General features: G+C 40.7%; 1 protein-coding gene across 1 annotated transcript; it reads right to left on the minus strand.

The window, feature by feature from the left end:
- Nucleotides 1-7,077: 7,077 nt before the first annotated feature.
- On the minus strand, nucleotides 7,078-168,941 carry WNT2B (Wnt family member 2B). Its single transcript, XM_073615730.1, has 5 exons — nucleotides 168,098-168,941; nucleotides 66,516-66,736; nucleotides 31,240-31,517; nucleotides 18,444-18,708; nucleotides 7,078-9,960 (listed from the first exon to the last, which is right to left on the minus strand). Exons 1-5 carry the CDS (start codon nucleotides 168,280-168,282, stop codon nucleotides 9,731-9,733), a joined length of 1,179 nt encoding a protein of 392 aa, XP_073471831.1. The 5' UTR covers nucleotides 168,283-168,941; the 3' UTR covers nucleotides 7,078-9,730.
- Nucleotides 168,942-288,358: the final 119,417 nt, after the last annotated feature.

A 288,358-nucleotide genomic window follows, 5' to 3' on the forward strand; every position in this document is an offset into this window, starting at 1 on the left:
ATTTTGGCAGCCGAGTTGGAAGGCAAACTACTATGAGCTGGGTGACAGAGGATGAAGAGGATGAGGACGGCTTCGTTATCCACTCCACCAACTCTTCTGCATGTTCTGGCTCAATAACATGGCCAGCAGCAGAAAAAAGGCCAAGTGTGCCCCACGGCCACCTGCAGAGGATGCGCCATGTCCATGACCACCACTGTTCACTGTAGACACAGAGGCTGCTTGCCCTCTTTTAGTGGCCTGTGAGTGTCTGCCTCTCCTTGGTGGCTTTTCGGACATGATGGGTTTTTTTTTAACCCTGTATTATATACTGAACTAAAAGAGCTTTAAAAGTCAGAATTAAAGAGCATGTCCAAAATATAATAAAAAAATTTCCCAAACATAATGTATCAAGGCATTTTGCTGCGGTTCATAATAGCAATCCGGCTGAAATGACCTTCTGGGGTATAGATCGATATCATAAATCCTGGAGAGGTGACCATAAAATCAGAAGTATCAGCCAAAAAGAATCCCAATGGATTCATAAAATGAATACATTGGTACCGAATAGGTTAAATATAGAGTTTGACCTGAACTGCTTTATTAGTGATTACTGATTACATTATTGATCGTGAACCTTTTACCATGTTTCCGGTGTGCCCAATATCTGGCATTTTTTCCTTCCCCAAAAATTTCTTTTTCCTTGTATTTTTATTAATTTGAATTGTATTTTACACCTATCCATTATTATTTTTTTTTTTTATCATCAATTTTAAATATTGTTATTTTACTAATATCCCTTGGAGTACTATTCCTTTGGCCTATCTATGTTGATTATGCCTCATGCAATTTCTATTATCACCGCATGATGTCAGCACTGAGCGTAGTTCAGACAGATATAGTTTTACATTGCCCTGACATTAGTGTATCAGCGTGTTTTTACCCTTTTATTCCCATTCCCTTGTTTTTAATTAATCTTAGAATTCTTTCTAGTATGTTCATTTTATTTTCTTATTGCCCTACCCGCCGCACTAATGTGCATTCATTAATCTCGGACTTTGCCAATATGGCGACCGCTTCACTTCCTGTTTAGTCATTATAAATGAACTGTCAGCCCGACCAATCAGATTCCCTGAGGAAGTCACGAGGTCACGTGACGTAACGCGTAGGATTTTTTTGCTAGCTGACGCATCTGGTTGTCAGTCCACTCTGACCCAGTTGTTGTTACCGCGGACCGGAAGTCTTGTATTAGGTGACGGCAGAACGCCGTCTCACACTGTGTCACCTTACCAGCATTACCTTGCACAGTGTTTTTACTATAATATATTTTTTAATAAAACTGGATATATTTACTTCACCATTGGAGGCTCCTCCTTTTCCCTTCTCTGTCTTTGGCATGACCATTTGGATCCCGATGCAAGTCTGATGCAGCTACATTATGGACACCCTTCCACCTGAGGTTACTCACTGCCATCCAGCAGTATTTATCACAGTCATTCCTATGTGCATCCAGCATTAAGGCCTTTATCGAAGTCCTTTGAGGTAAGGGCACTGTGAGCACATTTTCATATAAAAGACCACCCACGCTTGCCTATTGTATCCACTGCAGCCATTGAGGATTATTCATGAACTTTATCCAGCAGTGGTGCCACTCACTGATGATCCATTGATCTTTTTGAATGAACTTTAGTTTGTGTCATTTGCACATTTATATTTTTTTCACTTGCAATATTTTTTTCACTTGCACTATTTTTATCGCACATTGTATTCATTGCACATGTTATCACTATTTTCAATATTATTCACTTTTTTTCATTTTATTATTTTTTGTGGATCCCTCACGAATTACCTTTTAGGAGTGACCTAGTGTATATTCAACACATGTCATTATTGTGAATTATTACGGTATTCAATGTTCTGCGCAAAATCACTTTCTTATTCATTTATTTTTGTGGTGGTTGTGTACACTATAGATTTTGCAGCATTACAATACACTTGTTTTCCACTCTCATTGCACTTTCTATTTACATTAGTCTTCACACCACTTCATAGTAGCGCAGAGGTTCCTACACTGTTTTATAATTATATACTGTGTACACCGCCTGCACTGTATTAGAAACTGCACATTGGGTGCACTGTATTATATACTGTGTACACCACCTGAAGTGTATTAGAAAGCATGCAGGTCAGGTGCATGCTTTGGCCAATCATCAGACGCTAATGCACTGCGATCTCCACGACGCTCAAATTTCCCATGAACGTCCCATATGATTCGCTGTTCGGCAAAGGGGCAAACACCCAATGTTTGCGTCAAACTTACATTCAACTCGAACATCGAGCTCATCCCTAGTAGTAAAGCTTAACTCTAACTATTCTTAAAAATGTTCCCTCCCCCCTATTCTTACCTATCCTGCATAAAAAAAAAACTATGTTTGCGTTTTTCATTCTGGCCTGATTCTGTCAGATTATTCAGCAGCTCTGGTGCCCGTGTGTAAAGGGATGCTCAAAAATAGCTGTGAATTTCAGGATCCCTGATATCACCCATAGACTCCCATGGCCCAGCTGTTGTCAGAGCTCCTTCCTCTTTCCTGCAACAGCTACTTACTGACACAGGGGAGCCAGAGCGCCTGGATCACATGACTGGACCAGACTAAAAATTGGTAAGTACACACTTTTTTTATACAGGGTATGCAAGATAAGTATGAGGAGGGGAGGGAACATTTTTAAGAATAGCTTGAGTAAAGCCTAGTACACATGGGCCGAATGTCAGGCAGCATTGGCCAGTTCAATAGAAACTGTTCTGGTGGGGGGGCCATCTCCCTGTCAGAAGACAATAGCACAGCAGGTGAGATCACTGTACTAACATCGGATTGTTAGTACAGTGGCTCTGTACAAGGCTTTAGGCTTTTCTTACAGACAGTGTTCAAATCTAGTTTATAACTCACAATGAGATCTTCCAGCACAGACTGCACAGGGTTAAATATGTTAAACATTGCTCCACAATCTTAACATAACATAGCATAGGAAAGCTTGCTGGGATTTTTAAGAAAGAAAAAGCCTCTAAAAAGGTAAGCAGCAATTTTTATTTGTTTATATTATGCTATATTAAAGTAGGTGTTATCCACGTTCGGCTGCAAAAGTGGAAATACACTTTAAACTGCTAGAAACTATTGTTTTCAGTCACTGAACAGACTGAAAGAGAAAAACAGTAAAGGTAGATCTGTGATCAGATCATGCTCCAGAGGCTACTGACAGGCGGCGAGGAAGTGATGCAATGCCTCATCATCGCCTGTTTTAACCCAGTATTTGCCAACAAACACACTGCAACAGCGTGCATTGCACATGATTGCATGGCGTTTGCAGTGATTTTTCTTAAATGTTTGATGTTTGGCGGCCTTGCCACCCGCAGTTTGCTACATGACAGATGAACTTTTCCACAATCGCGAAGCAAAGCATCGCAGACACAGCATGTAAACATACCCGTCCACTGCCCATTGCAGCTTTAAAGTGGGGGTTGGCTGTTGGTGGGCGGTAAAAATGCAGGTCGACCACACATTTTTGACACCCCCCATCTGCAAGCCTAAATGAAGCCTACTGAAATGCACTGTGCACCAATTTTAAAACAGGATACACATAATGTAGAGCCATTTATTAAAAGAGTACAAAAGAGTATTTGACCTACCACTATACCATAGTATTGGAGCTGGAAAAACAAATGCAATGCCCGATGGTTATATTCTTGTGTTCTATAGGCCTTTGATTGATAGAACCTGCACGCCTAACAAACTCATTGCATATAAAGCGTATAACATGCTTCTCTCATCAAAAGATTGTAAAAGTAGAACTAAAGGCAAAATGTTTTTTTCATTATGGGTAGAGTAGGGAAGAGTTATGACCCCTGTAAGGTTTATTTTTGCTATCTGTGTCTCATTGGGGATACAGCCCTTCAATTTCTTTGCCATAGTCAGACAGGAAGTGAAAGAAATGATGGATGTGATGGTGTCACCAGGAACACCAGAATTAGGAGGATAGCTCCTCTATTCTTGTTCTGGGGACATCCCAAAATTTAGGATTTTCTTTTGATTTCACTTTTGGTCATAATGGTAAACATGACAAATAGAGAGGGTGAATCTCCCCAACAGGGACACAGACAGCAATAAAAACTTAACAGGTGTTCTAATCCCTTTCCACTCTATAATACATTTAAAAAGTTTTACCTTCAGGTTTACTTTAATGTGATCATTTTTTATTGCTGTTGCTACACCTACAACCTTATCTGGTCAACTCTGCACCAAGTCACATTCTGCTTTCCTCTATCCCATCCGCATTAAAATCTTCTAAACTTACATGTTACTCCTACTGAAAGACCCAAATAGAGATGGAGCAATGTACATTCAGACAAGCCATGTAAACTGTACACTTGATGCTGAATCCCAACCAAGGTCACACATGTCACCTCATCCCTATTGAAGTGTAGATTACTAAAAGAGGGGGCAGGGTGGGACTTTAACGGTACCAATGACAGAATGAAAGAAGGTTCTAAAAAGTTATTGACTTTATTGACAAAGTTTAAAAAATACCATACATCAAGAAATAAATAACAGCCAAATGCATCAATCAGTTTTCTGCAATGTGTTATCTCAAAATGTCTTTCAGATGGCAACTTGAAAACCTCAACGCGTTTCAACTCATAAAGATCACAGTGTGGGGGCTGGACGTGCTAGACATCCAACCGAGTCCACCAGAACCTCAAGTACTCAAAATATCAAAAAATGTATTTTATTCACAGCCCCCCACACTGTGATCTTTTTTCCCGGTGATGGAGGTATTTTTTGCCACTCATTCCCTCATTTCGCCCAATCCAGTCTTGGCTTCATAGGTTGTTGCTTCTTCCTGAAGATGGGTGGTATCTTTTGGATGTACTGGCGCTTTGCCCCCACAATAGATGGCCATGCTTTCTTTTCCCCCTATGCTTCCTGGGCTGATGGCGGTCACGCTGGAGGAGACGTCCTAGCACACCGGAAGTGACGTCAGTCATCATCCTGGAAGTAATGTGGGTTGCAGCTCGCCGCATGATGTCATGAACCCTCAAGGTGAGGGCAAGCGGGAGAGATCTAGGGAGGCAGTCCCCACTCTCTGGGTGTCTCCTCTTTGCCCAGCTGTTTTTTTTACAGCCTATTACCACCTTACCAATTTAATTGGCCACTGTTGGTCAGCTGATCCTAGGTGTTACCTTTTATTAAGCTGCCTGATTTTTACATAGCCAGTGTTGTCCTTGCTGTGGGTCTGTTTGTTACCATTGAGGAGGTCTGAGGAGTCCTGGATTCTGTTATTTAATCGTACCAGGTAGGTAGTTAATATTTTTTTGATTATTGCATTATTTTTTCCTTATTTATATATATTTTTCCCCTTCATTATTATTTTACTATTACAGAGTATATGTCTGGGTCGAGTGTGGCATACTGACTATTTGTTTGATATAATTTTTGTTAGGTTACCTCCCCTCCCCTTTATAGTCTTTGAGGAGGTGATTGGGCCATTCTACCTTGCACCCTATCTAGTTCTACTTCTGGGACCTCTTTTTCTGGACTTGCATCCTTCTATTTTTTTTTATCAATGCATCTCTGGGTATGTGTAAGTAATCTCTTATATATAAAAATGTTTGGCTGGTTTTCTGTGCAAATATTGATGTTGCTTGGCATTGGTACTTATGTGTATCTACATTTTACAATATACCACTTTTCTCCTGATGAAGACTCTTTATGAGTTGAAATGTGTTGAGGTTTTCAAGTTGTCATCTGAAAGACATCTTGATGGATGGAGAACATCTATTATGCAGATAACCATTGATGCATTTGGTTGTTTATTTCTTGATGTACAGTATGGCAAATTTTAAACTCTGTCAATAAAGTCAATCATTTTTTTGGACCTTCTTTCATTGTCATTGGTACCATTAAAGTCCCACCCTGCCCTCTCTTTTAGTAATCTATGAGCCATGTAGAACTATGTACGTACATATTATAGGGTACACAGCATCTTACCGGAATGCTGTTTGTGTTTTTTAACTTATCTATGTGTTGGTCGTGACTATAATTGTGGCTGATTTTTGCACATTGCTCTTTGGGTCTTTCTGAGCCATGCCAAATGCTGGACAAGAAGGTTGGGGTTAGTAAGCATGATGAGAGTTTTCACTGTATGTTTTGTGTTTTATACGATAATGGATTGTGCTGCTGCTTATGCTGGTAGTGTTTATTACCTAACCAGTACAGCTGTGGAATTGACTGAAAGAAAAAACTACAACCGTAAGACAGTGTGTTACTTCTGCATGCTCCAAATACAAATGAAGGCCCTTCACATTTTAAAAGAACTGCTTGTGTGTCTCTACTTCTACACTAAGAGCTGTTGTCACATGTAATGTTTACAAAGGTGACATAACCTAAAAATAAAAGGCAACATTTTGTTTGAGGTTTTTTTTTTTTTCTTACAAAGACAAAAAAACAGATCATAAAATGCTATAATCAACCAAGTGTGAAAGACATACATAAAGCTCATATTTTATTTATTGCTTGCTTTTATGAATAGGGCTGCATCAGGGTGTCCCAAGACATTGGACAAAGAGACCAAGATTGCATGGGATTGGAGATGGACAAGATGTCCCTCCACTGCCTAGTTATCAAAGTATGTACCTAGCCAAAAAGTTGGTGATTAGACAAAATAAACAGGTAGGAGGAAGAAAGATAATCATGGGATTAGAGTTAGGGGAGAAAAACACCAAGGGCACAAATTGTTTTATTCACAAAAGTGAATCATATCCATCGTTGTCTGTTATGTCATTGTTAATGTATTTTTTCCTGCAATAATTCAACCTATATTATTGACAAAATGGCCATAGTGTACAATTTTGCACCTAGAGCCAATAAATACAATAGATATGCACAAACTCAGTTGAGTACATGTTTTGACAGGATGGGATGCTACTGTTACCAGTATAATAAATTATAAGATGTTTCAACTCTTAAGTTAAAGGTAGTTTAGGGTAATGGACTAATAATATTTACTAGTGTTCATGGTAATTAATTTGGTGAAAAATATTAAAACCACTCAGATGCTAACTTTTATTATTTTTATGCATAGCAGAAGGTTGGACCAAATCAAAATATACTGTTATTAGAAAACAAATTAGGCTTGAAATGCAGACATTCTTTATCGTGTAGGTCTCAAAGCATCAGTGTGGAAACATAGATCATAATGCACAAATGTAGTTTGTCCCGTTAAGCTTTCTAAAGATGTCCATACCCCACTTTTAGGTACACAATGGGGTTTATTTACTAAAGCTGGAAAGTGCAAAATCAGGCTCACTTCTGCATAGAAAACAATGAGCATCCAGGTTTTATTACCAAAGCTTAATGGAACAATCTGGGGTTAGAAGCTCATTGGTTTCTATGCAGAAGGGAGCCTGATTTTGCACTTTCCAGCTTTAGTAAATAAACCCCATTGTGTACTTAAAAGTGGGGTATGCCAGTAGTAGACTTTTGAATGAACATTCACACTAAAATTCTTTGTACATTTTGATGACTGGACAAATGTTGTTTGAAAGTACTTCAAAATTGTGCTGCCTTCAACATTTAATTTTGGAATTTATTAGTTTTATTACAGGTACTTACTGTATATAGCACCATTAATTTACACAGAGCTTCACATATATATTGCACATTCACATCAGTGCTAGCCCTCAAGAAGCTTTCAATCTGAGGTCCATAACTCATATTCATACAAATGCATACTAGGGCCAATTTAGACATTAGCCTATTAACCTACCAGCATATCTTGGGAGCAGGCACAGGGAGAACATACAAATACTGTGCAGTAAGTGCCATGGTTGGGATTTGAACTGATGACCTAACCAGTACTAACCACTTAGCCACTGTGCTGTCTCTGTATATTTCCTGAACGAAAACCACATACAGTGTTAGAAATTTTGTTAATTCTAGAAATCCATTCTAGAAACTATAAACCCAACATCAATTTTACCCCACTAATGATTAGAGAATCAAACAAATGTTCTTAAAACGAAAATCTTCAAACAAAATTCTACTAGTGTATGGCCAGCTTAAAGTGGTGACTAGGTGTAAACAACCTTTACAATGTACTTTACACTGTAATGCCGCGTACACACGATCGCACATTCCGACAACAAAATCCATGTTTTTTTTCGGACGGATGTTGGCTCAAACTTGTCTTGCATACACACGGTCACACAAATTTTGTCGGAGATTCTGAACGTCAAGAACGCGGTGACACGTACGACGAGCCGAGAAAAATTAAGTTCAATAGCCAGTGCAGCTCTTCTGCTTGATTCCGAGCATGCGTGGAATTTTGTGCGTCAGAATTGTGTACACATGATCAGAATTTCCGACAACGGCTTTTATTGTCGGAAAATTTGAGATCCAGATCTCAAATTTTGTTTGTCTGAAATTCCGACGAAAAATGTCTGATGGAGCCTACACATGGTTGGACTTTCCGACAACAAGCTCCCATCGAACGTTTACCGTCGGAAAATCCGACCGCGTGTACGCGGCATATGAGATTAAAAATTTGATGAGATGTATGATTTGAAGAAGCTTGCCAGGGCTAAAGTTGTTGGAAAGCTAAGTGGAGCCTGCTAACCTTCCCCAGAAATCTGATTTTGCCCTTATAATTCTTCAACACTTGGTGGGTGCGCAGTACCAATTCTCAAATTTGTGCCCAAACTTTTTGATGAAGAACAGATCTTTGAGTTTATGGTAAACAAAAAGGTATACTATATACAGTAATTGCATCTCTAATACTTTATTCTTTTCCTCTTTATAATGTATATGAATAAATAAGGATATTTACCCATTTTCAGTGATGGGCAAGGAGCACAACAAAATGGGTTTGCAATATAAGTTTAAATTTAAAAAAATATTAAAGCAGTATACACATCATAGAAGCAAGTCTAACAAAAAATGGGTGTCACAGTCGTATCCAGAGTTCTCCAAAATCCAAAGAATAATTTGCAAGTCTCCATTTTTAACTTGTGCAGTCAGCATGGGAGCATTTCATACAATTTCATTTAGTAAAAATCCACATGGCCTTCTGAGCAGCTTCACAAAGGCTCTTGACTTTATACTATGAAAATATTCTTAAAATATTTTGAAACATAGTTCACCAAATGAAAAATCTAGGCATGAAATTATGGTGTGCACAGCTATATTCTTTCCAGTGAACCATTTTCTTGTTTTTGTAAGTGGAAATTGTCCCATGCATTTGTAGCATTAAACAGGCTGTTACTGCAGGGGTTCACTAATAATTAACAGTTTGAAAGCATCTACAAAAAAACATTTTCTGATGACAATCAACGTATTCTCCTTTTTTTTCCTCAGTATATTTGTTGCATATTGGCAAAAAGCACTTGCATATAAGAATCAGTCTCCAATAATGATATAAAGCCACACAGCAGAAAAAAGCTGTCAAGCAGTGGTCTGTTGTGTACCACTAGATCAGGGATCGCAGTTAGAAAACCACTTATTTTATTGCAAACTTCTCTTACAGAAAGGGCTGGTTCTTTGCTGGCCTTTGTCATAGGGTCCGCATTGCATCCTGGGAAGTGTAGTCTTTTCTTTAGTGCCTTGCAGAATTACTTAAATAAGAAGCCATGCAACTGTACTACACTCATACCCAGAATCTTGCGGGGCCTGTGACTCCTTGTCCAAAGTGTAGACGCCTGCTTGATTCAAGTCTGATCCAGCCATTCTGCCCGTTTTGGAGCCTTACATGTATGCACATCGACTGTCTCTTCGCATTCCTTACAGCGCACTGCACAACACCAGTGGAATTTACACTCGCATTTGGTGGTTCGGTTAACACGAGTGGTGTCATAACCTCTACCACAGCACATAACTTCACAGCCGTCTGTCCCTCTGGAGACTTTGTCACACACTCTTCCTGCAGTGCCCAAAGAACCTGAAAAACAGCATATTGCAATATGTTAAAAAAAGTGAGGACAAACTAATCATTTAACATCAAAAAAATATGCAAGTTTGAAACGTTGAAAAGTAATCCCCAACCAGAATAATTTTTCTTGGAAAGGTACAAGGACAAACTCAAAATGTTCCCATTTCCAAGATTGCGTTTTCATTTTTGTTCTCTTTTATTGATAATCAAGGACTTATTTATTAACCTATCCTTTCTTCTTTGTCTTCTTAACCTTCCTAATCGCCAACACTGATCCAAACTACTTGCTGTTAGTCTTTTTGATAGGAGACCAAAATGCTTCTCCAGCTGACTCTTGGAGGCCAAGAAAGTATACCTCTACAGTTTGATTCAAAGGTGTCCTTATTGTCTTATACTGCTAGTTCTGCAGTTGTTCCTAGTAGAAAACCTCTGGTTGTATTATGGAGCTCTATACAAGGGCACATTGATGAAAATCGGTTACTAAACCAAATGGCCTTTTGGCTATAGAATAAATAACTTCTCATTGTCTCTTGTTTTTAAGTTTGGATTGAGTATGAAAGGGTAAAAAGGGTGTATTTGTTGCTATCTATGTGCCATTGAGAATATTTTAACTTTTGCTTCCTGTCCTGGAGGTGGAACAGAAAGTGAGAGAAAATCGCTACAAAATTAGTAGAGTACCCTTCTCAAGTAGCTGTCACCAAAACAGGTGTCTCCTTTAGAAGTTTTCAATTTGCCTCCTGTTTTAGTGACAACTCTAACATTCTGAATTTCCCATCAACTTCTGCTAGATAACAATGGTCACAAGGACAAATATAGAAAGTGAATCTCCACATCAGGCTCACAGACAGCAATGAAAACTCTACAGGGGTTTGAATCCTCACTCCATCCAAAACTAAAAGCTAACATTTTGGCTACTCATACAGTTGTATTTACAGTATGTAAAGCACACAAAGAAAGCCTACCACAAATGAGGTCAAGCAACTGCTCCAATGTCATTACCTACAGGGAATCAATCACTATTGAGCTTCCCCCCAAAAATCCAGCCAGTAACAGACTTCCTGTCTTAGGATGTTTCCACTCCACTGAAGGAGCAACAGAGCCACCTTTGGACATCAGCACTGTCAACCTGATGAGAGGATTGTGTTAGATGGGCTAGCAGGTTTAGATGGACTTGACTAATAAATTAAAGCCAAACCCCAGTTAATACTTTCAAAGCAGTTACAGCACTTTTTTTCCATTCAGGATAAAACTTTTTAAATACATAAATGAAAGCAGACCTTTGTAAGTACCCCTGTCAATGTTAAATGTCTCAACCCTCTAACTTCCACTTTTGCTGGACAGCTTGGTCTGGTAAAGGAAGCTGAAAAATAACAGACTTACTGATTAGATCACCAGGAGAAAATAAAGGAAAAAAGTCTAAGAAAACTATTGCAGCCACCATATGTAAGGATTGGTAAGCAGCCCAGCAAAATATTGGGCTTGATTTACTAAAGCAGGAGATTGTAAAATTGGGTGCAGCTCTGCAAAGAAACCAATCAGCTTTCAGGGTTTTTTTTGTCAAAGCTTAATTGAAAAAGCTGAAATTAGAAGCTGATCAGGGGTCTCCAAACTATGGCCCTCCAGTTGTTCAGGAACTACAATTCCCATCATGCCTAGTCATGTCTGTCAAAATTTTACAATGCCTCATGGGACGTGTAGTTCTGCAACAACTGGGGGGCCATAGCTTGGAGATCCCTGGGCTATACCATGCACAGCTGCACCAGATTTTTCAATCTCCAGTTTTAGTAAATCAACCCCATTACATTGTTGTGTTTGGGTTTGGACACACTTTTTAAAAATGCAGCCATAATTGGGGTAATAGGTGTTATATGCATGCTGATGACTGCTTCTGAACTTTTAAGATATAGCATTTATTTTTGGTAAATCAATACCACTGAGCTGTATTTGGTAGCTAAAGATTATCCACATCTAGCTCTGGCATCAAGTTAAATCACATGTAATAAAACAAGCTGTATACAACACCACATTTGGTACCAAGGAAAACTTCTATTATATACTATTCTACTATCAAGTCTAAAATAGAAAGTAATATTACATCCTAATTTGAAAATTTTGAAATGGTGCAGTATGCAGAATAACATGATTAAAATGCAAACCAGTTCCTATTGCCTAAATTATACACAGAGCCATGGTAAATGCTGACAAAACTGCATAACTAGTTCCAGGCCTACCATAGACATATGTAAACAATGTTTCATAGTATAATTGGCGGCTAGTCTAATTTCAAATGTGATATTGACAGTTCATTTTCTAGAATATTTTAAAAAAAGCTAAGGCTCCAAAGCTTCTCTGAAAAATGCTTACCATGCTACCACTGTATACTATACTTGGAAAGATGCTTAATCCAACCTTAGTGTGACTATTAATAACTTCACTGTTGAGCTTGAACTGGTATAGCATTTACAGTGGTGCACAAATTAGCCCACAGCCTTATCATAAGTTGGCAACACATACATAAATGAATTGGGGAAATACTGGTAGTAGAGTACAGTAGAGCAGAATGGGTACAAATAGAGAGAGCGAGAGAGCAAGTTATTTATGTGTCTGGGAGGCTTTTTTAAAACCTTAGGCTGCATGCTTTCACATAATTTAGTGTATGACATCACTGCTTCCTGATAAAGCAAAGGGGAAATCCCTGTTGGAACACAGTTGACTCAACAGAATGAATACTGTCTGATTGATGAATTTTACATTAGCCGTTATTTCAACTGGAAAATCTGTACTTGTGACAGATAGTTGATTTCATCATATCTAGCCTTGGTCATCTCATTTTGCATTTCTCTAGGTACACTTGCTGTGACATAGCCTTTTTGTGTCACATTCTGTTTTATATGACAAAAATTTCTTGAAAATATATTTGATTAAAGTAAAAGAATAAAAGTTGATTGTCACTTCCTAGTACAACGTGTATCAGTAGAATTGTGGCTCAGTCAGTCAGCTTCACAGCTGAGATCCGATACACACATGACTTATTTCCCCTGCACTGCATGTCATGTCTGAATGGCATCACATTCTTTTCATAGAAAACTCTTTTTCATCTTTCTCTGTGGTCCACCTTAACTCCCTCCAGCAACTGAAAGACTGAAAGGATTAAATGGCCATTAAAACTGTTCCCGTGGGCTACATGCTACAAGCAGAATGATAGAAAAATCAACTTCTTCTTAGCAAAAAAGATCTTTTGTTGATCTTTACTGTTGTCTTCAACATTTTCCTGTCCAACCTTATACTTACCCTAAATGATCCTGTCATTTCAGAACAAATGGTCCTATAGTTTAACGTACAGCTAGTATATATTTAGGCATCCAAATAGGGACAACACTTGCACATGTCCCCTACTGCTAAGTATTTAGTGTGAAGGTCATATCAATGAAATATTATTAAGGTTTTGTTGCATTTTGTACTTGCAAAGAAACTTACAATTGTTTAATTGATCGTTTGAAAATACTAGTTGCCTTGCTATTTGCTGATGCAAAGGACTAAAGTGTCATTAAGCCCAAAATGTATTTCTTCATTAGAGGCTCCCAATTACATTTGTCAATTTCTGTGGGGTCTTCTATTGCTGTAAAACCATAACAGTATATAGAAAACACCTGGTGTTCCTGCCTGTAGCTTGCCTTTCTTCATTCCCAGTGGCAACGTTCTGCAGGCTGATCTTCCATCTACAGTGTTGCCACGTTCCTCTCTTCTCCAACATACCCACATGACATAATTGCGTAGTAGTACTGCCAATTCTGGGTCACCATTTGACAACCTCAGCCAATCACTCTCTACCACTCATGGGAAATCTAGTATGCCACTGGGTCAAGGGAAAGAGAGTAAGCGGTGCTAGTAGGCAAGGTTGAACTCCAGTTCCCAGCATACTGCACATTTTAACACCTCACCTACCAGCTGCCACTGGGTGGGTGGCAGAACTTTTTTTTCCCATAGCAGCCACTCACAGGGGGATCGGAGGATCAGAGGTGTGATAGGTGGAGGACATGAGTGCAAGAGTCTGCAGGAAATCTGCACATAACCGATCACCTGATGTGTTGCAGCGTACCCCTGCTCACACAGACATGCAGAGCGTGAGAAGAGTCATATAACCTAAATGAAAAAGCTAAAGGTATTTATCCTACTTGAAAAAGTGTGATTGATTACTTTTTGTTAGTGTATCCAAACTCTTTGGCAATTAGGATATAGATGGCTTTAGTGACACATTAATCGCTGATGAAAATGCTAAGTTACCAGCAAGAGAGCAACACCATGCTCATGCAGCTGAAGGGGGAACAACACTTACAGGTAGGTAGGTGTTTCACTGCCCTGCTGTGTCCTGCAGAATGACCATTCCCCCAAGGTCACTCTTCTTGTTAGTCTTGTCCTGACCCTGTCACAAACATCATCACATACAATGCAGGACCAGCAATCCCTGCTGATCCTATATTGTAGGGGATGACATAGGAGTGGTAATGAGGTAGGAAGAGGAAAGGAATTGCTCATTGCTGGCTGTTGCAGGAGTTCATGCTTTGAGTAACTGACCTTAAACAAGTATGCAGATCAGGGGTTCTGACTTCCATTTCTTTCTCTAGCTTTATGCAGTGACTCGGAATGGAACAGATAACATTTTCAGAAGCATTGGAAGCCTCTGTACAGGTGTTATTTTCATCTTTAGGCATACAAACTGATACAACTGTATGGCTATAAAAAGAATCCCTAGCCACTCAATCACTGTGTAAATCAGTTAGCCAAAGTTGGGTGCTACTGTTAATTTGCACTTACACTGATGAATGGGGGTTGAAACATCTTTAACTTTAATTAACAAATAAATATGCACCCTCTTGTTGCATAAATCAACTATGTCATTAAAATGCCAATAAAAGGTTTCCCTACAAAGATCATTGTAAATGTTTACCTCTACCGGTGCTTCCACCTGCGCATGCCACTCTAATTAGGTCGGACATCTCTTCAGAACCAACATTTATGGAGTATCCATCTTCTCATCTCCTTCACTCCTGAGTTCAGTGTTTCATCTCACAAACCCCTACATTGCTACAGGACACAGTAGTGACTTAGGGGTTGGTTAAACAGACCAGTAAGCGCAGTGAGAAACCAGGAATCCAACACTCCTGGAAGTGTCAGTGACTGAAGAAGTTTCAGGTGGTTATTTCACTTCATAAGATACACATTTAGTGGTGCAGGCAGCAGCAGAAGTAAATATTTACTATTATCCCAGCTGGGACATCTTTTATTGGCTCCTTCATTTTAGTGACAGAATCACTTCACACTGGAATATACAGGAGAGAACTGTGTGCTGCACCCTGCACAAACGCCTTAACTAACAAATGAGAGGTCAATGGTCTCAAACAAAATGGCATGGGTTCAAGATTTTCCTCTTGATTATACTCAAGGCCAGATGCTGATCCAGACCAGACTGGAGAAAGCACAGGATGTTTGCCATTGAGTACTTCCTAGGATGAAATCTCCTAACCTTGCACCATGAAAAGAATGCCCTCTAGGTTTGGTGGTGAACTTCAGAAGGGTAGGGATGACAGAAAAGAATAGGTCTGTCGCTCAGGATGTGGGCTTCAGCAATTGTAATGTCAAAGTCAATTACCAAAAAGCAGGATGGTGGACCAACCCTTGGGACAATTGATCCACATGATCTAACAGACAGAGAGTCCACCAGAAGTCAGGAAATATCCAATTACCATGTCCTCCTGGGCCCATTCAGTGCAACGATAATGACTGGAACATCCTCCAACTTGATCCTGCAGAGCAGACAAGGGAGAAACTGTAGAGGATGGAATGCATAGATCAGATTGAACTGATCCCATGGAGTCACCAGACCATCCACTACAAAGGCACAAGAGTCCTGGACAGGCTTAGGGAGGACTAGTCCATTTACAGGCGATCATCCAGGTATTCCACAACATAAATCCCATGGTAACGGACCAGTATGATTATCTTGCTGAATATTTGGGGGGCCATGGACAAGCCAAAAGGAAGGAAAACAAATTGAAAGTGCTGAGAGCACACAGTAAAAAGCAAATAGCAGTGGTTTGGAGGAAAATTGGGAACAGTTATTTATGAATCCTTGATGTTCATAGAGGCCAAAAAGTTTTCAGAAAGGAGAGGCCAATGACTGACCTGGTTGATTGCATACAAATCTTTCAAACCCGCAGGAAAATGTTGAGAGTTTTCAGATCCAGAATTGGCCTGAATGTCTCCACTTAAAACTGTAAGCAGGTTCATGCATGTAGAAGCTCTGTAAGCATTCTTTCTTTGGGACTGAGAGTAATGACCCCTTGAGAAAGAAGCTTTAAGCTGAGCCTGAGCTAGCAAGGCCATCTTACCTCTTGTCCCCGTACCCAAGGGGTATTCACCATCTTCACTGCTGCTGCGAGAGAAGGGTGAAGTGTTCTGTGCCAAACACTGTAGGCTGTGAACCCAGGAAGTGTTCAGAGGTGGCTGTTCTTTGCAAGAGACCAGGTGCTGACTGAGAAAGCATGCCAGAAGAAGAAAAATTGCTTCACACTAAATTGAGGCAGTGCATGCACAGTAGCAGCTGCATAACAGACTTGTGACAGACTTGGTACTAATCTGAAAAGTCGGTGCTCCCGCTTCTTGGCTGATCAAAGTGAAGAAAATGTCATCAGCACACCAAAGTTCCCTTGAAAGGGTCCAAAGCTTTATTTTCGTGGTTATGTGATAAACATACAGCGATACCCCATACAGTTGCAGTATGTTTATCATGTGACCAAGAAAATAAAGCTTTGGACCCTTTGGAGGAATCATTGGTGTGCTGATGACATTTTCTTCACTTTGATAATCTACGGTTTTCAGCCTTTGGTGATTACAGCACCCAGTATTACTGAACAGCCGGTTTCTTGAATAAGTGTGTGGGAAATATTACTCTTGTGCTTCATGGCTGAGTCGCAATGTTTAAAGTGTCCCAGCTTGTGCTCCACTACAGCTAAACTGCCTTGCAGCACCAGCACACTGGGTCAGAAAAAGGCTCAAGCCCTATAATTTACTGTGGCAGGGGTCTTCCTACTCTGGGCAGAATGCATAGCGACCAACCCCATCCTGGCAGACCACTGCCCTGGACCTATATAGCACCCTGTAGCTAACAGAACACAATGCACCATGTGCCAAAGTGGATACAGTGCCAGATTACAGTGCCAGTAACAGCATTAAAGCCCGACCCTGTATATCTATGCTAATCTGGAAGCTGCAGAAAGAAGCTGCAATGGCTACAGCACAGATTAGGAAGTTTGATAAAAGGATCTTGAGGGAATAACCTCAGCATAGGAGGAATACACTTCTTTTAGGCTTCTCTCACCTAAGGTCACTGACAAAAAATTGAAGACTGCTGGGAGTGAAGGACAAGGCTTATATAAAGGATGCGCATGCATTTTTTTTTTGCCAGTGCCCAGTCACCTCCTCAGTCCTCCTCACTCCCTGCCATATGTTTTGCAAATGTAAAGAGGTATACATAGTGAGAATTAGCTTTAAACAAGCACAAGATTTGATTTACTAGACTGGTTCCAGTCACTCCTCTCTAACAACTAGCGTATATCTGATGTACAGAGAGTGGAAAACTTTAAAATTCCCTCTTAATCCTAATTTACTGCCACACAAATTGGGTAGACTCTGGTTAGAAGTCAGTTTGGGATGACTGAACCTCATATTCCCTTACGTTAAGGATGGCTGTATATGGATTAGTAAACATGATGCAAAAAACAAAAAAAATCTACTTTAAACAATTAGGCTTGGTAGGGTATGATAGTTTAAGAAGAAGTCTTCTTTTGCTTGTGCACACTTATAGTGCACTTATCCTATTTGGCACTTCTTCCCTAACTCTCACACTTTCATAATATGTCATACTTTCCTACAATTTCACTCCTCCAAGGTGCCCCTATAGCACCACACATCATGTGCCCTGAAATCTTCTGAATTCTGAACAGTGGTAACCGCATCTCTGACTGACCACAGACTTACAAGAAGGGGTGGGAGTATAGAAAAAAACTGCACTAAAATTTGCATCTATCCTTTGAATTGTAAACTCCCCCCTGAGCATACACAGGTTTGCAAATGCTTATAGTGCAGTAAACTTGTAATTTCAATATAAATATAATATAAAACCTTTTTAAAATAAGCTTTTACATTTTAGCAACCAAGGACTTAGGTGATAATGTTGAAACAGTAAAAAAAAAGCACATAAAAGTGATACAACACACATAAAAGTGATATAGATCTCATGCCTGATGTAACAAAGCAGGTTTTAACTGATTACTTTCAACAGAGGAAACTTCAGACAACTTAATGTTTTGGCTGCTAAAAGATCAAACAAGACTGCTATGTTTTGCATGTTACTGCAGTAGCGTTTAGCTGGAGGGCATATACAGCTCTTCATGAAACTGTTTCTTTACCCAAACAAGACAAATGATCTTTACCTGCAGACTTGTCCATCAAGCAGTAATCAGGAGAATTCTCAAAGTAGACAAGGTCCTTTTTTGTGGGTTTTCTGAAGTCTTGATTGGCTACTGTGAAGCTAGTACCATCTTGATTCATGGTGACCTGGATTGCCCCGTTGTATTTCCTTCTGAGATAGTCCCCTGTTTTTCGAAAATCTGACATAGCTCGCCAACAAGTCCTTAATGTGCATGACCCACTGACCCCATGGCACTTACATTCAAGCTTCATAAAACGTTTTACTGCCTGCAGGAAAGAGGACAGGGATTACTGCGTAACGTTTACATAGAAATGCAGCTTATGAAGCACTCATTACCTACAGCACTACCATACAGTACTATGTCGTTCATAATATCATCAGAAAAGTCCATTGAGTGTGATCGTTAATGAACAAAAACAAAGGCATTGAAACCTTAAACTATAGTTTAAACCTTTAATCTGTAGTTGGAAAAAAAATCAGAACGCATGGTCCAATTTTCCTTAGCAGAAAAAAATCCTTAATATCCACCTAAAGCAAAGGGATAATATCCCTAAATCAGTGCTCTATTAAGCATTTTTTATAATTATAAATAATAGTTTTTATTTTGCACTTTTAGAAACATATATAACTTAGAGACAGTTAGTCTGTGAATTACTATTCCATTTTTTGTTTTTTAATACCTACTGTAAAGAACCCCATCTAAATGTGAAGATTAAATCTGTTTTCTTCTTATTATATACATACAATGTCTTCATGTTTTTCAGGGTGACCTTAATGTGAATAACTTCCCATAGCTGCACTTCTTTGTACCCTTTCCAGTTCCAAGGCATTCTTTTTGCAAACTGGCACCCTTAATTGAACTCTGTGTTCAAGATGAGGTTTTATTGCTTTATTTAGTGCCAAAATGATCAATTATTTTCTTGTTTATTTTTTCTTTTTTTAAATAGAAAATCATGCTAGCTTTAGAAATTGCAGATTGATTTTGAATGCTGTTATTAAGTCTATGATTTAGGGAAACCAGATTTTTCTCCACCATTGATTTGCTAAATTGTATCTCCACTTTGTTAATAGCTTGTTCTTTTTAGCCCCCAAACACATAACATTGGTCCACACCGCACCTCATTTTTAGGGCAGTTTGTGAACTGAATGCAACTTTCAAGGACTTCTACCACTGAGCTTTGTCATGCTAGAACAAAAATGCCCATCAGTGCCGCCTATCCGTGCCGCCCATCAGTGCCCATCAGTGCCGCCTATCCGTGCCACCTATTAGTGCCCACCAGTGCCACCTATCAGTGCCCATCAGTCCCCACTAGTGCCACCTATCAGTGCCGCCTATCAGTGCTCATCAGTGCCAAGGAAAACAGGTGTATAGGCAGTGCAACCTTCGTACATAAAAGCTCCGCCCGGTGCTCAGACCTTGAGGCAGCTGACACCACCAACGTACCAGAGTAAGGAAAGGTATAGTCAGCACTCAGGATGACATCCAAAATGGTATTTATTTATTAAATACATGTACAAAGCTGTAAAACAGTCTACGCGTTTCGGGCATTAGTCCTTAGTCATGGCTCAGTCCTTAGCCATGACTAAGAACTGACGTCTGAAACGCATAGGCTGTTTTACAGCTTTGTACATGTATTTAACAAGGAAATACCATTTTGGATGTCATCCTGAGTGCTGACCATCCCTTTCCTTACCCACATATCAGTACCACCTATCAGTGCCCATAAGTGCAGCATATTAGTGCCTTCTCATCAGTGCCATCAGTGCCCATAATTGCTGCCTCATAAGTGCCCATAAGTGCTACCTCATCAGTGCCTATCAATGCAGCCTATCAGTGCCCACCGGTGCAGCTTCATCAGTAGACATCAGTGAAGGAGAAACATTACCTATTTTTGACAGAAACTAAGAAAAACTTTTTTTTTCCAAATTTTCTGTCTTTTTTCTTTTTTTTGTAAAAAAAAAAAAAAAAAACCCAGCAGTGATTAAATACCATCAAAAGAAAGCTCTATTTGTGTGAAGAAAATGATAAAAATTTCACATGGTTACAGTCACTGTTGTGCGCAGCCTATTGCACTAGGGTGTGCACCACAGAGCACAAACACACATGTGTATATCAGCAGAGCAGTGGACAGTGTCAGTAGAGCAAAGATTTGTGCCAGTAGTTTTTTTTTAATTTTTTTGAAAAATTTTTTTCAATTTCTTTTTTTACAATTATTTTTTACAATATTGTTTTTTATTATTTTATTACAATTTTTTTAAGAGCCCCGTTATGGGGTTTTGGTGACATATCAAATGTCTAAACAGATCCCTGATGTCTCACTTTGGAAATAGAGAAAGAAACTGAGGACAAAGTTGCCCTTTCACATATCCAGCCAGTAACACGCTTCCTTTCGTGGAGTGTCTCCACTCTAGATGGAGGAGCAACAGAGAAAGCTTTGGGTAGAGGGCAGTGTTAGATTCACTAGCGAATTTGAAGAGACTTAACGAACAAATTAAATCTGAAGTCCACTCAAAACTTTTTAAGCAGTCTCTGACCCCTTTCCACTTACTAATGGCACACGCCAAGGCTGCCCCCTTTCCCCAATTATCTTCTCACTTACCATAGAACCACTAGCGGAAAGTATCAGATCCATCAAAACTATACAGGGTATCACAATAGGTTCCAAGAGCCACAAAATAGGACTCTTTGCTGACGATATCATTTTAACTGTTACTAACCCAGAGTCTTCCATCATAGAAATACAAACGCTACTACACAAATTTGGACAGGTCTCCTTTTACAAAGTTAACACGAATAAATGCTTTGCCTTGACTCTCAACATGCCTCCAGAGACCAAAAACAGGCTTAAAAGAATATTCCCCTGCAATTGGGACTCCCCCCTCAATTACTTACCTTGGGGTGCAGGTGACCTCCTCTTCCACTAACACGTATACTTGCAACTACCCTCCATTGTTGAATAGAATTGAAGAAGAGCTGAACCAAATCAGTAAACTGCACCTAACTTGGATAGGGAGGATAGCTGCATACCAAATGCAAATACTGCCTTAACTGTTACACCACTTCAAAACGTTGCCCATTCCTATCCCCCAAAAATTCTTTACTCAATTAACGAATAGCTTGAAGAAATATCTCTGGGTGGGTAAAAAACCTAGAATTGCTTTAGCACAACTATATAAACCAAAACACCTTGGTGGTGTAGGCCTCCCCAACGCACAAGTATACTACCGAGCAGCAATATTGGACCAAATGCGGTACTGGTTCTCTTGCCAAACTGATAATAGGTGGTCAGACATAGAATGTGCAATCACCCCAGGATATAACCTCCCAGCATTGGCTATAGCCGCCTGCATACACCATAAGCCAGAAACTCCTCCTTACCCTACAGTACAAGCCACTATTGCAGCATGGTCCTTCATGATACACCAGAAGTTTGCTGATACCCCAATGTACAAACTAAAAACCCAGTTAGCAGCATATGAATACCTAATCCCTAATCTATCGACCCAATCCTGGAAAAAAAAGAGGTGTACATTTTCTCACATCTGCAATAGAGGAACAAGAGGTACTGGACAGATACCAACTGTTCCAAATAAAACACTATCCATCCACCAGTACACCTAGGCCAATATAAGTACCTCAAATCCTATGGGACTACCTGCTTAGCAAATATCCAGCGAAACACAACGGGATATCTCTATTCTATAAATTTGCTACTCCCCTGTGCATGCAAGCTAAACTACCTAACATGATAAAATGCGAACAAGAACTACAAAAAGAATTTTCTTTACGTCAATGGCACTTAGCTGTAAAATACAATTGCAGATCCTCAACATGTGAAGACCACTGGGACAATGGCCAAAAAATTTTGCATGGATGGTACCTAACATCTCTACGCCTTCATAAGATGGATGCAAATACTCCTCCACTTTGCTGGAGAAATTGTCAATCTACAGGCAATCTACTGGACATACTGTGGAGCTGCTGGGTGATTAAAACCTTCTGGAAGGAAGTGTCTTCTCTTATTCAAGACATTATACACACCACGTTTACATTAGATTCTGCACTCGCATTGCTAAGCATTGGTATTGAACAATTTCCTCCACTACAGAGGAGGATGGTTGTACATATATTATTTGCTGCCCGCATTTCCTTGGTGAAAGAATGGCGCTCTCAAACACCTCCAAAAATTGAGGTAGTGATTTCTAGAGTTAATGCTCAATATTTAATGGAAAAACTACTTGCATATAAAAAAAGAAGAGCTCTGGTTTTCCACAGATATTGGGAAAATCGGAGAACTTCACAATATGCATCTCCACATTTGTGACTGCTGATTTCTGTTTAACCCTTGCTGATACTCATCACATGCATCCGGTCATCAAGTGGTAAGACCAAACAATAGGAGTGTTCCTACTAGGAGTTGCCTTACAATTACTGCAAATATGTAACCACTCCTGTACCTGCATATGTGTGTTACTCAGCACTGAAAGTATTTCAATGTTTGTTTAATGGTTAACAAAACTACACGTACCGAACTTACTGTACGCTCTATCTCCAGAGACCCTCAACAAGGTCCAAGGAGGGCTACTTTATAACTGTACCTTTGCAGAGCCTGCTCACAGTGTGTACCCAAAAGGGGTGACAGGGCTTTACCTCCTGTTGAGGCCACGTTTTGTTTTGTTGTAATGTAAGTAGCTCACATGAAAACAACGTTCTTACATTTGTAAGTTTGATATTTGATACGTAAATTGAATATGGATTGTGATGTACGCAACGCTTCATATGTTACGTGTAAGCTGTATAAATCAATAAAAATCTATAGTTAAAAAAAAAAGAACTTTTTAAGCAGCTACAGCAAATTCTTTTCATTCTGGGTAAAGCTTTTACATATACGAATAAAAGCTAAACATTGTAAGCACCCCTGTCAGTGGTAACTGGTTTGTCACAACCCTCTAAGGCTGGATTCACACCTATGCAGTTTTAGTGCTTTTTGCATTTTGCAGATTTGCACTACAGTTTAACATGGTTTCCTATGGAACATGTTCTGTAGTGCAAATCTGCAAAATGCAAAAAGCACTAAAAATGCATGGGTGTGAATCCAGCCTAACTGTCACTTTTGCTAGACAGCTTGGATAGACTTCCCTCTCCTCCCCTCCACTACCAGAACAGAACTGTCTTTTTTCTGTCTTTTTTTTTCTGTTTGTCTACTTTTTTTTTGTAAAAAAAAAAATGTGTGACCCTGCCCCTTGTATGTCATTATCCTAGGCGAAAAATGTACACTATCCTCCATTTACTTCCTATGATATGCATGTCACATAAAAAAATGCTACCTAGTAAAGATGCTTATATACTGTTCTGAATTCTACTGCTTAAGTACAACTGGGGTCTACATTAAATGGGATCTATAAGTATTTCATTTATTCCACCTTTGTTTATGTTTATCGATTGCCCCTACCAACATGTTGCGTTGCATTATAACTTGAGTATATTTTCCTTTTCCTTTCCTTTTTCAGAAGACCATATTATATTGCTCCATTGACTGCCAGCCACTTTTGAAGATTGTTGGTTTTTGGTCCATCTATCCATGTGGCTTGCCTATATCGACATCTTTTTCCAATGGGATTATACAGTCCACATTTCGTCCGAAGTCCACGTTTTACCGGCACCATGTTAAAAATGAATACATCAAAACTTTCTACGCCATGGTGTATGCAGACTTTAGAAAACTCTGTGAGTCACCACATGGAAAAGTAAATATGCCTAATCTCTCCAAGCAAGAAAAAGACACTCTACTTGCATTTAAAGAGAATCATGGTCTGGCAATTCGCACAGTGGACAAAGGAGGAGGTATTGTTATTCAGGATAGAGTGGAATATCTCAAGGAAGCATATCGGCTCCTATCTGATAATGCTACATATGAAATACTGCAAAATGATCCCCTACCAGAATACAAAGTGGAACTAACGGTATTGATGAATCAAGCCTTTGCCCAGGGTCTAATACAAAAATCAGAGAAACAATTCTTCCTAATGAATTATTTCAAGACGCCGTATTTCTACCACACTCCGAAGGTCCATAAGGACCTGGTATGCCCACCTGGTAGACCGATAGTGGCCAGTATGGATGGCATTACTAGTCGAGTTTCTCAATATGTGGATGCTTTCCTCCAACCTCTTGTTACTTCCCTTCCTGCATACATAAAGGATTCTGCACATGTCTTGGACACCTTAAAGCAATACAAATGGGAGCCAGGGTACTTATGGTTATCCTTGGACGTGATTTCACTCTACACGTCAATCCCCCATGAGGGTGGTCTAAGGACAGTCAAATACTTCCTATCCAAAGCAGATTATATGAACCCCAATCAATCCAAATTCATCTACCATTGCACTAAGTTTGCCTTGGAGAGGAATTATTTCTCTTTCCAGGGCAAATTTTATTAGACAGATAGCTGGCACAGCTATGGGTGCACATTTTGCACCATGTTATGCAAATCTGTTCATGGGGTATTGGGAAAAATCCTGTATTTGGCAGCACAATCCATTTGCCAAACATCTGGTATACTATGGGAGGTATATCAATGATATACTGATTATTTGGGATGGACCACCTGATATTATTGACAAATTTGTCTCATATTGTAATAACAATATGTTTGGTATCCAATTTACCCATGTACTAGACGCTCATTCCCTGGTTTTCTTGGACCTTGAACTGGGTAGTGATGGAGATGGCAACATCACATCCAAAACCCACTTCAAAGAAACTGCTGGCAACTCCTATTTGCATCAGAGGAGTTGCCACCACCCTAAATGGAAAGATAACATACCCTACAGTCAGTTCTGTAGGCTACGCAGGAATTGTAGTAGAACCAAAGATTATGATGATCAGGCAACCATATTGTCAAAAAAGTTTTTGGAAAAAGGATATGCAGATCATCACATTCAAAAGGCGAGAGACCAATATAGAGAAGGCATCCAGAACAAGATTATGACTACATCTGCAAAAGAACAACATGACATTCTCTTTATTACAACATTCAATGATCAGCACTGGGCTATAAAAAGAGCTGTCCAAAAGCACTGGCCAATTTTGGGGCAGGACAATACACTTGGAAAAATCCTCCCCAATAAACCTTGGGTAGTATTCCGACGTGCGAAAAATGTGAAAAGTTTAATTGCCCCCAGTTGCCTTAAAGACAAACAAAGCTTGAAAATGCAAAACATCCTTCAATTCTTTAACATTACTGGATGTTATAGATGTAAAGACATTAAATGCAAAGCGTGTAAATTTATCTCTCATGGCCAGAAGTCATTTAGTTGTAAAGATGGCCGTACCTTCTACATTAAACAATTTATATGTTGCAATACCCAGTTTGTTATCTATGGGTTGAGGTGCCCATGTGGGTACCTCTATGTAGGTAGAACGGTGCGTGCGATGAGGACCCGCTTTGGTGAACACCGTAGGTTCATAGAAAAAAAGGTTGAGAAGCATAGTGTGCCACGTCACTTTAAGCATAAACATGATGGCAGCACTACAGGGTTGGAACTTTTTGGTATAGAATCCATACCTATGTCTATACTGGAAGGTGAACGTTTTGCTCGTTTATGCAAACATAAATCCTATTGAATTTTCACTCTAAACAGTATGGCACCAGAAGGGGTAAAAGAAGAACTTGAAATAGGTACTCTCATATGATGTTATAGATGTAATTCTGTATATTCTGCTTGACATACATATTCTGTATGTTCAGACATACATATTCTGTATATTCTGCATATTCTGTTTGGGCTGAGCAGTGGTGTGGTGGTTAGCACTCTCGCCTAGCAGTGGGAGGGGCCGCTGGTTCGAATCCCAACCACGACACTACCTGCCTGGAGTTTGTATGTTCTCCCTGTGTTTGCATGGGTTTCCTCTGGGTACTCCGGTTTCCTCCCACACTCCAAAGACATGCTGGTAGGTTAATTGGCTTCTGTCCAAAATTGGCCCCAGTATATGAATGTGAGTTGGGGACCTTGGATTGTGGGCTCCTTGAGGGTAGGGACCGATGTGAGTGTGCGATATATGCGTGGAGCGCTGCGTAAATTTACGGCGCTATATGGGTACCTTAAATAAATAGGGATAATTGTAGACACGCACCCACACTCACTCAGGTTGAACTGGATGGACTGGTGTCTTTATTCAACTTTACTAACTATGTAACATTTTTTGGCCTTTCATTCGGGTGGTGTTGTGGATGGGAGTTGAGCCGGTGACCCTTTGTGCTGCTGGTTGGGAGTGCTGCCCACTGCACCACTGTGCTGCCCTGAATACTTATTCACTTTATAAATCCTCCATATTCATTATTTTAGTTTTATACTTTCGTTTTGTATGAATCAGATTATAATTTTATCAGATAGGGGTCCATTTTAGTATGGGACCCCACCATATACTTTATAGCTTAATATAACTTTATTTCTTCACCACCTAAAAACCATATAATATAATACAATTAATTTTTACATTGGATATGCTATGACGTCTTGCATCTGTATTGATATGTTGTTGTATTATGTATACTATATATCATTTATTCATGTATTTTGATATGTATGATTATGCCCTCGCATCGTGATTTTCTGTTGTTGATGATATTAACTAATATATAGTGTATATTTTATAGTACTGTTCACATAAGTACTTTTTAATAAGTTTTAATTACATATGACAAGAATTCTTTTTATTTAGATTTACATTAAAGATAGTGCTAATTCTCTATCTTTATTTGTACTAAACACCATTTTAGGATGCTGTTGCTATATAACCCCCTCCGTCTTGTAGATACCTCTTGCTGTGTACTCCGTGCTCCTGGTCTGTTATGATGCCATTGGTTCATAGATAGGAGGGGCGGGGGATTTGAGCATATATTATCACTAGAGGAGATGAGGGCGTTACCTGAAAAAGGAGGCCACGCCCCCGGAACATGTTGTCCTAGCAATTGCATGAAGCTTACGAGAGGAGTCAGCTGCATCACTGTGCATCCCCTCCCTGGCCACGAGTGACATCACGCAGCGCCGGCTGGTCCGTGCGAGTGCTTTGGCCGGTGTGTGTTACAAGCAAGCAAGCGGTCTGTGCTTACTGGAATACTTTACCACGCTGCTAGTTGCTGTGAGCTAACTGATCCCTACAGACCAGGAGAGGAGGCTATTATGGAGCTGTTTACTCCATTTAACGCTGGATGTTTGTGAGTGCAACCCTTGTTTTTTATACACTTATCTTCATCTATTAAACGATAACACACTAGGGCTGGCGTGCGCTCTCTCTTTTTTTTATATATTTTACGAAACATATTGAAGAATACAATCAAGATTTCATAAGTGTAATTTCGTATTCTAGGGTTACATTATAGAAGGAATTACTATGAAGGGATAATGTAGCCTACTAACCTACTGTCCCTTAATGAGGATGTTACATTGTACAGTTTTTCTCTATATGTGTAATTTAGGCCCTCATCAAGGATTTTTTAAATGATGTTATAAAATTTGGTTGTTTTTACAAAAAACCTTTTTGGTGTGGTACCGTTTAAGTCCTATTTAGCTGTGTGATTTAGCGTTTTTTTTCTTCATGCAAATCTAATTGTAAAGAAAGTGGTACCAGTAAATCCATAAAGCACAAGAGGAGGCCTCATTGCCCTTCTCCCCTCAACCCAGCCATGTAATTAAAAGGAATTTTTAATTTTTTGTTTGTTTGTTGACTTTCAAGCATATTAAAATTGCTGCTCCATGCCAAACAGAATTTTATAAAAATGTTTTTTTTTTTTACATGTTCCCTAAGATAGTGCCCTGACCTCATGCTATTTGTTTGGCAATCATTTGCTTTTTAGCCTGGAAAATGGATATTACTGGGTTATACTTTTGCTATTACCACTTGCAGCAATAGCGGCATATATATATACTTAAAGTGTTACTAAACCCAATAATATAAAAATAGTGCATCTACCCCTCCCCCCCCCCCCGCAGTGCCTACAACTTATAAATCAGTGTGTTCCATAAAAATAATACCGCTATATACCTTTTTAGATGATCGCTATACAGCGGTCACGTGATACACCGCAGGGTCTGCCCGAGTGCTGAATGTTCATGTAGGAGGAGATTTCACTCTCCTCTGACAAAACTTCCGATGCTTTAGTGACCCCTCACCCTAGATCCGGCCAGCGCTGATTGGCACTGTGCCGATGGCATGCCCAGTCCCCCCCCCCCCCAAAAAAAACAAAAAAAAACCTTACAAACTGAACATGTGCACTCACTGTGTCTTATCTGGACTTGTCCCGAGTAATGGTGCAGGAGGAGGAGGATCTGTGCATACAGGATCAAAGAGCCTTTTTACACAATGCAGAAGATTAACCCCTAAAGTAATTGTAAAGTCTCATTTTTTTTCTTTAAAAATAACAAACATATTATACTTACCTGCTCTGTGCAGTGGATTTGCACAGAGCAGCCCAGATCCCCCTCTTGTCAGGTGCCCTCTTCAGCTCTCCTGGCCCCTCCCTCTTGTCGAGTGCCCCCACAGCAAGCAGCTTGCTATGGGGGTACCCAAGCCGAGTCACAGCTCCGTGTCCATTCAGACATTGAGCCCCTGTTCGGCTCCACCCCCTCTCTCTCCTGATTGACCAACTGACTTTGACAGCAGCGGGAGCCAATGGGCCGCTGCTGTGTCTCAGCCATTTAGGAGGAGAGTCCCTGACTACTGAGGCACTCGTGGACATTGGAGAGAGATGGGGCTCAGGTAAGTATTAGGGGGTGCTGGGGCGGCTGCTGCACACAGAAGTTTTTTATCCTAATAAATAGAGTCATTAGATGCATTAAGATAAAAAACCTTCTGATTTTACAAACACTTTAAGTTCCACAGTGAGTATAACAAGCATGCTATTCTGCATATACAGACAGATTTTACTGTTGTGGGCTTAGTAACGCTTTAAACTAATTTACCTAATTTAAGGCATTTTAGATTGGAGTTCCATGATGATTTATTATGTCAACAAAATAGACCTATATGCTTTTCTTTCATTTTAGGCCAATAATTGGCTAATTGGTCCTTTTCATTGCTTAATCTGTGAAATGTTTGCAATTGTTTGACCTTGTTAAGAAGTATGTTATGTTTTTTTATCCTTGTTGATACATTTTTTTAATCAAAGTTTTGAAAAGTTTTTGAAAAGAACATTTTGAACACATTGAAAAGAACAACGTTTTTTTTTTTTCAAAGTATTTACCATACAGAAAAAAAAGAGAACTGCACAAGAACATACTGTACATGTATGCTGTCATTGAAATTCCACATGCAGAGATATCATACAAAGACCTCTATTATAACCAGAAGTTATAATATGCTTATGATTAACATTTTTATGTAAGGTGAAAATTACATGGTGAACATTAAGGCATTCACTAACATAGCTTGTACACACAACAGATGAACCCACTCCAAAGACCCCTGCAATTCTGACCTCCGAGTCGCAGATGCTTACTCCTCCAGGATCTGTTTTTCCCATACACCAATTAGCAAAGCCATCTAATCCAAATCTTTCCAAATTCTTTAGAGCTACCACTGTGGGTATAGGGTAAGCTTTCTAGATACAGGAGCTATTTACAAGTGTTGGTCTTCAACTGGGAGTTCCAAAATGCCTAAGATTTGCATTCTTTGGTTCAGGGGAGGATCGAAGATGAAATGCACAATTAATACTATCTGACACTCCCTGCCAGTAGCAGACCAAATTGGGGCATTTCCACATGTGAATGAGATCCTCCTGTTCAGAAGTCTATTCAGGGAACAGTGTTGTCCAATACACCCCATGTTGTAGGAATAACTAGGAAAATCTTAAGTGTGCCAGTGAGACATACAGTAACTGTGACAAATGGGTACGCTACCTTTGTCCCATATGTCTGATCCCTCTGTCAACCAGTTTTGTTAAATATTTATTATCCCACAAAGGGGAATATTTATTGAAACTATAATATTTAAGGATTGATGTTATAGTTGGGTGATGTTTATGTTTTAGAAGAGCATTAGACTCCAAGCGTTGAAATGCCATCTTATGCTTGTTGGTAGGATAACTAAAGCACCCCATATTGCACCAAAAAGAAAAGAAAATAATGGTTCTTTCCACAAAGTGAGTTGCAAACAAGTAATAAAAATGACTCTAGCTTAAACTATGGATTGCTCTGGTAACAATTAATAATTATTGAAATTATGAATGACAATGCTATTGTATTAGGCAAGCCAGGAATCTAAAATATCCAATTTGCAGCTGAAACTACAATATGGGCATATGAAATTTGGCAGATTTATGTCTCCCATAACCTCTCTCCTCTTTAGATGTTATCTTATGACTCCCTTTGAAACCATAACTGTTTATTCTCCTTGAGCTAGAGGACCATAAATTACCCAGCATCGAAATATATTTATGGCACAAAATATTTCTACTTTAACCTCCAGTGGTTTCTTTCCAAACACCGTTACTAGTTTAAAAAGTTTAGATCTGTTTTCCCCTGAATAGGACACATGTACACATCTGGAACAGGGAAGGGACGATGTTGCGTTCTGTACTTCTATATATAATTTTTTTTTATTGGTGTCAGTGGAGAGAAATTATAAGCTTGATGAGCCATTTGGTTTAATTCCTAGATAAATCTGCTAAAAAAGAGTATTCATCACTATTGATCATGCAAGGTGATTTATCGACTTTCTGAAACATTCCTGATCACTGTTTATTTAGGGAATATAATATTCACGTAAAAGAACATAAAGATTTAGACGGACTCACCATCCTTCCAACGCGGTTATTGTGCAAGTTCATCAAGGCTCGAGCATCCCTTACTTTTCTTTCCTTAGCATCCACAAAGTCCTTGGCAAATTCAATTCCAAAATCGATGTTGTCACTACATCCTCCCCAATCAAAGTCTCCTTTTTTGTCCTTGGATCGCCCCCGCTTTTTTGGATCACAGCTGCAGGATTTCAGTTCACCTTGGCTGCAAGCTCTAGTAATGGCATAAACAACACCAGCATAGGAAATGGCATAGACAAATGCTGCTTCTCGACTACCTGCAAAAAACAAAAACAAAAAAACAAAGAAAATCTGGTTATTTTTATGTACTGAAAAAATTCAGTCTGATCAATTAAAAATTGATTCTGGAACCTATGGCTTTCCTGGTAGTTTTTTTTCCAAGTATCATTTTGAGCTCACAAGGGTCTGGAGGAAGTTGACTGTCACAGAAAGGCAGAGTCATAACTTGTGATTTTGGAATAACCATACATATAAAACCTTGTAAGTAGTACAGGTTTTTGAAACATTTTTTTAATAGCATTATGGATCTTATGAATAAAAATATAAAGTAAGATTTTTTATTTTTTATTTATTGTCCATATTAGTCAAAAATATTCTTAATTTCCTTCTTTTATATTGCACTGCCAACCAGTTATGGACAGTAAGAGCTGTTTGACTCATACCAGTATGCATGAGCCCTAAAGAAAAGAAGTAGGCATCTAATTTTAACCGTGGTCATTATGTTGTAAAAACCCACTCCAACCTTTCTAAACCTGCCAATAACCAACTATGTAGTGCAGTGCTGCCTTGACCAACCTCAATTCACAGAAAAAATGTTCAATAATCGAGTGATATTAAAATAATAGTAAAGAAAATGCAATTATCACTTACAATGTGACACTGTATGAAAACGAAGGCAAAATAATAATAATAAAGCCAACAGGTGAGTTAATGTGTAAAACACATCTCAAAGTTTACATATAAAATGTTAGATAACCAAAATACTGTGAACAATCCACAAATATATGTGCACAACAAAATAAAGTCTCAATCCAGGTGAGTTCACAAGGTGTGTGTACCTGAAATTATACGCTGTGAAGGGCAGCCCAATCACCAGTGTGACTCCAACCTGCTCACCTTTATAATATGACCTCTACAAGAAAACGAGGTCTAACACTCATTGGATAAAAGGGATGATATACTGCTCAGTCATCCAGATAAAGAGTTGTTTTTAGGACTGCATAATACTCTTCACACCACATATGAATCCATATTAAAACTGAAAAAAACACTCGTAGTGTTCTCTGAATGCTTTATTCAGCATTATAGGAATTAAAAACATTCACAGGCAGAGTAGTAAAAGCACATGCAAGACCAATCCAATATATGCAAACCAAACAAATGGCACCAATTGAAAAGTTCACCACTTCTCTAAGACCCCTTTCACACTGTTTTAGCACTGGAAATAGCCTCTCCTAAGCACCTGAAAACCTCCTCCCATTCATTTCAGTGTGTCTTTTCACACTGGGGCGGGGCGCTTGCAGGAAAAGTCCTGAAAGCAACATCTTTGGAGCGCTGTATTTAGCACTCCCAAAACGCCCTGCCCATTGTTTTTAACCCTTTTTTCGGGGTTAAAAGCACCCCGCTAGCAGCTGAAAAGCGCTGAAACAGCGCTGCTTAAACAGCACTAAAGCGCCGCTAAAATGAGTGGCACTTTAGCTTTAACGGCTGGCGATTTCAGTGTGAAAGCAGTCTTAAAGTCACAGGTTCCAACCCCTTTATGTGTATTGTCCTACAACAGGTCTTCTCTCAGGCGCTGTGTGTCTAATTCCATGCATGTGTTCTGTGTTGATGGTATGAAATTGTTTCGGACTAGAAGAAGTTTAGTGGACTGAGTGCTAGATATCGGCTTTAAACACCAGACTTGGTGGGGCTGATTGCCCATATCCACTGACCCCATTTATATCCCATATCTATCTGGAGGTCATACATAGATTGTGAACCTGATCCCCTTGGTATATTATACCACAAAGTTTGATTGACTCACTAGGTGTACACCTATCTGAGTTTAATCCTTCCGGTAAGCAGTTTTGGTGTTTCTGGTGGTGGATCTACTATCAAGTAACAGGAGGCTGATTTTTAGATGTTGAGAATCATCACACAATACATTTTGTGAATACTCATTTTACTTATCCAGACATATAAACAGAAGATTCCTATTCAGTTTGAATACCCAATCATGTACAAATGAAAAGGTAGATACGAATTAGCTTTTTACATAATTGTATTATTGAAGTGAAGGTCACGCAATTTATGGTGTGATGATTATTAATTCCTTTAGTAAACCAGCCTCAATGTCTTTGAACAGTTCCCTTCATCAAATGCATCTGTAGGCAGCTGTAGTGCAGGGCAACCTAGCTGGCTGCAAGAGGTGTGGGTTAGCAAGTGTATATACTCACTTTCCAGCCTATTTGATATGTTTATGTGTACATATGTTCAGAGTTGTCTGGCCTCTATCATTGTCTCCAGTACCATTTTGGAGAAGCCCGGTGTCTGATGGGACAAGCAAATCTCGGAAGATTTGGACAGCCATTTTTGGGTGGGTAATTTAAAAAAAAAAGCCCAGCCATGTTTAGTTCAGTTCACATGTGTGCATAGACAGGGAGAGAGAACCCGCTTGTCAGGGAGAGTTAGGAGAAGATAGGGAGAGTGTTTCCGGCCTGTGAGGGAAAGCTCAGTATTCCTACGTAGTGCTGCATCAGCAATCCTGGTCAGATAAAAGACTCCCCGTTTCGGATAATAATACTGGTGTCCTTGCTGTGAGGGCAGGACAAGCGGATCAGATGCCTATATCCATCTGCTGAAGGAATACCGTTGTTACCGGGTAAAGTGTGTGAATAGCAGCCTCTACAGTTCGTATTTACAGTACAGCCTTTACAGTACAGTATTATGTGCTTGGGTTTATACTGTGTTAGTCAGTGGAAAGTGCCTACAGCGCTGACGAATACAATTACCACTTACATCAGAAGTGACTGTGCTGTGTATCTGTGCCTCCATGCTTGGAGTGAAACTGCGTGCCTTACTGTCTAAATACTCTTTCTATTACCTTCTCTCCGGTAATAAACGTTGCCTGGTTCATAAAGTCAGTACGTGTGATTCCCTCTGTGAAAACGCTACAAAGAAACTGTAAAACTATTCATTGGGGTTGATTTACTAAAACTGTAGAGTGCAAAATCTGGTGCAGCTCTGCATAGAGACTAGTCAACTTCCATTTTTTTTTTCTCAAAGCTTAATTGAACAAGCAGAAGTTGGAAGCTGATTGGCTATCATACAGAGCTGCACCAGATTTTGCACTCTCCAGTTTAAGTAAATCAACTCCATTGCATTTGAGAGCAGCAGAAATAAACACTTTAGTGCTGTGGTCCTATTGACGTATTTTTCCTTTAAATGAGCCCCCTATCTGATGTGGATGCCAACCAAGTTATTTTTAATCAGTCACTTGATCCACTCCTGCATCTTATTGCCCATGTGTATAAAGACCAGTGGTTCTCAACTCCTGTCCTCAGGACCCACTAACTGGCCAGATTTGCAAGATAACTGAAATAAATCACAGGTGATATAATTTGCTGCTCAGTGATTGCAGTATTCTAGTCTGCATCACCCCATGGTAATACTTAAAATCTGGCCTGTTGGTGGGTCCTGAGGACAGGCGTTGAGAACCACTGATGTAGACAATGACAATGTAAAATAATTGGGGCTTTGGCTACAACTCTCTATTCAGCCTGGGCAGCCACAAAGATGACAGCGGTTATTAGGAGGACGGTTTAATAAAAAATCAGCAGTGAAAGTCTAACTATGCATGTCTATTAATAAAAGGCACATTTAAATGTCTGTGTCTCTCTCTGATCATGGACAAAAATATAGCATTATCAAAATGCTGTTTCTGTATAAGCCGAGAATCCTTCACTTAATACCTAGGCAAACAAATTATAGATGAAGGCTAAATTCCAACTGTGATTATTAAAATGCTGTCTTGGCATATCAAGCCTACATCATCTATAAATTATTCTAAACCCAATGGAGCAGTAATATTTATATAACAGTACTGATGTATAATTCAAGGAAAGGGAACCCTTCAGAGGAAGGGAAAGAAGAGAGAGGTTAGAAACAGGTAATGGAAACATCTGCTCTATGATGGAAATATATGCTGTAGAACAGTGATGGGTACATTTTCAGTAGGAGTCCACACAACACAAATGTGGAATGGTCTCTCTTGAGTGTAGTAATATGTCCTATTTGGTCTGGAATTATGGGTTTCACATAAACATGTTCTGCTGACAGGACAGTTGTCTAATGGCCATAAGGATATTAACATTTGCAGCTGGATACTACTGGTTAGCACTTTATGTATTTTTATTAATTTTCAAATATGTGGTCATACACAATATTTCTCTCTTGAATATAATGCATTACAGCTGTGGAGCATCTTCCTATCTTCTCCTGGGGAGATTCACTCAACTGATTGGCTTTTATCTTCTACCACTGAACATCCTCAGGAATCACAGATCTCAAACGCCCCATAAATCCAGGCAAATAATGAAAAAAAATTCCAAGCCTCTTGTGGACACGGCGTAAAATGTTGTTTAATTCACAGATATTTAAAGAGTTTCAAAGAGTTGTGAAATCACAATAAATGAGAAACATGAGGGTATCATACCTACCCGTCAAGACTAAGAACTGCATTTTAAACCCCAGGTTCTGGAACTTTATATTTCTCCAGGAAATTAAAATTCTGCCTGATAGGGGAGGTCATTTAACAGCATGTTTTAAGACAATCTCAAATACTTACCAAACACATAAACCACAGGAGAGAGCTTGTTGACAAGTCCTATAAAACTGATACATGGATTCCCATTACCCACCCACTTATTTTTCCCATTATACCATAAACCATTCACGATTATGTCACTGAGAAGAAAAGGGCTGGCTTTGCATATGGGACACACTGGCACAGATTGGTTTTACTGCACATGAATCACCTCATAAACAGCAAAATGTGTACAAAGATGTGACATCATTTGAACATACTTACTTAAACTTCTAAAAACAAAAAAATATTCCCATTGTCCAGTTTTTTACATTATTTGCACAGTTATTTATTAGCTCACTAATAATATATTTAATATTCATAACCATAGCAATCATTAAGACCATATACTTTATTAGAAGGATGATGAGTTATACCTGCTAGTCTGTGAAGTTTAGATGTAAGCCTTACGTTTCTCTCAGCACTGAATTGCCATAAGTCTATAAACCCCTTTGTTCTACTTCTTTACATGACCAGGAAAGCAAGTGACATGTTTCAGTTTTCAAAATATTTGTTAAAAGCCAATTTTCATTTGCAGGTAATTTTCACTTAGCTTAGTAAATAGGGTGAAGTTGTGCTAATTTCAATCATCCAATCATGTGCATGCAAAAACCCTATTCCTTACTTTTATTTTAATTGTCCTTGCTTATATTTGGGTATTCTTTCCAAAGTGAATTTTCACTTATCTTTACCTCATTCACTAAGCTACAGTATATGAAGATTCACTATGTAAATTTAACATACTATTCCTTTAGTAAATCAACCCCTCTGCGCAGTTCTGGTTTTCTGTCAGAATAGCGAACCCGTCAGATTAGGCAACGGAAGTGATGTTCCGTCAGCTGTGCGTGCGTTCCACCGCTCCCAGGTTTGCTAATCTGACAGAACACCTGAAGTCAGAAGGCGACAGCGGACATCTTATAAGACCCATGTCTTGAATTTCAGAGTAATTTTTGCAATAAAGTGAGCGTATATAAATAAATGTAGTATATTGACATCTGTGATGCTATTTTGATGTTACATTTTGAAAGAAACTGGACACCAGCAGTAGGAAGGTAGTGGAACCATGTTGGTACACCCTGCACTGTTTGGCGCTAAACCATTAGGCTTTCAAAATTAAACATCCAAATAGCATCACAGGTGTCGATATACTATATTTATTTATATAAGCTCACTTTATTGCTAAAATTACTCTGCAATTCAAGACATAGCTGGGTGTAGTAAGATGTCCGCTGCCACTGTTCTGTCAGAATAGCAAACCAGTCAGAGCGGTGGAACGCATGTGTAGCTGAAGAAACGTCACTTCTGTTAAATAATCTGATAGGTTCACTATTCTGACAGAACACCAGGACAAAGCCAACTAGTACCCAAGGAAAGAATGAGAAACTGCAACCCCCACCTTCCCCCTGGTTGAGTGGAGAAGAAGGCGGGGTCAATAGTGGCAAGCGCCAAAATATTTGCCATGTTCGTAGCATGGAATGAAATAGTTCCAGTGAAAAGTTTAAAATTGTTGCAAAAATATGGGGCTAACAGTGGCAAAAGAAAATAACATCCCTGTGCTGGTGGTGTCACTGAAAGGAAAAAAAAAAAAAAGAATGTCCCAGAGTTAGGGGTGTCACCAAAAGGATTTTTTTTCCTGCATTGGTGTTGTCCCTAAAAAGAAAAAGTGGCCCTGAATTGGTGGTGTCACTGAAAGCTGCTGCTTCTGCACTGTCACTTGAGGCATGTTGTCACTTGTAAACACAGAAGCCGGTACAGGAAGCCAGCTTCTGTGTTTACAAGTGACAGCGGGGAGCACAGGGCTAGTGCTGGAAGTGGTGATACCAGGTATCTCAGCACTCCAAACGAAAAAAAAAAAAAAACCCTGCTGACAAGAGTAATGCTGCAGTCACTCCTGTCAGGAAGAGGCAAGGAGAAGGCAGCAACCAGAGCTCCCAGCACAACCCCCCTCTATACACAGCCGCTGCACCACTCCCCCTCCCTGTTCCAACTCTGTCTCTATAAATAAGCAGAGCTTAAATCAAACCCATGTTTTGCCTATTTAGGGCAGAACAACAGGTTTGCTCTAATTTCTTCACCCTTACCCAGCAAATAAATACTTTTCAGGTGCTACACAACCTCTCTGTCCATCACTGTGAGTTAAAACAAACACCTGGTAATTCTGGGTAAGAGGGGTCATGGGCTTACACTGTATGATAAATTTGGGCCAATCAGTGCTGTCATATGGAGAGTCCATAGCCCTATGTAAGCTACCACTCTGGCAAACTGTAGCTTACACAGGATTTTCCTTCACTATTGGTTGCTGAATAGAACAGCAGGGGAATGAAAGCATGGGAAGTATATGCTGCTGAGAAGAGATACGATAACGTAAACCTGTTGCTGTTAATGTATCTGCAAAGTGCAGGTTCACTTTAAAGCAACCCTATTATTTAAATTTGAAAAAGATGTATTTTATTTTACAGCTTGTCCGGGCTTATGTAGACAGACATTTAGAACCTTTCTGCATTCTGTTGGGTTATCAGAACCCTATGTGATGATCCAAATGCTGTGTACAGTATATAGCTGATTGAGTGAACAGAACCCCCCACCTCCTCTTCCCCGTATTCACTTGCATTAGCCAATGTTCCCAAGTAAGCAGCTGTAAGGAATTCCACTTTGCTTCAAAGCCCATTCATTGCAGTCAAAGCTTGGATAGACAGACTCTAAATGTGCATACCATGAGCAGGGCAAGAGCAAATATCTGATTTTATCATATCATTTTATAAATAAAACAGAATATGGTTGACGGTTTATTTTTAGCATGAGCTCTTTCTTTGGTTCTAAACATCCAAATTAATGGGTGTTATTCCAGCCTGTGTGATGAAATCAGAGAAATTTCCTGTACATGGAGGAGTCAGCAGCATTGACCGTATGTATACTATTGAAATTTATACACACAAGGCTAGTGTATAAATCATAGGTTTGTGCATTATGATTATATGACGTATCCTTAGATTTGGATGCATTGAGGTTTGGAATTTTACACATGTTATCACATATTAAAGGTTTATATGTGGTGGTGCTTACTTTATAACAGATGTCTTTAATTTGAAATGCCAGTTTTGTAAAAGTGGAAATCCACCCAAAAGGGGAAGTTCTGCTCTTCCTCCTCCTTCCCCTCCTCTGCCACATTTGGAATACATTTTTTTTGGAGGGGAGTACCTAGTTTTGACAGGTACCCGCTCCCACTTCCAGTCGGATTGCCGCAGCGGATCCACCAGAAGTCCCCACCCCCCCCGTTTTCCTGCCCTTGATCTTCTGGGGCACGTCACAGGTCCCAGAAAGCTGTGGGACCATTCACAAAGCACAGCATGGCTTGCACATGCACAGTGGGAAGCCAGCTATGAAGTTGCAAGGAGTCACGGCTGGTTTCCCACAGTTAACATCCTGGCGCCAGGGACCCAAAGATCGGTGAAGAACCAGCGGTAAGGGCGACGCTTTTGGAACTATTTCATTTTTTTAGAAAAAAGTTAAGTCACATTTGTTGGACTGTACACTATTCACTGTAAAAAAAATACAAAGGCTATGCAGGGATAAGAACAATACAGACCCAGACAGATAACCCTGGTAGAATGGTAAGCAGTTTGGAACATATTATGAACAGAAATATTGTGCAGACAATCAGCAATATGATGTGTGGATGGCTATGCGCTGCCTATAGAACTCCAAGGCTTTGGCAATGCTAAATATGCAGAAATTCGTCTCTGTCTCTCATTGGGAATCACCTTATTTGTAAAACATGTATACAGCAAACATCCAAGTGATTCTGAAGTGTAAAGACCTGTACTTCAAAGCAACCAATTCAATTTCATTTTAAGTATGAGTCCAGTAAAGTCCGATTAGCTCCTATGGGTTACTGATCTTTGCATTTTATTCTTCACATTATAGAATAAGTCTATTTTATATCACTGTGCAAATGAGTCAATTGTGAATTATAGTTGGATATCCTGCTATATATAGTATATACATTTGTGTAGGGAATAACTAAATTTTCAGATGCACAGTGAGCATGCTTGGTACCGGTAAATATTTTGGATAATTATCCATCATGCTGTTGTAGGCATTTTTTTTATTTGCACATTATCTAAAACTGTTTTTTTTAAGTTTCATAAAAAGTTTACAAAGAAAAATGTACTTCACCCATCAATTTCCATCATTTTTTTTAACATCACACATTTTGCAAACAGGATATTTAGTTAGATATTTATGCCAAAGCTGATAATATATCATCAAATCAGAGATTTCCTACATTATACACAATCATACAATTATGCAATTAAAAGCTAACTCCAGGTTTTACTTAACTTTAAATAGTTCAGTTGAACTATGCTGGTCTAAATTAACTATTTCCTTTGCAAATAGATGTGTGTACTGTTAGTGCTGTATAAACTGTACATAGCATTGGCTACATATAGTATACAGCACTGTGTTCCAGCAGCAGTATGGGGACTTGCTATCCCATTCCCAGAACAAATTGGGTTGGGCTGAGCACTGTTTATCCACTCACAGAAAGTTTTGTATTTTTATGAATAAATACAAGGCTTCCTTTAATTGGTTGGGATGAAGAGGTGGACAGATGATTCCACCACCTCCACCTCAACCAATCAGAGGAAGCCTTGTATTTATTCATAAAAATGCAAGACTTTCGCCGAATGGCTGAACAGCACTCAATTTTGTCCTGGGAATGGGACCTCTGCCAAAATACAGCACTGTATTCAGTATGTAGCTGATGCTATATACAGTTTATAAAGTACTGCTGCATCTATTGGTAAAGGAAATAGTTATTTGGGGCAACCTTGATCCAGACATACTATTTAAAACGAACTAAAACCTGGAGTTAGGCTTTAAGTAACTAGACATTTGGTTTTAAACATTGGTGAGTCTGGGTCAAAACTGTAGTTGTTCAGCCATTTGCCCACATTTTTTTAGGGGGCCAACAGAAAGACCAAAATGTTTAAAGAAGGGCTCCATTAATAAAAAAAAAACCTTTTCCTGACTTGTCCTGAGTAAAAACAGGTTGCCTTTGATGATGCTTATTCTAGCTCTGGATCACCAGTGTGTAATCATAGTTTCATTCATGTCGGAAAGAACAGAGGGCGCTATACTCCTGCCTCTGTGGGTGTGAGAGCTATGACAGCGGTGGCTCTCATTTAGTAAAGGGATCTTGTAGTATACACTCTCTTTTCTCTCCCCATGTTCATTCACAGATTCCTTGTGAATGGACACGGAGGGAAGGGAGAATGAATGACAGGATCCCTTCATTATACGAGAGCCGCAGGTCACATATCTCTCATACCCACAGTGCCAAAAGTACAGCATCGCTTTATTTTTCAGCGTGGATGAAACTAATAATGCTACCTTGCACATCAGTGATCTCTACCTATAAGAAGCATCATTAGAGGTAACTTGTTTGTACACAGCATAAATCAGAAAAAAACAAATCCTGCTTTAATTCCTATTTGCTTTCCAAGATTAAAATAACAATAGTTAAAGCTGAAGTTAAATCTGCTTATATTTTGCCTTCTCTGATTCCTTTTTTTCCTTTACCAATATGTTAATGAAATGTTCAAATGACATTTTCACTATATACCTTACTTTATACCCAGTGACATGATCTCTGGGTCTCTGAGGGAAGGCCACCAGGGTGCTGTGCATAGCCTCCTAAAATAGAATTACCCCCAAGTCCCCTTAGCCCCGATGCAAGCAGTAGACTGGGTATAAGAAAAAGATATGCAAATGCCAACATGTCTTGGTGGGCGGCTGTCAGTCTGGTATTCCTAGGCAGATTACATTTGCATGCAGCCCTCCCTAGATAATGCCCATGTGTGATGCTGAGCCTCCTTGATTTAGAGAATTAAAATTCAATAAATGAGGGCAGATCGTAGACACTAAGACAGTTGAGAAACTGGGGAGAAAAGGACTAGATGGTATTTGATGATCTCTAGCTAAGAAATAAGGCAGGCTCAATCTGACTTCCTGCAGCTTCCAAAGTACACTGTGAGAAGCTGGCAATGTGAAGTGAAATCATAGTAAGCAATGTCAGTAGAGAAGATGAACCTGTACAACTGTGAATGACTGAAAGTGAGGCTGTAGTTCAACCTTAAAGTGGTTCTAAAGTCAGAAGGTTTTTTTATCTTAATGCATTCTATGCATTAAAATAAAAACCTTCAGTGTGCAGCAGCCCCCTCAGCCCCCCTAATACTTACCTGAGCCCCATTTCAATCCAGCCATGTTGTACGAGAGTCTCGGCTGTCTGCGACTCTCCCTCCTGTTTGGCTGAGACACAGCGGTCACCATTGGCTCCCGCTGCTGTCAATCAAAATTGGTGACCCAATGAGGAGAGAGGGGTCGCAGGTCCATGTTGAATGGATAGACAGAGCAGCGGCTCAGCTCGGGTGCCCCCATAGCAAGCTGCTTGCTGCGGGGGCAAGAGAAAGGGGCCAGGAGCGCCGGCGAGGAACCCGAGAAAAGGAGGATCGGGCTGCTCTGTGCAAAACCACTGCACAGCACAGGGAAGTATACCATGTTTGTTATTTTTAAATTAAAAAAATGTGACTTTAGTATCACTTTAATTCATCCTGCATAAAATATTAGACATTCCTCAGTCCGTAAAGATACAATGTAAAGGTTAGAATGTAGTTAACGTGGATTTTTCAAAGTGTCATTGTTTTTGTTACTGGAACTAACCTTAACGCGGTAGTAAACACTGGTTGGTGACTTGTACCTACAGGTAAGCTTATAATAAAACTTACTTGTATGTACAAGAAATATCATCTGAGTGTGCACCATTTCAGAGATATTCACTATTTCTGCAGCCAGTGAGATCACCAGTACATGCGCACTGCGCTCTGAGGGGATGGCATAAGGAGCCTTCCCTTCAAATCACTGTGCCACGATTGTAGTTCCTGTGCGCATATATTATGGAGTGACGTCATCGTGGTTCGGCCATTAAAATGGCCGGAGCCCGCGATCCCAGAATTAAGACTGGGTGAAGAAGGAAGCCCTACCTGCAGTGACAATGCACTGCTTGGATGTCTTCGTTTTAAGGTAAGCCTTTCATAACGTGCTAGTAGGCAATGCATTCTAGCACATTATGCCCTTAACTTGCAGGGGGGAGATTTTTTCTTCAGACTTTACTACTGCTTTAAAAAAAATATGCATAGAAAATGGAATATAAGTTTGGACAATGCTTTAATGATTACATTATATATATATATATCCTTGTTTCCAAAAATAAGATTATATTATTGTAGATTATATAAGAATACAACCTCTCCCAGATAAGCCAAGAATCCTAGCAAGATCTTATAATACACATATAGCCTGATCCTGTGCATCATTGGTTACGTAAACTGCAACTTGCCAATGTCCTATGTAACTTGCTCAGATTCATTCAACTAACTAAGGAATCCCAGTCTTGATGTTTGAACAATAATAAACAAAAAGGTTCATATAAAGCTTTGAAGTCATTGCAACAAGGTCTCTTAGGCCAGCCATACAAAGTTCGAATCCTGCTGAACTGGACAAGATTTGAACCATTAATTGGCAGGCTGAATGTACCAAGTTGATTGATCAACTTGGGTACAACCAGCCTGCCGGATTTGCTTCCGATTATCGAAAGAGGCTGCTATAGCCACTAGTGATAATTACTGTCTTCTGCCAGGGCATGGACAGCTCCCCCCCCCCCTGCTGGGAGCAGACAATTGCTCAGCAGGGGGGATTACCCTGTCAACACTGTCTGTGTTGATGAGGAAATCGTGTGAATTTCTTTCCTGCAATCCATGGTTGCAGGAAACAAATTTACGCCGTCTATTAGCTGCCTTAGTCAGAGCACAATTAATGATAAATGTAGATAAAATCTGTCTGTCAACAATAAATTCATCAACATATAATGGAGAAGTATAGCCAAAGCTTTTTTGGCTATACTCCTATGGATCACAGTTAGTTCTGCACTCCTGTGACCCATTTTCGCCGACAGCGGGCTGATGTCCACTGTCGCCTGACGTCACAGAGCCGATTCAGCCTCTGGAAAGATCCCGACCATATGGTCAGGATCCACCCAGAAGCCTGGATCAGCACCTGGCTCAGCCTCTCAGTGATCAGCCGACAGCCTGAGCCAACTCCTCCCACCTCCTTCATAGCCCAGTACTCCAGGAAACGCTGGAGGGGAGAGCACAGAACCGCTGACCAACAGTCATGTCTCTCTGCTCAGAGGGGAGGGGAGAACTGAGCAATCAACAATGTTAGAGCATTCTCACAACAGAGCCGTCGGGGGACGGATGCAGCATTGGATTGAAGATGCATCCACCTAAGTGAGTACAAACTTTTGTTTTTTGGAAAGCCATACTTCTCTTTTAAATAAATGAATCCACAAATTATATTTACATATTCCATTCAGTATATACAAAACTACCCAGAATCTGGTATGTCTTCTGGGTAGGCAGAATCGGCATTGAGGCCTTGGAAAGTTTAGAAACCTTAATGCATTTTTCAGGCAAAGGATCCTTCATCAGAAAACTAATCTAGTCTCCAAATGGAACAATTCAAAACCTAGGACAAAGTAGTATATCAGTGTAAAATAGAGAGCTTCCATAATGCACAGCACTGTGCTCCAAACTAGACTGTGTACACCCTACCTGTGAATGCATGTGACCTAATTCTCCAGCGTGAAGCATGCACATTATACGTTCTTGCAAACTATCCACACAAGAAATGGTGGTGTGCCCCACTTTTGAGTAAAAATATACCCTAGCTTTGGATGCAAGTCCACATTAGAAGGTGGGAAACAGGGCTGCTTTATTTTTTATTTAAGGGTGAATAAAAATTAAAGCTGTTTAAGAAAGCATTATCTTTTATCCAGCACAGGTTCCCAATTTTTTGCCAAATCTTTGTATTTTACTGCAAGAATAAAACATACAAATTAATTTTAGGTTCAAAGAACCATACTTTAACCAGCCAGTTTTTGACCCCCTAGGGAATCAATAAAACAATTAAGATATGTATATTCTCTATCTTCAAGCAAATCTCTCTCAACTTATAGGTGTGATACACATTTTTTTTCGCCCCAAGTCGCCCCTAGTCACCTCAAGTCGCGCTACATGAAAAAATCAATGTAAGTGAATGGATCCGTCTTAATGCACACTACTGCAGTCGCTCTGACTTCAGAAAAGGTTCCTGTACTACTTCAATCTGACTAGAAGGCGACTTGTACCCCTTGATTTCAATGGAAGTTGCCTCCAAGTCTGATCACTGTACATACTGAGGCAACTTTACAGGAAGCAGAAAAGAAACAGAAAGTAATTTACGCCACTAAACAGCCAGCCCCCTCCTTCTCACACACAGCTGATAAGCTCTGATTGGCCACTTGTAAAGTTCCCTGTCCTGGAGGCGACTTCAAATTGTGTTGTAAGTCGCCCCAAGTCGCGCTGTGATTCATACTCAAGTTGTGTCCAAGTTGCCTCCCAAAGTCGCGCTGGAAGTCGTGTTGCCCCTGTGTGAATGGGCTGTGTGAATGGGCTGTGTGAATGGGCTCTTAATGTACATTAAAAAAAAAAAACGACAATTTCAAATCCCCTGTGCTTGAATTAATTTTAATTCCAGCCATTCAAAGCCTTCTTTCTTTCCACAAGAAACAATATCAACCATCGTACATCAACCTCTGCAGCATGTTAGTTTATAAGAAATATACCCTAACTGATCAGGGTACTCCCTTTTACAGTTTTAATATTCGTAATACTGACTTGATAGCTGGATTATAATTTTGATTGAATATTTTATGAAAGACATTTGAACCTTTTGCACATAAATCTAAAATTACCCAACCAGTTACATACAGGGCTAAAAAAATCAATCCTACATGACAGCCGTAGGAATTTGGTCTTATCTGAGTAACTATGAAAACCCAAAAAAAGAAATATATACTGTATCTCCATAAAGTAAGGAATTCCGCTAGCAAAAGACCGATGGAGCATATACACGGTCACATTTTCTGACAAAAAGCTCTCATCGGAGTTTTGCTGGCGGAATTTCCGATCGTGTGTACGCGGCATAACAGATTCAGATGGGCTTGACTAACAAATTGAAGCTGAGCTCCAGCTAACACTTTATAAGCAGTTACAGCAAACAGTTTTTTTCCATTTGAGATAAAGCTTTCCATAAATTATTAACAGCTGACCACTGTAAGCACCCCTGTTAATGTCAAATGGTTTGTCTCAACGCTCTAACTGCTACTTGACAGCTTGGTCTGTTAAAGTTAGTTGAAAAACAACACACTTGCTGGCTGGACCACTAGGTGAAAATAAAGCAAAAATTAAAACTAATGTAACCACTACATCTAATGCCCTGTACACACGGGTGGACTTTTCGACCAGACTGGTCCGACGGTCTTTCCTATGGTCTTTCTGACGGACTTTCCGACGGACTTTCGAACGAACGGACTTGCCTACACACATTCAACCAAAGTCCGACGGATTCGTACGTGATGACGTACGACCAGACTAAAATAAGGAAGTTGATAGCTGGTAGCCAATAGCTACCCTAGTGTCGGTTTTTGTCCGTCGGACTAGCATACAGACGAGCAGATTTTTTGACTGGACTCGAGTCCGTCGGAAAGATTTGAAACGTGTTTTATTTCTAGGTCCGTCGGACTTTTGGGGAAAAAAAGTCCGCTGGAGCACACACAGTCTGCCGGAAAGTCCGCTCATGTGTACGCGGCATTAGAACTGATAAGCTGCAATTTATTATATATTTGATTTTGGGTTAAATGTCGCTTTAAGTCCAAGTTTTTACTTTGTAAAGATTCTCATTCATATTATCATATGGCAATAAGATGTTGCAAATTTTTAAGTGAGGGATGACTAGGGATTAGTTCAGTTTCACCACAATGTTGGTCTTTTTTTTTTTTTTTACTCTTTGTTAAGCAAAAGGCAAGGGTTTTACAGACTGCGTATACAGACATCATTACATTGATAAGACAGCTGAGGAGTCACAGTACAGTCAATAACACAGCAACTCATGTAAAGGCCAAGGACACACATGTTAGCATTATATTAAAGGTCCATGAAAACTTCCCAAACAATTTAACAGTTGTATTTCCTTCACAGGCTGCTTGCCAGAGATCTCTGTCATATACTTTTTGACCAATCTTTTAAAACTAATTAACAAGAGGGAGCAAACAAAAAGAAAATGAGGATAAAAAAGGGGGGTGTGAGGGAGAGGAAAGGGGGGGGGGTGCAGCAGTATGGAGTAACTGACTCAATAAATACATATTGGCCCAATTAGAATGTTCTAAGCCATCGGTCTACAAACTCTGGCCCGGTGGCCGAAATCGTATCTTTGCTTGCCTTTATCTGTCCCTTGGGGTACTAGTCCATTCATTAACACCAACAATGGGGCATAATTCCTGTCACTGACACAAAAAATGGGGCATTATTTCTCCTAGTAACACCATCAAACGGGCACAATTCCTCCCACTGATATCAATGATGGAGCACAATTTTTCTCATTGACATCAAGGAGGGGGCACTATTCCTTCCATTGATACCAACAATGGGCCACTATTCCTTCCACTGACACCAACAGGGTGGCACTATTCCTTCCACTTACACCAACAAAAGGGCACAATTATTCCCTCTAACACCAACGATGGGGCACTATTCCTTCCACTGATACCAACGATGGGGCACTATTCCTTCCACTGATACCAACGATGGGGCATTATTCCTCCACTTACAGCAAAGATAGGGCATTTTTTACTCTACTGGACCTAGTCTGGCCCCCCTAAAGTCTGAAGGACAGTAAATAGGCCCTTTGTTTAGAATGTTTGGAGACTCCTGCGCTAGGTGGAGCCTTGAGGGTCGATCAACTGCTGGTAAGAGGTAGAATAGAAAAAGATTGACCATGGGTAGCATGTGTCACGGACCTTCTCCTGTCTATGGTAGAAAGAAGCTTTGAGGCATTCAATCTTGGTTTCTTGGCAAAATCCTATCATTTTGAAATTTATGGCCCTGGCAATTTTTTGCCTGATTTATTTATTTATTTTCATCCAGAATACTTTGCATAGCCATTGAACCATTGGCAAGGGCCAGTAAAAGGGCTTTTACATAAGTCACCCTCCTCACTAAAAGGGGGAGGAGGCTCCGAGCAGCCATAGTGTCAGTGTATTGGAAGCTGCTGTAGAGACAATCTCTCCCCTCCCTCCATGTTCACAGTTTTTCATTTGCCCAAAAGCCCTTATCTGGTATTTATTTTATATTAATAGGGCCCTTTCTAAATTTAGGTTCTCAAAGTGCAGCTTTCACTTGTTGTTGGCCTTCTATCTATTCTTGGAGCTGCCTTTTATTAGCAGCATGCCACTGCCTCGTCTGAAAGCAAAATAGAACCTCAATACCTCAATAACCACACTTATGCCCTGTACACATGGTCGGATTTTCAGACGGAAAATGTGTGATAGGACCTTGTTGTCGGAAATTCCGACCGTGTGTGGGCTCCATCACACATTTTCCATCGGATTTTCCGACACACAAAGTTTGAGAGCAGGCTATAAAATTTTCCGACAACAAAATCCGTTGAAATTCTGATCGTGTGTACACAAATCCGACGCACAAAGTGCCACGCATGCTCAGAATAAATAAAGAGATGAAAGCTATTGGCTACTGCCCCGTTTATAGTCCCGACGTACATGTTTTACGTCACCGCGTTCAGAATGATCGTATTTTCCGACAACTTTGTGTGACCGTGTGTATGCAAGACAAGTTTGAGCCAACATCCGTCGGAAAAAATCCTAGGATTTTGTTGTCGGAATGTCCAATCAATGTCCGACCGTGTGTATGGGGCAATACTGTAGTAAAAACAAAAGGAAAATGCCTATTATGCCGCGTACACACGGGCGGACTTTTCGACGGACTAGGTCCGGCGGACTTTCCAACGGACTTTCCAACCGACTTTCGAATGAACGGACTTGCCTACACACGATCAACCAAGGTTCGACGTATTTGTACGTGATGACGTACGACCGGACTAAAATAAGGAAGTTCATAGCCAGTAGCCAATAGCTGCCCTAGCTTCGGTTTTTGTGTCGTACTAGCATACAGATGAGCGGACTTTTCGACTGGACTCGAGTCCGTCGGAAAGATTTGAAACATGTTTTATTTCTAGGTCCGTCTGACTTTTGGGGAAAAAAAAGTCAGCTGGAGCCCACACACAGTCGAATTGTCCGACGCAGTCCGACGGATTTCCCTATGCTAGGGTCGCCATTATGGTATTTGTACATTTATATCATGTCCCCTCTCAAGTCTCTCATCTCCAAAGAGAATAAGTTCAATGCTTGTAGTCTTTGCCCTTCTCTGGACTCTCTCCAGTTCCAGCACATCCTTCTTGAGGACTGGTGCCCAGAACTGGACGACATACTCAAGATGTGGCCGGACTAGAGACTTGTAGAGTGGGAGAATTATCGTTTTATCTCTGGAGTGAATCCCCTTTTTTAATGCATGCAAATATTCTATTGGCTTTGCTTGCAGCAGCCTGACATTGCATGCCATTGCTGAACATGTCATCTACTAGGACCCCCAGGTCCTTTTCAGTCCTAGATTCCCCCAGAGGTTCTCCCCCTAGCGTGTAACTTACGTTCATATTTTTGGCACCCAATTACATTACCTCACATTTTTCAACATTAAACCTCATTTGCCATGTAGTTGCCCACCACATTATTTTGTTTAAGTCCTCTTGTAAGGTTTCCACATCCTGCATAGAGGTTATTGCCCTGCTTAGTTTTTTATCATCCGCAAATACTGAGATTGGGCTGTTTATCCCATCCTCTAGATCATTTATTAATTAACCCTTTCATGCCTAAGCCTATTTCTGACACTTGTTGCCTGCTAAGTTAAAATCCGTATTTTTTGCTAGAAAATTACATAGAACCCCCAAACAATATATATATATGACCTAACATGTCATGCTTTGAAATTGCACACACTCATGGAATGGTGACAAACTACGGTACCTACGAATCTCCATAGGCGATGCTTTAAATAAAATAGCGGTTACCAGGTTAGGGTTACAAAGGAGGTCTGGTGCTAGAATTATTGCTCTCACTCGCGATAACCCCTGAAAGCCGTGGCCGCATATGTGCGTACAGTTGGCACTATGGGGTTAAACAGGATTGATGCCAGGACAGATTCAACTTGAGCTATTAAACTCTGTAAACAACATGCTTTTTCACAACACAGTGGTTAAAAGAAGCACCAGGCTTCCACTTTCTGGCTAAAATTTAAAAGACTAACTAACACGCAATAATTCATATTTACCTGAGAAATAAGAAGCTCAAAAGCACACTTTTAAACTAATGGCCATTTTCAATAAAGATAGAAAATATGTGCATGATCACCGTACATTTAATTTAAATTCATATGGGAATGTTACATACTGTAAATTCCAAAATGTAGTCTTAATTCTATTTAGACAATTTTAAAAAGGAATTAGTGTTTTGATTTTTTGAGAACGCTCTCTGCAGTTCCTTGGAGTCTGAGATTCCAACATATTTTCTTCGAGGCAGTTCCTCTACCATACAAATGCCAGATGCTTTCCCCAAGTCTCTGTCCAAATATTTACGTATCCAATTACTGTTTAGATATTTCACTGTTGGGTTAGGACATCTTCAATGTACACTACTTCTCTGCACTGTAATAGGCAGACATGGTCACTTGATTCATTTATGCTGCAAGTAAATGTATAATGGGATAAGGAGTGCATAGCAGAGAAGCAGGCCACAACAGGCACGTATTTACAGGAAACAGACCACTCTCAACTGATGGCGTCAATCTTTCTTAGCAAAGTGTCTACTAAAATTCCCTGATTAATGCTTAGTTGAAAAGCAGCAACCGGTAACATGCAACACGTGTTTGCCTTTAACCAACTCCCCAAGCCAGTTGCAGAAAAAGTGCGCTAATGGCAAGACTGATACCCATAGCTTGTTTTTATGATGATATTATTATTATTATACTGGATTTATAGAGCGCCAACGTAGCTGTGCGCTGCCTATTGTATTAGGGTGTGCACCCCAAAGCTCAAACACACATGCACGTGTGGGTTTGTGTTTTTATATACAATATCTCACAAAAGTGAGTACACCCTTCACATCTTTGTAAATATTAAAATATTATATTATATCTTTTCATGTGATAACACTGAAGAAATGGCACTTTTCTACAATGTAAAGTAGTGAGTGTACAGCTTGTATAACAGTGTATATTTGCTGTCCCCTCAAAATAACTCAACACACAGCCATTAATGTCTAAACCGCTGGCAGCAAAAGTGAGTACACCCCTAGGTGAAAATGTCCACTTGGGCCCAATTAGCCATTTTCCCTTTCCAGTGTCATGTAACTCGTTAGTGTTACAAGGTCTCAGGTGTGAATGGGGAGCAATTTGATGTTATCACTCTCACTCTTTCATACTGGTCACTGGAAGTTTAACATGGCACCTCATGGCAAAGAACTCTCTGAGGATCTGAGAAAAAGAATTGTTGCTCTTCATAAAGATGGCCTAGGCTATAAGAAGATTGCCAAGACCCTGAAACTGAGCTGCAGTACGGTGGCCAAGACAGATTCCACTCAGGACAGGCCTCGCCATGGTCGACCACAGAAGTTGAGTGCACTTGCTCAGAGTAATATCCAGAGGTTGTCTTTGAGAAATAGACGTATGAGTGCTGCCAGCATTGCTGCAGAGGTTGAAGGGGTGGGGGGCAGCTCAGACCATAGGCCGTACATTGCATCAAATTGGTCTGCATGGCTGTTGCCCCAGAAGGAAGCCCCTTCTAAAGATGATGCACAAGAAAGCCCACAAACAGTTTGCTGAAGACAAGCAGACTAAGGACATGGATTGCTGGAACCATGTCCTGTGGTCTGATGTGACCAAGATAAACTTATTTGGTTCAGATGGTGTCAAGCATGTGTGGCGGCAACCAGGTGAGGAGTACAAAGGCAAGTGTGTTTTGCCTACAGTCAAGCATGGTGGTGGGAGTGTCATGGTCTGGGGCAGCATGAGTGCTACCGGCACTGGGGAGCTACAGTTCATTGAGGAAATCATGAATGCCAACATGTACTGTGACATACTGGAGCAGAGCATGACCCCACCCTTTGGAGACAGGGCCGCAGGACAGTATTCCAACATGATAACAACCCCAAACACACCTCCAAGATGACCACTGCCTTGCTAAAGAAGCTGAGGGTAAAGATGATGGACTGGCCAAGCATGTCAAAAGATCCAAACCCTATTGAGCATCTGTGGGGCATCCTCAAATGGAAGGTGGAGGTATGCAAGGTCTCCACCATCCACCAGCTTTGTGATTTCATCATGGAGGAGTGGAAGGGAACTACAGCGGAAACCTGTGAAGCTCTGGTGAACTCCATGCCCAAGAGGGTTAAGGCAGTGCTGGAAAATAATGGTGGCCACACTAAATATTGACACTTTGGGCCCAATTTGGACATTTTCACTTAGGGGTGTACTCACTTCTGTTGCCAGTGGTTTAGACATTAATGGCTGTGTGTTGAGTTATTTTGAGGGGACAGCAAATGTACACTGTTATACAAGCTGTACACTCACTACTTTACATCATAGCAAAGTGTCATTTCTTCAGTGTTGTCACAGAAAAAGATATAATAAAATATTTACAAAAATGTGAGGGGTATACTCACTTTTGTGAGATACTGTATGTACTGTATATACACATACTCTTATAAATTAATGTATTAAAACATTTTTAAATGAAATTTTAAAAAATTGCACTTCCACGTTTAGCATTGTTTTTTTGTGATGCCCACCCCCTTTTCCCAAGGCATTGCTGAACATTGCAGAACCTGGTGCCACTTTAACTAATTAAAAAAAAAAAAAATAAATAAATAAATAAATCACATTAAAAGACATAAAAGATCGTATTCACTGAGTAGTGACTAATGATTGCAAAGTCCAAGTATACTATATTCACCACCACTCATTTATCTAAGTTTTTGCTCTCCTCCTTATCAAAAGAAAGTAGATTTGTTTGTTCTTTTTGAACCCATGCTGTCTATTGCTTAACCACTTGCCCATCGGGCACTTATACCCCCTTCCTAACCAGGCCAATTTTCATCTTTCAGTGTATTTTGAATGACACATTTTGAATGACAATTAGTCAGTCATGCAACACTGTACCCATGTGAAATTGTTGCCCTTTTTTCCACACAAATAGAGCTTTCTTTTGGTGGTATTTTTTCACCTCTGGGTTTTTTAGTTTTTGCGCTATAAATGAAAAAAGACCAAAAATTTTGTAAAAAAATGCATTTTTCTTTGATTCGGCTATAAAATTTTGCAAATTAGTAATTTTTCTTCATAAATTTATACTGCTCATAGGTGTGCGCAGGGGGTGTGCCTGGTGTGCCTGGGCACACCCTAATCACCCTGTGCGGTGCAGATTCCCCCTGTTGATATTTCACCAAAGCCCCCCAATGGGGCTCCTAAAAAGTTGTAAAAAAAATAAAATAGAAATAAAAAACTATTTACACTGTCCACTGCCCTACTGACACCAACCTTGGCCCTACAGAAAAGTCCACTGCCTACTAACACTGTCCATGTTTTAATACATTTGGGGTGCACACCCTAATGCAATAAGCTGGGCACACCTATGATACTGCTACATATCTATGGTAAAAGTACCCAAAATCAAATCAGTGTATATTATTTGGTCTTGTTAACGGTATAGAGTCTACAAGCTATGGTGCCAATTACTGAAATTGATCACACCTGATGTACTGACTTGAGACACTAACAAGCCAGGGAAGTACAAATACCCCCCAAATGACCCATTTTTGGAAAGTAGAAATTCAAACGTATTTAGTTTTTTGAAGTTGTAATTTTTTTTCCCACAATTCTTTGCAAAATAAAGTTTTTTTTTTTTTCGTTTTTTTTTCCCCACAAATTGTCATAGTAACAGGTTATTTCTCTCACATGGCATATGCATACTTGCAAATACACCCCAAAATACATTCTTCTACTCCTCCTGAGTATGGCAATACCACATGTGTGGGACTTTTTCACAGCCTGGCCACATACAGAGGCCCAACATGCAGGTAACACCATCAGGTGTTCTAGGGACATAAATTACACATTTAATTTCTTGCCAACCTATCACACTTTTGAAGTTGACTTTTTGGAGAACCAGGACAATGGAAACACCCACAAAATGACCCCATTTTGGAAAGAAAACACCCCAGCGTATATTCCATGAGGCATAATGAGTCTTTTGAACATGTCATTTTTTTCCACAAGTTTTTGGAAAATATGGAAAGAAAATGAAAATGCATTTTTTTACACAAAGTGGTCAATTTATAAGATATTTTTAACACATAGCAAAAATCACACCCCAAAATACATTTTCCACAGTCTGGCCACATACAGAGGCCCAACATGCAGGGAGCACCATCAGGATGAGCACTGATGTGGCATGGATGAGGTATGGATGAGCACTGATGTGGAGTGCATGTGGCACAGAAGAGCACTGATGTGGCATGGATGAGCACTGATGTGGCATGGATGTGGCATGGATGAGCAATGACGTGGCATGGATGAGGCATGGATGAGCACTGATGTGGCATGGATGAGCACTGATGTGGCATGGATGGGCACGGATGAGGTATGGATTAGCATGGATGGGAACGGATGAGCACTGATGTGGCATGGATGTGGTATGGATGGGCACACATGAGGCATGGATGGGCACGGATGAAGCATGGATATGCACGGATGAGGCACAGATGAGGCACGGATGGGCATGTATGAAGCATGGGCATGCATGAGGCATGGATAAGGCACAGATGAAGCACAGATGGGCATGTATAAGGCATGTATGAGGCATGTATGAGGCACAGATGGGCATGAATGAGGCACGGATGGGCACGGATGAGGCACAGATGGGTATGGATGAGGCATGGGATGGGCACGGATGAGGCATGAATGAACAGGTATGGGGCATGGATGGGCATGGATGAGGCACATATGGGCATGTATGAGGCATGTATGAGGCACAGATGGGCATGTATGAGGCACAGATGGGGATGTATGAGGCATGGATGGGCATGTATGAGGCACAGATGGACATGTACTGTATGAGGCATGGATGGGCATGTATGCGGCACGGATGGGCATGTATGAGGCATGAATGGGCATATATGAGGCACGGATAGGCATGTATGAAGCACCGATGGGCATAGATGGGCATATATTAGGCACGTATGAGGCATGAATGGGCACAGATCAACACTATGGGCACTTCAGATACAGCCCACAGCGTTGCTGCACCAGCAGCGCTGGTGAATGGTCAACTGTATCAAAGGCAGAAGAGAGGTCTCAGTGTAGGAGTATGAAGTAGTGACCATTGGTTTTAGCAGATGGTAAGTCAGAAGTCTGGTTAAGGAGAAACAGGTACTGTGCTTTGAAGCTAGGGGAGTGTCAGTCTCAGTAGCAGTCAATATTCATCTCACTTTAGGCCCTTTTCAAGAAATTAAAAGGGTATTTAAGGACATTATGCATGTACAAATACACAACCCAATGCTTACCAAACCCAAGAGTAAACTCCAGGCTCAAATGGCAAGTTTTTGAAGAGAGATCTTACAAATTTCAAAAGAGATATTAAGTACTAGCATGGCTTAGCATCAAAAAGATGTAACCTTCTGAAGACCATGTGATCTAGAGCTACCTGGATGATCTACAGTGACAACTGTAGCACATCTCCCTTTCTTAACCAGTTGCTGCCTGCATAACACATGGCTGCACTAGCAAAAGGGTGTGAATTATCACACGCTGCACATATGCATCATTGGGGAACCACGTTCCTGTGCTGAGAGCTCGCTCACTGCTAATGAATAGAAGCCAGTGAGACGGCTCCCGATCATGTGACAGCCAATCACAAAGGTCACACGATCGCAGATTCTTCCCTATTAAAATGTCAGGAGCAGACTTTAGCAGAAGTCGTAGTTGAAGAAGAGCAGGCTGAGTTCATAGCAGAGCCAACAAACTTACCACACTGTACTCTCATGCCTAGTGTAGTCAGTTTTTAATAGAAAAAAAAGGGTTTGGCAGGGACACCAGGGATTTCACACAAAGGAAGCAATACAAAGAGAACTGGATACTTTTTAATGCAAGCACATGGTACAGCATGCTTTTATCAGGAATATGGAATGTTGGGTTTACATATTCTTTAAATCTCAGCAAAAGTTCTAAATTTAGTTTTAGTTTCCCACTTAGTTCTATCATGGTATATACAATAGATTGCATATTCCAAATATTAATATAGATGGTTAAATAGTTTAGGAGGGAAGAGTGATAAATAGTGGTTTCAAATAAATGCTATTGCTTACCTTAAATAGTAAACGATATAAAGAATAAATGTGGATAGTGGGCTTCCACATGATGGCTGCAGCATTGGAAGGCTCCTGTAGTAATGGAGAAGATTGGCAGGTTTACAATAGCATCTTCGTGTTTGGCTTCTATCTTCTGTGGGGAATACACACTTTGTGCACTGCCAAAGGCCACTCCCCAGAGGCCAGAGCACTCCTTCCTGGACTTCTTCCCAGGTTCCCAGGAAGCTCAAGAGACACTCAGTTTTAAGGGTCCTCTTCCAGATCTCTTAAACAAGCAAAGCTTTTGAGTCTCTGGGAGATGATATGCATCTACAGGCAACAATGAAGAGAAGGTGATGCCACCAGAGGGAGGAGGAAGTATGGCAGAGAGACCAGAAACTCAAGAGATAGGGAATAAGCAGGGATAAAAGTGAAAGTGGTGGACTTGCTGGGTGGCAAGGGGGTGCTGGCTGGCAGATAGGTGCAGTGTCTGAGGTACTGGGGTGCAGTGTTAGGAATTCTGAGAGACAGCTTCGGTGTCAGAAAGTCAATGGTAGAGTTAACAGGTGACAGGCAGATGCAATGACAGTGTGCAGAGTGCCTGGGGTACAGGGTTCTTCATAGGTTTGAATGCAAAAGGTGTCTACTTGTTAACCTGCAGGGAAGTTTCTCCAACTAACCACCACACTATATGGTGTAGGTGCCTGGATCACCCGCCGATCTAAATACAAGTGTAAGAGGGTTTAGTTAGCGTAGGAAGAGGTTATGAGAATTAAATTATTGGAAAGGATAGTAATTCTGCACAGTACCTCAGTGTATCCTAAGATGTGGCACTCTGAGTGGTTCAAATGAACAATTACATTAGGTGCCAGCAGACCTGCACTGCATCCGACAAGCCTTGGGTTATGGTGTGCAGCATTAAAAAAGGTACAAATTGTGTTTTTCTTACATTGCAAGGCTATTCTTGATGAAATGGCTCCATGATGCAACATATTAATATGCAAAATACCGGTATGCAGTAACACATCAAAATGGAATGACATACTGTGAAAGGGGCCTTAATGTTTTGATCTACACCTCTGTTTTTTAGATGTGTGAACTATGAGGAGTTAGAAGGGGACTTTCCAAAATGGCAGGCAGATTGAAATTTCCATATAATTTAGAAAACTTCCAGCCTATTATATCTGAGCTGGTTTATTATATTATAGGTCACTGCAAATACAGTGCCTTGCAAAAGTATTCACCCCCTTGGCATTTTTCGTGTTTTGCTGCCTCGCAACCTGGAATTAACATGGATTGTTTGAGGATTTGCATCATTTAATTTACAGAACATGCCCACAACTTTGAAGATGTTTTTTTTTTTTTATTGTGAAGCAAATAACAAATAGGACAAAATAACAGAAAAAGTCAATGTGCATAACGATTCACCCCCCTAAAGTCAATACTTTGTAGAGCCACCTTTTGCGGCTGGATAAGTCTTTATGAGCTTGCCACATCGTACCACTGGGATTTTTGCCCATTCCTCCTTGCAAAACTGCTCTAACTCCTTCAAGTTGGAAGGTTTGCGTTTGTGAACAGCAATCTTTAAGTCTGACCACAGATTTTCTATTGGATTGAGCACTGGGCTTTGACTAGGCCATTCCAACACATTTACATGTTTCCCATTAAACCACTCAAGTGTTGCTTTAGCAGTATGTTTGGGGTCATTGTCCTGCTGGAAGGTGAACCTCCATCCTAGCCTTAAAGCACACACAAAGTGGTACAGGTTTTGCTTAAGAATATCCCTGTATTTAGCACCATCCATCTTTCCCTCAACTCTGACCAGTTTCCCAGTCCCGACTGCTGAAAAGCATACCCACAGCATGATGCTGCCACCCCCATGTTTCACTGTGGGGATGGTGTTCTTTGGGTGATGTGATATGTTAGGTTTGCACCAGACATAGCGTTTTCTTTGATGGCCAAAAAGTTCAATTTTAGTCTCATCAAACCAGAGCACCTTCCTCTGTACATTTTGGGAGTCTCCCACATGCCTTTTCGCAAACTCAAAATGTGCCATTTTGGTTTTTTTGCTGAAAGTAATGGCTTTCTTCTGGCCACTCTGCCATAAAGCCCAACTCTATGGAGCGTACGGCTTATTGTCGTCCTATGTACAGATACTTCAGTCTCTGCTGTGGAACTCTGCAGCTCCTCCAGGGTTACCTTAGGTCTCTGTGCTGCCCCTCTGATTAATGCCCCCCTTGCCCGGTCAGTGAGTTTTGGTGTGCGGCCGTCTCTTGGCAGGTTTGCTGTTGTGCCATGTTCTTTCCATTGGTTATGATAGATTTGATGGTGCTCATAGGGATCATAAAAGATTTGGATATTTTTTATAACCTAACCCTGACTTGTACTTCTCAACAACATTGTCCCTTACTTGTTTGGAGAGTTCCTTGGTCTTCATGGCAGTGTTTGGTTAGTGGTGCCTCTTGCTTAGGTGTTGCAGCCTCTGGGGCCTTTCAAAAAGGTGTGTATATGTAATGACAGATCATGTGACACTTAGATTTCACATAGGTTGACATCATTTCACTAATTACGTGATTTCTGATGGTAATTGGGCTTTTAATGGGCTTCATAACAAAGGGGTGAATACATATGCACATGCCAATTATCAGTTTTTTTATTTCTGAAAAATAGTTTTATGTATATAATTTTACTTCACCAACTTAGACTATTGTGTTACAGGTTCCAGCTGCTGGAGAAGCCTTGTGCAATTTAAATGGGAGCTTGTCTGCACAAAATCAGTGACAGCCTACACTGAATTGTGCATTGTAAACAATCCAGTCATCTGAAGTGCTTGAACTGTGTATTTAGCTGTTTGCCTAACTTTTATTTTCTTACGTCTTTCTGGCAGTAAACAGCTCGTTTTTTGTAATAACAAATATGTTCATAAGTCTACATACATTTTTATTCATTTAGTTCCTTGTTTGGATGCACATGTATCCAAGAGATATGCTGTCTTGGTGGTATTTCACATCTTAATGCTACTTGCTAAAATACTGCCTTCCTTAACCTGTTGCCGACCAAGTTGGCTCTCCTGCGTGAATCGCTGTCATTGTACGCGTACACGGCGATCTATGGGCGTGCATGTGCCGTTTCGCTAGCAGGGGAGCCAATCAGTCGGTCTGGCGGATTTGATGTCCACCGGCCACCCGCGATCGCTCCGCAGAGAGGCAGAACAGGGATCTTCTAGTGTAAACAAAGCAGATCCCTGTTCTGTCAGGGGGGTAGAGTGATATTGCCTGTTCCCAGTGACTGTACTCCCAGTCAGTCCACTAACCCCATAGTTAGAAACACCTCCCTAGGGAACATTTAACCCTTTGATCGCCCCTCGTGTTAACCCCTTCCCTGCCAGTGTCATTTATACAGTGCATCAGTGCATTTTTATAGCACTGATCATCACTATATAAGTGTCACTAGTCCCAAAAAAGTGTCTGATCTGTGCGCCACAATGTCGAAGTCCTGCTAAAAATCGCAAATCATTGCCATGAATCGCAGATCATCGCCAGGAAAACAACAAACAAAAAAACCCCTCTGGGTGATTAATGTATATTGTGGGAGTTTTATCAAACTTGGTTCCTACCTGTTTCTGCCCTAAAAGAATAACTTTGTTAGTTAATATCCTATACACAGTATGAATGTGGTGACTAATTTGTTTTAATCAGCCCATGCATTTTGATTGTTCTGATGAGAGAGTTTAAGTGTCTGCATCCCTAAAGAAATGATTAACCCTTATATCGCATACACACGAGTGGACTTTCCAACAGAAAGAGTCCGATGGGAGCTGTTTATCGTATATTCTGATCGTGTGTATGCCCCATCTGACTTTTTCCATCGAAAATTCAGACAGACTTAGATAAAGAACATGTTCTATATTTTTCCGACGGAACAAATTACTATCAGAAAAACCGCTCGTCTGTATGCTGTTCCGACGCACCAAAAACGGCGCATGCTCTGAAGCAAGTACGAGACGGAAGCTATTGGCTACTAGCTATTGAACTTCCGTTTTCTAGTCCCGTCGTACGTGTTGTATGTCATCGCGTTCTGGATGGTCGGAATTTGGTGTGACCGTATGTATGCAAGACAGCTTGAGTGGAATTCCGTCGGAACTCCATGGAAAAAACCTTCAGAGTTTATTCCAATGGAAAAACCGGTCGTGTGTACAGGGCATTAGGGACTGTCTCACCAAAAATCGAATTTTTGTTGCAGAGGATGCCTTAAAGTGGTAGTAAACAGTTTTTTTAATTTGTACATACAGGTAAGCCTATAATAAGGCTTACCTGTGGGTGCAGCGAATATTTCCTAAACCTGCGCTGTTTAGAAGATATACACACTGCATGCAGCCAGTGATGTCATCAGCGCATGCGCTTTGAAGGGAAGGCATACCTGTGCCGTCCCTTTAGAACTCTGTGCAGTGGTTCATGACTCCCACGGGCATACACAGGAGTGACCTCATCGCGGCTCAGCCAATCAGACGGTCGGAGCATGCAAACCTGGAAGGAAGACCGGGTGATGATGGAAGCCCTGTCAGGAGTGACAGCGCAATGCTGGAGGGCTTAATTCTATGATAAGCATTTCATAATGTGCTAGCATGCAATTCATACTAGCACATTATACCACTGTTTTGCAGGATTTAAACAAAAAAAAGTGCAGTTTACTACCGCTTTAAAGGCATTCCTTGTATTAAGGTAAAAAATGTTTAGGTGTCAGCATCGCCCCCTCAGCCACCCTTTACTTACCTGAGACCCCTTTCGATCCAGCACAGTGCATGTCCGCAGATCGTTTCTCCCCTCACTTCTGGGTCTTGCTGGCTTTGCTGGGGCACTTTGCAAAAAATGCTGTCAATCAAAGCCAGTGACAATGGGGACGGGCCGAGTCTGTCTGTGTCAATGGACGCAGTAGAGGGACTCCACGGGGGCACTGGACATGGAGGAGGGGCTAGGAGCGCCAGCAGGGGACCCAAAAAGAAGAGGTTCCCTGGTCTCTCTGTGCCATTCAATGGCACAGAGTAGGTAAGCATAGATATGTTTTTTTGTAAAAAAAAAAATACCTTTACAAACCCTTTAAACCTGACGTATATTAGTGCAGAGGTCTTCACACAAGCAGGAAATTACATTTTTGGAGGCATTTTGTACTAACTGTGTACAGAATGCCTCCAACTTACCAGATTGCATTAAATTTTACAGATGGTTAAAAAAAATAAGCAATTTCTATTAATATTAAATTACCATGTAGCTTGTGTAGCAATTGTATATGCCATAATATATTTCTTTCCACAAAAATGGAGTTACCCTTCAACACTTTGAATATTTGGGACTTGCTAGCTTGTACAGTTGTGTTTTCCTGTGAAACCCCTAGAACTACAGAATGCTTTAACCACTTGCAGACCACCCCACGCACATATACTACGGCAGGGCTGCCACTCTGTGCCAGATAGTACTTGATCTGACACTTCTGGGTCTGGGGTGCGCGATTAGACACAGCGGGAGCCAATCAGCGGGTCCGGTGGATGCGATATCCCCCAGGACCTGTCAGTCATTCGGGAGACAGGCAGATCGGCGGTCTGCCTATGTAAACAAGGCAGGCCGCTGTTCTGTGAGAGGGGAATGTACTGATCCTATGTTTCTGCTAAGCAGGAACACGAATCTTTATCTTCCCCCAGTCAAAGCACCTATCCTACAGTTAGTACGCACTCCCTATAAGCAAATTTAAACCTTTGTTCGCCCCTGATGTTAATCCCTTTCCTGCCAGTGTCATCACTGTATTGGTGTCATTGGTCCCCAAAAAGTGTCAAAGTGTCAGTTAGATGTCTGATTTGTCTGCTGCAATATCGCAGTCCTGCTATAAGTCGCTGATCACCACCATTACTAGTAAAAAATAAATAAATAAAAATATCCCATAGTTTGTAGACGCTATAACTTTTGTGCAAACCAATCAATATACGCTTATTGGGATTTTTTTTTCCAAAAATATGTGGCAGAATACATATTGGCCTAAATTTATGAAGAAATTACATTTTTTAAATTTTTTTATTGGCTATGTTTTATAGCAGAAAGTTTAAATAATATTGTTTTTCTTTTTCAAAATTGTCGGTCTATTTTGTTTATAGCACAAAAAATAAAAATCCCAGAGGTGATCAAATACCACAAAAAGAAAGCTCTATTTGTGGGGAAAAATGGTCAAACATTTTATTGGTGTACAGCATCGCACAACTGCACAATTGTTTGTTAAAGTAACGCGGTTCCGTATCGCAAAAATGGCCTGGTCATGAAGTGGGGTATACCTTCCGGAGCTGAAACTATACTAACTATAATTCACAGAGCCAAAACAGACAAAACTATAGGTAATGGATCTGGCAGAAAGTGGTTACAGCTGTCACTGAACCCAAAATGCCTTATCATTTAAAAGTTAATGCATACATAGCCTGATCATCATATACAATGCTCAAAGTTCTTGCATTGCTTATACATTTTGGGCTACTTTTTGACAAGTGTTAGGCCCTTTATCTGTTGCCCCTCCTGTAGTGACGTAATGGGGGGAAGATAGTGCCCATTTATATGCCAGCTGTGGGTGGGGCCCAGTGCACTTGGGGTATGGGAGTAGGACACCCCTGATCACCAAAGATGTAGTGCTGTGCTGGATCTGCAATAGAGAGCCCTCTGGAGGGCTGAACTGTCAAGGTGGTGAGTGGGGACACTGGGGAGCAGACAGAGAAACCTTGCCTGCCTTGACCCTCAACTAGCGGGTTACATTGCTTGGTTTAGAGCGCCTGTGAAGGATCTCCCTTGTGTGAGAGGGAGGTACACCCTGTATGAGTAACACCTGTGATAACAGACTGTAACATCTGGGAAAGATGGTTGTAAATGTTTTGTGAGATATTGATGTGCTCTGCTCTTGTTGGACCTCTGCATCAAAAGTCATGAAAGCGAGTGCAGTGTTCTGCACTGTGGACTTCTGTCAGTGAGTCATGTGCTGCTAAATGTACTGAAAAGTGCTTGCGACCATTGGAATTGTGCTGAAGTGACTATGCAGTAAAGCATTAAAAAGCCTTTTGGACTGGGCATTCCTTTGTTCTGTGTAAAAGGCCTGGACCAAGAATGTGAGCAAGTGGGCTTCTGGCCAAGGAGTGTGACACAATATGGCAGAGTATCTCCAAACAACAGGCAGGTGACTGGGGCAGGTCCAGAGTCAACATGGCACAAACCAACTACTGAGAGGGATCCTTACATTCATATGGCCACACTAAATACATACATATCCAATACGTTTACTGGACTGCTGATTTTTTATAGGAAGCCAGCATTCTAGGAAAACTTGGTGCATCAGAGAAAAACAGACCTTCTATGTAACTTCCTCCCAAGGCATATAGTCACAGCATAATATAGTTTGTTTACACAGGTCAGATATACTCTCTCTCTCTCTCTCTCTCTCTCTCTTTCTCTCTCTTTCTCTCTCTCTCTATATATATATATACTGTATATATATGCTATCTATCTATCTATCTATCTATCTATCTATCTATCTATCTATCTATCTATCTATCTATCTATCTATCTATCTATCTATCTAGTATCTCACAAAAGTGAGTACACCCCTCATATTTTTGTAAATATTTTATTTTATCTTTTGCTACACTTTGCTACAATGTAGTAATGAGTGTACAGCTTGTATAACAGTGTAAATTTGCTGTCCCCTCAAAATAACTCAACACACGGCCATTAATGTCTAAAGTGTGTACACCCCTAAGTGAAAATGTCCAAATTGGGCCCAAAGTGTCCATATATTGTGTGGCCACCATTATTTTCCAGCACTGCCTTAACCCCCTTGGGCATGGAGTTCATCAGAGCTTCACAGGTTGCCACTGGAGTCCTCTTCCTCTCCTATAATATAATATTTTATATAATATTTACAAAAATGTGAGGGATGTACTCACTTTTGTGAGATACTGTATATATATATTATTATTATTATTATTATATTATTATATTATATATATATATATATACAGTACTGTGCAAAAGTACTGTGCTGTAAAGTAAGAATGCTTTAAATATATATTTGTTTTATTGTTTATATTTATCAATTTACAAAATGCAAAGTGAGCGAACAAAAGAAAAAACGAAATCAATTCAATATTTGGTGTGACAGTTTTAATGCCACAGGTCATACACCATGGCAAGACTGAGCACAGCAATAAGACATAAGGTAGTTATACTGCATCAGGAAGGTCTCTCTCAGGCAAAGATTTTGAAGCAGACTGAGGTTTCAAGATGTGCTATTTAAGCACAAAAAACAGGCAATGTTGAGAACTATAGACACAATTGTCGGCCAAGGAAACTTAAAGCGAAGTTCCACCCAAAAGTTGAACTTCCGCTTTAAGGCCTCCTCCCCGACCCCTGAAACTGAGCTTTTGGGGAGGAGCTTTTGGGGAGGAGGGGGGAGCAGGTACCCGATTTTGACAGGTACCAGCTCCCACTTCCGTTCCGGTTGCCTTCGGAAGGGGAAATTCTCCTTCCCGAAGTCTTCTGGGACACATGACAGGTCCTAGAAGACTATGGGACCAGTCACAGAGCGCAACGCCGCTCGCACATACGCAGTGGGCATCTGGCTGTGAAGCAGCAAGCTGTCACAGCTGGATGACCATAGTAAAGATGCCAGCAACACCAAGGGAGGAAACGGGGCGAACGCGGCTGCGGTGAGTGCACCGCTGGATCGTGGGACAGGTGAAAGTGTGTTTATTAAAAGTCAGCAGCTACAGTTTTTGTAGCTGCTGCCTTTAATAAATAAACAAATGACTGGAACTCCGCTTTAATGTAGCAGATGAAAGACACATCATGCTTACTTCTCTTTGACATGGGAAAATGTCCAGAAGTGCCATCAGCACAGAACTGGTGAAAACCATTGGGACCCAGGTACACCCATCTACTTTCTGAAGAAGTCTGTCCAGAAGGGGTCTTCATGAAAGAATTGCGGCCAAAAAGCCATACCTCCGGTGTGGAAAAAAGGCGACTCGACTATGCATGAAAACAGAGGAACTGGGGTGCAAAAAATGGCAGCAGGAGCTCTGGACTGATGAGCCAAAATTTGAAATTTTTGGCTGTAGCAGGAGGCAGTTTGTGCGCTGAAGGGCAAGAGAGCGGTACAATGATTAGTGTCTGCAGGCAACAGTGAAGCATGGTGGAGGTCCCTTTCAAGTCTGGGGCTGCATTTCTGCAAATGGAGTTGGAGATTTGGTCAGGAGCAATGGTGTCCTCAATTTTAAAAAATACAGGCAGATAATTATCCATAATGCTATACCATCAGGGAGGCATGTGATTGGCACCAAATCTATTCTGCAACAGAAGAATGATCCTAAACATACAGCCATGCCACCAAAAACTATCTTTAACATAAAGAAGAACAAGGAGTCCTGAAAGTGATGGTTTGGCTCTCACAGAGCCCTGATCTCAACATCTGCCTGGGATTACATGAAGAGACAGGAAAATTTGAGGCAGCCAATGACCACAGAGGATCTGTGGTTAGCTCTCCAAGATGTTTGGAACAACCTACCTGCTAAGTTTCTTTAAAAACGGTGTGCAAGTGTACCTACAAGAATTGATGCTGTTTTGAAGGCAAAGGGTGGTCATACCAAATATTGATTTTATTTTGATTAATCTTCTGTTCATTTACTTTCAATTTTCTTAATTAATAAAAAAAAAAAACTATTAACACTTCTTTTTCTGAAAGCATTCTTAATATACAGCATTTTTTCACACCTGCCTAAAACTTTTGCACAGTAGTGTATACTGTGTACTGTATATGTAGATTTGATATTATAAACTGCATTTCTTTGCATTGAATTAATACAAACTTGATTAAAGCAACACAAATATTTAGATCTTTCTGATGGTCAATACCATAGGACATTGAAGCTATCAGCACTGTTTTTCAACTGTCATTTGTGTGGGTTTATTTTTCAGAACAACAACATACTTCTTAGCATGACTCTCCCAAAGACTGTGTGGTCTCTGTCCAGGGTGCTGCAATTCCAGCGATGATGTCTGAACTGATGCTGGCACTCTCTAATCCACTCCTTGGCTCCCTCACCAATGGCTTGCATAATGTCAGGGTGCTTTTGACAGAGTTGCTTCTGCTTAGTCACAAGTCCTGGAATGTTATTACATATTACACGTGCTCCAAGTGCCCCAATGTACCTATAGAAGAGGAGCAAACACATATGGTTACCTATTAATTATAATATAATACACATTAAAATATAATACACATTATATAGCATAAATAAATCTAAGTTATAGCAAAGCATATTGTCATCTTGCATGAGAGCTTTTTAATTATTGTTCCATATGTTCCTGCTTGTAAGATTGTGTGTTGATATTAATCATTGTATTGTTCATTCACAAAACGTGGGGGGTTTGAATTTTATTTGGATTTTACTATACTGTATGTGCTTTGATTTCCATGTTTACTGCCTATGCTTTCTAAAAAAACATTACATTGTGTCTGTTTGACCCAGCTGTATTTGTACACAAAATAATAAAAGAAAAGTCAATCAAAATAGTAATAATAATAATAATAATACAGCAAGGACAAAATGAAATTATAAAAAAAATGTCAGGTAAAGCATTATATTATAAATTTGCTGGGTCTTATTATTGTGAAATGTTATGTAATTTTTCTAAAAGAAAATTAATGATTAATATATTTTTTTTATTGTTTCTTTTGTGCAGTAGCAAAATGGAAATATATCTTCTCTTTACAGTCACGTACAGCACTCAGTCCTTCACAGTCACATCCTGCACCAGGGGCTACTATGTCATCATTATCACAGTTTCAGTAAATGCTTAAAGTGATTATAAAGTCTCATTTTTTTCCCTAAAAAAATAACAACATGTTATACTTACCTGCTCTGTTGCAGTGGATTTGCACAGAGCAGCCCAAATCCTCCTTTTCTTGGGTCCCTCTTCTGGCCCCTACCTCCTGTCCAGGGCCCCCACAGCAAGCAGCTTGCTATGGGGGTACCCAAACTGAGTCACAGCTCCCTGTGTCCATTCAGACACAGAGCTCTGACCCGGCCCCACCCCCTCTCTCTCCTGATTGACTGACTGACTTTGATTGACAGCAGCGACAGCCAATGCCACTGCTGCTGTGTCTCAGCCAATCAGGAGGGAGAATCTCGGATGGCTGAGACATTCGTGGACATCACTGGACAGAGAGGGACCTCAGATAAGTTTAAGGGGGGGCTGAGGGGGGCTGCTACACACAGAAGGCTTTTTAACTGAATGCATATAATGCATTTAGATAAAAAGACCCTTCTGACTTTACAATCCCTTTAAGGAGCTAAAACTTTTTTTCCCCAATTCTCATCCATTGACAATAATTTCTGCTGGAACTACCCCTATACTGTATTTTTTTTCTTTTTTCAATTGCTGGCATCCCTGTTGTGCCACCCTGATGCAGCTGCTGACTACCATCCATACCCATTGTTAACAGTACAAAACCAAAAACATACTTTTACCTATAATATTTTTATCTGAACATCTTTCTATAAAAAGATAAAAAAAAGGTGTGATGTATTCATGAATAGGGAGAAAGCATAGATGTAGACAGTGTAGACTATAAAGACTTTTTTAAACAAAGGCAATGAAAAACCATTACAATAATTTCAATGATTACTGTGGCCTGAGGACTATCACAAAAATTGAAATTTTATGGAGCCCAGAGGCCATTAATGTTTATGTTGTATTTAGAACAATGTTTTTCAAAATGTAGTTAGCAGACTGTTTTTACTAAGTGATCCAAACCTATTTTCCTAATCTACTGTAAATTTTAGGATGTGCTAATATTAATGTCAATAGAGAATCACATCCACTTTTATTTGATAGTTTTTACAGGCTAAAAAGTGGAAGTAGGTATAGGTAATTTTCTGAATTTGTGATTTGGCCTGAAGTGGACTGTAGAATTTTTTTAGAACACCACCAATGTGTGATCTAGAGATTGTTAATGCAGAGACTCTAAAAAGAAGTAAATGCACTCTGTGGAACATCAGCTATAATAAACTGTTCCTAAAAATTAAAGCACGTACTGACCTTTCGAAACACAGAAAGGTGCCTTCTGGATATACTTGTGATTTTAGCTTAATAACTATAGATTATTAGAGTAGATAACAGTCAGGCAATTGCGAAAAAACGCCACATCTAATATTTTATGTTAACAAACTATATTATTGACATGTGGGTTATGAATTGATAAAAAAACATTTTTTAACAACCACTCAATGTTTTAGAAAAGACTAAAGCTAGTCAGACCTATACTGTATCTACTAAGGTTGCAGTGAAAATTATTTTGCAGCACTGGTAGGGTTACTTCTGTGTCCCCACTTAAAAACTGTGGAGATAAAAAGTGATAAAGTAGAAAGCTTACTTCTGTACAAAACTTTGGAAAAACATACAACATGGTAGTATTTTTTATTCAACAACATGATGAATTACAAAAAAACATTACGACTTACATATTTTCCCTTTTTTTACCTGTGGGCAAGGGTTGTCTGATTTTTTAAACTATAAAGTATGGGTCTTTCTAAAATTTGTATTTAACAAATTAGAAGCATGCTGTAGGTCTACTAGAACATTTTTTACTGTGACCTCAAAGTGGTTCTATTTATGGAAGAATGCTTTATGTGCTGATTTGTAAATTGCTGCAATATGTTGGATCAGATGAATCATATACTTTCAAGCAAATCATGATAACCTGATTTTCTTGAATAAGAATATTACAGATCTTCTGTGAATTTCAAAATGCATAAAGCCAATCGCTGGAACCTATTGGGGTTGATTTATCCAGCAGACAGCTGGGAACTATCATTTGTGATGGCAATAGCAACAAAGAAAAATCAGTGTGACTTAAGTTATTGCATTTACGGGTTGTTAAATGTGCAAATTCACCTTTAAGAAAAAAATAAATAAATGCACATATTTTTTACTCAAAAAAAGTTTTTACTTATTATTTTTGAATGATGAGCCTGCAAAGCATTCCATCCATAGATCAGTAAATCCCAAGTGCAATGTCAGGCTCCTGTAGACAATGCCTCCAGCCTGCCTGCCCATACATCCATATGGGTAGACAGTTACAAAGCTGGAGGAAGTGTCAATGAACTACAAAGGCACTCACCCGTGCAGTTCATTTAGAACTACAAGCTGTCTGCTGCTGTGGAAAATAAGACTTGTAGTTCATTCATTCACAGATTGCTCTGAGCAAATGACGTGGCGGAGCCCCACTCAGATGCGCTGTTTTTGAAAAGTGGCAAAAATCCGCAGGGGATCAAATAATTATTTTCTCCACTGTAGTATCTCTAATATTCATTCACAAAAAATTGTAAATAGTATATAAAATCACAGACACCATTGAAAAAGTCATTTGTTTATTTGTTTCTTACTTTAATATTGTCCCCTGATGTAAATCCATCACATCATCCATCAATATAGACCCAGAGTCAATCACATTGAGCAACATCCACTGGCATGACAACTTACAGCAACAACAATGTTGCCCTGCCGCTCAATGACAGTTCCCCAGCTGCTGCAGTAATGTAAACAGAGCAGCTAGGGATACTGGGTGATGTTATTAAAAGGATGTTTGTATTTTAAGACCCTCCCCCTGCTGAACAGTATTTTTAAATAGTTAAATTTTTTTGGATTTGTTCCTGGAACATTGGAGGCATGATGAAACTTAAGCATAGTGACGCATTGCTTAAATGCCGAGAAACACATCACCTAGCCCTTTAAGGCGGTGCTAGCATTCCAAGTTAACGCAGCACATTCTCTTCTTCTTTATAATGCTCGTATAATGAAGTTGTTTTGCTGCTCATATTCACACAGAGTTCTGAAAAAAATGATTTCTTTATTATTTCTTGTGATCTTCTGAATATTTTTTTTTTTTTCGTCAGATCTCCATAATAATGTTTTTAATTTTTGTTTATGGGTTTTTTTTTTGTTTTTTTTATCAAGATCTCCTGCTTTTTTTTTTTTTTTTTCTTAGTGCTCTCCATAATATTGTCTTTCGTTTTGTGTTTTAAGTTACCACAACACCATTATTATCTTGTATTTTTTGAACCTCAAGGAGGTTGGTTTGTGTTGGTGTCCCTTGTTAATTTGATATTGTATTTAGGAAATGTACTTGCCTGCTCACAAACTGTCCTTTTTTAAGTAAAACACATAGGCAAGTATTTGTGAATACAAAATAGCCATTTATTATGGGTCATAATGAAATAAAGAGGAAGGCAACGCTGGAGAAACTGGTCAGATTGGTGAAGCCTTTGTACCCCAGGGCACACATAAACTATTTTACAGCCAAAATTGGTAGCATGAGGAGTCCATATAATAGTGAGCACAATCTGGTCCCGGACTACAAGAGATCAGGAACAGCAGCAGATGAGATATATGTCCCCAGGCTGTGGTCATACAACAGCCTGCGTCTTTTGTCAGACCAGACTGAACCCAGGCCATCAGACTCTTGTCTTCCTTCCACTATTCCTTCCAGGCTGTGTTTTTGGAGTTGTGGGAGGAGGTGGAGGAGAAGGAGGATGGTCAAACACACACAGGTGGGTTTTGGTTGTGAGTTGGCCCCTCAACCCTTTATTTAGGGACATATACATCATTTCCTCACAGATGAGGCGTTGGCCCTCCTCCATTTCCTGCATTTTGCATGCAGCCATGGTGGCAAAGGTCTCTTGAAGAGTGGGGGTAGTTCTGAGGGTAGCATTAGCCTCCCGAATCAGCCCAAGCGCTGCCTCCTCCACGATACTCCCCTTCCTGGGCCTTTTCGTTGGAAGGTGGAGGGGAGAAACTTGGGATTCGGTCAGACTACTGGGCCAGGCCTTCTCCTGGCTGCCACTTACCCATGCCTCCTCCTGGCTGCCACTTACCCCCGCCACCTCCTGGCTGCCACTTACTGCCGCCACCTCCTGGCTGCCACTTTCCCCTGCTACTTCCTGGCTGCCACATTCCACAGCCTCCTCCTGGCTGCCACAATCCACGCCCTCCTTCTGGCTGAGGCTTTCCTGTTTATGCAAAAGGGATAAAGTTTTATTTTTTTATTCATCACACACAATTTTCAGCTCATGACTGTTGCAAATTGAATGTTAACAAATAGAAAAGACTATCATTCTGACCCCAGCATTTTTCATTCTTGTCCCAAACATTTTTTCCACTACTGTCTATTGATATGTAAAACACCTTATTAAATCAGCAATTAGTGATCAATAATAACATCTAGTTATCATCATTAATTTTACGACAAGAAATATGTAGAACAATGCTATACCTGGCTCAAGCTGGGTGCCTCCACTTCTTCCTGGCTGGAAGGCCCAGGTTGGACGTTGGAAGCCTCAGCTGGGGTGGAACGAAGCGTGGAAGGAAGAGTGGAAGAAAGGGTCTTAGTACCACAGCCAGGGGACATAAATGGCATCTGCTGCAGCTCCTGATCTCATGGAATCCTGGACCTTATTGCGCTCCCTATTATAAGTGCTCCTTAGCCCACCAATGTTTGCCTTCAAATAGGGGATGGTTGCCGTGGGGATCTGCGGCTTCACCAACTCCAGCAGTTTCTCCAGCGCTGCTTGCCTCTTTTGTTTATGATTATAATTTGGATGTTTCACCTGCCACAGACAGGGCAGCTCCCTGTTCTTGTCTATGAATAGGGGGAGCAAGTTGTGATCATTGAAGCCATCCATTTTCTCTGCAAGTCACAACACAAGACAAACCCTAATGTCAGGCTAGACTCTCCTAATCTTGTCCCAATATAGGCCTCAATCTAGAAGCAGTATAGGGCACTGATGCACCAAGTTAAACTTGTACCTTCGTTAGAACGATTGGCGCTTCCGCTACTCCTTCCTCCGCTCACAGATCCTACTTACGACGCACGTGTGTTACGCTTTATATACACTGCGCATGTGTGAAACTCCGCCTGCCCCTGGCGTTTTTTCTAGTCTATTCCCCGCCCCTTGTCTTTCGGCGCAGTGGGGGAGCACATGGCGGAGAAAGAGCAAGTGCATGCAGACAGCAGCAGCAGCAGCACCGACGAAAGGCCGGAGCCAGGAACGTCCCGATCCTGGAGGAGATTTAAGGCCTCAAATATGTCCTTTATAGAGATGGTGGAGATCTTGAAGAGGGCCGACTATGACGGGAAGCATGGACCTTACCCAAACTCAAATGTGAGAAAGGCCAAGATCATGACTAAAGTTATGAAAAGTCTGCACAGGAATTTTGGGGTACGACGACCCAAGGATCAATTGAGGAAACGCTGGTCAGATCTGAAATTGAGGGAGCATGATCAGTACAGAAAGATCAAGAGAGTTCTTCAAAAAAGTAAGTAGTTGTCGTGTGTTCCTATTATTATTATTACGTTTGTGCAGCTCCATGTGCTTTTCTTTACTGTTGTACAGTTTAAAATGGCAAGTTTCAGGTTTGTGAGCACAGTAATCGTTCGTAGTAAACATTGTTCGCTCACTAATACGATGTTTTTGGCAGATGCAGGTTAACTACATTTGTTCATGCCTATTTGTATTAAAAGAAGTTTAGTACATTGTGGTCTAGATGTTTGTAACTAGAATAAAATGCAAACTTGATTCAGTGTAAGGAGAGGACACTCAGCAGCTGTTTACACATCTGGACACAGGAGCACTAGGGTGGGACACCAGAACACCCTTTTTAGGGTGTCCCACACAGGTGCTCCAGTGGATACTAGGGGTGTCTCCATGTGTGAAACTTTACCCAAAAAGGTAAGTATTCCAGCTTTATAAAGGGAAACAATTAATGTCTTCAGCTTGGAACTCTGCCAAAAAAGACAATTGTACAACATTTCCAAGTAATGTTTCATATTACTATTTCTCGCGTCAAATATCTGTGTGCTAAGTATACCTTTTTTTTATTCACATAGGGGAGAAAAGACTCAGGACATCTGAGGACACCAGGGACCCCCTACCTCCTAAAGAAAAGGAAATCCCCACACTACAACCAGAAGCTGTGGAGGAAGGAGAGGTTTATGAAGTGGGCGAAATAGTGACCACAACAGTTGAGTGTCTGAGACCACAGCTTCAGGTAATAGATGGATGCCTGCACATTTATAATATATGTTTTTTTTTATTTTAGGTGATGCGGATGTTGTGGAAAAAGAATCTAATTTCACAAGTGCACACGTCCTCATCGGGAAGATCATGGTGTGCAATCGTGATTTACAGAAGATCAAGGAAGACATCAATGATGTGGAAAAAAGACTCAAAAAGATCATTGATGTTTTAGGCAGAATATAAAACACCCCCAAGTTTGTTTGTATTTTTATTATTTTCACACATTTTAAATATTTTTTAGAAAGCCAAATTTGGAAGATGCACACAGCGTGTCAACATGTGCTATCTGCCATCATGGGATATCAAGGTACAAGTTTTGGGGGTGCAACCCCTTCCTCGCAACTAAAGTAGATGAGAGGAAGAGGTTGCACCCCCAAAACACGTCCATTGATCACCCATGATGGGAGCTAGCACATGTTGACATTAGACATGGGATCAGGAGGGAAATCCCCATTTTGACTCTCAATTTGTGTGCATCTTCAAAATTTGGCTTTCAAAGGGTGACATCACACCATCTGAGAAAGGCAAGATAAACATAGTATGAACATACTGTCTAATATTGCCTTCACTTTGTCAAAGCTGAACTTTGTAAGTTCCTGAGTTGTGTATTGTTTTATGGTTTTAAACATGCCTGTTTTAACATAAAAAAGGCTATTTGTACCGTCAAAAACAAAAATGTTAAAAATGCACTCATATGCTAGCGAAGGAAAATAGGCATTCAACATGTGCAGCTTCCTAGCTGGTGTACTCCACACCATTGTTTGCTTTACCAAGAAGTAGTAAAGGTATGGCTCCAGCAATAGTGTATCAGGCTTGTGCTTGAATGTATTTCACGCATGTGCGCGTCATCAGGATTGGCATCACTTCCTGATGAACCAATGGAGGTGCCTATCAATCCATTTACCTTTAGCAAATGCTTGCAAATTGGCTTTAAAAGAGGACAGAAAAAAAATTAGACTGGGAGGGAATATTGGCATCAGTGGACACAGAACAGAAATGGGAATTCTTCAAAAAGACTGTATGCGAACTCACTGAAAAGTATATTCCTCATGGCCAAAGTTAAAATGGCTATAAATAATAAGAAAATAACTTTTAAAAAATATTAAAATGAAGGAACACGATCATCGTTTAAATGCTACAAAGAATATAACAGAATGTAAAAAGGAAATCAAGGATGCAAAAATTCAAAACGAGCAACAGATTTCAAAAGATAATAGGACAAACCCCCGAAAAATCTTCAAATATATTAGTAGTAAAAAGGTCAGGTTTGAGCATGTAGGCCCTTTACAAAATAATCTACAGTGGGTGACTGGGGACAAAGAGAAGGCAAATGTATTAATTTTATTATTTATTTTTATTCAGCTCTGTGTATACAAAGGAGCATGGGGGAGCTCATGTGCACAATTGGGATGGTATTGACACAGCCCCAAATAATCCACAATGGCTCAAAAGTGATATGGTTCAGAAATAATTAGACAGAATAAAGGTGGATAAAGCACCTGGACCAGATGGCATGCACCCACGGATCCTAAAAGAATTGAGCTCTGTCATTTCAAAGCCATTGTTTCCAATTTTTAGGGACTTGTTAATGACTGTAATTGTACCACTGGATTGGCATAGGGCCAACGTGCTACACATATTAAAAAAGGGACAAAAGTCTGTACCAAGAACTGTTAATTTACCTTCTATAGTTGGAAAGATACTGGAGAGTTTAATAAATATATAGATAGATGAGTTCTTGCTGGAAAAAAATATTTTATGAAAGAAAGAAGTTGTCAAACAAGCCTGATTTCTTTTTTATGAAGAGGTAAGTAAAACCTTGGACAGAGGGGTGGCTGTGGACGTGGTATACTTGGATTAAATGATTCTTACTCTGAATGGTATAAGGTTAATCAGTGGTGTACCCCAAGGGTCAGTGTTAGGATGCTTACTTTTTAATATCTTTATAAATGATACAGGGTCTGAGATTGAAAGTACCATTTCTGTATTTGCAGATGACCCCAAGCTATGCAGTGGATTAATGTCCTTACAGGATGCCCCCAACAGTTTAATGTTGATAAATGTAAAGTTATGCACTTGGGGGATAAAAATATGCATGCATCATACATACTAGGGCGAGTACAACTGGGGGAATCCATAGTGGAGAAGGATCTGGGGGTTTTGGTAGATCATAAGCTCAATAATAGCATGCAATGTCAAGCTGCGGTTTCCAAAGCGAGCAAAGTCCTTTCTTGTATTAAGAGACGTATGGACTCCAGAGAGGGAGATATCATTTTGCGCCTGTACAAATCATTAGTAAGACCTCATCTGGAATATGCAGTTCAGTTTTGGGCACCAGTTCTCAAAAAGGATATCGGGGGAACTAGAGAAAATGCAGAGATGGGCAACCAAACTGATAAGAGGCATGGAGAAGCTCAGCTATGAGGAAAGATTAGAGGAACTGAATGTAATCTCTTTTGAGAAGAGGAGATTAAGGGGGTATATGATCAACACGTACAAATACATAAATGGTCCATATAGTGAACTTGGTGTTGAGATATTCACTTTAAGGTCATCACAGAGGACAAGGAGGCACGCTTTATGTCTAGAGGAAAAAAGATTTAATCTCCAAATGCGGAAAGGTTTCTTCTCAGTAGGCTGTGAAAATGTGGAATAGACTTCCTTCAGAGATGGTTCTGTCAAGCTCAGTAGATTGCTTTAAAAAAGGCCTGGATCCTTTCCTAAATGTACATAATATAACTGGGTACTGACATTTATAAATAAAGTTGATCCAGAGAAATTCTGATTGCCTCTTGGGGGATCAAGAAGGAATTTTTATCCCTGCTGAAGCATGCTTTCCCGGGGTTTTTCACCTTTCTCTGGATCAACTGTGGGTGAAGGATTGTTTATATGGGAATGATATGATTTTTTTTTTCTTGGTTGAACTAGATGGACTTGTATCTTTTTTCAACCTAACTATGTGACTATGTAGAAATTTTGTCTTTCCTTCACTTCAAAAGGTTTGGGCGCTATGTTGGGGAGTTTCTAATTTCTTTTAAGCATTCAGAAAAATGTCCAGCGAACTGAAGTTTGCTCAGTTTACTCATTAGAAAGGGGTTGCTGTTGGACTGTTACACATCCAGAGTAAGTTGGCAAAATGTGCTCCTTTCCACATGAGCTTTTTGGTTTCTCATATCTTCTAAGTTATGGTGGGTTCTGGAGTTCTAGAGTTTTGAGTAGGCCTTCAGTCCTGTTTTATCTGTTACCAGAGCTCACTAAATAGTCCCAGGCATCCACAGACCTTTTAATTTGACAGAATGCTAAAAAAGGTACATATGCTGTTTGTTTGGGGAACCCAATAGGTGGTACCCTGTTAATTAGTAAGTGACATAAGTTTAGTTAGTGGCTCTAAAAGCAGATTTTTGTGTTGTTTTCTGCTGTAGAATCACTGTACAAAAGCTGTCAATATGGAGCCTATGGGCTGAGCAAAAGAAATATAGGTTCCTCTATCCATGCTATACAGCAAGAATGGACAAATCCCTCAGCTGGACTGTTGTGTTCTGTCAGCTGCTACTGGATCATCCCTGCACTGAATGAAACTGAAAGCAATAAGCTTCTTGTCACTTCCGGTTTCAGAGCTGTCACTCCCTGGCTGCTGTGGTCTAAGAAAAAGCTGATCAAGCACAAACTGATTGATTAACTTCAATGGTATGCAGAGGTGATATTAGGGGTCTAAAAAATTAAAAGTACACTAAATTAATAGGAAAAGCACCAAAAAGATTTAAAGTCCTCGCCCCCCAGTACAAGCACATACAGGGTTTTGCAAAAGTATTCACCCCCCTTGGCTTTTTACCTATTTTTTTTACATTACAGCCTTTAGTTCAATTTTTTTTAAAGTCTGAATTATATGTAATGGATCAGAACACAATAGTCTAAGCTGGTGAAGTAAAATTAGAAAAATATATACATAAAACTATTTTTCAGAAATAAAAAACTGATAATTGGCATGTGCGTATGTATTCACCTCCTTTGTTATGAAGCCCATAAAAAGCTCTGGTGCAACCAATTACTTTCAGAAGTCACATAATTAGTGAAATGATGTCCACCTATGTGCAATCTAAGTGTCACATGATCTGTCATTACATATACACACCTTTTTGAAAAGGCCCCAGAGGCTGCAACACATAAGCAAGAGGCACCACTAACCAAACACTGCCATGAAGACCAAGGAACTCTCCAAACAAGTAAGGGACAATGTTGTTGAGAAGTATAAGTCAGGGTTAGGTTATAAAAAATATCCAAATCTTTGATGATCCCTAGGAGCACCATAAAATCTATCATAACCAAATGGAAAGAACATGGCAGAACAGCAAACCTGCCAAGAGACGGCCGCACACCAAAACTAATGGACCGGGCAAGGAGGGCATTAATCAGAAAGGCAGCACAGAGACCTAAGGTAACCCTGGAGGAGCTGCAGAGTTCCACAGCAGAGACTGGAGTATCTGTACATAGGACGACAATAAGCCGTACGCTCCATAGAGTTGGGCTTTATGGTAGAGTGATCAGAAGAAAGCCATTACTTTCAGCAAAAAACAAAATGGCATGTTTTGAGTTTGCGAAAAGGCATGTGGGAGACTCACAAAATGTATGGAAGAAAGTGCTCTGGTCTGATGAGACTAAAATTGAACTTTTTGGCCATCAAAGTAAACTCCATGTCTGGTGCAAACCCAACACATCACCCAAAGAAACCCCACAGTGAAACATGGTGGTGGCAGCATCATGCTGTGGGGATGTTTTTCAGCAGTCTGGACTGGGAAACTGGTCAGAGTTGAAGGAAAGATGGATGGTACTAAATACATGGATAGTCTTGAGCAAAACCTGTACCACTCTGTGTGTGATTTGAAGCTAGGACGGAGGTTCACCTTCCAGCAGAACAATGACCCCAAACACACTGCTAAAGCAACACTTGAATCGTTGAAGGGGAAACATGTAAATGTGTTGAAATGGCCTAGTCAAAGCCAAGACCTCAATCCAATAGAAAATCTGTGGTCAGACTTAAAGTTTGCTGTTCACAAACGCAAACCATCCAACTTGAAGAAGCTGAAGCAGTTTTGCAAGGAGGAATGGGCAAAAAGCCCAGTGGTAAGATGTGGCAAGCTCATAGAGACTTATCCAAAGCGACTTGGAGCTGTGATAGCCACAATAGGTGGCTCTACAGAGTATTGACTTTAGGGGGGTGAATAGTTATGCACATTGACTTTTTCTGTTATTTTGTCCTATTTGTTGCTTGCTTCACAAAAAAAAAACATCTTCAAAGTTGTGGGCATGTTCTGTAAATTAAATGATGCAAATCCTCAAACAATCCATGTTAATTGCAGGTTGTGAGCAACAAAACACAAAAAATGCCAAGTGGGTGAATACTTTTGCAAGGCACTGTACAAATGTATCTATATATGAAAATGATGACATTAGTATCGCTGCACATGCCAGAGTGAGAGCACTTATTCTAGGGTCATCATTCATAGTTACTGTAATTCTAAACTGATGACCTGTAAAGGCCTCTACAATGTTAACTATGGACAATTTTTGGTATTTATTTACTCAATGCATTCATGCATCCTGCAGGGGAATTACTGTAATTCAACCAAAGATTTATACAAGAGCACATTTAAAAAGCAGTCATATTATGGTCATATCACTGCTCTAGAAAGAAAAAAAACATACATTGCACATTTATCAAGCACAGTCATGTCATATGCTGGCAGAATGGATGAAAAATGAATGACTCTTCTAAAAAAAAAAAAAAAACATTTGGGAAGAGTCCAGTTATATGACCTTGCAAAATGTAACTGAATACTTTACTCTGTTTGCTCTAAATTACCACACAGATCTGACCAGACTTAGACAGGCCATAGACAGTGCAAATTTCTTTCCTGCAACCTCAATTACCCCATCAACACAGACAGTGCTGACAGGAGAATCCCTCCTGCTGAAACTTTGTACTCCCCTGAGGGGGGGACGGGGGAAGCCATCCCCACCAGGAGAAGACGGGAGAAGACAGTGATCATTGCTAACGGCTATAACAGTTGCTAGCGATAATAGCAAGTAAAATCCGGTAGGGTGGTTGTATGTGATCGATTGATCAGCTTGGTACACTCAGCCTGCTCATACATGGTTTGAATCTTGGCTGGTTCAGCAGGAGATTCAAACCTTCTATGGCGGGCCCTAGGGGACTTTTTAAAGCAGTGAATTTGACAATCATGAAACATTCACTGCAGGTAAATCCCCATGTCCATGTGTTTTTAATGACACTGATTTATTTCCTACCAGTATATGTTTGGTGAAAGCCTTTTTCACTGCTTTATAAATAGACCATAGGCATCCATAGATGTGCTTAGAGTGTCAATAAACCCACATTATTAAAAAATGTCAAAACATGCTGTATTACATACTGTTCATTGTCACTCATCCACTATAGGATGTCTTCTGTATTCTGCAAAAAACCTGCCAAATGATGTCCCTCCCTTCTGTCTGTGTCCCCGCTGCAGCTTGCAATGCGTTTGAGGGGTGGTTGCCACAGCTAGTGCGCATGCTCTATTTTCAGTGGGCCTCTATGCTGGGCATTTCCTTTCTGTTCTCATCTGAGCAGCCCATGTGACTACAGAGTCATACATGTGGGCATATACACACCGGATAAATGACAGCTCACTCCCTCCCTTAATGCCTTCTAATCTGCTAAACACAATGGGAGCCGGATATATTGTCAATCATATTTAACGCCGCCCCCACACTATATTATTACCCCAAAATAATAAAGATTTAATTTCTAATATATAATTGTATGAAAATTTAAAGGTGTTTATTAACATTAATTATGTATTTGTACTATTTATTCTGAAAGTCTTTATTTTTTTTTTCGTGATCGCACACACAAAGGAATAGAAGAAGTTAAAAGAAATACAGTGGCATCATCTATATATATAAATATAATGGATTATGTAAACGAACTGTTTAGTATTAATGATCAGCACTGCAATTATGATTTTTTTGCACAAGCAGTTAAGGGTTAAACATATACATATGGATTTGAACAAATGTAACATTTTTATTAGATTGTTTGGATAAAAATGCACATACAATGTTTATTTTCCAAAAATAATAAAAAATTAAACAGGTGGATCATTTGGTGATGGACTCTTCTTGCTTAGAATCACTATACCACACACAAAAACATTAATAACATTAACATATCTGTCCCTATAACTCTGTTTGTTCCCTAGCTGTGACCTTTGGCCGCTAACAGGAAGTAAAAATGACTTTATCTGTGATGCAACAAAAAAAGAAAAGAATTAGCAACAGCATGTATTGAACGCTGCCAACTGCAAAATTGACCATTTTTAGAATTGAGTAAGTGAAAAAGGAATAATGACAGCTGTGGTGAATGATGACAGCTAACAAATGTAATATATATGTGATGTAAGCATGGTGATGAACCTCCAGTTCACATTGTGATTGTCAGTGCCTGTGAATGATGAGGACACTGAAGAACACTGAGAAAAAGTGTCCAGTTCTGAATGCACTCAGAAAATGGGGATCACTGTTCCCTACAGATGCTTCCAGACAGGTTCTGGCAAGACATACAAGACAGAGAACAGGAAAGCCAGCCAAACATCCTTATAATTTAAAAATGGTGTAAACTTTTTGGTGAAAACCACCAAAAGTGTGTGACTATCAGTAAACATTTGTGATTTCGCTTGAGCCCAAGTTCATGCTATTTTGTTTTCTCCTCTATTTATCTGAAAAACTTCTAAGCAGCTAATGAGCTCTAACTAATGGAACACAGACATGAATGAATATTTATGAAGAATAGTACAGATGATTTTCCGAAGAAAATTTTTTGGAACAGATGTGAGATTTTCCATATCTGTCAAGAGTTCTTGGCCAAGAGTCATAGTTATCTAGGAAGAAATAACTGTATTCTTCTCTGCAAGCTCCACGTGTCATGAGGATGATACAGCCAGCAACCTCAGTGTTTTTTTGTAATATATGCAGTGTGGGAGTGCTGGTTAGAGACTGGAAGAGGTTTACTAAAACTACGCTTAAAGCTTTTACCTGCTCAATGCCAGAACAGCAAAATGTGATTACAAGACCTTAGAAAAATTAGGTAAAAATCATAAGTTAAATAAAATGTGATTACTTAGCAGGATTCTATGGCCAGACTTAGATCCATAGACATGAGACATTATGTAACCTTTACAGAAGAATGTGAAAATATATAATGATTTCTTACCTATCAATCCCTAAACTCTCTTAGAAGCTTTAACAATCATGTAATTTCAAAATTAGATTTTAAGATTTTTAAATTTGCAACTTTCACTAAAGCCCAACTCTGGGAAATTAGAAAATCCTGCCCTGCAGCAGGACTGCACTCGCATTGCAAGGGTTCCCTACTACAAAAGTGAGTACACCCCTCACATTTTTGTAAATATTTATTATTATCTTTTCATCTGAAAACACTGAAGAAATGACACTTTGCTACAATGTAGTAGTGAGTGTACAGCTTGTATAACAGTGTAAATTTGTTGTCCCCTCAAAATAGCTTAACACACAGCCATTAATGTCTAAACCACTGGCAACAAAAGTGAGTACTCCCCTAAGAAAAAAATGTCCAAATTGGGGCCCAAAGTGTCAATATTTTGTGTGGCCACCATTATTTTCCAGCACTGCCTTAACCCTCTTGGGCATGGAGTTCACCAGAGCTTCACAGGTTGCCACTGGAGTCCTCTTCCACTCCTCCATGGTGACATCACGGAGCTGGTGGATGGATGAGACCTAGCGCTCCTCCACCTTCCGTTTGAGGATGCCCCGCAGATGCTCAATAGGGTTTAGGTCTTGAGACATGCTTGGCCAGTCCATCACCTTTACCCTCAGCTTCTTTAGCAAGGCAGTGGTCGTCTTGGAGGTGTGTTTGGGGTCGTTATCATGTTGCAATACTGCAATGTGGCCCAGACTCCGAAGGGAGGGGCTCATGCTCTGCTTCAGTATGTCACAGTACATGTTGGCATTCATGGTTCCCTCAATGAACTGTAGCTCCCCAGTGCTGGCAGCACTCATGCAGCCACAGACCATGACACTCCCACCACCATGCTTGACTGTAGGCAAGACACACTTTTCTTTGCACTGCTCACCTGGTTGCCGCCACACACTCTTGACACCATCTGAACCAAATACGTTTATCTTGGTCTCATTAGACCACAGGACATGGTTCCAGTAATCCATGTGTTTAGTCTGCTTGTCCTCAGCAAACTGTTTGTGGGCTTTCTTGTGCATCATCTTTAGAAGAGGACTCCTTCTGGGGCGACATCCATGCAGACCAATTTGATGCAGTGTGCGGCATATGGACTGAGCACTGACAGGCTGACCCCCCACCCCTTCAACCTCTGCAGCAATGCTGGCAGCACTCATATGTCTATTTCCCAAAGCCAACTTCTGAGTAGGTCCCTGAGCATGTGCGCTCAACTTCTTTGGTTAACCATGGCGAGGCCTGTTCTGAGTGCAACCTGTCCTGTTAAACCGCTGTATGGTCTTGGCCACCGTGCTGCAGCTCAGTTTCGGGGTCCTGGGAATCTTCTTATAGCCTAGGCCATCTTTATGTAGAGCAACAATTCTTTTTTTCAGATCCTCAGAGAGTTCTTTGCCATGAGGTGCAATGTTGAACTTTCAGTGACCAGTATGAGAGAGTGAGAGCGATAACACTGAATTTAACACATCTGCTCCCCATTCACACCTGAGACCTTATAACACTAATGACTAACATGACCCTGGGGAGGGAAAATGGCTAATTGGGCCCAATCTGGACATTTTCACTTAGGGGTGTACTCACTTTTGTTGCCAGTGATTTAGACATTAATTTCTGTGTGTTGAGTTATTTTCAGGGGACAGCAAATTTACACTGTTATACAAGCTGTACACTCACTACTTTACATTGCAGCAAAGTGTAATTTCTTCAGTGTTGTCACATGAAAAGATATAATAAAATATTTACAAAAATTTGAGGGGTGTACTCACTTTTGTGAGATACTGTATATTAATTCTAGGGGAGAATAAAGGTACCTTTACTTACCAGATTCTCTGTTCCCCATGCTCCGGTGGTGGACTGTCCCTCTGTGTCATGTCCAGTACAGGAAGTGTAGGACTGTGCATCTTGATGACTTCAGGACCTTGGACCACTCGAGCATGGGAAGGAAGACACTGTGGGAACTGGTCTAGCAGTGTGGAGAAGTGGAGGATCAGTTAAGTAATTCATCTTTTCAATGCCCCCTAGATTTGAACAAGCAGTTAACCCTTGTAGTGTGGGGGCAGCCCCACTGCAGGGGAGAATTTTAAAGTTTAAAGTTGGGCTTTAAAAGAATACCAGGTGATTCTGCTATGAATGTATTTGATCAAGCACTTGTTATAATGTGATAACTGTCTCTCCTGTATTGTCACCCTGCCACATGCACTTCTGGAAACTACAAGCGGACATTGCAGCAAACATTGATCAGGCATGGTCTGCTGTTATCACTATCAGGAGCTGGTTTGGCACAATAATGTACAGTTGATGCGGGAGAAAATGGGCATCGACAGGAAACTGGAGATCAGCAAAACTAAGATTCCAAAAAAAGGTGTTGAAAGTAAAACTGTATTAGAAAAAAATAACATGACAATTGATTATTTTACAAACTACATTGTCAACTTAAATATAAGTTGGCTAATAATAAAATCTGACAGACTGTAAAAGTATACTGTATGTTTGTGTCATTTAGTCAGAACCAAAGTGGGAGTTCAGCCAAACAGCTAAACAAATACAAGGTCTGTCCAGAAAAAATTCAGCCTTTTTTCATATAACAATAATGGTTTGCGTGACATCGATGCAACCTGGCAGACAAGGAGACTTCATTGTACTAGTCAGTGAGGGCACTAGACACCATTGAATGAACATGTGTACTGTATGCGAGCAAGTAGAGCAACAAATCTGCGTCAAATTTTGCATCAAAGTGATTGCAAAGCTTTGATTTAAATAAATAAATAAATAAATAAACATGTCATACTTACCTGCTCTTTACAATGATTTTGCACAGAGCAGCCCTGATCCTCCTCTTTTGGCATCCCCCAATGGCTCCCACTGCTATCAATCTGCCCTGTGAGGAGAGAGAGAACAGAGAGAACCGTGGCTCCCATGCATAGCGCTGGATTGAGATCAGGCTCAGGTAAGTATAAGGGGGGTGAGGGACCTGTGACATAGAGGATTTTTTTTTTTTTACCTTAAAGCATAGGAAGCATTTTAGTAAAAACCCTTTAGGCTTTAGGACCGCTTTAAGCTTGAACATTTCTCCATTGAAACTATTTGGATGATTCAAAAGACTTTTAGGGACAATACAATGAGTGCAGCACAAATAAAAGTGTGGCATAAATGCTTTAAAATGGTCGAAAATCTGTTTAAAGTGATCTGTTCTGGAAGGCCTACAACAAGCAGAATGTTGAATGTGTATGGGCTGCAATTAACAAAGATTAGTGACTGACAGTGCAAGAGACTAGAAGCTGATCCGGGGATTCCAAAAACGACTGTGTTTGAGATTTTGATGCAGGATCTTAGTATGAAACGTGTTGTGGCAAAATCCGTTTCGCCACTTCTGCTGAAATGTGTTGTGGCAAAATTTGTTCCATTGCTTCTGTTACCAGAGCAGAAGGAACATTGTGCTGCAGATGCTAATGACTTACTTCAAACCACTACCAATGAACCAGATTTCCTCAAGAAGGCCATAACCAGAGAAGAATCATGGGTTTACTGCTATGATTGGGTTACTACGGCTATGACTGGGAGAACTATACTGCCTACTTTGAAGGGAACTGAGGCTTCATTGTCCTATGTACAATGTTTTTTTATATCTTGTATGTTCCTAAATAAATGTTTCTTCATATTAAATCAATCCTTAAAATGAGTGAACACACAAAAAAAAACTAAATTCTGACAAACTCCAAGCATTGATTATGCAAGAATGGGCTGCCATCAGTCAGGATGTGGCTCAGAAGTTTATTGACAGCATGCCAGGGCGAATTGCAGAGGTATTGAAAAAGAAGGGTCAACACTGCAAATATGGACACTGCATAAACTTAAATGTAATTGTCAATAAACGCCTTTGACACTTATGAAATGCTTGTAATTATACTTCAGTATACCACTGTAACAGCAGACTTTGTGAAAATGAATATTTATGTTTTGGTTACAGCTGTCTACACTTGCCAAAAATCCAAAAATATCACAATGTCTTTATTAAATTGATCAAATTCAGAGTACTTTATTATTGATTATTTATTATTGTTTTGTATTATTGTTTGTAATAATTTCATAGCACTTATGCGCTTTATATTTGGATTATATTGTGTTTTAGGTTATATAGCGCTGCACATTTTTGTTTGATGATATCTAGTACTTTATGAAGTAAATCATGGGTATCTATTCAATGCTGCCAGTCCAAGAGATAATAACTCTCCTCAGATATAAAGCTTAGCAAGAATAATATTTAATAGTATCATTCCCTATATCAACTAATATAGTTGCAAGTCACTCATGAAAGGCTACAAGTTTGGAGACTGATTAGTATTTCAGCTGGTAGATATAGATATGTTCCTAATCAAATGGATAGCATATGGCTAGCATGTAAAACAAAAGCAAAGCACAGAGTCCCTAAAAAAATTATTCTGGAGGTGCAGGCGCGACAGCTCCCAAGATGGCCACGGGGATCAGAGGCCTCCCAGAGTCCATTACAGATATTCCTACAGCGGTGCAGGACCTTATCAAAAATAATTCCCTTTCATAAACTGGAGTTGAACAGGGTCCATGGATCCCTGGGCCCACCCAGGAAAGATGGCTCCCCACGAGATGTGGTAGTGAAACCCCACTTCTACACGATTAAGGAAAAAATTATGAAAATATCTCGTCAACAATCACAATTAATGTTCCAAGGTCATGCAATTCAAATATTTGCCGGCATATCACCCTCCACAATTCAAAGGAGAAGATCCCTGAAGCCTCTTCTGGCGATCCTTACCCAAAGGGTCATCAAATACAGATTGGCCTTCCCTTGCACTAAAGTTCTCTTTTAAGGGTAAACCTTACTCCTTCTCAAGATTCCCAGAAGGAGAGGGAATCCTCCTAAACCTCTAATTTATCTCACAGGCTTCAGCAATGGACACTTTAAACTTGCAGTCAGTATACTCCACTTGCCCCACACCTACAAGCCCTGTTTCCCCAATGTGGAACACTACCAAGACCAAGCGCGCAAAGCACAACAAACCCCCCTGATTTTTGTGGACTGGCTGTTCCCAACTCACTCCTGGATTTTCCAGGCCTCTGACCTGACGGTTGTTTTTTTTTCTTTTCCCGCATTAACTAAGGTCCCTCTGGTTTCTCCACGGGACTTTCTTTGATCTCCCCTGACGAGAACAATAAGACTGCCACTGTACTGTTGGCTTCATAATGTTCATGTTAGCCTATTACATGAAGCTACGATCCATGGTAGGCTCATTCAAATAGAACCCAGTTAAAAAGGAAAAGGCAAGTTGACATCCAAAAACTCGAAAAGGAATTCTCCTCTCTCCATGCTCAACATAAAAAAGACCCATCAAAGGTCTCTATCTCTCAATTAGATATGTCCCATCTAGCCTTAAATCTAGCACTCACAGTTAAAGCAAAAAGGAGAATTAGGTGGAACGGGGCTAAATTCTACCAGCAACTAGATAAAATCGGTCCCATGCTGGCCTCTAAACTATCCACGAAAACTCGCTCATTTACACTGCTAAAAATTCAGATGCTAGACGGTTTGTCGACCTTAAACTTCTTACGCATAATGCAATCCTTTCAAGCTTTTTATACTAAACTTTATAGGGCAGACACAAAAGATGACATATTCAAGATAAATTCATTCCTTGATGACATCCCACTTCCAACTCTAGGGGAGGGCCATAGAGACAAACTTGAAGCTCCCATCACAGCAGAAGAAGTATTAGAAGTCATCAAAAATCTGAAAGCGGGCTCAGACCCAGGCCCGGACGGCTTCTCCGTACCATACTATAAAACATTTGCAGATACACTTGCCCCGTTTTTAGCTAGGTTCTATAACTCTAAACGGAAGGGTGACCCTTTAGACAGTCTACTAAATTCGGCATTCATCTCAGTTATTTCTAAACCTGACAAAGACACGGGATATGTGGGGAACTACAGGCCCATTTCGTTGATCAACAATGACATGAAGATCCTGACCAAGATCCTAGCTAACAGGGTCGCTTCCTTTATCAGTCAATACATACAAATGGACCAGGTAGGCTTTATATCTGGACGACAGGTACCAGATCAGGTGAGAAGAGCTATAGATATAATCTCAATCTTATAATCAGGCTGGGATGGAGGCCCTCCCCAAGAGGGAATGCTCATCTCGCTAGATCTCCAGAAGGCCTTTGATTCAGTTTCCTGGCCACACCTTTTTGCTGTACTGCAATGTTGGGGCTTTGGTCCGAACTTTATTGGGCTTATGGCAGCCCTGTATTCTGGTCCGGAAGCCAGGATCAGGTTGCAGGACTACTACTCTGAACCAATTAAGATCGCCAGGGGCACTCATCAGGGTTGCCTGCTATCACCGCTGATCTTTGCCATGGCGATCGAACCATTAGCAATAGCTATTCAAGCCCATCCAGACATCAGGGGAGTACAGTGCGGCCAGACGTCTCACTGTTCACAGACGATCTACTCCTTTTTGTCACTTCCACGGTTATATCTCTCCCCAACATCTGTAAACTGCTAGATGATTTTGCTAGCATTTCAGGTCTACAGGTCAACCTCACTAAGGCACAAGCACTGAATGTCTCTCTCCAGCACACAGTGGTGCAGCAAATGAAACATGCTTCTAAATTTATTTGGAGTGACTCGACCATCTGATATTTTGGGATTAATCTCACTCCCAAGATAGAACAGCTATATCAGGCTAACAACCCCCCCCCCATGTTGCACAAACTAGAATTAGACCTTAAGACTTGGTATATGTTCAAATTATCGTGGTTAGGTAGAGTTAACTGTGTCAAGATGACCCTTCTCCCCAGATTATTGTACCTATTTCGTTCCCTTCCAGGGTGAGATGGGTCTCCCAAACTATTCTAATTAGGGTGATAATAGAGAGACATGCAGTACCAACATTCACACTGGACTTCCTTCTTTGGTGTCCCCCAAAAAATGGACCCCCTATTATTTCCCCCACTTTATCCCACTCTCTTTCCCTATGGGATACCCTGCAAAATCTTCCCTCTCTGGTCTCTGAAATCCAACCACTAGCTCACATTTTTCTTAATCCCCAATTTATTGCAGGCATGGACATCAAAATTTTCAAATGGTGGCTAGACAAGGGAATGTACCGAATCGGTCACTTCTTTTGGGACCACTCACACTCCAACACTGTGAAAATAAACTAGAACTCCCTACCTCAGAAAAATGTAGGGTCCACCAAATCGCACACTTTCTAAACTCTCTATGGAAGAACAAGCCTAATCCCCGACATTCACGGAATATGAGCGTTGGTGTGGCCAGGTCATGGGGCAAAGAGGAGGCATCTCCATAATCTACTCATCACTAGCAAGGCGAACTTCAAAACCTCCAAACATGGAGGCAGGGGAGAAGGATCTTCAAAACGTATGGGACCTGGAGAACTGGCACTCATCTTTCTCCAGATCCTGTAAAGGAAATTTTAATTCCTCCCTAATAGAAGCCAACCTTAAGGTCTTCACTAGATGGTGTCTAGTTCCCACAAGACTGGCTGCCATCTATCCCTCCTTCTCCTCATTATGCTTCAGGGGATGCCACGTGCTTGGCACTATGATCCACGTTTGGTGGGAATGCCTGAAAATTAGGGGGTATTGGAACACAATCTTTTACCTCATCCGCAGAGTCTCTTGCTCTTTGATCCCGAAGAAACCAACAATAGCTCTGCCTAAACGTCCCACCCTTAATATTTCCAAACATACCCAGAAATGAATCCTCTTTATGCTACTGGGAGCCAAATTATCCATAGCTAGGGCCTGGAAGCAACCCACGGTCTCCATACGGTCAACCAAAAGAGAAATATCTTGGATAATGGCCCAGGAAAAAATAGTAAGCATTATCCTAGATGTGTGTAAAAGATTTGAAGCGATATGGGAAGCATGGGCTCATCATGTGGGTATCTCCCTGCTACTTGGATCCAGTAACACATGCGCGGACGAGGTGACGTCTTGGAAGCCGGCAAGTACCTTTATTCTCTACTCTACTCTCTTTCTATCTTCCCAACCTTTTCATCTATCCTTACTACATTATAAGATTACTCAGACTTATGACAATATTGACAAAATTTAGAGTTCCTTCAGCTCCTGAAAGAACCAGGAACCCACCAGTCTGTTGCTATTAACCATCCTGGCTCTTGAAGGGATTCCTCTTGCTACTTGACCATTAGACTAAGTGCTTCAGTCTCGCTTAATGGCTTGGAGGCAAGAATTATACCCCAGTTTAAGGATACACAATGTCTTCTAGGGTTTGGGGATGGGGGGTAACCTCTCCAGCTGCTCCAGAACATAGTGAATTCCAATTGGGGGTGTTGGGAGCAGAAGGAGGTTCCCCTAACTTTCTAATAACTTGCCATACCCTCCTGCCTTAGTAAGCCCTACTTATTATATGTACTTATTAATCTGAACTAGACAAATCTGTTGTATCTGCTTTAATCTTCTGCATTGTGTAATCTCATATTGTTCTTACTCTGTATTGATGTTGTTCTTGAAAATCAATAAAATCTTTGAAAGTAAAAGATTATTCTGGTTTTTAGTGAATTTGAATATAAACAGCATGCGAGGATGACATTCCACTGAAAATAACAAGCAGGTAAGCATGGCAATTATATATAGCAAACACAGGGAATAAAGCCAAATAGTTCTTTGTGTAAACTGCCAACCCTCCTGTTTAGATTGCTCACATGACTGTTCAGTTAAACACTGATGCCAGAGAAGCTGCTAGGTTATTGCAATATAGCATATCCTCTCGCTTAATAGCACAGTTCAACGTCACACAGGCCAATACTTGTTGTGTATATACTAAAGCTCTCTCCAACAAATATACTGTAAACCCTTAAAACTTCAAACAGCCATGCATCCATTTATAGCTGAGTAGCAAGCAATTGGTTTACAACATATTTAAAATAATGAAATACAAAAATGTGCAAATCCGCAAACGCATGTATCCTGCAAAGCCAGCAGAAATGAATGACGCATATATAACTTCAAATAAATAATGTACAGTGTGCAAATCCACAAGGAGAAAAACAATTACTAAAAATGATATGCTATTGTGCCTATTATGAAAGTAAATACAAATAATTTCAAATGGCACAGTATAATGTTCAGAGTAATGAATATTAACTTAAACATTGAGTGACTATTCAACTGGAAGATACTGTCCTTTTTTATATTAATGATAAATGTATATTTATATTAATTATAAAAAAGGACAATTTCTTCCAGTTGGAATAGTCACTCAATGTTTAACACACAACGCATATATGTTTTCGATTTTGTGAGCGTTTTCATTCCTGGTGATTGGTTGTTAGAAACCAACGCTTGCCGGAGATTCCTGGCTGATGGCAAAATGTAAATAGAGGAGCCGTCATTTAAAATAAAAAAGGAAATTGTGTGGGCCTTCCCCCACAATCCATACCAGGCCCTTCGAGTCTGGTATGCATTTTAAGGGGGACCCCATGCCAAAGAATCAAAAAATTGGATGGCATAAGGTCCCTCTCAATATCCATACCATACCATAATAAGAGCATTGCAACCTGGCAGGCCAGAAAGGGAAGGACCACCCCCCCTGAACCATACTAGACCACATGCCCTTAAAACGAGGGGACAAGGGACACCCCCTGGCAAAGCACCTTGTCCCCATGGTGATGAGGACAAGGGCATCCTCCCCACAACCCTGGCCCAGTGGTTGTGGAGGTTGTAATAATAAAATTGGGGGGCTTATTATAATCAGGGGTTATTATAATCTGGAAGCCCCTGTAACAACAAGAGGGCCCCCAGATCCCGCCCCTGCATGTGTATGAGTAAGTGGTACATAGAAACTCTACCCATTCACCAAAAAAGTCAGTTGTAAATAAAAACACAACACAGTTTTTGAAAAGTTCTTAGTTCTACAAGTTCTATTAAAAAAAAAAAAGTTCTATTAAATTTTTTTTTTTAAATGGCTGACAGTGGAGAGTCACTAGTCGCTATGATGCTGGTAAGTGCCGGCTCTTTAACAACCAGCATCTGAGAGAAAATTTACGCATGACTCAAGAAACGCACCGAATTTTTGGGTGCATTTTTTGTGCATTTCCACAGTTTTTTATGAATGGTGCATTTTTGGTGCCCTTTTGAAAAAGGGAACCAAAGTTACATCATACAGGACTTTTCAAAACGCAGAGCACCCACAGTGCAGTGATTTGAACAGTTACATAGGATTTAAAGGGGGGCATTTTTGTGCACTTGTTTTGCTCTAGAAAGGTGTATTTAAGCATGGCAAAAGCACACCAGTGTAAACAGGGCCTAATAATGGATTCTATAGAAATGGTCCATGGCAATTCATAATGTGAATTGACATCTGAGTGCCATCCCAAATGTGTTCACAATACATCAACTATCCAATTGGTCATCATATACCAATAGCTCTGCTCCATAAGAAGCACATGGTTATATAAATCCTCTCAAGGAAACTATTCAGATGACACCAGTATGCATCCTGAAGGAGATGTGGCTAAAACCACCGCCATTACCATGGGGCGTTTGTCACCGTCATTGTCAACTTTTCCAAATGGAAGTGCTAGTACTATGAGTTTAATCAATTTAATAACAACATTGTGTTATTTTTGGATTATTAGCAGGCATATAGTTATAATTATTGCATGTGTTAAGAATATTTCATTATTTTCTTTGCCTTAGCAAGAAGGAAGTCACAGCAAAGATTTTTTTTTTTTTTTTTTAAACCTAAAGCAACATTTCAGCTAGGCCACCCTAAAAAAACAGAATATGCTATTTAGATGCAAGACCCTCTAAGTTTTTTTTTTTAATGCATAATGTGATTAAATGTGTCTTAATACCTCAAGCTCTGCTTTAATATTACACTTTAAAATAAGTTAAGTTGCTCAAATGATCCATCAGTGATTTCGTCTGTGTTTGGAATGCTGGCAGAAACACAAGGTCAGATGAGGATGGAAAGTGCAGATTACTAAAAAGTTCACTTTAGAGGAGACCTGTACGATCTGCTGACAAAACTGTGAAAAGCTTAAACCACTTTATTCATAGAATCAGCTAAAGGCAACATTTAAATTAATTTTCTAATGGACCTGAATGTAATAAAATTAACTTCTTTACATGAAAGTAGACTGAGCTCTGATTTTTAAATTACAAAGCATTTAAAATCTATAAATCATTATGTAGAGAAATTGTGTTAGTCAGTCAGAATTTTTTTAAAAACAGGCATTCAGAATGATAAATACAAACATCTAGCAAATGGTTTAATGTGATAGAGTCTATTTACATCTTAGCTGATGTAAGAAGTATCATTTGGTGGTCGGATTTTGTCAAAAAATGACCAAAGACTTTGGGGTCTATTTATCAGTGTTTTCACCCAACACTCAGCTATTACACATAAGATTTAGGTAGAAAAGTGCATGAATCTTAGGTGAAAGTTATGATTTTTAATGAAAACATTGATAAAGAGACCCCAATGTATTTGGTCAGTTTTTTTAACACAATCGTACAGCCAAATGCTTCTTCTTACATCAGATAAGGATTGCAGCACCACTAACAAGAATAAGAAACTTTCAACAGCAACATCTCAACCAGTCAGTCAGGGGTCCTGTGATAAAGTAGCACAATATACAAAAGTAACATTGAGTATTGTTAGTGAGATGCAGAGCTCTATTTGCCCACAAGATGGCAGTGCCCGATATTTTGCCTAACTGTAATTTAACACAAGTGCCCAGAGCAATCTGGGATTTGTAGTCTTGAAGGAGGACCTTGAACACAGTGCAGCAGGGGTCGCAACTACAAGGCCCACAAGCATTAGAAAGGGGGAGGGACAATATAAAAAACAAAGTCTGGGAGGGGGCTGGGCAGTTGGAGAGAGACATGCCTACTGGAAAGGTTCATGTTTAGTTGTGCTGTGCAGTGTTGAGCAAAGCCAGGCTAGGCTACATCAGACAGGGCTGTATTAGAGCTCAGGAATGAACTGCTGAGGAGAGGACTGTGCCGTGGAGGTAACCCAAGGTGGAGCATCCATCATCCAGAGTCGTTGATCGAGCCACAGTCACCCACCAAACAGACAACTCATTGTTGCACGTGGACTGCCACAGAGGGATCTGGTGAGAGGGTCCCTGACCCACACAACAACCATAACCAACAGTTAATCCCTATTATTAACTCCAGGCCAAGGAAGGGCTCTTATCCTTCTCTGACACTTCTCTCTTTATATGCTAAACATGCTTGTTATCACTTTCACCTGAGAGCAGCAACTATTAGCGCCAGTGACAGAGACTGCCATTACCCCAGACTGCTAACTTTGATTACTTCTTGTATACTCTCACTTGCTGAATAATCCCATAGTGCTATTTCCTCCCAATCCCTCCCTCCACATTGCTCTTCCAGCTAGTCGCCTTAAATGAGTCCACCTCTGAGTTTAACTCCTTATTTCACTGTTACTGAAGTTCAACCTAGAAACAGCTCATTGCTGTTGCGCTCCAACATTAAAGAGCCCCACCTGTGCCAGCAGAAGCTAACTTCAAAAAACTGTTTAGACCTGGTTACATATCTGGAGGTAGAACTGGTTTGGAAAGGAGACTTTGAACAATTATTTGACAATCTCTTTGCTGAAATATCCATATTTTGCTTATAGCTACAAGATATGGCATGATCTTGGAAATATTTTGATTAATGTGAAAAGGTTCACATAACTCTATTAACAAACATGACTTACTTACAAAGGTACTTATACATTGGGGTTGATTTACTAAAACTGAAAAATCTGGTGCAGCTGTGCATGGTAGCCAATCAACTTCTAACTTCAGCTTGTTCAATTAAAGTGTTACGAAACCCACAACAGTAAAATCAGTCTGTATATGCAGTAAAGCATGCTTGTTATACTCACTGTGGAACCTAAGGGGTTAATCCTCTGCATTGTGTAAAAAGGCTGTTTGATCCTGTCTTCTCTGATCCTCCCCTTCTTCCACTGTCCCCAATCCATCATGTGATAAGGCAGAGCCTTTGGAGTCACTCTGCACATGCTCAGTTTGGTGTGTATTGCTAGAGAGTTATTCTTTCTTGGGAGAGTGCATGAGATCAGCACAGGGCCAATCAGCACTGTCCAGACAGAGGGTGAGGGGTCCTGCAACCTCATAGGACAGTCGGAGTAGAATGAAAACTCCTCCTACAAGCTTTAACCAGAAACTGATAGAAGTCACAAGACTGCTATATACTGCTGTACACGCTGAATTTAGCAGTAAAGGTACCTGGGTTTAGTGACCCTTTTTTGCTGTGGTCTGCCAATGCAGTCTGCTCATTTTCTAAAAGTCAGTGTGTGCCTTCCTTGTGAGACTGCTGGGAGTTCCAAGTCAGTGTATTCTGGTGGTGTCAGCAGGAGTGAGGTTCTGCCTAGGGCCAGAGAAAGAGCAGAGGATCCAAAATTCCTTCGGGTTGCACTGCACAAATATTTGATATTTTTTTTACAATATCCTCATTCTGTTTGCACTGTGAAAGATGCAGCCTTTTTGCTCAAGTCAGGTTTTGATTGGTGGCATTGACTTGATTCTGTAGAGATGAATGAGACAGTACAGGCCTACCACAAAAACAAGAAAATAAGATTCTGAAATCCACATATACTTTTTTGTATTTGGGGACATAGCTACAGGTCAAAACAATCATTTTGATAGGCCCCCTCTGCCACCTTCCTGCTGTCATTGATCTTAACATAAAGTGTGGCAGCATAGTCATTACACTACTAGGACCAGATCTGTGGGCAGAAGTTGTCAAGCAGGGAGGGTATCAGTTCACAGAATAACCTTTTAACCTTCATCTTAATTTCAGTGCTTGCTGGGATGACCAGACACTCTGAGGTCAGAACATTTACACTGCCCAGACAGCTACATACTGCACAGCCTGCAAAGAGGGACCTGTGATTTGCAACAACAATTCTAAAGTATCCTCCCGTGTATCTGACATCAGCTGTTTTAAAATGTCACAGGGAGTATGAGATTTGTGTTACCAGCAACTTCTGCAATATGGTACTGGATTTGCATTATCTTCCCATGCACACAGATTGTCTATGTTTAATTTGCCCAATATTTGCCCCCCCAGGCCCCATAGCAGCTGCATATTGCTGTTGTTACACCACTGAATATATTGACTTTTCTTTGCAGCAGTGGTGCATTTGGCGGTCTAAGTTGTAAGCTTTTTACTTTTGTGCAACATCTCTTGAAAAAAAAAAATACTCAACATGGGCTACATTTGTCAGTCAACAAAAGTAAACTGTAGAACTACAGGCTTTTTTTGGGTTATTATTATTTATTGAGTGCCTTTTCTGACTAAAAAAGTAAGGTACCAAAGCTCTACTTTCAGCACAGGAACAAAGTCAGTTCTACAGGACTGGTAATGTAAAACTAAAGGCAAAACTTTTTGTTTAGTGTTCCCGTTAGGGAGAATTATCCTCTTCATGTTTCCTGTTTATCGTTATCATAAGAAGTGAAATTAAAGGAAAAATCCAAACTTTTGGGTTGTCCCCAGAACAAGAATAGAGGGGGAATCTTCAAATGGGGACACTAGTTCTGGTGACAATCAGCGATTCCCTCACTTTGGGAGGATTTCCTCTCACTTCCTGTTTTGGCTATGCAACAGGAAGTCAAGGGAAATCTCCCCTATGGGACCCCCTACGGGACACAGATAGCAAAGAATATCTGTCAGGGGTTTTAACTCTCCCTTACTCTATCCAAAAAAAAAAAAAAAATGTTTTGCCCTTAGTTCTACTTTAACATATAACATCATGGTATTTATTTATAAAGGATTTGTTGTGTGCTTCCCACAGTGAATGTTTGCTGGAAATTCATATTTTATGGCATTCATTTTCAAAGAGGATTCACCCTTTGTGTAATTTGGCAGAAGGGGGAATTTTGTTTGAATTCAAATGCGATGGGTGACTCTTGTTTGTTATTGGAATCTCTCTGTTATGTCACATGTGGACCCTGAGGGGCACATTTTTTTTTTTTACTTAAAATATGATGGGTGAATCTTGTTTGTTTTTTGGAATCTCAATTTATATGGCTGCAGATGTATAATGCCACGTACACACGGTTGGACTTTTCAACCGGACTTGTCCAATAGACGCCAACAGCCAAATCCGGCGGACAATCCGATCATGTGTGGGCTTCACTGGACCTTCAGCCGACTTTTTTAGTCGCAAATCTGACGGACTTTAGATTTGGAATATGCTTCAAATCTTTACGTCGTAACTCCGCCGGACCCAGAAATCCGCTCGTCTGTATGCTAGTCTGACAGACAAAAACCCACGCTAGGGCAGCTATTGGCTACTGGCTATCAACTTCCTTATTTTAGTCCGGTGTACGTCATCACATACAAATCTGTCGGACTTTGGTGTGATTGTGTGTAGGCAAATCCGGTCGTTAGAAAGTCTGTTGAAAGTCCGCCAAAAGTCCGTCAAAAGTCTGTCGGACTTTTGTAGCTGAAAAGTTCGACCGTGTGTATGCGGCATAAATCTTATTAAAAATGATGGATGAATCCTCTCTGAATTGGCTAGGTGAACAGGGTAAACTCTTTTTGATAATGATTGCCAAAGACCATTTAAATGTCAATCATTATTAGAAAATTCACCCAAAGCTTTTAAACAAGTTTCACCTATCAGCAGATTTCCATCTGCTGCATTACAAATAGGATGAATCCTCTAAAAAAAAAAAAAAAAAAAAAAAAGCCATAAAAATACAAATGGCTGAACATTCAATGCCTATGGCACAAGGATCCTTTATAAATAGACCCCTATGTGTGGGAATGAGTGCCTTGAATACTTAATCAATGTTGCCGGAAAGTCAAAGGACATAAGTGTGGATGGACACTTTCATCAGTAACAAATACACTCCAGTTGTTATTTGTCTCTTGAACGTGAACAGTTACAGAGCATTGACCCTCAATCTTTAACATGGTAATAATTCCTTTCCTGACCTGACTTTGGCTGACTTCTATTTTGACAACTACTGGGGCATTGGTAAATAGCAAAAACAATAGAGGTCAAGGGTATAATAATGATGATGTCATAGCACTGAGAGCAGCCCTGAATGCACTGTGATTATTTGACTGGCAGTTACCATACTGTGTGACTAATGATGGCACTGAAAATCATGTTTAACCACTTACGGACTGCCTGCCATTGTTTAACATCGCTAATTTGAAGAGGAGTATTGTTGTTATGGCAGCAGCTAGCTACGATAACCCCGGTATCCTCTTCTTCAGTGGAAGGTCTGTTTTTTAGATAAAAGTGGTCTCTGCGTGGATTCGCTGCAAAATCACTTTTATCGGCGGCGGGGGAGGGCCACCCCTCCCGCCACGCTCCGGTTCCCTCCGCCGCTTATCCGAGCCATTGATAGCGGTGGAGGCGATCGCGTCCTCTTGCTGGCTTGGTATGGAGACGAGTGAGGGGAAAATGGTCCCCACCCGTCTCTATATCATTGCAGTAATGAACTTTGCTACCAGGGTTAAATTTCTTGACACATGCAACTAACTTTGATTTCCAAGTTAAGGTAAGCAGGCATACAAAATATCATGGAAAGCAGGATGGAAGAGCTTGCAAAAGGAGACTTTGAACAATAATATGACAATCCCTTTGCTGAAATATCCATATTTTGCATAAGGCATGGCATGATCTTGGAAATATTTTGATTATTGTGAAAAGGTTCACAAAACTCTATTAACAAACATGACTTACTTACAAAGGTTCGTATACATTGGAGTTGTTTTACTAAAACTGGAGAATGAAAAATCTGGTGCAGCTGTGCATGGTAGCCAATCAGCTTCTAACTTCAGCTTGTTCAATTAAAGTGTGCCTAAACAGTAAAATCAGTCTGTATATGCAGTAAAGCATGCTTTTTATACTCACTGTGGAACCTAAGGGGTTAATCCTCTGCTTTGTGTAAAAAGGCTGTTTGATTCTATCTTCTCTGATCCTCCCCTTCTTCCACTGTCCCCAATCCATCACGTGATAAGGCAGAGCCTTTGGAGTCACTCTGCACATGCTCAGTTAGGTGTGTATTGCTACAGAATTGTTTTTTTTTTTGGGAGAGTGCATGTATACAGCACAGGGCCAATCAGCGATGTCCAGACAGAGGTAACGCTTAAGCTTTGACAAAAAAAAAAACAGGAAGCTGATTGGTTTCTATGCAGAGCTGCACCAGATTTTGCACTCTACCAGTTTTAGTAAATCAACCCCAGTATGCCGTGCAAAGAACAATAATGGTGTACATTGCAATAACATATAACGTATGATGCAATTTGGCATGCGATTTGACATGTCAATGTCAGCATCCGAATTGGTGCGTTTCCCAAAATTAGTTTCTGTACTACTTTTGATGATTTCAGAGTGCGATTTCCATTGACATCTGTGCAGAAACCCGCACAGATGTCTCTGAAATCGCAACCGAAGTCGGGACTGACATGCGGGAATGAAATTGTGCGAGTTCAGCTGAACTCGCACAATTTAATTCCTGTAGCCGGTGTGAACTTAGGCTTACAGCAATAAAGATAAGGTAAAAAAAGATGAAACATACAAAAAAACCTCTACACATACCGCACAGGTGTACACACATTTAACACACAGTTATGGCACATTTTGTATATGTATAAAATGTCTAATATGCCTCACATTAAAGGTGTTGATATTTATGTTTGAGGAAAAGGAATGTAGCACCCTGCTCCTGTTGACCAGGCGCTCGTATGTAAATTTAGTGGGTATCTGTTCTGTACATAGTTTAGATTCAATGATATGGCTAAATTAGCCTCTGTTCCAGCATTGGCTGTGTTGTGTGCAGTTCCACACTGTCGGCTGTAGGTGTCGTTGTCACCACAGGCCAGTGATGGAAGGACAACAGGCTAAGGTGTATTGAGTGTCCTTCTTTCATAGAAACAGCCCAGTGGGAGTGGTTCACTGCTGTGCATTCTGGGAAAGGATACTCAAGGGGCAGACGCCATATTTTTCGCTCTCTCACCTCCTGGCCCTCCTGGCCTGAGGTATGTGACAATTCCTTTTCTGTCTCGGGGCCCTGCTGGCCTGAGGCTAAGTGACTGCAAGTAGGCCCAAAAGCTATCTGGGGCCTACTGGTTCAGAGTTGGTCCTGTGCTGTCTGTCCTGCGGGAAAAAGCCGAGCAATTGAAAGATCTGGGGGAGGCCTCATCTTGGAGAGGACCGAGCGAAAGGCTGGTATCTCAAGAAGAGCCTGGTGACTCAATTGGAGGATGCATGCTAACCAAATCTACCTCACAGTACTGCCGGATGGCTTAAAGGAATTATTGGTACTGTTTGCTGTGTTCATTACCATTACTAAATCCTGTGGCAGAGGATCGTCCAACTAATACTAAATCCTGTGGCAGAGGATTGTAAACCATTATTGTTCCTATCAAGTCTGTGGCAGAGACTTTTGTTCGTGCATCATTCTGGCTGCTAGGTCAGTGAGAGAGGCCTATCCGGCTGAGCAAGATCCGTTGACTGAAGGAGTACTTGTCTACGTGATCTAAAAGTTCCTCAGTGATCTGCACAAGGTATCTGAACTTTCCCTTAAACCCTCCATCCCTCTACTGCTCAAGTTGTTCAATAAAAAAGCAGTGGAAAAATAACTAAATGACTTGTGCATCTATAGCTGGGCGCGAGGCCCAGTATAGACTCTAAGTTTCTGGTATGGTGAACTGTGAGTGAGGGGTGACGGCAAAGACCCAAAATAATAATCAGCAGCTCCTTCGGGGGTTAGTGCTACAGGAATAATGTTTGAACCATGATATTTTGGCCTAAAATGATGCAGTAGAAAAGGTCTTAAATACATTATTTATTGACACTATTATGTATTATGATTTCTTGCTGTCTGAGAGTGTGCACAATTTTAAAGCTGAACTCCAGGCATCATCTTAATTGCATATTTACATTGGTTCAGCCAAAATTCATTTCACCAAAGTTAGAAACACCTCCCAGGGAACTTATTTAACCCCTTGATCGCCCCCCTAATGGTAACCCCTTCCCTGCCAGTGTAATTTATACATGGATCAGTGCATTTTTTTAGCACTGATCACTGTATTGGTGTCACTGGTCCCCAAAAAAGTCCCTAAATCTATCCTGTAGTTTGTAGATGCTATAACTTTTGTGCAAACCAATGAATGTACGCTTATTCGGATTTTTTTTACCAAAAATATGTAGCAGAATACATATTGGCCTAAATTGATAAAGAAATGTTATGTTTTAAATTTTTTTTTGGATTTGTATTTCAGCAGAAAGTAAAAAATATATATATTTTTTCAACATTGTCGGTCTTTTTTTGTTTATAGCTCATAAAATAAAAACTGCAGAGGTGATCAAATACCACCAAAAGGGGAAAAAAAGACATACATTTTATTTGGGTACAGCGTCGCATGACTGCGAAATTGTCAGTTAAAGTGACGCAGTGGCGTATCGCAAAAAATGGCCTGGTAAGGAATTGGGTAACCTCCCGGGGCTGAAGTGGTTAACGTTGGATATAGTCTTCCATACCCATTAAGAGAGGATAAGCTGTCTGCTACATGAGCAGAGGGGAAGTTGTTACTACCTGCAACTTTCTATGATCTTCAGATCAAAGTAGGGTACAGCTTTCCATACCCATTAGGAGTGGATAAGCCGTCTGCTACATGAGCAGAGGGGAAGTTGTTAATACCTGCAGCTTTCTATGATCTTCAGATCAAAGTTGGGCACAGCCTTCCATACCCATTAGGAGTGGATAAGCTGTCTGCTGGGTTACACTGTAGGTTGTACCATTGCTCCAAATTTTAGGGTCTGGAAAGAGCGCAATATAGAGAATATAGCACAGATGCCACTTACCAAGGTATCAGCGTGAGGGGGAGACACTAGATATTGGGTACAACTGAGGGGTTGTACCACTGCTGTAAAACTGCGGCTGACATAGTACCCACAGGTACAGACACCGATACCCTAAGGTCACATTCCAGTATATTCCAGTATATTTTTGCACTCTCTATAGCGTCTTCAGAGACCTGGTGACTTCAGGGGCTGTGCTAACTGCTCTGAACCTGGAGAGGGCTCTGCAGCTAACTGACAGGTAAACCATGGTCCAGGGAATGCCACATGCAAAGCCCATACTCCAAAGCTCACATTCTAGGCAGACTCCACAATCTTTCGTCTAGGGAGGTTCAGGTATAGTCTCGAAGGCAGGGCCAAAGATTAGCAAGTCTGGGTAGCTGCTGTGTAGCAGAGCTTAGGGAAAAAGTGTCCAACTTCCTAAGACAGTTGCAAAAAAATGGAGACATGATGGTTAGAGGTGGGGGTTATAGTGGGCTGGCCTTCAACATTTTTGTCTGTTGTTAGTGCCCACCTCCTGTAGGCAGCTGATTGTAAAAACATTTTTAAGAATCACTTTATTCCTGTGTCCCTCAATGGACAATAAAAACTTAATAAAAATAAATATAAATAAAAATAAATATAAAAATTTTATTAACCGGTTCCCAACTCGCGTACATATATTGCGGGACAATGGAACCGCTATACATACAGGTACGGGGCGCGCACTTGCTGCCAGGGGGCACACCCGCTCGCCCCGCCGTACTTGCAACATCGGATTCAGCCCAGAACTGATCAATCTTCAGGTCCACGCCAATGATTTATGGCCTGGACCTGCTGATCGGTTCTGATGAATTAAATCCTTCCCCTGCCTGTAAGTGTAAACACAGGCAGGGGAAGTGATGTCATCTCCCCTCATGGAACTCTTTTCGGTCCAGAGAGAGCAGAGGAGACATCTCACAGTAAGTTGCACCAAGACTACACTAACACCAGTACACGTAGGTACACTTGTCACCACCCGATCACCCCCCCCCCAGTTAACCCCTTCACTTCCTGTCACAGTGTCACCCAGTACAGTGTTCACATTTTTCTTTGATCACTGTACTGATGTCATTTGTGACACTAATCAGTGTTAGGGCAGTTAGTGGTAGGCCCAGGTAGCTTTAGGGTACCCCCTAACCCCCCCAATAAGGTTTAACCCCTTGATCACCCCCTGTCAGCAATGATCATAATCGTATTAGTGTTACGGGTGACTCTGGTTAGTTAGTTATTTTTTATAGCGTCAGGGTACCCGCCGTATATTACCTAAATAAAGGTTTAACCCCTGATCACCCGGAGAATTGGCAAATGCAGCAGGAAGGGCACTATGGGCTCGACGGGCCTGTCTTTGTCTTCTTTGTGGCTGCAGGACACTACTCGTGCTTGCCACCTCACCAGCTTGAACTGCACTTATGGGACACGCCATGTCACCAAGTGTTACTACAGTGTTGGATGTACGACCAGGATGTACTAGACCGCTGGTGCTTGCCAGTTCAAAAGAAGGATGAGCGGAACTAGTACTGGCTCTCTGCTCCATACGAGAGCCCTGCGGTTCTTGCACCTCAACATCAACAGAAGAAGATCGGGGTCTGGTACGCCTGACCTTGGCAGGGACCACTACTCCGTCGTCAGAGCTATCTGTCAGGGTGCCGCTGCTGGCCACAGGATTGTATTCTGAGCCTGAATCTGACAGATGAGTGACTTCCTCTTCACTCTCATCTGTCATGCTCAGAAACGTGTAGATCTCTTCACTGGTGTACCTTCGATTAGACATTTTGGCCTCTAAATTTTTTTTTTAATTGTTTATTTAACATGTTTTTCATACAATATAAAATAACAAATGATTATCAGAATCTTTCACAGATAATGCAAATATACACTGTCAATGAAGACTGAAATACAAACAGAAGTGAAACGGAGTACTTAAAGTGGAGTTCCACCCACTTTTACAACTCTTCAGCATCCCTCACTAAACTGTGCACTGTAAACGAATTGGATATTTAAAATTTTTTTTTCTCAGCACCTTCTGTATATCTGCTGTATTCATTTTTCACTTCCTCCTCCCTGACCGCGGCCCATCGCATCATTTCCTGTTTGCAATGCCTTCTGGGAAGGGGCGGCAACTTCCTCTCACTCTGCCGTTGCTATGGAAACCTGACCTGAAACCTATTACACTGCTTGTGCTACACTGAGCATGTGCGAGATCTGCAAGGATGAGATCCAGGAAGAAATACAGTCTGGCTTCAGATGCCCATACTTAAGATGGCCACAGCCTGCTGTAAGTTTATAAAATAACAAACTACTGCTATAAACTAACAAAACAGACAAAACAGACCTTAGTTTACAGACTAACTTTACTAGAATACATTAAGCTTGTGTATTTTAGGGTTATTTTTATTTAAAAAGTATAATTTCAGCCGGAACACCACTTTAAGGTTTATGTAGATACCTAGGTATTAAGAAACCCAACTAGGTATTGATGATGACATACACCTGTACAATTTTGTTTACCCATATATCTTATCATAGTTAGTATGAGAATCTAATACAAAACAAAAATCCCTATGGTGAGAGGGTATAATCAGTAGTAGTTGAATTCAGCGTCAGTTTGTGGATAAATTGACCCCAGGAAACCTGCGTTACTTAAATGGAACTGTCAGTTTCAGAACCATAATCAGAATCGTCCCAGGGCTTCCATATTTTCAAAGATGTATGTGATGAACCTTCAACTATGGCTGTTAAATGTTCCATTCTCCGTATATCCGATATAATGGTAAGGGTTTGTATAAGGGTGGGAGAGGTGGTAGAGAGCCATAGTTTGGGAATAGTTCTCTTAGCTGCTAATTATATGAAGGACATCAATCTGTGTTTAAATTTGTGAATACCAGGTACGGGAAGGCCTAAGATATAATGCATAGGGTTTAGGGGTATGGAGACCCCCATCAATTTTTCCAGAACCTTTTGTATTTGTGCCCAAAATTGGATGACTAGAGGACATTCCCAAAAGATATGGAAGTGTGAGCCCACCGCTTTATTACATCTCCAGCACATATTTGAGGTAGTCGGGTTGTATTTGTGTAGCCGGTCAGGGGTTTTATACCAGAATAATAGAATTTTATATGCGGATTCTTTATGTGCAACACATCGGGATTGGCCTCTAAATTTACTGGTACAACTAGTGAGACTAGTGAGACAGGAAAAGAGAGCACCTGAATGTCAGTGACTGATTCAAAAGCTACCAAAAAAACTGTTGGCGTTCTCAGGAATCAGGCCTGACTCTGTGAACGCTGCAGTTATGTGTTTAGTGTTTTGTAAGTGACAGTGATCAATTGATACTGCACATGGGTGGGCTGGGCTGGGCTGGGTGGAGGGGCTAAACGCAGATGCTAGCAGGTATCTGGGCTGATCCCGCTAACACTGCATTTTTGGGAACCCTAAACTACTGGGGAAGCTAGTATAGATCTGATCAGATCAAAGATATTGATCTGTTCAGACACTATACTACTAAGGGAGGTGTATGGTGTGTGGGTGTTAGAACTACTGGCACTAATCTGACGCTGCCTGGGGTGATGCACACCCACCATTTTAATCTGTAGGGCCTTTGCTTTAAAAAAATATATAATGTTTGGGGTTCAAAGAAATTTTCTAGCAAAAGAAAAATATTTTTTTATGTAAACAAAAAAGTGTCAGAAAAGGCTTTGTCTTCAAGTGGTTAGAAGAGTGGGTGATGTGTGGCATAAGCTTCTAATGTTGTGCATAAAATACCAGGACAGATCAAAACCACCTCAAATGACCCCTTTTTGGAAAGTAGACAACCCAAGCTATTTGCTGATAGGCATGTTGAGTCCATGGAATATTTTATGTTTTGCCACAAGTTTCGGGAAAATGACAATACATTTATTTTTTTGTCACTAAATTATATATTGCTCAAACATGCCATAGGCATTACACCTCAAAGTACATTCTGCTGCTTCTCCTGAGTACGGGGATACCACATGTCTGAGACTTTTTGGGAGCCTAGCCATGTACAGGACCCCAAAAACCAATCACTGCCTTCAGGCTTTCTAAGGGAGTAATTTTTTATTTCACTCTTCACTACCTTACACAGTTTCGGAGGCCATGAAATGCCCAGAGAGCACCCCCCCCCCAAATGACCCCATTTTGGAAAGTAGACACCCCAAGCTATTTGCTATTGGGGTATTCGCTACATGCCATGGGCAAACATATGCCCATGGCATGTTTGAGCAATATATCATTTAGTGACAACTTTGCGTAAAAAAAAAAAAAAAAAATTGTAATTTTCCTGAAACTTGTGGCAAAATATAAAATATTCCATGGACTCAACATGCCTCTGTTACGCCCTTAGAAAGCCCGAAGGCAGTGATTGGTTTTCGGGGTCCTGTATGAGGCTAAGCTTCCAAAAAGTCCCACACATGTGGTATCCCTGTGCTCAGGAGAAGCAGCAGAATGTATTTTGGTGTGTCATTTCACATATGCCCATGGCATGTTTGAGCAATATATCATTTAATTGACAAATTTGTGTAAATGTTTTTTTTTTTTCATTTTTCAATCACTTATGACAAAAACATAAAATATTCAATGTGCTCAACAAGCCTCTCAGCAAATTCCTTGGGGTGTCACTGTCTACTTTCCAAAATGGGGTCAGCTGGGGGGGGGGGGGGTTGTACTGCCCTGCCATTTTAGCACCTTAAGAAATGAGATATATACTAATGAGTCATATACTAAAAGCTGCGTAAATTCCAGAAAATGTACCCTAGTTTGTAGACGCTATAACTTTTGCGCAAACCAATAAATATACATTTATTGAACTTTTTTTAACCCGAGTTTTTTTACATGGGGCTGAATATTTTTTGGCCTAAATGTATGACTAAAATTGAGTTTATTGTATTTTTTTTAAAACAAAAAGTAGAAAATATCTTTTTTTTTTTCAAAATTTTCTTGGCTTATATTGCAAAAAATAAAAACGGCAGAGGTGGTCGAATACCTCCAAAAGAAAGTTCTATTTGTGGGAAAAAAAAGAACGCAAATTTTGTTTGGGTACAGCATTGCTTGACCGCGCAATTACCAGTTAAAGCAGCGCAGTGCCAAATTGTAAAAAGTGCTCTGGTCAGGAAGGGGGTAAACCTTCCGGGGCTGAAGTGGTTAATTATACTTATTATATAAATATTTTTTTTTATTATACCTGAAGAAGCCAATAATTTAATTTGCTAACCATGAAAAATAAATCATCCTGACATATTATCAGTATGTCAACTAGAAAGCATCAGTGTGAAAAAAACAGGAAGCGAGTGTACTACAGGGAATGGCAGTAGTGGAAACAGTGAATGAAAAGGTAGAGATAAATATTGAAAAAAGTTCAAAATGGCAAATATAGCATTCATGATTTTACAAGTCTCTACGTATAAAACCTGTATGGAAGACAAGTCTTGAATATAGAGGTTCTACACATTGTTTTAATACAGTGTTGACCATCTTGGCTCCATTATTAACAACCACTTGAGAGATAAATTGCCAAGATGCTTGGCTATCAAGTAAGTTAAGCTATCAAGTAAGCTAAGAACTATGACATCTTGGTAAGAAAATAAATCTTTCTGTAGGGTATGGCATGTTTTCTAAAGATAGTTATTTTATTTATAATACCTGAAGAAGCCAAGAATTCAATTTGCTAACCATGAGAACTATATCATCCTGGCATTACATGTGATAAGCAAGCGAGCTAGAAAGCAGCAGCACGAGAAAACAGGAAGGGAATGTAGGACGGGGACATGGGAGTAGAAGAAGTAGTGAAAGAAAAGGTAACATTATATTTTGAAAGAAAGCTATACCATACTGATTTTACAAGTCTCTACTTATACTGTATATCTACATGGGAGACACCGTTCTTGAAGATACAGGTTTTATACATAGTTTTTTTACAGTATTAACCATCTTGAATCCATTATTAACAACCACTTGAGAAATACATTGCAAAAATGCTTGGCTACTGTACAGACAGTTTAATAAATAGAGTCAATACATTTTAACCCTGTTTTCTTTGAACAGGTATAGTTGTTGGACCATTAGTGGAACGTTTTAATCAATCGCTTCTAATAGGGGAAGTTCCCCATGATTGGCAGACAGCTAATATTGTACCTATCCACAAGAAGGATAGCAAGGTAGACACAGGCAATTACAGGCCAGTGAGTTTAACATCTGTTACATACATAGTTAATCTGGTAGAAAAAAGACATAAGTACATCCAGTTCAAACAACAACATTTGTTGTAGTCAGGTAATGGAATCACTCCTAAAATAAAGGGTCATTGATCACTTAACTGCTTCCGGACCGCCCACCTTACATATATTGCAGCAGGGCGGACCGGCTGCTCAAAATCACGTACCTTGATAGATTTGTATGTGATTTCTGTATGTGATTTCATGCACGTGGTGTGTGTGTGTGGGGGGGGGGGTGTAGGGTGTGATTGGACACAGTGGGAGCCCACTTAGTGTCACTTATTGCCCAATTTGTCCGCCGCAATGTCGCAGTCCCGCTAAAAATTGTTGATCACCGCCATTACTAGTAAAAACAATAACAAAATTAAAAAGTCCCTAAATCTATCCCATAGTTTTTGGACGCTATAACTTTCGCACAAACCAATCAATACATGCTTATTGGGATTTTTTTTACCAAAAATATGTAGCAGAATACATATTGGCCTAAATTGCTGAAAAATGTGGATTTTTTTTATTGGGAATGTTTCGCAGCAGAAAGTAAAAAATATTGTTTTTTATTCAAAATTGTCTTTTTTTGTTTATAGTGCAAAAAATAAAAAATGCAGAAGTGATCAAATACCACCAACAGAAAGCTCTATTTGTGGGGAAAAAAAGACATCAATTTTATTAGGGTACAGCGTAGCATGAACGCGCAATTGTCAGTTAAAGCAATGCAGTGCCGTATTATGAAAAATGTGGGTAAAACCTTCTGGAGCTGAAGTGGTTAAAAACACAATTTGTTGGACCAAAAGCAGCATTTACTGAGGGCAGATCATATCAGATTAATCTAATTGCATTTAAATGACTATATCACTATTGTTTTGGACCAGGGTGGTGCTGTGGACATAGCCTATCTTGATTTTAGCAAAGAATTTAAAACAGTTCCACAAAATGATCTAATAAAAAGTTGTACAAACTAGGATGTAACCCTTGGGTGGTTCAGTGGATATGCAGTTGGCTAAAGCATATATAGATAGAGTGTGGTTGGGAATGGGGTTCATTTGGAACAGAGACCGGTCACTAGTGGTGTACCACAAGGCTCTGTACTAGGTCCTGTTCTACTTAATCCATATGTGAGTGATATAACTAAAAGCTTGATGAGTAAGGTATGTCTTTTGCCTTTGACACAAAGGTGTGCAATAGGGCTGATATCCCTGGAGGTGTCTGTAACATGGAGCATGATTTGGCATTGCTGAAAGATTGGTCAAAGCAGTAAAAATGTAGGTTCTATGTTTCTAAATGTAAAATAATGCACCTAGTAAAAAATAATCCCTCGAGAGAGCAAAACATTGAGGGTACAGTGTTGGCCAAGACTACAGAAGAAAAATATTTTGGGGTAATTATTTCAGATGATTGCAAAATGACCGGTGGTGTGGCCACGCAATGGGAAAAGTTGAATAGAATTCTAGAATGCATCACTAGAGGGGTCAGAAAGGAGGTCCTGATTCATCTATATAGATCTTTAGTGAGACCTTATTTAGAATCTTGTGTCCAGTTCTGGAGACCTCACTTACAAAAAGATATTGATAAGATAGAATTAGTCCAGAGAGAAAAAAAGTGAAAGGTCTGAGGCATAAAACATATCAGGAGAAATTTCAGAAACTTAGAATGTACAATGTAGAGAAAAGAAGAGAAAGGGAAGACATGTTTGAAACTTTTAAATACATCAGCGAGGGGAATAAGGTTCAGAAGGGCAGTATTTTCAACGAAGCCAAGATCAAGAACATGGGGACATGACTTCAAACTAGCAGGAGGAAAGTTCAAAAACCAATCTTAGAAAGTATCATTTTACTGAAAGGGTAGTTGATGCTTGGAATATACTTCCAGCAGATGTAGTGAGTCAGTCAACAGTAAGTTGATTCAAACATGTTTAGTACAAACATAGTTATAGACTCAGACAAAGAAGTTAACAAGAAAATCCCCACAAAACATGGTTAAATAAAAAAGAAATAGGGCAGACTTGATGGACCACTTGACCTTTTTTCTGCTGCCACTATTCTATGTTTCTGTAATGTGCTTTGGAAAAATCAAGAGCGCTTAAAACAAAAAAGGAATGCATAGAAAGCATTAGGGACTTTCACCAGTTTGCCCTAACAATTCTTTCTTGACCCCAAATGTTAACATCCCATTTTTTTAAACATTTATTTTGTATTTTTAAAAGCTTAAAAAAGAAATACCTTCTACTCATGTAAGTCATGATGGCAGGTGATCCAGTGCTGCTGTCTGTGCTGGCCAGTTGCCATCTCCTTGATACTCAAAAAGTGTCATGTCAACCAGGCAATGACATGGACACCCGAAGGATGGTCCTCTCTCCCTTTAGGACAGATGATAGAAGACTCAAGGCCCAGTGCATAAAGAAACCATGGATTATGGTAAGTATCCTTGCAAATCATTAAAAATACCTTATTGTTTACGATGAGTTATTGAATTTTGCCCATGACATTGCAAAAAAGTTTATTAGGTATAGTTTTTATACCAAACTGAGATCTCAACTGTTAGGGAAGCTTGTAATGAGAGAATAACAGTGGTTACCACTCTTGAAAATACTACTTACCTGACTGTCAGGCTAACACAGTGGCTTCAATATTTCAAGTGTGTGAAGTTTACAGGATAAGTTTGCAGATCACAATTTCTAAATTTTCCCTGACTTTCCTGGTTTGCCAGCTTGTTTCTGATTTAGAGCGGGTAATTTAGTAAGACTGGAACAGACAGAATATGGAGCAGTTGTGCATGACAACCAGCTTCTAAATTTCATTTAAAAATCTTAAACGAAAAAGCTAATTGGGAGCTGATCTGCAGACCTTTTTTCGGTCATGCCCCTTTGAGAGATGGTTGTGGAGAAATGAAGATTATGGTGGTGGAGGGGTGACCCATTCATGATGCTATGCTTATGTAAAAGGAGCATAAAGCAGGGTTCCAATCTTACATAAAAGAATGACTTTTTTTCCTCAGAGAATAGTTGCAGGTGCTCCTTCTTTATGAGTCACCCCTTGTCTCCACCCCTACCTACCTCCGAGCACTGTTCCTTGCTTCCATCTCTACCCACCTTTCAGTAATGCCCCTTTTAGAGGATACAGAACCAAGTAATATTTATGGTTCTAAGCAATTTGTATGGAATTTGTTAACGATAAACAAGAAGAGCAGTAAAATACTGTAGATCACCTGCAATAACAGATCCCCCAGCAACTATAGATCCCCCAGCAACAATGGACCACTTGCAACCCCCCCCCCCCCCCCCCAGGCAAAAATAGACCTCTGGCAGCAACAACAAATCTCTCCACATCCAGCATCAATTGACCCACCAGCAGCCAGCAATAATAGACTCCTCCCTCAAAAGCACATCACTCCCAGCAACAACTGACCCCCCAGCACCATAAGACTTACCCCTCCCCCCCAGCAACAATAGTTTCCCTGCCAGTAACAATTGACCTCCCCCTACAACAAAAGATCCCACCCCGTGACAATAGATCCCTCAATGGCCAACATGAAAAGACCCTCCAGCACACCCCAGCACCCCTTTGCCATTACATACATTCAGTGCTCAGTGCTGTAGGTGCCAAAACTGCATTACCCACTGAAAAAAGCCCCGCATAAAATCCCTTTAACAGTTACAAATCCCTCTTATCTACAGTTGGTAATCACTAGAGGATTATTCACAAATGTACACTAACTATTGTGTTTTAGTGAATGCAACAGGCGATGATATATTTATGTGGTGTATGTCATGCAGTATATGTCCTGATTTGCTGTTAACAACAAGTCCCAGCGTGTCCTGCCAATATCTTCACGCTGAGATAAATAGCTGAACATTAGCTGGAAAGAGACTGGTATATTAATCCCCTTAGATGTGCGAGTTTATAGTTGAGTAATTCTGACTGCTGGAATAATACTAAACAGATAACTACTTTGGCACACTTTCCTAATACAGGAATAGGCTCAGTTAGATCTCAGTTTACTTTGTGGGTGGCTGAACCATGCTGTCCCTGTCTTTTGGCTCTAAAGGCATGAAGGAATGATCAAATGATTCATACTTTTCTAAAGCTCAATTAAAAATAGGAAGCCTTGGCATTTAAGCCAGTAGCTCAACTGCAAAACTAACGCCACTCCACTGCTGCATTCATTATGCTCATTATTACATGGATTCATGATGAACTTCTTGGCCAAGACTACAAGAGCTGTGGTTAAGAGGATTTCCCATTGGCATCTGGCCATTAGGTCGCATTCAGGCCTATTTTATAAGGCAGTGAAAAAGCAAAGTGTGAATGTGTTTATCTGTGATCCAACTGTCTACAGCAATTCAGTAGACAGTTTTTTTTGTTTTGTTTTTTTAGGGGCTGCAAGTTTACTAAACATTCTCAGCCTTCACATATTTGTCAACAAGATATGATTTTTACAGGCTTCAAGATTTTCGATTTTTAGGATTATTAGATTTATTTATTAAACTTTGTTTATTGCAACCAGTAAACAATATTTGTTTTGTTCTGAATAATAAAAAAAAAACTATAAAGTTTAAAAAGTATCCAGACAAAAATAAAAATAGAGTTGAAATCTGGTAACTATAGGGTCAATATTGGTTCCTAAAATATGCTTATAACATTACTTTAAACTCCTCAGATACCACTTGACCTCCAGAAGGTTTTACAAGGGCATTTTTTTGCTATTGAGCACTGTGCCACTTTAAAGTGGTTGTACACCCTGTACAACCACTTTTACCTACAGGTAAGCCTATATTAAGGCTTACCTGTAGGTGCTTGAAATATCTCCTAAACCTCCACGGTTTAGGAGATATTTACTAAAAAGATGATCGCCGATGATTACGGCGCATGCGCCAATGTCATCAGCGCATGTGCCCTTTAGAAAGGGCACATCGTGCCGTTTCCATTAGGTGTCATGCCGTGACTGGCAGCTCCCGCGTGCATGCGCGGGAGTGACGTCACGTGACTCCGGCCAGTCACAGAGCCGGAGTTCGCAACCCCGGAAGGATGAGGGGCTATCCTATGCTATGCATAGTAGCCCATTATGCTTTTTGCAGGGAAATAAAGAGGAAGTAAAACCCACCAGGGTTTACTTCCTCTTTAACTAGTAAGTGCTCGGTTATGCAACACTGTACCCAAATTAAATTGTTATCGTTATTGTTATTTATTCCACACAAACAGAGCTTACCTTTGGTAGTATTTGATCACCACTGGGTTTTTTATTTTATGCTATATACATGAAAAAATACCAAAAATGTTGAAAAAAAAACATGTTTTTCTTAGTTTCTGTTATAAAATGTTGCAAACAAATATTCTTTATGCATAAACTTTGGCCAAAATGCAGTCTGCTACATTTCTTTGGTAAAAATAACCCAAATCAGTGTGTATTATTTAGTCTGTGTGAAAGTTAGAGTCTACAAACTATGGTATGCATATTTGAAAATTGATCAGTCTTGATGTACTGGCTCCCATTTCTTGAGGCCCTAAAATGCCAGAACAGTACAAACACTCCCATATGACCCCATTTTGGAAATTAAACAGTCAAAGGTATTTTGTAAGAGGCATGGCAGATTTTTTGAAGTAACAATTTTCTGGAAAATAAAAAACAAAATAATTTTTTTTTTCACCATTTTTTTTTTCATCATTTGACTGGCGTGGCGATGATCAGGGATACTGACTGGTGACAGTATAAAAAAAGATGTTTGTATTAAATGTTTTTCACATTATTTTGTTACATATTCTCATCAGAGTAGATCAATGTCACCATAGTGTTTTACACTGTGATTGCTTGTTACAGTGATGATCACTGTAACAGCATTCATTTGAACTTTCATAAATGGCTTTCATTTATGACTCATTGTTTACTATTGTGATGCTTTGATTGGCCCACAGCTATCACATGGTACAGGGTGCTGTAAATTGGCCCAGGTACCATGTGATCACTGGTAACCAATTACAGATCACACACAGTAGCAAACAATGAGGTCATGAATGAATTCCATTCATGACTATTGGTTACTATGTGACGTAATCGCACAGCGATTATGTGGTATCTGGGCTGCATGCAGTGGGCCAATACCGAGCGCCACAATCTGCTGGGTCTGGTGGACACAGCAGTTGCAGATCATGCTGCTGTGCACTCCAGGGGGGCACACGCAGTGTGCATGAGTACCATGACATACTGGGTATGTCGCTGAGCCTGGGGGAGCAAGTGGTTAAATTGTTATTATTATTATTATTATTATTATACATGATTTATATAGCACTGACAGTTTACGCAGCGTTTTACAACTTGAGGGTAGACAGTAATACTACAATACACTTTAAAACAGTAGGAATCAAAGAGCCCTGATCAATAAAGCTTACATTCTAAGAGGGATATATATATATATTTTATATATATATATAGATATATATATAGATATATCTATATATATATCTAGATATATCTAGATATATATATAGATATATATATAGATATATCTATATATATATATATATATATATATATGGATATATATATTTAATTAAAACAATTAATTATGTAAATTATATTATATTTAAAAGCTTCCTTTTGGTGGTATTTAATAAGCACTGTTTTTCTTGACTATATAGTTTACTGTACAATAAAAAAGAAAGACTACACCATTTCCCCCTACTTTCTGTATTAAAAAATAGCAAATAAAAATGCCTTGTCAGTACAAAAGCCCCTGAAATAACCCCTTTGTGGAAAGTAGACACCCCCAAAAAGATCATGAAGAAAAATGCCAGTATTGAGGGCACTAAGTCACAGCACAATCACAGGACTGTGTGCATGTAGGCACTCACAAGAGCTCAGTTCCCAGATGATGTACTGTTATGTCCTGCTGGAACAATAGGGGAGCAAACTGGCTATACCAGTTTATATACCTGTATATATGTATATATCTATATCTATATCTATATATATCTATATCTATATCTATATATATATATATAGATATATATATATATATATATATATATATATATATATATATATATATATATATATATATATATATATATCTATATATATATAGTAGTATAGTAGATATTTACACCAATGTCCACCAGTAAAGAAAACTTGTCAGTACAGGTTGTTATTCACCTCTTTCCACATAGTCCTATCTATTTCAAGTGAATTAAAAAAAAGTATTGATGGACATGGCTATAGATGGATAAGTAAGGACAAAATGAAAATAACTTAGTAAATGTATCAAATATCTCATTAATAAAAGAATACCTGGTGCCCTGTTAGGACGGTACCTCGTTCAGGCACTTCCTGATATAGGGTGACAAGCTCTGTACCTGTCTACCAGTTGCACTCCTGTTTTATCACCCTGTCTGCGAGGGCTTTTGATGGAGACTACATGTGGCCATACAACGCATAATATGCAAGCATCATGCACTGTTGTCACCATCAGTAAACCCACCTAAGTGGTTACGTGAAGACAGAAAGTGGTTGCAAAGAGGCAATGGAAGATCAGAATCACTGAGATACAGAGAAGGTTGAAAAAACAGTTAAAACAAGTATCTTATTAAAAAAAAAAATGTTTATGGTACACAGTGCTTTAGCAAATTAAATGTAATTTAGTTAGGGACCATCACACTATTGTGTTGTACATACATACATTAGTGCGATGCGTTAATAGCATATTTTGACATTACCTTGCAGGTAAGAAAAAAAACTGCTTTAAACTTGTAAACAACAATTGTCAGAAAAAGGCCTGGTCTTCAAGTGGTTAATACATGCTTTGTATGCATCATAGCAGTTCAGGCTGTTCTGAATGGGCCCTTAGCTTTTAATAAAGAAGACCTACAGTGAAGGAAAAAGTATTTGATCCGCTGCTGATTTTGTATGTTTGCTCACTGACAAAGAAATGATCAGTCTATAATTTAATGGTAGGTTTATTTTAACAGTGAGAGACACAATAACAACAAAATATCCAGAAAAATACATAAAAAAAAAAGTTATAAATTGATTTGCATTTTAATGAGTGAAATAAGTATTTGATCCCCTATCAATAAGCAAGATTTTTGGCTCCCAGGTGTCTCCTATACAGGTAACGAGCTGAGATTAGGAGCACTCTCTTAAAGGGAGTGCTCCTAATCTCAGCTTGTTACCTGTATAAAAGACACATGTCCACAGAAACAAAAAATCAATCAGATTCCAATCTCTCCACCATGGCCAAGATCAAACAGCTGTCCAAAGATGTCAGGGACAAGATTGTAGACCTACACAAAGCTGGAATGGGCTACAAAACCATCGGCAAGCAGCTTCGCGAGAGGGTGACAATAGTTGGTGCGATTATTCGAAAATAGAAGAAACACAAAATAACTGTCAATCCCCTCAGTCTGGGGCTCCATGCAAGATCTCACATCGTGGAGTTTCAGTGATCATAAAAACGATGAGGAATCAGCCCAGAACTACAGGGGAGAATCTTGTCAATGATCTCAAGCCAGCTGTGACCATTTTTGTAGTTATTCTGTCTCTCGCTGTTGAATTAAACCTACCATTGAATTATAGACTGATCATTTCTTTGTCAGTGGGCAAATGTACAAAATCAGCAGGGGATCAAATACTTTTTTCCCTCACTGTACCTACAAAACCAATTCTTCACCAGGTTTCGGAACCGCCATATTGGATTTGACTTGTCCCATGAGGCTGTGGAAGATGAGGGGCTAGCCAAGGTGTTGTAATTCCTTCCTATGTTAGGATCAGGGAGGAAGAAGCGGGTACCTTTAAAAAAAAAAGTACCCATTCACCTCTGCTACCCCAAAAAAGCTTGCATTTCAGTTATAGGCTGAAGGGGGAAAACTATTTTTTGGCTCAAGCTCCATATTAAGTTAGAAAAATTATCCTTATTGCCATATGGGAGATTGCTGAAGTTATTATCACTACTGTGACCTAAAATATTTTAAAAATGTCAAAGAGCACATAAAAAACCCCCAACAAATTAACCTGGTGATAAAAATAACATCTTTAGAAGACATTTTGGTTTCAGTGGTACTGTACCTGTTTTAAGCAAATAGTGTTATTAAGAATGGAGTGTTACAATTATTTAACTTTGTCATCCTGAATCACTAGTCAAGTTCCAGAGGAATGGAAAACCTTCAGTGGAAAATTATAACTATGTTGGCAAATATGTCTGCGTGGGTAAATCATACAGCTTTTCTTAAAGGCTAACAATGCAATCTGATATTCAGTGACGCAAACATACTATCCTAAAATATTTCCTACAATTGAATAATCAATCTATTTTTGTACTCACTTTGGCATAAAATAATCACAAAAACACTGTCAACTAGCATAATTATATAGCTCAGAAATATTTACACACCCCATAGCTATTTATTGTAGGTTTAGTTTGGCAGATATCTTTTTCTTATTTCTATCAGTATTAAGTTCCCCAGAGATCAACAATGTATTATCAAAATGACTGTTGACTCTACCCTTGTAGTGTTATATCACGCAACCTACGTATGATGAGCTTGGCAGCAGCATCGTTCTATCTGATGTGATGGATTCCATCTGCCAGCTGTTTTTACCTCCCTTCCGCTATGATATAAATTATTTGTTTAAAGGCAGCGCTGCTGTAAAACATGTCCCAGGAACACATTTACATTTCAGCCCTTCTTACGAAGTTCTTCTGGTGTAAAGTTTTAAGGCCGCTTCCAATGACATTAAATATAATAGTATTTATATTTTGTGGTTTACAACAAATTGAATGGTATTTGTTATTGTTGCTGAACGTAAAATGCATTAAGTGGATGAAATTTCTTTGCTATCCTAACTTGTGTACAGAAAAACAGTCAACTACCATATTTGATGCTCCTAAAGTGAATAAATGGCATTCTATGTGGCTTTTTCCCCTGTGACAAATGATATTTGCTGTGGCCTTCTCTCTTGAGACAGATGACATTCTGTGTGGCTTTTTTAGTCTGTGAGTAGTGGCATTCTCTGTGACTAATGGAATTATCTCAGTTATGTGTCCTGTGACTGATGGAATTCTCCATGGTGTTTTCTCTTGTGAATCATGGGCATTCTATGTGGCATTATCCTAGGGACTGATGTGATACGACTGACGTTATCTCTTTTACATCTAATGAGATATAACTGTGGTGCCTCAATTCTGTATGTCATTTACCCTAGTGACATTAATGGCCATCTTGATTGTAATTTAATGCATATTATGCCTTATTCAATCAAGAATTCTTAATTTTTCTGCAAACCCAAGCAATCCATAGCATTTAAGAATACATCTTCTCCTTCAAACTTCCCTGTTCCACGGGAAAGTAATCTTTATTAATATGGAATAGAGGACATTCTGTGATTAGATGGGGAAACGTTGCATCCTTCACCTGCCCCTTCTCTCATCCAATCACAGAATGCCTTGTAGTGATGTTTCTGGTCTCCAATTAAATGATGGGCTTCATTCTTGGTTATGTCACAATTGTGCACATTTTTGCGCATTGCATATTTGCAGCCCAGTCTAAAAGTCATTGTCCCAGTGGTACAGGGAGCAAAACACATTGACTCCCTGGTGGTGATAATTGTCATTTCATATTAATCACTTCTCAAAACAGTGTTGCATTGCTTTGTACTAGATATGTGTTTTACTCTACCCCTATCAGGAGCAGAGACTGCTACAATTTACTTAATTAGAAAAATAAGCAATAAAAGCTATTTTGAGCAAAATCACTGATAATCGTAAAGGCTAAACTTTTTATTTTAGTTTTAATGTAGACAACATTGGTGACAGCAGTCTAAGATGGGAACACCCCTCACTTAAGATAAGGTAAGGGTTTCTCTTTATTTTTGTTGCGTTTCCAGTACAGAAAGCAAAGGTGAAACATAAAGCAAAAAATTTACCAATTTGGGTTTTAATTATTTCCTTGCTCAAAGTTTTTGGCTATACATCCTCTTAAAATTGTTCCTTGTTTCCCTGCTAACTTGGCACATCTAGACGTTGAAACATTTGCCCACTCTTCTTTGCAGAACTGCTCAAGTTCCATTAAAGTTGACGGTGACCGTTTGTGGACTGCAGTCTTCAAGTCTTTCCACAGAAATTCAATGGGGTTTAAGTCTGGGCTCTGACTAGGCCATGCAAGGACATTCACTGTTTTTTCCTTCAACCACTGTGTGGTCATTTTTGCTGTGTGCTTTGGGTCATTGTCATGTTGGAAGGTGAACCTTCTTGTCATTAAAAATTTTCTGGCAGAGGACAGCAGATTTTCCTCAAGAATTTGATGATATTTTTGCCACATCCATTTTTCTTCTATCCTGACAGTGCTCCAGTCCTTGCTGCAGAGAAGCACTCCCATTACAGTATATTACCACCTCCATGCTTTACTGTAAGAATGGTGTTATTTGGATGGTGAGCTGTATTGGATTTCCGCCAGACATATATATGGTGTTGGGGCCAAATAATAAAATTTTAGTCTCATCTGACCATAACACCCTTTTCCATGTCTAAAACAAGGTGATTGTCTGAGCTATTCAATAAAAAAGAGCAGCCAGCAAAGTTTGTTGATAACCAAATGTAAAAATCCAAACAGTCTATGAAAGCGGCGCTGAGATGATGTTATATAGTGTGAGTCCCATACAAGGGGAGAAATGTTCCGATCACCAATTCAAGTGCATAGATGTGAAAGCACTCAACACCACGTGGTAAAATAATCTGCTTACCAGAGGACAAAGAAAATTAGGCGTGTAATTAAACCCACGGCTCATCCAGCCAGTCGGCCTCCACCATGCATCTTCAAGGTTTGGGAAGGCAGTATGCAGATACCAATCACACTCAATAAAACTTCTCCAGGGATTCACATCAAAAAATGCAGGCTCTCAGCAAATCGATCAGCAGTACTCAATGAAGAAAACATAAGCAACCAATAGTAAAGCCCGTAATAGCAGATAAAAAAATTTATTGTAGTAACTTACATTTAAAATTCAGGAATGCATGCATCAAGGAAAACGATAAGCTGCAGCGTTCAGCGTGCTGGTGTCAACCTGCCTGACATGTTTCATCGCAAACGGATGTCTTCAGAGGTGTGGCTATACAGACACCAGCACGCCATATATATATACATACAGGAAGACAATTAAGTCCAATTAGGGTAAAAGATACTCTCCCAACACAACAGCTGAATGTGATGTGTCATTATACAAATAAAGGCCTGGTGCTAACGCACATCATGCCAGTTTATTGGTCATCCAGTGATAAGTGGCGTGGGGGGAATTACCCTTTTCCATGTCGCCTCAGAATCTTCAAGGTGTGTTTAACCCCCCTAGTGGTATTCCCTAGTCTGGCTCGGGGTGGATTTTCAATACCAAAAGCGGTAACCCCGAGCCAGACTCGGGATCGCATCGCAGGATCCATGTAGAGGTTACTTACCTTGTCCCCTGGATCCTGCGATGTCTCCCCGCTGTGATCTGCGAGCCGCCGTGTCTCGCTCGATTCACAGTGCTGAGCTCCGTTCCCTGTGAGCGTTGCGATGCATGGGGACAGAGTTCGGCGCCAAATTAAAAAAATAAAAAACACATTATAGATACAGTATACTGTAATCTTACAGATTACAGTACTGTATCAAATAATTACACATCCCCTTTGTCCCTAGTGGTTTGTCCAGTGTCCTGCATGCAGTTTTATATTATATACAGTATACTGTTCTTTCTGCCTGGAAACTGGAGATTGTCCATAGCAACCAAAAAATGTCTGTTTACATCAAAAGTGCTTTTAGACCAGCTAGAAAACAGCGATAATAAATTAGAATCACTCGCAGAATTGAGCGATAGTGATTTGTGGGGAAATCCGTCATCAAACACTGAAAGTAACGAAAGCGACAATTCTGCAACTGAGCAAATTTCAGTGTTTTTGATTTGATTACATTATTGAATAATTTTTATTATTATAATATTATTATTTGTTATAATTATTTATAGTTATTTATTATATTATAATTTTTTATTTAGTTTTTCAAACCTTATCATACCCGGGATGTCTACTAGACTCTTGTTTGGACAGATTTAAGTGAGTTATTACATTTGAATTATTGAATTACAGGCTTACAATATAAAATGCCAAATTTCTGTGCAAAATAATTGTACCGCTTTCAGCATCAAAAATCTGAAATAATCATACCGCCAGGGAGGTTAAGATGGTCAGATGAGACTGAAATTGAATTATTTGGCCTCAAATAAATATTGCAAATCTAGATGTGCAAAGTTAGTAGAGACATATCTCAACAGACTAAAGGCTGTAAGTAAAGTAAAGGTGGTTCAACAAAAAAACTTTTTCCAACTCAGTAATTCTGTTTTTTATTTTTTTTAATTTTTTGGATGTTTTAAGTTGCAGTAGTAAATATAGCTGGATAAATGTGATTATTTTAAATGGGGATGATTCTCTTCTATACATACATATATATATACATATATATATACCCGTATTTATCGGCATATAACACGCACAGGCGTATAACACGCACATTCCTTTTAAGAGGGAAGTTTCAGGAAAAAACCTTAAATTTTAAATAAGGAACTTTGAAGCAAAATAAGGGTCAGTGCCCATCTGCAGCCTCACCATTGCCATCAATGCAGCCTGATCAATGCCCACCTGCAGCCTCATATGTGCCATCAATGAAGCCTTATTAGTCCACATCAATGCAGCCTCACTATTGCCATCAATGCAGCAGCCTCACCATTGCCATAAATGCAGCAGCCTCGCCATTGCCATCAATGCAGCAGCCTCGCCATTGCCATCTATTGACTTCCTATTACAGAGGCCGCCAAGTAAACAGGAGATTCTCACTGTATGTAATCTGACGGCACTCGTCCCCCCCCACCCCCCCCGCCCATTGCCTCTGAGGCAGCCGAAAATTGAAGTATTGGCGTATAACACGCACACGCTATTTGCACCCGATTTTCATGGTGAAAAAGTGAGTGTAATACGCCAATAAATACAGTGTATATATATATATATATATATATATATATATATATATATATATGTGTGTGTGTGTCGCCCTGCTCCTGAAAAGCAGACGCTATTCTTTTGAAATTTAGGTTAGTTGAAGGTACAGTTTGGCTCAGCTTATTATTACCTAAATTTAATGGTTTCTGTACCAGTCTAGCTGGACTGTGCAGATTTCCATCTGACCATGGGTGGTGCTGTCACCATTGGTGGATGTAGTAATTACAGTCTGGTTGGAACATATTGAATACTCTTTGCTCATAAACAGTTTGGTGGGAGTGGTTCATCCACCGTGCATTCTGGGTAGGGGTATTTAAGGGACAGACACCAAGTGGAGGGGGTTGGCGCTTCCTGACCCCGTGGCCCTCCTGGCCTGTGGAGCTGCTGTGGCTTAAAGTTCTGCCTTGAGGTTGGCGGACCCAAGGCCTGGCTACTAGAAGCAGGATCAGAGTTTTAGTGGCCTACTGATCCGTAAGATGGTCTCTTTGTTGTCTGGCCTGCGGGAAGAAGCAAGAGATTGCAGTGACCAGGGGAGGACTCTTCAGGAGAGGACCGAGCATAAGGCTGGTATCTTGAGAAGAGCCTGGAAACTCTGTCGGAGACGCATCTGAGATCAAGCACAGCAATCAGTTCATTCAAGATTGTAAGGTCTGTGGCAGAAACCATGTTAAGCACAGCAATCAGTTCATTTAAGATTGTAAGGTCTGATGCAGAGACCGTGTTCGAGCATCACATAGGCTGCTAGGTCGGTGAGAGAGACCTATCCGGTGGTTGTTGAATCCAGCTGGGGAAGTGCTATTCGCTGGATATAGACATTACCTCAAACCGCAAGACCCAAGGTACCTGAATCCCTTTTCACCCTCAGCCTTACTATTGCATATTTTGCTTGTTAAATAAAACTTGGAAAAAGGACTAAGTGTTGGAGCCAGTGTTTCAGTTGAGCAATTGATAAGTACCCCTATGACAAACAATGTGAAGATAGTAACGGTAAGCCCGAAGAAAATTATTAGCAGCTCCTTCGGGGGTAAGTATATATATATATATATATATATATATATATATATATATATATATATACACACACACACACACAGTATCTCACAAAAGTGAGTATACCCCTCACATTTTTGTAAATATTTTATTATATCTTTTCATGTGACAACACTGAAGAAATTACACTTTGCTACAATGTAAAGTAGTGAGTGTACAGCTTGTAAAACAGTGTGAATTTGCTGTCCCCTCAAAATAACTCAACATAGTCACTAATGTCTAAACCGCTGGCAACAAAAGTGAGTACACCCTTAAGTGAAAATGTCCAAATTGGGCCCAATTAGCCATTTTCTCTCCCCAGTGTCATGTAACTCATTAGTGTTACAAGGTCTCAGGTGTGAATGGGGAGCAGGTGTGTTAAATTTGGTGTTATCGCTCTCACTCTCTCATACTGGTTACTGGAAGTTCAACATGGCACCTCAAGGAAAAGAACTCTCTGAGGATCTGAAAAAAAAGAATTGTTGCTCTACATAAAGATGGCTCAGACTATAAGAAGACTGCCAAGACCCAGAAACTGAGCTGCAGCATGGTGGCCAAGCCTATACAGCGGTTTAACAGAACAGATTCCACTCAGAACAGGCCTCGCTATGGTCGACCAAAGAAGTTGAGTGCACGTGCACAGCGTCATATCCAGAGGTTGTCTTTCGGAAATAGACATATGAGTGCTGCCAGCATTGCTGCAGAGGTTAAAAGGGGGGGGGGGGGGGTTAGCCTGTCAGTGCTCAGACCAAACACCACACAGTACATCAAATTGGTCTGCATGGCTGTCCTCCCAGAAGGAAGCATCTTCTAAAGATGATGCACAAGAAAGCCCACAAACAGTTTGCTGAAGACAAGCATGTCCTGTGGTCTGATGAGACCAAGATAAACTTATTTGGTTCAGGTGGTGTCAAGTGTGTGTGGCAGCATGCCATTGGTGAGCCTATCATCTACTAGGACCCCCAGGTCCTTTTCCATCCTAAATTCCCCCAGAGGTTCTCCCCCCAGTGTATAGATTGCATTTATATTTTTGCCACCCAAATGCATTATTTTCCATTTTTGTACATTGAACCTCATTTGCCATGTAGTTGCCCACCCCATTCATTTATTCAGATCTTTTTGCAAGGTTTCCACATCCTGCGGAGAAGTTATTTCCTCACATAGCTTAGTATCGTACGCAAATAAAGAGATTGAACCGTGTACCCCATCCTCCAGGTCGTTTATGAACAAATTAAATAGGATTGGTCCCAGCACAGAATCCTGGGGGACCACACTACCCACCCTTGACCATTCCGAGTACTCCCCATTTATCACCACCCTCTGAACTCGCCCTTGTAGCCAGTTTTCAATCCATGTACTCACCCTATGGTCCATGCCAACGGACCTTATTTTGTACAGTAAACGTTTATGGGGAACTGTGTCAAATGCTTTTGCAAAATCCAGATACACCATGTCTACGGGCCTTCCTTTATCTAGATGGCAACTCACCTCCTCATAGAAGGTTAATAGATTTGTTTGGCAAGAACGATTCTTCGTGAATCCATGCTGATTACTGCTAATGATACCGTTCTCATTACTAAAATCTTGTATATAGTCCCTTATCATCCCCTCCATGAGTTTACATACTATTGATGTTAGGCTAACTGGTCCAATTCCCAGGGATGTATTTTGGGCCCTTTTAAATTATTGGTGCTACATTGGCTTTTCTCCAATCAGCTGGTACCATTCCAGTTAGTAGACTGTCTGTAAAAATGGCAATCACTTAACTGAGTTCCCTAGGTACCCTCGGGTGCAAGCCATCTGATCTGATTTATTAATGTTAAGTTTCTCAAGTCTAATTTTAATTCTGTCCTCTGTTAAATATGGAGGTGCTTCCTGTGATGTGTCATGAAGATAAACACTGCAGTTTTGGTTACTGAAGCCCCCCGATTCCCTCGTGAAGACTGAGGAGAAGAATAAATTCAATGCCTTCACCATCTCCCCATCCTTTGTAACCAGTTGTCCTTCCTCATTCTTTATGGGGCCAATATGGTCTGTCCTACCTTTTTTACTGTTTACATACTTAAAGAATTTCTTGGGATTTTTTTTGCTCTCCTCCGCTGTGTGTCTTTCATGTTCTATCTTAGCCATCCTTATTGCATCCTCAAAGGGTAGGTGGAGGAGCTCAAGGTCTCTAACATCCACCAGCTCTGTGATGTCGTCATGGAGGAGTGGAAGAGGACTCCAGTGGCAACCTGTGAAGCTCGGGTGAACTCCATGCCCAAGAGGGTTAAGGTAGTGCTGGAAAATAATGGTGGGCACACAAAATATTGACACTTTGGGCCCAATTTGGACATTTTCACTTAGGGGTGTACTTGAAAAAGTATTCATACCCCTCGAAATTCTCTACATTTTGTCATGCTACAACCAAAAACGTAAATGTATTTTATTGGGATTTTATTTGATAGACCAACACAAAGTGGCACATAATTATGAAGTGGAAGGAAAATGATAAATGGTTTTCAAATTTTTTTTACAAATATCTGTGGTGTGCATTTGTATTCAGCTCCCTTTACTCTGATACCCCTAACTAAAATCTAGTGGAACCAATTGCCTCAGAAGTCCACCTGTGTGTAATTTAATCTCAGTATACACACAGCTGTTCTGTGAAGCCCTCAGAGGTTTTTTAGAGAAACTTAGTGAACAAATAGCATCATGAAGGCCAAGGAATCCACCAGACAGGTCAGCGATAAAGTTGTGGAGAAGTTTAAAGCAGGGTTAGGTTATAGAAAAATATCCCAAGCTTTGGACATCTCACGGAGCACTGTTCAATCCATCATCCGAAAATGGAAAGAGTATGGCTAAACTGCACACCTACCAAGACATGGCCGTCCACCTAAACTGACTGTCCAAGCAAGTAGAGCATTAATCAGAGAAGCAGCCAAGAGGCCTGTGGTAACTCTGGAGGAGCTGCAGAGATCAACAGCTTAGGTGGGAGAATCTGTCAAATCTGACAACTATTAGTCGTGCACTCTACAAATCTGGCCTTTATGGAAGAGTGGCAAGAAGGAAGCCATTGTTGAAAGAAAGCCATAAGAAATCCCGTTTTCAGTTTGTGAGAAGCCATGTGGGTGACACAGCAAACATGTGAAAGAAGGTGCTTTGGTCAGATGGGACCACAATTTAACTTTTTGGCCCAAAAGCAAAACGTTATGTGTAGCGAAAATCTAACACTGCACATGACCCTGAACACACCATCACCACCGTGAAACATGGTGGTGGCAGCATCATGTTGTGGGGATGCTTTTCATCAGCAGGAATAGAGAAGCTGGTCAGAGTTGATGGGAAGATTGATGGAGCCAAATACAGGGCATTCTTAGAAGAAAACCTGTTATGCCCTGTACACATGACCGTTTTTCCTGTCGGAATAAACTCTGAAGCTTTTTCCGAGGGAGTTTGGCCGGAATTCCGCTCCAGCTGTCTTGCATACACATGGTCACATCAAATTCCGACCATCCAGAACGTGGTGACGTACAACACGTACGATGGGACTAGAAAACGGAAGTTCAATAGCCAGTAGCCAATAGCTTCCGTCTCATACTTGCTTCAGAGCATGCTTAGTTTTTGGTGCGTCAGAACAGCATACAGACGAGCGTTTTTTCCGATAGTAATTTTTTCCATCGGAAAAATATAGAACATGTTCTCTATCTAAGTCCATCTGAATTTTCGACGCAAAAAGTCCGATGGGGCATACACACGGTTGGAATATACGATGAAAAGCTCACATCGGACTCTTTCTGTCCGAAATTCCGGCTGTATGTACGTGGCATTAGAGGTTGCAAAAGACTTGAGATGGGTGGAGGCTTACCTTCCAGCAGGACAACGACCCTAAACATACAGCCAGAGCTACAATGGAATGCTTTAGTTCTAAGAATATTCCTGTGTTAGAATGGACCAGTGAAGTCAAAAACCTACAGTAAATCCAGTTGAGAATTTGTGGCAAGACTTGAAAATTGCTGTTTACAGACGTTCTCCATCCAATCTGACAGAGCTTGAGTGATTTTGCAGAGAAGAATGGGCAAACTTTTTGCTATCTAGATGTGCAAAGCTGGTAGAGACATCCCCAAAAAGACTTACAGCTTTAATTGCAGGAAAAGGTTGTTCTACAAAGTATTGACTCAGGGGGGCTGAATACAAATGCACCCCACACTTTTCAGATATTTATGTGTAAAAAAAAAATTGAAAATCATTTATCATTTTCTTTCCACTTCAAAACTTATGTGCCACTTTGTGTTGGTTTATCACATAAAATCCCAATAAAATACATTTACGTTTTTAGTTGTAACATGACAAAATGTGGACAATTTCAAGGGGTATGAATACATTTTCAAGGCACTGTATATATATATATATGTGTGTGTGTAGTGGGTACCAATGCCAACCCCCCTCCCGCACATCCTGCCAGCCGCTGCTGGCGCTAAACCCATAGGCAGAGGCGCTGACAGGCTCTGGGAGAGACACAGACAGAGCCGCAGCTGTGGATATTTCCTCCCCTCCCTCTCCTCCTGACACTGTACACAGGAGTGAGGCAGGACCAGCAAGCTGCCCACTCTGTTCCTCTTCCCTTTTGACAAGGAGGGAGGACCAATCAGCTCCAGGAGGAGAGCACAGTGGGACATGTAGTCCCAAAGACACGTGGCCCCAGGGTAATTCCCTGGGAAAAGCCACAGATCCCAGCATGCTGAGAGATGGGCGGTACAGGAAAGGACAGAGACCACCATGAGACTGCCTGGGAGTAGAGAGAGGAAACCATGAGGCGAGAGGAGACAGGAGACTGAGAGAATTCGGCTACAGTAGAAGGTATTCTTGGCCTTTTGCTTGCCCTCTGGAGCTGGGGTATAGCCACAGGATGGAGTGGTGACCCCTACATCAGCCAGTCTCCACCCCAGGGATGCAGATCCATTGTTGAAGACATCTTACCGGCTTCAGGACACCGGGTCGTTAACAGGAGCTTCTGTACAGACCTCGCTGGGCCTTCCAGTTGCCAGTTGGGCATTCCCAAGCAACCTGTTCCAGAGTATTTTCTCCCTTGGGACTTGGTGTCGCAGGATTGATGAGCGGGCAGTAGCCCATCTTGTGTATACCCCCTTTTAAGGAGGACACTGCATGCAGACACCGTTACTTACTTTATCAAGCCGGTGATGAGGCCCTTTGTACCAGTTCTTTCACCTGTTAAAATATTACATTTAACACACTTGCCCGGACATATTGGGCCCTTTTTAGAGAACTAGCTAAAGACTCAAGGCTTCATCTCCCAGGACTACTGGATAATCCCTATTACAAGGGATAAGAACTTTCAGTGCCTATTCAGGCCTGCAGTGACTTAGGGAAGAACTTACTTGTTAAAGGAGGTTAACACAAAAATTGAACCTCCGCTTTTTGGAACCCCCCCTCCGGTGTCACATTTGGCACCTTTCAGGGGGGAGAGGGGGTGCAGATACCTGTTTAAGACAGGTATTTGCACCCACTTCAGGGCGTAGACTCCTGCAGGACTCGGAATGGTCTGCTTAAAGGCTGTCATCAGTTTAAGGGGAAACTTTTATCACAGAGTTGATATTGCTCATTGTTTCGTATTGTATCAAACATAAACAAGTTCAGAGTCTGTGATTTCAGGGTTTTAGGGAAATAGGCATGAAGGGGAATCAGAATGACTTGTTGCAGGTCAGTCTGAGTACATACAGTGGGGCAAAAAAGTATTTAGTCAGCCACCAATTGTGCAAGTTCTCTCACTTAAAAAGATGAGAGAGGCCTGTAATTGTCATCATAGCCTGTAATTGTCATCATACCTCAACTATGAGAGACAAGATGTGGAAACAAATCCAGACAATCACATTGTCTGATTTTTGAAAGAATTTATTTGCAAATTATGGTCGAAAATAAGTATTTGGACAATATTAAACGTTCATCTCAATACTTTGTTATATATCCTTTGTTGGCAATGACAGAGGTCAAACATTTTCTGTAAGTCTTCACAAGGTTGTCACACACTGCTGCTGGTATGTTGGCCCATTCCTCCGTGCAGATCTCCTCCAGAGCAGTGATGTTTTGGGGCTGTCGCTGGGCAACACGGACTTTCAGCTCACTCCAAAGGTTTTCTATGGGGTTGAGATCTGGAGACTGGCTAGGCCACTCCAGGACCTTAAAATGCTTCTTGCGAAGCCACTCCTTCATTGCCCGGGCGGTGTGTTTGGGATCATTGTCATGCTGAAAGACCCAGCCACGTTTCATCATCAATGCCCTTGCTGATGGGAGGAGGTTTGCACTCAAAATCTCACGATATATGGCCCCATTCATTCTTTCATGTACACGGATCAGTTGTTCTGTTCCCTTTGCAGAGAAACAGCCCCAAAGCATGATGTTGCCACCCCCATGCTTCATAGTAGGTATGGTGTTCTTTGGTCGTAACTCAGCATTCTCTCTCCTCCAAACACAACGAGTTGTGTTTCTACCAAACAGTTCTGCTTTGGTTTCATCTGACCATATGACATTCTCCCAATCCTCTTCTGGATCATCCAAATGCTCTCTAACAAACCTCAGACGGGCCCGGACATGTACTGGCTTAAGCAGGGGGACACGTCTGGCACTGCAGGATTTGAGTCCCTGGTGGCGTAGTGTGTTAGTGATGGTAGCCTTTGTTACGTTGGTCCCAGCTCTCTGCAGGTCATTCACTAGATACCCCCCCGTGTAGTTCTGGGATTTTTGCTCACTGTTCTTGTGACCATTTTTACCCCACGGGGTGAGATCTTGCGTGGAGCCCAAGATCGAGGGAGATTATCAGTGGTCTTGTATGTCTTCCATTTTCTAATTATTGCTCCCACAGTTGATATCTTCACACTAAGCTGCTTGCCTATTGCAGATTCAGTCTTCCCAGTCTGGTGCGGGTCTAAAATTTTGTTTCTGGTGTCCTTCGACAGCTCTTTGGTCTTCACCATAGTGGAGTTTGGAGTGTGACTGTTTGAGGTTGTGGGCAGGTGTCTTTTATACTGATAACAAGTTCAAACAGGTGCCATTAATACAGGTAATGAGTGGAGGACAGAGGAGCCTCTTAAAGAAGAAGATACAGGTCTGTGAGAGCAAGAAATCTTGCTTGTTTGTAGGTGAACAAATACTTATTTTCCACCATAATTTGCAAATAAATTCTTTCAAAAACCAGACAAATGTGATTGTCTGGATTTGTTTCCACATTTTGTCTCTCAAAGTTGAGGTATACCTATGATGACAATTACAGGCCTCGCTCATCTTTTTAAGTGAGAGAACTTGCACAATTGGTAGCTGACTAAATACTTTTTTGCCCCACTGTAGGTCACTTTTTAATCAGTTAAGTTGTTTGAGATTGTGCTGTTTATATTTTGCATGTGACTTGGTGTTATACTGCCCAATACCAGAGTTGCTATATTTAACTACTTTGAATTATTGAATTATTACTGTTTTCTTTTGAGAAAGTCTTTTCAGTAAAAAGACTTTCTATTTTACTACAGCCTGTGTCCATCTATTGTGTTTATGATAACATTTATTTGCCAGGAGGGCTAAAACTGTTCTTGGGGTTGAGGGGCAGAGTACAGAACCTAACATTCTCAAGTGGATCCTTCAGGGGTTGCGTTACATTACTGCATTGTGAAGACTGAATGCCTAGTATTTGGCTCTACAAAACATCTCAGAGTGCATAGAGGGGGTGACAGATTACTGAGCATCCAGCCTTGATTGGATTTTTTTTGGAACCACAAGTGATTTATCCATTCTCACATGTGTATGCCTACATGCTTTACTGTTGAGTTTGTTAATGGCTGTTGCTATTGACGTATCATAAAGAGTCCCATTTCTACGTGGGTCAAAAGGTGTATGTTCTACTCCATCTTGCACAGAACAAAACTACAGGTACCATGGGAGGGGCCATATTTAATCACAATGCACCTAAATGGTGTCATTTATTTGACATCCTTTAGGTAAATTTAGGAGAAGGTAACACATCTGACAAGCCATAGTCCAGCTTTAAGGGGTTGTAAAGGCAGAAGGTTTTTCATCTTAATGCATTCTATGCATTAAGATAAAAAGCCTTCTGTGTGTAACAGCCCCCCTAATACTTACCTGAGGCCCCTCTCTGTTCAGCGATGTCCACAAGTGTCTAAGTCGTCCGAGATTCTTCTTTCTGATTGGCTGAGACAAAGCAGCAGGGCCATTGGCTCCTGCTGCTGTCAATCAAAGTCAGCTAACCAATCAGGGGATAGAGGAGGCAGGGCCGGGTCGTGCTCCGTGTCTGAATAGACACACAGAGCTGTGACTCGGCTTGGGTGCCCCCATAGTAAGCAACTTTCTGTGGGGGCACTGAACAGGAGGGAGTGGCTAGATGCAGAGAAGAGGGACCCGAGAAGAGGAGGATCCGGGCTGCTCTATTCAAATCCACTGCAACAGAGCAGGTAAGTATAACATGTTTGTTATTTTTATAAGAAAAAAACAAGACTTTACAATCACTTTAAGATACATTAGACAGCAGACAAAGTTAGAAGGAATGCAGTAGCATCATAAACTGCCACTAGCCAGTGTTTTTAAAAGATGTCTAATAAAGCTCCGATATAATCAGTTAAGTTGTGAACAGTCTACAGAGCTACTTAACCAATACACATCTGTGATACTTGAAAAAGTCAACATAGAACTCCATACATAACCCACAGAGTTTATTTATTAAAAATCAATTGGTCCAGTATACGACAGAAAGCTAATGCATTCGCTTGATTTTTAAGAAAAACAGCAGATTATATATAGACTCCAGTATTGACTTTTTCAAGGATCAAGTGGATGGGGCTGACAGAAGCCCAACTGGGAGACTGACACCCACTGCATGATGAAAACAGTCAGGAGGTTGGACTAAGCTATTTTGTGTAGTAAAAATACACATCTTTGAGTCAGACTTTTGATTTATAATCAAGCTCCAAGAGGCAAACTTTATTTATATTTCATATATATATGCCTAATAACTGCACTAATGGAGTTGCATTCCTAAAACAATGGTTACATTAATGTAGCAGAAGATACCATTTAGTTAGACACCAAATACCACATATATTACAAGGTCCAGAATGCTAATAAGACACATTAGACCTCATATAATAATGATAAACCTACGCACCACTCCTATAGTTGCTACTAGAAAGATTAAATAGAAAGCTGCTGACACTAAACCACAATCCTATTTGTGTATCAATACATAAAACACTCAAATGTGCAGTGCTAATACTAAACACAATTAAAATGAATAATAAGTGAAATATTATGTAAATATACAGGTGTCATTCCATATTGAAAACAAAAAACAAACCAGTGCATATAGAGTACAATATATATCTAATAGAAATTATATTATAGGTTGAGAGCTCATAAAAAGTCCATAAGGAGAAAATTTCCCACAATAAAGTGCTTCACAACTTGTGCTGAAAACAGAATCCACTTCTCTGTGCTCAAAAACAGTTCAGAGGTGCGCCCACCACCCTCCAGGAGTAATCTCACCTGAAAGAATGTGGCCACTACCTCTAAGTAGGATCAAAAACAGCTTTTTAGCCTCTCCCCGGGCTACACAAAGGCAACTCCAGAACTCCTCTCCACACCTGGCTCCCAAGTAGCCAGCGTTGGCAAAATGCAGAGAAAAAAGCTAATAGTGCTTATATCATTTAAAAAAGTAGTATTTATTACATAAAAAATGGTGTCAGGATACTCACATTTTTCTGGTGCTACAAGCGCACCAGTCTATATAGAGCAAGGGTATAATCCAAGTATAGGAACCACCTCTCTAGTTTCATACAAGCCCCGCTGGCACTTTTTAGGAAATCCCTAGCTCCATGCTAGTTCCTACTGCCGTGATTGTCCGTGCCCATCCGCAACGCGTGTCGACACAGGGTCACATGTCTTCCTCAGGGGGATTTCTATGAAATAAAAATAGAATAGAATAGATTTCATAGAAATCCACCTGAGGAAGACACGTGACCTTGTGTCGACATGGGTTGGGGAAGAGCACGGACGATCACGGCAGTAGGAAAAACATGGAGCTAGGGATTTCCTGAATAGTGGCGGCGGGGCTTGTATGAAATGAAAGAGGTGGTTCCTATACTTGGATTATACCTTTGCTGTATATAGACTGGTGTGCTTGTAGCACCAAAAAAATGTGAGTACCCCAACATTGTTTTTTATGTAATAAATATTACTTTTTAAATGATATAAGCACTATTAGCTTTTTTCTCTGCATTTTGCCACTGGCTACTTGGGAGCAAGGAGTGGAGAGGAGTTTTGGTTTTACCTTGGTGTATCCCAGGGAGAGGCTAAAAAGCTGTTTCTGACCCTACTTAGCGGTAGTGGTCATATTGTTTCAGGAGAGATTACTCCTGGAGGGGGGGAGCACCTGTGGTGACACAAACCTCGGATCTGTTTTTGAGCACACGTTGAGAAGCACTTTATTGTGGGGAATTTTCTCCTTATTGACTTTTTATGAACATTCAACCTATAATATAAATTCTATTAGATACATATTGTAATGTATATGCACTGGTTTGTTATTTGTTTTTACATATGAAATGACACCTGTATATTTACATAATATTTCACTTATTATTCTTTTTAATTGTGTTTAGTATTAGTGCTGCACATTAGACCTCTTACTGTATAAGGAATACCTCTGATCTATATCATATTTGGTATATCTAACAAATCATAATAATGTTAAATGATATGTTGGTTGCCAGATTGTGAAACCATGCAATATGGAAATATACAGTAGCTGTACCCATGATAGTTGCCATTAAGGGTGTCCGAGCTGAGCATACAACGACGACAAATTTGGACCAAACTCTAGCTATTTGAGGTGCAGCAAATGTAGGGACCTAAACGGCTAGATTTGGCCACTTCCCCCACCCACCTGAACCTCTCGCGGCTTCACCTGGTGGTTATTAATTTAGTGACTTTTAGATTTTAGAGGTATTCTAGAAGACATCATTGACTAAATATGGTCATGACCATATTTGGTCAATCCTGTCAACTAGCATCCCCTGCCCAAATAGTAGACATTCAGCAACCAGACAAGGAGCTATCTTTTGCAATGGGAGTGCCTAGAGATAAGATTGTTGTGGCATGGACTGCCATGCCTGCGGATTGTCGCTCAGTATATGATGGATCTACTTGACTTGATGATATGATTGACATTGGTTTTCATTGGATTGGGGAACAATCTATATTTATTTAAAGTGGAATTCTGGCCTAAACCTGACTAGTCTTAAAAATGTCCCCTCCCCCTCCTTACACCTATGCTGACTAACCTGTGTAAAATAGATGTACATACTTACCTATTTTCAGCCCGCTCTGCTTCCGTCACGTGCTCAAGTTCCTCTGTGTCAGCCAGCGATGGCTGCAGGGGAGAAGAGGGAGCACTGACAATGGCTGGGACATGGGTGATGTCACTGCTCCTGGAATTTCCAGCTGTTTTCTTACGATTTCTTTTCTCCCCTCCAGCCATTGCTGCCTGACACAAGGGATCATGTAAATAAAGCTCGCTTAAAATTAAAACACAAGAATGTGATAATTTAATCAGTAAAAAAATAAACACACAGACACAAAAGTTTGATACGATCCAACATCAATCATGCTATCCAGCAATGTAGATACATCATCAATCTTGTTGCGTACCCACAGACACAATAACCCAGCTGCTGAATGTCAACATAGCAGTTGGAGATGCTGGCTGACATCATTGACAACATACTGTATATTTGTAAATAGGGATGAACTTAAAGCGTTTGTATTGCTCCCTTCATGTGAAATTCCTGGTGTTTCTGCTAGTCCCTTTGCTTTCCTAATAAAAAAACTGACCACACTAAGTAGTAAAGCACATTGTGGTCAGTTCTCTAGCTATTCACTGGGAAGCTCAGCATGCTTTTGCTTCTCCCTCCCCAGCTTGTATGCAGCTGAGAACAGAGGATCTGAGGTCACTTATAAAAAAGGGGAAAGGGGTACTTATAATGTTTTTTTTATATCTATACACAAATGTTTGCTTTTCATTTCTATTTTAAACGGAATGGGTCATTTTAAAAGGTGATCATTTACAATCACTTTAAGGTTTGCTCTAAACACAAGTTAAGACTAAACCTTGGCTGTTTGGGCATTTGGAGAAAGTGGAAGTAGCGGTGTTAGTATTGCTAATATACATGACAGCTGTCAATGGTAAAGGATGTTGGCAGGTTAAGGATATTGGCGGGTGCAGGCACCCTGAGTCCTTACAACTAGTGACATCACAGAACTTACATGGATGAAAATCCTCACATTTGGTCAGTGATGTCACAACATCCCTGCCCCTTGTATATATACCTGATGACAGTTCCAAGAGCTGTCATGTGTGGCATAAGCAGTGAGGTTGGCATATTGACAGTTTTGTTCTTTCAATGACCATTGTCATTAGTTCACTGTGATTTACAACACTGGATTTATTGGAGGGTTTATTTATTTTGTAAATAATGCAATGGGAACCCCCCATTTTCTAGGTGATGACTGTGGATTGTCAGACTAAGGCCTCGTACAAACGATACGAAAATCAGAAGGGAAAATTTGTAAGACGAGCTGGCTGCGGCTTTTCGGATGGTTAGTACGGTGCTTTCGTCAGCCAATTTGACTTTTTCGTCAGACAAAAGCTGAATAAGCAGACTAGTACATTTTTGATGAAGGACAGCTCAATGTCTGATTTTCGGATGGTCAGTAGAGAAATCGTTACACAAAAGTCTAAAGTACAAACACGCATGATCTTAACCAAGGAACGAGCCGGAAGAGTTCGGTCTTGTAAATTACTGTTCGTAATCGAGGATTAACATTCGTAACGTGGCAAATGATGAAATGTCGAAATGCAGAGCACATTCTCATCTTCTTTAATGAGATAATAATTAAGCTGCTTTGCTGGTGATACTGATGGAGTTATTGCAAACGTATTTTAAAAGGCATTTGTTTTGTGGTGATATAAATAATATTAACATAATGCTTGTTATGGTTTATATTGTGCAGAAAAAAAGTCAACACAAATTAAATTAGAGATGCTATCTGCCATCCAAATAAAAATAACTTAACAAAAAAGTGCGATTCAACACTCACCAAACTTCTACTAACACGAAATTAGCAGAAGGGGCCCAAAGGGTGGAGCTTGAGAAATGAACTTCATCTTTATGCTCTCATAGTATGTCACTACTTTCGTGTTTGTCGAATGACAATTTGCGTATAGTTAGTGTGCTAGAGTAAAACCTGCACACGCGCTTTTGACAAAAATCAGACGCTAGGTCGTACAACAATTGAACTGTGTGTACGAGGCTTGGGAACTTTGAAGGCATGGACTCCAGGAGGAAATTCCAAGATAATAAATTTAGTTGTCATGAAGCTCGGACAGTGGATGAGAACTTAGAACTGACCTTCCTGATTAGAATACTTCACATTATTGCTTGGGCAAAAAATATTGAAGCCACAGACAGGCTAGCAAATAAGATCCAAAGGCAACTGTTTTTATCACAGATTTTAGGGGTTGTTTAACTTAGTGGTAGTAGAATTTAGTGAGTCTATGCCAGTGTGAACTGTGGTTTTAAGGATTGCCAGCTCACTTTTATTAAATAAACTTAAACTTAAAAGTAAAAAAATGAAAATGCTTGCCCACGCAGGGGATTTTACCATCAAACACAAGTAACAGAAAATGCCAAGCCACCTGGCTCCCACTTCAGCAGCGGTGCTGCTTATGCCTTAACCTTGGTTCTTGACTTGTCCTCTCGACCATCCTACACAGTACCTCTGTGTTTGCACTGTCTCCTAATGGGAGCCCTGAACTATGCCTAAAACTATCATAATAAGGGTGTGTACACCTGGACCCACACCCCGCTGGTCTTCAGCAAGGCCCGGGTCTCTAAGGTGGAGATTTCTTCCCTCTCAAAGCACTTCACAATCTCTAAACTATGGAGCTCAGTCTGGGAATACCAAAATTCAGAGGAAGCAGTAAGAACAGTTTTCTCTTCTCATAATCCATACTGCCTACTCCGGAGTCCCACACTCTGCATACATGAGAACTCAGTGGCGGGGGGGTCCCACATTGTCACACCTGGTATTAACTACTTGCCGCCAAACCGAAATGTACTGCGGGTGGGTGGCCACTGTAGGCAAAGCGACGTCACTGCCTACCACTGGGTTTAGGCGCCACAACCCCCCCCCCCGGACTGCTCCCGCTGTGATTGTACACAGCAGGAACCTGTCAGCATGTTTTGCCCAATGATTCACGGCCGGGACATGTTGATCAGCTGTGTACATTCACAGCCGAGAGCTGTGTGTTAAAATTCAACATAGGAATCTGTACACATGGAGGGATCTGTCAATTTCTCATTTTTCAGGAATGAAAAACTCGGGGATTATTAGTAAAAAGCAGCACACTTTACACACATTACACATAGTTAGGCACATATTATACCCCTTGATCTCCCTAGATGTTAACCCCTTCCCAGCCAGTGTCATCAGTACAGTGTAGCACCGATCATTGTAAAAATGGCACTAGTAATGTCAGTGGCAGTCAGTTCCTCCCAGCATCCGTTAGTGTCAGATTGTTTGCTGCAATATCACAATCCCATTGCAAGTCGTTGGTCACTGCCACTAGTAGTATAAAAAAAAAAAAATCCAGTATATATACTGTATACACCATAGATTGTAGGTGCTATAAGTTTCACGCAAACCAGCCAATATACACTTACCTGGATTTTTTAAAATAAAAAAAATATCACAGAATACATTTTGCCAATATTTTTGAACAAATTTTATTTTTTAATTTTTTTATTGGATATATTTTGTAGCAGAAAGTACAAAATATTGTTTATTTTTCAAAATCATCTGTATGTTTTGCGTTTATGCCGCACAAAAATAAAAAACCCAGTACCACCAAAAGAAAGGCTCTATTTGTGTGAAAAAAACTGTATAAATTTAATTTGGGTACAGAGTTGCATGACCGCACAATTGCCAGTTAAAGTTGCGCAGTGCCAAATAGCAAAAATGGCCAGGCCATACAGGGGGTAAAATCTTTCCGGAGCTGAAGTGGTTAAATACATGTATATTTTGTTTATTCACATTGTATGTACAAATGTTGAAAAACAAAAGAAGTAAAATGCGCTCTATTGTTTATGAGCCCTACTACAGGTACAAACAACAAATAACATACACATATGTAGTATTGCTGTGATCCTCAAGAGCAGGAACATTTATTTGAGGTTGTGCTTTGGTGAAAGTTATTGTAATAGCAAGAAATACTGTATATATCTAAATAAAAAATAAATAAATACTATTTTGGGCTAGTATAATAATAAAAAAATCAGGAGATATCTGTTATCATTTACCATCAAATGAAAGCCCAATTTGTCCTGAAAAGACAAGGTTTAATCTACCTGGATACGCAAAGTAGTTGCAATGATATGTACAGTTTTACATGTCAAAGTTGCAAAATTGTGTTCAGGCATTGGGATTTGTTTTACCTTCTGCACATGAAAGGGTTAAAGACCAAATTACCAAAAACCTAGGTCTATGATATGTAGGGAAATGTAGGGGAATAAAGACAGCTGCTTTTTTTTCGCTTCACATTTTGTCCTTCACATTTGTAGACCAACAGCAAGTATGGGGAAATCTAAGTCATTTTCTAGCAAAAAAATGCAGATTGTAATATGTGTGCAAAAAATGTAAAAATTGCCCCGAGTATCATGGACACTAACTAACGAGCTTGTTTAGGCTATGGAGCCCGTTCTTTCCACACTTTCCTGACACTTGCAGGGGAGGCTACTGGTACTGGTTGGGGGGAGGGAGAGTCTCCCTCTCCTGACCAGGCTTCTTCCCCTAATCCTCTCCCTTTTATTCTCTCTCTATCTAATCCCATCCCCCTTACCTTCTAGGGTCAAGCTAATAGTCCTACCCAAGGCCGACAGCTGGCCTATCAGCCCATTAGATGCACGTATCCATCAATGAGGCTATGTACTTTTGTTCTTCCCACTTGTGAGCCACTCCTACCCTAGCTTCTGGGCTTCTTTCTGCCAATGCACATATTTTATGGATCTGCCTGGTGTTGATATCTTCCATGGCCTTCAAAGGGTATTCACCTCTATTGAGGTCTTTGAAAACGACATGCTTTCATTATGATGAGTGTTATTTTCACAATTGGATGTTACTGATGACTGTATTTGCTGCTCTTTTGTATACTCTTAGGCCCTTCCTTGGGCCCATGTACCCACACTTCCCTTTAAAAAAAGTGTTTGTGGAATTAAAAATTGCCCCGGTTGGCAAGCAGTGAAATATCTAATGATAAGCAACTTATGTGTAAAGCTGTCATAAAGAAACACTCCTACGCATATCAAATATGCAGTCTGGTACACAAAATCCCTAACAATTTTGTGTTTTTGTCTTCCCTCATGAATACATCATGAGTGACAGGTAGGAAGTAGGGAATATCATTCACAAGAAATGGGTCAAATCTTTGCATGTGTGAATAACAGTTAAAGTTCAAAGAACTTGTTTGTTTTAATAGAAAAGAGTTGTAGATTTTTACCCTAAAATGGGGTTATGTTAGAAGGCTGTTTTGGCTACAAACAGTGTTTATCTGAGGTCTTTAAGTGGGGAAATTGTGTAATCAGTTCAGCTGTTATTACATTTACTGAACAATTAAGCTGTAAGCTGATTATTGTATTGTAGTTTTAAAGTGTTTATTTAACTGTGCAATTTTACTCCAAAAAAGCATAGTTTAAATAATTGGGCAAATACACTTGTGTTCAGAAAACAAGTTCATGAAGCATGCCTCATTTTGCCTTTAAAGCACTGAACCCTTAAATATGTCATGTCAACATTATTACAATACTACTTAGCTTCTAAAAGGATTTGACCTTTTAAACAGTTCCATGTGCACTTGTGCAACAAAGGGTTTGGGCAAGGGACACTATTACACAGAGTAGTAAGGAAGATACATCCTGGAACAGAGCGTGGGAGGACAAATTTTCAGACAAAATCAAAAGTTGACGTATGGCACAATTAAAAAGGAAACCAAGGCATATGAAAAATGTGTATGTATACACAAACTGGAAGTGTTGTTTGCCTGATGAATTCCTCCCAGTGACTCATTATCTAATGACAGTTTCCGATCTACATTCCAAAACAACATTTTCTACATATCATTTGGTACTGAGTCACAAAAGATAATTCTTCAAGCTACAATATTGACTGTTTTGACTTTAAAAGGACACTAGAAGAGGTTGCAACAAGTCTACTTAGATTCCTATTAATAAACGTTGTGGGATCCCTCTAGAATCTGTAAATCACGTTAGTGGGCACCCAATACTACAGTGATCTCGACTTGTATCCAGGTCGTGTGCCGAGCCGCTGCATCTAGAGTTACCTGGAGCTTACAAAATTTAGCTGAATGGTGCAGTGGGAAGGTTAACAGAGATAAGCATAACAAAGAAAATCAATCTCAAGATTTAGCAGCACGGAGGTGGATAGTAGTGGAGGTACCCGGGCCTGGATCAGCACAAGGGGACCCTCATTATCGGTCTATACGGAAGAAACTCATGGTGCAGTGAAGCCTAAGAGGGACAACCATCAGAGGCAGCTACCCAAAGACACCCACTCCTCTGCCTAATACCCCCTTGGGGGTGACAGAGTCTGGTGAGTGGGGGAGCACGGGGGGGGGGAGCACTTGGAGTCACCAGCTTCTACTTGCACGGAAGTCACCTCATATCACCCCTTGAGCATTTTTAAATGCATGTCAACCGACCCTGATGTTCTCAATTGTTCCTGTCTCTACATATTAGACATTTTATTCCTGCCTGAGTCCAATATAGGGACTGTTTTACCGATGGTGTATTCATACTCGCTGTCTCTAATATGAGTGTTAATTGTCTGGACTCCTATCTTTTTATATATGAAATTTGAGGAAATTTAATATACTGTAACATAGAGGTTTTTTGCACTTTGGTTTCACTTTATACACAGTGCACTTTATTCACCATATTTATTGGGGATATGTGGTAACCTCATATGGTTACCGTTAGCCCCCAAACAGTGTGCTTTCTCACGGACCCCGAATATTTTTAAAAAGGAGGTTACTCACTAATTTCAACAAAAAATTTTTTTTATATTTCTATTTTTATTATTTTTTTGTCTTGTTTGGTTTATTGCATATGCAAAGGTTCACACTGGAAGTGGAGCAAGTGTAAACTCAACCCACTTACTGAAATATTTATTTACACAATACAGAAGATGTGCACATTCACTTTTTAGGATTTTATACTATATAAATTAATTATTTCATTCATTTTTGGTGCATTTATAGGGGGACATTCACTTAAGGAACACACATTTATTCCTTTCCTTGCATATACACAAATTTTGTCACTATTTCTATATATTCACTTATTTATTTATTTTTCTGACCTTTAAGCAATACTTACTGTCAATAGGGCAGTGCCAATTCCCCACATCTCTTTATTACATGGGGGGTAAGCCTCAACTAGAAAGACTAGTAAAGGGGTGAGCAACTGTGGCCCTCCAGCTGTTGTGAAATGCCTCAGTCTCTGGGAGTAACTGCCAGTCTTCCCATCATGCCTCTGCTTCTGGGAGTCATGGGTGCAATGGTTACCTTGCAATGCCTCATGGAACATGTAGCTCCACAACAGCTGGAAGGCCACAGTTGCCCACACTTAGACTAGGAGCTTACACAGATACTCATTTCCTTGTTCTTTGAGGCTAAGCAGTGAGAGGAAAGAGAGTTAGGTTCATACTACTCTATATCTGAAAGTACATGATATTTTCTTTGCTCCCAGCGGTCCAGCTGGAGTTTTGGGAGAGTAAAGGAAAGGTAAATATTCCCTGCTAGGTACATTAAAATGAACCAGTGTTTTGACATACATGGGAAGAGCACAAGTGGGCAGGTGCAGCATGGTGCGGCAGCAATGAACACTCAGAGCCCAGTTGCAGAAAACTGAACTGTACTAAAGTAATTGTGTAGTTCAGTAATGCACAACAAGCCTGGGAAAAAGACCACCAGACCTATTACATTCACAGGATGTTCACAGATGAGTAGTAGCAGTAGGTTTCAGGTGTACAAACAGCATCTGTCTCAAGAAGCAGAATGCAACCTGGCTGGTCTGTACCCAAATGGGGAGGCTTCCAGGAAGGAAGGCATGTCCCTGCACTTTCCCTACTCCTCTGGAGCCTCTCTCTGATGCTAAGCATTGTCCCTGACAGACGAGTGACCTGTCCCTACTCTATCCACACGTGAAATGCACACCAAACCTGGGAGCCAGGATCTTAAATCGTGAGTAGTAGCAGGGGGGCAGAATGCAGCCTGGCTGGTCCTTACCCAAGTGGGAAGGTTTCCAGGAAGGAAGGCATATCCCTGCACTTTCCTTACTCCTCTGGAACTTCTCCCTAATGCTAAGCACTGTCCCTGACATACAGGGGACCTGCCCCTACTCTATCAACATGCAAAATGCGTGCCAAACCCGGGGGCAAGGGTCTTAAATAGAGTCTGTCTGACCCAAGATGGCCACCAAAGTCAAAAGGGATGCTAGCATCCAATCGGATGCTGCCTCTCTGTTACTGAGTAGATCATAGAGGAATGAGGCTCCTCTTGACTTCCTTCTCCACCTGCATTGCTGTTATTGATAATCGCTACCTGCAGTGGAGAAAATAGACTGCACCTGCCTATACGCAGGTTTGCTTCAAAGCAAACTAGAATTTTGTTATGCTTACTTAATCCAGTGCTGACCGTTGGGATGCCTATATTGAGGAAGACATCTAAATATGCCTGCTATGTGCTGATAGCACCAAATTATATTAGTTTAAATGCATGTCAGGTTTGGTTTCAAACTTAACTGCTTGCAAGTTTGAAACAAATTGCCATTTTCAACTGCACTTCAGGCTAGCTGCTAAACAATTTGTAGTTTCTGAATCACACACCTCTGCCAGACAACACGGCAATATCCTTGACCTTCACAACAGTGCAGGAGCCACACCACACAAAAAAGCTCCAGTCTACTGATGGCCAATGAATCTAGGCAACAAAAGGAAAGTATAACCCTGACAAAGTCATCCCTTGGTTCACCTTGTTCTCTTCTTATTAATAGTAAGCATATGTGCATTACAGCAGAGTCCCATTGGCTTGGAGCTCTGCCTTTCCTTCTCCGAGTCCTGATCTTCAACGGATTATATAAGAAATATATCGAGACAAATGAAGTACTTACCGTATTTATCGGCGTATAACACGCACCCCAAGTTTAGGAGGGAATTATAAGGAAAAAAATGTTTTAAGGAAAAAAACTTACATTTAAATGCCCATCAATGCAGCCTTGCACAGCGTCCATCTGCATGCTTGTCCAGTGTCATTTGCAGCCTTGCAGTCAGCAGCCTTGGTGTCATTTGCAGCCTTGCAGTCAGCAGCCTTGGTGTCATTTGCAGCCTTATCAGTGTCCATTTGCAGCCTTGCAGCTTTGCCAGTGCCGATCTGAAGCTTTTCTGTGTCCTTTTGCAGCCTTGCCCAGGCTGCAGTTAAACTGCAGTAACATGTCAGTGTCACTGCAGTTTGAAAATGGCGCCGAAATACACAGAGCCGGTCCTCGGCTCTTCTCGGCGGCTCTTGTTCACTTTCGGCCACTTTCGGCTCCACTCGTAGTCCCGCCCGGGATGGGCGTGACTGTGAGCGGAGCTAGCCGAACCTAGCCGAGTACACTCGGCTAGGTTCGGGCGGCGCTCGAGTGAAGCCAAAAGTGGCCGAGAAGAGCCGAGGACCAGCTCTGTGTATTTCGGCGCCGGCGGCGCCATTTTCAAATCGCGGTCGGCGATCGCTCAGTCAGCGGGAGATTGCAGGGGATCGGCGTATAACACGCACCCGCGTTTTTCCCCAATTTTAAGGGGAAAAAAGTACGTGTCATACGCCGATAAATACGGTACTTAGATTTTCCAGCTATTTATTCATTAGTAATAAGTAAATATATTATGTATTATTAATACAGCTGATATAAGTCTTTAAATCTGTCTTTAGTATCAGTTTCCTGATATCCGCTGCACCATATGACATAAGCTGGGAGAGGCAGTTCCAGAACCCTGAGCTAATCAGATTATACTGTATTTGACAGTGCAGCCAAAGCTTGCTCATGGGAGGAGAGAGCAGAGTAGGCAGACTGATGTCCTCAACAATGTGCTGATGCTTCTTCACAATCTAATTAACAGGCGGTGTTGTAGGTCACTAAGATTTCTGCTAAATGTGAGAAGAAAAGTGAGGTCATCATTTGTATTACCTTGCTGTCTGGCTGCGTGACTGGAATGAATGGCAAGTCCTTTGGCAGTTAAAGCTGAACTAAAACCTTCAAACCTTTCCAACTGCCATCTTAGCCTCTGTTTGTTCTTAAAGTGATTGTAAACAATCACCTTGTAAGACAACCCATTCAGTTTAAAATAGAAATGAAAGGCAAAACATTTTTGTATAGATATAAAAAAAACTTAGAAATACCTTTTTCCCTTTTTATGAGTGATCACATTCCCTCCGTTCTCAGCTGCATAAAAGCGGGGGGAGGAGAAGCAGCAGCACACTGAGCTTTCCAGTGAATGGCATAGCTCCCAACTGTCCCTCTTTTCTCCTCATTTGTCCCTCATTTTGTTCTGATCTATATAGTTGTATATAAAATTCACTATTTATCTATTAAAAAGTGAAACCTTTCATATAATGTCTAAATTGCTGCCTTTGTAAATTTCAAAGGCCAGTAAAAAGGAATAGTAGTGGTCTGCACTGAGGGGGATCTGCACTGAGGGGGGTCTGCACTAATAGAGGGGGGTCTGCACTGAAGGGGTTCTGCACTAATAGAAGGGGGGTCTGCACTGAGGGGGGTCTGCACTAATAGAGGGGGGTCTGCACTGATAGAGGGGGTCTGCACTGATAGAGGGGGGTCTGCACTGTGGGGGGTCTGCACTGATAGAGGTGGGTCTGCACTTATAGAGGGGGGTCTGCACTGATAGAGGGGGCCTGCACTGAGGGGGGCCTGCACTGATAGAGGGGGGTCTGCACTGATGGAGGGGGGTCTGCACTGATGGAGGGGGGTTTGCACTGAGGGGGTCTATACTGATATATGGGGGGACCGCACTGAGGGGGGTCTGTATTGAGGGAGAGGGGTCTGTACTGAGGGGGTCTATACTGATGAGGGGGGTCTACACTGAGGGGGTCTAAACTGCTGGAGGGGGTCTGTACTTAGTGGGGGGTCTATACTGAGGGAGGAGGATCTATACTGCTGGAGGGGCAGTCTGTGCTTAGTGGGGGTCTTTACTGAGGAAGAGGGGTCTGTACTGAAGGGGGACCATAGTTGGTGGAGGGGGGGTGACACCAATTTTTTTCCGCACCGGGTGACACCAGCTGTAGTGACACCACTGGCTCTTGTCTCTGCAGCAATTTAACTTTAATGTACAGGAGGGGGGTTAACTATATACAGGAGGAGGGGGGTAACTATATGCAGGAGGAGGTTAGCTATATACAGGAGGAGGGGGGTTAACTATATACAGGAGGTGGGGGTTAGCTATATACAGGAGGGGGAGGGTTACCTATATACAGGAGGGGGAGGGTTAACTTTATACAGGAGGGGGGTTAACTATATACAGGAGGGGGGTGGGTTAACTATGTACAGGAGGGGGAAGGGTTAACTATGTATAGGAGAGGGGAGGGTTAACTATATACAGGAGTGGGGGTTAACTATTTACAGGAGGGGGTTAACTATTTACAGGAGTGGGGGTTAACTATGTACAGGAGGGGTTACTATGTACAGTGGGGGGAACTATGTACAGGGGGTATACTATGTACAGGGGGCGTAACTATGCACAGGGGGGTAACTATGTACAGGGGGGTAACTAGGGGGAGAGGAGAAACTATGTACAGGGGGAGGGGGTAACTATATACAGGGGGGGTAACTATGGCTCTGCCTGGGACACTGATTTAAGGACTGAGGCTGGGAACACTGTGTAAAGACTGACTCTGCTGGTGGCACCTGATGCAAGGAGGGACTCTGCTTGGGGCACCTGATGCAAGGAGGGACTCTGCTGGGGGCACCTGATGCAAGGAGGGACTCTGTCGGGGGCACCTGATGCAAGGAGGGACTCTGCTGGGGCCACCCGATGCAAGGACAGACTCTGCTGGGGACACCTGATGCAAGGACGGACTCTGCTGGGGACACCTGATGCAAGGACAGACTCTGCTGGGGGCACCTGATGCAAGGAAGGACTCTGCTGGTGGAAGGCGACGTGGCTAGTGACACGCTCAGGGATCCCACTGATTCGGCATTATGGTGAGTTGAATGATTTCATTTTATATTACAATGTAATAATTAGAAATAATGCACTTCAATCATCCTGACACCATAACAATCATGGTGCCAGGATGATTGAAGCGCTAACATCAGGTGTTTGGAGTATCTTTATCTGCTGATTGTTAAACTTTCTAGAATACACATATTTCTATTGATGTGCAGGATCTGGGCCTGCTGTCCCTCCATTCCTCTCTCCCCCTTTCCCTCTCCATCCCTCAGTCATCTTAGACTCTAACCACACCCCCTTTGAGCCACGCTCATTTAAGCCACACCCACTATTCCACGTAAACCACGCCCATTTTTTGCCGCGACGCGCTTTGCGCGCCACAGTTTTCTTTTTTGCTATGCCACACCTACAAACGCATGCCCCACCCTCTAATTATTATACAGCTCCGTCTACAGCCAAAAAAGTGTCACACAAATTTTTTTTGCAATGTTGGCAACTATGCTTTCATCTGATTTCTAAATTGCTGCATTTGTAAATCCCAAAAGCCAATATAAAGGAATAGTAGTGGTAAAAAAAAACTTGTGGGTTTAACCAATCTTGTTTTTTTGTACAATTCTCCTTTAAGGGGGCGTGGCAAGGGGTGTGTCCTATGCTTGCATACTTTTGCTGCTAGGTGTCCCTCATTCGCATTTCAAAAAGTTGGGAGGTATGAGTAGATGGTACAGCAGGTACACATCAGGAATATGAAGTGTTGGGGTAACAAATGCTTTAAGTTGCCATGGTGCTGCATATGTGATCTGCTCTGACACCAGCCATTTGTTGACTTGACAGTTCAACTGAGAGCTGCCTTAAATGTAACTGTTTAAATCGGTGGGTTTAGTTCTGCTTTAAGAAGGCTTATTTCAACTGTAAGTAGCTGTTCGCCGGGACTTTAGCTTACATACCAACGCTTCTTTTTTTTAAACCAGCAAAGATAGATGAAGCAGTTCTAAATAATGTGTTAAATATATTATATGAAAAACCCTATGTACACTCTAAAGCGCACTGTGCAATAAATAAAACTAAAAAAAAATTATATTATTCCTGTGCAAAAAAAAAAAAAAAAACTTGATAAAGTGCTAGAAGTGCCACCCTGTGTTTGTGCTATAAGCATTCAGTATAAACCTAATATGTTATGCAAATTCAGTCACAAGTCCATAGAATTAGATAAATCAATAATTATCTGTTCAAAAGAAATATAGTCCAGAATACAGGTGCTATATGTGCATTAGTGCAGAAAAGAATGCTTGTGCTCCACTGTCGCTCACCAGAATATGCTGACCTCTTAATACTAAGAAGGTCAAAAAGCACTTCAGATCATAAACTCCTCTCTCTCCTACTGGCCAGATCACTCTTCTCTCTCTATATTTATACAATTTTTTTCTCTTCAGTCAAGATATTATGCTGCTTGTTCTGGTCTCTAAACGGCAGTGATGCAGATTGGCATTTCCTTGGCCTTTAAAGGATGAACACTGGTGGACCGAAGACTGGGGGACCAGCTTGAAACTGGCACTGGGCTATGCATTGTGGTGTTTTCCAGACCCCTCTGTACTGTGTCAGTTAATCATAGAGCACTTTCCAGTTTCAGACCAGCTATATAGCCCCAGATTCAGATCTGTCATACGGTCTGCATTGTGGCATCTTCCCCACTTTTGTACTATGCTAGTTAACTGCAGAGTGTTCCCCAGGTCCATAGCAATAACACAACTTCTGGTGATCAGTCTCTGAATACTTTCCTTGTGAGTGAACCTCTGGATAATGTCAAATGAGCTTAGAATGGGGGTCTCAAAATAGCGGCCCTCCAGCTGTTGCAAAACTACAAGTCCCATCATGCCTCTGCCTGTCGGAGTCAGGCCTGTTACTGTCAGCCTTGCAATGCATCATGGGACTTGTAGTTTCGCAACAGCTGGAGGGCCGCCAGTTTGAGACCCCTGGCCTACAATGTGACCTTCAGGCACTATGTTCTATATTGCGATTGTGCTTTTCAGTCCCCTGTGTACTGTATCAACCACAGACTACTATCAAATTTCATAGCCGTGGCACAACTTCAGGTGTGACTAATAGTATTAAGAGGAACAAAATCCTACATAAATAAATTAATAATTAATTAAGTGCTACATACAAATACACAAAAGTGAGAAATTAATTAAAAAATGATCATAACTTCACCTCAAAACCAACGAACAATGAAAAAGAGAAAAATTGTAACCATTAACACTCCCAGTGTCTTAATTAGGGCCCCAGAGACCAAGAAAACATCCACCTATATATTAGGTGCATAAATCCAGCATGCAGTGTTCCCGGGTCACTTCCCAACCAAAATGCCACCTCATTACCCAACCTCAATGATCTCTAAACAAAAGAGATCAATTGCGCTTGGACACCCAAACAAAGTCAATCCAGGGTACACTGTCACTTTTAGGTCACATCCGAACCTTCAGTGAGTACCAAGGATCAGCAACTCTCCTCAGAGATAGTGGAAGAAAACAACAAAGGACCATAGAGTAATATCGCTAAAACGTCAGTTTTATTGCATATATATTATACTCACAACCATTACAAGTTATATAAAGGCATAAATTCACCTCGCCATTATACACAAGTAAGCATGATGATGTCATAAGCCCCTGACCCCTTCCAACGCATTTTGTCTGCAAATGGGGCATCTTCAGGGCGACAAACAGCCTTAGGTGTGACCTAGTCTCTGTGGGCTCTCTCTCAATGACTAAGTATGTTTGCAACAAAAAGAAGGGGGTGGGGGGTTTTGGGCCTTTAAATGAGGTGTGTGGGATCACACAGCTCCATCCCTATCTATATGCAAGAAAAAGAGTGTTTGGGACTTTAAATGAGGTAGCTCTAGCATGGCTAAAAGATGAGTCAATGTTATAAGACATGTTTTATTCATTAAAAAACATGACATGGCAATATAAGTATATACATAGTAAATAAGCATAACAATCACATATTATTGACCAGATATTCATAAAAACAATCATAGCAACTTGGAGATCACATATTGAGATATCGGACAATTGTCCATAGTAAAGAATCGCTTGAAAAGCAGCATGGTGGGGTAGCTTGGGAGTGGATGAACTAAAACCATCTAAAAAGAAAATGGTGCATCAAAATTGGTCCGATGCACGTTTCGTGGTTTCTTACCACATCATCAGGGGCGAGTGCACCAATGTCTGTAAAAAAGCATAAATAAACGATATGGTCCAAAGTTACACCCAAACACAAGGGAGACTATATATGTAAAGGAGGGGAGAAATAAACTCATTCCACTAAGTACTTACATATCAATTAAGTCTAGACCATGTGAACATGAAAACTGGTGGCTGCTTGAAATGTTCATCCTGGGAGCTGAGGAAGTGGACTGCAGGAGAGCCGGACGCACACAATGATCCCCAGAGAAAAGGAAACCAGTGGTTAAAAAGAAAACCAGTTGGGCTCCAATGCTGTAAAAGTGAATAAATTAAGTAGACTATGAGTATATGAAGGTGTATTATATTATTGAAAAGTATTGAACAGTAAATGGAGCCCAACACCAACATAAAAAGTGGATACAAATGAAGTGTGGAAATAGTGAAAAAAAGGGCATACCTGCTCAGAGGGAAAGGAAGAGTGCAGAGGATATAGAAAAAATGATGAAGGACAGCCAATGCTGTCTTCAATCAAACACTGAAAAGCATAGGCAGAAAGCCCAGCCAGGTGATTACCTAAAGCTGTAAGGGTTGTCCTTTTTAATAATATAATACACCTTCATATAACTCATAGTCTACTTGAATTATTCACTTTTACAGCATTGGAGCCCAAATGGTTTTCTTTTTGACCACTTGTTTCTCTGGGGATCATTGTGCGCATCCGGCTCTCCTGCGGGCCCCTTCCTCAGCTCCCGGGATGAACATTTCAAGCAGCCACCAGTTCTCATGTACACATGTTCTAGACTCAATTGACATGTAAGTACTTAGTGGGATGAGTTTATTTCTCCCTAAATTTACATATATAGTCTCCCTTCTGTTTGGTTTGGTATTAGCTGGTATTTATTCAGATGGTAGGCTCAGAATTTGGCATAAACAATATGAAAGCATGGATCCATCCTGCCTTGTATCAATGGTTCAGGCTGGTGGTGATGGTGTAATGCTGTGGGGGATATTTTCTAAGCACACTTTGGGCTCCTTAGTACCATTTGAGCATCGTTTAAACACCACGGCCTACCTGAGTATTGTTGCTGACCATGTCTATCCCTTTATGACTACAGTGTACCAATCTTCTGATGGCTACTTCCAGCAGGATAATGCACCATGTCACAATGACAATGAGTTCACTGTCTTCCAATGGCCTCCATAGTCACCAGATCTCAATCCAACAGAGCACCTTTGGAATCTGCAGCAACTGCATGATGCTATCTATCATGTCAATATGGACCAAAATCTCTGAGGAATGTTTCCAACATCTTGTTGAATCTATGTCACATAGAATGGAGGCAGTTCTGAAGGCAAAAGAGGGTCTGTTAGTAGCAAGGTGTACCTAATAAAGTAGCCGGTGAGTATATATATATATATATATATATATATATATATATATATATATATATAGTATATTGCTGTGTTATTTCAAGCAGTGTTGTCAGCTCTTCACAGGATAGGTAACAATGATACCATTAGATGGATAGATACCTAGATAGCTAGATAGACAGACAGACGGATTACTCTTGTACAGGAAGCATGTTACTTCCAGGATCACCAGGTGAAAGTATATAAGAAAAGACCTAAAAAAAATGAAAACTAATACAGTCCCCCAGGGCTGGACTGGGACAAAAATGTGGCCCTGGACTTCATCCAGACCGGCCCAGGGCACAACACATCAGGGTACAGCACATCAGGGTACAGCACATCAGGGCATAGCACATCAGGGCACAGAACATCAGGGCACAGAACATCAGGGCACAGCACATCAGGGCACAGCACATCAGGGCACAGCACATCAGGATACAGCACATCAGGGCACAGAACATCAGGGCACAGCACATCAGGATACAGCACATCAGGGCACAGCACATCAGGGCACAGCACATCAGGATACAGCACATCAGGGCACAGCACATCAGGGAACAGCACATCAGGGCACAGCACATCAGGGCATAACACATCAGGGTACAGAGCCCAGCACATCAGGACACAGCACATGACACATCAGGGTACAGGACACAGCACATCAGGTCACAGTACATCAGGATACAGGACATCAGGGTACAGGTCACAGTACATCAGGGCACAGGACACTGAGGCACAACACATCAGGGCATGGGGCACATAGCACATCAGGGCATGGGGCACATCAGGGCATGAGGCACATAGCACATCAGGGCACATCAGTGTACATTGGGGCACATCAGGGTACATTGGGGTACATCGCCGCGGACCTCCGGGGGAATTCACCGCAGAACAACTGGGAAACCCCAGTTGAGAAACGATGCAATAGGCAAATTAGGCGGCCGCTGGAACCGGCCCACTGAGCCATATGCCCACCGGGAAACTCCCGGTAGTCCCAATGGCCAGTACATGCCTGCAGTCCCCACATCTAAAGACTGCTAAACAGCAAAATATTACATTTTTGTTACTAGGTTTAGATATGCTTTAATGCAAATGGCAAGGATAGTGGTCAGAGGAGGCATTGCATGCTAATAAGCTCAGACAACATGTATGCATTTTTTGTAAAGCTTTACATATTCAGCCTTAATGTGCTCTAAAGAAACTGGTTCTACGTGCATAATAGTCTGCATGGATAGATAAGGTATTTACACCATAGTCCTTTGTATTAATGCAACAGATATAGTATAATGAAACTCTAACCTGATATGTCATGCATGTTACATTCTGCAGACATTTGTCAGAAATCCATTGCCCTGCAAATGAGGATTTTAGCTGTATCCTCCCAATCAGTTTGCATTCACCCTTATATGTGCTCTGGATGTGCAGCATAATGTGTTGTGATTACAAGTAAACCAGGTTAGATGACTCTGCCTAGTTTGCCCTGCCATTAGTAAATATGGCCCATTGCATTAGAAGGACTACTACAGCTCAGAAAGATTGATAGCTAAGATCTCTACAGATTTTGAAAACAAATTTCAAACACTTCACAGAAACAAGGGAAAACTAAAAAAAGATACATGTTTTGCATGTTTGAAACTTTTACACCTGATAAATGCAAAGCAAAATAGGGAAATTAAGCTTATTTAGTTTAGCAGAGAATTTTTTTTTAATTGTGTAAAGTTACTTGTATGGTAGAGTCTTAAAGCAGCTGAGTGTTTTAATAAAGAAATAATTGTAACTGTTGGTGGAATAGTTCTGTTTGCTTAAATTATCCAATCATGTACAACAGGTAATAACCATAATATTTTATAAAGGCAAGATCAAAAAAGATTTTCATTAGGCAATGTTTGCATATCCACACAACAAACGTTCAATGTAATTCATAAAAAATACCTCTGCAATCAGGCACATGTGGAAGTATTCAAACATCAGCTCCTGTGTAAATGGCCAGTCCTCCACTGCAGGAAGTTTTAATTAAAGTGTATGTAAACGTAACCTTCATCTTTTATTGGTTTTCTTTATGTCTGTTAAATATACCATTGAAAGAATTTTGTTTTATATCTATATATACACAGTATATATAGTTTAGCAGGGTGGACAGCACCAGTAGGTAAACATAGTTACCAACTAAGAATCCCCATTTTATAAGCAACAGTTTGCAATAGGAAAGGGGTAATACGTGGTTTTACAAGAGTTGTATATCTGTAGCTATTTGCACCTGAACATTAATTTCTCCATTTCTACTGCATAGTGCAGATTGGTAACTATAAGACTCTGCTCACACCTGAGTGATTTTCTGCTAAGCTTGTAGCTCTACAACGCTCAACAAGCCAAATCCCATTCATTTCAATGGCCCTATTCAAATCTGAGCATTCTTTTGCCTAAATCAAAATGCCTGAAGCTCAAAAAAGTACATGAGCTTCCTTTTGGCAGATTACAAGAGTTTTTGGCCCCATAGACTTTAATAGAAACACTTCTAATACACTTCTAAAATGCTTCAAAAAAGCTTATAAAAAGCTGCAAAAAAGCCTAAAAAAAACCGCCTGAAAAATGCCAGTAAATCAATACACTCAGGTGTGAATTGAGCCTTGGGCAGGGAAGCCCAAAAGTGCTATAGTACTATATTACTGGCTATAAGTGTATACTTATTGTGCTGTAACCTATGGCATGGACCATAGGGTAAGTACATGGATTGAAAACTGTCTACAAGGACAAGTTCAGAGGGTGGTGATAAATGGGGAGTACTCGGAATGGTCAGGGGTGGGAAGTGGGGTCCCCCAGGATTATGTCCTGGGACCAAGCCTGTTTAATTTGTTCATAAATGACCTGGAGGATGGGGTAAACAGCTCAAATTCTGTATTTGCGGACAATATTAAGCTAAGCAGGGCAATAACTTCTCCACAGGATGTGGAAACCTTGCAAAAAGATCCGAACAAATTAATGGGGCGGGCAACTACATGGCAAAAGAGGTTCAATGTAGAAAAATGTAAAATAATGCATTTGTGTGGCAAAAATATGACTGCAATCTATACACTGGGGGGAGAACCTCTGGGGGGAATCTAGAATGGAAAAGGACCTAGTAGATGATAGGCTCAGCAATGGCATGCAATACCAAGCTGCTGCTAACAAAGCAAACAGAATATTGACATGCATTAAAAAGGGGATCAACTCCAGAGATAAAACAATAATTCTCCCGCTCTACAAGACTCTGGTCCGGCCTTACCTAGAGTATGCTGTCCAGTTTTGGGCACCAGTCCTCAGGAAGGATGTTCTGGGTACAAAGAAGGGCAACAAAGCTAATAAGGGGTCTGGAGGATATTAGTTATGAGGGAAGGTTGCGAACACTGAACTTATTCTCTCTGGAGAAGAGACGCTTGAGAGGGGATATGATTTCAATTTATAAATACCGTACTGGTGACCCCACAATAGGGATAAAACTTTTTTGCGGGGAGTTTAACAAGACTCATGGCCACTCATTAAAATTAGAAGAAAAGAGGTGTAGCCTCCCTGGCGGGTTTCCCGAGTGTGGCTTGGGGTTAAATTTCAGCACCATTAGCGGTAACCCCGAGCCTCGGGATTACATCTCAGGATCCTGGTGCAGTATACTTACCTTGTCCCCAGGATCCTGCAAAGTCTCCCCGCGGTGTCCGTGGGCTGTATCCTCCTTCTAAAGCCTCTGTGTGCCGGGCTCCATACCCTGCGAGCGTCGCAACGCATGGGGGCGGAGCCTGGCGGTAAATTCAAATAAGTGAAAACTCATAACACATACAGTACTGTAATCTTACTGATTACAGTACTGTATGAAATTATTTCACATACCTTTTGTCCCCAGTGCTTTGTCCAATGCCCTGCATGCAGTTTTATATGATATATACTGTTCTTTCTGCCTGAAAACTGGAGATTGTCCATAGCAACCAAAAAGTGTCCCTTTACGTCGAAAGTGGCTTTAGACCAGCTAGAAAACAGCGCTAGTAAATTAGAACACTTGCAGAATTGAGCGATAGTGAATCGTGGGGAAACTAATTTTATTATTATTATATTATTATTTTTTATAATTATTTATATTTATTTATTGAAATATTGAAATTAAGTGCAGCGCAATGATAGTGGACAAAGAAGAAATATATAGATAAAATGAATATATAAATTAAAGTCCTTGATAACACATGAATGATGATAATCCTACTCTTGATGGAAAAAGAACGGATCATTTCTTCACAGACACCCTTGCTAATCAAATCACTAGGAAATTGCGCTTACCGGACATGATGGACCTCTAAGTTATAGGAGGTCATATGGGCCTGATTCACAAGAAACCTTTGTACACGGCCTGGATCTCTTGAGCAGTATCCACATCCGCCAGTGAACTCATGCGAGCTGTAAATTTCGTGAATCGCAACACTCTGTAATTTCCTTGTTTAGATGGTTACCTATCTCTAGTACAGGTATAGCATCAGGACCTGGGATTCTCTATGATGTCTTGGCTTAATATCTGCTGACTGCCAAGACATCATAGAGAATCCCATGTGTTGTGTTATCAAGGACTTTAATTTATATATTCATTTTATCTATATATTTCTTCTTTGTCCACTATCATTGCGCTGCACTTAATTTCAATATTTCTACATGTCTTGGGTTGGTGAATCCTTTAGTTTTCAGCTTGCATAGTTTGTCCATCTGTTATTTTTTTGCGCTGATTGCTTTTTATTTTATATTTATTTATTATATTATAATTTATGATTTTGTGTTTCAGACTTCATCATACCCGGGATATCTACTAGACTCTTGTTTGGACAGATTTAAGTGTGTTATTGCTAAGAATTGCAGACCTACAATATAAAACGCCAAATTTCTATGCAAAATAATTGTACCGCTTTGAGACGCAAAAATCTGAAATAATCATACCGCCAGGGAGGTTAACCTCAAACTACGTAGAGGGTTCTTTATTGTAAGAGAGGCAAGGATGTGGAATTCCCTTCCACAGGCGTTGGTCAATATACAGGGATATACAGTACAATGTAATACTGACATATAATCACACACATAGGTTGAACTTGATGGACTTGTGTCTTTTTTCAACCTCATCTACTATGTAACTGTAACTATGTAACCTTGTTGCAATATATACAGTATCTCACAAAAGTGAGTACACCGCTCACATTTTTGTAAATATTTTATTATATCTTTTCATGTGACAACACTGAAGAAATGACACTTTGCTACAATGTAAAGTAGTGAGTGTACAGCATGTATAACAGTGTCAATTTGCTGTCCCCTCAAAATAACTCAACACACAGCCATTAATGTCTAAACCGCTGGCAACAAAAATGAGTATACCCCTAAATGAAAATGTCCAAATTGGGCCCAATTAGCCATTTTCCCTCCCCGGTGTCATGTGACTCGTTAGCGTTACAAGGTCTCAGGTATGAATGGGGAGCAAGTGCGTTAAATTTGGTGTAATCACTCTCACTCTCTCATACTGGTCACTGGAAGTTCAACATGGCACCTCATGGCAAAGAACTCTCTGAGGATCTGAAAAAGAGAGTTGTTGCTTTACATCAAGCTGGCCTAGGCTATAAGAAAATTGCCAAGACCCTGAAACTGAGCTGCAGCATGGTGGCCAAGACCATACAGGGGTTTAACAGGACATGGTTCCACTCAGAACAGGCCTCGCCATGGTCGACCATAGAAGTTGAGTGCACGTGCTCAACATCATATCCAGAGGTTGTCTTTGGGAAATAGACCTATGAGTGATGCCACCATTGCTGCAGGGGTTGAAGGGTCAGCCTGTCAGTGCTCAGACCATATGCTGCACACTGCATCAAATTGGTCTGCATGGCTGTCATCCCAGAAGGAAGCCTCTTCTAAAGATGTTGTACAAGAAAGCCCACAAACAGTTTGCTGAAGACAAGCAGACTAACGACATAGATTACTGGAACCATGTCCTGTGGTCTGATGAGACCAAGATAAACTTATTTGGTTCAGATGGTGTCAAGCGTGTGTGATGGTAACCAGGTGAGGAGTACAAAGACAAGTGTGTCTTGTCTACAGTTAAGCATGGTGGTGGGAGTGCCATGGTCTGGGGCTGCATGAGTGCTGGGGAGCTACAGTTTATTGAGGGAATCATGAATGCCAACATGTACTGTGACATACTGAAGAAGAGCATGATCCCCTCTCTTCGGAGAATTGGCCGCAGGGAATTATTCCAACATAAACGACCCCAAACACACCTCCAAGAGGACCATTGCCTTGCCAAAGAAGCTGAGGGTAAAGGTGATGGACTGGCCAAGCATGTCTCCAGACCTAAACCCTATTGAGCAACAGTGGGGCATCCTCAAACAGATGGTGGAGGAGCGCAAGGTCTCTAACATCCATCAGCTGATGTAGTCATGGAGGAGTGGAAGAGGACTCCAGTGGCAACCTGTGAAGCTCTGGTGAACTCCATGCTCAACAGGGTTAAGGCAGTGCTGGAAAATAATTGTGGCCACACAAAATATTGACACTTTGGGCCCAATTTGGACATTTTCACTTAGGGGTGTACTCACTTTTGTTGCCAGCGGTTTAGACATTAATGGCTGTGTGTTGAGTTCTTTTGAGGGGACAGCAAATTTACACTGTTATACAAGCTGTACACTCACTACTTTACATTGTAGCAAAGTGTAATTTCTGGTAAGTATGCATTTTTAGCTTCTGACTTTTATTTTTGTACAAGTGAAGATCCTCTTTAAAGTGGTTGTAGAGTCACAATTTACAAATCCTGGAATCCCCTCTGTTACAGAAATATATACTGTGCGGTATCTGTGTTTTTTTAAGTTATGTTGCAAAATACCTTATTTCAGAGCGCCCCTGTGCGCTCACATGACCTCCCGGTGCTCTGTTTCCCTGAACTGAGGACTACAGTAGAAGGGGCTGAGATCCCCTATTGATGTCAGCCGGGAGGTGACATAATCGCACAGCGGCGCTCTAAAATAAGATATTTCACTGCATAATTTTTAAAACACAGATACTGCACAGTATATCTTTCTGCAACAGAGGGTCTTCCAGGATTTTGGATTAGTGATTTTACAGCCATACCGACGGGAGGGGGGGGTGGCTGACACAGATTTCCGAGCTGACAGGCAGGAAGGGAGGTGGAGAGGGAGAGACTGAGGGCTGATGGAGGCCCATAAAATGACCATGATATCATGGATCAGCAGCCATAATTACCATGGTCAGCACACTAAGGGGTATACAGGAACAGGCAGGATCAACCAGGTATTTTACAGCATAGAGAGGGACAAATCACACTGCACAAGTACGATTTTGTATATCCTGCTTTAAAGGAACAGGATCGTTTTTTTTTTTTTTTTTTCTTTTAGGGTTACAACCACTTTAAGTATGTCTAATACTTGACTACGCAGCTCTGTTCCTTGGATACAATGGGAAGTCGTTTCTATTCTTCCATTCCGTTATTTGTAAGCTGTGCTGTCACTTCATGCTGTAGTTAAAAATGGTAAGTACAGAAATTTTTTTTCTTAGAGTGTCTTAGCTGCTCCACCAAAGGACGTAAACATGAAATTGTCTGTATTTAGTGTGAGTTACAATAAATGTGTACTACAAACAAATGCAAAGAGCAGTATGAACTGGTCTAACCCAAAAACAGCTTGTATGCGGGCACTACAGATTAGATTGGATGTTCTTTTAAAATAGCTAAATATTTAAGGACCATTCACACCTATGTGTGTGTTAACACACGCCTCCTAATGCTCATGTTCTCCTGCCAAAAGGCATAAAAACACAGCTGTATTATTTTTACAAGGTAACGCACCATAACTTACAACGCATTCATAAAAAACCTACTTTACTGCAATGCAAAGGCATGAATTCAGCCTTAAAGTGATATTAAAGGTTTGCTGTTTTTTCATGTTATACTTACCTGCTCAGTGTAGTGGTTTTGCACAGAGCAGCCCGGATCCTCCTCTTCTCGGGAGGCACTTCTGGCCCCTCCCTCCTGCCGAGTGCCCCCACAGCAAGCAACTTGCTATGGGGGCACCCAAATAGGCTTGCTCTCGAACCGATGCTCTGCATGCCCATTCACAGACAGAGCTCAGCCTCGCCCCCTCTCGCTCCTTATTGGCTCGCTGACTGTGATTGCCCCAGCCAATGAGGAGGGAGAGTCCCCGTAAAGCCAAGGTTCTCGTGCACATGCTGGATCGCGATGGGGTTCGGGTAAGTATTAGTGGGGGCTGAGGGGCTGCTGCACATAAAATGCTTGCAGAAAAAACACCTTGAGTCTTTAGAAACACTTTAAGCAAAAGTTTTCAAAACTGCGGTTTTCCTGATTACTCAGCAATGGTAGCAAAACTTTAAAAAGTGAAAGAAAACAGTTGCAGCGGCTCAACCTGCTCTACAATGCTAGTCTTGTCTCAAACGTATTTATTTATTTCAGTTACTTATATAGTGCCCTCAATTTACACAGCGCTTTACATATACATTGTACATTCACATCAGTCCCTACCCTCAAGGAGCTTACAATCTAAGGTCCCTAACTCACATTCATACATACTAGGGACAATTTTAGACAGGATCCAATTAACCTACCATCATGTCTTTGGAGTGTGGGAGGAAACCGAAGTACCCGGAGGAAACCCATGCAGGCACAGGGAGAACATGCAAACTCCAGGCAGGTAGTGTCGTGGTCGGGATTCGAACCAGCGACTCTTCTTACTGCTAGGCGAAAGTGCTATCCACTACACTACTGTGGTTAAAGATTCACTTTAACCACTTAAGGACCGAATGGATTTACTCCCCTCAATGACCAGGCCATTTTCTGCGATACGGCACTGCGTTATTTTAACTGACATGCGATGCTGTACCAAAATAAAATTGATGTCTTTTTTTCACCTAGAAATAGAGCTTTCCTTTAGTGGTATTTGATCACCTCTGCTGTTTTTATTTTTTGCGCTATAAAAAAAAAAATAGTGACTATTTTGCAAAAAAACCCAATATTTTTTATTTTCTGCTATAAAACATTCCCAATAGAAACATGTAAAAAATCTAATTTCTTCATGAATTTAGGCCAATATGTATTCTGCTACATATTTTTGGTAAAAAAAACCCCAACAAGCGTATATTGATTGGTTTGCACAAAAGTTATAGCGTCTACAAAATAGGGGATAGATTTATAGCATATTTTTTTTTTTTTACTAGTAATGGCGGTGATCAATGATTTTTAGCGGGACAGCGACATTGCGGCGGACAGATCGGATACCTAACTGAAATTTTTTACACCTTTTTTAACTGTGCTCCCTCAGTGTGTTTACTAACTGTATGGGGGAAGGGCTGCCTGGGATAACACACAGATCCGTCTTAATGCATAGCAGAAAGACAAGAACTCTGTGTCATCCCCTGTCAGAATGGAGATCTGCCTTGTTTACTTAGGCAGATCCCCGTTCTGTGTCTTTGGGGAACAATCGGGGGCGGCCAACGGACATCGAGCCGGTCCTGCTGATTGGCCCTTAAAGGTGAACTTATCCTTTAAGTCTTTAAATTCTAGTGCAAACTTTCTCTAGCTGTGAGCTATACTCATGTTAAACTGATTCTCATCACTTTCTGTCATACTCACAGGGTGGCAGGCAATAACGGGAAATCTCTTCAAGACTTATCTCTACCGGGAGCTTTGATTGAAGCCCTGAAAAAATGTTGCCATACATGAATCTGAATTCATCCAGTTCAGCTAGCCCATTGTATGGGCTAGCTGGTTCTACACAAGTCGACATAGCGACTGACTTGTGTACAGCCAGACTATCAAATTTTTTTTCGAATGATCAGTGCAGCCACCTATAGTCAGCAACAGTGATCATTGCATTCTGCCAGAGGGGAAGGCTCCCCTACAATGGAAAGATTCTCCCATCCGCATTGAATTTGTGGTTTGGGGAACCGGATCTTTTTTTTTTTTTCCGTTCAACCTGCTGGTTGAAAAAAAAAATCATGTATGGCCAGTTTAAGTATCCGATCCGATCCAGAGCCCTACTCTGATTGAGGACTGAATGGAGGAGAATGTTCTCTTAAGACCACCAGCCCAACATACATTATTTGTACTGGCCCAAAGGACAAATGCCCCCAGGCCCAGTCTACCCTGGTCACATGCTTGAAGTGATAGATTGGTGGTGCTGGAGCCTTAAGTAACTCTACTTTAGTGCTATTAACAAAAATGTGTTAGTGATATCCCAATGGGGTGTCTAGGTAATAAGTGGGCTCCTCTCATGATCTGAGGAACTACCTCAAACTAAGTCGGAAAATTGAAGCACCATACCAAAGTGGTAGCATCCAAAATGAAGTTGTATTTCAAATGTGTAATATATTATACACTTCGGTGAGGCATTTTGATTCTTAGACTTAAATATCACTTCCTTGGTCCTATGCGAGAGAAATGTGTCCAGTATATAGACAACAATAAAAATGTAATCTTAATGTGTATTGCTAGCTTAACACATAAATTGCCAACTGATCGCACTATCATACATTAATATTGCCTATAAACCAGAAACATAAGCAATATATCTTTATTAAAAAATACATTTGAATGAGAACTAGAGGACGCATCAATGGAAAGGACTGTGGGAGGGATTTTAAAATGTTCAGTAACTTTATCTCTGTACTGTCAGTGATGTCACTCAGGATCCCTGATGCTGTTTTTTACACTTTAATGGTGCTGGGTATCTGTCATGTCATTTAGCAGTGGTAGCGCTGATTTTTCACAAACATCAGCTGAAGGATTGGATGGGCAAACTGTTGAACTCTGGCCAGTTTGTTTACCCATTCACTAAACTGCAGATAAGCTGGGCTTGGATCAAACTCATACTCAACCTGAACCTTAAGCACATACCTTATTATAATAAGTAAGTGACAAAGAAAACCAGCAGCATTCACAAGCTTACATCTAAATAAACTGAGGGGAATAACGCTTCAAAAGGTTATTCACTTTTACATACCTTCTGTGTACATGTTAGTACAAGGTAAATCATACTTTTATGAAAAGGTTTTCTTCCTGATGTTTGTCACTAACTTTTATCAGTTTATAATAAAATCCCAAGCAAGTATAGCTATGTCATATCATATGTCTTAACATATGAATGAGTTGTCAAAAATGCAGAATACAGTCACGCAAGGGTGGTAAGTTATTAAAAGAAAGTTGCCAAAGAGTCTGACTAATGCGTTTCGGTCTTCAAAAGTGGCAAATCCCCTGTATGTTTTGGAAAACTGCATCACATTATTGTAATATTAATAGCATAATTAAACCACAAATAATTTTATATGAATCGTTTTCCTTTTTTTTCTTGTCAATCAATATTTCAATTATGTAAGAGATATAATTAGACCTAAACCTGTCAACAAAAAATGCCTATATATTTAGCTAATGAGTGCATTCAAAACATACCGAACATAATACAAAGTTTAAAGGAGAGCTGTTTTACCAATAGCAACAAAAGGTGAAACATCTGCCTGCCTCCCTTTGTATGATAAATATACTTAAACCTAACACATTTTTTCCAGGCCTAGCTGATGTACATCTGCAAATGGTGCATCTGTCTTTAAAGTCCCCTCCCCTTTTCTATATAGGAAGGTGCAATTTGTTGAAACATTTCTGTGTAAAATAACAAGAAACTTGACCAAATCTTCTGGTCAGATCAGTTACATCACTTGATGCTTATTGGGTCATGCATGGCAGCAACTATAAGTTAAGTAACTTGTAGCCGTACAGTGTAGACAAACCAATTACAGCTGATTTCAGGCTTGTTAGTTTAAAGAGTAACTCCACTTTTGTTGAGAAAAAAACATTCCCCTCTGGGTGATCTATGTACATTGCAAGGATTTGAACAAAGTTTGTTGCAGATTCCTACCTTTTGTTATTCTGAAGAAATCTCTGTTTGTTAGTCTGTGTCCATATAAAACGTGTATCTAATGTGAGCGGTTTCATAATTATCAACCAGTTGCTGCACCTGCAGAGCTCTAATGAGGAAAACTGCTGAGCCTGCATCCCTTTAGATGTGATTTCCTATTGGGAGTATTTCACCAAAAATTAAATTTTTGTTGCAGGGGATGCCTGAAATCTGACTTGCATCTTAGTGCTAGACATCTGGGAAAATCGGCGAGCCAATCACATGCAGGAAATTATGTTTCTGAGGGGCGTTCTGCACACATTATGTGTACAGAACACCTCCAGGTAGCCATATTGCATTTCATTTTACAAAAAATTACTGAACTGCAGATTGAAAATGAAAGGTCAGTTTTAATAACATTCAATTACAATATGATTTGTGTCACAATTGTATATGCTATATTATTTTTTGTTAGGTGCAATTTTTTTCCCAGGAAAGTTGAATTCCTTTTTAAGTTCCTTGGACAACAAATGTAGTGCTAATTTCCATCATTTTATTTGCTCAAAAAATATTTTTGTTATATTTGCATGCCAATGCAGTTTAGCGTTTTCCAAATTTTTTGCATTTCTTGACAACTGTGTAACATAAAAAAAAAATACAGGAAACTCATTTAAAGAAAACTGTGATTCACACTTTTTTTTGGCTCAGATAGAGACATGTAAAACTACATAAAGAATGTACGAGATCTGTGCCATTATAGCCAGTAATAGTGCTAGATCTGCCAGGAGAAAAGCGAATTTGACCACAGTGCCAACGACCACAATGGCACAGATTTCATTGAGTTTTTTGTGGCCAGTTTTAAACATATTTAACTGCAGAAAAATATGTGAAGTTCAACACCTCTTGCTAGTGGCCAAGATGCTGCCCTGCTCTTGCATGTCTATCAATTTCTATGCAAATTTGCAGGGGGTTGAACAAGGCCCTACTAAATGGTCAAAAGTGATTCCAGTGATTTCCTTATCTGCAAGGAACGCTGAATTGGCAGATCAGTAATACTGTATTCCTGTACTTGAAAGATCACCAATTGGCACTTAAAAGTTGTGGGTTATTTTTGTTTTTCTAGCAGGTTAGGCCAAAATAAATGGTAACCAATAGCCATGATAGTTTTTTTCTGACATATCATGGTGCATCTAACAACATGCTACGTGGAGCAGACTAAGGAACCTCCAGCTTGAGCGGTAAAGCTGATTTCCATAGCATACCATTTGATGCCTATCTTTAGTAATAAAAGTTTGTAGATTTCAACAAATCTTGTTGGAACATGTTGAAACACCTCTTTCTAGTGTTATGTCACAAGAAGGCAAAGTAATTGCAATATTCACTAGACTTGCTTTCAGGGGGCACATGCAACCCCCAGTTTTAAATAGTTTCATTTGGTTGTAAGCCATTCAGTTAAGACAACTATTTGATGGCTGTACTTGCATTAGCCAAATCCACAGTTCAGTGACACTATGGGGTTGATTTACTAAAACGGGAGAGTGCAAAATCTGGTGCAGCTCTGCATAGAAACCGATCATCTTCCAGGTTTTATTGTCAAAGCTTATTTGAACAAGCTGAAGTTAGAAGCTGATTGGCTACCATGCACAGCTGCGACAGATTCTGAGTGCTCCAGCTTTAGTAAATCTCCCCCTATGATTGATGGTGTCACTAGGCAAGTATGACTTTATCTTCTTGCCTACACAATACAATGTCTCCACACGTAGTACAGGAATTGTTTGGGCAATGGCCATATATGTGGACATTTACCATGGTGGATTAAAAATCCTTTAAATACGTCAATGCTGACAAACATTTCAAAACGTAAATATGAAGAAAAATGATCCAATAAGTTAGTTCCAGGAGCCTGGGTGATGTTTAGTGTAGTAACCCATAGGGACGAATCAGCTTTCAGTTCATTTATAGCAATGAAAAGCAAGCTCCATTTTTGCTGCAATTCTATTATTAAATAACTCATAGATATTGCAAAATCAGTAAATTAACCATTTGGGTCTGATGTCCTTTCCCGTTCCCTGTATAGTTATGAAATGCTTGCTCGTTTCTTCCTATATCTTAGTAATCTCCATTCTTTCTCTAATGACATTTCCTATAACAGCAATAATACTATTTAGATGTGGTTTTTGCTGAAAGACACACAATATTTAAGAATAAGAAGATATATTCTCCTAGTAGAAATTACCTAACCAAACCATTTGTTATATTAAACAGTTTTCTGCACACTTTGATGTTCAATTGTTAACTGAGAATGCCAAAGTCATGTACAAGGTTTGGGAAAAAAAAAAAAAAAGATCCCAGCCATTTAACATTTATTTACTAAGTATGGAGGAACATTCTTATCTGATGTCAATTAATATATGTTATTATTAGCTGCGCATACACAATAGCAGCTAAACATTCATACAGTGGATTGTGCAGCACAGAGCAGACTAGGATTTGTATAAGCTCTTGGCTAAGAGTCTCGAGCAGTATTCTGGTATTATATTTTACGACCTCTAATATTAAATATGTGGATTGTTCATCTAGAGTCTAATAAAGAAAAACAATACATTAGACTTTTTTAAGTTTGCATTATGTAAAATCTGACATATAGAAGTTGTTCTTTTTAACATTTTTTTTATTAAAAACATTTAAAGCATCATCCCTGCTTCTAAAAAGAAATGACATATTTTGACAAATGTGTGTATTTCAGTTTTAAGGGAAAGTTGTTCTTTACTAACTTTTTTTTGTCTTTTTAGCAGGAATGATTTAGGGAGGATCAAGAGGTTAAGCAAATGACTGATGCAATTGTTACATAATAATTGACAACCAATTTGCTTTATTGAACATATGCCTGCCTAACATGTTTCGTATTGTTTTACTGTAATTGTAAACTCTATGGACCTGGGTGCACATTCTTGTTTCGTTTTTTTGTGTTTTTTAGATCTTGGACAGGTATATAATATAACGAGCTGCAGAAGATGCTGGTGCCATACAGAGTAGTAATCTTTACAGCTTATGATTTATCTTCATTTAAGAAATATTTAATCAACCAATGCAATGAACTTTAAAAGGAACATCATATATTTTCACCCAAAAATGAATGCACAATATATTTTTCTGTTGCTGACTAAAGTAGCTTTTCTCTGACCTGTAGTCTCTTCTTCTGCTCTGCTTTACAGCTGCCTACATCTGACTCGCTGTGACTCAAGTCATCTGAATGTTTTAGGCTACATGTTTACTTTTATTCTTACTGCTGACTTTTTAAATATTTTCGGATCTTCAGCAAGAATAAAATCACCAGCTTGTTTTCTCAATAAGCATGACGGAAACAATAAAAAGCAGAAATCACAAGCTTGTGTTATGGACATAGAAATTATGAAGATAGTCTTTTTTTAAGTACACACATAAACACACTTAAGGTGGCATACACACTTTGATGAATGATTGATTTAATTTCCGATCAATCACTTCTGATAGGAATAATCAATCTATAATCGACAATCCCTTCAATTAACATGACAAATGTGGGGAAGTAGATTTCGAACGATAGGAAGATTCATAGTTATTGATTATATTGATAACTTACGGTTGTATTTATCAATGTAATTGATAGTCTGATAACCTGATCAATCAAAATTTGTCTGAAATTCATGAATAAAGCATCTTAGTGCTGCTGTTGACGCAGCATTATTGATCATTTTTTATCCTGGTTGATCAAACCTTTGATCGAACCTGATTGGGAGGGAAGCTACACCTTTTTGATCAATTTCCGATTTTGATGTGATCACACGTCAGTTGGATAACAAAATCAAAGTGTGCATGGCCACCATTGCTCACACATTAACTTACAATCATTATTGAATAGCAGCTCCAGCGAAATGAAGAGAAGATATATAAAGGTTTTTTTTTCTATACTGCCAATGATCATATATTGATTTATTTCAAACAGCCAATCGCATGCAGGGAATGTAATAGATAAGAAATTCCACTCCACTTGATTGGATGTTTCAACACTGGTTTGCTAAACCAGAATAAACTACGGTACTTCTTTTACAAATTCACCAATAACATAAGAACATTATAAAAAAAAAAGTAAAAAGTATATAAATACTTTAGTAATTAACCTATAACATAAGAACATAAAAAATATTAAATAAATACATAAAACACACACACAACAGGATGATAAAAAGTTGAAAAATAAATGTTAGAAAGAATTCAGCAATATACAAATTAGGCTGGTATATTCTGCAAAGTTGAGGGTTAATGCCATTTGTATTCAATTCAACAGGTAAAATCTCTCGGAAAATACTATTCGCACAAATTAAAACATACTTATTTTGCAAGTTCACGTCTTACGCCATGACTGTGCCAGAAATGGCCATGCGAATCAGCTATGTTCAGAATGTAGCATGAATATTTTAATGTCTGGACTTAAGGAATTTGCTAAGCCCTGAGGGGTCAACCTTATTGTCTAGCTTTTATCTTGCCCGCAGATCAGTGGGTTCAATATACAAATTGCAGTGTATCAGTTTAACTCCTTTACAGCATGTCTTGAATACCTTATTACAAGTCACACGTTGTTGAAGAATGCCAGTAGATCAACTTTAAAACAAACAGCTGCCTTACCAAATATCTACACCACATCATTGTTACAGCCAAAATATACTTGCAAAGCCTTCACACCACACAATATCTCCCTGGCCACATTTCTGTGATCTCAGCGCAGTTATTTGCTAGAGCGGATGATAGAAAGCAGCATCCGACTCTCTGTAGTAATTGTACTTGGTGTAGGACATCTGTGAAAATAAAACAATGTGATAATTTTCTAAAACTACAAAGGCTTGCTTGTCAATGTGTCGGGATTGCTGAGTATAAGAGATTGATTGCAGGTACAGCATTTAAACTGTGGCAAATCTAAGGAGAAAGTTTATTCAGGGAAACTGGAAAAAAAAACTGTAATCTTTTAAATCTAATCCCTTCGAGGTATTTAAAAAAAAAACAACGAAAGAGAAGGAATCTCTTCTTCTTGCATGCCTTTTAACTGTTTAAATACATTGGGTAAATGACAGATGCAGAAAGGCAATAGGCAGATGACTTACCACCAGGAAGAGTCCACTCTTGGGGTCAGAATGAGCAGAATGAGAAGATATGCAATATACATCCTATAGTTTGTTTGTACATTTTCTGGTGAAGCCACAGTCCTATGACAATGCTTTAAGTTGGGAGTTAAGGAAGATTTAGTGTGACTCCTAAGGTTCTGTCCGGGGTGAGTTAAACCCAGCATAGTTGCTATGTCTCCCCAACTTGCTTTGCAGAAAGGAGTCTAGGTCACCTAGTAATCCAGAGTATCATGCAGGTAAGTGCTTTACTCCATGAAATTATTTCAAAAAGTTTGCTTTCTAAAAAAAAAAATCAAAAACAAAAATCACCCAAATCTTTATTTCTTTACATATTTTTCCTTAAAACGTATAATTTTTTACTTTCCTTTTTTTTGCAACTATGCATCAAAGAAATATAGTATTCAGGTAAATCTGGGAAATTGTACTGCAGTGGTAAGACAGTTCACATATAGCAAAAAAAAAGAAAAAAGAATGCAAAGTTCTAAACGATGCAAAAATTCTTAAAGTGAAGAGAACTTAGCTGGCTGACGCAGAAGGGAAACCCAGAGGTTCAGGAGGATGATGCTGAGGAAATCTGCCTTGCGGAGCTTGTGATGAAGAGGAGAGGAAAGGATGGTCTGAGTTGCTTCTCCGTGCCTTGCTGGACAGAGTAAAGTTTGATGAATTCCTGAATTGACTTGAGAGGTAGCAGATCCCAGGCTTTGCTGAAACTCCCCCTTAAAAAAAAGTGCCTCTGCAATGGGTGAGGATAGGCTGAGCTACCTTTGCAAAGGGTTGCAGCAGAATACTACCACCTGCTGCTGTGATACAGACACACAGATAGTAAGAGGAAGACACATGCATTCAGTTATAGCCAGTGCTCTGATTTTAAGCTGCCACTGTCTACATGGTCTTAGTGCCTTCACTTTTGACAAGAACATTGCTGAAAAGAAAAAAAAATCCTTCCATTTACTAACAGCTGGATTACTGAAAGCTACTATAACTGCCTAAAAAAAAATCCAGCAAACTTTTATATGCTCAGAGTTTTTCTTTCTGACAATTAGTGTGCATTGATTACATTCTAAATCTATTTTTTACATTTAGTAGCATTCAAAAAAAAGTAACTACTTTAGTATTGATTTGTATCACATATCAATTTCTTGCTGTTAACATGCAAATACACTATTGATCTGGCTTCCGAACTGTGCATGATCTGTTTATGACATCATTAAGTCAGTATTAACCACTTCAGCCCTGGAAAGTTTCACCCCCTCAGAGCATTTTTTTGCAATTTGGCACTGCGCTATTTTAACTGGTAATTGCACATTCATGCAACACTGTACCCAAACAAAATTGATGTCCTTTTTTTTCCCCATAAATAGAGCTTTCTTTTGGTGGTGTTTGATCACCTCTGCAGTTTTTATTTTTTGCGCTATAAACAAAAAAAGAGCAACAATTGTGAAAAAAAAAAAAACAATATTTTTTACTTTCTGCTATAAAACATATCCAGTAAAAAATCTAAGTTCTTCCTCAATTTAGGCCAATATGCATTCTTCTACATGTTTTTTGGTAAAAAAAATCCCAATAAGCATATATTGATTGGTTTGCGCAAAAGTTATCGCATCTACAAACTATGGGATATTTTTATGGCATTTTTATTTTTATTTTTACTAGTAATGGCGGCGATCAGCAATTTTTTAGCGGGACTGCGACATTGCAGCGGACAAATCTGACACTAATTGACACTTTTTGGGGACCAGTGACACCAATACAGTACTAATGACACTGGCAGGGAAGGGGTTACATCAGGGACGATCAAAGGGTTAAATGTGCTCCTATGGAGTGCTTGCTAACTGTGTGGAGTAGGGGATGCTTTGACTGGGGGAAGAGGGAGATCTGTGTTTATCAGAAACACAAGATCTCCATCTTCTATCTGACAGAACGGCAATCTGCCTTGTTTACATAGGCAGACCACTCTTCTGCCTCTCTCGGGAGAGATTGTCGGGTGTTGGTGAACATAGGATCCGCCAGACCCTCTGATTGGCTCCCGCTGTGTCTAATCACTGCCCTGCTGCAGTAAAAGTACATGGGGCAGTTAATGTCACCCCCCCTCCAAAAAAAATAATAAAAAATAAAAAGTAATATATATTTCAGTTTACCAATCTTTAAATTGACATTAAACAATATCCTTATTCTTCAAAAATAATATATATGCATCCACTACTTAATAGCCCTGTAATCTATTTTTCATGAAATCATTTCTATGCTTTTCTGCCTGTTTGAAATGTTTTCTGTGAGTTCCAGAACTTCTCCTTTTCCACCTCACTTCCATTTGTTTGGGCAGTGAATGTTAGTTGCGGTCATGTACACTGCTCTATGCACACTACAAGTCCCATGAGATAAAAAACCTTCTGCCTTTACAACCACTTTAAGTGGATCACCAAGTAAAGCTAAAGGAAAAAAAGGCTCCTTTCACACTTGAACTAAGGGTCTTTGGTCATTTTGGGGCCATTTTTTGGGGGTATTTGTACAGGTGTGTTTGCACATTTTTGCACAGGTTTCAGTAATTTTTCTAATTTAATTTTTAGCCAATGGAAAATTAGTTACCAGGCAAGAAAATGTGCATAAAAATGGGTGTTACGCACATTTATGTTAATTTTGCAGGCACTCATATTGAAGTCCTTTGGGGCCAGTGCTGCCAACCTACCAGATTGAAGTTTACTGACACGGCATCCAAAATTTACTGGCACAACCAAGTTTTTACGGGCATTTCCAAAAGTTACAAAATGACAGTTTTAAGTACTAATTTCAGTATTTACATAGGCTACAAACAAGTACAATATGCAGTTAGCAAAAAATATTTCTTATTTTATTTTTAATATAGTAAGTAGCTCAGGGACAGGACTCAGAACAGAAAGAAATTAGAATGGGCAGGTACATACACAAAGCTGACTCTCACAGTGCCACTGACAGCAGTGTGCAGCAGCACAGATGATGATGACACCCCACGTCATGACACATCCCCTCCTGAGTCACAGTGACAGTCTCTCTCAATGCCAGTTGGTCCCTTCAGTCCACTCCAGTCCAAACAGCACTGACAGTCCCTCTCCCGGCTTGCCTCGCTCCCATCCCACAGACCTGCACTAGGCTCTGACCGCTCCGCTTGGCTCTCTTGCACCATGGCATCACACGACACACTCAGGCCCCGCCTCCACCAGACCAGCCCCCTCCCCCGGCTCCTCCCAAACACACTGTAGCAGGCACTTGGATGGTCTTAGCTGGGTCCAAATCGGAAGTATTTTTCACTAGCAACCTTTTCCAGTTACTGGCATTTACTGGCAGGAGAAAAGTGCCTATTTTTTACTGGCTGCCAATATGCATGAATCTGCCCCAAAAGAAGATCTTGTACTTTTTCAAAATTCAAGTTGTAAGTGACACTACGCTCCAGTATGAACAGGTATTGATGAATATAATTGAAATCTTAGCGTTGAGCATTGAACAACTTGTGGTACAGCTTCAGATTGTGCTTCAAAATGCTTAGGTGTGAAAGGGGCCTAAGTATTTTCTTGCTTAATTAGTAAGTTTTACAAAAACAGCTTTTAGTGCTTTCAAAATACCTTATATGAATCAAAGAGTTAATTCGCCCAAACCTTTTATTTTAGTTTTTGGTAGATAAGGAGTAGTTAAAGCACCACATGATTTTATGCCTCGTGAAGCAGTGATATGAGGTGCTGAGGAGATGTTCTTGAGGTCCATAACCTACACACGTGTATCAATTATTATGAAGATATCAAAACACAAAAGACAAATGTGTAGACCAATGTATCGACCTCATAACATGCATCGAACTGCGTCTCTTAATTGAGCTCTATTCTTAATGACCTCACTGTATTCTCGTTGTACTGTATTTTACTACTCGTTGTTTGTTAATGTCCTTTAGACATTTTTTAATATGGAATTTCGCAATGATAAATAGTACCTGTGTTTTCATGGTTTGTTGTTTTTTTTATTAGAGGCATAATTAAAGTCCCATTGGTTATGGTTTAACAAATGCACAGATACCATACAAAAGATTATATCATTTATTGTGTTTACATAATTAAAATCTCTCTTTAACCACTTCAGCCCCGTAAGGATTTACCCACTTCCTGACCAGGCCATTTTTTGTGATACGCCACTGCGACACTTTAACTGACAATTGTGTGGTCGTGCAACATTGTACCCAAATAATTTTTTCCCCACAAATAGAGCTTTCTTTTGATGGTATTTGATCATGATGCGGTTTTTATTTTTTGTGCTATAAACAAAAAAAGACCGATAATTGCTGGTCGGCAAGTGGTTAAAAACACATCATATATGTACAGTAATAAGTCACAGTGCTTAAACACCTGATACAAAGCCTCCTTTCTGCTTTTTTACATACTGATGCAGGGTCTTTCAACATACATCCCACATTTATCATAATTAGTACATAGATGGTAAAAACCCAATATGGTCACTTCAGTTCCTTCGTTGACAAAAAGTGATGAGGGGTTGCGTACCTCAACGAGTTTCGCTAGAAAGCTTCATTAGGAGGTACTAAGGTTAAATAATACATCAATTGCTTATTTATTATTGTGCAGGTAACCCCATGCGATATAGATTAGGGGAGAAATGAAGACCATGGGCCACGTTGCACAGGAGTGGATGATGGGCTGTCAAGAGACCAGGGTCATGGACCAGCAAGCATACCCATTGTTAAAAAGATCTGTAGCTGTGCCCCCATTATGGCAAAGGGTATACCTAAAGATCTCAGAACAGAGAAGCAGTAATCTCACAACTACCCGCAGGATCACATATGATGTTGTGATCTGTTCGAGGATCTGTTACTAGGGTTTCCAAGGGAGAAACTTGCAGGAATTTAAAACTACACCTACAACTGAACTATTTGTTTTGGGTTGACTTAAAAGAATTAAAACTTCAAAGTGATTTTTTTTATATTACACTGCATGTACATTTTTATTACACTGGTGCTCATTTAAACAAGAGAGAAAATGATCTTAATTAGTTTTTATAACAAATGGCTCCACTTTCTATGCCAGCAAATGGTAACATTGGAATCAATTTGCTAAAGTAGTCGAGGTTGTTCTCCTGCTATTGAATGTAGGTTAATATAGTGAAGCTATGTTCTCTTTGTATATACAATCAAGTGCAAGGGAGAATTAAAAAATACAACCGCATTTGCACATGTTTGGGTATATAATACCTTCCTGACACCTACCAGTGGCCTTTTAAGTAGTTCTTAAGGAAGGGAGGATGTGATTACTGTGATTGGCTGTCACAGTGGTCACATGGTCTGGAACTCCCTCTGTTGCCCTGATCATTAACAGAGATTGGTAGCTGTCTGTGACAGCTTGGTCATTGCACTGGGAGCACTCAGTGACTTAGTACAGAAACCTTGATACATATATGTGGTATGTGGTGGTTAAGGCTCCCCTGCTCTGTTGCTGCACATATGGGTTACATGGTCGGCAAGAGGTTAAAATAAACATAGCTTAATCTTATTTTCTAACATATTGGTTAAACTAGATGGACTAGTGTCTTTTTTCAACCAGACTAATTATGCAACATTCAGTTAGCAAAATAAATATAAATTTTTAAAAGTGAAGATTCACCTTGGTAAGTAAGCAGTCTCTACCCTTTAGTAAATTAACCCTATTTCATAGGGACTAAACCAACCCAAGGCAGCTTAAAGTAAAGCATAAAAATACAGGAGGGTTTCCAAGCCAATGGTGTAAAAAAACAAAAATGTTTTAATGGTTCTTTAGCAATATAACAATAAAACAATGAAAGTGTTTCGGGGGCTCACAGCACACAATCGTGCCATCAGATTCCAATTGCCATTCTTAAAGTTCAGTTTATAATACAACAGTAAACACATGATTGGTTCCTATGGCCAACAGATGAATATTTTTCTTGCTCCAGTTCATTTTGAACTATCTTTAAATAGCATTAAGTCTGGCCATACTTAAATAGTTTTTTTTCATTCAGCTTGCATTTGCCAGAGACGGCAGCTGTCAGAACACCTGAACAGTGACTGCATCTGATCTTACTTGGCCAACACTTTTCTACCTGGCTCCTGATATTTTTCAGATGTCAGGTGGGAGAATGACTACAGGGCCACCCACAAAGCAAATTTTAGCCAGTTCATCAGTATATTGCCATCCTACCTCTTACTGCTTTTATTATGTTTTATTATTGCTGCTCTTCACTGTATTTTGTTTATTATTATCATACATGTGTGTTCACTTACAGTGGGTGAGTGATCATTTTTTTTACGAACAGATTTGTAGTTTTCACAAAATAAACATAACTGTGGTTTCGCTGGAAGTAATTTATAAACTTCTATTTGACTTGTAAATTGCTGTTAATATTGGCTGATAGTGAGATTCGCTGGTTTTCTGGGATACTTATAAGGAAATGTCTTCAGCACACATGTCTCATATTTGTTGAACTATTTAAGATGCTGTAAGGGAAAATAGTCATGTACACTACAATACCCTGCTTAGAAGCCACAGTGGGCCAAGTCCTGTAAAGATTCATTATATTATAATATTAATGAAAAAGGGCAACTCATTTTGTTGGGGAAAGTTTTGTGTTTTTACTTTCCTCTAAAAATAGCATGCATTTGCAACAAATGATGCAATATAATTGTTTGTCATCCAATGGAATCTTCTAGGTGTATTTCTTCCAAGATCTAGGGGTACAAATAATTAGGCATGGATCTACAAAATTAATCCTCTACAGAATGAATCAGTTAAAAAATATATTGGGTACTGATTTATAGAATAAATACCCTACTCCTCCTATTTGTCCTAGACTCTGGTAAAATCTCTGCTCCACTCTAGTTCATGTTACTCCAGCTGACTGCAGAGGCCATTCAATTCTGTTTCTGAATTTTATACTTATTCATATACATTTTTTGAGGATTGTACACAAAATAGAGTAGATTGTTTGGCTGCTTTTGAAATGGCCACCACAGCTGGGCAGAATTGGAATCAGGAATGTATCACACCACCAGTAGCCCATTAGGTAGCCAGTGATTCAGAACACTGAAGTGCATCCAAAGGGGGCATCTGTTTCAAGTGGAGGCATCTTTTAAAGTAAACTCAGAATAACAGGTTACGTAAATAATAAACAAATGTTTAAATACTTGGATATTGCTGGTAAAATGCTTAGATATATCTAAGGGCTATTATGCAGGAGCGCAGTGCAGTCATGAGCAAGTATGGCACAGCTTGCAATATACGTACAGAGAAACTGCAATTGTCAGAACTATAATTTCATGTTGAAGATGTGCTGCCATTCTTAAATAGACTGCTGTGTTAGTTACACAATCAGAAAATTGTCAATGTCGGCCCCCGATTGTCATGTTAGAGATGTGCTCCCACCTTGGAGAGATTGCTGTCCTAAACACAACAATTTTAAATGGTCAGTGTTGGCCCCTGGAAATGCTTCTTGCATCCCTAGTTGCTCCTTGCTTTACAAGTCACAAATACTGGCCTTTGACACCACCACCTTGTGACTTAAGCCTCATTGAACATTATACCCAGGGTTTAGTAGGAGGTGCACCTTATCTCTATAGCCCTATTACCTCTCATATTTAATTTTCAGCCACCCATTAATGAAGAGGAGAGCTGCCAACCTACTTATCAGTAGGACCAGAACCATGATTGTTATGTGTACAGTAGTTCCAAATGGCTCCACTTCACAGTAAAGTCTCAAGAAACAAACTTCTACAAGTCATCTTCCAGCACAGGAGGAATCAACACTTTTTACTGCATTCTTTTTGAAACCCCTAGCACTGGGGTGGGGACTGCATTAAAAGGCAGCTGTTCTGGGATTTTTTACAATATGCAAGATGGCCAAGTGAGGGAGACAAAATCCTAGGCTACCCCTGGGATTTTTAAGGGCATTAACATGGCTGAATATTACAAAGGTGCCCTGTTTCTAAAAATCATAGTACACAAATGTCTCGTTGCCACTTTTATTATTATTATTATTATTATACAGGATTTATATAGCGCCAACAGTTTACGTAGCGCTTTACAACTTGAGGGTAGACAGTACAAATACAATACACTTTGATACAGTAGGAATCACTTACCATATTACTGAGGTACATGTTGCTCAAGTTCCATGCTGTCATATACCATTTTACTGAGATGTAATATTTAGATATACAATGTTACACAGATTTACCATGTTGCTGTGTTGGCATTTACCATGTTACTTTGGTGCCATGTCGCTTTGCACTATTTTGCTACTATATTGCCATATACTACAAGGTATTAAAGGTAAGGTATGACAACACTGCTTCACAAAGTTTTGTTGCCAAACACTCTTCTCCACAGCCTTTAGTGATTGCCACAAATCATGTGCAGATAAAAATTAATAAGAAATTGCTTTTCACATGTTTGAATAATTGGAGTGAATTTGCATTCTTTTATGCTTGTGAACATTCTCAACCTCAATATCTGTGTAGGCCTTGTCTATATTAATACATTTATGATGGTGGCACAATTAGGCCTTATTCAGTAAGGCAGCATACATCCAATTATAATATTCGAAATGATGTAGCCCATAGAAAACAAATTTTATTATAGTCAGATTAGTGTAAAATGAATTTTGATAGGTAGCTATAGATAGTATAGCTTCACTTTTAAAGCAATATTAAACCCAAAACCAAATATATAATGCTGTATATTTGTGTTGCTATGGCTGTGTTTCGCGTTTTTATAGCATATATACAGAATTACTGTAAGACCATGCATTGTTTTAGAAGCTAGACCTCCCCTATTGCTATGTAAATTAACTCATTGGAGTGGTTTGTGAAGCTCACTACAGGAAATGATATAGGCGGGAAGTGGGGAAAGGGGCAAAAGACTTGGACAACCATGTGTCGGTAGACAAAGAAAAAGTTGTTTGCAGAACTCTGAGAAGGAAGGAGCAATAAGAAGATGCCATCAAGGCCCAAATTAAGTAGATGTTTAGTATACTTATTGCATACATTGTACATGCTTAGTTGTTAGGAAGGGAATAGTTTGTGCATGACGTAGGTATATTTTATAATATCTGTCAGTCTTGTACTGTATCCCTAAAATTTTAATAGTTTGTATGTGCAGCATTTTCATTTAGTAAAACCACTTTATTACACTATAGAGCTTTAATTGCTTCCTTAAAATAAAAAAGCCTCCAATTATTCCAATAAAAGCCAATAAAAGCCAAGCAGTTATTAGGGTTCTTTTTTAAATGTGCACTTGACAAGACAGCTAGGTAGCTACGGTATTTATCGGCGTATAACACACACTTTTTTCCCCTTAAAATCAGGGGAAAATCGTTGTTGCATGTTATATACGCCGAACCGCTGCCTCTGAGGGGAAGGAGGGGCCGAGCGCCGCCGAAATAGACCGAGCCGAGTGTACCATGTACTCGGCTAGGCTCGGATCCGCCCGCAGTCACGCCCAGTCCCGCCATTGGACCTGTGTTATGTCCATCATAGGAGCCGGGCCAAGGGGCGGGACTGGGTGGGACTGCGAGACGAGCGAGAGGAGCCGAGAGGAGCTGAGTACACAGGACATCCGGCTCTGTCTATCTTAAACGATCATGCTGCAGATGACACTTGGACAAGGCTGCAAATGACACTTGGGCAAGGCTGTAGATGACACTTGGGCAAGGCTGCAGATGACACTTGGGCAAGGCTGCAGATGACACTTGGGCAAGGCTGCAGATGGACACTTGGGCAAGGCTGCAGATGGACACTTGGGCAAGGCTGCAGATGACACTTGGGCAAGGCTGCAGATGACACTTGGGCAAGGCTGCAGATGGACACTTGGGCAAGGCTTCAGATGGACACTGATCATTCTGCAATGATGGGCAAGGCTGCAGATGGACACTGATAAGGCTGCATTGATGGGCATTTAAATGTAAGTTTTTTCCCTTAAACTTCCCTCCTAAAAGTTTTTTTCCTTAAAATTCTCTCCTAGACTTGGGGTGTGTGTTATACGCCGGTGCGTGTTATACGCGATAAATATGGTAATTGGTTGCAGTGGATCAAAGCCTCTATTTTATTCGTTTAATTTTTACACTGTTTGGTAGCATTATACTGTTTAGAATGATACCATTTAGAATCACAGCTTTTTGCCGTTGTTTTTGTACTAATTGTTATTTACACAAACTGAAAACAATGGCTTCTTTCAATAACGTGCCAAAGATTATTCATATTTTTAAGCTAAAGTTAGATATCTTTATTTTATTCCAGTGACAGACAAAAATAGGATTAGGCCTATTAATCAGTGTAACTCCTGCTTCTCTCATCTTCTCAGTTCACTAAAAAAAAAAAGATGCCTTAGTAAATCCACCTCAGAGTCTCTTGGCATGCTGTATTATGATGATCTGTTTTCTCCAGACAGTTATACACAGGGGGAATACATGTCAGTATGTCTGGAACTTGGGGCTTTCCCCAGACCTGTAAGTAGTAGTGTTCAAATCATTCAGAAAAGTGCCAAAGAATGATAGAATACCATTGTGATTGCCAAAGTATGAGTAACATGAATTTTAATAATATCACCTTTCAGTGGGCTTTTAGTATGTAAATTGCTTAACTGTTATTTTATTGGTAACAATGTCAGAAAAGATGATCTATCTATCTATCTATAAATAAAGAATGGAGGTAAAAGTGAAAAGTTATTGTATTCTGTACAGAAAATAATTTGAGCATGCAGCTGATAGGTGAAGGAGCAACAGGTTCAACCCTTACAGCCTTGCATCTTGTTACAACCCTAGGAGCTAGAGCCAAAGACTAATAACTCTAGAGATTAGCAAATGACATTCTGGCCATCCAGTGTTTTTTTTTTTTTATTCCATTTAACATTGTCTTACCAATAACTTGCACTGACCAAACAGATAGCTAAATTCAATATTTTTGCTAATTGGGTGTAGAATTGTGTTTATGGAGGTTTTCTATTTTTTTTTTTGTATTCGTTGAACTAGATGGACTTGTGTATTTTTTCAACCAGACTACCTAACTAATTAATATCCATTAGTCATTTATAGGTCACCAACACTCCAGAAAGTATGTTTCACAATTTGTTATAGAAGCATGTTGACACAAAAGAAACAACCCTAGCACTATGCTATCTTGAGGCCTTGCATGGCCCAGAAAGACTTGCTTTTTATTTGTGACAACATATTTCTATGATAAATTGTGACAAATACTGTCAGTGGTGTTGCTAACTTTTTTTTTTTTACTTTTTTTGACTAATTATCTCCTGGATTTTAATGCAACAATTGTATATGTTTAATGTCTCCATTTTTTTTACTGTTTGGGTCATTGAAAAAAAAGGTATTCTTCCCATAAAAATACCAGTAGACAGACAGGTGGGTAACCCCATCACTGGAGGAGCACTAGCCCTCAGTTCCCTCATAATTGGGAAAACTGTCCTTTAATTTTGATTGCTAATTCTTTGAGAAATCAAATTCTTTTACTGCTTTCAGAATTGGGGAATTTGTCTTTACTTTTATTTTGTGGTTGATTTGAGGTAAAAGTCACTTTTAGTTGCTGTCCTGTCCATAGCAAACTTTTTCTGCTCTAGGTTTTTCTTTAAAAAAAATAGGCCTTTGTTTCAAGTGGTGGTATTTTTGGTATGGTATACTTGTTTTTATGAAGATAGAGCCTTTTTTTAGGTGCTGCTTTCTTTTGTAAGACAAAGTAAGTCAGCGCCATATACCCATGCAATAGCTGCTAGCAATAAAGGTAATATACTCAAATCCTTTGTGATAAAAAGAAATATAAAATAACAGAGCTGTAGAAAAATGATCAATGTGTGAAGTTCATAAATTATATAGAAGTTGTGCCAGATCTCCAAACTTTCCAAATAGCTGGGTGACCCACTCACCGGAAGTCCAGGCTGCTCTATTAACCTCCCTGGCGGTAATCCCAAGTGTGGCTCGAGGTTATCCTAGGTTGTCCCTGGGATCCCATGATGTACTCCTGCTGTGTCCTCTGGCCGAATCCTCCTCCCGATGCCTCTGTGTTCCAGGTTCCGTTCCCTGCAATCATCGCAACGCATGGGGACGGAACCGGCGGAAAATCCAAAAAGTACAAAACATAACACACACACACAATACATTGTAATCTGTTAGGATTACATTACTGTATCAAATCATTTGACCTCAGTTTTGTCCCTAGTGCTTTGTCCAGTGCCCGGCCTGCACTTTTACCAGTCTTTCTGCCATTCTTTCTGCCTGGAAACTTGAGAACGTCCATGGCATCCAAAAAGCGTCCTTCTACGTCAAAAGCATTTTTAGACCAGCTAGAAAACAGTGATAGTGAATTAGAATCACTTGCAGAATTGAGCGATAGTTATTTGTGGGGAAATTCATCATCAGACACTGAAAGTGATGACAGTGACGATTCTGCGACTGAACTCAGTAATGTGCAAACTTGGTGCTCTATTGACTGTGGTACAGATCACGCAGTGCCCCCAAGATTCCCATTTAATGGAGCATCTGGTATGAAGGTAGATGTTAAAGATGACAAACCCTTGGCATAATTTGATTTGAAACTACTCATCCTACACAAAAACTAAAGAAAATTTGGGAAGTATCTCAAATGATTCTAAAGAATTTCCAACGGAGCTATGTGCCAGAAAGAGATATCAGCATAGATGAAAGTCTAATGGCCTACAAGGGAAGGCTCAGCTGGGTACAATACATTGCATCAAAGAGAGCATGATTTAGCGTAAAATCCTTCATGCTATGCGAATCGTCAACTGGCTACATTAGGAATTCAGTCCTATACACTGGGAAAGGAACAAAATTCAATCCAAAATACAGCAACTGTGGAATGGCAACATCTTCCGTTCTTTCACTTATTGAGCCATTGCTAAATCAGGGCTATTGTGTAACAACTGACAACTTTTATAAATCTCCTGAACTTTATGAGTTTCTTCTGCAAAACAAAACAGATGCCTATGGAACCGTTAGGGCTAACCGGTGCAAAATGCCGCCAATGTTTGGCAATAAGAAGCTGAAGACTGGAGAAATGGTTGCCTGACAGAAAGGCAAAATGATGGCACTGCGATGCAGTGGAATAACGTCCTTACAGGATGTCTCCAATTTACAAGCCGACCTCAATGCACTGTCTAAATGGGCGACTATGTGGCAGATGAGGTTTAATGTTGATAAATGTAAAGTTATGCACTTGGGAACTAAGAATATGCATGCATCATACATACTAGGGGAGTACAACTGGGGGAATCAATGGTGGAGAAGGATCTGGGGGTTTTGGTAGATCATAAGCTCAATAATAGCATGCAATGCCAAGCTGCGGTTTCCAAAGCGACCAAAGTCCTTTCTTGTATTAAGAGAGGTATGGACTCCAGAGAGAGAGCGATATCATTTAGCCCCTGTACAAATCATTAGTAAGACCTCATCTGGAATATGCAGTTCAGTTTTGGGCACCAGTTCTCAAAAAAGATATCGGGGAACTGGAGAGAGTGCAGAGAAGGGCAACCAAACTGATAAGAGGTATGGAGGAGCTCAGCTATGAGGAAAGATTAGAGGAACTGAATTTATTCAATCTTGAGAAGAGGAGATTGAGGGGGATATGATCACCATGTATAAATATATAAGGGGTCCATATAGTGAACTTGGTGTTGAGTTATTCACTTTACGGTCAACACAGAGGACAAGGGGGCACTCTTTAGGAAAAGAAATTTCATCTCCAAATACGGAAAGGTTTCTTCACAGTTATGCCCTGTACACACGTTCGGACTTTACGACGGAATATGTGCGATCGGAGCTTGTTGTCGGAAATTCCGACCGTGTGTGGGCTCCATCGGACTTTTTCCATCGGAATTTCCGACACACAAAGTTTGAGAGCATGCTATAAAATTTTCCGACAACAAAATCCAAACCGGAAATGGATCCATGGATTTTGTTGTCGGAATGTCCGATCAATGTCCGACCGTGTGTACGGGGCATAAGAGCTGTGAAAATGTGGAATAGGCTCCCTCCAGAGGTGGTTCTGGCCAGCTCAGTAGATTGCTTTAAGAAAGGCCTGGATTCTTTCCTTAATGTACATAATATAACTGGGTACTAACATTTATAGGTAAAGTTGATCCAGGGAAAATCTGATTGCCTCTCTGGGATCAGGAAGGATTTTTTTCCCCTGCTGTAGCAAATTGGATACTGCTTTTCTGGGGGGGGGGGGGGGGGTTCGCCTTCCTCTGGATCAACTGTGGGTATAGCATTGGGTATATGGGATTGTATGATATATATATATATATATATATATATATATATATATATATATATATATATTTTTTTTTTTTCATGGTTGAACTAGATGGACTTGTGTCTTTTTTCAACCTGACTGATTATGTAACTATGTGTGCCTAATGAGTACAGTTCATAATACCTCCACTGTTATGGTACGCATGAAAGGTGGGAAAGAAATCACCATGGGAGGTGTTGACAGAGCCAACCAAGCAATGACATTCTACCCAGCAATGAGGAAACAGCAAAATAAGTACTGCAAGAAGATCTTCAGGCATCTTCTTGAGCAATGCTTGTGGAATGCCTACATTCTTCTCAAAAAAAAGAGTGCCAAGCCTGTGATTCATTCTGACTTCATTTGGAAAGTTGCCAAACGGATCTTTGTGAACCACCAAACACCATCAATGGCTGTGAATAGAGCTGGACGTCATGCTGTTGGCGTTGTCAACCCGGAACGCTCAACTGGTCATCACTTCATGGACTACATCCCACCAACTAAGAAAAAGTCAGCACCTACAAGGATGTGTGTGGTTTGTTGTTCAAAGCAAGATGACAGTGGAAAGAAAATCCGAAAGGAAACCAGTCCTGATTGTGGGGTTGGACTTGTGCATTCCCATGTTTCAAAATTTATCATATCCAAGATGTTTACTAAACCAATGTGCAGTGTCTAGTATTACAGTGACTAGTAATATTGCACCCTTGTTTGGACAAATTTCAGTGGTTTTGATTTGATTACATTATTGAATAAATGTATTATTATTATCTTATTATTTTTTAGAATTATTTATAGTTTATTATAATATAATTTATGATTTTGTGCTTCAAACTTTATCATACCCGGGATGCCTACTAGACTCTTGTTTGGACAGATTTAAGTGAGTTTTTCCTAAGAATTACAGGCCTACAATATAAAACAACAAATTTCCATGAAAAACAATGTACAGGGGGTCCCCGGGTTACAAACAAGTTAGGGACTGTAGGTTTGTTCTTAAGTTGAATCTGTTTGTAAGTCGGAACAGGTACATTTTTTAAGTGTAGCTCCAGCCAAAAAAAATATTTTTAAGCTTTTTGGATAGCATAGGGAAGGGTTAACACCCCTGTAACATTTGTTTTGCTGTGTGTGCCCCTGTTCAGAAGATTTCACCTCACTTTCTGTCCCAATGACAATTGGATTTTGAAAATTTTGGGTTGTTGTGGAAACAAGCCTTGGTGATAAAGCATCAGTGGAGGTACCATTTCCCCATAATAGCTCTTACAGGAGTGAATTTCCCTTCCTAGGTGTAGATTTCCTCTCACTTCCTGTTGTCTCCCTCTGTTTGTAAGTAGGAGTCGTTTGTAAGTCGGATGTTTGTAACTAGGGGACCCCCTGTACCGCTTTGACATTCAAAAATCTGCCATAATCAGACAGCCAGGGAGGTTAAGTGCAGCAAGAATGCAAGTAAAACACAACTCTTTTAAATGATTTAGATCTCCTCTGGACTAGGGATGAGCCGAACATCCCCCTGTTCGGTTCGCACCAGAACATGCGAACAGGCAAAAAATTTGTTCGAACACGCGAACACCGTTAAAGTCTATGGGACTCAAAAATGAATAATCAAAAGTGCTAATTTTAAAGGGTTATATGCAAGTTATTTTCATAAAAAGTGTTTGGGGACCTGGGTCCTGCCCCAGGGGACATGGATCAATGCAAAAAAAAGTTTTAAAAATGTCCGTTTGTTCTGGAGCAGTGATTTTAATAATGCTTAAAGTGAAACAATAAAAGTGTAATATTCCTTTAAATTTCGTACCTGGGGGGTATCTATAGTATGCCTGTAAGGGGTGCATGTTTCCCGTGATTAGAACAATCTGACAGCAAAATGACATTTCAAAGGAAAAAAAGTCATTTAAAACTACTCGCGGCTATTAATGAATTGTCGGCCCGACAATACACATAAAAGTTCATTGATAAAAACGGCATGGGAATTCCCCACAGGGGAATAACAAGGGAACCCCCAGATCCCGGCCCCCCCGTGTGAAATGGTAAGGGGGTACAAAAGTACCCCTACAATTTCATAAAAAAACTGTCAAAAATGTTAAGAGATAGTTTTTGACAGTTCCTTTATTTAAAGTCTTCTTTTTTCCATCTTCTTTCTTCTATCTTCTTTCTTCTATCTTCCTTCGGTTTCTTCCTCCATCTGCTTCTTCTTCTGGTTCTTCCTCCCGCCCCCCCCTCTGACGTCTGTGGGGAAATACCATGCCATTTTTATCAATGAACTTTTATGTGTATTGTCAGACCGACAATTCATTAATAGCCGCGAGTAGTTTTAAATGACTTTTTTTCCTTTGAAATGTCATTTTGTTGTCAGACTGTTCTAAACACGGGAAACATGCGCCCCTTTACAGGCATACTATAGACATCCCCCAGGTACGAAATGTAAAGGAATATTACACTTTTATTGTTTCACTTTAAGCATTATTAAAATCACTGCTCCCGAAAAAAATGGCCGTTTTTAAAACTTTTTTTGCATTGATCCATGTCCCCTGGGGCAGGACCCAGGTCCCCAAACACTTTTTATGACAATACCATGCATATAAGCCTTTAAAATTAGCCCTTTTGATTTCTCCCATAGACTTTTAAAGGGTGTTCCGTGGCTTTCGAATTTGCCGCAAACACCCCAAATTGTTCGCTATTCGGCGAACTGGCAAACAGCTGTTGTTCGAGTCGAACATGAGTTTGACTCGAACTCGAAGCTCATCCCTACTCTGGACACAACCAACAGTCACCTGGCAACATATGCGGCGGTGAGTGCGCATTACATGTGAGTGGAGGCTGGTGTTTTGGTTTTCACGTTTTCACTTGGCGTGCCATTATACATACGGTATGGTACTCACTGCAGATTTGTAGCAATACCACACTATATGGTCTTCTTTCTTTCCTGTCATACCCAGAGTTCCAGTTTGAATCTCTTCGAGTGTTGGTTTTGTCCACAGGAGATCTGATTAATTTAACCGCTTAAGGACCGCCCGACGTACATTTACTGCAGCAGGGTGGCCATTTGGTGCAAAATCACGTACCTGTAGGTGATCTCTTCCATCGGCTTTGGGGCGCACGTGTGCCGTCGGAGCCCCACTCCCACTGTGATTGAACACAGCGGGAGCAGGGAACCCGACGATTGTTCGTAGAGAGGCAGAATGGCGGTCTGCCTATATAAACAAGGCATACTGCTGTTCTGCCAGAAAGGATAATGGAGATCCAAGCAGAAACATGGATCTCTCTTTTCCTTTAGTCAAAGCACTCCTCCTACAGTTAGAAAGCACAATTAGGGAACACATTTAGCCCTTTGATTGCCCCATGATGTTAACCTCTTCCCTGCCAGTGTCATTTTTTTGGCACTGATGACTGTATGTGTCACTGGTCCCCAAAAAGTGTCACTTAGTGTCAGATTTGTCTGCTACAATACTAGTAAAAAATATATAAAAAAAAAAAATAAAAAGTCCCTCAATCAATATACACTTATTGTGTTACCAAAAATATGTAGCAGAATACATACTGACCCAAATTTATGAGGAAATTAGATTTTTTAATATTTTTTTATTGGATGTGTTTTCTAGCAGAAAGTAAAAAATATTGTTTTTGTTTAAAATTATCAGTCTTTTATAGTGCAAAAAATAAAAACCACAGAGGTGATCAAATACCATAAAAGAAAGCTCTATTTGTGGTAAAAAAAAGGACATACGGGGGGGGCAGGAGGCGGAGCCTAGCAGAGCAGACATGCATTGTTAGAGCTCCACACCGCTGAGGAGAGAAGAGAAGGACAAAGCGGAGCCTGCAGGCTCAAAAGGTATCCATTTGAACCTTTTTGCCCCAGGGAACAAACTGTGAAAGTTTGGGCAGGAAATATGGTACTGGGAGGAAACCGTGGCAGAAATAAAAATCACCTCACAAGGAGCTCACAGGCACTCACTGCAGCTGAAGCAGCTCCAGTCACCTCACAAGATACAGCATCAGGGCGCTCTCACAGACAGAAAATGTCACAGCAAGACTCTCCATTTGAGTCAGATACAGAACAAATCCTCTCACAAACTTCTCCACAAGCCTCCTCAGTATCCCCAGTAATATTATTACAATTTGAAAAGATGCTTCATAAGGCTTTAAAACAAACCTCAGACCAAATAACAAAAAGCCTAACAAAAGAAATAAGAGAGCTGGAAAACCGCACCGCAGCCTTAGAAATAAAAATTGATGAAATTGAAATTACAACCCAAGAAAATATAACAGAATTGGAACAATTAAAAAAAGAGAATTTAATACTTCAAACTAAGCTCGAAGATTACGAAAATAGAGCCAGACGTTCAAACTTGCGCATAAGGGGAATACCTGAAACTGTGACAGACCTGCAATCTACTATTACTGCTCTATTACAAGAACTAAAGCCAGATATTCCTATTGAACGTTTAGAACTGGACAGAGTACACAGAGCCCTCACAGCCAAAAAGAAAGATGGACCCCCACGTGATATAATCACAAAATTTCATTATTACAGAACGAAAGAACAAATACTAATTGCTGCAAGAGAAAAAAAGGAACTTAATTTTCAAGGACACAATTATCAAATTTTTGCTGACCTATCCCAACTTACTATTACTAAAAGACGATCCATGAAACCCCAACTAATGGAACTGCAACGCCACAACATTATGTATCAATGGGGCTTCCCCTTTTCAGTCAGATTTAACTACCAAGGTACAATTTACAGAAGCAGATCAGCAGATGAACTACAACAAACCCTTTTAAAATTAAATCTGACAGAACCCACAAGCAGCAACACTCCCACACGCAGAAGAATGGCGTCATCTTCACCTTCAGGCAGCACCCAGAAAATTTCAGAACAAAATGGGAATCATCATTCTCACAAAAGAGGCCGTTATGCCACATCATCCATGGACCAAGAAGATTCAATGGACTGACATCCTAATTCCTGATATCTCTTCATTTATTATACTAAGAGATGGTTCTCTATAAAAAACCTATATTTATAACTGAATGTAACTGCATTCTGATAGTCACACACTGTGTGGGATCGTGTTACATTCCAGTTATATTTCTTATTACTTCTGATTCATATAGCCTTAGAATATATAAGTGAAATAAGGAAATTCTTGTTCAGTTATATATTATCAGGTAATAACAATAGATTTATTACTTTTTAGGACAAATATGTTCAATAATCCAGAAGTAATGGAAGCTTTTTCTTTCTTTTCTTAAAACAAATATATTATTACCTAACTAGTTCCTAGAATTATGTTTTTGTTTATTCTAATCTGAAGCAATACAACCTAAATTTTATGAGTTAACATATCTAAACAGTTACATATGAATAAAATATGTAATTGTTTACTCTAAAAGGGTTAAAATCCCAAAATAATTCAAACTATCTTCATCAATACCAAAGTTATTAACAGTACCTTTCTAACTGAATTATTTAGCCTAGGGCAAGACTAACCATATACAACCACCCTGGAATAAATAATTTCAACAAAAACTATATTCTGCACTCCAATTAATGAAACATCATTTTGATGTCTTTTGACATAGCACTTCTCTCCTGTAAGCGGAAGATCCGTGTACCCCCATTAGCCCTCCTCATTCTCCCAACCATATTATGTGGGAGTGTGACGAAGGCACTTATTCCCCTGAGAGAGATATTTATTCTCTTTCACGGGTAAATTGTGATTACTTGCAAAAAATAATTTATACAATGTATCATCTAATCTCATATGTTTTTTGTTTACTCTTTACTCCAGAATTCACTGGTTTCTTTTCTATCTATTCATCTCTTCAGTCCACACAGGTTGATCTGCGCAGTCAGCTCTGCATAACAAAAAGTAAGTCAAAACTATTTGATCTATTGCCATGGCACCACTGAATATACTTTCCCTGAATGTTCAGGGAATAAATGTCCCTCAAAAAAGGACCAAAGCCTTCCGTACTTTCCATAACAAGAAGGCTCACATAGTATGCCTCCAAGAAACACACTTCACCAAAGATTCTACTCCAAAATATATTTCTCCTTTTTATCAACAAATTTACACGGCTTCTGCCTGTACCAAGCAAAGGGGAACTCTAATTGCATTTCACCGATCCACACCATTCACCTTATCATCAGAAATTAAAGACCCAGAAGGTAGATACCTGATACTCATGGGTTATATAATGGATACAGCAATCACGGTGATTTCCTACTACGCTCCTAACAAACAACCTACACAATTCCTCTCACATATATTACAAGCGATTAATACACACAAAATAGGAACAGTGATAATGTGTGGGGATTCGAACCAGGTCCTCCTCCCATTTCTAGATAAATCACCTTTTACACCATCCAAAATAACCTCTAGATTACCTTTTTCTCAACTTCTTTCCAAATACAATCTGGTAGATTCATGGAGAGAAAGTAACCCAATGAAAAAGAAATTCACTTATTTCTCGCACCCTCATCAAACCTTCACCAGAATAGATCATATTTTTCTAACAATAGGAATGATACCAGAAATTATTGCATCAGATATAATTCCGATTCCGTGGTCTGACCATAATGCAGTATACACTACTATAGCCTCAGCCATACCAAAAGCGCATGACCCAACGTGGTACTTACCGGACATAATGCTCAAACACCCACTACATCAGATGGCCATTGAACAAGCTTTAAAGGAATACATATCAATTAATAATACAACAGACATCTCCCCAATAACACTGTGGGAAGCTCATAAGCCTGTCTTGCGTGGTACAATACAAAGACAAATGGCACTATTTAAACGGGAACGCAAAAATCTAGCAAAAAAACTAGAACACAATTTTAATGCAGCCTACATATCATTTCAAGATAATCCATCTCAGAGTACAAAATCTCATCTGGAAAAATCTAGATTGGAATACGATCTATTTCTCACTGAGTCAGTTGATAAATCCCTCAAACGCTCCAAACACAATTTCTACATGAATACAAACAAACCAGGTACATATTTGGCTCGGGCATTAAATTCAACTAACAAATCTTTCAAACCAATACGTTTGAAATTATCAAAAAATGTTTACACTTGTAATCCAGTTAAAATAGTCCATAAATTTCACTCACATCTCGCAACTTTATACAAGACAAACAATGAATTTAATCCTACAGAAGCTGAATCCTTCTTCTCAAAAATAACCTTACCTGAGTTATCTCAGAATCAAAAAAGCAGTTTGGATGAGCCTATAACTATAGATAAAGTTGCTAACGCCATAAAAGACCTAAAACTTAACAAAAGACCAGGCCCAGACGGCTACTCGGCTTTATACTATAAAACATTCTCAGAAATACTCTCTCCCATTCTCACTGAAACTTTTAACAAACTTCTAGATGAACATTCTTTTCGACAAGAAACACTAATGGCAATTGTTTGTATGATCCCAAAACCCCTTTCTGATGATACTTCCTGTGTGAATTATCGGCCTATCTCTCTGTTAAACCTCGATATTAAATTATTAGCAAAAATAATAGCAAAACGCCTCAATAGCATTATAGGAAAATTAATACATAGAGATCAAGTAGGCTTCATGCCAAATAGACAGGCAGGAGATAATATACGCAGGGCAGTGTTATTGGCACATATTGCTAAAAAACGGAAAATCCCTTTATGTTTTCTATCTCTCGATATTAAGAGGGCATTTGACACAGTATCCTGGCAATATATGCAATATTCATTACAAAAATGGGGTTTTGGACCCCATTTTTTAACATGGATCAAAGCATTATATAATAAACCCAAAGCCTATATAAAATATGCTGGATACAAATCTGAAGCCTTTAATATCGAAAGAGGTACCCGACAGGGTTGCCCATTATCTCCCTTATTATTTGCCCTTTTACTCGAACCCATGGCCCAATACATCAGAACAAACCAAACTATAACTGGCATTGAAGTAGGAGGTATTACACACAAATTATGTATATTTGCAGACGATATATTACTTTTTCTATCATCACCACAGGTCTCTGGTCCTAACTTAATACCAGCTCTTGATGGATTTGCAGCCCTATCCGGCCTTATGATTAATCCTAAGAAATGCCTAGTGCTTAATATTTCACTCACAAACATGGAATTGATCCCGGCTAGGGCTGCACTCCCATTCACATGGGCAGAAAAATCAATCCCATATCTTGGAATTCATTTAACAGCATCTCATTCTGACTTATTCTCAACCAATTATCCTCCTGTATTAAGACAGATCACAAATCTAATAAAACAATGGTCGCAACTTCCTTTATCCTGGATAGGGAAGATTAATGCAATCAAAATGACTATTCTACCCAAATTGCTTTATCTATTCAGAGTCCTCCCTATTCCAATTCCTTCCTATTTTTTGAGAATAGTACAAAAAAGAGCAACTTCGTTTATATGGGGCTCTTCTAAACCACGTATACCTATACACACACTACATCTTCCCAAAAATAAAGGAGGCCTGGGATACCCTAATTTTACTAACTACTACAGAGCAGCACATTTGGCCAGTCTGTCCAAATACCATGCAAAACAGGAAATCCCATTATGGGTATTTATAGAGGCTTCAGAAAATGACCCTCTATTAATATCAAATTTATTATGGCTTGATCCTAAAGACCGCTTTAAAATTCATAATCCCATAACTAAACACTTCTTATCTCTCTGGGATAAACTAAAAACCAAATATCAGTTACAATCTCCACACAATCCTCTCCTTTCTTTTATCAGAAATCCGGCCTTTTATCTGGCATGGATCTACCCAAATTCTTTTAAAGCTTGGACAACATCAGGCATTCAGACACTAAATGACTTCATAGCATCTAAATCATTCCTTTCATTCCCATCGCTTAGAGAAAAATATGATCTACCAAACTCTGAGATATTTAGATATCTCCAAATCAAAAATTTCTATACACCATTCCTAAAGGGGGATACACCATTATCCCAATTATCCATTTTTTAATCAATCTGTACAAAAGATCAATTTGCTAAAGGTACAATTTCATCACTTTATAATCAATTATATGGAGTAGCAAATCTTAATAGACCCTCTTACGTTCAGAGGTGGGAGGAGGACCTGGGACGAACTTTAGAAGACACGGACTGGTCTAACATATGGCTCACATCTAAGTCATCTTCACCCAATATCTTAGCACAGGAGACAAATTATAAAGTCCTAACTCGCTGGTACCTTGTACCCGCTAGAGTGGCAAAATATTCACCTAATACCTCAACTCTTTGTTTTCGAGGATGCCCAGAAATAGGCACATATTTACACATATGGTGGACGTGCCCAGTAATCCAAACCTTCTGGAAGGAAGTCTTCATGATTGCATCTAAAATATTTAAAAAAATAATACAACCAGATCCATATTTAAATTTACTTAATCTAAAACCGGAATGGTTAACACTCTCTCAATTCAAACTTATGATCCAACTAACAACGGCTGCAAAACAAACAGTGGCCAAGGCATGGAAATCTCCTACATTGGTACTAGCAGAAACAATTCACAGAATGAATACTACAATGTCCCATGCTAAGATGCTAGCCATCGATCAAAATCAAATTCCAAAATTTGAAAAACTTTGGCATCCTTGGATAAAACAACAGTTCCTGTCAAACTTCAATGACTCTGTCCTGTTGCCATGGTAACAGATTAAATGACTTACAGAGACACCCATTCTAAGGCTTCAAAGAGAACTAAAAAGAATAATAAACTGACGAGCGGGACAACCTTGTGGACCATACCTCTACCTTTCAACCCTTTTTCTTCTTTCTCTTTCCTTTTCTCCACCTTACGATTAAAGCTCATTATCAGAATTTATTTGACCTATATACACTCTACTTGTAAACAATATGTATAGTAGGTATAAATCATTTAAATACCTACAAAAGCAGCTAAGGAAATGATATATATCTTTAATTTAGGTTTACGTGAACCCAATGTTTAATATTTGAAATTTCATGATATTTACCTATATAAAACCTACTGTAAAACAATGAGCTTACTTTATAGATCCTTGTAGACTTAGTTTATGTATCTTTATAACATTGTATACTCAATAAACTTCTTTTGACAAGGAAAAAAGGACATACATTTTGTGTTGCACAACTGCACAATTGTCAGTTAAAGAAACGCAGTGCCGTATCGCAAAAAATGGCCTGGTCAGGAAGGGGGTAAAACCTTCCGGAGCTGAAGTGGTTAAACGAGTTGCGTTTACATGCGTTCTTGCTGCCCTAATTGAGCAGCCTGGACTGCCGGTGAGTGGGTCATCCACCTATCTGTAAAGTTGAAGATCTGGCACAATTTCTATATGATTTATGAACTTTATGAACTTTACACATTTATAATTTTTTATAGCGCTGCAATTTTATAGTGATTTATTTTGTAGGAATGCTCCCCTTAAAAAAAAAAAGTGTACTTTGTAGTTAGGTGTTTCTATTGTAGTTGTCATAGTTGTCATACTGCAGTTTTTCTGCAAAGTTTCCCTATAAATAGTGTAAATTGGGGGGGGGGGGGGGGGGGGTATTTATTTTGGTTCATATTTGACTAGTGTGAGCTCTTGCTGGTGCTCAATCCATTTCGTTGAGGGTCAGGTATGGTCTTTGAGGGCCATTTCAAGCACATCATTGGACAGGTTATATCTGTAACCCTGTTCCTACTACATATATATCCCTACCACATCTTAAGAGGCCTGATAGTTATACCTTTGTGTGGTAGGTTGTTCCCATAAGCCGGTAGGTGTAAATCTTGTTTGGAGACTTTTTTCCTGCTGCCTTATCACTTTTTGATAGTGCATATAACAGCTATATATCACTGTTAAAGTAAAGAGGTATATACTGTACTGCTTGTGTTGTCCTGAGGAAGTGAGGGTTCCTGCAAATCTCATTGACCAACCTACCATTGAATATATAAACAGACCTCTATGTTCCCACAAAATGTATCATGATGCTCTGTACTGTATGGTATAAATTTCTTTGTTTTTATGCCAATAAGCACTTTTAAATGATATGCAAATCTAGTAAAAGAATCTTGTATTTTTTTTATATTTTGTGTGCTGTGTTCTCAGAGGCATACTCAAAATCCCACCCCTTTGGTCCCCCTCTTTATTTATTTTGGGATTTCTTACTCTTGCATAATGCATATCAAGCAATTCTTATGCCCCGTACACACGGTCGGATTTTCCGATGGACAATGTCCGATTGGAGCGTGTTGTCGGAAATTCCGACCGTGTGTGGGTGCCATCGGACATTTTCCATCGGATTTTCCGACACACAAAGTTGGAGAGCAGGAGACAACAAAATCCGATCGCGTCAATTCCGACCGTGTGTGGCCTGTTCCGATGCACAAAGTGCCACGCATGCTCAGAAGAAATTCCGACACGGGACAGCTCGTTCTGGTAAACTTAGCGTTCGCAATGGATACAGCACTTTCGTCACGCTGCAATGTTAAAAATGGTTTAATACAGCGCACTCTCTTCTTCTTTATAATGTGACAAGAATTAAGTAGTTTTGCTGCTCATATTCACACACACTTCTCACAAAGTTTTATTTGTGTTTTTTTAGTGGGATTCCCTGAATATATTGTTATTAGTTGTCACATCTGACAGTTTTATATTTTTTATTTATTTTTTTTTTGGATTTTAAGCCTTTTTTTTCTTTAATGTTTGGATTTTTTCCAAGGCTGATCTTTGTTCAATGTTATTTTTATTTTTCCTCCAGAATATTTTTGGGTGTGTTTTGGGTGTCAAGTTACCCCAACACCATTGATATCTTTTATTATTTAATCTCAAGGAGATTGTTTGGTGTTGGTACCACAAGAGGCTGCATCTTTTGGCCGACCAGACTGAACCCAGGGCAATCACTGTCTGGTCTTCCTTCCACGCTTCCTTCCGGGCTGTGGCTGTGCAGTTGGAGATGTGGCAGGAGAAGGAGTAGGACCTGGAGGAGGAGGAGGACTGGGGGGACCTGGAGGAGGACTGGGAGGACCTGGAGGAGAGGGAGGAGGAGGAGGAGGACCTGCAGGAGGAGGAGGAGGACCAACGCGAAGGTGTGTCTGAGGTGTAATTTGGCCCCTCATACCTTTCTCCAGAGCCTCCGATATGAGGGCCTCACACAAGACTTTTTGGCCCTCCTCCATCCTCTGCATTTTATATGCTATGAAGGCAGCAATGTTCTCCTCCATGGTGTGGGGTGCTCCCAGGACCTCTGTAGCCCTCCAAAAGAATGCTATAGCAGCCTCCTCTAGGGTACTCCTCCTACTGCCACTTTCTCTTTTCAGGGGGGGTGGAGGGACCTGCAGATCAGCCAGCCGGCTTGGCCCGGCCACCTCCTGGCTGAGACTTCCCTGTGTATGAAAAAGGGACATGGTTTTAGTTTTTGCTTCATCAATCACAATCATAAATTAGTACTCCCAACTAACATATAGTTAAGATCATTGATTGGACAAGCAGAAATATTTAGAGGAATGCTATACCTGGCTCAATCTGGGCTCCTCCACATGCGGCCTGGAAGGCCCAGATTGGGCGTCAGAAGCCTCAGCCGGGGGGGAAGGAAGCCTGGAAGGAAGACTGGAGAGGGATGGCCTGGGTTCAGTCTGGCCTGCCAGAAAGTGCAGCCTGTCGTAGTACAACATCCTGGGGACATAGATGTCATCTGCTGCTCCGGATCTCTGTGAATCCAGGACTTTCTTGCGCTCCCTCAGATATGTGCTCCTCAGGCCACCAATGAAGATCTTTAAATAGGTGATGTCTGCCGTGGGGATCACCTGCTTCACAATTTCACACAATTGCTCCAGTGCTGCCTTCCTCTTTGCTTGGTTCTTGAAATGGGGGTGGGTAATCTCCCACAGACAGGGCAGCTCCCTTAGCATCTCTACGAATACTGACATGAAGTCATTATCTTTTAATAAGATATCCATGTTCACTGCAAGACACAACACAAGACAAAGCCTAATGTCAGACAAAACTCTCCTAATCTTGTTACAATATAGGCCTCAATCTAGAAGCAGTATAGGCACAAGTTTCTCCGCTCACAGATCGTACGTAATACGCACGCGTGTTATGCTTTATACACACTGCGCATGCGTGTAACTCCGCCCGCCCCTGACGTTATTTCTAGTCTATTCCCCGCCCGTTTTCGTTCGGCGCAGTGGGTGAAGAGCACATGGCGGAGCTACAGCAGGTGCATGCTAATTCTAGCAACGAGGAGGAGGAGGAGGAAAGCCCAGATCCAGGCACGTCCCGATCCAGAAGGAGACGTTTTAAGGCCACAAATATGTCCTTTGGGGAGATGTTGGAGATGGTCGACATCATGAGGAAGTCCAACTATGACGGAAAATATGGGCCTTACCCACACCCCAACATCCGAAAGGCAAAAATCATTACTAAAGTGATCAAAAGCCTTCACAGGAATTTCGGGGTATGAAGATCTAAAGATCAGCTCAGGAAGCGGTGGTCGGACCTGAAGTTGAGAGAGCCAGAGCAGTACCGAAAGATCCGGAGAGTGCTGCAAAAAAGTAAGTAGTTGTGCTGTGTTCCTATTCTTTCTGTCTTTATTCCGTTCGTTCTGCTCCATATGCTTTTATTAATTGTAACGTTTAAAAGGGCAACTTTAATGTTCATGGGCCCATTATGCGTTCGTATCAAACATTTTTCTTTCGGCCTCTAGAACACCATTGTTTAGGCCATATGCATTTTCACACATTTTTTGGGGCCTACTTGGATGCCAAATATTTGTTTGTGTAGATGGGTTTGTTACTAGAATGAAATGCCAACTAGATTGTGTGTAAGGAGAGGACACTGAGCAGCTGTTTTCACATCTGGACACTGGAGCACTAGTGTGGGACCCCAGAACACCATTTTTATTAGGGGGAGCACACAGGTGCTCCAGTGTATACTATAGGGGGGGCTACATCTGTGAAGCTTGTACCAAACAGGTAAAGTATTGCAGCTTGACAAAGGCCACTAAAAATATACATCTTGGAACTCGGCTAAAATAGACAATTGTACCCCACTTCCAAGCAATGTTTCCTATTTCTAGTTCTGCCATCAAATATCTGTGTGCTAAGTATACCATTTTTGTTTTACATAGGGGAGAAAAGACTCGGAGGACACCCCTCATCCCAGGAGAACACAGACCCCCCACCTATGGAAGAAGGTGAAATACCACCAACACAAGAAGAAGAGCAGGAGGAAGAAGAAGATGTGGTGGAGATTGGCACCACAACAGGTGAGTGTCTGCGACCACAGACTCAGGTAAAAGAGATGGATGGTGGCAGATTTTTGAGAACTTTTTTTTTGTTCTTTATCTCTTTTTAGGTGAGGGATAGAGAACGCTTTACTTCTGCAAGTGCCCAGATCCTGATCGGGGAGATCATGGGGTGTAATCTCGAATTGCACAACATACAGCAACAAATCAGTGATGTTATTAAAAAAAATAATAACATCATTGATGTTTTGGGGCGAATTTAAACCCCACAAAATCACCTGTTTTATTGTGGTCCAATCTTCTAAAATTTTTTTCAATGTTTAGAAAAGCCAAATTTGGAGGATGCACACAGTGTGCCAACATGTGCTATCTGCCATCACGGGAGATCAATGGACGCGTTTTGGGGGTGCAACCCCTTCCTCAATTATAAAGTCGCGTTGAGGAAGGGCTTGCTCCCCCAAAACACGTCCCTTGATCCCCCCCTGATGGCAGATAGCACATGTTGACATTCGTAAATTGGTGTGCATCTTCCAAATTTGGCTTTTCCAGGGGTGATTTCCCCCCATCTGAACGCTATATCAAACCCAGTTCCTAAATACTGATGTCTGATATAGCCTTCAGGTTTTCCCATATGTGAACTTTGTAAGTTCAAGTTTTTTGGCTTTCTTGTTGGTTTTACACAGGCCTGTTTTATCTGAAATGGATATTTCGATTTTTGATAATGCTACTGCAAAAATTGTTATACAACAAACATGTTGGTTTGTTTTAAAAACCTTTCGTAAATGCACATGTGATTGTGCAGGTATAAAAAAGTGACTTACTCAAGAATGTGTGGATTATTGTCTCAACACTACAACACTTTTGGGGTGATGTAATTGCTGTTTTATGCAAAAATGGGGGTTATTTCCTAAGGGCAAATACACTTTGCACTACAAGTGCAGGTTCAGTGCAGTTGCAAGTGCACTTGTAGTGAAATGTGTTTTTGCATTTAGGAAGTACCAGCCAACACTGTTTTTTATAAGGTTACCCAATCACGACATTTTCTGCACTCAACACATTTCTGTCAGGGTCAGCTAAAACAAACACAAGCAGTAAATGTCCACAAAGAATTTCTTTTGGTTGTTTTTTATTTGAAAAAGGTTTCACAGATTGTCTGGCATATTGATAGCCACCCTACCCGCAAAGAACTCCAGGTATCGTAACCGGACATCACGGGCACTCAGGGAGGGCAAGCCAGGACGGCCACTTTCAAGCGCCGTCAGTGTTGATGGATTTGGGATTCCGGCCTCAGGCCCAACTGAGCCAGCATAGTTGGCTGAATGTTTTCTTAAAAAATTATGGAGAACACAGCAGGCAAGTATTATATGGTTCTTTATACTCCGCCATATGGATGGGTGTCAGAAATAATCGGAACCGGCTGGCCAGGATTCCAAATGTGTTCTCCACCACTCTTCGGGCTCTGGCCAGCCGGTAATTAAAAACCCTCTGTTCCGGGGTGAGGGTCCTCATCGAGAATGGTCGCATCAGATGGTCCCCCAGCGCAAATGCTTCATCAGCAACGAACACAAATGGGAGACCTTCAACATTGTCCTCTGGAGGTGGCAAGTCCAAGCTGCCATTCTGGAGACGCCTGTAGAACTCCGTCTGGGCGATGACTCCACCATCGGACATCCGGCCATTGTTCCCCACGTCCACATACAGGAACTCGTAATTAACCGACACCACCGCCAACATCAGTATACTATTAAACCCCTTGTAATTATAATAGTACGACCCCGAGTTGGGTGGTGGGACGATGTGGACGTGTTTCCCATCAATTGCCCCTCCGCAGTTAGGAAAGTCCCACCGCTGGGCAAAGTGGAAGGCCACAGTCTGCCATTCCTGTGGCGTTGAAGGAAACTGTTGAGGAAAAAACAATAAACATTACTATTTTTTCACAGAAACATGGCAAGCAGATTATACACAAACATTATGGGGCAACCTCCAGATAGCATTTATTAAGGGGAATTTAACAACAACAAAGTATAAGGTACACCTATCATATTCCCCCTCCCCCCCTCATGGGCCATTTCTAACATTATAGGGGGGGAACTCTTGGACAGGTAACCCTCTTCACTTCATTGAGAGATGAATGCCTAAATACAGGGTATTACTTGGAACAGCCCCTCCTTAGTTACACTATTGGCAGACCACTGGACAGGTAAGAAGTGTCATAATACAAAGATATAAATACACACTGTACACATTTGAGGACATTTGGACATTCTGCTATTACCTATCAAGATAATAATAGGATACAAAAACTTTAAACAGTACCATTGGAAAGTATACAGGCAGGCCCTTGCACTACATGCTTTGGGGAATTCATCCATAAATCTGACCACTAAAGAGATGGGTATAGTGTGTATGGGTTTGGCAAAGTCAGCAGATAGATGATTGAGGATAGAGAATTGGGATCAGCTGACTTAGCAGTTGGGGGAGGGAGGGTTACGAAAAATTTGGGGACACCACAAAAAAAAAGCCTCTGGCACTCTGCCTGAATTTAAATCAAAAATAACATTACCAAACATTTTAGGGGTGTTTGGGGTAAAGCACTACTATAGAGCTGATAAAATACATTGTTATGTGACTACATGAGGTGAATATAGGGCAGGAGACACCATGCTGGAAAGGTTATTGAAGGGCAAATATGTATGAAGGACATAAAATAATAATTACATAAAAATCCAGCATGCATGAGGACAAAGGGGACATTCACAGCATATTACAATCATGGTAATTAGGGAATGAGGAAAGAAATACAATATATTAGCAAACATTCAATACAATAAAATGTGCTATAAAAGGAAAAAAATCTTACCTTCATATACTCCTTCTGCAGGACCTGGATGATGGCAGAACAGGTCTCTGGGATAATGATACCCAGAGCCTGGGGGGAGATGCCTGTCGAGAACTTCAAGTCCTGCAGACTTCTCCCTGTGGCCAAATACCGCAAGGTAGCGACCAACCTCTGCTCCGGAGTGATGGCTTGCCTCATGCAGGTATCCTGCCTGCTGATATAGGGGGTCAGCGAAGCCAACAAACAGTGAAACACGGGGTCCGTCATCCTGAGAAAGTTCCTGAAATCATCAGGATTATTCTCACGGATCTCACGGAGCAAAGGCATATGACAGAACTGGTCACGCTGAAGCAACCAATTCTTGGTCCATGAACTCCTCCTCACCCTGTTCATGGACTGGACTTGTGTCAAGGTCAGGACCCCAACACCAAGCCCCCGCACAGCACGAACTCTACGAGGAGTACGCATACGAAACATGGCTAGAAAACGGTCGGCTGCTCAGAACGAAGTAACAGAACGCACTGAAGAACAGCAAGGCCTGTGAAGAGCGACCTGAAAAACAGCAACGAGCAGGCAAGATCACACAGAAAACTCCGATACGAACTGACTGCACGCACTGAAGAGCAGATACAAACCCACAAGCACAAACTGAACGGCAGAAAACGATCTGAAAGCCACGAGTCTGAAAAAGCTCGAATCGTCTCTCACCAAACTTTTACTAACACGAGATTAGCAAAAGGAGCCCAAAGGGTGCCGCGCTTGGTTCTGAACCGGCCTTTTCTAGTCTCGTCGTACGTGGTGTACATGACCGCGTGGTTGTCGATCGGAAATTTCGACAACTTTGTGCGACCGTGTGTAGGCAAAACAAGTTTGAGCCAACATCCGTCGGAAAAAATCCTAGGATTTTGTTGTCGGAATGTCCGAACAAAGTCCGACCGTGTGTACGCCCTATTAGTCTTGTCATTAGGGCTGCCTTTATGATATATTTACTGTATATTCAAAAAATACCTTAGATTTTTCCTTCTTGTGGATTCCCATCTTACTTGTGGGCAGGAGAAGCGCACAAGCATATTCTTCCGGAATATGGCGCTGCTGTATTCCCAGCATGCACCACCTGTACTCGCGCATGCGCAGTAATAGCACATAGCGGTGCTGGAAACTATATAGGTTGCCATCACAATGGGCGGTGGCGTCGGAAGTGCCTGCTCCATTGTGATGGCAACCTAGCCCTCGACGCTGCCCACTGACTCCTGGGAAATGATGACACATCTCCCAGGAGCAGTAGCGAGCAGAGGAGCCGAGATAAGTGACGTCAAGAGCCACAGTGAGGAAGGGGAAGATTGAAAGGGACCAAATAGCAACAGGGATTAAAATGTAAGCAAAAAAAAAAAAAAACTGTCCAAATGTCATTTGTTATGTTATTTGCTGCACAGTTATGTAAACTTATTTTTATAGGTGGAACTCCGCTTTAACTACTAAAACAGTCCTGCTGCTGGCAAATTTTATAATGCTGCATCTTCTGTGGTATTTTAAATCTCGTGATAAAACCTCTGCCTGTGCTGAGTAGTAAATTTGAACTTGGTCTTGCTCATTGAAATTGTCATGCTGTTGGTCAGTTTTACACATGCTTGTACTATGTGTTCCTAGTAACTTTTGGAAAATTCTCAATCTGCTAGCCAAATTATACAATACTATATCATCTGCGGTCTCCTAATCAAGATTGAGAGTTTGATTGAAATTGGCCAGCTGCAAGATAGTTGTATATCACCGAGAATAGATACAGTCTCAGCAAACCAATGGCCAATTTCTGTGTGCCTGCCAAAGTGAGCCTAAAACCACTTTATGAAAAGACATATGTCGCTGCTAAAAGTACCTGACAAAATAATTTTTTTTTCTTAACTGGTTCCCAACTGCCTCACACAGATATACTGTGGCAGAATTGCTCCCCTGGGCGAAATCCTGTACAGGTACATCCTTTCCTTTTTTTTGGCCACCAGAGGGCATGCCCGCTGCATGGTGGGGGACCCAATGTGCGTGGCCAGCAGGCGACACGCGAACGTGTGCACGAGTGCCAGCACAGGGATTTGTGTGTTTACAGGGAAGAGGAACCATATAGTTTGTTCCTACTAAGTAGGAAAATTATATGTCTCCTCCCCTAGTCAGTCCTATCCCCATACAGTTAGAACACACTAAAGGAACACACAATTAACCCTTTGATCGCCCCCTAGTGTTAAGCCCTTCCCTGCCAGTGACAACCACACAGTAATCAGTGCATTTTTATGGCACTGATCACTGTATAAATGCCAATGGTCCCAAAAAAGTGTCAAAAGTCTCCGTTCTGTCTGTCACAATGTGGCTAAAAATCGCAGATCACTGCCATTACTAGTAGAAAAATATAAAATAATAAAAATGCCATAAAAATGCCATAAACCTTTCCCATAATTTGTAGACACTATAACTTTTGCGCAAACCAATCAATATACACTTATTGCGATTTTTTTTTTTTTTTTACCAAAAATATGTAGAAGAATATATATTGGCCTAAACTGATGAAGAAATTTGTTTTTCAAAACATTTTTTGGGGATATTTATTATAGCAAAAAGTAAAAAATATTGTTTTTTTTTCAAAGTCGCTCTTTTTTTGTTTATAGCGCAAAAAATAAAAATCGCAGAAGTGATCAAATACCACCAAAAGAAAGCTCTATTTGCGGGAAAAAAGGGCTCAAACTTCCTTTTGGGTACAGCGTCGAACGACCGCGCAATTGTCAGTTAAATTGATGCAGTGCCAAATTGTAAAAAAAGCTCTGGTCAGGAAGGGGATAAAATCTTCTGGGGCTGAAGTGGTTAAACTTAAAATAATCAGATTGCAGTGCTGCTGCTCTATTTATGCCAAGCTAATTGTGAAAAAAAAAAATCTAATTTTTAAAGTCAAATGGGCTATGTATGTGTAATGTGTGATGTCTGAGTATGCTGAAATTCAGACAATCCATCCAAATAATACTTACATAGTTAGTCAGGTTGAAAAAAGACACAAATCTATCTAGTTTAACTAAAACCCCCCCCCCCCCCCCATAAAATACCATATACACAATCCTATAGCCACAGTTGATCCAGAGGAAGGCAAAAAACCCCAGCAAAGCAGGATCCAATTTTCTACAGCAGAGGAAAAAATTCCTTTCTGATCCCCCCGAGAGGCAATCAGATATCCCCTGGATCAACTTTACCTAGAAATGTTAGTACCCAATTATAGTGTGTACACCTAGGAAAGAAGCCTTTTAAAGCAATCTACTGAGCTTGCCAGAACCACCTCTGGAGGGAGCCTCTTCCATATTTTCACAGCTCTTACTGTGAAGAAACCTTTCCCTATTTGGATTATATCTCTTTTCCACCAGATGTAAAGAATGCCCCCTTGTCCTCTGTGATGACCTTAAAGTGAATAACTCAACACCAAGTTCACTATATGGACCCCTTATGTATTTGTACATGTTGATCATATCCCCCTTTAAAGCGGAGTACCACCCAAAAATTGAACTTCCACTTTAAGTGATGGTGACCCCCTGACATGCCACATATGGCATGTCATTTTTTTTTGGGGGGGGGAGCAGATATCCTCTTTTTAGAGGCATCCAGCTCCAACTTCCACCGGGGCTCCGCGGCACCGGAAGGAAGATCACCTCTCCCTCTCCCTCCCTGCAATCTTCTGGGGCACGTCACAGGTCCCAGAAGATTGCCCGGCCATTCACAGCATGTAGCGCGGTTAACGCATGCGCAGTGCGTGCCCAGCCGTGAAGCCACAACCGGGTGCCCACAGTAAGAATGTTGGCGCCGTCGAGAAGAAAGGAGTGGAGCTTCGTACGCCCGCATCGCTGGACCGTGGGACAGGTGAGTGTCAAATTATTAAAAGCCAGCAGCTACACTTTTTGTGGCTGATGACTTTTAATTTTTTTTTTCGATGGAACTCCGCTTCAACCTCCTATTCTCAAGAGAGAATAAATTCAGTTCCTCTAATCTTTCCTCATAGCTGAGCTCCTCCATGCCTCTTATCAACTTGGCTGCCCTTCTCTGCACTTTCTTCAGTTTCCCGATATCCTTTTTGAGAACTGGTGCCCAAAACTGAACTGCATATTCCAGATGAGGTCTTACTAATGATTTGTACAGGAGCAAAATGATATCTCTCTCTCTGGAGTTCATACGTCTCTTAATACAAGAAAGGACTTTGCTCGCTTTGGAAACTGCAGCTTGACATTGCATGCTATTATTGAGCTTATGATCTAACAAAACCCCCAGATCCTTCTCCACTATGGATTCCCCCAGTTGTACTCTCCCTAGTATGTATGATGCATGCATATTCTTAGCCTCCAAGTGCATAACTTTATATTTATCAACATAAAAACTAATTTACCTCATAGTTGACCAATAAAACAGTGCATCGAGGTCGGCTTCAAAGTTGGAGACATCCTGTAAGGACGTTATTCCACTGCATAGCTTGGTGTCACCTGCAAACACTGAAATTGTACTTTTAATCCCAGACCCCATATCATTTATTAATATATATAAAAGAGTAAGGGTCCTAGCACTGAACCTTGGGGTACACCACTGATAACCTTGACCATTAAGAGTAAGAATCATTAACATCTACTCTCTGAATTCTGTCTTTTAGCCAGTTTTGTATCCATTTACAAACTGATTTTTGCAAGCTTGTAGACTTTACCTTACACATGAGTGTGGGGAACTGTGTCAAACGCTTTTGCAAAATCCAAGTATTAACACGTCCACAGCCACCCCTCTGTCCAAGGTTTTACTTACCTCCTCATAAAAAGAAATCAGGATTGTTTGACAACTGTTACAATACTGTTCTGTAACACCACATACAGCTTTAAACAACCCCCAAGCATATTATTTAAAGAATTTTTGTATTTTTAATGTAGTCCTCAAAGTCATGTCCCCCATGATAGTGCCCATGCAGCTTCCTATACCTTTTAGATAGCAGTTTGTCTAATAGCCTTAAAAATGGACAGAATATAACATAAGGATTCACCTATCATAGACATCAATGGGATTCAGTTCTAAGTTTTGGTTCGTTGAATGTCATACAGGTGTAGCAAGGTCCCAGGCCTCCTCCAGTCTAATGAGAACCTTTAGAGCCAAAAACTGTTGACATCCTTCAATATAGAGTAGGTTGTGAGGCATAGTGGGTGTAATGCAAGTTATGCCGTGCAATAAAGGTCCGACAGCAAAGGTCCGACGGAACGAATACGCCGGACAATTCGATTGTGTGTGGGCTTCATCTGACCTTTGCTGTAGAATAATCAGATGGACTTTAGAAATAGAACATGTTTCAAATCTTTCCGACGGACTCGAGTCCGGTCGAAAAATCCATTAGTCTGTATGCTTGTCCGACGGACCAAAAACGACGCAAGGGCAGCTATTGGCTACTGGCTATGAAATTCCTCATTGTAGTCCAGTCGTACGTCATCACGTTTGAATCAGTCGGACTTTGGTGTGATCGTGTGTAGGCAAGTCCATTGCATCGGAACTCTGTCAAAAGTCTGTCAAAAAGTCCTTCGGAGTTCAGTCCGTCGAAAGTCCGCTCGTGTGAACACGGCAATAGATTCATGGGCACCAGACACTTCTTGAATGCAAAGAGATTTTATTTCTCTTAAATAGAACTTTGGGAGAGATGGTTAGGGCCAGGACACCCTTAGATAGTTGCAATGTTAATTGGCAGACTCCGAGACTTTCTACAGATAGACAGCCATGTAGGGAAAGGCATCCAGCAAGATGCCACATTTGCATGTGTAGGAATGCTGTCTTCTATGGCAACAGTCTTTAACAGTTTCTAACACAAGTTATAACAGTTCCGTCACTTCCACTACAATCCCTTCTTATAGTTCTTCAGCCCACTGAGCTTCCAGCCTCTCTCTTACTAGACTAGATGATTCACTGCCACTGAATCCCTTGAGCTCCTCCAATCTTCACTGTAGTATCTTCCTCAAGCTTCACCCCAGCTTCTCTGCTGGGTCCTTAGCTTGGCTCTCCAGATACTTATCAAACTTCACCCCACTGCCCTGCTCGGTCTCTGGCTTGACACACAAGACTGCTCTGCAAGCATCACCTCCACTGGCTTGGTACCTGGCTTGATACCCGCTAAAGTTTCCTGATTCTTCACAATCCCAGGTTGGTGAGAATTCTGCTCCGGTACTTGCTTCAGCTACTCACTGAAGGTCCCTGGTAATAAGGGGGAAGGTCCCTTAGTGGCGACAGCTTTCCCCTTCTACCTCCGACCACGACAGGTTCTCCGGCCGGCAGAACCGGTACTTCTGGTTGGACTGTGAGCCGCAATCCCAACCCCCATCGGACATTCTGACAACAAAATCCATGTTGGCTCAAACTTGTCTTGCATACACACGGTCACACAAAGTTGTCGGAAAATCCGATCGTTCTGAACGCGGATTGACGTAAAACGCGTACGACGGGACTATAAACGGGGCAGTAGCCAATAGCTTTCATCTCTTAATTTATTCTGAGCATGCGTGGCACTTTGTGCGTCGGATTTGTATACACACAATCAGAATTTCCGACAATGGATTTTGTTGTCAGAAAATTTTATAGCAAGCTCTCAAACTTTGTGTGTCGGAAATTCCGATGGAAAATGTGTGGTGGAGCCCACACATGGTCGGAATTTCCGACAACAAGGTCCTATCACACATTTTCCGTACAGGGCATTAGGGTGTAATCATCAATTGATCCCTCCCTGAGCCAAGGTAACTACACCTGGCAGGTAAATTTAGGAGAAATTCTGCCTAAACATCAGGGTGCTACGCAGGATTTGCTGAACTCTTTTTGAATCAAACCTGGACAGATTTGTACATTCCTAATGGTCAACAAGGAGTCTTTGGAACCATGAACTAGTTAGGTTATATCATTTAAAATTCATTTAGTATTTCATAAATTAGTTTAGTCTTTATAAAGTGATAGTGAAGTTTATTAGAAAGAAAGAGTTAATGGTTGCTCATCTTGGAAAGATGGATTAACCTTCTTGGCAATGTTTTCCATTACTGTGGTTAGTATAATGGTGTGGTTAAAGTCTTTTCCATTGCCAGTACACTGCAATCACATGATAGGACCATCAGATTTCCTTTCGTCATAAATTCCTGTTCATACTATATTAGGTATGCCTTCATATTTTCCAAAAATCTACTAGTCAGAGTTGACTTGTGCATGAGGAACCCTGTCTGGCTCTGGTATTAAGAATAAAAGAGAGTTCTGTAAAGTGCAAGGAGTTTTACTTTATTACAGTATACTGCTAATTTGCTAAACACTTTGCAATTGAACATGGGCATAGCATAAGAAGTCACAGGAATCACACTTGCGATCTTGCCCCTAGCTCCAGGGGGCCCTTGAGGCTTTCTCCTGTCATTTTATCAAGCTGCAACACCCCCCCCCCACAAAATCCTGGAGACAGAATCCAGATCAGCAGCTCCTATCTGCCTTGGGTCCCACAGCCGAGCTCTACAATCCAGTTCTCGACTTCCAATCTGCCTTCTCTCGAGTCCACACCCCTCCTCCCCCTCATTGGCTGGGGAGAAGTTGTGCTGTTTCCTGAACGGCATGCAGGACTGAAAGCAGCCCAAGATAATGAAGTGTGACTCTGTGCTGATATGTTGTGGGGACAGTGAGCTGCCTCCCTGTCACAAAGACCTGAGTGAGCCAGGAAGAGGAGAAGGAGAGCTCCGCCTGATAACCGGGATAGGACACCTCCTGAGGGGCCCCAAGCAGTGTTAATTTTAGTCTTAGGACAAAAATGGCATTTTAGTTTTAGTCCAATTTTAGTCTTCTGCAATTGTTTTAGTTTTAGTCGTATTTAGTTGACTAAATCTCCAGTACATTTTAGTCGACTAAAATCTTACGTTTTAGTCGACTAAAATCTCCAGTACGTTTCAGTAATTGCAATTTAGTTTTAGTCATAGTCTTTTGACTAAAATGGCATTTTAGTTTTAGTATCATTTTAGTCTTTTGACTAAAATGGCTTTTAGTTTTAGTCGTATTTTAGTCATCTCAATTGTTTTAGTTTTAGTCGTATTTTAGTCGACTAAAATAGTACTCGTTTAGTCGACTAAAATGTTTTAGTCATTTTAGTCGACTAAAACATTTTATGCCCTGTACACATTTTCCGACGGAAAAAGTGCGATCGGATTGTGTTGTCGGAAATTCCAATCGTGTGTGGGCTCCATCGGACTTTTTTCCGTCGGAATTTCCGACACACAAAGTTTGAGAGCAGGCTATAAAATTTTCCAACAACAAAATCCGATCGGGTAAATTCAGATCGTGTGTACACAAATCCGACGCACAAAGTGCCACGCATGCTCAGAATAAATTAAGAGACAAAAGCTATTGGCTACTGCCCCGTTTATAGTCTCGACGTACGTGTTTTACGTCACCGCATTTAGAACGATCGGATTTTCCGACAACTTTGTGTGACCGTGTGTATGCAAGACAAGTTTGAGCCAACATCTGTCGGAAAAAATCCATGGATTTTGTTGTCGAAATGTCCGATCAATGTCCGATCGTGTGTACAGGGTCGTTTTAGTCGACTAAAATGTTTTAGTTGACTAAATTAACACTGGCCCCAAGGGGTTCCAGGGGCCAAGATTTTTTTGTGTCAATTTCAGTAGCACTAGAAAAGGGGGAATGGGGCAGGGGAATCTGACATTAACATCAGGGGGCATGTGTCATTACCAGGAGGAGGGCACCCATCTTTACCTGGAGGTGGGGTGGGGGGACATTTGTCATTACTAAGGGGGTGCATGTGTCTTACCGGGGGGAGCAAACCTCTTTTTTTACCTTGATGAGGGGAGGAAATGAATATGTTGCAACTGGGGGAGGGGGGGGGGGGACATGAGTCAGTACCAGGAGGGGGGCACAGGATTTCCAACCACCTGTAAATTTATGGACAATTTGTAAAAATCACTGATGCCATGCAGGAAACACAGAAGATTTGCTGCATTTCCCCGCATTGCACTACATAGCAATCGCATGGCATCCACGCGATCTGCTGCGGGTGTCAATGTTAGAATAACGACACCCCAAAACAGATTGCAAAATGCAGCGCGGTTGCCAGAATCACATCACATGGGTGTGAACACCCATGCAATGTGATTCAGGTGTGGAAAAAAAGGGTCCTGAACCATTTTGGTGCAGATGCGATGCAATTTCAGCCATACAAAATGTATGGCTCAAATCACAATGCACAGACATTGCATGTGATATGCAAAAGAATGCGGTGCGATTCCTGTGCGAATCACATGCAGTGTTCTGCACGCACCAGTGTGAAACCAGGCTAAATGTATGACCACAGGTCAGCTTGCAACTGCACATGTGCAGTTCCAAAAGCGGCAAAGTGGTGTTTGGGTTCAGGGTGTGCTCAAGGCAGGCTGAGGTAGGCATAGTGACACCTTTTTTGAAATGCAAGTTTGAAAGCAAGAGTGGAGCAGGAGTGCTGCCCTGGGACTCAGAGTTGGAAGAGGATCAAAGGCAAAGCTTAACCTTAGTGCCCTGTACCCGGTGAGCAATTACAGAGGTCTGTGTGAATGACACAACAGCTCCAGCCAAGAGGTCACACAGTCTGTGGGGGGCGGGAGGGGAGTCAAATCACTTATGTGAGGGGGAGTGAATACACGAAGGTAAGGGGGGGCACTGATATCAAGCCTTATATCAGTGACACCCCCCCCCACTTTATTGTATTCACTCCATTGAACCAGAGTCCCTCCCTCCCCCACTCCCCACATCAGAGAACCCACCTTTTCCCCTTAGTTTAAAAAAAAAAAAAAAAGAATATCTCCTAAACTTGCACTGTTTGAGCAGCAGCCTGTGACGTCACTGTGAGCTGTGTGCTGCTGTGGAGACTCTGGTGCATGTCATCGCGGCTCATCCAGTCAGATGGCTGGAGACCCTGAATCAGGAAGGAAGACTGAGTGAAGATGGAAGCCTCTGCAGCAGTGACAGTGTGCCACTAGAAGGCTTCATTCTAAGGTAAGTCTTTCATAATGTGCTAGTATGCGGTGCATACTAGCACATTATGCCTTTACCTTGCAGGGCTTGTTTTCGTTTTTTGTTTGAAATGCCTTTACTTCCGCTTTAAATCAGAGTCCTCAGAGTTCCCCATTACAACATCAGAGTTTGCAGAATTCCCCTTTACAGTGCAAAGGGGAACTCTTGTTGATCCTGATATAAAGGGGAACACTGCAGACTGTGATGTAAGGGGAAATGATGCAGACCTTAATATAAGGGGGAACTGGGGATTGTTGTTCAAGAGGGGGGAGGCTCTGGTGTTCAGAGACCCCCTACATCAGACTTTCCTTTTACTCCAGATCCCCCTAACATCAGAGTCCACAAGGTTCTCCTTTACATCAGAGTCCACAGAGTTCTCCTTTACATCAGAGTCCACAGAGTTCTCCTTTACTTCAGAGTCCACAGAGTTCTCTTTTACATCAGAGTCCACAGAATTCTCCTTTACATCAGAGTCCACAGTGTTCCCTTTTACACCAGGGTCCACAGAGATCCCCCTTACACTGTAAAGGGTAACCCTGCAGACTCTGATGTAACGGGGGAACTCTGATGTAAGAGGAAACTCTGATGTAAGGGGGAACGCTTAAGACTCTGATGTAAGGGGGATCTCTGAGGATTCTGATGTAAGGGGGATCTCTGAGGACTCTGATGTAAGGGGGATCTCTGAAGACTCTGATGTAAGGGGGAACTCTGATGTAAGGGGGAATGCTGTGGACTGATGTAAGGAGGGATGCTATGGACTCCGATAAAAGGAGGAACACTTGGAACCCTGATGTATAGGGAAATGCTTGTGACTTTGACATAAGAGGGGACCCCAATGTGAACAAAGGGTTCATTCTAATGCCCTGTACACACAGTCGGATTTTCCAACGGAAAATATTCAATGGGAGCTTGTTGTCGGAAATTCCAACCGTGTGTAGGCTCCATCAGACATTTTCCATTGGAATTTCCGTCACACAAAATTTGAGATCTGCATCTCAAATTTTCCGACAACAAAATCCGATTGTGTGTACACAATTCCGACGCACAAAGTTCCACGCATGCTCGGAATCAAGCAGAAGAGCCGCACTGGCTATTGAACTTAATTTTTCTCGGCTCGTCGTACGTGTTGTACGTCACAGCGTTCTTGACGTTCGGAATTTCTGACAAGATTTGTGTGACCGTATGTATGAAAAACAAGTTTGAGCCAACATGCGTCTGAAAAAATCCATGGATTTTGTTGCCGGAATGTCAGATCGTGTGTATGCGGCATAACTGCTGCACTCTACCTGTTGTTTTGTATGTTACATACTCCTGACCCCTGCACTCTATACAATATGTTATACATTACATAGTCCTGACCCAGATGTTCATTGTCCCAATAGTTGCTGGTTTTATTGAAGTTCTTCTTTACACCCTGTTCCAAATTATTATGCAAATTCTATTTCAGTGTCACAAAGATTAAATATTTAGTTTTTCAGCTTAACTCATGGATGGCATTGTGTCTTAGGGCTCTTTTGAGCATTGAAAATAATCTCAGACACCTGTGATAATTAGATTGCCAGGTGAGCCCAATTAAAGGAAAAACTACTAAAGGAGGGTATTCCACATTATTAAGCAGAGCACCATTTTCAAGCAATATGGGGAAGAAAAAGGATCTCTCTGCTGCCGAAAAATGTTAAATAGTTCAATGCCTTGGACGAGGTATGAAAACACGAAAACTTACGCGTGTTCATCGCACTATTAAGAGATTTGTGGCTGTTCAGAGCACAGACGGGTTTCGTGCAGATAAAGGCACATTGAGGAAGATTTCTGCCAGATCCATGCATTGGATCAAGAGAGCAGCTGCTAAAACACCATTACATAGCAGCAAACAGATATTTGAAGCTGCTGGTGCCTCTAGAGTCCCATGGACATCAAGGTGTAGAGTCCTCCAGAGTCTTGCAACTGTGCATAAATCTTCCATTCGGCCACCACTAACCAATGCTCACAAGCAGAAACGGCTGCATTGGGCAGAAAAATACATGAAGACTAATTTTCAAACAGTCCTGTTCACTGATGAATGCCATGCAACCATGGATGGTCCAGATGGATGGAGTAGTGGATGGTTGGTGGACGGCCACCCTGTTCCAACAAGGCTGCGACATCAGCAAGGCGGTGGTGGAGTCATGTTTTGGGCCGGAATCATGGGAAGAGAGCTGGTCGGCCGCTTTAGGGTCCCCGAAGGTGTAAAGATGACCTCTGCAAAGTATATGGAGTTCCTGACTGACCACTTTCTTCCCTGGTACAGAAGGTAGAACTATGCTTTCCGTAATAAAATCATCTTCATGCATGACAATGCACCATCTCATACTGCAAAGAATACCTCTGCATCAATGGCTGCTATGGGGACAAAAGGAGAGAAAGTCATGGTGTGGCCTCCATCCTCCCCTGACCTCAATCCTATTGAGAACCTTTGGAGCATCCTCAAGCAAAAGATCTATGAGGGTTGGAGGCAGTTTACATCCAAAAGCAGCTCTGGGAGGCTATTCTGACATCTTGCAAACAAATTTAAGCAGAAACTGTCCAAAAACTCACAAGTTCAATGGATGCAAGACTTGTGAAGCTGCTATCAAATAAGGGGTCCTATGTTAAAATGTAATGCGACCTGTTAAAATGTTTAAAAAGTTAAAATGTTGTTTAAAGTTTGATTGAAATAGCTTTTGATTTCAGTAAATACGCTGCAAACACAAAAAATGACAATTTTAAGTTCTTTACAACCTATAAAGTGTATTGAAACTTACTGTGTGTAATAATTTGGAACAGTGCATTGTAAGTTTTTTATTTTGAAAAATAAAAACTATTATCATTAGGAGGTTTGTTCAATAAACTTTGAATTGTACTCTTAATAGTTGATAACATGAGAATTATGCTGACTGTTGTTTACATCAATTATTTAGGTAAATGAGAAAAATATCATTGGCATAATAATTTGGAACAGAGTGTAAAGCGGAACTACATAGCATCTAAGATCCACAAACTAAAAACAGTATTTCATTTACTTTTAATATTTAAAGCAAACACATCAATCCATCCACGTCTCCATGATTTATTTTGCAGAGAAATCACTTTAAAAAACACTTCCCTAGCATTTCTGGCCGTGGCCATCATAATCCTAGTCAGGCTCACATTTTAAGAAGGAAATCGCCACTCACCTTAGCCAGTCCTCGTATGGATGTATACTGTACGTGTAAAGGCCTCAGTCAATGCAGCTCTTCGGGCCACGCCCCCTGACATGTTTCGCCCCATCCAACAGGGCTTAATCATGACTTCTTTAACCACTTCCTGCCCGGCCCATAGCAGATGATGGCCGGGCGGTGGTTCAGTTATCCTGACTGGGCGTCATATGAAGTCCAGCAGGATAACATGCCGCCGCGTGCATCGCAGCGATCTGTGGAGTGGTGTGTCAATCTGACATACCGCTCCACCGATCTTGGTAAAGAGCCTCCGGCGGAGGTTCTTTACCATGTGATCAGCCGTGTCCAATCATGGCTGATCACGATGTCAATAGGAAGAGCCATTGATCGGCTTTTCCTCACTCACGTCTGACAGACGCGAGTAGAGGAGAGCCGATCGGCGGCTCTCCTGAGAGAGGGGGGTCTGCGCTGATTGTTTATCAGCGCAGCCCCCCCTCAGATGACCACACTGGACCACCAGGGATCACCACTAGGACCACCAGGGAAGGGGGCAACATGTGGATGGCCAGGTGTGTACCCCATAGCCATCCACATGTGCCCAATGTGCCCAGTCAGTGCCCAATCTGTGCCAATCAGTGCCCACAAATGGGCACTGATTGGCACCATTATATAGCAATGATACCCAGCAAGGCCACCCTTAGGGGCATCAGTGTCATCAATCAGTGTCATCAGTGCCACCCATCAGTGTCCATCGGTGCCACCTGTCAGTGCCCATCCATGCCCATCAGTGCCCACCTATCAGTGCCCATCAGTGCCCATCGTGCCACCCATCAGTGCTACCCATAAGTACCCATCATTGCCACCTACGAATGCCCATCAGTGCCTCCTATGAGTGCCCATCGGTGCCACCTATGAGTGCCCATCAGTGCCGCATACCAGTGCCACCTATCAGTGCCCATCAGTGCCACCTATCAGTGCCCATCAGTGCCGCCTATCAGTGCCCATCATCATGCCCGTCAGTGCCACTTCATCAGTGCCACCTCATTGGTGTCCCCTCATCGGTGCCCATCAGTGCCGCCGTATCAGTGCCCGTCAGTGCAGTCATATCAGTGCCCGTCATTGAAGAAGAAAACTTATTTCCAAAACTTTTTAACAGAAACAAAGAAAAACTTTTTTTTTTTCAAAAAAAATATACAACCCAAATAAACAAACACAAAGTGACAAATTCCTTTATTAAAAAAAAAAAGACATGCCCCGTGGTGTAAATCCATTGTCAATCAGAATGTTCTGCGATGCAGATCCATTGTTAAACATGATGAATGAATGCCATCTGACGACCACACTAAACAAGCATAAAAAAACACCAAGATGGCCTGTTCCTGGACTTTCACCACAAATGACAGCTCCCTAGCTGACAACTAAAGGTAAACAAAGGGCCTGGGCATACTGGTTGATGTCATTGACCCTATGGCAAGGTACCCCTACCATGTTGAGGGCATGTGGCCCGGCATGGTTCAAGAGGAGGGGGCACATGTTTGCTGTCCCCCTCTTTCCTTGCCAGCCAGGCTACATGCACAGATAAGGATCTGGTATGTATTTTGGGGGACCCCACACAAGAAAAAAGTCCCCCCGTAAAATCTATACCAAAGCCCAGGGTTAAAGGCTGGTATGGATGTTGGCTGCTTTGTTTTCCAAACTGAACAAACAGAATAAAGTGGCCAGAAAATGTAATTTATTAGAAATTTAAATGCTTCTTTCTTTTCTTTCTAAATGTCACATGTGCATGTTTAAAAAAAAAGTATTGCCAAAGCTTTTCTGGTCATGCGTCTCTTCTAGGTCACAGGAGTGCACTTTCCTTTGCCTTACTGTGCACTTATTTTTTGTCCTGTAACCCAGTATCAGCCAAATTGGGTAAAAGCCCCTCATTATAAATCCATTCTCAACCAATAAGTCCAGTGATCCAGATCAACATCAATCATGATGTCTGGCAGTCAATGACCCACCAAAAGAAAAAAAAAAAAAGTCGTCCCTTGTTCGCTTGTCACCTAATGAATGGAAACTCTGGTGGATGACAGTTGTTATATACAAAGGGTCGAGGTCTCCCTGACCATATATGGTCAATGATGTCACTGGGATTTTGCCCCTTTGGTTACATGACTGTGGATACCTAGTAAGTTAATAGGGTCAGTGACGTCACTTGTTGTTCCGGACTCAGTGGTGCCTGCAAGAGCCAGCATCCTTAACAATCATGGACAGCAGGAAGCTGTCAAATATATTAGTGATAATAATACCTTTATTATACATGATGTTTGGCTCCTGTCAAACGGATAACTGTTTTGGCGTTTCACTGAATACCCAAACAGCCAATGTTTGGACCGAACCTTAGGCTCATCCCTACTCTACACAAAATATCTAAGCACCATCATATTGCCATTAAAAGATCCTGTTTCACGCTCACATTCAGATCACATTTCACATAGATGCAGACAACGACACTTTATCATTTTACCCTGTTTCTTCCTCAGGGAACAGAGCCAGAGATGTTAACATCCCAGTTACGTGAAAAACAAATTTAAGATTCTTCAGAGGGGAGTGATGAACTCTTCAATAAAGAACTAGTAAGAATGGTTACACAGAGATAGATGATCTCTGATCTGAAAAGGACACCAGTCACTGAAAATCTGCCCAGTTAGCAGTGGACTTGGGTTTCCACATACCAATTAGTTCATCCTTATAGGATTCAACCATAGAAATATCCTTTGTATATACAGTATGTGACACATTACACTTCTGTTTAACTCTCATAGTCTGGCAACCTGCACCTTCAGGCCCTTTTCCTCATATCAGCACCTACCACTTTCTGGTAGGTACTGTACTGTTGGTATGATGCAACACAGCAAATTTCAATCAAGTTCCAGGTTTAAATTTGGCTCAAGCAAAGGTAATTATTTATCCTTGTCGGGACTCTGAATTCTCTCATCCATTAATTAGTTTTAGTACTGAGCTGAACATACCCAGGTTTGGTTTGGCAAACGTTATTCAAATGTTATCATAGATTGAATGTGGAATCTGAAATAAATGAGGAGCTGAACTTTCATTTTCAGCAATGGCTATTTTCTAAGCTAAAAGTCAAGAGATTGACAAAGAAAGGGTATGGGCATTGGGCAGTTTTTATAATAACAAGGAGTGGTAGTTTTGGAGCTGCTCAAAAGGAAACATAAAACATACGCAATTACTTGAAATAACATGTTTGATGGATGCCCTAAACCTGTATGTGAAATTATATAATATTAAGACTCTCAGGGACTGCATCAGTGACATCATATTCTGGCATCACATAAATTGCATGTCTATTCATTTCATTTACTTTTACATATTTTCTTGGCTTACATACAGCAGCAGCAACCTAATATGACTAATTTCCCCACAAAAGAAATTTGTAATAGGTTTTCTTTGCTAAAGGATTTTTTGTGTAAATAAGTAATACCTGAGTGTTGGAAACATAAGAGGCAATACAGCCCAAAACTATTGTAAGGTATACAATAGAAAAAACTAAAGCTATCAACCAGAGGCGTAACTAGGTGAAGGGCTCCCCGACCCCAGCTGGGGCCCTTCCCTCCGAGCTCAGAGCACTTCCCACTGATCCCTGGACCTTTTACTCCTGTTGCCTTTATTATGATCCCTCAGCCGATCCCTTTCGCATGTTCTGCAGCTGGCCCCCTTTCCGTTGCCTTGGGCCCCCCACGGTGTCAGAATGCCAGGGCCCGGTGGCAAGTGCAACCTTTGCAGCTCTGGTAGTTCTGCCACTGGTGTCAGTAGGACTGTGAATAGTGTCAGTTAGTAGAGCAGTGGACAGTGTCAATATGAGAAAAGCAAGGTGCGCCAAAAACTAAGCGCAGCAGAAGATGCAACGAATGGCATATTTAATTAACATCAGCCAAATGACTACTCACACATATGTAAAGATTGATAGGCATAAATTGATAGATGGAACCTGTTCTTTTTATCTGTCAGACAATTTTTCTTCATCCAAAAAGGTCCAGGAACCTACTACCCGTTTCATTACTCAATATCATGCAGTACATCGTAAGATTGAAAACATATTCAAGAAACATTGGTCTATCCTAACACAGGATCCTCATTTAACAGCATCCATCCCAGCTTTACCAAAGTTTGCGTATAGAAGGGCACCTAAAGTAAAAAGTACAATTGCACCTTGTAAAAGGAAACCCCAAGCCAATGTCACCACTATTAAACAACTTACTCTCATTCCACTAGTGGGTATGTATCGTTGCAACTAACTTGCTCTCATATTCTTTATGGTAAAAAAAAAAACTTTACAATCAATGACAATACTTATTAAGTCATTCTACAACTGTTCGCCAACATATGTTGTATACCGTTTATCCTGCCCATGTGATTTGCTCTATGTGGGCAGAACCAGAGCTTTTTTTCAGCGGGAATGCGGGGGAACGCAGTTCCAGCACCTCCAGCACTAAATGTATGTAATAGCATGGGGTGTGGGGTGTGTTGTAGGGTCTATTGATGTTGGCTGCTGGGGGATCTATTGTCACTGGTGGGGATCTGATTTTGTGTGAGGGTCTGTTGTTGCTGGGGGGTCTTATGTTGCTGGAAGGGATCTACTGTTGAGGGAGAGGTCTATTTTTACTGGATGCTGGAGGATCTATTGATGCTGGGTGCTGGGAGATCTGTTGTTGATGCTGGGGGGGTCTAATGTTGCTTGGGTGGATATTTTGTTACTGGGTGTGATATTTTGTTGTGGGTGGTTCACTGTTGCTGTAGGGAATCTATTTTTGTTGGGGTGGAGTCCATTGTTGCTGGGGGGGGGGGTCTATTGCTGTGTGGGGATCTATTGCTGGGATTCTATTGTTCCTGGCTGCAGGGGATCTATTTTACTGCTTTTCTTTTTATCATTAACATGTTCCATACGAATGATTTAGCACCACAAAATTATACTTTGTTCTGTATTCTCTAAAATGGGCAGTACTGGTAGGTGGGTAGGGGGTGGAATCAAGGGACAGTGGTCAGAGGTGGGTTGGGGGCAGAGGCAAGGGGTGACTCAGACGGGGGGAGTTCCTGCACCTATTCTCCGAGAAAAAAAGTCCTAGGCAGAACCATCAGGGCACTGCGGGCTAGGTTCGGTGAGCACCGACGGTTCGTTCAAGAAGGTCTTCCCAAATACAGTGTCCCACGACATTTTGCCGAACACCACAGTGAAAATAGAGCTGAACTACAGGTGTGCATTATTGAATTCGTACCTGAAAAATATTCACCTGCTGAGCATTTTCAATGTTTATGTAAACAGGAAACATTTTGGATCTATACCTTAGATATTTTGGTGCCCAAAGGCCTTAATGAGGAAAATGAGATTAATACAGTGATTTAAACTCCTTGATTTGATATATAGATATGTATGTGCTTGTGTGCATGTACATATATGTACATATATGTGTGTATATATATATATGTATATCCAGTATCTTGCCTTCTATTGTTCCTCCTCAGATCATCTAATATATTTCTAGAATTTTTGGGGTTTAGTTTTAGATTTGTGATTTCACCACTTGTGGAAAGTAAATGTAGAATGTGGATATGGTAATATAGTGATTATAGTTATAATAACAATATATAGATATAATAACTATTTTTATATAATTTTTACCACTGACATATGGAGCCTGAATCACCTCATTGAGACTGATATTGGTTGGAACTTTGTTTTTCCATAATAAATTCCTATAAATTAATTTCCTCCTTATTTTATAATAAATAATGTTCTCTCTTTAATTGTACTTATTTAATATAACCTAACATGAATATATCATTTTTGGTAAATATATCTCTCTCACATAGCACACCCCTTATTTATTTAAATATATTCATACCCACAGTCATTAGCTTCTTTATTGTTGATCATTACTGATTGTCTTATAAGATACAAGAACGAATAACAATACCCACATTCAGATATATACCTTGCGTTTATCTCATGATATTGGAAAGTAAATTTTTAATATGTATTTTAATTAAACATGTATTTAAATTGTTTAGATGTTTTTTCACAGTAAACCCTCGTACACAAGATCGGATTGTTGGGCAACAAAACTGTGGAATTTTGTGGAAGGGCGTTGGCCCAAACTTGTCTTGTATATACACAGCCACACAATTGTTGGCCAACAATTACGAAAGTAGTGACGTACTAGACATACTACGTGGTTTTTCAGCTCTTTTTCGCCACCCTTTGGGCTCCTTCTGCTAATTTCGTGTTGGTGATAGCTGATTCGCGCTTTTTATTTCGCGCTTCTCAGTTCGTTTCTGAACAGCCGTTCGTCAACCAGACATGTTGCGGAATCGGAGGAGATAACATGTTATTTATTATTGGCCTGGGAAATATTGCTTTGACATTATTTTTTTGGTTGAATAATGATTTGATTTGGTATATTTTCTATATTTTTGGATGCATAGAATGCACATAGCATGTCTAATTTTATTTGTTTTCTTTTTTAATGCACAATATAAAAAAATTGTGGAGAATAATACTTGGCTATGTGTTTTATTTCAAATGACATGGGAGTAGGCAGTTACATTTTAAAAAATACAATGAAAAATATAGTTGTATCTTTGATCTTAAAAACTACGGGATAATGGTGTTCTGGAAACTTGCCCAAATAAAAAAAAAAAAAAAAAAGCATTATAATATTATTCTTGATATCACTAGAAAAAAGAAATTTTATCATTTGCCACGTCACGAATGTTATTTACATATATTAGTTAAATACAAGACCGACTGCTTCTGGCTCGTCCTTGCTTCCGAGCATGCGTTGTATGTACTTTGAACTTTTGTCCAACAGACTTGTGTACACACGCTCGAAAAATCCGACAACACACATTTGTCCGTGGAAAATTTAAAAACCTGCTAGCCAACATTTGTCTGCGGAAAGTTCGACAACAATTGTTCGATGGAGAATACAAACGGTCGGATTTACTGCCAACAGCCTGTCATCTAACATTTCCCATGGGAAAGTCAGATCGTGTGTACGAGGCTTTAGTTATATTGCCTCTGGTCCAAGCTCTGTGTGAATCTCTATATAGACTGTTTAGCTCTGATGAAGAAACAGATGCTTAGAAACGTTCTCTCCATGTTCTGACGTCACCTCCGATGCGACTGCGAGTGCATTCCATGCTGTTTCCAAGACGACGAGATGGATGCCTGGCCAGTTGTTCCTCTCCTCTCGTGTCAACATCTACACACCACCATCCACCGGGGACCTGCTGAGTAGGGATAAGCCCAATGTTCGATTCAAACGTAAGTTTGACTCTAACATCGGGTGTTCCCCTTTCGGCGAATACCGAACATTATGGCGGTTTGCGGCAAATTTGAGTGCTGCAGAATGCCCCATAATCCGCTGACGTCACCTGACCTGCATGCTTTGGCCAAACACAGCGGGCTTTCCTGAGAGAGCCATAATTGGCCAAAGGCAGGGTGCCTTTGGCCAATCATGGCTCGTGGGGCTACGTCCACACCCCACACTATATAAGGCTGCTGCTTACATGGTGGACGTATATAGTGTAATCAATGAAGAGACATTAGGCACCTTAGTTAGTGGTGTGCAGGAAATGTATTTGATATATGTATATGTACATTGTATATATATATATATATATATATATATATATATATATATATATATATATATATATATATACACATTATATATATATATATATATATATATATACATTATATATACACACATACACACTGCATTTAGTGTAGATTAGATATTCAGTGTAGAATCTATTTATAATTCAGTTAGTGTAGGCAGTGCAGTATATATAATATAGTGCATTGAAGTGGTTAAGGGGAACCCCGTGCCAAAATGTAAAATAAATGTCATGGGGGTCCACCCAAAATCCATACCAGACCCTTATCCAAGCATGCAACCTGGCAGGCCGCAGGAAAAGGGGGGATTAAAAGAGCGCCCCCCCCCCCTCCTGAATCGTACAAGGCCACATGCCCTCAACATGGGCCTGGTACGGTTCAGGAGCACCTTGTCCCCATGTTGATGGGGACAAGGGCCTCATCCCCACAACCCTTGCCCAGTGGTTGTTGTTGTAATATGTTCACCGATTTATGTGGGACATTATATTATTATATGTATGTACACATACAGTCAATATTAACCAGGCCAGAATTCAGTTGACAATGGCTGATTTGTCCGAGCCAACTGAATTTTAACATAGCAAGGGGACAGCTGAAGACCCTTTGATGTGTTAATCTTATGCAAGTCTATTTGAACATCTCAAAGGGTGTTCAGGTGGTATCTGTTAATCTAATCTAATTACACATATCTAAGGGGACTTGTTGATGTTGATATGCGGAAGTGCAAATTGGGGCGGTTTATGACAGCAGCTGTTCACGGCTGGGGGTTGTTGTCTGTCTGAAAGACTGAAGCAAATAAAAGTCCTAAATTGAAACGGCCAATCAAATTGCTCAGCCATTCAGTATCTAGTGAATATAACACGGCATTCAGTCTATAGTTTTTAGTATAGGCTTGTCTGTGTATGAACACGCAAACTTAGAAAGAAATGGGACTCTGAATTATATACTCTGTCGGATTTTTTGTCATCTGTGGACTTTGGACTTTGTTCTGTGTTGGAAGTCAATAAAGTGAATGAATTATAGGGAAATTCCTTTTTTTTTTTTTTTTTTTTTTTTTTTAACACATCTTCATAATTATGAATTTTAGTGGTTAGTGACACGAACTAGAATAAAGGGGTTGTATTTAATAATGAACTGAAGTAATTAATGACACGAATTAGAATAAGGGGGGAATGTACTTATAAATTTATCTTTAAAAACACTTTATAAATTATATAAATACAAACACGAATATACACGGAAGGGAATTTTTTATTTTTTTTTTTCACAATACATAACAAGGAATTGTAGGGACTAAAGACACTAATCAGAATAAGGGGGGAACTCCCCACCCCCTTTTTTTTTTTTATTGAAGTGATTAATGACACTAATAAGAATAAGGGGGAACTTATTTATAATTTTATTTTTAAACACTTTATAAATATAAGCACGATAAACACGGTGGGGTGGGTACCATTTATTTATTTATTTATCTTTTTTTTTTTTTTCTCTTCACACAATATATAATTATGAATTGAAGTGATTAAGGACACTAATAAGAATTAGGGGGAACTTATTTATAATTTCATTTTTTAACACTTTATAAACATAAGCACGATAAACACGGTGGGGTGGGTACCATTTATTTATTTATTTATCTTTTTTTTTTTTTTTTTCTTTTCTCTTCCACAATATATAACAAGGAATGGAGGGGACTAAAGACACCAATTAGAATAAGGGGGGAAGTATTTATAATTGTATTTTTTTTAACACTTTATAAACATAAGCACGATAAACACGGTGGGGTGGGTACCATTTTGTTTTTTTGTTTTTTTTTTTTTTTTTCCCCTCGCATATGTAAATGTCGGCCGCTGGGACAGGGGGGAAAACTGTGGTAGGTGATGTAGGATGTAATGTGTAGTATGTTTCTATTGTTTGAACAAAGGGGTATAGAATGTTGTATAAATGGTGTATATATAAATGAAATAAACAATAAAAATTAAAAAAAAAAAGGAAGTCAATAAAGTGCATCTCTCTGGAAGAACTGGGTTGCTGCGGAAGAGTACTTACTAATTAATTATCATACCCACGAAGGTATCATATCACTACATTGGTGCCGTTCAAGTGACCAGAAGAGCATTTTCAGACTTAGTAACAGAAGTCGGTGGTGACAAGAATCCTGTGAGGTGGACAGAAGTCTGATGAAGAACCAAGAGCTGTGCTGTGACTCTAATGTTTGGTTGTGACATAAGAGAGTCTGATCTACAAATTTAAACAAGTTGGGAACCCCAGAATTATCCTCTGGAGACTGGAAACAACAGCAAAAAAAGGACTGTGTTGTGTACCAGAAGACCTGAACTGGAAGTTGAAGGAGTAACTAATGCGGTGAGTAAAATATTTCCTATTAATATTAGTAATATAGTCAAAATGCTTACTCAGTGTGAAGCTAGCGTCAGTTCTGATAAAGTTAACAATTGGGTATTAAAATGTATTAAGCGCCATGGCGGTCCTTATGAAATTCCAGAAAAATGTAAGCAGACGTGGACGATGATGAAGGAATTTTTAGAGAAAAATGTTTTTGATAGCAAAATTTCAGAAAGTAAAAGAAAAGGTTGTATTGTGCAGGGCTTATTATCTTGCTGTTTAACAATGGAAAGTTCTTTGAAGGGTAAGGTTGAGGAAATTACCCAGTTACAGAATACAGTTGATAATAGCAACAATCTTTGTGAGAGGTTACAAAACCAATCAGACACCGAGACAGTAAATTTAAAATTGCATGCAGTTACCATTGGGGGAGCTTTGCTTGAGAAATCTAAACGTTGTGATGAATTATCAGAGAAAAATGAGAGATTAAAATTAAGAATTATGGAATTAGAGAAGAGATCTCAGGAATGCAGATATGCATTAAATCTTGGATTCAGCAATCTGCAGCAAACAGAACCTCATATTAAATCTGATAATTCATTACCAGCCGCCCCCACTGTGACTACCACAGCTTATAACAATAATAATAATACAGGTGAAGTTCAGCTTGTAATGAAGCCTTTGAAACGAAAAGAATTAGACACAATTCTTAAAGAAATAGGAATGGTTCCCTACCATGATTTAAACAGATTTTTAAAATGGTTTTGTGACGTGCAGCAGGTCAGAGATATGTACAATCTCAACCCATCTGACTTAGAAAGAGTTTTGCAACATTCTATAGGAAGTGGTCTTTGGATGAGAATTAAACAGATCTGTATTCAGCCTCTGAGGACAAGGGACATATTACTGGAATTATGTGTTTTGTATGGTGTACGTTCTGATGTTACTATTCATGGGAGGATCCAACAGATGCAAAATGAATCTCCATATGAATTGTCACACAGGATAGCAACTATTATGGAATTATTGGTCGGTAATAATCTTGCATTTGAGCGTGGTGGCTTGATACATATGAGTATGTTAATAGATGCATTACATGAAGATATCAAACAAAATATTTTACTAGTTACCTCAAATCCTAATGATTTAAAAGACATATTGTTGAGAGCAGATCATTTATGGAGAAAGTCAAATGAGCAGGCTGTCAAAATTGATTTAGCCACATTGTTTAGGACAAATACTGAACCTGAAGATCAGAAGATAATATCTTATGATAACACCCAGAGAGGAGACACCGGGTTAAATATAGGTGATATTAATATGAAAAACAGAGCTGACCAAAATAATAATAAGAAGAAAAGGTCCAAGACTTGGATACCGTTTTCTCAGCTAAAACAGAAATCCGGGTCACGGCACCAATGTAGTGATTTAATATATCGGGTGGTTAGATGTAGTATCGTGGGTATGATAATTAATTAGTAAGTACTCTTCCGCAGCAACCCAATTCTTCCAGAGAGATGCACTTTATTGACTTCCAACACAGAAAAAAGTCCAAAGTCCACAGATGACAAAAATATCCGACAGAGTAGATATAATTCAGAGTCCCATTTCTTAGGTCTGTGTGTTCATACACAGACAAGCCCAACTTTACTATAGACTGAATGCCGTGTTATATTCACTAGACACTGAATGGCTGAGCAATTTGATTGGCCGTTTCAATTTAGGACTTTTATTTGCTTCAGTCTTTCAGACAGACAACAACCCCCAGCCGTGAACAGCTGTAATCATAAACCGCCCCAATTTGCACTCCCGCATATCAACATCAACAAGTCCCCTTAGATATGTGTAATTGGATTAGATTAACAGATACCACCTGAACACCCTTTGAGATGTTCAAATAGACTTGCATAAGATTAACACAGTGAATGAAAACGATCCAGGGGTGGGACCCCCCCAGTGGTGAGATGAGGCGCGGCCCCAGTGGTGAGATGAGGCGCGGGCGGGGGCGCAGGGTGAGGGGATGAATCCCCAACCGACCCAACGGTCCACAGGGGTCTCTGGGGGCGGAGGGAACATCCCTGCGCATCAACCCGCAATGTCCAGCCATAAAGACCATATCAGACATAGAGAACCACAGGGTCCTGGTTGGGCAAAAAATGGGAAAAATAAATACAAGCAAGTACAACAGTTATTCTGGAACTGATACAAATATAATGTATGTCTCAGAGCAGAGGGCAACAGAGTTAACAAATATCAATAAAGCAATGTCATAAATTACATATACAAAAATAAATATTGACATGCACATGTTGCATAAATCGCTGTTATTACTGAAATCAAGTATCTAGAACTATGCAAGAAAAACACGACAATGTCCCATGGCAAAAGGATAGGAAAGAGAAAGAACATGAGAAGGAGAGGTAAACGATAAAGACGGGGAGAAGAAGAGAAAGGAGGGAAAAGAAAAGAAAAAGAAAGTGATGGAAAAGATACTATACATGGCGTGAGTTGGAAAGGAGCACAAGGCACTTGGATAGATAGAGTATTGTGGTGAAAAGGTTAAAGTAAACTAATAAATATGCTGGCTCACAAAAAGGGTTTAAAACTTATGTGTTCATTAAGCCCGGGAAATTTAGTAGCTTGTAAAGTGTGGATCCATTTTGTTTCCAGCTGTAGTAATCTGTTGTCAATGCTCCCGCCTCTGGCATGTGAAGGGACATGCTTGAGTGCGGAGAATAGAATAACGTAAGGGTCAGAGTTATGCTGGGCGGCAATATGCCGATTGATGGCTGTGGTGGTGGCATTTTTGTATAGCGGTTTGATGTGGTCTCGGATACGAACCTGGAAGGGACGCTTGGTTTTTCCGATGTAGTAGGAGCCACATCGGCATTGGGCCAAGTATACGACTCCCACGGTAGCGCAGATGACTCGATGTCTAATGGTGTGAATACCTCCATTAGGCAGAGTCACTTCCCTGGAATTGGTTACAAAGGCACAAACATCACATTTGCCACACTGGTATGTTCCAATAGCAGTGGGCGCATGTGGAGTGTCAATCGAATGGTGACCCAATTACCCATTACCCAATACTCAAAACAGCATACCCAAATTAGACACATCCTCAATCAATTTTGGCCCTTATTAACGGCAGATCCCACAATCTCTTAATATGTCAAAACTCACCCTGACATCACATATCGTCGATCTCCCTCACTTCGAGACCGACTAATTAAAAGTCACCATTCGATTGACAGTCCACATGCACCCACTGCTATTGGAACATACCAGTGTGGCAAATGACGCGGCTCTGGCCCCCTGCTGGGATGGGCGGAGTTAGCGCTGCTGGTGCTTGTACGGACGCCCGGGGCAGTACACATCCTGTCTGCCTCAGGTGTCCTTGCACTGCTCGCACTTCCCGGCCTCCTGCATTCCATCGGCGGATGGGTGTTGACGGCGCCTTGGGACCTCCTACTCCACGGCATTCCGTCCTCCCATTGGCCATGCGGGGGCCATAGTGTCTGAGCGTGCACGCCGGAGCTTGTAGGCTCCGGGGTGTTGTCCTGTGTGCATGCGCGGACACCTCTTTCTCGCGTCCGCACACCTGATCATTATCTGATCAGGTGTGGGGGGTACTTAAGTAGCCGGCCTGTCCCAGGATAACATGCTGGACGAGGGACGCGCCTGTCTTTACTCTACACACATCAGCCAGGTAATTTTGGATGGCAATCCTATCTGTTACTTCTAACAAACTGCCCCTCTACTTTTAACTCAGCTTCCATTTATCTCTCCCCAGGACTTACTAATCCACTGCTATTGCTTAATCTGTGACCCCTTTGGCAGCCTTGTGAACACTGATCTCTGAACAGTCATATGCCTAGTTAATGGCTCACTAGGTAAGCTATTTTCTGCCATTTATTTAATCTCCCATTCCCAAACATACTGTTCCTTCACTCTCAATCCAGCCCTTTCTATTTATCCTCTTTCAGGACTCACCAATTCCCTACCATCTTTTAATTCCTCATGTCCACACAAATCATGTGAACACTGGGGTCTGGTGTTAGCCACATGCCCTACAATATAGCTCATTAGGTAAGCCTTTCTTTGTGATCTCCTCTACCCTTCTTTAAGATGACTGCCAGGTATATTCACAATGTTAATTCGCTTATGTTCTCCCACATAGGTCACTATTTAACCAATTGCCAATCTTGCCAATTGCTCCTGTGTGTCCTTGAATCCATCTACAGGCGTTTTCCCCTCTACCAATCAACTTGCTTTTAAAATAGTGTGAGTTCTCTAGAGGCTTTTCTGCCCTATTTAATTGATGTATAACGCATCACCCTTCGTGTTCCCTTAATGTAATGTTGAATGCATACCCAATACTTACTTACTCATCATTTATCTCTAACCTTCAATATATTCCATTGCCAGGTTTACTGCGTGCCCCCTGCAAGCACAAATACGATGCAGCCTGCCCTTCCCCCTTTGGGGGTCATTTGTTGTGCCTCCCCTGGGTGTCGATCGCTCAGGTATGTTTGGGATCCCGGGGCTATATAGGGTTACCTCCCTGTGTGAGATTGTCCAGCCATAATATTCCAACACTCAGTCATGCTTAAAACAGTCCATTTTCTAGCGTTCCTGCTTGTTTATATGATGTTTTTTGTATCCCAATGTACAGATCTTTTTATATTGAAATAGAGCTCTTGTTCCCTGAGGAAGCCAATGCCTTGGCGAAACATGTAGGAAACCGAGCCTTTGCTTTGATGGCTGTCTCCATCTGGCCCACCCTATCGCATTTGGGTCGCACGCAACATATATGCTTTTTGGTTGTTAACCATTTTATTGCTCTTTCCATGTATTTAATATTGTGAAATAAAATTTTGTAATTTTACATTTCCTTCTCATTTTCACATTTAATACTTTAGCACCGTTATAATCCCCTGTCCCTTTACTCATCTTTTTTATATCCATCTAGCAACCTAAATGGTGCTACACTCACCCCCCCCCCCCCCCCCCCCAAAATCCAGCTAGTCCCTTAGCTGGGAAATTTAGAAAAAAATGGCTCCTGGGCCCAGCAAGGGCATTCCATAAAATTTAGAGGGGAAAAGGTAACAAACTGGGACAGGGCTATTCACAAATAAATATGTACAAAAATAGAGGATATTCTTTGAGTATTCGAACCATGTACATCACACTATACACCTAACTACAGATCCCTGTAGCTAACATCAACACATCAAACTTCACGTACATTCAAGTCAGAGCACTTTTCCCTTGAGCAAAATACTCTGACCACAGGATTCTTGACTCCAGCCGGAGATAAATGAACAGCCATCCCATCCAAAAGGGAACACGTAAAGACAAAACACAGCAATATCCTGCGCTAATAACCATCTACACACTTCACAACACTTTCTGTCAGGAGGGGTTTAGCATCCTGCCAACAGAAAGAAATGTATACGACAAAGCACATCATTTTAGTTTCTGTCCATTATTTCCTGTATCAGGTTCTGTAAACAGGGGATTACTGTCCTGCTGACAGAAAAGCAAAATTTAAGGTGAACAGTTCTCTTTGGAGTCCCTGGTGGGAGGTGCTCCTCCCTGGACTGACAGGTTACTTAAAAGAGTTAAAGTGGGAATCAGACCTCACCCAGCGTCCATCGATAGGAAAGTCCATCCATTGTGCACAACACAGGGTGGCGGGCCGGTCTGATCCTACGAAAGTCAAGGAGAAAGGAACAACCTCTGCAACCTTCACAGAAGTCCATGTGGCCATTTCAGTGGTGAGCTGTACATGCCAACAGTCCCTCACGTGTAGAAATGTGGGTCGGGCAGTCTCCTCTTGCCACCCTCTTCCTCCCTGATGGAGACAGAGTGACTCTTCCCAGACCCTCCTGCCTTCTCGATCATCACTCTGTCTCTGTAGATTGCTATCCCAGCTGCCATTCCCTCCCAATGTCCTTAAAGCGAGCCCAGGTCTCCTCACACTCTGGCACCTGCAAAGGCTTGGGGATATGCAAGTACTCCCACACTAGGTCATCCTCTCACTCTCCCTGGAAGCTCTTTATGATGTCTATAGTGTCAGGAGGGACATAAGGGTAGTCCAGACCCCACTCCAGAGCAACTTTGCGCTGAACTTCCCGCTGGAACCTGGAAAACCTGGGCAGTTCTCTGGGCTTTCCTTTTCCTGGCAGGACACGAGCATCGTGGGACCTCTTGACCTCCTGTATTCAGCTGCTCTGGTCTGGGTGGTGGAGGGTCTGTTCAAGAAAAGTTGTCTACTGCTAATGGGGGATCTTGCAGCTTCTTCAGTTCCCAAAGCCGGATCTGTCACATCTCCCCCTTTGGACTGGACCTCCGGCACCTGGGAACCTTCTGTCTCCCATTCCTCCTTTGAGCTGCAGCTGTGAGATGACCCCTCTGCTATCTTCTCAAGGGACCCAAACTCGGCTTGGAATCTGGGGGAACCCCAATCTATGGCCCTTTCCTCACCTTCCCCTTCTGGCTCACCTGAGGGTGCACTCCCCTCCAACACTGGCTCCCTCCAGATGGGGATAGCAAGGGACATAGAAGCAACCGGCATTTCAGGGACATTATCTTGTTTCTGCTGGGCAGTACTTAGTTGCCAGGTCCCCGACAAGGCCGCAGGCCGCAATGGTATCATTAACTGTTAGCTCAAAGAACAATGTAACTGAGTTTAAAATCAATACTAAAAGTAGTGATAATACACATAGAGAATCACTTATGTTCAGTCTATAAGTAGTTCATAAATGGATCATCAGTTCATGACAAAAAGAACAGTGGAGTAGTATAGGCGGCTGCTGTCCTCAGAGAGCCAACTCTGTATACAAAAAGATACAAGGGGAAAACACAGGAAGTGCCACCTAGGGGCAGTAATAAAATCAGGGTTTTAATGACAAAGTACATGAAAATACTCACAAGAGATAAGAAAGATATAGGCTCATCTGTTATCCAGCAGTCCATCGGAGCTCTTTTGGACACAAGGAGCCCCCAGGACTGCTGGATAACAGATGATCCTATATCTTTCTTATCTCTTGTGAGTGTTTTCATGTACTTTGTCATTAAAACCCTGATTTTAATACTGCACTTAGGTTGCGCTTCCAGTGTTTTACCCTTCTAGGCCACAGGCCCCGACAGACTCCTCTTCCCTTATGTTGTTTGTTTTCACGGGGTAGTCAATTAGTCTCCACCCCACCTTTTGGCGATGATTCCATACCCACTCTGGCCTTCTGGGATTTCCCTGGCTGCATGCGACACAATCCTGAATGCAGGTCCATATTGTAATACTGTGGCTCCTGCTGGCTGGATACAAGTCGGGTGAGTGGTTCACCACAATGACCGCACCAGATCCAGGCACTGACCACCACGGTCGGTATCTGGCATTCTGGACACAGCAGGCACAGTTGCTCCATCCCATCGATCATCCCGGGGGCAATCTCCAGCGATGCTCCAACTGGACACTGGTGTTCACCAATATCCGCTCCTGCATGTCAGGCAACCAGGTCAGCGCTGGAAATACATGAGCACACTCTGCCATCTTGCTCCTCTGCCTCATGGTGTCTACTAGCAGGAAACGCTGGGTCTCCTCTAGGGTGTGGCACCACCCCCTTGCTTCTAGACTGGCTGGAGTCTGCGAAACTGGTAGGCAGGCCCCTCCCCCGGCATGCTACTGTAACTCCCTGTTGGACGAACTGAAGTTTGCAGGCAAATTGTAACTACCAGGACTTGTCTGGGCATGTCACTCGGCACCGATTGCACCTGAAAAACTGGGAGTAAATGACCACTGACTTTTCCGGTGGTTGCCGATAGCAACAATAACATTTTTGGCCCATGTCTCCCTGAAGGGAATACCTTCAGCACATTCTCGCCCGCAGGCATCCGCAAACTTACCCCGATCACTCCGGGTAACAGTAGACATTCCCAAGCACACTTTACTGTTTGAAGCAGGAGTTTGAAGTAAAAGTTCAAGATTTCCAGCGTTAGCAGATCGCTAAACATATTTATAATCCATCTTGAGTTGCCCAGCATTAGCAGATCGCTGAGCATATTTGTAATCCATGGGCGCGGTCGCCCGCTGTGGTTGCCACGGGTGGCAGCACATGGTAAAAAGTTACTGAATTGCAGAAATTAGCACAAGTGTCCGTCCCAGCCACAGTTGGGGCAACTGGGTAGCAGGCGGCAATAATTTGAACTTGGAACTAGCTCCCGCTGGTTGCTATGGACAACGGCACTTGTTACTATAGTTCTGAATAGCAGGCAATGCACATAAGTCCCTTCCCAGAGTTCTAGCCCTCAATTGATGGTGAAACAAAGTGCAGTTCCCCTCAGGTCAAGCAACTTGGTTGCTAGGGGCAACGGCTGGAAGGTTACCCGTGAACAGGTGGTCCCATAACAAGCCCCCAAATGTAGCGTTACCCCCACAGGGGCTGCTGAGTGTTGTAGTCCACCTGTCACCCTGCCCAGCCAGGCAAACGATTTCCAGTCACTCTTATGCCCTGTACACACGGTCGGACATTGATCGGACATTCCGACAACAAAATCCATGGATTTTTTCCGACGGATGTTGGCTCAAACTTGTGTTGCATACACACGGTCACACAAAGTTGTCGGAAAATCCGATCATTCTGAACGCGGTGATGTAAAACACGTACGTCGAGACTATAAATGGGGCAGTAGCCAATAGCTTTCATCTCTTTATTTATTCTGAGCATGCATGGCACTTTGTGCGTCGGATTTGTGTACACACGATCGTAAATTCCGACAACGGATTTTGTTGTCGGAAAATTTTATAGCCTGCTCTCAAACCTTGTGTGTCGGAAAATCCGATGGAAAATGTGTGATGGAGCCTACACACGGTCGGAATTTCCGACAACAAGGTCCTATCACACATTTTCCGTCGGAAAATCCGACCGTGTGTATGGGGCATCAGACAGAAAACAGTCCATGCACTTTGTTTTGTATTTTTATTGAGGGGAATTAACTTGGATGGGATAAGGGGATAGGGAATGCCTACTTGAGTGCAGAACATTTACTTGGGACCAACCAGGGCTTTTTTTCAGGGGGAACTTGGTGGAACTCAGTTCCACCACCTCTGGCTCAGACCCTTTGGTGCCTGCTCACCACAATCACTTGTAAACACAGAAGTCTAGTTTCTCTGTTTACAAGTGACAGCTCTGCACTCTGTATGTAATGCAATCCTGGTATTTAATGCCTCTTTAAGACCCTCCTACTGTTTTCGTGAAATTTGACTGAACACACCCACTATTTGATGTGATTTGGAGGGTGTGGGTAGGGGGAGGGGTTTTGTGGGGCTGTGGTTAAGTTCCAGCACCTATTGTTTGTGAAAAAAAGCCCTGGGACCAACTATATACATTCCCTGTATATACACTCCAGTCTTCACTCCAGCACAATACTTGCTTGCAGACTATTCCTCCTCAACACCTCCAGCACATCATTTGCTTGTACTTCCAGGACCAGCTAGCACTGAGATTTAGGCCTGGCACTGGCTCAGCCAGGCCTTGCAATTTCCCTTTGCGGGCAGGGATAGCGGGCCCGTATGGTGTAGCGAAAATATGGTAGTCCTTGGTGCTAGCTGTCTTACACGTGGCTACTGCTCCCAGTACCACCTCTTCAGGCCCTGCCAGCCCTCCTGGCTGCAGCTACCTCTCTCACCTGCCCATGCTTCCACAGTCCACTCTTCTGGTTCTCCCCTCAACTGGGCTGACCCCTGGTCTTTAACCTTTTTCATACTGGGCCATTGTCATATGACGTCCGCAGGAACACTCTGTCCATCCGGGCAGGCGTCATATGGGGCTTCTCGCCGCTCCTGCGAAAGGCATGTCCCTCGGGATGCAGCCCATCCCAGATCAGTGTAAAGAGCCAATAAAAATCGGCTCTTTACCACGTGACTGGCTGTGTCCAATCAGAGTCGGTCACATGCATTGTCCTTGTGCAATGGCAGCGATCGGGGACGAGGCTTGTCACACTGACACAGCCCATCCTCTATCACAGTAAAGAGCCAATGAAAATGGCTCTTTACCCAGTGACCAGCTGTATCCAATCACAGCCGGTCACGGAATGTCAACAAACCGTGGTAACGAGCTGTTGCCAGGCTCTCCTCCTGACACATCGTGTGTGAGGAGGAAATTGCGGTAACAGCTCATTGCCGCCTACAGTATACACTAAACACACTTATTGCTCTCCCAATAAACCCGAGTACCTGTCATCAATCCATCAGAGTACCCGAGTACCTGTAACCAGCCCATCTGAGTACCAAGTACCTGTCACCAGCCCATCTGAGTACCCGAGTACCTGTCACCAGCCCATTAGAGTACCGGAGTACCTATCTGCAGCCCATGCCTCATAGAATATACGTCGGGGTGTTTGCTTTTTAAAATGGAATCATTTTGTGGGTAATTCCACTGTCCTGGTGCTCCAGGACCTTCAAAAGTGTAATAGAAAGGAATGAAATTATATGTGTAATTTATACTCCTAGAATGCCTGAAGGTACTGCTTCAATGGTGGACCTCTCTATGTGGCCAGGCTGTGTAAAAGTCTCACACACGTGATATTGCCATACTCGGGATGAGTAGCAGAATGTATTTTGGGGTGTAATTTTTGCTATGTACATGCAATGCATTAGAAATATCTTATAAATTAACCACTTTCTGTAAAAAAAAATTACACTCTCGAGCAAGTTTAAATTACATTTTTTCCTTTAAAAATGTCATTATTGCTGTGGCATGTTCTATACATCACACAGATGTGCCACTTTATGGGCAGACTAAGGGGACCCCCGGGCACAATATTTAAAGGAATATTTCATTTTTATTGTTTCTTTTTAAGCATCATTAAAATCACTGCTCCTTTAAAAACTATAGTTTTTAAAACTTTTTTTTGCATTGATACATGTTCCCTGGGACAGTACCCGAGTCCCCGTACACTTTTTATGGCAATAACTTGCATATAGGCCTTTAAAAAGAGAGTTTGCATGTTCGCTAGAACTTTTTGCCTGTTCAAGATGTTCTGGTGCAAACTGAACCGGGGGGTGTTCGGTCCATCCCTATCAAACATCGTAAGCCCACAGAAAAATTCCTGCCGACACAGGATGGATTCTGTTTAATAATCATTCACATAGTTGCAACTGTTACATAATTTAGAAAAAGATTGTGTTTTAGGCATGGATAGTGCTCAAGTGCTTGTGTAAGCTTGTAAGCTTGATAGTGTTTGTGTAAGCCCACAAAAAAAGAATTCTGCAGAGCACAGGATGGACCCTGCTTTAATAAACATTCACATATGTGCAACTGTTACATAGCTGCAAAGAAAACTGGTTTAGGCATGGACAGTTCCCAAACATCATAATCCCACAGACAATATCTTTCAGGGCACACGATGGACCCTTTTAAATAAAATTCACATTTGCACCTGTGAAGCAGCTGCTAAAAATTGTGTGGGGCACATTAAAATGGTTTAGTCTGTAATGGTAGCAGGCCTACAACTAGCTTAAGATGTTAACAGTAGCAGGTAGTGAGACTTGCTTATGGTGGCTGAGTGTGCTCATAGACAGTGGACACGGAAATGGTGGCAGCATGTGAAATATTTTTTGTGGCCTGCAACAGTGAAAGGAACAGCTCCGGGTGAAGCAAAATAAAAAATTGCCATGTGGTGCCAAATATTTATTCAGAAGCATCTGCAGCAGGAGCTTGGTAGCTGGTGCTGGTTCATTTTTACAAACGGCAGTCAACAGTGTCTTTGAACAGACGCACTCTTTTGTCTGCCACAAAGCCCCCTGCTGCACTGAATGCACGTTTAGAGAGCATGCTGGCTGCAGGGTAGCCAGCAGCTCAACGGCATACTTGGCAGCTCTGGCAAGTAGTCCATCCTTGTATCTCAGTTGTCGGGGGGGGGGGTCATCCATTCAAATAGTCTTTGTATGCACTCTTGCCCCCAGATAATCGACTGCCATGTGATGCAGCCACTGCCAATAGGTGTTGCCAAGAAGCAGCCCTGGGCACTAAGGACTGAAAAGTATTTTAAAGTCATAATTTAGGCAAACACTGCTGCTCGTCGTTTTACTAACAAGAGTCTCTGTCCTTGAGACTTTATCCTGCCTGCCTCTGGAAAGTGTGACACAGGTTCTAACGTAGTGCATCCTCCAGATATTTCATCCTCTGCTCCCTCTGAGAGGGCAGGATGAGCACTGCCACTTTCTCCTTGTAACATGTATCAAGGAAGTTTGCCAACCAGTAATGGTCCCTTTTCTTGATGCTATAAATCATAGGGACCTTTCAAATTCTGGATCATTAAGGAGGGCATTCATCACAAATTACTGGAGGTGGAGGAACCTGAGTCCTCATGGTCGATGACTATGACATTATCCTGACCTACTTCCCCCCACCCACGTACAACTCCCAGGGTATTTTGGTGGTGTCAGCAGGAGCAACACTCAGGGCTCAGCAGTGAATAGGGTAACCAGAATACTCAGCAGCTCCTGGGGGGGTAGTGCTACACCTGGTTGACAGAAGAGGAGGATGATGAAGACATGGTTAGCCACTTCCCCATCTCCTCCTTGTTCTTTGGCTGTATAGCATAATCAGCCCCTGAAAGAAGGCAAATGTACCCCGCCTGAAGATGATACACCCTGTCCACATCCACTGCTTTGGCCTGTGGACACATAAGCTGCTCAACCCCTTATAGCTGCATGGAAGCTTCTGCCTTTCCCTGTAGGCATGCCAGACATACTGATAATAAATTGGGGGTTATTCCCTACTTTTATTTGCAGCTATTAGAAGAGCTGAATTTTGGGGAAGTGGTGCTTGGGTGCATTGTAAACTGTGATGCTTTGGTGGACTTAAAAGCACCTCTGTAATCTGCTGTACCCCGCTGCAGAAAAAGAGAACCTATTTTGATGACGTCAACAGAAATACCCAGCCAAAACACTAAAGGCAAAAAAAAAAACAAAACCCCTTTTTTTCAATTAAAAAAAAAAACTAACTACACACTAATACTCTACTCTCCCTAGCCACACAAACTGTAATTCACTGCAAAGTATCAGTAGCAAATGTACAGCACAGGATAAAATACTGTTATATTGGTATTAGCACTGATACTGTAAAGCACAAGCAGTAGTAGCACAGTACACTAACCAGCTTTCTCTCCTCCATAAAAGCAAGCCAGCTGTCCCTCACTCTCACTAATTTCTCACGCACTGACAAAGGGCTGCTGGGAGACCAGGCTTTTATAGTGTGTGGGCTGCAACTTAGGTCAAAACCATTAGTGGCCACAGTTTTGCACCTGACCAGAGGTCAGTTGAAATACTTTAGCCAATGATGGCTTTGGCAATGCACAGGATGTTTGCCGGAGGAATTTTTCAAAAGTTTGGGATTCAGCTGAACGGTCGAACAGCGAATGTTCTTCTTTTCTTGATGTCAGTCTCCTGGTTTTGACTAGGCTTGCTCTCTAGTATTTGCTTCTGACCTGTCGCCTTTAAAGGACAACCATACCTTTAAAATAAGCTTTTCAAATCTACCCCCACCTTTGCTAAACTAAGCTGCACCGACACCCCAGGTTCTTATTTATCTCTGTGGAACTGTTTATTCCACTCAGCACGTACCCATACCTGCTTCTGTTCTGGACACCTGGTGACTTCAGGGCCATGCAGCAGGGGTACAGCATCAATTTAAAAAAATCATGGCAAAAAATTACAAGTTAAAAAAAAATCACCAAGTCTCTTACTAAATATGTGGGACTGTCTACTTTCCAAAAAGGGCTAATTTTGGGGGATTTTTGTACTGCTCTGGCATTTTAGGGCCTCAAGAAATGAGATAGACGGTCACAAATTCAGGACTGAGCAATTTACAAATATATATATATACCGTATTTTGTAGACTTCATTACTTTCACACAGACTAAATAATATAAACTGATTTAAGATATTTTTGGAAGTTATATGAGTAAAGGGGGGGGGGGGGTGGTGCTGCCCATCACCTGAAGAATTTTTCGGTGAAAAAAAATAATAATATATATGCCTAGTGCTTAATATTTCACTCACAAACATGGAATTGATCCCGGCTAGGGCTGCACTCCCATTCACATGGGCAGAAAAATCAATCCCATATCTTGGAATTCATTTAACAGCATCTCATTCTGACTTATTCTCAACCAATTATCCTCCTGTATTAAGACAGATCACAAATCTAATAAAACAATGGTCGCAACTTCCTTTATCCTGGATAGGGAAGATTAATGCAATCAAAATGACTATTCTACCCAAATTGCTTTATCTATTCAGAGTCCTCCCTATTCCAATTCCTTCCTATTTTTTGAGAATAGTACAAAAAAGAGCAACTTCGTTTATATGGGACTCTTCTAAAACACGTATACCTATACACACACTACATCTTCCCAAAAATAAAGGAGGCCTGGGATACCCTAATTTTACTAACTACTACAGAGCAGCACATTTGGCCAGTCTGTCCAAATACCATGCAAAACAAGAAATCCCATTATGGGTATTTATAGAGGCTTCAGAAAATGACCCTCTATTAATATCAAATTTATTATGGCTTGATCCTAAAGACCGCTTTAAAATTCATAATCCCATAACTAAACACTTCTTATCTCTCTGGGATAAACTAAAAACCAAATATCAGTTACAATCTCTACACAATCCTCTCCTTTCTTTTATCAGAAATCCGGCCTTTTATCCGGCATGGATCTACCCAAATTCTTTTAAAGCTTGGACAACATCAGGCATTCAGACACTAAATGACTTCATAGCATCTAAATCATTCCTTTCATTCCCATCGCTTAGAGAAAAATATGATCTACCAAACTCTGAGATATTTAGATATCTCCAAATCAAAAATTTCTATACACCATTCCTAAAGGGGGATACACCATTATCCCAATTATCCATTTTTGAATCAATCTGTACAAAAGATCCATTTGCTAAAGGTACAATTTCATCACTTTATAATCAATTATATGGAGTAGCAAATCTTAATAGACCCTCTTACGTTCAGAGGTGGGAGGAGGACCTGGGACGAACTTTAGAAGACACGGACTGGTCTAACATATGGCTCACATCTAAGTCATCTTCACCCAACATCTTAGCACTGGAGACAAATTATAAAGTCCTAACTCGCTGGTACCTTGTACCCGCTAGAGTGGCAAAATATTCACCTAATACCTCAGCTCTTTGTTTTCGAGGATGCCCAGAAATAGGCACATATTTACACATATGGTGGACGTGCCCAGTAATCCAAACCTTCTGGAAGGAAGTCTTCGTGATTGCATCTAAAATATTTTAAAAAATAATACAACCAGATCCATATTTAACTTTACTTAATCTAAAACCGGAATGGTTAACACTCTCTCAATTCAAACTTATGATCCAACTAATAACGGCTGCAAAACAAACAGTGGCCAAGGCATGGAAATCTCCTACATTGGTACTAGCAGAAACAATTCACAGAATGAATAATACAATGTTCCATGCTAAGATGGTAGCTATCGATCAAAATCAAATTCCAAAATTTGAAAAACTTTGTCATCTTGGATAAAACAACAGTTCCTGTCAAACTTCAATGACTCTGTCCTGTTGCCATGGTAACGGATTAAATGACTTACAGAGACACCCATTCTAAGGCTTCAAAGAGAACTAAAAAGAATAATAAACTGACGAGCGGGACAACCTTGTGGACCATACCTCTACCTTTTAACCCTTTTTCTTCTTTCTCTTTCCTTTTCTCCACCTTACGATTAAAGCTCATTATCAGAATTTATTTGACCTATATACACTCTACTTGTAAACAATATGTATAGTAGGTATAAATCATTTAAATACCTACAAAAGTAACTAAGGAAATGATATATATCTTTAATTTAGGTTTACGTGAACCCAATGTTTAATATTTGAAATTTCATGATATTTACCTATATAAACCCTACTGTAAAACAATGAGCTTACTTTATAGATCCTTGTAAACTTACTTTATGTATCTTTATAACATTGTATACTCAATAAACTTCTTTTGACAAGGAAAAATAATAATATATATATATATATATATATATATATATATATATATATATATATATATATATATATAAATTGATTATAAATTCAGTCTTTCAGTAGTGCAAAAAATAGCAGGGTTTCAAGTGACTTTGTGCTTGTCCAAAAGTGACTCGTGCCTATATAGCAGTTTAGGTGACTTCCGTGCTCCCCTTCAGTTCCCCACTCACCAGATCCCTGCACCCCTGCAGGTGTAGATCGCATGCAGTGAGTGTGGTAGCAGTCCTCAGGGCAATCACCTCCTCCTTAGCTCAGCACGTAATGGGGTATCCAGATCCTTGAGCCTCTCCGGGGGTAAGTCGTTCCCAATAGATTCAATTTTAGCAGTTACCTCCTCCGTGGTAAACCACAAGTGGCCCTCATGGACAAAAGAGGTGGGTACTGGTAGTGTAAATCCAGATGATTTTATTAAAATTTAAAGTTTAAAAACACCACTTAGCATATTGAAGTGTTTAAGCTAGCATAGCTTGGTTGCAGTACAGGAGCTTCAAACCGGCATGCGTACCACTGACCTGAGCTCCGCAACCGGAAATGACGTGAGTGCGTACCAAGCTCTGGGATGTCGTCTGAGGCGGTGCCATCTTGGTACACCTCACGCCTATTATAGTGAGTGGTCATGCAGGATCCACTCCCGTAGACGGGTTCACAAATTGGGATATTTAGTTGCCATGTGTGTATTATGCAACCCCTGTGTCGGATTATCATGCACATCCCATATAATTGCCTTATAGATCCCGGAGAGGTCTGTTTTGCCGCATCTCCTCAAACAGTCCACTCTCCATAGAGATCTATGTATGATCGAGTTTTACACCCCCGGTGGTTGAATTTGGTATTTACGCCCTGTAGTTGCGCTCTCTATTACAATATAGATATTAACAATTAAAATTCAAAAAACTTCTAAAAGTTCAAAATCATTCTAAAATCATAATGTACCCAAGTCAAAAAGAAAGAGAGTTATTACTGATGGTCCTATTGTTATAATTCTATATGCATTAGCCTTACCAGACAGCTGAGTGGCACACATCCTGCTTTTATTATTACCACACAGACATTGTCAGGCAGGGCCAGCAATATGCTAGTGACCTAAATAAAGGGAAAGTTACAACTCCTTCAGAGGGAAAAAAGGACACGTGTGTGTTTATGCATGTATCTCATTGGCTGATGGCTCTATTATTATTATTATATAAACACAACATCCCTTGTAGATATTGTAATGGTGCGTGTTTCACATATAAGTACCCAACAGCCGGTCCCCCTACTTGTATTGTGACTAGATGCCCTAATCTAATCCTCCAGTCTCCTCATACACTTCTATTTATCATTTATAAAGTATGATTCTTAGTTATATAAAATAGGCTCTGTCATATCCATTTATTTTCTCTGAGGAGAAAATAATAATAATACAATGATAATGAGTTCTGGTTAGGGACTGTGGTAGGATTCATATTTAGAATTTGGATATAAAACAATTGAGGTCTATGTCGAGGTTGAGCCCCCCAGGCACCAGAGACCCCAATCTATATATCCACTTAGTCTCATTCTGTGAAACCAGAATTTTCTTATTACCCCCCCTCCAGTGATCTTTGATTTGATCTATTCCATAGAATATCAATCCTGTGGGGTCCCTGTGATGTACTTCTTTGAAATGTCTGGAAAGACTGTGTTTTGGGAACCCCTTCCTTATGTTGTTAATGTGTTCCCTAATTCTCACACATAGGGGCTGAGTAGTCCTACGTACATATTGAAGGTGACACGGACATTCAATGACGTAGGTGACATGGGTGCTGTTGCATGTAATCAGCTCCCTTATTTGGTATTCTTTGTTGGAAACTCTAGATTTAAATGACTCTCTTTTCAGTGGTTGCTTCTTGCTCACTATACATGGAAGGCATTTTTGGCATCTGTAGAATCCTTTAATTTCTGAGAATATTTTGACAGGTTTTGGGGGGTCGATCACATTATGGACTAGATGCTTTCTGAGTGTGGAAGCTCTTCCATACACAAACCTGGGTTTCTTTGGTAGGATTTTAGATAGAACCCTGTCTTCTTTCAGGATAGGCCAGTATTTTCTAATGATGTGTTCTATAGATAGGTATTGTGTATTAACCCAGTGATATAAGCCACATTGGTATGGTTTTCTACTTTCTTGTCTTTTTTGATCAGTAATGTACTTCTGTCCACTTTCTTTATTTCAGTTTTCAGCTTAACTTGGTTCTTTTCTTAATAGCCTTTTTCCTGAAATCTTTTAATGAGAATGTTGGGTTGTGTTTCAAAGTCGTCCACCATCCGACAGTTCCTTTGGAGTCTCAGCATTTGGCCTTTGGAGATGTTCCCCTTCCACTTGGGGTGGTGGCAACTTAAAGATGGTATATATCCATTGCGATCTGTTGTTTTGAAAAATTTCTTTGTATACAGCTCATCCCCTCTCTTGAAAATCTGTAAGTCTAAGTAATCGATCTATTGATAGCCACATTTCCCAGTGAAAGAGATCACATACTTGTTATGGTTAATTCCCTGAGGAATGCCTCAAATGACTCTTCCTATATGTTCATAAAAAGGTAGGCTACACTGGGGGCATAACGTGCCCCCATAGCCACTTCTTTAGTCTGAACTTAATAATTTCTCCTATACCAGAAATAGTTACTTTCCATGGCTAATTGGAGACCTTCAAGGTTGAAACCTATTTGTTCTTGCCTCAATTTTGTGTTTTCATGTAATGCCTTCTCTACTCCTTCTAAGCCATCTTTTTGTACAATACTGGTATATAATGAGCTGACATCTATTGTGGCAAGTAAGCAGTTCTCAGCACCTTTAATGTTTTGTAGTTCCGTTATCAATTGTGTGCTATCTCTGAGGTACGATTTCCCTTTTAGTACCAATGGTTTTAGGAATTGATCAAGGTATTCCCCTAACTGGGAGAAGAGTGAGTTAATTCTGCTAAAAATCGGCCTTCCTGGTCTCTTGTCTACCCTCTTATGGATTTTTGGCACGTAATATATTACGGGGGTCTTCGTGGATTCTGATAATAAGTAGTCGGCTTCTTTCTTGCTTAGTTATTCCCTTCCCCTTTTTTATATATGCTTTCAATTTTTTTGTAGCATAGTTTGGGGTTTCCTTTTAGTTTCTTATACGTGTTCTCCACTTTAAGTAGATTCTCCATTTCTTCTTCAGTCTTTTTTATTTAATATGACTAATTCCCCGCCCTTGTCGGCCGGGCGTATCACCACTTCCTTCTTTTTCCTTATTTCTTTAATGGTTTTCCAGATATTCATGTTTTTAGATCCCCTCCTTTCCAGTTTCTTCAGATCATCTTCTACCATCTTTTTAAATGTACCAAGACTTTAATCCCAAGACCCCTGAGAGTCAATAATAGATTTTTTCCTAAGTGTAGTTTGGACGAATCTTGAATCTTAATGTACTTTTGTGTCTCCATGCAGTGCAAAATGTTTCTTCAGGTTCAATTTTCTCATGAACTTCTGAAGGTCGATGTACGCTTCAAATTTGTCTAATGTTTTGTCAGGTGCAAATTTAAAGCCCAGATCCAGAACTTGCATTTCTTCATCTATGAAATGGGCACTACTCAAATATATAGACAGGGGCAAGGTGCAGATATCATGGCTCTGTCCTGTGTGGCTCTGTCACGAGTGATGCGCAGTTTCACCGACGCAGTTATCAATTCTGATCATGTCTTCTCTGCTCTTTTACAGGTAAACATCTTTTTTCCATCTGTACATCTATAATGAACTGACATTGCCGACATTGCTTTAACATTTTTGTTAAACATCTTTTATCCATCTGTACATCTCTACTGAACTGACATTGCCAACATTGCTTTAACATTTTTGGTAAACATCTTTTATCCATCTGTACATCTCTACTGAACTGACATTGCCGACATTGCTTTAACATTTTTGGTAAACATCTTTTATCCATCTGTACATCTCTACTGAACTGACATTGCTGACATTGCTTTAACATTTTTGGTAAACATCTTTTATCCATCTGTACATCTCAACTGAACTGACATTGCCAACATTGTTTTCTTGTCAAAAGAAGTTTATTGAGTATACAATATTATAAAGATACATAAAGTAAGTTTACAAGGATCTATAAAGTAAGCTCATTGTTTTACAGTAGGGTTTATATAGGTAAATATCATGAGATTTCAAATATTAAACATTGGGTTCACGTAAACCTAAATTAAAGATATATATCATTTCCTTAGTTACTTTTGTAGGTATTTAAATGATTTATACCTACTATACATATTGTTTACAAGTAGAGTGTATATAGGTCAAATAAATTCTCATAATGAGCTTTAATCATAAGGTGGAGAAAAGGAAAGAGAAAGAAGAAAAAGGGTAGAAAGGTAGAGGTATAGTCCACAAGGTTGTCCCGCTCGTCAGATTATTATTCTTTTTAGTTCTCTTTGAAGCCTTAGAATGGTTGTCTCTGTAAGTCATTTAATCTGTTACCATGGCAACAGGACAGAGTCATTGAAGTTTGACAGGAACTGTTGTTTTATCCAAGGATGCCAAAGTTTTTCAAATTTTGGAATTTGATTTTGATCGATGGCTACCATCTTAGCATGGGACATTGTATTATTCATTCTGTGAATTGTTTCTGCTAGTACCAATGTAGGAGATTTCCATGCCTTGGCCACTGTTTGTTTTGCAGCCGTTATTAGTTGGATCATAAGTTTGAATTGAGAGAGTGTTAACCATTCCGGTTTTAGATTAAGTAAAGTTAAATATGGATCTGGTTGTATTATTTTTTAAAATATTTTAGATGCAATCACGAAGACTTCCTTCCAGAAGGTTTGGATTACTGGGCACGTCCACCATATGTGTAAATATGTGCCTATTTCTGGGCATCCTCGAAAACAAAGAGCTGAGGTATTAGGTGAATATTTTGCCACTCTAGCGGGTACAAGGTACCAGCGAGTTAGGACTTTATAATTTGTCTCCAGCGCTAAGATGTTGAGTGAAGATGACTTAGATTTGAGCCATATGTTAGACCAGTCCGTGTCTTCTAAAGTTCGTCCCAGGTCCTCCTCCCACCTCTGAACGTAAGAGGGTCTATTAAGATTTGCTACTCCATATAATTGATTATAAAGTGATGAAATTGTACCTTTAGCAAATGGATCTTTTGTACAGATTGATTCAAAAATGGATAATTGGGATAATGGTGTATCCCCCTTTAGGAATGGTGTATAGAAATTTTTGATTTGGAGATATCTAAATATCTCAGAGTTTGGTAGATCATATTTTTCTCTAAGCGATGGGAATGAAAGGAATGATTTAGATGCTATGAAGTCATTTAGTGTCTGAATGCCTGATGTTGTCCAAGCTTTAAAAGAATTTGGGTAGATCCATGCCGGATAAAAGGCCGGATTTCTGATAAAAGAAAGGAGAGGATTGTGTGGAGATTGTAACTGATATTTAGTTTTTAGTTTATCCCAGAGAGATAAGAAGTGTTTAGTTATGGGATTATGAATTTTAAAGCGGTCTTTAGGATCAAGCCATAATAAGTTTGATATTAATAGAGGGTCATTTTCTGAAGCCTCTATAAATACCCATAATGGGATTTCCTGTTTTGCATGGTATTTGGACAGACTGGCCAAATATGCTGCTCTGTAGTAGTTAGTAAAATTAGGGTATCCCAGGCCTCCTTTATTTTTGGGAAGATGTAGTGTGTGTATAGGTATACGTGGTTTAGAAGAGCCCCATATAAACGAAGTTGCTCTTTTTTGTACTATTCTCAAAAAATAGGAAGGAATTGGAATAGGGAGGACTCTGAATAGATAAAGCAATTTGGGTAGAATAGTCATTTTGATTGCATTAATCTTCCCTATCCAGGATAAAGGAAGTTGCGACCATTGTTTTATTAGATTTGTGATCTGTCTTAATACAGGAGGATAATTGGTTGAGAATAAGTCAGAATGAGATGCTGTTAAATGAATTCCAAGATATGGGATTGATTTTTCTGCCCATGTGAATGGGAGTGCAGCCCTAGCCGGGATCAATTCCATGTTTGTGAGTGAAATATTAAGCACTAGGCATTTCTTAGGATTAATCATAAGGCCGGATAGGGCTGCAAATCCATCAAGAGCTGGTATTAAGTTAGGACCAGAGACCTGTGGTGATGATAGAAAAAGTAATATATCGTCTGCAAATATACATAATTTGTGTGTAATACCTCCTACTTCAATGCCAGTTATAGTTTGGTTTGTTCTGATATATTGGGCCATGGGTTCGAGTATAAGGGCAAATAATAAGGGAGATAGTGGGCAACCCTGTCGGGTACCTCTTTCGATATTAAAGGCATCAGATTTGTATCCAGCATATTTTATATAGGCTTTGGGTTTATTATATAATGCTTTGATCCATGTTAAAAAGTGGGGTCCAAAACCCCATTTTTGTAACGAATATTGCATATATTGCCAGGATACTGTGTCAAATGCCCTCTTAATATCGAGAGATAGAAAACATAAAGGGATTTTCCGTTTTTTAGCAATATGTGCCAATAACACTGCCCTGCGTATATTATCGCCTGCCTGTCTATTTGGCATGAAGCCTACTTGATCTCTATGTATTAATTTTCCTATAATGCTATTGAGGCGTTTTGCTATTATTTTTGCTAATAATTTAATATCGAGGTTTAACAGAGAGATAGACCGATAATTCACACAGGAAGTATCATCAGAAAGGGGTTTTGGGATCATACAAACAATTGCCATTAGTGTTTCTTGCCGAAAAGAATGTCCATCTAGAAGTTTGTTAAAAGTTTCAGTGAGAATGGGAGAGAGTATTTCTGAGAATGTTTTATAGTATAAAGCCGAGTAGCCGTCTGGGCCTGGTCTTTTGTTAAGTTTTAGGTCTTTTATGGCGTTAGCAACTTCATCTATAGTTATAGGCTCATCCAAACTGCTTTTTTGATTCTGAGATAACTCAGGTAAGGTTATTTTTGAGAAGAAGGATTCAGCCTCTGTAGGATTAAATTCATTGTTTGTCTTGTATAAAGTTGCGAGATGTGAGTGAAATTTATGGACTATTTTAACTGGATTACAAGTGTATACATTTTTTGATAATTTCAAACGTATTGGTTTGAAAGATTTGTTAGTTGAATTTAATGCCCGAGCCAAATATGTACCTGGTTTGTTTGTATTCATGTAGAAATTGTGTTTGGAGCGTTTGAGGGATTTATCAACTGACTCAGTGAGAAATAGATCGTATTCCAATCTAGATTTTTCCAGATGAGATTTTGTACTCTGAGATGGATTATCTTGGAATGATATGTAGGCTGCATTAAAATTGAGTTCTAGTTTTTTTGCTAGATTTTTGCGTTCCCGTTTAAATAGTGCCATTTGTCTTTGTATTGTACCACGCAAGACAGGCTTATGAGCTTCCCACAGTGTTATTGGGGAGATGTCTGTTGTATTATTAATTGATATGTATTCCTTTAAAGCTTGTTCAATGGCCATCTGATGTAGTGGGTGTTTGAGCATTATGTCCGGTAAGTACCACGTTGGGTCATGCGCTTTTGGTATGGCTGAGGCTATAGTAGTGTATACTGCATTATGGTCAGACCATGGAATCGGAATTATATCTGATGCAATAATTTCTGGTATCATTCCTATTGTTAGAAAAATATGATCTATTCTGGTGAAGGTTTGATGAGGGTGCGAGAAATAAGTGAATTTCTTTTTCATTGGGTTACTTTCTCTCCACGAATCTACCAGATTGTATTTGGAAAGAAGTTGAGAAAAAGGTAATCTAGAGGTTATTTTGGATGGTGTTAAAGGTGATTTATCTAGAAATGGGAGGAGGACCTGGTTCGAATCCCCACACATTATTACTGTTCCTATTTTGTGTGTATTAATCACTTGTAATATATGTGAGAGGAATGGTGTAGGTTGTTTGTTAGGAGCGTAGTAGGAAATCACCGTGATTGCTGTATCCATTATATAACCCATGAGTATCAGGTATCTACCTTCTGGGTCTTTAATTTCTGATGATAAGGTGAATGGTGTGGATCGGTGAAATGCAATTAGAGTTCCCCTTTGCTTGGTACAGGCAGAAGCCGTGTAAATTTGTTGATAATAAGGAGAAATATATTTTGGAGTAGAATCTTTGGTGAAGTGTGTTTCTTGGAGGCATACTATGTGAGCCTTCTTGTTATAAAAAGTACGGAAGGCTTTGGTCCTTTTTTGAGGGACATTTATTCCCTGAACATTCAGGGAAAGTATATTCAGTGGTGCCATGGCAACAGATCAAATAGTTTTGACTTACTTTTTGTTATGCAGAGCTGACTGCGCAGATCAACCTGTGTGCACTGAAGAGATGAATAGATAGAAAAGAAACCAGTGAATTCTGGAGTAAAGAGTAAACAAAAAACATATGAGATTAGATGATACATTGTATAAATTATTTTTTGCAAGTAATCACAATTTACCCGTGAAAGAGAGTAAATATCTCTCTCAGGGGAATAAGTGCCTTTGTCACACTCCCACATAATATGGTTGGGAGAATGAGGAGGGCTAATGGGGGTACACGGATCTTCCGCTTACAGGAGAGAAGTGCTATGTCAAAAGACATCAAAATGATGTTTCATTAATTGGAGTGCAGAATATTGTTTTTGTTGAAATTATTTATTCCAGGGTGGTTGTATATGGTTAGTCTTGCCCTAGGCTAAATAATTCAGTTAGAAAGGTACTGTTAATAACTTTGGTATTGATGAAGATAGTTTGAATTATTTTGGGATTTTATCCCTTTTAGAGTAAACAATTACATATTTTATTCATATGTAACTGTTTAGATATGTTAACTCATAAAATTGAGGTTGTATTGCTTCAGATTAGAATAAACAAAAACATAATTCTAGGAACTAGTTAGGTAATAATATATTTGTTTTAAGAAAAGAAAGAAAAAGCTTCCATTACTTCTGGATTATTGAACATATTTGTCCTAAAAAGTAATAAATCTATTGTTATTACCTGATAATATATAACTGAACAAGAATTTCCTTATTTCACTTATATATTCCAAGGCTATATGAATCAGAAGTAATAAGAAATATAACTGGAATGTAACATGATCCCACACAGTGTGTGACTATCAGAATGCAGTTACATTCAGTTATAAATACAGGTTTTTTTATAGAGAACCATTTCTTAGTATAATAAATGAAGAGATATCAGGAATTAGGATGTCAGTCCATTGAATCTTCTTGGTCCATGGATGATGTGGCATAACGGCCTCTTTTGTGAGAATGATGATTCCCATTTTGTTCTGAAATTTTCTGAGTGCTGCCTGAAGGTGAAGATGATGTCATTCTTCTGCATGTGGGAGTGTTGCTGCTTGTGGGTTCTGTCAGATTTAATTTTAAAAGGGTTTGTTGTAGTTCATCTGCTGATCTGCTTCTGTAAATTGTACCTTGGTAGTTAAATCTGACTGAAAAGGGGAAGCCCCATTGATACATAATGTTGTGGCGTTGTAGTTCCATTAGTTGGGGTTTCATGGATCGTCTTTTAGTAATAGTAAGTTGGGATAGGTCAGCAAAAATTTGATAATTGTGTCCTTGAAAATTAAGTTCCTTTTTTTCTCTTGCAGCAATTAGTATTTGTTCTTTCGTTCTGTAATAATGAAATTTTGTGATTATATCACGTGGGGGTCCGTCTTTCTTTTTGGCTGTGAGGGCTCTGTGTACTCTGTCCAGTTCTAAACGTTCAATAGGGATATCTGGCTTTAGTTCTTGTAATAGAGCAGTAATAGTAGATTGCAGGTCTGTCACAGTTTCAGGTATTCCCCTTATGCGTAAGTTTGAACGTCTGGCTCTATTTTCGTAATCTTCGAGCTTAGTTTGAAGTATTAAATTCTCTTTTTTTAATTGTTCCAATTCTGTTATATTTTCTTGGGTTGTAATTTCAATTTCATCCATTTTTATTTCTAAGGCTGCGGTGCGGTTTCCCAGCTCTCTTATTTCTTTGGTTAGGCTTTTTGTTATTTGGTCTGAGGTTTGTTTTAAAGCCTTATGAAGCATCTTTTCAAATTGTAATAATATTACTGGGGATACTGAGGAGGCTTGTGGAGAAGTTTGTGAGAGGATTTGTTCTGTATCTGACTCAAATGGAGAGTCTTGCTGTGACATTTTCTGTCTGTGAGAGCGCCCTGATGCTGTATCTTGTGAGGTGACTGGAGCTGCTTCAGCTGCAGTGAGTGCCTGTGAGCTCTTTGTGAGGTGATTTTTATTTCTGCCACGGTTTCCTCCCAGTACCATATTTCCTTCCCAAACTTTCACAGTTTGTTCCCTGGGGCAAAAAGGTTCAAATGGATACCTTTTGAGCCTGCAGGCTCCGCTTTGTCCTTCTCTTCTCTCCTCAGCGGTGCGGAGCTCTAACAATGCATGTCTGCTCCGCTAGGCTCCGCCTCCTGCCTTCCGCCAACATTGTTTTAACATTTTTGGTAAATGTCTTCTGCTGCCATATCTTTAAACTTCTATATTTAATGCTAACTCTAAACCAGCCCCACTGCAATAGCAATATTACTGGTGATTGATTCTCAACCCTATTTGGCTGAGTGATCAAGAGAGGTAATTAGCTTTACGACCCTAGCCTGTGTCTGTAGCTGGTCTGGTCTTGGCCATCTCCTCGCTCATATTCAGGTGTCTCAAATCAGACCCAATAATGACCAACTGAGAGAAGCATGCCTGCTTAGTTCCCCTATAAATTTAAAGCATCCTATGGGGTGGCGCAGACAGGGGCAAGGGACAGACATCATGGCTCTGTCCTGAGTGGCTCTGTCATGAGTGATGCGCAGTTTCACCAACGCAGTTTAACGCAAGCAGGATAACTAAAGCTGGATGAACAACAAGACCTCTGCTCCACTCTGCAAGACAACAAGCAAACCAGCTTTTTACATTTATTCTATATAAAGTCAGTTTCCCACTCTCTATCCACTAACATGCTCCTTATTATTTTCCTTCTCACATTGGTGTCTTCTATCCTCAAATTATCTTTACTCTACCCCTCCTCTCTTCCCTGCAGCATGCACATATCACCCTCACTCCTACCCTCTCCCTACTATGGCACCCATCATCTCCTGCATTTGCTGCATCCACATGCTGACATAAACACCAGGGCCACTAGACACGTGCGCTCATGCACATCACACTCCCATGTTGCCTTTCTTGCCCTCCTCCTTCTCCTAGTCTCAGGTGACATTTCTCCTAATCCTGGTCCGCCATTTTCCAACTGCAAGCCACATATCCAATACCCCTCTGGCAACCACCGCAATCCACTCAGTTTAATTTCTATCCCCCTGCTTCCTCAAAGCAGCCCACCAATCTCATGTGCCCTTTGGAACGCCCGCTCCATCTGTAACAAGCTAACATCTGTACATGACCTCTTCATCTCTCATGGCTTTAACATACTCGCCATAACAGAAACCTGGCTTCAAAATTTTGACTCAGCTTCTCCTGCTGCCCTCTCCCATGGTGGTCTCCATTGGACTCACTCCCCCAGACCCAACAGACAGAAAGGAGGTGGAGTTGGCTTCCTTCTATCCCCACAAAGCACCTTCCAAGTCCTTGCTGTCCCTCCCTCTCTATCTCTCTCTTCTTTTGAGATGCACTGTATTTCGTCTGTTTTCTCCCATTTCGTTGAGGATTGCAGCAATTTATCGGCCTCCTGGGCCGGTATCGCGCTTTCTTGATGACTTTGCTGCCAGGCTACCCTTCTTTCTCTCCTCTGAAATACCCACTATCATTCTTGGTGACTTCAACATTCATGTCAATGTTAACAACCCAACTACAGCTAAACTTCTTGACTTATCCTCATATTTTGACCTAACCCAATGGACACATACTTCCACTCACTCCAATGGTAATACCCTTGACCTTGTATTCTCCCATCTCTGCAACCCTGGCAACCTCACCAACACCCCCTTACCTCTTTCTGATCACAACCTCATTACTTTCACTGTATCCTTGCCTCCAACCACCCATCCCTCCAAGCAGCAAACAATTACTTATAGAAACCTTCGCCACTTTAACCTTTCTCTTCTCTATTCTGCTACTGACCACCTATATGACATAATCTCTCCCCTGTCCTGTCCTGACCTGGCCACCTCTGTCTACAACAGTTCACTCTCATCATCACTAGATGCACTTGCTCCTCTAACCATGCGCAGAATCAGGCCCCCCAACCGTTACAACCCTGGCAAACTGATAACACTAGAAATCTCAAGAGACATTGCCATGCTCTTGAACGACTGTGGCCTAAAACCAAATGCCTGCAAGACTTCACCCTATATAAATCTGCCCTTCTAAAATACAATTCATGCCTTCATGCTGCCAAACAAGCCTACTTTGTCTCTCTTTTTAATTCCTTGTCATCCAGTCCCCGTCGGCTCTTCTCAACCTTTAACTCTCTGCTTCGTCCCCCACCCCCTCTACCCACTAACTCACTCACTGCCCAAGAGATTGCCAATCACTTCAAAGACAAGATTGATGCAATTCGTGAGGACACCTCCACTGTGCGTACATCTTCCCCGCCCAACATACCTTGCCTAACAGCACATTCAATCTTTTGAATTGGCTACTACTGAAGAGGTTACAAAACTTTTCTCAGATGCCCACTTAACCAATTGTCCCCTGGATCCTGTTCCCTCACAACTACTACGGTCACCCTCTATCCTATGCTCCCTCACTCACATCTTCAATCTCTCCCTCTCTAGTGGCACTTCCCCTCCCCTCTAAAACATGCACAGATCACTCCCATACTTAAAAAGCCCTCACTGGACCCTACCAACCTGAACAACTTAAGACCTATCTCATTGCTCCCATTCACCTCTAAACTTCTAGAATGCTTAGTCTACAAGAGTCTTAGCTCCTACCTCAGTGAAAATAACCTCCTTGACCCTTTACAGTCTGGCTTTCGCTCACAGCACTCCACAGAAACTGCCTTACTAAAACTCACTAACGATTTACTAACTGCTAAAACCAACAGCCAGTACTCTATACTCCTACTACTTGACCTCTCTGTGGCCTTTGATACTGTTGGCCACCCGCTCCTTCTCAATAAACTACATTCCCTTGGCCTCCGAGATTCTGCTCTATCCTGGTTCTCTGCCTATTTATCACAGCGCTCCTTCAATGTCACCTACAACTCTGTCTCCTCCTCTTCATTGCCCCTATCTGTGGGGGTCCCCCAAGGCTCTGTTCTTGGACCCCTTCTCTTCTCTATCTACACTTCCTCCCTTGATCACTTGATAACCGCCCACGGCTTCCAGTATCACTTATACGCCGATGACACCCAAATCTATCTGTCTACTCCTCACCTCACTCCTTCGGTCTCCTCTCGCATTACTAACTTACTAACTGACATATCAGCATGGATGTCGCACCACTTCCTTAAACTAAATCTCTCTAAAACTGAGCTATTAATATTCCCCCCCGCCCGTGCCCCCCTCCACGACTTTTCCATTAAAATCAACAATGCAATCATCAGTCCCTCCCCTCACGCCAGGGTACTAGGTGTAATCCTAGACACTGACTTGTCATTTCAGCCTCAAATCCAATCGTTGTCAAAAGTTTGTAGAATTCACCTCCGTAACATCTCTAAAATTCGCCCCTTTTAAACAAATGAAACCACCAAGCTCCTCATTCACTCCCTTATTATCTCTCGCCTTGACTATTGCAACTCCCTTCTTATTGGCCTGCCTCTCCATAGGCTATCCCCTTTCCAGTCTATCATGAATGCTGCCGCCAGACTTATCCACCTTACGAACCACTCAGTGTCTGCCAACCCTTTCTTCCAATCCCTACACTGGCTCCCAATCAACCCAGCAAATTAAATTCAAAATACTAACCACAACATACAAAGCCATTCAGAACTCTGTTCCGAGCTACATCACCAATCTTATCTCCAAATATCACCCAAATCGTCCTCTCTGCTCTTCTCAAGACCTCCTACTCTCAAGCCCTCTCATCTCCTCCTCTCATGCTCGTCTCCAGGATTTCTCCAGAGCCTCTCCCATCCTCTGGAACTCGCTACCTCCACCTGTCCGGCTATCCCCTACTCTTGCTACCTTCAGGCATTCCCTGAAAACTCATCTCTTCAGGAAAGCCTATAACGTCTCTAACTAATCTTTTACCACTTCTATCAGCTCATTCCCCACAGTTACAACCTTTTTTACCACCTGCTCCACCCTATTAGATTGTAAGCTCTTCTGAGCAGGGCCCTCTTAATCCTCTTGTATCTTATTGTATTATAACTGTATTGTCCCCCTTTTATATTGTAAAATGCTGCGTAAACTGTTGGCGCTATATAAATCCTGTATAATAATAATAACAATAATATTCCCTTTCCTAATATTCTCGTCGCCTTTTTCTTCTTCCCTCCTCTCTTTCCTCTTGTCTGTTTCCTCTTTCCATATTTCTTTGTGTTTGTCCCATCTCTCTTTCTTGATTGTTGATCCATCCATTCCTCATGCCTGTCTCTTGTCTCTGATAAGGTGGATGTCTGTGGTATCCTAAGGGTCCTTGAACTCTCTCCATATCCCTGGAATGTTATTCCCATCTCTGAGCACCTCCTCTGTTCCCATATCGTCCCCTCCAGCTCGGGGTCCTGTATGGGACGTGCGCATTCCATCCCCATGGGAGTCTTACTCGTTGTTCTCCCCTGTGAAAATCCCTTTCCTCCCTAAATTCTCTCCTCTGTTGATAGTTGCGGTAGGGGGTGTGCTGACCCCCCCTCCCCAGGGGGGAGAACCTATTATTTGTCGGGATGTTATATCTTGGAATGGTTGGTGTCCCAGGATAGGTGGTTTCATATTCTTAGTCCTCCTCATATCAGGTCTTTCCGACTGGTAATATGATGGTCTAGGTGTTCCCCTACGTCCCAACCCCTGAGTAGGGTTGAAACTTAAAGTGGTTGTAAACCCTTACAGACCACTTTTCGCTACAGCTAAGCCTATAATAGCTACCCAGGATATCTCCTAAACCGTGCAGGTTTAGGAGATATCTCCTGTATTTGCATGTGCCGACATCATCGACACATGCGCACTGACACAAACTGAAGCAATGGCATGTATGTGCCGTTGCTTCAGTGAGTGTACGGTTAACGCGTGCATCAGCAGAAGTGACATCATCGCGGCTCCGGCCAATCACAGCAACGGATACCCGGAAGTTACCCCCGGAAGTGATGTCGCCGTCCGGTTCTGTATACGGGCACTGCAGCGAGGGCTTCGATCTCAGGTGATTATTACATAATGAGTTAGTATGCTATGCATACTAGCTCATTATGCCTTTGTCTTGCAGGTTTTTGTTTTTTTTTCAAAGTGGGTTTACAACCACTTTAACTGTGGTGTATAAGCCCCTTCTTGTAGGTCCAGTTCCCCCATACCTTCACTTGAGCTCTCCTCCATCGATGTGTCATTCACCTGTTCTGTTGGTTCCTCAATGTCCACTTGCCATTTGTAGACTCTATTATTTATATAGTCCAACACATCTCTCTTAAATTTCTTCTGCTTTTTTGCCTGTATTTCAATGTCATACTTATTAATAATCACCTGCATTTCTTTCTCCTTATCTTTGAATTCTTTTTGATTAGCAAAGGGCAACAGTAAATTCTTTATCTCTGTGATGTTATTCTCTATTTCTTATTTGAATTGTCTTCTCTTGACAACCTCACTTTTTGTCACAAAGTTTTGAAAATTGAAAAAAGAAAAAAAAAAATGTTTTTTCTTGTCTTTCTTCATTTTCAAAAACAAATGAGAGCTGCAAAATACTCACCATGCCTCTCAGCAAATAGCTTGGGGTGTCTACTTTCCAAAATGGGGTCATTTGGGGGGGTTTTTGTGCCACCTGGGCATTCCATGGCCTCCGAAACTGTGATAGGCAGTGAAGAGTGAAATCAAAAATTTACACCCTTAGAAATCCTGAAGGCGGTGATTGGTTTTCGGGGCCCCGTACGCAGCTAGGCTCCCAAAAAGTCCCACACATGTGGTATCCCCATACTCAGGAGAAGCAGCTAAATGTATTTTGGGGTGCAATTCCACATATGCCCATGGCCTGTGTGAGCAATATATCAATTAGTGACAACTTTGTGCAAAAAAAAAGTGTCACTTTCCCGCAACTTGTGTCAAAATATAAAATATTCCATGGACTCAACATGCCTCTCAGCAAATAGCTTGAGGTGTCCACTTTCCAAAATGGGGTCATTTGGGGGGGTTTTGTGGCCTTCAAAACTGTGATAGGTAGTGAGGAGTGATATCAAAAATTTACGCCCTTAGAAATCCTGAAGGCGGTGATTGGTTTTCGGGGCCCCGTACGCGGCTAGGCTCCCAAAAAGTCCCACAATGTGGTATCCCCATACTCAGGAGAAGCAGCTGAATGTATTTTGGGGTGCAATTCCACATAGGCCCATGGCCTGTGTGAGCAACATATCATTTAGTGACAACTTTTTGTAATTTTTTTTGTCATTATTCAATCACTTGGGACAAAAAAAATAAATATTCAATGGGTTCAACATGCCTCTCAGCAATTTCCTTGGGGTGTCTACTTTCCAAAATGGGGTCATTTGGGGGGGTTTGTACTGCCCTGCCATTTTAGCACCTCAAGAAATGACATGTAAATGTACCCTAGTTTGTAGACGCTATAACTTTTGTGCAAACCAATAAATATACGCTTATTGACATTTTTTTTTACCAAAGACATGTGGCCGAATACATTTTGGCCTAAATGTATGACTAAAATATCATTTTTTTTCAAAATTTTCGGTCTTTTTCCGTTTATAGCGCAAAAAATAAAAACGGCAGAGGTGATCAAATACCATCAAAAGAAAGCTCTATTTGTGGGAAGAAAAGGACGCAAATTTCGTTTGGGTACAGCATTGCATGACCACGCAATTAGCAGTTAAAGCGACGCAGTGCCAAATTGGAAAAAGTCCTCTGGTCCTTATGCAGCATAATGCTCCGGGGCTAAAGTGGTCAAAAAAGGAATACCAGTCCCTCATAAGGGATGCATCATCATTGCTATCATTGGGATGTACATCCCACCTTAGTCTCCTAGGGGTCATTTTCTCACTAATGTACATCTCTAGGGGGGATATATCCCACCATACTCTTTGTTTTTCCATGGTGTGTCTCAATTGTTTAAATAACCCATCCATATCTTGATGTTAATATGTTCCTGGCTGAATATTCCTCCTATATCTATATTCCTATTATTCATGTAAACAAATATATCCATAGCTGCAGAACAAGTCACACCCTAAGGTGATCAAGAGATGTAATATTTGTTAGGTCCCATGATTAGGTGTAGGCTGCTGCCTCCCCCAAGGAGCTCCAACCAGAGTACCAATAGTAAAAGTTATTTGAATATAGGGGTGGGTGGCGCTGCCCGTCACCTGAAGAGCACTCCTCTGCAATGGGTCACTCTTTACAGGTGAGTGAAAAATAGGTGAAAAAACACTGCCGTCTCCTGAAGTGTAATCCTCCACAGTGAATCACTCTTTAAAGAATAAGTAGTGAGTGCTAAACTCAAAATAAAATAGATATCCTGACGGGTGTTCTCACCCTGTGTTTAAGGCAAGTTTATACAGATAAAGCCCTAATAATAGTGCTGATTGCAAACTGGTGTATGAGCTTGCAATGTGAAAGTGAAATTGCTTAGTGCAATAATGAGTGTTCTCATCCAGTCAGCAATGATAACCAAATTTCATCCTAAACAGTTAATCTCAACAGCTATATCATAAAATGTACAGCATGAGTTAATTATATCCAAATCATTAGTAAACTAAAATAAGTGCATTAACATATTCTGTTGAGAAGAATTTTTCGGTGAAAAAAAAAAAATATATATATATAAAAATTGATTATAAGTTCAGTCTTTTAATAGTGCAAAAAATAGCAGGGTTTCAAGTGACTTTGTGCTTGTCCAAAAGTGACTCGTGCCTATATAGCAATTTAGGTGACTTCCGTGCTCCCCTTCAGTTCCCCACTCACCAGATCCCTGCACCCCTACAGGTGTAGATCGCAAGCAGTGAGTGTGGTAGCAGTCCTCAGGGCAATCACCTCCTCCTTAGCTCAGCGCATAATAGGGTATCCAGATCCTTGAGCCTCTCTGGGAGTAAGTCGTTCCCAATAGATTTGATTTTAGTAGTTACCTCCTCTGTGGTAAACCACAGGTTACCCTCATGGACAAAAAAGATGGGTACTCGTAGTGTAAATCCAGATGATTTTATTAAAATTTAAAGTTTAAAAACACCACTTATTATATTGAAGTATGTAAGCTAGCATAGCTTGGTTGCAGTACAGGAGCTTCAAACCGGCGTGCGTTCCACTAACCGGAGCTCCGCAACCGGAAATGACGTGGGTGCGTACCAAGCACCGCCTTACATGTTTCATCACAGAATGTCGTCTGAGGCGGTGCCATCTTGGTACACCTGACGACTATTATAGTGATAGTATATAGTGATAGTCATGCAGGATCCACCCCCCCCATAGGCGGGTTCAAAGATCAGAATATTTAGTTACCATGTGTGCATTATGCAACCCTTGTGTCGGATTATTATGCACATCCCATAACATGGCCTTATAGATCCCAGAGAGGACTGTTTTGCCGCATCTCCTCAAACAGTCCACCCTCCATAGAGATCTATGTATGCCCGAGTTTTACGCCCCCGGTGGTTGAATTTGGTATTTATGCCCTGCAGTTGCGCTCTCTATTACAACACAGATATTAACAAGTAAAATTAAAAAAACGTTTAAAAGTTCAAAATCATTCTAAAATCACGATGCACCCAAGTCAAAAGGAAAGAGTGTTATTACTAAGTGTTCTGTGCTTGGTTTGCTTCATCACTAATGAACACTGGATCATATCTTCCATAGTAAACCAGGTATATACACTGTAGTTTATGTGCATGTATCCTAGGTGCATAGTAAATGTCATAAGGGTACAATTTGCTTGTCTGCGCATGATCATTCCACCAGCGATTATAAAGGGAAGGCATTTATTTCGATCTATGACTGTCACTAGATTAGGATCAGTAAGTGCTAGTAGGTTGAATGACAGCTTTTGCAGACTGACCTCTGATACCCCACGTGGAATTTTATAAAAACTGAGCAAATTTAAAAAGAGCTTTATTTTTTTTTGTATGATTTAAAAACAGAATTCTGAACAATGGAGTGTTTTTATTATTTGTTTTTATAGTGTGTATCACAAACATTTTGGGAAGAGTTTTCACTAAAATGTCTTCTTTTATTTCCTACAGGTCAGACTTGCCAACAAAAACACAAAGTTGAAAAAAAAGGAAAACCTGCGGAACAATGTTTTAGAAAATGTTTACTTTTTAGAAGCAAGGGGATTAATGAGTTCATTTAACCTGTATCCAGGAAAATGTTTAGCTTTAGGTTGCGTAACTAAACCCTTTTTACTGTAGCATATTATCAAGTATGACATGTCTTGGATTTAAATGCGCACATATTCACTGAGCACAAATATGATATTGGCAAGTTAACCTGAGGAAAGCAAAACTCACATTACTAGGTTTCTCAAAGCAATCTTTACAGTGTCAAAGCCTTTATAAAACAGCTTTTGCTCATGTGAATATACGCGATTAGTGTCTATTTCTTTACCAAGATTTTTTTTCCCCAATGCCAAAGAAGCCAATAAAACATTTGCTTGTTAGACTTTTCTGCACAGACAGGATTCATTAGCTTAACAATGCACAGATGTACCCAAGACAGGTTGTGTCACAAAAGAACGCATGGGTGGAAGGTTAGGAAAAACACAAAAGTACTTTAAAAAAAAAAGCCCCACACACAATTCAGCTTTACAGGTTTACAACATATCAGTGTCATTCCTTGGGAAAGGCACGCAGAGAGAAATTTAATATATCAGACAGCAATTTGCAGTAAACTTGGCTACATCTGAACCTATCTCTAACACATGCCTTAAAGCAGAGAAAAATACAGGGCTATCAAAATAACTGTCAGCTATGTAATATGATGTTCTTGTTCAGAGTTAAGTTAAGCAGAATGATCAGTACAGAAGTGAACAATGGTCAAAGTTCTCCTGGGTGATAAGGGATCCAATGATTGCTGCCTATGGCTATAGAATTTTAGACCTCCTAGTCTCCATAACAGGTCTGATCTATTCTTGTCATATGTTAGTCATGGGGGACTGTTACATTTATTTCAGCTTCTAAAATGTGGCAAGAAAAATATACTTTCTTTATTGTTTGGTGACAATGTGGCACTGGTCACAGTATGTTTATTTAGGACGTTTAATGGATTCTACTTTCCAGCTAGTATAATTGTACTAAATGTAATATATACCCTTTAAAATAATGGCCTATAAATGCATCAGAATGCATGAAAAACTGACATGCAGCTTTGTTTTTAATTCACGACACAACACAATACACAGATGGTTCACATCTGTAAGTTGTGGTGCGTTGAAACGCATGCCCATTGTAGTGCTGGGGTGGTACTCAAAATGAATAGCACCACAATGCAATACATTTTGTGTGTTTGCACACAATGCAGTGTAAAATAATGCTGAACAGACATAAATCTCTGTTACTGAGAGATCCAAAGTACAAGTTCACCTTTTTCAAAAATTCCCTCTAGCTACCTCAGTTAAAAAATCTGTGTAACCCCCTTCCTCCTTGAACAACTGCAGCCTCCTGCTCTATCTTCTGCATTACTGGTAAAAGTCTAATACTGGACTGCCTGTACCTGCATACTAACTGTATGACTGTGTCCTATTTAAGTCAATGGAACATTAATGAGCAGGTGCTGCCACTCATGCACTAGATTTTTATCAGTTGGTGACAGGGCCGTCTTTAACGCAGGGCAAACTGCCTTGGGCCCTGTCATTGTCGGGGGGCCCACCAAAGCAACTGCTCCTTGAGCCCGCGCTGCCCGCAAATTGGGGTCCCCGTCCGATGATAACACTGCCGAGCGCAGAGAAATACATTGGTGTATTCCCCGGCTAGCAGGGCGGGGCCAGGAGCTCCACTGCAGCTTTCACCCCGCCACATGCAGCCTCTATGCTCAGAGCTGAGATCGGAGTAGGAGCACTGAGAGCCTTGCCTCCGGACCTCTGAGAGTCCCTCCCCCAGACATTTGAAAGCCCTGCCTCTGGATTTCTGAAAACACCATTCCCAGACTTCTGAGGGCTCCGCACCTAGACTCCTGAGGGCCCTGCACCTAGATTCCTGAGGGCCCTGCACCTAGATTCCTGAGGGCCCCGCACCCGGACCTCTGAGAGTCCCGCCCCCAGATATTTGAGAGCCCTGCCTCTGGACCTCTGAGAGCACCATTCCAGGACCCCGGAGGGCCCCGCACCTGGACCCCTGAGGGCCCCGCACCTAGACCCCTGAGGGCCCGCACCTGGACCTCTGAGGGCCCCGAACCTGGATCTATGAGGGCAGGTGGTGAGCCCGGCTGGCTAGGTAGGTCCTTCTCCCCATAGAGTGCTTGTGGACTGTTATCCTAGCCCTGACCTGTTGTCTATGAACAGTACAGCTGTACATTGCTTAAAGGTAAAATTTTTAAATCGTTACTTAATTGATCATCTCCTGTACTAGATCCGCAGTCTCAGGTTATCTCCTGTACTAGATCCGCAGTCTCTAAACATTTCCTGTACTAGATCTGCAGTCTCTGGTTATCTCCTGTACTAGATCCGCAGTCTCTGGCCATCTCCTGTAGTGAGTCTATCAGTGAGCAGTAACGATGTTCAATGAATGAGCAAGCAAAAATTATTTGCTGTAACCTCTAGCAACCAGTCAGTGAGCGGTAATATTATGCTGTAACATCTGGCAACCAATTGCAGTCTGATCTGTTGCAGTGATTTTGAGTTATCCTTCTATTTGCTATATGTCTAAGAGCATTCAGCAGTATGGGCAGCATGAAAGATAAGTATTTACATTCTTCTTTTCAGGTGTCAAGCAAATTTGACAGTGTAGATTGGAAACAGGGTTGCTTTAAAGATAAGGTAAACCCTGGTAGGTTTTACTTCCTCTTTATTTCCCTGCAAAGGTAAAGCATAATGGGCTACTATGCATTGCATAGTAGCTCATTATGTGTCGCTTTCCTGAAACTGAAGCCCGCAATGTCACCGTTGTAGCGATGCCACCGCTGTAGCAGGGAGCGTCAATCTTCGCCCCTCTTCCTTCCTTCCGGGGGCCGCGAACTCCGGCTTTGTGACTGGCTGGAGTCGCGTGACGTCACTCCCGCGCATGTGCGCGGGAGCCGCCAGTCACGGCATGACCCCTATTAGAAACGGCACAATGTGCCCCTTCTTCCCTAGTCATCGGCGCTCGACTTTTTCGTAAATATCTCCTAAACCGTGGAGGTTTAGAAGATATTTCCAGCACCTTATTTCCAGCACCTACAGGTAAGCCTTAATATAGGCTTACCTGTAGGTAAAAGTGGTTGTACAGGGTGTACAACCACTTTAAGTGAAGGATATGCTAATAACTGAAAGTCAAACACTGCTTAAATACATACATATATATATATATATATATATATATATATATATAAACTTTTTTAGTTTTTTAGTTCATTTTGTTCAGGTATTTTGTGCTGTCTCCTCCTCTAAGCTCTTTTTTACAGCACTGACTTGTCAGAGTGCAAACCTACTATCAACCACTTTGCACCTGCCCACAAGGTACTGTGGGCGGGTGGCCACTGTAGGCAAAGTGACCTACCCGGGGATAGGGCGTGGGCATGCAATCCCGTCACCTGACTCCCGCTGTGATTGTACACAACGAGACCCCGTCCAATGATTTATGGCTGGGACCTGCTGATTGTCTGTGTGCTATCACAGCCCAGAGCTCTGTGTTGGTAAACAGCACAGAACAGCACAGAACTTTGAACAAAGGGAATAATATGTCAGGCATGAAAGTCTCGAAAAAGAGCAGGGGCATGCAAATCTTTCGCTGGAACCCAGGAGCGGTCTGTAATGGGATATCTCTTCCAATGAACCAGATACCGTAAGCCATGACCCTGCCTTCTAGATCCCAGAATCTTAGAGACTTCAAACTGATGTTGTCCATCAACAAGAGCAGGAGGAGGTAGCTGTTGAGTTCTGGAGTAACGATTGAAATTTGCCTTTTTGAGGAGAGAAACATGGAATACGGGATGTATCCGGAGAGAGGAGGGCAAATTTAACCGATAGGAGACTGTCCCGACTCGAGCAATATTTCTGTAATTACCGATGAATCGAGGGCCCAATATGGTAGAAGGTTTTTTCAGTTTTACATATTTGGTTGATAGCCAAACTCTGTCCCCCGCCACATATGGAGGTATATGGAGGTATATGGCGTCTTCGTTTGTTGGAGAAAAGCGCGTACTTGCCTTCTGACTTCCGTAGTAATAAACAAATCTTTTTCCAGTGTAGCAGAATATTTTTCACCTGCTGATCTGCTGCTGGTACACCAGAAGAGGGTTGAAGTAGGGGAAGAGTCTGAGGGTGATAGCCTAGAGCTGCGTGGAATGGTGTGGTACGAAGATCACTGTGCCAAAGGGCTTTAATGGCGAATTCAGTCAAAGGCAAATACTCAGACCAATTGGAGTGTAACGCATTCACATAATGTCGAAGATAGGTTTCCAGGGTCTGGTTCATGCTTTTGATTTGACCATCTGTTTGAGGGTGATGTGAGGTGGAGAGTGAGAGCGTTACTCCCAGTTTCTTACAGAATGTTTTCCAGAATCGGGAAACAAACTGGGATCTGTGGTCTGAGATGACATTGGTAGGTATGCCATGATGTTTCACAATATGGGAAAGGAAGAGGGTAGACAGTGCTTCCGCTGTAGGTAATCCTGAGACATTTGGAAAAGTGATCCACCATGACCCATATAGCAGTCATGCCCTAAGACTTGGGTAACTCTGTAATGAAATCCATAGTCAAATTGGTCCAAGGCTGGCGAGGTGCAGGAAGTGGTTGTAACAGTCAAGCAGGCAATGTGCAGGGTACTTTCTTAGCAGCACAAGTTGGACAGGCAGCCACATAGTCAGTAACATCTTTTTTCATATGAGGCCACCAGACATGACGCTGCAAGTTCTTAAGAGTGATGGAGACACCAGGATGACCGGATAACACACCATCATGTGCCCAGAGGAGTACAAGTTTTCAGAGGCTAGGGGCTATGAACAAGCGACCTGGTGGTATCTTCGAACCTTGAGGAACATGATTCTGGGTATCTAGTAGCTGTTGGGAAAGAGCCATAGCGATCTGTGTGACAATTTTGTAAGGTGAGATTATATACTGCTCGATACGATAGGTCGATCTTCTTCAGAAGTAACAAACTGTCCGGAAAGAGCATCTGATTTCTTATTCTTATGCCCAGGGATATAAGAAAGAACAAAATTAAAACGGGAGAAAAACAGAGCCCATCGAGCTTGACATGAATTCGAATGTTTAGCAGTCTGAAGATACAGCAGGTTTTTATGGTCAGTCAGGATAGAAAAAGGCTTGGGAGCCCCTTCCAGAAGATGTCGCCATTCAGATAATGCCAATTTGATGACCAGTAGTTCTCGATTCCTGACATCATAATTCATCCCTGCTAGAGAAAACTTTCTAGAGAAAAACACCACTGGATGGATTCTACCAGACTTAGGCTGTCTCTGGGAAAGCATGACACCTGCTCCTACTTTGGAAGCATCAACCTCAACCTCAACAATGTACTGGAGATCGGGATTTGGATGTTGAAGAACTGGAACCTTGCTGAAAACGTCTTTTAATTGCCGGAAAGCTGATTCCGCTTTGAGGGCCACACCTTGCAATTCGTACCTTTCTTAGTCATAGCAGTAAGGGGGGCAACAATGGAGGCAAAACCTTTGATGAAGCACCTGTAGTAATTTGTGAACCCTAGAAAGCTTTGGAGCCCTTTTAAAGTGGTCAGTTGGGGCCATTGCAACACAGCAGAAAGATTTTGGGGGTCCATTTGGAAACTGGAAAAGATTAAAACGTCGTCCAAGTAGATGATCACAAAACTGCTGCTGAAAGCGTGAAAAATGTCATTCATGAAACGTTGGAAGACAGCAGGGGCGTTACAAAGCCCAAATGGTATAACCATACATTCAAAATGTCCATTGCGGGTGTTGAATGCTGTCTTCCACTAGTCTCCCTCTCTAATTTGAATCAGGTTATAAGCCCCTTGAAGGTCCAGCTTAGAGAGGATAACGGCTCTATTAAGTACGTCAAACAGTTCTAGAATGAGAGGCAAAGGGTAGGAGTCTTTTATGGTGATTTGATTTAACCCTTGATAGTCTATGCATGGTCGAAGACCCCCATCTTTTTTTTCAACAGAAAAAAAAACTGCCCCTACTGGAGAAGAGGGTCAGATAAAATCTCTTTCCAGGTTGTCTTTTACGTATTCCTCCATAGATTTTTGTTCAGTCAATGATGGGGGATAGGTCCTAACTTTGGGAAGAGGTGCTCCAGGAATCAAATTAATCGCACAGTCAAAAGAACGATGTGGAGGTAAATCCTCTGCCTTTTGCTTGCAAAATACATGTGCAAACCCATGGTATTCATGAGGCAAGGCAGGTGGAATGGCCATGGAAGCCAACAGACAACCAGAGAGTCTTTTGGGTTGAGACAAACAGTTCAGATAACAGGATGGCCCCCAAGAGGTTAATTCTCCATTTTCCCAATCAAAAGAAGCGTTGTGTTGTTGCAACCATGGGTAACCAAGGATAACAGGCAGAAGTGGAGAATCAATAAGAGACAGGACGATTTCCTCTTTATGGAGTGTGCCTACCTGAAGGGTGATTGTCGTAGTCTCAAATTTTACAAGGTCATCTCTCAACAGTTGTCCATTCAGGGTGGTGATGCTCAGGGGTCTAGACTTAGGAACAAATGGGATGTTATCTTCTTCAGCAAAAGTGTAGTCCAGGAATATGCCAACGACTCCAGAATCCACAAAACCCTTGCAGGAGAGACAAGTTTAGAGGCTAAATAGAAAATTGCGGGGACAATAATCTTGGTCTTGGAGGATATACCTGTTTGGGGACAAAAGGAAATTACTACCAAGGTAGCCAAAATTCGGACTTTAAAGGCATGGAAACATAGAAATTAGTATACAAATTCCCTGTGATGGGAAATATAGAGTATTTATTGTGAAATTATTTTATATCTTCCAAAATGTATCAAAAACAGGGGCCCATGTGTATCTTGTATTGCAGAAAGGGACCGTCCAGCTACTATGAGTACAGCATTCAGCCGTCTTCCAGGGGCATGCCGCCATGGTATCATTCACATGCACCATATACTAATAGAGGCTATGGCATACACCACCAGCAATGCTTGACCTAATTGAGGTTCACTACTTTTCTATGTCACCATATACCTCATGTTCATTAGCTGGACAGTCTCTTTCTGCAATACAAGATACACATGGGCCCTGTTTTTGATACATTTTGGAAGATATAAAATAATTTCACAATAAATACTCTATATTTCCCATAACTGGGAATTTCTATACGAGGCCTACCAAATCAAAGACAGTGAGACTTGCTCTCTGTTTCTCTTTTGTTACGCCTTTGAACCTTGAACGTGTCCTGAAGAAGCCTCAGGGCGAAACGTGTAGACGCACAAGGGCTCACTGTACTGACTGTATCAGTTTTCATGTTTTTTATCTCTTTTTGAACTTTGTATTTGTTTATGTATTTTTTTCTAATAAGTTATATACATTTTCTCACTTCTCCATTGTTTCCATGCCTTTAAAGTCCGAATTTTGGCTACTTTGGTAGTAATTTCCTTTTGTCCCTATATGCTTTGGATGTGGCATTGGTAGTGATTTTCTCCCCTATTTTCTCAGATATACCTGTTTGGTCTAACCCAGCTCTTCCAACACTGGTTAAACCCTGCCTTTTACTAGACAGGAAGGGCAGACAGATAAAAAAATGTCATTTACATCCACAGTACAAGCATAGGCCCAATGCACGCCTCCTTTGTTTCTCTGACTCTGTTAGGTGGAGACGGCTTACTTCCATGGTTTCCACAGGTGCCTGGGATTCAACTGAAATTTCAGGTTCTGGCTGAGGGGGTGCTTGGAAGTTAGGGGCCAAACAGAAAACTGGCTTAGGAAGCTTGCGAGTTCTAAATCTCTCTTGGCACCTTTCATGATACCAGACATCCAGACGAACACACAGCTCTACAAATTTTTCAAGGTCTTCTAGGGAATCCTTATAGACTAATTCGTCCTTGATGCGATCTGTAAGATCTTTTCACAAGGCTGCACGTAATGCCCTTGAATCCCAATTAGTCTCAGCAGCCAGGGAATGGAAGTCAATAGCATACTGTGCCACAGACCTGGTACCTTCTGTATGTCCAAAAGTGAGTACTCAGCTGCAGAAGTTCTATCTGGCTTGCTAAATACAGTCTGGAGAGAAGCCAGAAATTTGTCAGCATCTTACAGCACAGGATCATTGTGTTCCAGGTAAGGAGAGACCCAGGCCAGGGCCTTCCCCTTTAACAAGGAAATTAAAAAAGACACTTTGGCAGATGAAGTGCTAAAAGTCCCAGGATTGTTGTGGAAATGCAAACGGCAAACATTTAAAAAACCTTTGCAGTCCTCAGTATCACCACCAAATTTTTCAGGCAAGGGAAGTTTGGGTGGCATGGAAGAGGGGGGTTGGATTGGAGCAGGAGTAGGAACTGGAGTCTGGACCAGTGCAGAGGGACCAGGCAACCAAGATTTAATCATAGCACAAAGTTCATCTAACTTGGCATCCAGAGAAGAAAGATTCTGTTCATGGGCTCCAATCAATTGTCCCTGACATGAAATCACCTTAACAATCTCAGTAGGGTCCACTGCCATTGTGGCCCGTTTGTAATGTAAGCTACCTGTGGTAGGTTGTGTCCAAAGTGGAGCTTGTATGCTGAGGATTTAGATGAAAACGTAGTCAGGCAGGTCAAGTCGGCAACAGATCAGGCAAAATGGTACAAAATCGAAATCGAAAGGATGGTCAGGCAGGCGGAGGTCATACAGGAACTGGTGGTGAAGTACCAAATCAGAAGGCTGAAGAGTGGTCAAGAATTCAGGCAAAGGTTCAATACACAGTAGTCAAACTCACAGAGCTATCAATACACCCAGGGAGCAAGTCCAAACAAATGGGCACTGAGTAACAGGAAGTGCTGCTATTTATGGGCTGCTTAATTGTACATTGTCCACAGCTGGCAGTAGGTGGAGCTAGTGAGTCCAAGGCAATGCATCAAGCTGGGAGAACATTGCAATAACTCCAGAGCTCCTCCGTGGCACAACAGGTAAGACTGCAGCTGTGGGACCAGGAACATCCCGATTCTAAGACACCCAGGTACATGACAGCCTCCATTAGTAGTATAAAAAAAATAAAAAGATACAAATTACAATATATATACCATAGTTTGTAGGCACTATAACTTTCATGTAAACCAATCAATATACGCTTATAGGGATACCACCAAAAGAAAGTGCTATTTGTGTGAAAAAAAATTGCAGTGTGAAAAAAATAAAGCAAAGAAAATATAACATATACAATTGTTGCACAGGACATATTGCGATTTATTGTTATTAAAAATTACCTTTCCATTTCAATATGAAGTGCTTTAATTGTCTGTAAAATTGAAAGCAATACAGCAACCTGGAGGCATTCTGCAAATAGCTGGAGTACAAAACTTCCTCAGAAATGTAATCTCCTGTTTGTGTGATTGGCTCACTGATTTTCCCAGAAGTCTGCACCCTCTGCAACAGAAATGTAATTTTTCGTGAGATACTTCTTAAGGGTTTAATATTTCTAAATTGTTGCAAATACTGCAACTTTTCTTATCAGAACACTGCAAGTGCACCAGGTGATTATAATGAACCAGTCCCTCCCATTCAAAATCAGTCTGCACAGGACATTCTCAAACTAAGAACTTTTACTTCAAAGCTGAAATTGCACATTGATTACCCAGAGGGGACTGTGTTTTTCTCAACAAAAGTTGAGTTACTCTTCAAAGAAAGCCTGTCATAACTGCCATTGCTAACCTTGTCAGTTGCATGCCATGTTAATCCATATTTTTCAATTCCTTAGGTCAGTAAGCCAGAACAAGTATGCAGCTCAGGAAAAGCTGCGTGAAAATCAGAAGTCCTAATCCCATACTTCTTACAGGTTAGTGATTTAGGCATTGCAATAAGAGGGTCAATAACGTACTGTATATGTATTGTGGTGCACTGCAGTGTTGGTCCCTTCACAACTACTGTACCCTGTGTTAGGGTTCCATTCAAAAGAAATGGTACCACTATAGATCACATAGGTGGGAAGCTAAAAATGTTGTGGTGACACTTTAAAACAAAACCTAATCTATCAAGATTTAACAGGCATACAGTATATTTAATTAATATCAACAGTATAGTGGTTCAGGACAAGGCTGACTACATACTGGAATCACGTAGGCTACTATCGGATACTAATACATACCAAATTCTCCCCTGTGACCCTACTCTCCAATTTTCTTTAGAAACCAACATACTCATTCAAAGGGTCCTTGAAGATGAGATCATTTCCAAAACAGAAGCCTCTTTCCTTAAGAAAAACTTTTACCATCTGCCCAAAGATCTCACCAACCCCCCTGGCCGCCCCATATTGGCAGCTATGGATAGCGTAAAAAGTGGATTCTCAGTTTATATAGATCAATTCCTTCAGCCCCTGCCACAACACCCACCCTCTTATATACGGGATGGACCCCATCTATTAGACTTGCTTAAGCCCTATACATGGGAGCCCACCTACTGGTGGCTCTCTCTAGACGTGTCATCTCTGTATACCCCATGACGTGGGGATAGAGGCGGTTGAACATTTTTTGGCCAATGATCCCCACACCAATTCCCCGCAAGCTCATTTCATCTTGGAGGCCCTACAGTTCTGCCTCAAACATAACTATTTTGAATCAGATGAAACCCATTTTCTGCAAATAAATGGCACAGCTATGGGGGCCAACTTCGCCCCCAGCTACGCCAATCTCACAATGGGCTTTTGGGAACACATGTATCTCACTGCTAACTATCCCTTTGCCACCCATGTGATCTACTATGGACATTACTTTGATGACATAGTGATCATATGGGATGGTTCACTTCAGGAAATCAACACCTTTGTGCAATATTGCAACCAAAACTCCTTGGGCTTATCCTTTACCCATGTCTCCAATCCCAACTCCTTAGCTTTCCTAGATTTGGAATTATGTCATGAAAATAGAGCTATATATGCAAAAACTTTATCAAACCCACTGCAGGGAATTCCTTCATTCATTTTAACAGCTGTCATCACCCCAGATGGGTCAGCAATATCCCACGCAGCCAACTCTGCCATCTCCGCAGAAATTGTATTAGGGGCACAGACTATGATACTCATGGCCAACTCCTTTCACAGAAATTCACTGATAAGGGTTACCCCACTTCCCTGATAGAGGGGGCTTTCAACAACTATCACAGTTTACCCACTGGTCCTCGTATATCATCACCTCCTGCTGCCAAACAACCTACGCGATTCATTACACAATTCTATACCAAATACAAAAAAATGGAAAAATTCCTAGCTGCACATTGGTCAATAATGCTTGAAGACCCTCACTTGAAGACTACAGTTGCCATTAAACCCAAAATAGCATATAGGAAAGCCAGAAATATTAAAAGCAAAATCGCTCCTTGTAAGATTAAGCCCACTCCATCTACCTCAGCATCTCTGGTCCTCATCCCACTAGTGGGGATGTAACAGTGCAAAAAACCTCTCTGACATGCCAATCACAGCCAAAAAACTTTTTCTGTTAGGGGGAAAAACTATACACTAAAGGAATTTTAGAAGTGTTCTACAGACTATGTCATATGCTGCCTCACTTGTCTGTGTAGGCTGTTCTATGTCGGAAGGACCATTAGGGCCCTTAGAGCACGTTTTGGTGAACACAGACACTTCATTGAAAACGGCCGTGACCATCATAGCGTTCCAAAACATTTCTTGTTGCACCTTCTCTGTAATTTATAAGATTTTGACCCCTATATGTGAGCATCTACTCAATTAAAATTTCTGTTTTTTCTTGTAGCAGACCCTTATGGTCTCATCACATCTATGACTTACAACCATAGTGTCACGAGAGCCACGTACCTGATGTGAGACCGGAGTAGTGGGGAGGCCTCCCTTGCACCTCGGGTCCTTGAAGCCTCTGCAGATGGAGACAGAGACTTGGTGGACACCGATTGGCACGGGTGCCAGGGGTGTGGAGCAGCGTGCAAGCCTTAGTCCGAGATCCGAGCCGAGGTCAAGTCCAGTTGGGCAACAAAGTATAAAAGGGTTAATCAGAAGAAGAATGGTCGAGATCCAAGCCGGGTTCGGTTCCAATCTGGCAGCTGAGCACAAAAGGGGCAAATTAGTAGAATGGTTAAAGTACAAATCCAAGGTCAATGGCAAGCGGCAATCAAGAGTAGTCAAATAGGTTTCCAGGTCACAACAAGTTCAGACAGATCACACACTAGCACAGGAACAAGGGGGGGCTGAAGATAATCCAGCAATTTGGCAGTGTCTGGGCTGGGCTTTATATAGGGAAGTTTGAGGTCACTTCCTGTGTGCCTCCTGGGCATTTTCCCGCCTTTTTCCATTAGGTTGAAGTCACTTCCTGTGCATGTCCTGGGTATTTTCCTGCCACTTTCCATCAAGTCTTCTGCGCAGGTGCGGGTTATCGCACTGAGGAGTCTTTGGCGCATGCTCAGTTGGCACGGATTTCCTCTTGCGGCAATGCGCCATTGGTGCATGCATAGTAAGCCCTGGACTCTTAAGCCCCATACACACGATAGGACTTTGTACAAACTTTCACTTGGATTTTTGTACAAAGGGAGTTGGCCAGAAGTTTGTCTTGCATAAAGACGACAGGACTTTTCCAGCCAACTTTCACCAAATCACGTGTTTTTTTAGCTCTTTACCACCACTTCTGTATTGTTGTCTGATATTGAGTCAATCTCGCCACTTTTATTGGCGAGATTGACACATTGCGAGCCGGGTTCACACTGGTGCGGGGATCCGTCTTGGATCCCCGCCAATGGCAGGCACTGTGTTTGGTATGAATCTTGAGGGGGAACTCCACGCCAAATTTTAAATAAAAAACCGGCATGGGTTCCCCTCCAGGGGCATACCAGGCCCTTAGATCTGGTATGGATTTTAAGGGGAACCCCCTACCTCGAAAAAACGGCATGGGGGTCCCCTCAAATCCATACCAGACCCTTATCCGAGCACGCAGCCCGGCCGGTCAGGAAAGGGAGTGGGGACGAGCGAGCACCCCCCTCCTGAGCCGTACCAGGCCGCATGCCCTCAACATGTGGGGTGGGTGCTTTAAGGAAGGGGGGTGCCCTGCGGCCCCCCCACCCCAAAGCACCTTGTCCCCATGTTGATGAGGACAAGGGCCTCTTCCCGACAACCCTGGCCATTGGTTGTCGGGGTCTGCGGGCGGGGGGCTTATCGAAATCCGGGAGCCCCCCTTAATAAGGGGGTCCCCAGATCCTGGCCCCCCACCCTATGTGAATGAGTATGGGGTATAGCGTACCCTACCCATTCACCTAGGGAAAAAAGTGTCAATAAATAAAACACACTACACAGGTTTTAAAATTAATTTATTAGGCAGCTCCGGGGTCTTCTTCTGACTTCGGGGGTTTTCTTCTGACTTCGGGGGTCTTCTGCCGACTTCGGGGGTCTCTTAGGCCTCTTCTCCCTCTCTCCGGTGTCGTCTCCGCGCTCTCTGGTTCTTCTCTGGTGCCTTCTTCCTTCTGCCGGGTTCCTCCGCTATCTTCTGCTCTTTTGCTGCTCTTTTGCTAGCAGAGGAGCCCGGACATCTGGATCATCTTCTTCCCTCTTCTCTTCCAGAGATGTTGACACGACGCTCTCTCCGGCTGTAATGCTGTCTGTGCGCTCTGCTATGATTTACATAGGCGTAACCCTGCCCCCCTATGACATCACAGTCCCGGGGCATGCTCTGAGGACAGCAGCCGCCTTTACTACCTCACCATTTTATCTCATGGAATGGTGATCCGCTTATGAACTGTTTATAGAATGAATAAAAGTGATTTTTTATTATTTTTAGCCTCAGTTACACTGTCTTTTCGCTAACAGTTATTGATACCTATATTTAATTAATAGGTTGTTGTGTGTCTGTAGAAGCTCATTATTCTAGTGGGAAAACATTCAGTGTGTGAAAAATGAGAACATTTTACATTTATTATACATTAGTTTACAAAGTGCAGTACAACATTATTGCATTTTGCTCAGACATGACATCATGCACAATGCGATAAAGTTGACTGAGGAGAAAAAAACAAAGCTTATTTTAAATGATACTGTACATGACTACATCAAGGTACCCCTCCAGGCAGATATTTCCATTTAACCAAAGAAAATGTCTTTCTTGCATTTTTACAAATAGGCCTCAACTTTTTTGTGTTGCCAAGTAGACTACAGAGCTATTTTCTGCTAATTTTCTAATCGCTTTGAATTTTCCTGGATACACGTGTAACCTATTGAATAAAACAACACAGAGTGCTGATTATAGCCTTGTAACATCTGTAAAAGTTTAGTAAACTAGCAGTTACATGAAAAAGTCTAATACATTTTTCAGATATTGAGTTAGTAAATTTAATTAAAGCACAACTCCAGTAAAACTAAAACTCCTTCCTGGCAGTGGGTCTTCACCTGCACTGCAAGCATTGACTGCTCGTTTATGTCTAGGGGATGGCTAAAGCATTTTATTTACCTGATTCTCTGCTCCCCCATTCTCTGGCTGTGGACTGTTCCTCGGCATCCTCATGTCCAATGTGGGGCTAGGAATCCTTGTATTGGTCTTGATGACGACAGACTGCTTGGAGTGCAGTAGAGAAGAGGCTGCAGAGACCGGTCTAGCAGCAAGGATGGGTCTGCAGGAGCGGAGAATCAGGTAAGAAAAATGTGCTTTTACAAATTCCCTAGACTTAAAAGAAAACCCCTGCAGTGTGGGCACAGCCCCACTGCAAGGAAGCAGTTTTAATTTTCCTGTAGCTCAGCTTTCCTAGGAAGTAAGCTTCATTAATGGCTTTTTTAATTGTAGTTAAACAGTGAGTGGTGCCAATTCCTCCCCTAAAGAATATCTAAACCCAGTCACTAAAAAACTTATCCAAGCTTTAACATTTTAATCTCATCTAAGCTTTATATCAACTAATAAATGCTATTATATATATTAAATAAGCTCCTAGTGGGCTGACAACTGTTTCCCAATTGTGATCCTGCATTGTCACTCTGCCACGTGCTCCTGGTTATGACTTAAAGAGGCACTGCCAACACATATTGTGCAGAAGTGGTTCACTGTTGTATCTATTAGGAAAGCAGTCAAGAACAATGATGTAGAGCCAATGCTGGAGAAGGAGCTGTAAAAAAGGGTCAGTTCCCAAACTTACATGAGTATTTTGTAGTTTTAAGCTCAAAGCTCCAAAACTCTCAAAAAACAAAATCCCATGTAAGTAAATGGTGGCCTTTCACATTTGAGTGCTCAGTCACCTGTAGACTTCAATGGTAAAGCCTGTAGATGCTCGTATAAAGTGCTTTCAAGCATTTATTCCAGGCGTATTTCATGTGTTTTTAACCTGTAAAAAGCCTAAATACACATGTTAAATGCTTCCAAAATGCTCATGTATGCTCATAAAAACACAAAAAAATGCTCAAATAACAATGCCTGAAAACACCTGAAAATTGCTCTGCTTGGGTGTGAATGCAGCCTCAAAAAGGTGAAAAACTATTTTATGAAAAAGCAATCATTACATTGTTTATGATACACAGTGTTTTAACAAATTAAATGCCATCCAATATACTCTAATGTATGTCCAGCTTTAGCTTTTTTTTTTTTCGTTCAACCTGTGGATTAGATAAAAAAAGACCTGATTCTCTCATCCACACACTCAATATGGATGAGGGAATCACTCCCGCTGTGTTATTGTGTTCTGATGGAGGAGAGCCATCCCTACAGTCAGAACATATTGAAAAGTGTTGCCAGCTATAGCCGGTGGCACTGATCATTCAAGAACAACCCAGTAGGCTGGTTGTACAGAAGTCGATTGGTAGTATTGACTTCTGTACAACCAGCCTGTCCATACTGTTGAAATTTGGCCAGTCCCTGCTGAATCGGACTAATTTCGATCCATATATGGCTGCCCTAAGTTATGTATGTTTTATGATTAATTAGATTTAATCTGGAATACACTTCTAGTTGTTTTTCATTCTTCCTGCGGCTGAATGAAAGATATTGAAACAGATTCCTACATGAATGGACAGAATATCCCACTGCAGGCTACTGTATTCTGACAGCCGAATCCTGTCAGAATACCTAAACAGTGCCTGCATCTGATTGGATACAGGTGCTGTTTGGCCAACACTTGTCCATCTGGCTCAATATGGACAAGTGTCCATTCTGAGCCATATGTATGGCCAGCTTTAGAGCCCATACACACTATTAGATTTTCTGCAGATTTTTGTATTCAGATGTACCAAAACCATATAATATGAGGTCAGAAATTTAAGTCCCATACACACTATTAGATTTTCTGCAGATTTTTGTCTTCGAATTTACCAAAACCATATAATATGAGGTCAGACCTTAAGAGTTTCAATTTGTGTGCAATCAGGTAGGCCCCTGCACTACATGGTTTTGGTAAATCTGAAGACAAAAATCTGCAGAAAATCTAATAGTGTGTATGGGGCTTTAGTCAGTGTATCTTACTGGTAAATAATTGGCCACCTAACCTTTGCAGTTCATATGTCAGTAAATAGAGTATTTTTTCCTTTCAGCTCCTAGATGGTGTTGTACAAAGCTTAAGAGCTGTGGTCAAAATATTCAAATCCCTATGGACCAGCTCTTAAGTCAACTTTAGTCAAGCAAAACATATTTTTAAGGTTTACAGATTTAGAGCAAACTCCCAATGAATAACTGAATATGAATTGTGTGGAGGGATATTTCATTGGGTGATCCCCCAGGCTGTGTGTGTCCCCAAAAGATATACATTAATTATAATACCCAAATATTAAAGGATGTACGCTATGGGATCCACTAAATGCTCTTACGCTGATGACAAAGTCCATATAGAAGGAATGAATTTTCAAATCAGTATACTCAATAGAGGGTGAGGTCGATGATTAAATCCATAAGTAAAAGTCCATAAAAGTCTATATGTTAAACATTGGTCCATACAAGACCAGGAAAGATTAAACCCAGTTTGGTTAGTTATAACTAAATGGTCAAAAAACTCACAGTTGGTAGCACCCCATGGAAGAGAAGTAACACAGCAGACATACCAGATAAATACGTGACTTTTCTACCCATACAGGCTTAGACACATGCACCTGTAATCAATTCCAAATGATCTCAGAAACATCTCATACTGATGTCAACCATTGAAGCCTATCCTCACTGGCCCTAAATATGACTCTCTAAAGCCTTGTACACACGGTCCGATTGTTGTACGACCGAGTATCTGATTTTTGTCAAAAGCGCGTGTGCAGAATTTTGTCTAGCATACTAACGATACGCAAATTGTCGTTTGACAAACACAAACGTAGTGACCTACTATGAGAGTATAAAGAGGAAGTTAATTTCTCAAGTGCCACCCTTTGGGCCCCTTCTGCTATTTTTGTGTTAGTAGAAGTTTGGTGATTTGCGATTTTCAGATCGTACAAAACAAATGCTTTTTAAAATACCTCTGGCATTACTACATTAGTATCACCAGCAAAGCAGCTTCATTATTATCCCATTAAAGTAGATGAGAATGTGCGCTGCATTTCGACACTTCATCAATTGCCGCGTCACGACTGTTAATTCTAGATTACGAACAGTTGTTTACAAGACCAAACTCTTCCCAATCGTTCCTTGATTCCGATCATGCGTGTTTGTACTTTTGTGTGACAATTTCTGTACTGACCATCTGAAAATCAGACGTTGAGTTCCCATCTGGCAAAAATGTTATAGCCTGCACATCCAGCTTTTGTCTGACGAAAAAGTCAAATCGGCTGTCAAATGAACCATACTAACGATCCGAAAACAGCTCGTCTTACGAATTTTCCCTTCTGATTTTCGTATCGTGTGTATGAGGCCTTAGTCTGAATGACACATTTGTTCTACAAATGGCAACCTTGCCGATTCATTGTCTTAATATTGATTTCCTTACAAAAAAATTATAGTTTTATTAATGTAATATGTTTGAATAATACTGAAGACCTTTTTAATTGCATGGTTTTTTGATTAATAGCCTGAGGCCAGGTACATTTTTTTAAAATTAACAGCATACCACCATAAAAACATGCAGTAATGACAACAATTTACTATCTGCAGACGGAACTTCCCATGCACCGCTTTTTTGGACCTGTAAATGTTTATATAGGAGGATACAGATGAAAAATTGAAGGGAACTGTATGTTCTTTTTAGCAAATTATAAAGTAGAAGTGAAGCACAAACAAATATACCAGTTGGTGATGCCTGATTCAAGCACTGCATAATAGTCCTCTGCCCTCTACTGGAAGCACTACAAAAACATGACAGCATTTCTGCCACTTCCAGTATTACCACTCATTATCCTGGTAAAATGACAAACTCCTCCCAATTTTAATAATTATGTAAAGCCAAACTGCAATGCAAATTACTTTTTCATATAGTAGGGAGTAGAGAAGAACTTGTGTCAAGTTTTTAATGTTGTCTTTTTTTTAACGTCAGGAAGCTTTTATACTCATGTCCTTTCTATTTGACTTCTGTCAGACAAAACAGGAAGTGATATATATATAAAATTAATTTATACAAAGTAATTCATACAAAGGCATCTAAAGCAATTATATTTTTTATATACATTTATAACAAAACTTTAGATTTCCTTTGAGTGCATAAATGTGACATTGCATATGGTCCTTCAAAATCACAGATCGCACATAACAATCAATATCCTATTTATCCCATCTGGAGTGAGGAGTAGGCATGAACAAACATTCGTTAAACAAAACAAAAACATTTTTTTTCCCCATTCTAATGTTTAGTCAGGATGAGCAAACATTCCAAAATCAGTTCTGACTGCACTCTATAATAATATGAATCAGGGTGATTTAAATTGAACAAAAAAAGGTCACTGCCCCCACCTATAACTGGTCTTCACAGTAAGGAGCACCGGAAGGGCAAACGCATGTCAAGTAAAACCAAAGAATTTCCAAGCTCAACTTACCAACCAACCTGCGACCAACCGAATTAACCTGTCTAACAGTATGCGTTAAAACACAGGCTTTTAGTTGCACACATTTGCAAATGCATGCGTATTGTATTGTTGACATATTGGTCAGGCAACACACTGACATCTTTGCTGCCATTGTGCAATGTACTGGGTGTTCAGTGTGTTCCTGCGCCTTTAAGGAGGGGTGGGCTCCCTCCAGTAATCTGCCCTTCATCTATCCATCAGAATACATGTGCTCCCACTGTGGAGACACTTAAAAGTTAGAGTTAGGGTCTGCAGGATACAGGGTGCCTTGCCGGGGCCTACAGCTTACGCATGTATTTGCAAATGTGTGCAACTAAACCCCTGTTTTTAACGCATACTGTTAGACAGGTTAATTGGGTCGGTCTTAAGCTGGTTGGTAAGTAAATTGAACCCTATCTGTCTAATTTACGAACCCCAGAGATTATCGCACCCAGAATGAATACCTAATTATTGGGCCACCTGTTACGTTTTACAAACAATGTTACATTTTGGATGGAACCTGCACAGCCCAGACTTTTCAGATACCGTAATTGATGTAGTTGGGGAGCAAATTGACATCAGTATCATTAGGAATCCTAGTAAGCATTGCTATACAAATGGATTAAGTGGGGAGGGCCACAATTCATATTATAGTGTTAAATGCAAAAAAAATCAATAGGGGAGACATCACACTGTAAAACCAGGAGTACCCATATCTCCCTGTTACAACAGATAGCTGAGATACAAATTTAATAATCCTGCTTTTCAGGCTCCAGTACTGCGATTATGTAAACCTTATGGAAACATATAATGCAGGAGCTTCTGTAAATAGGACTTGAGGACATTTATTTTAAATAACTGTCAGTTTTACTGTACTCAATAGATACTGCTTTCACAGATTTTACTTGTAGCAAAGCAATGTCTGCAGCTGACCTTTTTGCACCTATCCCATGCACGGGGTTAGATGAGGTAAAGTTGAACAGGCTGAGCATTGCCTAAAATGAGAAGTTGAGTGATTTTTTTCATGAATCACAAATCTGCTAAACATGGCACTAGCTCTCACTAACATATGCTAAAAATCACATTTGGAAGGTCTTCACACCTTTTACGCACTTAATCTTCTTCTTTGTGTTCCCCTAACTGTCTGTAGTGTATAATGTTTCACACAATCTAAAAACACATGCCAAGGCCTCTTGGAAAAATGTTACCACTACTAAAAAAAAGTTCTTATATGCATGTGCCTCAGTGTTTTGTGAAGATTATCAGGATTTCATTCCATTTTAGAAAATCTAGACTCAAGACTGGGAACAAGTGAAACAAATTTACAAAAGTGAAATACTATGAAAAAGTCTCTCCGTTTGTTTTGTCATGAAGATTGGACAGGTTATGCTCAGGTTTGGTCTTCCACTGAAAAAAGGCTGATTATCTCTTTCCTTAGAGTAATGTTATTAGCGTCACACAGTACTCTGATGCAAACCATATGTCAATTTAATTGCCAGATTTATGTGAAGATTTAAGACTTATGGGCTCACCTGGATGAGCTATGAAGTCTCCTGCCATATTCACCTATCATGCTATGACAAAAAAATTTAATTCTAATAGTTATTGCTGAAAACGTTACATACCAACACATTTTATTTATAGAAAGATTTACTAAATCAATAAATATTAAATAAGAAAAAAAAATGAATTTGCATATTTATAAAGATGTACTTTTTTTTGTCATTTTTCTGCTATTTGCTGCAATAAAGCATTCTTTTCATTCACAGTTTTTTCTAAAAGTGTTTGTGCAGTTCTACAGATTTAAAGTGCAGTGCTTGCCGCATTTTTGGACACATGATTTTACTGAGATTTTGCCGCGTTTTTGTTTTACACTGTATATAGCTGGTTGCTAAGGAGGGGGCCGGGAAGCCAGAGGAGGAAGTCCGGAGGAAGAAGAAGTGGGGAAGAAGAAGACATTTTTAATAAAGGACTTGTCAAAAACTGTCTATTGCTTTTCTCACACTACGCTACATTTTTTTGGTTAATGGGTAGGGGTACGATGTACCCGATATTCATTCACATAAGGGGAGGCCGGGATCTGGGGGCCCCCTTGTTAAAGGGGGCTTCCAGATTCAGATAAGCCCCCTGCCTGCAGACCCCAACAACCAATGGCCAGGGTGTTGCAGGGAGAGGCCCTTGTCCCCATCAACATCCTTTCGAAAAAACGCAGGCACAAAAATGCATTGATGTGAACATGTTCCATAGGAACCCAGGTTAAAAAAATTCCCTGCATTTCTGCAAAATGCATCAAGAAACGCATTTGTGTGAATCGAGCCTTACAGGGTAATTAGAATGGGGGGGGGGTTAAGTATATTATAGGATTTGACTTGACTTCCGCTTTAAGAGTCAGTTCACACTTGTGTGACCTAAAAATAGTGCAATTTGCATTGAGATTTTACTCTGCCACTTTGATGCAACTGTGATGTAATTTTGATGCGACTGAGTGCGACTTTGTTATCTCTTTTGGCTTTGACCAATGTGATCATTTTGTTTGTGTGCCACAAAGTCTTTAGATATGTGCAGAACGGAATTTTTTTTTAGTTTTGTTTGGCTTCTTTATTTTCGAATGAATTCCAAATTGTCTGAATGATTCGAATTTGAATGGGTCGAAAATTGATCGACCGATTCAAACAATGTGCTGGTTGTTAAGGAGCAGCGTCCTTAACAACTAATGACTCGTCAGCTGTCAGCAGGTTGGGATGGAGGCACGCAGTCAACATATTACAATTAGATTTAATAATAATAATAAGTAAATAATAATAAACACTTAATTGTAGCTGGCCCAAGTATACTTATAGTAATCCTTGGCTTGTTATTTGTAAGGGATTAGACATCTATCAGGAAGGTCACTCCCGATATTATATCTAGATTTACAGTCTTCTCACAAGCTGTGTTGTTAATGCCACATTGTCTGGATCCGTGAGCCTTTGACTCACAATTTTCCGGGAGCTACGATGCACTCTGCAGGGTTTCCCCCTTCCCCCTCCCCTTTTGGGGCGGGGGGATGCCTCTGCATTGTGCATCAATGTCACGCTCGACGTGCTGCTTCGCTCAGAGAGCGTTGCCGCGCCGACAGTGCTTTCCATCTATTTAACGTGTCAGGGGGTTTGGCGCCAAATGCCGAGCGACGTGGCTGCTCGGATGTCGGCGCTCCCCCTTCATAAACACACTCAGTGCGGCGTTTGGAGGTGTGAGCCGTGTGTGCACTTATGGGCTCCATCTGGGGTGGCAGATCTGTCCTGCAGGCATTTCCAGACTACTACTCATCACGATTCCCTAGGTTTCAGCATCAGGTATTTAATTAGTTCCAGCCCAATATTGCACAGGGATTAGGCTCTAAATGGGTTCCCATTCACATAGTTTTAAGTGGGTGTTTTTGTATTTATTGGTATTTTTTTTCCCACTCCCTGGTTACATTTATTTTTCCTGTACCTTAACCGATAGGGTTTTGCTATACATGTTAATACGCTTATTCATTCATTATTTGGCAGTACCTCGACAATCATAGGACACATTCATGGTCACACCCTGGAGACTGTCCTGATGGGAATTCTGCGTCCTTGGATGTCGCCTTTTACGGGCCATGCATACGGTTCTCGCAACCACAGCTCCCGGAAAAGATGCCCCTTATAAAGGGGGTTTCCAGCCATTTGTGTTGCACTTTCTATACACAGCGATTCTTGGAGCACATCATATCCAATGGGGGTTTTTTCCCCCCTTTTGGCCTTTTTTTCAAAAGACAACTAATCTAAGGATTTTTGTATTTTATTTCATTACAGATGTACACATGCTTGCTCCTGAAGAGTGGATAAAATTCCATGACACGCGTCAAACTTTTGTATTTATCATGTTTAAACTGATCATTTGTTTTTATTATCTCCTATTAGAATCATGTACCCCATGTAAACAATATATGAATTTTGTCAATATTTTGGTATTTATTCCTAAAAGTAATGGGAAGAGGTGTTATACCCACAATCCTTCCCTGTGGAAATGTGTCATTCATGCTTTTTATGTATGTATATAGATTAAATATTGCGATAATAGTCAGTACTATGTATTATTATTCAAATCTAACACATAAAAATGCCAATCATTAATTATTCATATTGACTGCGTGCCTCATTTAAAGTCCCACTCTGCTCCTTTTCTCTTTCTTATACAAATAGGGATGGAGGCATGACTAGGTCCCTGCCTCATTTAAAGTCCCAAAAAATTTCCTTTTTTCCCCACTGACAGCTGAATGTAAAAAACAGAATGCCGGCATTGAAAAAAAAAAAAAAAAAATGGCATGGCAAGGGGAACCCCATGCCCAAAAAAAAAGTGTGAAGTCCCTCCCAAAATCCATACCAGACCCTTATCAGAGCATGCAGCCTGTAGGCCAGGAAAGGGGGGGCAAATGAGTGCCCCCCCTGCTGAACCATACCAGGCCACACGCCCTCAACATGCGGGGTTGCTTTTTGGCAGGGGCCCTGCCCCTCAAAAAAGCACCTTGTCCCTATGTTGATGGGGACAAGGGCCTCTTCCCCACAACCCTGGCCGTGGTTGTGGGGGTTTGAGGGTGGGGGGCTTATCAGAATCTCTGAGCCCTCTTTAGCAAGGGGGCCCCCAGTATAGTCCACTAAACCTCTATGTAGGCCACAATGTAAGCAGTATAGTCCACTAAACCTCTATGTAGGCCACAATGTAAGCAGTATAGTCCACTAAACCTATATATAGGCCACAATGTAAGCAGTATAGTCCACTAAACCTCTATGTAGGCCACAATGTAAGCAGTATAGTCCACTAAACCTATATATAGGCCACAATGTAAGCAGTATAGTCCACTAAACCTCTATGTAGGTGTCATAAACCATGAAATTAGACCGAGACAGAAGTACAGTTAAATCACACTAGTTTAATAATAAAAGTAAAAAGAACAAATTTAGTCAAAACATAGCCAAAGTTTAGTAACCAGAACGGATAGTCAGCCAAGCCAGAAGTCAGGGATCCAAGTAGTGGAACAGCAAGCAGGATCTGGAGCAAGAAGGGATGTCAGCGAAGCCAGTCTTTAAACAGAAACGCAGGAGATAGGTTCTTGTGATGTGACCAAGGCGAAGGCGGAGCTCCTCTGGACTGGACGGCTTAAGTAGGCAGGACTGACGAGCAGGATCATCAACAGCTGAGTAACTGTGGAGAGAGATGGGAGCTGGCAATTAGCCGACAGCTGAGCGGCCATCTTAGAGAAGGAAGGGTTGAGCCCAGCCCTGACAGTAGGCCACAATATAAGCAATATAGTCCACTAAACCTCTATGTAGGCCATAATATAAGCAGTATAGTCCACTCAACCTCTATGTAGGTCACAATGTAAGCTGTATAGTCAATTAAACCTCTATGCAGACCACAATATAAGCAGTATAGTCCACTAAACCTCTATGCAGGCCACAATGTAAGCAGGATAGTACACTTAACCTCTATGTAGGCCACAATATAAGCAGTATAGTCCACTAAACCTCTTTGTAGGCCCCAATCTAAAATGGTTAGTCCACTAAACCTCTATGTAGGCCCCAGTCTAAGCAGGTTAGTCCACTAAACATCTATGTCACTAAATAAAGTAGTACCTTTGTTTTATGACCGGTTTTGTGCATTGCCGCTCGATTGACCTCCACTCACAGATCTTTCTGACGGCGTATCATGTTACGATTGCTCAAATGACACAACATGATTACTGTACATTAGTGTCCTAGACCCATCACTAGTGCAGTACATCCAGGTATAGGCCCACTGCAGTCCCCAACACCTTCATGATATGTCTCCACTGTCCCACTGCTCCAAGAAAACTTTGAAAGCTTCACCTCAACTCCTCCTTGACTATTAAGTGTGTTCTGGCTCATGAGCAGAGGATCAATAACATATAGTGTCCCAACATTTTTACAAACAAGGAATATTGGCTAATAAATGTACACACATTTAGAAGTGGGTGTGAGACAAGGAGGGTTTAGCTGCAGGATTTGAACAATGTTGGCACTTGTCAAGTCTTTGTCCCCTGGCAAATGGCATCACCTTCCCTTTTTTGATGTCCTGCAGCACCACTATGTCTCCAAAAAATGGCACAGGAAGTCTAAAGTCCAGCATTGTGGAGTCAACTGGTGGCAAACCAATATTACCACCACACCCAGTTCAAGGTTGGTCGACTAATTCTCAAAAATGTATGGCCAAAACAGATGTGACTTTTGAGGGATTGCTAAATCTTGTATTGTACTCACACACATTGGACTTGATGGACTTAGTAGTAGTAGTCTTTTTTCAACCTTACTTACTATGTAACTATGTAACTTGACAGTGAAGTTCTCAATTTGGAGCCATGGGATCTGTCACCTGGACCCAGCTCAGATCTTGTCTTACTTTGCCAAATATCCCCTGACATGACTCACAGTGTGGGCAAAAGCAAGCCAGAAAGAGACCGAAGTCTTTGTGAGCCTGTTTTTTGCCCAAGTATTTGTCATTTATTGCTTATTCTGTATTGACATGTTGAGTTTTTTTAGCTGCAATTGAAACACCCATTTACTACATTTGCTAAGTAGGTAGTGCCTTACCATTAGCATGGAGAAGGAAGTTGTGGAAGGAGCTGTCTGTGTTGACAGGTAGCATAGTTTTGTTTACCAACACATGAGGGCCAAGATGACAGAGTATTTGCAGTGTGTGCATTCATAGTAGTGTAGGTGTCAGAAGGTCAAGCAGGTTACACCCAACAAGACACAGGGTAGGTAAGTATTTCATTATGTTTACTATTAACTTGTCCAAAAACCAGTGTGTAGGGCAGGGGCAGGCAACCTCAGCCCTCCAGCCGTTTGGAAACTACAAGTCCCATAAGACGTTGCAAGATCCTGACAATCACAGGCATGACTCCTAGAGGCAGAGGCATGATGGGATTTGTAGTTTCACCACAGGTGGAGTGCCGAGGTTGCCTACCCCTGATGTAGGGCATCAGTCACTTGCCTGCCGTTGCCTTAATCGTTTTTTGTATTTTTCCCAGGTCATGTTTTTCCCCGTTGTACAATTGGCAGAATGAGTGCTGATATGTTGCAGTGTTGCAAGGAACTGGAGCAAATCAAGGAGGCTGCTACTGCTTTACAACGCAGAATGCAAGACTTCATGCTGGCTAAATTCTAGTTTCCTCTGGACTTGTATTCTCTTTTTGTTTATATTTGTCTATTTATGTTGTGTTTTTTTTTGCGTTTTTTTTCTCCCACCTTTTTTATGAATTTTTAGATACCAGTTTTTATACCATAACTCAGTGTTTATCAAGTCCTCCAATAAAAACAGGTCATGTTTTCAGGATTGCACATATTTGAAACGGCTGTGGGAATTCCTAAGGCAGTGAAATTGATAAAATCACATGTGCTGAATAATGGCAATCAAGAAAACATGCCCTGTTGTTGTAGCTTGAGGACTGGAGTTGATAAACACTGCCCTAACTAATGTTAATTTGGGAAAAAGTGCAAGTGAAGTTATGACTACTTATGCTTTGGTGGGGTACAATATACTTTTTTAAACTAAATACACTAGCAAGGTGGGTAGTTCTGTTTTCCCATCTAGCTTAGTGCTGACATGTTACAATAACAACTTTGTCTGCTTAATGTTGGAACATAATATATTTTATGCTGTTTTTGGTAACATAAAAGACAAAAAGGGAAGGTGCAAACACCTAGTGGCTATCCTTTAATCCATAATTGAATTCTTAAAATGTAGGTACTCCCAAACAGCAACTCTTCTAAGCCTTAAAAACACACCGTGTCTAAACATGTGCTATATCCCATCATGGGATTTAAGCTGTCGCATTTTGGGGGTACACCCCCTTCCTCAGTGTAGCGTCTGTTTATACCCTGTGATGTGGTATAGAGTACATGTTTAGACGCTATGTGATTTTTAGGCTTAGAAGATTTGCTGTTTGGGAGTAAGGCAAAATTTAAATAGGTATTAAATGGCATTAATTGTGCGTGCCTTCCATTTTGGTGTTTTTGGGAGTTGATAGCAGATTACCCCATCTGAGAAAGGCAACATCCACCCAGTCTTGGGATACTGATGTCCCTGTTGCCCTTCACTTTCTAAAACCACTTAGCGTTGGAAGTGACTGACTTTTTTAAGTGTAGCTAATGTTTTTTCATATGCCTGCCTACCAAAAAACAAGGATAAATGTGGAAGAACCTACATGTTCTCAACAATTAATTGAAATAATAAGAGCCAGAGTTGTGCGGTGGGACAACGGGGACATGCTTTCCATCGATAGCACCCCAAAAAATTCCATTCTACCAGAAACTGGCCTGCTAATTCCTGCCACTGCTCTGGGTTGGATGGGGACTGTGGAGAAAACAAAACAAATAAAAATTACTACTTCAGCACATAACATTGCAAACAAATTTGATACACTAATGTATAGGCAACATAAAGATACACTTAAAGTAGAACTAGGGGCCAAACTTTTTCCCCTGTTTTAGTTAGGATCGAGCAAGGGAGAGTTCTAAACCCCTGTCCTAATTTTGGGGCCCTATCTGTGTCCCATTGCAGAGATTTCCCTTCACTTCCTGTCCCATAGCCAAACAAGAAGTGAAAGAAAATATCAGCTATTTAAAGGAATTTCTTAGGGACCACGAAATCACCAGAAATAATGTCCCCATTTGAAAAATTCCCAGCTATTATTTTTTGGGGAACAACCCCAAATTTGGGTCCTTAGGTTTACTTTAACTTTCAATGATAATGATAAACAGGACAAATAGAGAGGGTGAATATTCCTAACTGGGGCACAGACTGCAATAAAAACTGACAGGGGCTCAAATCCCTCTCCACTCTGTCCAAACCTGCACCAAAAATGTTTGCCTTTTGTTCTACTTTAAAGGGGATTTCCAGACAAAAGTGAAAGATAAACTGATCTGCTTCCTCACTCCTCTCAGGGGGAGGGGATAATGAGTACCTGTTTTGGACAGGGACCCCTCCCCACTTCCATGAGAGCTTGAGGGAGCAAGATTCCTTGTTAGTTTGGCCCCCCATCGTTCCTCTATTGCTGGCCCAGTGGACAGGTAAGAAGTGTCATAATCTTTCAAGTCAGCAACTACAGTATTTGTAACCGATGACTTTGAATTTTTGCCTGGTGCAGAGGGGCAAACTGCTTTTGCAGAATAATAAGGCCTCATGCATTCTGTACAATTTTGCATCTGAAAAAAATTCCTCTTTAAAGCCACATTTTTGTGAATTTTTGATAAGCCAGTAAGTAAATCTAACTGGGAAAAAACACAGGAAAGTTAACAGACTAGGTGTGTATGGACACAGGATAACATGCTGGGGAGGTTACTGTAGGAAAATATGCCTGTAGCCAAAAGAAGGAGAGGCAAAACCAAACAGTATGCATGATTCCAAAGAGGACACTCCCAACATATAACAATATTCAGAATTATGTAACCCAAAAAAATGACAGAAAAAAATTTACAAGCACAAACACATCGAATGAAAGTTGGATTAAGATAAAACATACCTTGATATAGTCCTTCTGCAGCACTTGAATAATAGCTGAACATGTCTCTGGAATGATCACTCCCAGAGCTTGAGAGAGATCCCCATGGTAAAGTTCAGATCCTGGAGACTTCTCCCTGTGGCCAGATAAGGCAAGGTTGCTATTAGTCAGGATTATTCTCCTGAAGCTTCGGCAGCAAAGGAAAAAATTGCTCACTGTTGAGCAACCAATTTTTGGTCCAGGAGGTCCTCTTTTTCTTTCTCTTGCAAAGAGCTAGGGTCAGAGCAATTACTCCTATCCCTACAATAGCAAGATTTCTATTATCTGCCATAACAACTGGTCCTCGCACGAAAGACCGTATGATGACGAAAGCTCGATCATGGAAAGCCTGCTAGCGGAAGGGGCCCAGAGGGGTCACACACAAAAATTAACTTCCTCTTTATACACTCGTAGTACGTAGCTACATTAGTCTTTGTGGAACGAAAAATTTCGGATGTCAATAGCATCTCTAAAATCATGGACACGCTTTTGACAAAAATCAGACGTTCGGTCGTCCGAAAATCTAATTGTGTGTACAAGGCTTAAGACTGATAAGTAGGAGCAAAGAGCTTTGGCCCTACTTCTTTAAAAAAAAACTGTTGTGCATGTAGGCTGGCCATATTGAAGCACAAGCACCCACATTTTAGGTAATGTGCTTTTAGGCTCCATTCACACTAGCGCGTTTTTTGATGCATTTTGCATTTTGCAGAAATGCATGGGAATTTTTTAACATGGGTTCCTATGGAACATGTTCACATCAATGCTTTTTTGTATCTCTGCGTTTTTGGAAAGGGTCGGGGACTTTTTTTCATGCAAAAAGCAGCGTTTTGCATGTAATGGATTTCAATGGACAAGCATCAAAAACGCAAGTGCACCGTTTTTGCAGCGTTTTTGCAGCGTTTTTGCAGCGTTTTTGGTGCGTTTTTGCCGTTTTTTATTTATTTTTTTTTTTATTTTTTATTTTTTTGCAATTTTTTTTTTAAGACTGTAAAAAAAAAAAGAAAAAAAAAAAACGCAAAACGCAAATCGCGGCAAAAACGCTACAAAAACGCTGCTCAAAAACGTGCCAAGCATGAAAAAAAAACCTCCAAAAACGCTCAAAAGCAACATGCATAGGTGTGAATCGAGCCTAAGGCCTGGTTCAAGCCTATGCAGGTTGCAGTTGGTGCATATTTCAGGTGCATTTTGCATTTTTTGCTTATTGATCCATTGAAGTCTATGGAACCAAAAACACAATCTGCTGGTCCCTGGTCCTTTCCATAAAATGCACAGATGTGAACATGACCTATAGAAAACCATGTTAAATGGACTGTAGTGTTTTTCTGCAAAACTGAAAATGCACTAAAAACTGCATAGGTGTGAACCAGACCTTCAACAGTCCAAAAAATAGAAGACACAAGGTGCTTGAACAGCATGGATCAGTAGTGGGCAGCCATTAGGCTCGATTCACACGAATGCATTTTTTGATGCATTTCGCATTTTGCAGAAATGCAGGGAAATTTTTTAACATAAGTTCCTATGGAACATATTCACATCAATGCATTTTTGTGCCTCTGCGTTTTTGGAAAGGGTCGGGGACTTTTTTCCTGCAAAATGTAGTGTTTTGCATGTAATAGAATTCAATGGACCCGCATCCAAAATGCAAGTACCGTGTTTTTACTGCGATTTTGCTGCGATTAGCATTTTTTAAATTTTTT

The sequence above is a fragment of the Aquarana catesbeiana genome, linkage group LG02 (genome assembly GCF_042186555.1).
Source record: "Aquarana catesbeiana isolate 2022-GZ linkage group LG02, ASM4218655v1, whole genome shotgun sequence".
NCBI classification, from domain to species: Eukaryota; Metazoa; Chordata; class Amphibia; order Anura; family Ranidae; genus Aquarana; species Aquarana catesbeiana.

Coding starts and splice junctions, on each gene's coding strand:
- WNT2B (XM_073615730.1), bottom strand. CDS start 168,282: ATGCTGGGTTTAACTCACCCCGGACAGAACCTTAGGAGTCACACTAAA. Junction 66,737..168,097: donor AGAGTGGACTCTTCCTGGTG/GTAAGTCATCTG, acceptor CCTCTTCTATAG/GTACATTGGGGCACTTGGAG. Junction 9,961..18,443: donor CTTGATGGACAAGTCTGCAG/GTAAAGATCATT, acceptor GCTGTTTTTCAG/GTTCTTTGGGCACTGCAGGA.